Source organism: Sinohyriopsis cumingii, chromosome 7 (assembly GCF_028554795.1).
Source record: "Sinohyriopsis cumingii isolate HCF-2022 chromosome 7, ASM2855479v2, whole genome shotgun sequence".
NCBI classification, from domain to species: domain Eukaryota; kingdom Metazoa; phylum Mollusca; class Bivalvia; order Unionida; family Unionidae; genus Sinohyriopsis; species Sinohyriopsis cumingii.
In genome coordinates, this window is record NC_142967.1 from 30,695,242 (window position 1) to 30,983,599 (window position 288,358).

At 36.7% G+C, this 288,358-nt stretch overlaps 2 protein-coding genes and 1 long non-coding RNA gene across 3 annotated transcripts; 2 read left to right on the forward strand and 1 right to left on the reverse strand.

The window, feature by feature from the left end:
- The first annotated feature begins 31,310 nt into the window (after positions 1–31,310).
- LOC149794966 (uncharacterized) lies at positions 31,311–230,561 on the forward strand. The gene is made up of 16 exons (XM_089963739.1): positions 31,311–31,813; positions 39,392–39,513; positions 53,396–54,845; positions 61,222–61,460; positions 61,927–62,164; positions 67,413–67,649; positions 72,992–74,584; positions 113,353–113,504; positions 114,246–114,479; positions 118,358–118,579; positions 124,980–125,064; positions 148,521–148,708; positions 166,442–166,634; positions 188,085–188,224; positions 215,089–215,263; positions 230,081–230,561. Exons 1-16 carry the CDS (start codon positions 31,642–31,644, stop codon positions 230,365–230,367), a joined length of 5,727 nt encoding a protein of 1,908 aa, XP_089819865.1. The 5' UTR covers positions 31,311–31,641; the 3' UTR covers positions 230,368–230,561.
- LOC149794967 (uncharacterized) lies at positions 103,522–106,240 on the reverse strand. Its single transcript, XR_016422219.1, has 3 exons — positions 106,087–106,240; positions 105,367–105,463; positions 103,522–104,508 (listed from the first exon to the last, which is right to left on the reverse strand). It is a non-coding gene; the product is annotated as an uncharacterized LOC149794967 (long non-coding RNA).
- LOC149794968 (uncharacterized) lies at positions 106,541–109,700 on the forward strand. Its single transcript, XM_089964628.1, has 2 exons — positions 106,541–106,840; positions 109,564–109,700. The coding sequence occupies exons 1-2, from the start codon at positions 106,651–106,653 to the stop codon at positions 109,683–109,685; spliced, it is 312 nt and encodes a 103-aa protein (XP_089820754.1). The 5' UTR covers positions 106,541–106,650; the 3' UTR covers positions 109,686–109,700.
- Positions 230,562–288,358: the final 57,797 nt, after the last annotated feature.

The window sequence follows — 288,358 nt, forward strand, 5'->3', positions numbered from 1 at the left end:
ATCGAAACTGGGTGGATATCCTTTCCAACGTACTTTGACTTCTTTGACACGTCGTTTGCCCACTTTACGGGTTCTGCGTTCGAGAATGCTTTCGATGTCGTACACGTCGTCTTCTTTTTTGGTGACACGTTGTAACTCGGGCAAATAAAACGTTCCTTTGAGTACTTCTCCGTTCATGTCTTCCAATTTATAGACGGCAGGATGACGGCCATGCACTCGTCCAGTGACACGAAACAATTCGGTCGTCCAGTTAGGTAAGTAACCTTTGTCGAAAGTGCGTTTGGTTTTGCCAATGCGCACCCAATCTCCTACGGCCAACTCTCCACTTTTCTTGGGGACAGCCCTCGTCGGGGACGTACCGAACAGGCGCTCGAACACCAGCACTTCGTTGTCGGGAGTCACGTCTTGCGGGGCACGTCCGATGCTTCGATGGTAAGATTGGTTGTACGCTTGCACCAGATGCGGTAAGATGTCGATGTACTTCAGAGTGTGGTGATGCGTAAAATATTTCCACATGCGTTCTTTCAAAGTGCGTTGAAAACGTTCCACGATGCTGGCTTTGGTTTCGGGATTCTCGGTGGTAAAAAAATGAATGTCACGTTTCTTTAATTCTTTTTGGAAAGCTTGGTTCAGAAATTCGGTGCCTTTGTCCGTTTGCCATCGAAGAGGGTGACGGCCACTTTGTTTCAACACTCGTTGCAGGGCTCGCACTAACTCGCTGCTGGATTTGGAAGTCAAGGGTACGACCCAGGCAAATTTGGAAAAGACGTCGATGACACAAAACAAATATTTGTAACCACGATTGTAGCTGGCCAAATGAGAGACATCGGCTAAATCGGCTTGCCATTGATGATCGATGCCTTCCACTCGGGTGCGACTTCTGGCAAACTTGCGTCGAATGGGTTTGTGTAAAGTGTAGGTAGCTTGTTCTTGTAACCATCGTTGCACTTGAGGTAAACGGAGACTTTTCAGTCGCGTTTTGGCAGCACGATACAATTTTTGAACTCCTGCGTAACCTGCAGGATGCGAGGGATCGTAGTAAATGCTAGCTAAGACTTTTTCCATTTTTTTGTGTTGATTGGTGTGTTAATAAGGCACCCACTCTTGGAAGAGGCTACTCTTTTTCTCTTGGGGTATTTTCTTGGATTGCAAGGCTTTGCGTGTGCGACCGGCAATAGGTGTCGAAGAGGAGGAGGATGTCTGAGCTGGGGATATCGGTTCTTGTTTCACTTCTGTCTTCACTTCTGTCTTCACCTTCTTTTTCTCTTGTGAGGAAGAAGGGGTGGCCATCATCTTTTTAATCCATCCAATTCTGGAGGTAGGTGGTGTTGTTAACTTGCGTACTTTTTCTGGTGGAGTTTGAAACCCTTCTTCTTCTTCTTTTCCTTTTTCTGTCTTGGTCACGGGTACTGGTGGTACTGGTACTGGTACTGGTACTGGTGATGGTGCTGGACTTTTCATCAAGGTCTTAAAATCTTTCAAAGTGGGTAGAGCTGTTTCGTCTAAAGCTTTCTGGTGAAAGAGTTGCAGTCGTTGCAAGAGTTGACCGTACTTTTGCGATTTTTCTGTTTCGGACAAATCTTGGCGATCCAGCAAGGATTGCAATTCGTGTTGTAACTGGGACATCTCGCTCAAATTGGGATTGGGAGGTAAATGCGGGGTGCGTTGTTCTTGCCACCGATGGTATTCCATCCATCGTTTGTAAGGCACTAAAGCTAGTTTTCGTCCTTCCATGGGGTTGTCAGGGGTGAATTCTGAGATCTTGGGACTTCCGAAGGCCTTTTTATCTTGCTCCCACCAGTCCTCCCAACATGGTTCCCAAGACTCCTTTCAGTATGGGGCCTAACAAGAGAGGTAAAATGCCTCCACGTTGGACCAACATCTTCTTTTTTTGACGAATGGGAATTTTCTTTTGAACCATTTTCCGAAGAACGTGACGATGTTTGCCTAAGCATTGTTTCTGGTGTTTGGACAAAGGGATCGTGCCTTTCAAAACGTTCAAACAACATTCGCACACGGTATCGATGACCTCTTTGGAGGCCGTTTGAATGAGTTTTTTTCGTAGGGGTGGAGAAGCTTTGGACAGGACAGATAACAGGTCCCCATGTTTGGCTAAACGTGGTGGTAGTCCTTTCCTTTTCTTTCCTTGGGGTTTTCTGGAGGGTGACATCTTTGAGTCTTTAGGAGCACCTAAAAACACTGATACCCTACTCGGTCACAGGCCTTTTTTATACTGGAACGCGTCGCCACTGATTGTCTTTACGTTTTATCAGTTTGAGGACAGGCATGACACGTCGTGCAGGGGTACGTAACGGACTAAATCGAGCCAGTTCTTGCTTGGACAAATCCAGTAAACTTTGTAACATGCCCGATCTTTCTTGAACTTTGATTTTGGGAGAAGGTACTTTGTGAGCAGCAGCCACTGCCGCTAAATTGGAAGGTCCTGCCACTGGGGAAGTTCTTTTGGGGGTCATCAACGGAGAAGTTCTTGGTGTAATCAACGTCTCCAAGTACTCTTCAGTTCCTGGTGACATCAACGGAGAAGTGGACAAACGTGAGGCTGCCGGAGACGTTGTGGCAGGTCGTGGCTTGCGAGTGTAAGGTTGCGTCCTGGCCGAAGTGCCTCTCTTGCGACTAGTTTTCTTCTGTGGACTTTTCTTTTTTTGAGGACTTTTTCTCTGTTTCTTTTTCTTGGGGCTTCTTTTCTTTTTCCGGGGTGATGGTGGTGGTGTCTGGTAAGAGGAGGGTCCCGCCTCTGGAGAAGTTCTTCTTGGGGACTTGGTCTTTTTCTTTTTCTTCTTGGGGCTTCGTTGGACTTTTGTCTTAGGGATAACTTTGGGGGCATTAGGATCCCATCTTAAGAGTGAGCGAATGATGACCCCTCCTAGAGTACCGCTCCCTCCAGGTTTCAAAATGATTTGTTTTTTGGTTTGAGTGTCGATGCGGGGATCGGCCAGTTGGACCAAAGCGACTTTGTTTCGATCGAAAAAGCGTTTGGTTTGATGAGGAATCTGAATGATTCCTTGGAGTAATTGACGTGCCGTCACCGTGAACCATCGTAAGACTTCTTTGAGACTAGCTTCTAAGACACGAGCTCGTGTTTGTGGATCTTTTTCTCGGCTGATGCCATACAAGGCACGAATCAATTTGACGGGAAGATGCGACTGAAGGGACGTCATGTTCACACTGTGTGAGACAGACGAAAAAGGGTCTGAGGTTTTTATAGATTTTTTTCATGGGGAGTGAAATGAAGTCGAGGACGGAGACGTGTACAGGACAGGCCCTCCGTCTTGGCACCAGTGGTGAAACAAGTGGGTACGAAATCGCAAATCCTCGGGGGTCGTAGGTTTCAAATCGACGAGTAAATAGGCGTGTGGAGTTTGAGTGGCATCGTCGTACGCCTGAGTCAGCCAAGGCGTTCCTAACTGTTTGGCTAAAACTTGCACTTGCAATTTATCTCGAGGGCTTTTAAACAAGACCACGTAATGCGCATTGAGACTGATGGTGCGATGGGCTTTACTTTGTTGAAACAAATTTTGGGTGATGTAAACGACACTGGCATTACGGTGATGCCCTTTGCGCGTGAACCACAGTTTAATTTCTTCTTCGTCTTCTCCTAACATGTCGTCGAAAATGACCAAATGGGTTAGACGGGAGTCAGAGACGATGCCGTCGTCTTCTTTAGGAATGCCTTCCACAAACACGATGGAATCGCCTTGACTTTCTCGCAAGAGGTTGTACGCCGATTGCCACTCTTTGTAACACCACACGATCCGTTGAGGGGGCCGATCGATCAAATGATGTTTATGTTCGATCAAACGTTTGACGAATTCGGTTTTGCCTGAACCACTAGGTCCAGCAATGAGCATGTTAAAGAGATGGCGAAGATACAAAGCCTCCCAACTGGCACGATTTAAGTGTTCGTCGATGACTTTGACAGTAGAGGAAGAGGGAGCAGAGACAGCAGAAGTGGCCATGGTATGAGAAATGTCACTTGTGACACGAAAAACAAACAAGACAAGAGTTTATATACTTTTTCAGAACACGTTTATTGAATGTTTCAAATATGAACACGAAAGACAAAAATACACACAACCCAAATAGTGATGTACAGGAATATAAAACACAGCAAAGCGATCAAAGTGGAATATAAACAAGTGTCTGTACAACATGTTTTGGGTAACCAAGATGTCCTAGGGACAGTGTGTAATGTTCTTACAGTCTCTACATGAGGTATTGTCACACAAGTGTCCTCCCGGAATGACCTTTCAGGAATGTCCATGACAGTCCTGTCCTGAAGCGAGTGGTTGTTCTCGGTGACGGGTTCTTCTGGCACCGTCACTAACACAGGTTGAAAAGTAACTTTTTTCCTTGAACAACTCTTGTGCATACTGGGCCACTTCTTGGGTCCAAGCCTCAAAACCACCCTTTTTCCAGTCACGAACATCTGTCCAATGGGGATGTAAGTCACAAGCTACACACACATCGTCATACACGTCTTGGGTAGCTAAAAGTTGACGAATCTTTTTTTCCTGTTGAGGTCGAGAAGTATCCAGATGAAATCGCAAGGCTTTGAGCAAAAGGAGTTTTTCGTGACCATTTAAGGCCATGGAGGTGGTAAGTACTGATCGTAAAGAGTCCACAAAGAATCGGCTGGTAAACGAAATCCCAGAAAACAAGTCACTAAGACACACACCACTTATCGTCCCAAATTGAATGGATAAAGTTCTTGTAATAATCGATGGTAATGATCCACGGTTTGAATATGGTCATTGAGTTCCTTCCACGGAATCTGTTGGATGACATACGACATAAGTCGTGGCATAACTGCCTGTTTTTATAGTCTCTTTGTTTCGAAAAGAATACACGTACTTTCTAGCCAGTGATCTTCGTTCTCCAGTGGGGAATGTAAATCTTGCATACTGTAACCGAAACGTCAGAGTTCGATTAGAAGTTTCCTCTTCCGCTAAGTAGATTCCACGTAAAATATGTTGGTAATCCTTTACCTCGTCTTCCTCAATGGGTTGCTCTAGGTGAATCTCGAAGTAACCAAAATGATCAACACGTGAATCATCGGGGGCCTGGAAGTATTGAACAAGGTCTGACCACTGAAACAATTTCTGACGAATCAGTTCTCTTATACCCTTCAGGTACCAGTGGTTAAAGATCTGGTGACGTAACGGATGCAATTGTTCTTTACGTTTCACTTGTATTTTCACCAGCTCTCGGTAAATGCGTTCTCTCAACTCCACAGGCAAAGCACGAATGTTCTCTTGTAAAGTATCCATGAATAGGTCATACTAAATCCTCTTTGGTCTGACACAAGAAATGTACTCTTTGCACAAACATGGTTTCATTTCAGTGTCGAATTTAAATCGTTGAGTCACTAATCTACACATTACAATTCGTTCAGAAGTTTCCTCTTTCACCAAGTTGACATTGTGTTCAAGATGTTGGTAATTCGTTAACTCTTCCTCTGGAATTCGATGCAGTACGTTTACAATGATGTAACTACAATCGTCCATACCAAACCAATCCTTTTTAAAACTAGAGGATCGTTGATCAATGTCTGTCCGATGGAACACTTTCAATTGAATCAGTCCTTGTATAGCCTTCAGGTACCAGTGGTTCAAACACCGGTGACGTATCGGATGCAATTGTTCTTTACGTTTCACTTGTATTTTGACCAGTTCTCGATAAATGCGTTCTCTCAACTCCACAGGCAAAGCACGAATGTTCTCTTGTAAAGTATCCATGAACAGATTATTATGGTAAGAAGTTACTTCAATGTCTCGGTCCCACTAAAGGTAAGTAATGACAATTCGGTGACCATCGAGCATGTTCTACGTAGGCCGAATCTTGCGGTTCCCAGTGGTGAAGTGACACACTGCAACTGAAGCACTTGACTTTATCTCCTTCGCCCAAGTAGAAAAATCCGGCTCTGGCTAATTCTTCAGGGGTCGGTCCTCCCAGATACTTAGGCCATTTTCCTTTGAACGATTGAAGACGATTTTCAAAGTCGCAGTATTCCGACAAACGCACAGGGAACGAATATTCGTCTTTCACAGGTTCGTTTCGATGAGGGTTGGGTGACAGGAACAGGAGTTTGCTCAGGGCTGGATGACATCCGTAGGGAGGTAAACGTGAAGGTTGACATTCCCCTTTAAACCCGGTAAAATGTCTAAGAGGACGAGCGGCATCGCTTTCGCATCCCTCAGGTTTGACACGCACAGCATCACTTTCCATGACAGGGGCAGTGAGAACAAAGTTCCCATGATGCTTTACGGCATCGCTCAGGTCACAACGTACAGCATCGGTCCCATCGCAAGGCTCACAATCGCACTCGTCTGCAAACTCCGTTACGCAATTACAATGGTAACCACATGGACAATCGCAGTTTCCTTCCGGACATTTTCCGTCGCAATGCCTGGGTCTTATCCATCCAATATTAGTCACACTAGAGGAAGATACAACTTTTTTACAATCCCCAAACTGAAACGATGTCTTTTTCAAAGTATTCATCTTGTTCGCTCGGTCTTGGTAGTCACAATGAACTAACGATCTTGACCATAGCCCCCTTTTTATACTAGTCGCAATGCAGTCTCCAGCTTGTACATCTTTCCTTTTTTACGTTTTTTATGTCTTGTTTCGGAAGGTACCGTCTCTAAGGTACCGTCAACATTGTACCGTAGTGTGATGGGTGGAAAGGCCATAGAAAGGTAAGGGCAGTGCGGAGACCATCGAGTATGTTCCAGAATAGCTGAATCTTTATAGATACATAGATCCATTCGTAACTTCAGTCCGCAAGCAAAACACTGTACCTCGTATCCCAATCCTGACTCAGGTCCCAAGTAGACAAATCCTGTTCTAGCTAAAACATGCGAAGAAGGTAATCCTTCCCTATCCGTAGGCCATTTCTGAAACGTGTCCAATCGACGGGCACAATCACAATAGTCAGGTAAGAAGACTGGAAAATGGTAGGGTTTGAACTTGGAGTTCTCATCGGGTTTCTCACTCGATTCTTGCTGTGGCGAAGTCATCTTTCTGGTGGGGTAACTATCCTCTTACAACCAATGTTTTATACCAACGTGTCCATACGGTAAGGTGAAATGATTGGGAAGTCGAACTCGCTTCTGGTACACGATTTGATAAACTTTTTCCAAAGGTCGACTGACGATGTGGTGAGTGGGTAAACGTACAATCTTGTTCGGTTGGTAAGTGGTCACTTTAAAGTTTCCATCCTCTCCCGATTGCAAGGCTTCTTTCAATACCCCAAAGTTGACCACTCGACTGGTACGATAATTCAGAGTCAGTCCTTTCACTTTGCACGTCGTGTGCACTTCTCCTTGTTTGTCCCGGTATTCGTAGCCGTAATTTTTGGGACCACCACTGACGAAACTTAGAATCTTGTCGTCGGGATGCTCGTCTGTCCAGGCTCCTAAACGGTCTCCTTCGATGTTAGGGTGATGTTGAATCGGGTGATGGATGTAAATGCAACTGTCCGTGTCAAAGTACAGGACGCGTTCTTCTAACAGTTCTAAAGCTTCGTACAATTTTAAGCGAGCATGGGCTGTCACGTAAGCCGCAATGATGACATTTCCAAAAGGGTCGTCTTGTACAAAGTCCAGATCTTCTTCGTAATTGACCAAGATCAAATTCTCTCGAACGACGTCCACGTGTTTCATGTATTTGGTTTTGTCGTGAATCATCTGGAAGTAGCGGGAAGGTTCTGTCAAATATTCCGTCTTGGGTAAACACGGTCGTTGTGCCATTTTACCCCACAAGCAATTTAACATCACTTTGGCAAACGATCGCCTGCCTTCGTTTTTCTCGATGTGGTCTAAAGTGATGCCTTCTTGTTCGTAGTATTTCTCTTTGAATTGTATTTGGTCTTCGGGAGTGTGACACCAGGAAGGATAACCGCTGGCTTCTTGCTTCAGTTTCAAAAAGGCATCCACGTAGTCTGCGAAAATGCCTTTCTGCGTGGGGTCACCCTTGCGGTATTGTTGTGTCTTGGGAAAGTGACAAATTTCGTACACTTCCAACAGTTGGTATCCCATGTCCAGAGCTTTGAACAATTCCACGCTGACCCAGGTTCCCGTCAAGGCCCGTTCTTCCTGGCTGTGATGACAACGCTGGTCTTGGTTGCACGTTTCGGCACAAGTACGGCACAAGGGAAACATCAGTTTGCCTTGACAATGGTGAGGTAAGACGGGATGGTATAGGTTCGTGGGAGGCAAAACTTTACACTTGATCAAGCCTTCGTATTGTCGACTGTTTTTCAGGTCGATGTGTTCCGTCAGCAATTGCGGGTGCCCTACAGGAAAGCGACAATATTTGCACACGTAGGGATACAGCGAACACACGTCCAAGTATTTGATTTCTTCTCCTTTCTCTTCGTCGGCTTGGTACAGCAAACAGGTGGCATTGGTCCTTCCTCCGTACAAACTATCCCTCGGGTTCAGCGGGTCCATGAACTGGTAACTTTCCACGAGGCGTTTAAACTCGGGATCGGTTTTCATACGGTGATCGTACTCGTGTTCCCACATTTCCACCACTTGGTATCCTTGCTGTTCTAACTTTAGGCGACGCTGACAAGTGTCCTGGTACAAGTCTTCCATGGTTCGTTGCAAAAACTGATTTTTAGTGTCACGGTCAGGGTAACAGACGGGACATCCGTGAAATAAGCAACCGTTAAACTCGTACACGATCTTGGGGTTTTCTAAGTCCCAACCATCGACCGAATACGTTCCGATGGTCTTTTCGCCTCCTCCGTTGCGGGCATGCTGAATCCACTTGTCTTCCTTGTCGCACAAGTAATGTAACCAACGTAGGGCTTTGACCGAGTATTGACGTTTGACAAAGTGGGTCGTTTGAGGACTGATGACAGCCACGGTGTTTTCAGGCATGAATCATTGTCAATACACTAAGGAACACGCTTTGGCAATGGTGCAAGCTTCTTTCAAAGGATCGACCCCTCCGTGTTCCATGAACAGTTCTCGAAATTTTCCACAGCAACGCCGTAAAATGTCCACGTCGGAACGACAATACTTTAACATTTCTTCCTGAAAGTCGAAGGGGTCAGAGGCATAAGCCTGATACCAAGCGTAGAAAGCTTCTCGTTGTTCGGTACGCATGTTGTCGGGGTCGTAATAGTGAGCCTCAGGTAAATGGGGTAGAACGGCGTGTTGATTGGCTTCCGTATTGAAAAAGTGTGGAAAGTACCCTTTAGCCATTTCTGTCATTCCAAACGTTTTAGGCATTCGACTCAAAGGCATGGCCAAATAGCTCATCGAATCTTTAAACTGTACTTGTCCCACTTGCATGAAAATGATTTTGGCTCCGTTCAAAGTCACTTTAGGACACTCGGTGCCTTGTTCCGTATAGTACCTCAAAAGAAACTGTCCATCGTATCCGGAGAAATTGTGAGCCATCACCGTGGCATGACGATGACAATCTCCGTAACGTTCGATGTCCTCTTGGCTCCACGTCTTGTCGACGGGGTCTAAGACCCATTGGGCAAAATCGGCTAACGTGTTTGGTCCCCGAAAGATTTTTTCACGCCCTCCGGGTATCTTGCTGCAGTGAGGGCAATGACTGAAGATAGGTTCTTGAATGCACTTCTCGCACGCTCGATGAGCCACGTAGAAATTAGGAATGTGAATGCCGGTTTCTTGCATGCATTCGAAATCGAAAAAGATGAAATTGCCTTTCTTCTTGTGACCGTCCTCTTTCTCTGGTGGGGGTTGGTATTTTTGCACGTAACATTGGTGTTCCAAGTCCACGATGTGGTGACAAATGTGACATTTTTTCTTTCCTGAACATACGTGTGCCTTGGTATTATTGGTATGTATGACTTGTTCACACGTAGAGCACAATCTCAGCAGTTGACAAGCGCATTTCTTCTGTGAACCTTTCGTTTTCAGATGTTGTTGGTAACAGGTAGGGCTGACAAACGTGCGCAGACAAGTTGAACAAGGCACTGGTTCTTCGCTCAGACAGGGTGAAGAGGCCAAACATCCTGTGCATTTCGATCCACAATGCTTGTGTTGCTCTCGATTGTTATAACCATGGTCACATTTCTCACAGTAATAACTGTATTTCAGGAATCCGGTGATACTGGTAATGGTATCGAAATGTTCATCGTGATGATAAAGGTGAATGTATTTTGCGTCCTTAAAGTCTTGGCCTCGAAACAACAGAGGTCCGCGCACTTCTTGAGGGTGCACTTTCAAGGTGTAGCGTGGAGCTAGGGTATCTTGCAATTTTTGCATCTCAGGAATGCCACAGGGTGCGTCTTTGGACAGTCCGGCTTGTTGTAACAGGAGTTCTGCTTCGTTTCGTTGTTTGGCTCGGTCGGAACGTTGAATAGTGTCCCAGGTTCTTTTCCATTCTACCGTGTCGTTCTTGTTGGCATAGGTTCGTCCCACCACGATGGCACGGGCTAAACACATCTGGTCATGAGGGTTCTTAATTCGGACGAGACTTGTTTTGGTGTTGCGAAGGTCGTCCACCAATAACATCTTTTTGCGTCCAGTCCCTTGAGGAGGAGAGACGTGGGTCATGTCCAGTGTGGCTTTACCATCGGTGATGTCAAACTGATCATTAGATTGTTGTACGTGTTGAATCTTGTCCATGACTTTGGAAGCAGTCAATTCTGCAGGGGTGCTAAACTCGATCCAAACAAGGGATTTCAAACCGTCGTGTTGTATGGAAAGTCTCAAGCGATCGTCTTCTTTGGGTTGACATTGTCGCTTGAGTGCAGTGAGCAAAGAATCCCACACCTCAGTGATGAACACTTCTGCTTTCTCTAACGGCACTTCAGCCTTGAAATCTTTAAACTTCACTGTGTATTTGTAAGCCGTGGTTCTAAATTTTCTAGAGGAGCGCTTTTCCGTCTCTCGAATGGAATAGTAATTTTCAGGGTTAACTAAGGGTGATGAACTTGGTTTAGAGGGTTCGGATTCTGGTTCACTCATGTCCTCTTCAAAATCACTGGCATGAATTTGTGCCAAGATTTCAGCCCTGGTACGAGGCGATAGATCACGTTTCTGCCTCTTACTTTCTTCTTCTTTCTTCTCGAATGAATGGGATCGTTTCATCTTGAAAGCAAAAAGTCAAATGACTCAAGTTCAAACACCATGAACTACTTTATAGTCATAGCAGACCAGCGTATATAAAAGGGTGTGTGTCTTGTCCTTTCACTATTCATTTCACTCTCAAGCCGAGCACAACGATGGAAGAGACTGACCAGATGGAACGTTTCGTCAGAGCTTTGCGAGGGGTCATTAGAAAATTCTCTTCAGACCAGCCTACGGACTACTCTCCTTCCTTTAGAGATAAAAGTCAAGATACTTGCTATATCTGTCAGAAGAAAGGGCATTGGTCTTCAGAGTGTCCAGACCGTCAAAAAAGAAAAAAAACAGGGGATAAAAAAGACAAAAGTCAAGATACCTGTTATTATTGTAAAGAAAAAGGACATTGGTCTCCAGATTGCCCAAAAAAGAAACAAGAGGAGTCAGAAGAAAAGAGGAATTCTTCAGAAGAAGAGAGGGATTCTTCAGAGGAAGAGAGGGATTCTTCTGAGGAAGAAAGAAGACAGGTGAAGAAAAAGAAACAGGAGAAAAAAAGAAGAAGGGAAGAAAGCGAGGAGGAAGAAGAGGAAAAGAGTGTGACGGTGAAGAAATTCAAAAAACAGAGAGACTAAACAAGGAGAAAAGAAGAAATTAATGAACTTTTTATTAAAGTGTTGTGTTATAAATTGTGAATTGGATTGTAAAAAATGGAGAAAAGAATAAATGAATGATATAAGGTAAGTGTCTTTGAGTTGTGATTTTAAAATAAGAAGCTACACTCACGCACTCATACACAGACACGTACTAAAAGGGTAACATGGGTGAGTTTTTTTTTTTTTAGTTATTGGCAAATTGAAATTGTATTTCTTTTCGAGAAATGTGGGTGGCCCTGAAAAGGGCCTTTTTTCTTCATGGTGTAGGGGTGAGTTTAAGCAATCAATTTTAACTGCCTTAAGCCTTTGCCACGGCCAAGGCCTACTTCTGGACTGCGTAATGTTGATGATAATGATTGGGTTGAAATCACTAAGGGTGGTACGGTAGGCTTAGTCACAGGGTTGACATGTTTGGCTCGGGAAGGTCGTATTCTCTTCGGTCGTGATAAAGAAGTCTGATACATTTGTTTCAGACTTCTTAACTCCGCTAAAATGTCCAACAGTACCGTGACCGTTTGATTTTCACCCTCTTGTTTCTTTGCTGCTACTTCTTCTTGCTGTTGTTGCTGTTGTTTTTTTCTTACCTCTTCTTCTTGTTGCTGTTGCTGTAGGAGAAAAGTCTGTTCCGCTTCCTTTTGTCGTTGTATAAATTTCTCCAATTCTTCTTTCTGTCTCTGTCTAAAATTCTCCACTTGCGGTAATGAAGAAAGTAACGAAGGTTCCGGAACAAATTCTTGCGAGGAGAGAAAATCCACAAAATCCCAATTCACCTCTTCTGAAAGTAAGTCCGGGTTCCCTTGGGCAGTCTCCCCTGCTGATGCACCCCACTGGATCGTTTTCTGAGTTTCCGTCATGTTGAATCACTGTCGCATAGATTGACTGCACACAAGCGCTAGCGAATCTATATTGACTACGTGACGTCACAGACTGCTCTCTTCGGATTGGATGCGAGCTGACTGAATTCTGTAACGCGTGTTCGGATTGGTAAATGAACTCAATCCGTTTCAATCCTTCCTCCGCCTATAAATAAGCGCCGTTCAATGCATTGATTCACCTGTTCTCGTCGCTTCAAGATGTGGACTACAGTTGAGTCATCCACCCTTGTGTCTTCCATGATGTTTCGGACAGACTTGCTCATGTATGTCCGATCGAAGTGGACCGTTGTCCACAGGACAAACACCAGCCTGTGGATACGTAGGATCTACGTCGAAAGACAAGGATGCCTGAAAAGAGTGCTGATGTACGGACCAACAGTAAGACGCAGCCTAAGGACAAGAAGAAGACCAATGCGGTGCCATTTATGTTAATGAATACATTAACATAAAACCCAAAGGCCCTTTTCAGGGCCAGCCATATTTCTCGAAAAGAGATAGCCTTTCAATTGCCTAAATTTAAATTTAAATTTAAAAAAATTTTAAAAAAAAAAAAAAATCCCATGTTCCATTCCCCTTGTCCCTAAACAAGCCCAAACTCTATTCCCCATGTTAAATTCCCCTTGTCCGTAGAGTGACCCACGATTTATTGCCATGTTAAATTCCCCTTGTCCGTAGAGTGACCCACGATTTATTCCCATGTTAAATTCCCCTTGTCCGTAGAGTGACCCACGATTTATTCCCATGTTAAATTCCCCTTGTCCGTAGAGTGACCCACGATTTATTGCCATGTTAAATTCCCCTTGTCCGTAGAGTGCCCCAGGGGTGTTTTTAATGCTAATTCCCATTGTCCGTAGGGTGCCCCCCTTTACTACTGAAGTTTAAAGGAAGCACTTGAAAATGTCATCGAAGTCAGGTGCTTCTTAGAAAAGATATTGAATTGGACGGAGTGGCGATATGTAAAATGGGGGTTGGACCAGCTGACAAAAACGGAAGAAGTAATGAGGAAAGTGATGACGGAAGAGGTAAAGAACATCAAAGAAAAGTGGACTAAGGAAAGAAAAGAAGAAGAAAATAGAAAGAGAAAAGAAAGCTTTGAGAAACTCAACAATAACTGGATACGAATACAGGAGAAATTCCGAGCTATGTGTCACCCGGACTGGATGCCTGAATCAAAAATAAAGAGGAAGACAGGAATAATGGCAAAAGTTAGAAGATGGCTACAGAAGTGGAGGAAATAAAAGAAGAAGATAATGATGAAACCAAAGACCCTTTTCAGGGCCAGCCATATTTCTCGAAAAGAGATAGCCTTTCAATTGCCTACCCCTTTTTTAAATTTAAATTTAAATTTAAATTTAAAAAATTTTTTAAAAATCCCATATTCAATTCCCCTTGTCCCTAGACAGACCCAAACTCTATTCCCATGTAATGCTAATTCCCCTTGTCCCTAGAGTTGCCCACGATTTTTCTCCATGTTAAATTTCCATTGTCCCTAGAGTTGCCCAGGGGTGTTTTTAATGCTAAGCCCCATTGTCCCTAGGGTGCCCCACCTTACTACTGACGTTCATGCAGAACCATTACAACCTGAGGCATCCAGGGTAGCTGAGACGAACCTAGTTAGAATGGTCAACCGGACAAGGTCCGCAACCAGACTAGAAGATCCCAGAGATCTTACGTTTACTGTAAGTGAATGGTTATTTCTGTATACAATCTGTGGTTGCATTGTATTTTTCCACATATATATATATATATATATATATATATATATATATATATATATATATATATATATATATATATTAATTCGTACTCTACGTGTTATTTATTCATATTTATAAAATTCTGCCAAGTATTATCAAAAATTCTCTTGAAGAAGATAGTGATAGCACTTGCCGTTCTGTTTCTTGTATCGTTATAACTCTCTCTCTCTCTCTCTCTCTCTCTCTCTCTCTCTCTCTCTCTCTCTCTCGCTGGAACTTCTCGGAATGGCCAAAACCTGGTATATTGACGGCACATTCAAATTAGTAAAGAAGCCATTTTATCAACTGCTATCTATACATGGATTTGTGAAATCCGGTGATGACTTGAAACAGATACCGCTTTGTTTTTGCATCATGTCAGGAAAGAAGAAGAGACATTACAAAAAGGTGTGTGTGTGTGTGTGTGTACTGAGGATGAGAGAAGATTATGATAATTACTTTAATAACATAATGTGTAAAATGCATTTAAAAATAAAAAAAAATCATAGATAGTTACTGTTTAGAAGTATACTTTTGCACATCATAATTTGACACCTATACCTTGTCATGAGATGTAATTTTGATTAGTGATGTGTGTTGATTTAAAAATGCAAATAGCAGCAGGGAGGGCGAATCCTACAAACTACTTTTCCGAGACACCCCATCCACTGAAACTTTTCCCGATAGAAGCGTTATTTCCATGAAATAACACTTTTATTCAGAAAACGAGACAAAAAAAAAATGTCCTTGAAAATGCTTTGTATTTCCGCTGATATAACGCGAGTTACTTCAATAAATCCGACTCGTATCCGACATAATTTCCACGGTGAGGTATCATCGAAAAATCATGTGTAGTTTGCGCCCCCCCTGCTGCTCTGGGAAGACGAAGATTTCCAAGGAAACATTTTCATGTTAACCATACAGTGTATCAAGTCCGATACGGTATCTTGTTCTGGGATCGTGTAAATTTATTGTCACAAATCCGTGCGGGGTTCTTTGAGCGCGACTAAAGAAATTCTTAAACTTATTAATATCCATATCGCCGCTACACCAGGTTTGATGAATATTTCTCAGCGTATGAACATCAACTCCATTAAACACAGCAAGAAGATTACAGTTGTCTCTAATTACTTTAGGAATTTGTGTATAACGCTGAGTAACATAAATCACATCAGTGTTTTTATGACGACCTCGTGAAAATATTCTTGCAGGATTTTTTTGCTTGTCCAGCATCACATCATCATACACTACTAGGTTATTTATTTCCCCGTTAAGGTCTTCCACGGACGGAGCTTCTTCAATATCAGTTATAAATTCAACAACATCCTCGCCGTCTTCACTCAGCGCTTTTGCACTCTCATTAAAATCTTTTATAACATCATAACAACGTTGATCATCCACAGACGGAGCTATCAAGTATAGTTTGTCCCATTTCATCCACTTCATTATCATGTTCAGTAGCAGTTGCGTTTTACCTGATCCTGACGGTCCTATGATGATCATTCTGATAGAATTTGGTAGCACGGAATTATGCTTGACTGGTTCTTTCCTTCGCGTCGCAGAAAAATCAGTGATCTCCATTTGTATATAAAGAATAATAATTATGGATTTATATTGTGTAAAGTGTAAGGCACGAACCCCTACAAACGACATAACAACCATTACAACAAAAAATAACAGACAAGCACTCTCTGGTAAGTGTGCGCGATGTGGCACAAAAAAATTTTGAAAAAAAAAAAAAAAGCCTGACAAAGTCAGCGGAGGTGACATCGCAGCAACCCTCGGACGACTTCCAGGTACCCCTTGGGCTAAATATCCCGGAGAAAAACATCTTCCGGGATACAATTACTGCGGTCCAGGGACCCGACTAGATATCAGACTTGATGAACAATCTAAACCAAAACCGGGAGAGTATCCGATAAACGCTATCGACGCAGCGTGTCACATACATGATGTTGCTTATCGAAGTAAAGATCTACAAGACAGGCATATCGCGGATGTGAAATTAATTCATGCACTAAGCGCCATAAAAAATAAATCATTTAAGGAGTCACTCGCTAATTGGTTAGTAAGATCAGCGATGAAATCTAAATTAGTATTAGGCGCTGGATAATTAATAACAATGGAAGCGATTTATTATTCCCCGGCCGGATACTGGAGAGGTAACTCAGCAATTAATAAACTCGCCAGCGCAGCAAAAGTAACACGCAAGGTTGCCAAAAAATGGCTGTCAAAACAAGCAATATGGCAAATCTACCTACCACCACCTCGACAAATCAATTTTGCACATTTTGATGTTAGTACCCCCAATGAAGTTCATCAGGCTGACATACTATTTCTTCCTCATGATACTGTCCGTAGAAAAATATACAAATACGCGCTAACAGTAGTTGATGTTGCTAGTAGATACAAAGAAGCAGAACCGTTAGCGACTAAAACAGCCGCTGAAGTTGCCTCTGCGTTTAAACGAATTTATCAGCGAGGACCTCTAAGCTGGCCCCGATTATTACAAGTTGATCCTGGTAAAGAATTTCAGGGCGCGGTATCATCACTGACAAAGCAGCATAACGTTGTTATACGACGAGGGCATACTGAAATTCATCGGGATCAGGCAATTGTTGAGCGATTTAACCGAACACTCGCTGAGAGATTATTCGGATACCAGTACGCGAGGGAATTCATTTACGATACGAGATCTCGTGAATGGGTTGCAAGACTGCCAAACGTGATAGCCGCGCTGAATAATGAAATTACCAGAACAACAAACATGAGACCTGTAAATGCAATCACAAAAAAATATATACCCCCCGTCAGTACACGCAGATATGTTTCAACGCAGCCACGGACGCTAGCGTCCCCACTGCTGGGTAATGTCACCGTTAGGTATTTATACGAACCAGGCGAATTAGAAGGAGGAAAAAAAAGAGCAACCGATCCCACATGGAGTGTTACTACACATAAGATATCCAGCATAACAAGATCAACTGGGAGAAACGCAATCTACAGATTAGATTCAACTGCTCCTCAGCGTGGATTCACACGCGAGCAACTTCAGGTGATTCCCACGGATACACAATTACCACCTCGATCACTTAAATAACTGCAGCAACACCTCTGCGTCGATTACACTCAAGACAGGTCAGCATTACATTTTCACGCGTATGACCGCGATTACTATCTATTCTATCTACGGTAAATTGCCTTGGATTATTTTTCGAATACTGCCACAGCAATAAACAATTACAACTCGCGCAGTGATTATTCTGCTGTTGTTGTAATTGTATAATAAATGTTTCGTCGAGATCAAACTCTCTGCCATTTTTTTTGTCGCTCTGTTTGTAACCGGCTAATTTCTTTCTTATTGTATCATCAGCGATTGATCTGTTGATGCTGTCGTTGATAACATCATCTAATACAATTCTTTGTAACTGAGCTATCCTTCTTACTCTTGACACGGCTAAATAAACTAAATTTGACCACTCGATGCGATCATCAACAATCCAAACTGTTGTATCTGAAATAGTTAGTCCCTGCGAACTGTGGATGGTCATAGCGTATCCTAGCGTCCACGGGGATTTGCTCATTTTCAGTGCCTGTTCAACAGCATCAACATCAACGATAACAATATCATTTAATACTAAATTTTGTTTTTCCGATTTTCCTGGAATATCAACATCAATATTCTGCAATCGCGTATCAGCTGGTCTATAACACAACGGCACTGGCAACATGGGAAATTTCTTCTGATGTAACTGAAATAACTGCTGCTGAAGCGTGTCCCTGACTATCTTTCTACTTGCAACAATTAAATCATCTGGTTTCCACGTTTCCCAAAAGTCGCTCAGCTCCGTCTCTGGAATTATTTCACGCATTATCTCACACTGGACTTTATTAGTTTGTAGCCTGATCAGTGTCTTAAACTCTTTCAGCGTTTCATCGAGTGCTCTGTGATCGTTAGTTATTTCCTCATAATAATCTACAAAAGTTTTCAGCCACGTGTGTGGAGATTCACCTGTAAATGGCGGTGGTTGACCATGATCGCCGCACATCACCACTGCGGTATTTTTTTTTAGCAGCCAATCCAGAAACTGTTTTAATGTATCCAACGGCACAGTGTCTATCTCATCCCAGATGATTTTCTCAGGGATATATTTCGTCCCCATCCGCGATGGTGTCCACGTACCACCACTGTATTTGAAAAAACTGTGATACGTGCAAGCTTTTACTTTGCGTTGTCTCATCTCCCTGGCAAGTCTGTGTGTGGGTGTTAGCACAATCATGTCAGAGTTTCTAAATAATTCAATCGCTCGAGTTGTTTTACCAGAACTACCAGGCCCGTTCAGATAAACTGTTTTGTGTCTTGTAACAGGATCGTGCACCGGCGGCGACAACGACGTCGAAGGCATTTCTGCGCTGCGGTATTTATCTTCGATTGTCACATCAGCCGATTCACAATATCCGTGTAACATTTCATTCTTTATTCTCCACGAACCCCACGATGGATCATCCGATATAACATTATCCAACAGCGCTGAGTGTTTTTTATCAATATAAAATGAATCCGTTGCAACTCTCACTGCGACAACAGGGAATCTATTAATCATCGACAACAAATTTATGGATACATAAGCTAGCATCGAAGATCTCAAATGTGTGTACTGAGATGATTCTCCGTCGATATAACTAAAAACAGTCCCTAGTTTTTCCCCGTTTGACAGAAACACATCTTCGCGGTTACAGAGTATGTTGTTCGTGGCTGCATCAGCGACAACAAGATCCAATTCAGCCTTGTCCATGATTAATCGACTGTGATGTTGTTTATGATCATACGCTCCACCTTGAGTGAATTTCCCTATTATTCTTCGTCCTAGATCTTTTGCTGTGCTTGCATCATTTTTGATAATATCGTCGATAGAAGTTTCTGGATATTCTCGTGACCAATCTTCGATGACTTCTTGTGACGTAACCGGAGTTGGCAACCAAACTTCGGTTTGACGACAATAACATATAATCGCTTCGCTGACCGTCAGCGACAACAGTATTCGACTGTCAAGCATGTATCGCAATAACACTATCGGTGCCCATCGCTTCTCAACGAAATGTCTGCCAAACCAAACATAACACACAGGATGTAAATCCTTAGCGAATTTAAACGACGACACACAAGCAAATCCGGTCAAGTCAAAATCAGGCAATGGTCCGTTTACAGCAACTCTTGTCATCGAGTTTGTAACGTGGCCAAACCGTTTAAAATATTCGCTGCATTCTCCACACCCAAGGAAACTTCCTGGATAACACGCCGTCATGTCCACGGATATCATACCGCGGTGATCATATCGAGTATTCCACAAACCGCCGTGTCCGTATTCAACACAGCTCTGTTGGATATCCGCAAGAAAACTTTTCGGAGTTGGTCTCCATGAATTTCGTTCCCGGGCTACATGCGCGGCAACACCCGGGACAGTAAAACAGTGTCGCAGTAACGTATCAGTGTCCGTCGCATGATATTTTTCTGCGAGTTTTTTCATTTCGTGCTGTAACGCCGCCGTTCTGTATATTTCCCCGTCGGGTCTCACAAACTGATTATATTCTCCATCTTCGCTCGAGAATAACCACACCGACACTGGATCGGTTTTACTTATCCGATGAATACAATCAAACATATTTCCCGAGTAATACTTCACAACACGGTCTCGCGGAAATATCCTAACCTGGTCAGTCCAAGCGTGACTGTTATGATCGATAATATTTATTGAAGCTCCATTGCGATTATATTTTGACTCGTACAATACCGTACCGGTTAACGATGAAACCGTTATAGGAAATCTCAGCGAGCGTTCCAACGCGGCAACATCATTTATTGACGCTCCTGTATCCGCTACTCGTTTAGCCCATTCTGTTATTTTATTTTTTCTGATCTCGGTTAGACCATTTCCACGTGGTGCATTTTTAAAATGTTCCATTACTCGCTCAGCTACACAATTCATCCTTGACTCTGTCAACGGCGACACCCTCATCGGGGCGAGTTTATCGACACTTGGTTTCTTTATCGGATAAATTCCATAAACGACCGCGGTCACAGGATACGCTCTGGCATAATACGGTTTATCAATCCCAACAAGTACTCCCGGGTTTGAGTCTTTGCTCAACAAAATGGTTTTTCCGCGCGGATCAAGAACAGGGTCTAGTTTGTCTCTGATAATCCACTTTCGGGTTCCCTCGTCGTCGACTCCAACAATAAATTTTATCTGCACGAAATATCTTCTTTCGTCGAGATACTCAATTATATTACGCGCGATTGTATCGTTGATGGTACCATCAATGATGAAACTCAAGGAGTTTTCACGGGAAACTCTTCGAGGAGAAATGCTTTGCATTTCCGGGATAATTTTATACGAAGACCACGTGTGTGCGGCACCATCACGACGAAACTCTTCTTTGGCATCCTTGATAACACCAATTACCGTTGCTAACTCTCTTCGTCGACGATCAGTGGTTAACCGGTCAAGATCGAATCGACCGCCTGCGGGTTTTATTCTGGATAGTCTTTCAAATTCCTCCATTATTATAATTAAGACAAATATTTAAATAGACAAATATATTATATATAATGAACGGAAACTCAAAGAGTTTCTCATGCAAGTGGATCAAACTAAATTCATCAGCGCCGTGTAACAGACGTTGCAGAGGCGAATACTGTGGACAACATGCTCAACAGGTCCGCGGCGGGAGTCTAGGACCGATACCGTGTATCAGATGCGGCATTGGAGTACGAGAAAAAACGCAATTATGTTCAGCGTGTGGGGGAAAACGCTATCGAGAACTAAAACGGTATTATGATAAAAAATATCCAGCCTCGAACACTCTCTCGGAGCGTGATTACATAAATAAGTTTTCAGACAAATTATGAATTAGACAAATGATTTGCTTATAGTATAATGAATCAAGAATTCGTTCCCGAACAAGAATTTGTTCCACATCCAACTATTCCAAATTATGAAGCGTCACACGATGGTACAGTCAGACACTGCCGGCGACGGAAACCACTCGGTATGGTATCCAATACCGGTTATCTAAAATTCCATGCTGGAGAAAAAGATTATCTCTGTCATCGTTTCGTCTATGAATGTTTCCATGGATTGATCCCTAAGGGTCTTGTCCTTGACCACGTTGACGGGAATCCGACCAATAATGCCATAAACAATCTTCGGATGGTCACGCAACGCAAGAACTGCTTACTGGGTAACACAGGTCATTGTAAAACAGTTGGAAAACGGGCTGTTAAGTCTCGAAATACAGAGACGGGCCAAGAAATGATATTTCAATCAATGGCCGCAGCTGGCAAATATTTCGGTATTTGTCAACCTTCGGTACAACGAGTCGCAAATGGGATCTACAAAACAGCATTTTCAAAAAAGCTCAAACAATATATTTCATTTTCCTACATACAGCTTATCCTCGACGATAACTCGTAAACACTCTCATGCAATTTAAAAATATAAAAAATATAATAATATGAATCACGAAAACATAAATGTCATAATTGTTGAACTCGAAAAATTGCAACAGCGTGGTTTTAATATTTTACTAAACGCTGAAACAATTATGTCAGATTTTGAATCGTTGAATGAGCGCGCCGGCAAGAACAATCTCGCCGCGTGTTATAGGTTCATTAAAAATATACAGAATTACGTTTACGGGTCACTTGCGTCGATAACTGACGATCAGGTATCTGAATTCGTTCCACTGTGCGGCGCAGTTGAGAAGATCAGGCTTGGATTGTCACAACAATACGAGACTCGAAAATTAATCAACACCAGGGTACGACGGCTACAAGGTCACATAAAGAATCTTGGAAACGATAACACTTCCGAAAACTCTTCGAGTTCTGACACGGAAGCGCCTACGGGTACTAGTGTTTGTGACTCCGTCGACGAAGTATAAGTGCGTGGAAACGCTATGCGTGAGCGATGCTAGCATCGCCAAAAACTCTTTGAGTTTCACACACTGAAAGTGTCTCACGCTTTGTACATTTTCACGGTAAAAAAAAATAATACATTTTTTTTTGCCCGAGCGTGGAAACTCTTCGAGTTTCTCATGCTAGCATCGTTGGAAACGCTTTGCATCGCCAATTTCAGATTTTGGAAATGTTTTACATTTTCAGAAATGTTTTACATTTTCAGGATTAGCTCGAGCGCGGGCGCATCAATACAACAATGAGAATAGTTCATAATCTGTTCTCGTTGACACCAAGCTGTGATCATATGATTTTGCTGTAACTGCGTCAATTGTGACGGAGTTAACAAGAAGTCTTCGTTGCCATACACGTCAACGATTATTTTAACGGGGAAATACTGTTCTGGGGGCTGACTCTTTGAGTTTCCAAATGCGGTTTTTATTGCCGTGTGAAGAATTTGCTTATCATGAATATGAACTCGTGCGTGGATGTATTCGTGTTCCATTATACACAACTGTTTTTTTTTAAATGCGTGAGAAGTCCCTTGGACTTCCAGAGAAACGCTATGCGTTTCTAGGATTTCACCAGTAAGTTCACGGAGACAGTCTCGCCACGCAGGTCCAACAAATTTCCCCGTTGGTCGGTGAGTTTGAAATTTATCGTTGACAACCACGGATTATTACACCGTAGATAGACGGGATTGATTGGTTCTTGCACAATCAGAAAACCAGGGGGGTCTTTTGGTGTGAACGTATACAGGATAAACCCCTGTTGTGCCGTCGTTGTGTCAGCGCTAGCGCTGCCAGCGCTGTAGCTACCGTCGATGACGTCACATACAAGATTGACCGCAATAACATCTGTGATATTTACGATCCCGGGTGAGATGTGTCTGCCATCGGATGCTGTACTGTTGTCGTGCTTGAGAATAACAGGTTGTGGTAGTGTTCGCGAGTACGCGGCGGAAATATCTTCGAAAGATTCATCGATGAGATCCTGGACTGATTTTCGTAGCGTGCGCGCGTTATATCCGGGAAGTGTAAATTCTGAAATCTTCTCCACGGGAATACCAAATTGGGATGCAAAATTCGATCTTTTTTCGTTTCCGTAATCGCCCTTGAGATTCAGTAGATGCTGAATTATTTTTTGATTTATAATTTCCATCGCGGATGCGAGTTTGTTTAGTTTTTCTATGGCTGTGATAATTTTATCGCGAGAACTGCTTGCAGTTCCAGGACTTGTTATATCAGAAATATAATCTTGAAAATATACTCGCAACAGTTCTAGCTGCTGTTTATGTGCTTGTTTGATCGGATTAAAAAACTGAGCTTCTATATCTTCTGGCCGGTATTGACGGTATTCCCCGCCCGTGAAAGCTGCCTCTATTATATCTACGGGAATTCTAGGTGATGTTGAAAACCAGGCTTCTCCGGATATTAATTTATCTGCAAATAATAAATAATCCCCGACGAGGTCGTGTAGTACTTCTTTGTTGGTCATAAAATCCGATTTTGATGGTAGATGTGGATGCGGTTTAACCTCGGGTCGTTCTCGTGGCCATCCTAATACTGTTCGAAGAGAGCTGCTATAAATATCCACGGCGTATCCCGGTGTTGAGATTTCAATGACCGCAGACAGCGTTGGTTCGTGCGCGGTCACAGATATTTTGGCTTCCTTGCCGGTGATTCGTTTTATTTGGCGTTGTATCTCATTGTTGATTTCTTCGATCTGATAACTCCCAGTGGGTAGCGTAATTGTATCCCATTCAAGTTCACGTTGTTGTGGGTACCGCGCTGGGTTTCCCGAACACAAACGAATTATTCGGCTGCAAACCACCAAATGATGCCGACCTGATATTGGGCCAGCTGTGATACACACTGAGCTTTGCCAACGCGATTTCGTTCACACGAATTGGAGTTCGAAAATTAATACTGAATTCTGGTGTCGTCGAGGACACTGAGATCATTGTGGTCCTTACCGGTGTTGTGTTTGTGACTATTTGTTGAAGCAGTTCTTGTGACATTATTTATTTGTTTAGTTTTCAAATAGTCATTGTACGCATCTGACATTAGTTTGAATTCAGAATCTGATATCGACGCGGCGTCGCTACTTTGCACGTCTAACGATGATGATATCAGTGATGATAATTTCTGATATGCGGTCGTGGCTGTATTTAATTTTGTCGTGTAATCGTGTAATTTTGTGTTAGCACACGAGGATATTTTTTTTGCTATGATGCCGAAAACTCCTGCCGTGGTTGTGGTCGCACAAACAGAGATCGTGGCAGCGACTACTGCTGTTACCGGAGTGACCGCTGATAGTATTACTCCCGCGGATGCAACAACGGCGGATACTGAATAAACCATAACGTCTAACACTGTTATGCGTCTGCGGTATTTTTTTACTTTTCGACTGGTTACTTCGATGACAGTTTTTAACTCAGATTGCCACTCACGGACTTGATTGTATCTATACGCGGATGCTTCCATTATTACTTTACCCGGTGACCAATTAAGGTGTTTCGGCGACAAATTCCAGACAATACCAGTAATTGACTGTGGCTAATCCTTCCGGATTTTCGGCTTCCAGCGTAAAAGTTTCTTCGGTTCTTTTGTTTATCACCACAGACGCAACTCGGGAAAACCTGCTAGTTAAATCATGTCTGGTAGATATCTTAAATTCTACAGCAGAGAGTACTGTCAGTCTGTATATTCCAGTAACATCTGCAGTATGTGTAATAGTCTTGTTTTGTTGTGACCATGTTTCCCTTCCTGATTTTATCGTACACACAAGGTTTTTTGGGGTTACTCCGGCAGGAATTTTAATTAAATTAAATTTTTCCATTATCTGCGGAATTCCATTTACTACGTTATCTAATGTTTCCTTAATTTCGGTGAGTTTCATACTGACGGCATTAGGTTTCCCGAAGAACTCATCTACGGTGTTAAGAACGGTTCTGCGAAGTCTTCCAAACTGGGTCACATGAACATCATACTCAGCTCGTAACGTGGATAATTTGGTATCTATGACGCTGTCGGCTGTGTCCACATACTGTTTGTTTGCTGCATCGTCGTTCGAGGCTGGATCTCTGAGTACGGTTATTTTGTTTCCATTCATGCTGAATTCTCCTGTCATCGTGTCACCGGCTTTTTTCACGCACTTGTCAACACCTTTATCAATACTGTCTTTGATGCTTGCGATTGATATATTCGAGTCCTTGATCCGGCCGCCATCACTAAATGCAACGAAGTTATCCTTGGTAGCTCCAAGAACTCTGCGAATTATATCATTCCACTTAATGTTGCTCGTTCTTAGTTTTCCTTGCTTGTCTTGGAAAATAGCAACTTCATCTGGGTCAACTCCAGCTATATTCAAAAGATTATCGACTTCATCTCGGGTCGCATATTTTGAGAGATCAACATCTGTGCCAGGTTTGACTTTTCTTGTGAAAGGTCTTCCGTAAATATCTACCATTATACTTATTGCTGTTTTTCAAATGCGAGCATGAAAATGCTAAGCATTTCTCGATGCGGTATATTCATGCACTACTCGATGCGGAGACGTTGCTAGATTTTTTGAGATCGCATCAAGAACATTTAAAACCTCGTTCCCACAAATGGGCGGATCAACTAATGTTTGTGTTGGTAGCGTCGACTGCCACACTGGAACATTATAAAATCTGCTGACATACCTGAGAAACTCAACTGGCGGTGCTAAACCGTACGAATCAAAATAGATAATTCCACGTGGATCGATCGCGTAAGCAACCCAGTGAGTTCCAGGACCGTCTTTGTTGTCGAGATTGATAATGCCAGTTTCTGGATTATTTGGTCGTTGCGGTAATTGATTTCGCATAAATACTCCTCTGAAATGTTTTATACGCAATTTTTTAACAGCATCTAATAAATCAAAATTGCTCATTGGAGACTGCGTCTCACGAAGCGTTTTTAAACCCGTTTTGGGTACCATGATGCCGGAGTTCCTGGTAGTCTTAGCCCTGATCCGCGAGCGGATCTCCCCTTTTTTTTGTATCCATTTCCGGTTGCCTTTTTAAGTGCCATTCCGGCCGCTGTTCCAACTGCACCGAGTGCTGCGGCTTTTGCTACGGCTGGTGCTGCCGCGGCAATCAACGCCGGTATTGCTGCGAGAAGAGGAAATATTCCACCGGTTTTAGTCATGTCCTTGATAGCTGCAGCAGAGAAATTAAGTCGGACACCGGTTTTTGCTGTTAGTGCCTTATTAAAATGTTTAATCTGAGTATTAGTCAACGACAGCTTGTCTGGACCACCAACAAGTTGATCTCGTTTTAGTGTTATTGATGTCCCGCACGTGCTTGCGTTCTTCGATTGCAATTTCTTCGTTTGACCGGAAGTCAAGGTGACATTAACCTGACTGTATGACATTATATTTCAAAGACTGAATTTAATTAGGTTACATATTTTTGGAAAACATCACATGTTTTCTACGGGAGCGTCAATAACTCTCATTCGTCCGCCAACACCTTCCAAAAGCATTGTTTTGTCGGAGAGTATGACAGCAATCGCTCTGTAACCACCAGCAGGAACTACACCCACCCTAGCCTTAAAGTGTATATCAACGACAGATTGTTTGGTTAGATCAAGATGTTCCAGCGAAAAGTAATAAATCGGATATAACGTTTTGAAATCCAACTGTGATATCTGTAGACCGGTATCAATATTTTGATCACGCCCCATAAACGTCATCAGACGGTGATACGCACGTGCGACCTGATTTTCTTCAAAATTTATATGAATGTCTTCAGATGGTTCTTGATGTCCGTTTATTCGCAGCGAAACCTCAGTGACGTCACAATTATCAAATACCATTGAATTTTCTTCTCGATTGTTTAATCGATCCATTCCCTGAAGTGCAACGAAAATATGTCGCGGTGCTGATACTCCCTGTTGTGATGCTATATGCCACGTAAAATTTCCAAGAATGTTACTCTGAAAACTATCTGTTGTTGTTGTTAACCATGATAACAGTGATTTACCGCCTGTATCCATGAAAGAGAGTAGCCGTTGCTCTTCAGTGATCGATGGAGACATCACTGGCATCCACAACGCAAGCTTGGATAATACTACTTTACCTTCAGCAGCACCGGCTTCACACCAGATAGCGTCATTGCTGGTACCGTGTCTAACAAGTACAACTGAATGATTAGATCCAAAAATAATTTTTCTGACATTTCTGCAGAATCCAAAGATGTGAGACAGCGGAATTACACATGAGAATCTTCTGTTATTGCCTGATAACATTAATTTACGCGTAGCAAACCCCAGATTGTAATTAGGGTTGTGATGAACTATCGGCCACACATCAGCATCAGCGTTATCGGCAAAGTTTCTTGGTCGTCTTACAATGCTAGATCTATGATCCGGATGATCAGAATTGTCCTTAGCAAACATCATAGTCGGACCAGCTGATCTGGTGTAATCATCTGAGTATCGTGCTAATCCCAAGATTGTTGTAGCAACGCCAACATTATCCTGAATCGTTTCAATCTCTCTCCCGTCAATGCTGTATGAAGCACTTTTGAACAGCGCCATGATGCCATTATTAACAAAACCAACTCGAACATCAGCATCGTATGGTGTATTAGCGACAACATCTGTTACAATTTCACCCGTGACTTCAAGAAATGCTTCAGCGGGCAAGAAATATCTACTTGTATCCTGAACTCGCAATTCAATTCGCCCCGACTGATTAGGTACTGTTGCTTCGTAAGAATAATACTGATAATCACGCACTGACTCATCCTTGAGTGTTGGTGCATCCATGTCGAACGCTGGATCAGATATACGTTTAAACATTTTATATAAAATTATTGCCTTCTAAAACGAAATCCGCTTCCTGATATCAGGCTTGTATTTATTTGTTCGGGTGTTTGGGTTACAAGCTCTGCAAGTTTTTGATTGGCGGCCTGATTTATTATTTTACCGACATCCGCTGGCATAAGTTCAGTACTCGCCAGTTTCACCGGTGGTGGTTTTTTTGATCTGCGAATTAACCGTGACAGTCTGTCCTTGATTGACGCGAATGCTTTCCCGGCGAGATCACCAACAGATCCAAGGGCTTTATCCTTGACAACATCAATAGCTTTCATCGACAATTGTTTTGCAATCGGTAATGCCTTAGGGGCTATTCTTGAAAACAAACCAGTAATTGTATCACCGAGACCATCTCCGTAGGTTGCTCTGTAGAGTGGTAATCGCGAGTTCACTACGCGGACTGGTAACACGCTAGCGTGTCTAGGTTGAGAATTGTGCACGATCATTTTATTTAATTATTGTTTCTCTAACTAAATTTGCTAGTCGCTGTAGTAACCATCCGTGAGTTCATCAATGAGTCCCCGGTATGTACTTATATCCATAATGCCACGCTGAAATAGTCGCTGACAGATATCTGCGGCTTCGTTTATTATTTCCGGAGAGTTGTTTCCGGCACGTCTTCCTCCGATGAGAACTTCTAGTCTGGACACATCGTTGACGACGCTATCAGGACAGATGTGGTCGTATCCGCTGCCTGTTTTCTCTTTTTCTTGTTGTTTTAATTCAGCAATTTTTTTGTTTATTGCGTTAATTTCTTTTTTATTTCTATTATATGCAGCAATTGCGGCTTTGTGCTTAGCCTTATTTTTCGGATTGCTTTGGTCCAGTTCCTCTGTTTTTTGTTTATTTCTTAAAAGATCGAACTGTTCCCTCACCAGTTTATCTTTTTTCATGATTAATTCTCCTATTTGTTCGGGCGGCGGGATGGACGACAAAACAGGAGAGGAAAAATCATCATCGTCATCGGGAGCGCTAGCGCCCATTTGTTCAGGCGATAAAAATTCAGACACTGGATCGGGCAGTGTCATTTGCGGGGTCTGTTTTAGAGCTTGTGTTTTCTTCGCCGGTATTTTTGCCTGCTTTTTCATTTCCATTTCCTGTATTTTTGCCTGCTTTTTCATTTCTCTTTCCTGTATTTTTGCCTGCTTTTCCTTTTCCTTTGCCTCCTTTCGTTGGTCTCTTAGTTCCTTATTAACCCCAATTACGCCAGTTTTTATAAAATTATAGGTATCATCAATGTTAGCTATTCGAGAAATGCCTCGGTTTACTTTATAAACATAATCCCGCCACTCACCTTGAGTCATACCCGAGGCAGCTCCTGGTTTTAGAAAATCTTGCCGGTTAGGATAATTTAAGACAATCCAAGTAGAAAATTCCCTAAGTTCATCTACGTTAGTAAGCGGAATATTTTTTATTTCAGTAATACCATCTTCGGTAAATTTATTAATAAATGTTTCCTTAGCAACTGTCACTACTCCGGCGGCACCTGGATCAGCTGCGGCACCTGCATCTGCCTGCTGCTGTTTAAGTTCTTCTATTGCTTGAAGTAACCCTTGTTTTGATTTGGTAGGGTCAGCAGGATCAGGTTTTCCTACAATTGCAGTTTTAATTTCACCAGTAGCTGCTGTAATAGGCTTAAATAATTCCTCCGCAGATGTTGCAAACTCAACTCGCGCTTCTTGTCTTGCTTTTAATTTTTCTTTGACGGAATCACGAACCGGAAGAAATTTTTTAATCGCGGCTAGTCGTTGTCGTGCCAATCTAGTTGTAAGTGCTTCTCCGATATTTGCCATTATTTATTTATCAATGATTTAATTCCGTTAACATGAAAATGTTTCCTTGGAAATCTTCGTCTTCCCAGAGCAGCAGGGAGGGCGCAAACTACACCTGATTTTTCGATGATACCTCACCGTGGAAATTATGTCGGATACGAGTCGGATTTATTGAAGTAACTCGCGTTATATCAGCGGAAATACAAAGCATTTTCAAGGACATTTTTTTTTGTCTCGTTTTCTGAATAAAAGTGTTATTTCATGGAAATAACGCTTCTATCGGGAAAAGTTTCAGTGGATGGGGTGTCTCGGAAAAGTAGTTTGTAGGATTCGCCCTCCCTGCTGCTCAAATACATGCTTCATATTAATTAACATTCCTCGCCCTCCCCCCCCCCCCCCCCCCGTGTTTTCCTTGCTCGCGATCTGTCGGGCTATTCTGTGCACAGCTTTGAACAGATGTAATGTATAACGAATGGGCTATAGAAATGAAATACATTAATTTGGACTGTTTCTGTCAGCAGTTCAGTTGAGCAATTAGGACCCGATTTATAGATAGTTTTACAAAATTCAAAGTAACAATGCCAATAAATGGCAAGAAATAAAAAGCCAATTAACCCGAGCCTGAAAAAAATGAGTAAAGTTAAACATTTAAATAAAGAAAGAAGCTATGTTGCGGGCGACCACAAGTCTTTAATCATCGTAGTTTTTATATTTCGCGAAAGGAATAAACATAACTCCATATATACGATCTTGATATTGACTGTTAGAATTACAAAGCCCCCTTTAAAGCTGTGTCTAATTTACGCTCGCTGATTGGGTAAACGAACAGCATGATTGATAAGTGGCGATATGCCAGTTTCCTACAAACGGTAAAAGTGGTTTTCATCAGTTTGTGTAACAGCGAAAATAAAAGTACTGCCGTATAGAAAATGATCACTGTAAACGATAGATTAATTTTCTGATCAGTCTTATTACATAAATGAAGAAAAAAAAAAGGAAAATATTGTCTGATATAACGGCACGCTGAATGTAATTGAAATGGATGAGAGTGATGGGATTATGGGGCATGAAATTAAATCTTAACAGTAGGTCCCTAAAATAAAATGAAGACAATGGTGTAATGCTTGTGAATTTCTATAAATGTCCGATATTTCCATTGATGTGGGGCGAAATGTCCTGGGCCGAAACGACAATGGGGCGAAACGTTCATATACCATGTGGGGCGAAATGTCCATTGAAATGGGGCGAAATGTCCATTGAAATGGGGCGAAATGTCCTGGGCCGAAACATCCATGGGGCGAAACGTCCATAATCAGCTACGATACGTAAATTAGGTCAATACTGCGATAATACAGAGTTGTTCCCCATGGTACGATAATCTTGGCCAGCCGCCATATGCGGTTTTATTTACATTTACGCGATTGAATTGACAGAGATTTTTTTAATATTGGAATAGTTGGAGGAAAAGTCAGAGAAACTTTACAATTTGTAACAATGCAGAAATAACAGATCGGGTTTAATATGTAACGATAGCAACATTAAGTACCGTGATAATACAGCGTTCAAGGCTACTTCAGTGTAAACAAACAGTATACCAGGCACAAAAAAATCCCATGAATGGAAAACGAAAGTAGAACGGAAGATAATTAACTGAAGATAAAACATTAATTTTCGATACAGATGAGACGAAAAGCAGGTTAAGAAAATCAGAGCTCTATTTGAAGATGGCAGATATATCAAGTAGCTGTGTATTAATCAAAGGATTATCCCCTGATGCTACAAAGCAAGATCTTGAGATTTGTTTGGACAAACGAAACCTAACGGTGTCGAAGGTTCATAGCCATAGTGAAAGCCGCACAGACAAGAGATGGATTCTTTTATTTTCCAGTCCAGAAGGTTATCTCTTCTAATTTCAATTAAATTTTATTTAAATCTCTTTAACATAACTAACCAAATCCATGCATATTTTTACCTCGCAATTATCGTGTTTTGGTAATATGATCCATGTGTAGTATTTATCGATACCCATTGCTCTTTATGAGGTCGCTAAGTAACCAGCCCAGCTGATCCGATCCCTTTAGTCTAGCGATTTGGGTATTCAAGGTAGAATTAAAGTGGTATGACGCTATGGAACAATATAAAAAATACCCCCCCCCCTTCACCATTTCAATGAGTTGCCCCGCCCCTTCCCACAAGGCCTGGGCAGGATCCTTGGAACATCTAGTCCATTATTTGCTCAGCCTTTAGCCGATCATGTGTGCTTCTGACTGAGTAGTTATGAAAGTATTTCTCTATGTGCGTGACAAATAATTTTGAATAAATAAAGATAAAAGATACAGTTGTTTAACTTCATTATTGGTAGGGATAGTCTGTCAGGGGACCTAACTCTTTATAGCTTCCCAATTTCTCTTGCTGCTTAACAGTGATTTGCTTTTAGGGTATTTTTGTTATATTAATTTTGATATATTAGAATGCAAAACCATTGGAACCCGATATAATAAACATCCATATATATGTTTGTGACATTAAGCAACTCATAGACTCTGAAAAGTAAGTAAGTTTTAGAAGAATTAAAAATTCCATACTTTTATTGTTATATACTAAGATGTTTTAATCATAAACACTGTAAGCTGTCAACACGTTGACTATATCTCTGTCATTTGGTATTTCTAAGTAAGCTCTGTTTACATTCTGAAGCCTCAATCCAGTAGACCTGCTTGGTTGTTTCAGCAAGAGGGAAATAATCTGTGCATATGCCAAGTTATTCCTGAGTTATCACATTGTCAGTTACAAGTCTTATTGTGTGAAACTTAATTTAGCATGAAGATTTCGGTGAGGTTATTATATATATATATATATATATATATATTCATTCAAGCAAAAGTACCTTCCCAAATTAATGCATTCAGTTTAACTGTGGCCTCCACTGCAAGGAATTTAGTCTGCTATTCAATATATATATATATATATATATATATATATATATATATATATATATATATATATATATATATATATGAATGACAAAGAATTTTGTAAATAATAGTAGCTTTGTTATTAATTTTTCATATTTCCTTCCTTACATACTTAAATGTCAACAAACCCAAAGTCAGTGCAATATTTATTTTATAATGAAGATACAGCTTTTCATCTGAGTATATGCAAGCAGTTGCTTGTGGAAGAAAAATCATTTGAATGCTTATATATAAGTACAAGATTTTTTCAACATGTGTACAATATTTTAATTATTGAATCATCAGTAATGTAAAATGGCCATATGGAGTTTGTTCCACCTTGGTTTGGTAACTAAAAGTATTTTCTATTTATTTATTGAGTTTCAAATAACTTAAACATGGATATATTATGTAGAAGTTAGTTTATAAACACACATGATAAAGTTTTAATGAAGGTCCATAATTTGTGTGAAAATTAATATTGGGTAGGGCAAAGGGTACATGTATTCCCTCTGGATATTGTGTAGGGCAAAGGTATATGTATTCCTCATGAATATTGCATAGGGCAAACGGTACATGTATTCCTCATGAATATTGTGTAGAACAAAGGGTATATGTATTCCTCATGAATATTGTGTAAAGCAAAGGGTACATATATTCCTCATGAATATTGTGTAGAACAAAGGGTATATGTATTCCTCATGAATACTGTGTAAGGCAAAGGGTATGTATTCCTCCTGGATAATGTGTAGGGCAAAGGGTACATGTATTCTTCATTAATATTGTGTAGGGCAAAGGGTACATATATTCCTCATGAATATTATGTAGAACAAATGGTATATGTATTCCTCATGAATATTGTGTAAGGCAAAGGTACATGTATTCCTCCTGAATATTGTGTAAGGCAAAGGTACATGTATTCATGAGATGAGTTCTGACAAATGTGACTTACTATGACTTTCATTCTTTGTCCTAATTAAAAATGAAGCTATAAACTTATTTTGTACCACAGACAAGAGTTTTAGACTTTATTTATTTTAATGAAATTATGTGGGACTGTGTTTTTCTGAAAACTTATAAATACATTTTTGGAATTATACATACCCATTCAATTCATGTGGAGAAAGTATCATATAAGAAATAGTTCAGACTTGATTGTTATCATTCTTAGATGTATCTCCACTCATAAACAGCTTGGTTTGGTTGCAAAAGCTGGTACTTCATTATTCATGTCCTATCCTTATTATTGGCACAGTGTCATCAGTTATGATGTGTTATAACAATGACATTATGTCATATTCATAAGAATTGTAACAGTAGACTTTAAACCAAAATACTAAAAACTACATGCCTGTCTTTTCACAATCGTAACTACATGCAGCTGGTAAAACATTTCAAATAACTATAATATTTGTCAAACATCCTTATTGCATGATTGCAAAAAGTCATGTAAGTGCTTGGTTATGATAATTGATCCAGAAGTCAAGCACTTACATTGTCAGATTGAGCGTCTTTATTGTTGATGTATAATATGTTTCTTTACACTCACAGGAAATTGTGCATTATTATCTTTTTTACATGAATTCATGGAAGAACTTTTATAATCTTGTATCACAAGATAAAATATTATTTCAAAAGAACTTTGTATCATGCATTTTGGCCCATATTTTAAGGATGTCAGATTTTTTACTTTTGTCTTTTATTTGATATACTTCTGAAAGAGTTTATGTTGTATCTTATAAGCGTACATTTCTTGAAATGTGGATTCTATTCAACATGACTATGTACAAGACTAGAAAATTGGAAAACAGTTAAATCATATTGAAAGTCCCTACTACATATATCCATTGCTGATATCTAATCAAACTAACAAAATCTTTATTTTAATTCTGCAGGTTGTTTTCAGTAGTTTTAAATATGATGTCTGGACCAGCCATGAAACATTTTAAACTAGATGTCTGAAGCACTCAGTATTATAATTATGTATTTGCCATTGTCTCTAAACCATCCCATTATACATAAATACATATAAATTAAAGTGTTTAATATGTAACGATAATGATAGAACTTTTATAATCTTGTATCACAAGATAAAATATTATTTCAAAAGAACTTTGTATCATGCATTTTGGCCCATATTTTAAGGATGTCAGATTTTTTACTTTTGTCTTTTATTTGATATACTTCTGAAAGAGTTTATGTTGTATCTTATAAGCGTACATTTCTTGAAATGTGGATTCTATTCAACATGACTATGTACAAGACTAGAAAATTGGAAAACAGTTAAATCATATTGAAAGTCCCTACTACATATATCCATTGCTGATATCTAATCAAACTAACAAAATCTTTATTTTAATTCTGCAGGTTGTTTTCAGTAGTTTTAAATATAATGTCTGGACCAGCCATGAAACATTTTAAACTAGATGTCTGAAGCACTCAGTATTATAATTATGTATTTGCCATTGTCTCTAAACCATCCCATTATACATAAATACATATAAATTAAAGTGTTCCCTCCCCATATCACCTTTAAAATCCATAACATGGTATATTTCGGTAACAGTTCAATATTAATAGAGTTCGTTATTATTCTTGCTCTTAGGTTTAAAAAAAAAAATTAACAAGTTGGCAGTTTAGGAAGTATTGATGTGTCAAAAATTGATAACAGTACCAACAGCTATGTGAATTTCTTATGTAATCTCTGAACAATTTTCAGATTTCTTGTAAAGTGTCATGCTCATCTTAATTGTTGTAATTGAAATATATTGATGATTATTGATGAAATATATTGAACAGCAATTATTTCAGATATTTTATTTGCTAAATTAAAGAAAGATTGTGATCCCTATACATGTACTATATATTGAGAATTAACAGGAATTTGTTTAAACCAACATTTACCCTCATGTGCCATCATCTTCATTTAACCTACATTTGTATAATGTATTGCACTGTTGATCCATTTTATTCTGCTTTGACTCATGGCATGTCTATATCAAACCAAAACATTTTGGTTTTTTTTGGAGCAAGTGCCCTCTTGCAGATGAACAAGTTGCTGTCTGCAGCAAGTAAATTCAGATTGCCATTGAGAGGGCTTATTATGTGTATTGGGTGTACAATAGGATGACTTCCATGATATTCACAACTATTGACATGATGCAAATATTACCAACTGTCTTTCTAGGTAAAGAGAAGGAGCAATCTGATTGAATTGGTTTAAAGGTCAAGAGAATGAGCAGTCAGATTGGATTGGTTTCTTGGTAAAGAGAAGGAGCAACCTGATTTGATTGGTTTCTAGGTAAAGAGAAGTAACAACCTGATTTGATTGGTTTCTAGGTAAAGAGAAGGAGCAACCTGATTTGATTGGTTTCTAGGTAAAGAGAAGGAGCAACCTGATTTGATTGGTTTCTAGGTAAAGAGAAGGAGCAATCTGATTGGATTGTTTTCCTGGTAAAGAGAAGTAGCAACCTGATTGGTTGAGTTTGTAGGTAAAGAAAAGGAGCAATCTGATTGGTTTGCTTTGTAGGTAAAGAGAAGGAGCAATCTGATTGGTTTGGTTTGTAGGTAAAGAGAAGGAGCAACCTGATTGGATTGTTTTCCTGGTAAAGAAGGAGCAATCTGATTGGTTTGGTTTGTAGGTAAAGAGAAGGAGCAATCTGATTGGATTTTTGTTAGGTAAAAGGAAGGAGCAATCTGATTGGATTGGTTTCTAGGTAAAGAGAAGTAGCAGCCTGATTGGATTGTTTTCTAGGTAAAAGGAAGGAGCAATCTGATTGGATTGGTTTCTAGGTAAAGAGAAGGAGCAACCTGATTGGTTTAGTTTGTAGGTAAAGAGAAGAAGCAATCTGATTGAATTGGTTATAAGGTCAAGAGATGGAGCAGTCAGATTGGATTGGTTTCTAGGTAAAGAGAAGGAGCAACCTTAGTGTGAATTGGTTTTTAGTTAAAAAGAAGGAGCAGTCAGATTTGAATTTTGTTAGGTAAAAGGAAGGAGCAATCTGATTGAATTGGTTTCTAGGTAAAGAGAAGGAGTAACCTCAGACTGGATTTGTTTCTAGGTAAAGAGAATTAGGAGCAATCTGATTGGATTGATTTCTAGATAAAGAGAAGAAGCAATCTGATTGGATTGGTTTCTAGGTAAATAGAAGGAGAAATCTCATTGGATTGATTTCTAGGTAAAGAGAATGAGCAAACTGTTTGGATTGATTTCTAGGTAAAGGAAAGGAGAACCTGATTTGATTGGTTTGTAAGTAAAGAGAAAGAGCAATCTGATTGTATTGATTTGTAGGTAATGAGAAGGAGAAACCTGATTAGATCCTGGTTTCTAGGTAAAGAGAAGGAGCAATCTGATTGGATTGGTTTCTAAGTAAAGAGAAGGAACATTCAGATTGGATTGATTTCTAGGTAAGTAGAAGGAGCAACCTGATTGGATTTGTTTCTAGGTAAAGACAAGGAGCAGTATTTCAAGTTAAAGAGAAGGAGCAACCTGATTGGTTTGATTTCTAGGTGTAGAGAAGGCGCAGTCTGATTGGATTGGTTTCTGGGTAAAGAGAAGGAGCAACCTGATTTGATTGTTTTCTAGATAAATAGAAGGAGCAACCTGATTGGATTGATTTCTAGGTAAAGAGAAGGAGCAATCTGATTGGATTGGTTTCTAGATAAATAGAAGGAGCAACCTGATTGGATTGGTTTCAATGTAAAGAGAAGGAGCAATCTGATTGGATTGGTTTCTAGATAAATAGAAGGAGCAACCTGATTGGATTGATTTCTAGGTAAAGAGAAGGATCAATCTGATTAGATTGGTTTCTAGATAAATAGAAGGAGCAACCTGATTGGATTGGTTTCTAGGTAAAGAGAAGGAGCAGTCTGATTGGATTTGGTTTCTTTCATCTGCATCCAGCCGGAAAGTGTAGTGATATTTTTTTTGCAAGCTACTAGAAGAGATGCATGATATAACCAGTATATCAGTTTTTTGCAGTATTTATTATTTACTGGTGCTAGCTGTAATGTAAGCTCCATTATCCCATTTTATTTAATAGTTTTACAATACATGCACTGCAAATTCATCTACTATAAAGTATTGACCATTTTACTTTCAAGGTGGTTGGTGGTGGTGGTTTTCTTTTGAGCTATCCTATTTTCTGTTATCTCAAGATAATTATATTTAGGAGGGATAATATAACAGATATAATATGATATTAATTTGCTGTAAATGAGAGCAACTTATTTTTTCCCAGCTATTGACAGAAATTTGTTTTTAGAAAGAGTCAAGTCCCTGCTGCAGAGCATTAGATTGTTGGTTGCTAATATAATTGTGTTAAACCATGGTATATAATGCAATATGTTCAGAAATGCCACAGCACAATTTTTTTTTGGAGGGGAGGGTGTACCCAGCTCTATAAGCTAGAGATGCCAAGGGTCAATGTAGAATGAATGTGTTATTTATAAAAATTGCTATGCATTCTATATGTTTAGTTATAAAATTGATACTTATGTTTTAAAAAAAAAAAATTAAAAAACTGAACAGATTTCAAAAATAATTTGTTGTATTATACTGAATTTATGTAAATTGCTTATTACTGCTTGCTCCCAAATATCTTACAACTCTTTGGTCTTCAGCTAAGTTACAGAAAAGAGCAAAGACCAACAAGTTTTATAAAATTCAACAAATAATTTATTTCCATAGATGATAAAGTCCAAATTTTAAAGAACTTACAATACTCTGAATTAAATTCCAAAAGGTCCTAAGCATTTTATCACAAGTACAAAAGTATAGAGTATTCTAAATGAATTCCAGTTGTGTTACAAATGAATTCCAATCTTGAAAGTGCTGATGTTCAAATAGCCTGGAACAGTGTTGATGTACTGACAGTCCTGTTGTGTCACAATCACATAATCCAAAATGAATTTAAATGAATTCACAACAATCACAAAATAGTGAATTAGTCCAAAAGTATTAATGAGCATTTTGTAATTCCAGTGAATAAATTTAATAAAAAAATCCTTTCAAATTAAACTGAACACAACTAAAATTGCTTCCTCTAAAGACCAATGTTAAGACAGCAGTACAAAAGTTCTGTTTATTTTTCCCTTATATAAAACTAAGACACAATAACAGAACCAGAATGAGGGTAATTTTCACATCAAATTCATAAACAAGAACCTTCTAGAAACTAGATAACCGTGTTTATTTCCAAGCAGTAATGATTTTAATGTATAATCTAAAATCATACAAAAAAATCAGCCATGTATTATGTTGTATTTTTAAAAAAAGACATTAGCCAGGTAGACTCAAACTCCTACCCTCACTTATGGATAAAGTTCAATCGCAGAATACAAATTAAATATACAATACCGTATACTATTGGACAAAAGCCAATACTTAATACAAATTATATATACAAAAACAATCTTGTCTTTTGGTTTTGAAATGGTTATCAGATAAGTGTCATTTTTTAAAAGAAATTATTGAAAGATAAACCGGTTCTATTTTTTTGATTCTTTTCATCAATTGCAGCTGCGAGAGAGTGTATAAAGCAAGGAAGCTGGAAAGTCAATCTGCCATCAGGGGAGATAACTGTGACTCCAGACTACTGTTCTGAGTGTATTGTTCCTGATGATTGGATTGAGGAACGTGAGGTAAGTTTTGTCAACAGCATTTCGAAAGCAGCCATTTATCTAGGTGTCATTTTTGCTTGAAGTTTATACTTAATGTTGCCTTTTAAAATAATATGTAAGCAGAATATGAGTGGTATAACCTTTTGAACACACATTCCACTTTAATTATCATGTAGCTATATGGAGGACAAGTCATGGCTTGGTCCAGTTACAACTATGGCAGTAAGATTATTGTGCTTGATGAAGAGATTTTTCCAGCAGGATTGAACTTTGAAATTTCTGGCACTGTTAATATTTTCACATGTCAAATAGGGTATCTGTCTTGTGGGATAATTGTACTCTGTGAGCACTTCAGGTTTTATTATAGAATGTAAAATAGACTTTTTATCCTGTGGGATCCTAATTTTAGTCTTCTGGAACTTCAAGCTTTGTTTTATACTTCTGGTCCTAATTATAGTCTTCTGGAACTTCAAGCTTTGTTTATTTTACCATATGATACAGGCTTTTTGTCTTCCTTGACAAATAATTTTACTATTCTGGCAAAAAAAGTCTTTGTTCAGTTTACCTTCAAAAATTGAATTTTATCCTGATTGTTATCATGTTTTTTATTAACTCAGTATACAAATTGATATTTATTCTCATTATATTTAATTAGGAGAGCAACTACTCCTTTTATGCTATTATTTCATTTTGCCATGATTTTCAATGAAAATGCAGGAGTAAGAAAAAAATTATTCTCCTCAGATCAAGAATTGACATGGAGGGCTTCACAAATCCACTTTCCTGACTCCTGTGATAAGCTTTAATTCAATACAGACAAGCTTATGTTTGCAAAGTACTTGTTTGTAGGAGAGAGAGAGAGAGGTTGTATTAATTACATTATGCTTTATGTTCTGCAAGTTTTGAACTCTATGTTCTTACCACAGTACATATATCAGTATCTTTCTTTCATGTTTGTGTGTACCACATTCTTCAAAGAAATAACTTCTGGCAGTTTCTGTTGACCCTTTATTTCAGGGATGTTCTGACAGTCTGTCATTTCCTTGTAGATAATGTCAAGGTCAGTTTTGCATTTTCTCATGCAGATTTGATTGCCAACTCTGAACAATCAGTATGTCAAAAATTGTTTTGAAGCATGTCATGGATTTCATCCTGACTAGGCAGTTTTCAGAGAAAATATTTTCACACAGGCCTGTGGCTGGTGATTTTTAAAAAATCAGAAGACCTGTCTCAAATTTCACATGTCCAAAAAGTCCCTAATTATGCTTAGTTTATTTGTCACAAAGCATTGTGCTTTAAATTTGAAAAGAAATTAAAAAATCATAGCAAATTGACTTGTGTGTTTGTTCAGGTCTCTGAATATTTCATGTAAAGAAATATTTTCCTCCATGTCCTAACATCAACAAATGTCCTGTTGCTATATCAGTGTCCTCCTTACTGCATCAGCAGTGTTGATGCTCATTAGCATCTGAAACATATCTTGCTTAATAATTTCTCTTTACACTATTGATGTTGTTTGTAAGTGCCACTTAATATGTTTAACCAGAGTTGCATTACACTAGTGTCAGCATGAGCAAGGGATGACTGAATTATTAGTCATTAAACTTTAAATTAAAATGTCTTGAATAATGCACCAGCATGTATTTTAAAGCCAAGTAAGTAACTAATTATATGTAACCCAGACAATCTGTTCCCCATTCATAGATCACTTGTTTTTGCCTTGTAATGCTTACACTGTTTAATAGAAATGCAGTGTTTAGATGATTTTCATAAGGGCAGTTGGCATACATGGGGATGAATATTAATAATTTACTAGGCTTTCAAAAACTTGAAAATAAAATTCCACATTTTGTCAGTGTTATCAGTTTTCCCAGGCAAATTTGATAATTGTTTGGACAAGCCCAAGGGCACTTCACTTACAATGTAGGAGGGGTCTGAAGTAAAGTTAGGTTGGACCTGGGCATCAGGATATGAGGTTTTTTGAGCATTACTAGGTGATGATAATTAATAATATAACCTGTAAGATTTCTTTCACAGGTGTGTTTAAAATCAAAAGGCACATATCTCAGATGATTAGCCACCTGAAAATTTAGCACCCACACGTGGTGTTTAAAATCTGTTGTTTATGTGATCATTGCAGGATAAAAATACATATTCACTGTTTGGAAAATAATTAAATGGATTAAATAAGCATTTGTCAAAGAGTAATTAGATATGTTTTGCCGATTTCAAGGTTAAAATTGGCCGACATGAATGTGGAAGCAGTCATGTGACTGGACATGAGACATCCCAGAAAAAAAAATCAAAGGGTGAAATCATTGACATTTGAATATTTTACTTTAGGATTAGGTTTTACCTTGTTTTTTTTTTTAAATACTGGATTTGATACTAAACTTTGCATGATTAGTTGGTATTTAAACATAGATACCAAAAAGTCTTAAGATATATTACAACATCAAAAAAGTTAAGTTAGCACAGTTCTGTTCTTGTCTGCTGGACAAGTTCAGTTTTCTAGTTAGCTTGCCCAAGCAAGCTTACTTTTATTAAATTTGTAAAGCTTTGTTTGAGATATGACATTTGAGTTTCTTTTGTAAGATATTAGGAAAATGATTTATTTTAAAACTGGATCCATCATAATCTTATTATATTAGTTCTAATTATTCTGTGCAGTATTCAGGTTTAAGACTAAGCTTAGTATCCAGTCATGCAGTTACATAGTTATATAATAATTCCACCAGATTGTTCATATCAGTGCAGGGTCTGAAAATTACAGTTGTCTTAGATCTGGGACCAGCTATATTTAGCCATGGACTGGTCATATGTAAGCAACACTAGCCATTTTGATGTTTTTTATTTATTCTTTGTTCTTATAAATTGCGGAAAATGTTTTTCAGTCCTTGAAAGAGTCATAAAAGTGCACAGATACAAGCAGATTGATCAAAAGTGAGAGACTGGTGTTGTAAATTATTACTGGAAATCTGCACATTTAGGATGCAATATGCTGATCACCAGTCTAATCTTTATCTTCATCAGTCAAAAGTTTGAGTGTTATCAACTATCAATAGTATCAGATTACCAATTATGTTCTGGATACTGTGACTTTGCTTAAGTATGGATTTACTGGCAGAAGGCAAGAATCAACTACAGGTAATTTGTCTGCTACAAGACATATTGATCTACATGGCTTCGAACATCCCAAAGTCTGAAAAGAACAGAAAAAATTATCATAAAAATTAGTGTATTCTGATTTTGCAAGATCACTGGAGAAAGACTTAACGATCAAGACTCTGATTCCCTGAGTCCTTACAAAACTGAATGCACAACCAATTGTTCACTATGTCATATTGACCCTGCCTAGATGATTTCTGTCCTAATGAGACCATTGTCCACTGACTTGACATACACTCTGAGGGCAAAGGCAAAAGTCATCTGAGGTTGAACAATCTGTCAAGTAGTCTGAGTTTTCTCTGACCAGATTCCCACCCCATTTTAGATATTTTGTCTGCAAAAATGTAGTTTTCTGAATTTTCAGTTTGTATTATTTTTGTTATCTTTTCCCAATTTTTTTATTTGCTGATGCATCACAGTAAATATTTGCATGGACCAGTGTTTGGATATATGGATCTGGACAATATAGGGTCCCAATGGTCTTGGACAAGTGAATCGAAAGTGAATTTTTCAGTCCCTGCTGTGTGATTCTTAGGATCATCGTTATATATGACAACATATTTACTTCAGTTCCACAACGCAGGAGGTGGATAAAATCTTACAATTGTTGGGTATATTCACAGAGACAATCATATTCCAAGTTAACTTGAAGTTTCTGACTTGAATGATATAAGGAAAGTACATGCACCATTTGAAGTTTAGGCAGGATTGAAATACATTGGAGCCTATCTTGAGAAACCACATCTTCTGCCAACAAATCATGGTCTTTCTTGGCAGGTGGTCTCTCATGATGGGTCAAAATACAGCATAATCTGTAAGTCAATGAACTGAGAATCTTTCTTAAGAGATAATGTCTAAATATGCCCCCATAAATAACTACAGTGGAACCCCGCTATAACGCGATGATCGGGGTCCATAAAATCGGATCGCGTTAAAAGCGGGGTCGCGTTAATGCGGGGTTTTACAATATTTAACTTTTTTTTCCGAGAACATATACGTGTATACATGTACAATGATCAAAAGTTGGCTTATCATCAGATGAATATTAACTGGAATGCATTAATTAAGATATATTCAAAATAATCGATGGCTAATATATTTATAGATTATTACTGTGCATTAAAAACATTTACTAATTTTTATTTGTTTGAACAATAATACAGATTGACCGATAATGCCAGACTATCGCTATATCATGAAAAGTATATCAACACCGTATGCTACCGTGCCGTCGTGGCATGCAGTTCATCCATAATGGATGTAATTTCATTGAAAATCGTACAGATTTAAAATATTCAATAATTTTGTAATAGTCTGAATTCGTCATGTAAAATATAGGATGAACCATTGGTACAAAGCTGAATCTAGGACATTGTCATTAGCTAACTTAACCCTTTTACGCTGTAAACCAGTTTCCTCTTCAAGAATGTTGGGTAGACTACGGAGCTTTCCTTCATCTGTTTTCCACCCTCGCAAAGTGGACTCGCTGATTCCTAGATCTCTGGCAAGCTGAGTTTGTTGTTTGCCCTTCTTTAGTTGATCTAGGGCATACAGTTTCTCTTTAGCAGAAAATGACTTGCGTTTTTGAACTTGCTTTTCCATAACAGTAAAATATTTTTTTATATAAGCAAACAACGTACACAGATAAAGCTCGATAACTAAGTAATGAAGGCCTGCAATGGTTACGAATCACTTTTTATATAAAACAAAATTAAGCTGAACGGATGTACAATTTCATACCCTTTTAATTTACAGATAATAAAGTGGATATTATTTACTTTCAACTGTTTGTTGTTTGATCACACCGCCAAGCACAACATACATGTTGGCGGCTTTCGTCCTTTGATGTTTATTAAATTGTGCGACTCTTGTATCAACCACAGCTTTGTCTGCTGCTTGGCTGTGATTGCAGTTAAATAAGAAGCCCATGTCAGCTATTGTTTGAGCAATGACTGTATACAGAATTCATGGAAGACAATCACAAAGACGATTTACTGGCTTTACTCATGGATCCATAATAAGTAACACTTCCGATAATGTTTACTTCGGCTTAACAATTCAAAAACCTAATGAAACCAGTTTTCTCTTCTAGAGTAGAATACGGAGCTTCACCACAACCTGTTCAAATTGATAAATTTCAGAAGCCAAGCGTTGTACACACTATTTCTCGTACGTTATATATATCGTATTATTTTAGAATTCATACACGATCACTTCTCCAAAATCACTTAAAGAACCTGGATAAATTGTTAAGTTCCGATCGTTTATTATTAAAAGTCATACGCGAATTCTTCCACCAAATTATAATAAACGTTTTACACACTATTTCTCGTACGTTAAACAAATATTTTCATGGTCCGATAAAAATACACGTAAACGAATTTCAAATTTCAGGAACCATGCCACGATCATATTATTTTAAAAGTCACAACTAATCTCATGCCCAAAATGAAGTTAATTTCTTGTTTTGTTTTTTTTTACTTTTCTCCAAATTTTTTTTCTCCATGTGTGAATGAATATACAAAATTTCGGGAGCCATGCTACGACCGCGTTATATCCGAATTCGCGTTATGGCGGGGCGCGTTATAGCGGGGTTCCACTGTATGACATTTGTCCTTAGGCATTTTAGAAAAAATATGGGTATTATGTCTTCCTGCCCATCCATTAATAATATAGTGTGTCTTGTACACCATTGTAGATACAGACTTGAAAAGTTTGGGATATGGTTGGGGCAATCTGTAGATGTGTTAGTGGTTTTAAGATATCAATATGACATTTGGGAATGGAACCAGGAGCAGGGGTAGTTTTTTAAAATATCTCAATAGTTTAAGAATGGAGATCTGTACATTGGTTTGTGTCGTCATCAAGGCCAGGGCTTTAACATATGTAATGAGGATTGAGGTTACTTTCCCTGGTTGTGTCCCAGGGTGGGTGCTTGGCATTCATCTCCTTTGTCACTACATGGAAATTGTTAAGATCTCTACCTTGTAACCATATACAGGTTTGAAGGCAAAATCAGACATGTATCCTATATAGACCATGCCTTTGGGTCATAGCCTGGAAACAGTACAGATTCCCACTTTCTAGCCATATTGGTTGAAGGACATGAGACAAAATCCAGTACAGGACCTGGGAAAGAGGACTTGCTTCAGGGTCATAACTTGGAAACTGCTGTGATCCACAGAATGCAAATTATAGGTGTTGGGAATTTGACTCTTGTTTAATGGGCATGAGGGAATAAATGCATGTATGCTTCCAATATATGTCTGGGTTATTTATACCCCTGGTAGTTGTGGTTGTTGTAGGGTTTAATGCCATTTTTCAGCACACGATAGGCTATACATGGAAGCCAGTATTAATGGTAGAGGAAGAACCTGGGAAAACCGCGGAAAGAACCACTGACCCACGAGAAGCTACTGGCAAGCTTTCTCACGTACCCACATTAGCCGAATCCGAGACTCAAACCCACGCAGACAGAGGTGAGATGGCAGTGATCCGTAATGGAGAGCGCTTTAGACCACTCAGGGCCCCTATATCCCTGGAGTTGAAGGCTTGCCCTTGCCTCATAACCTGGAATCAATGTTACTACCATATGTATACTAACTGGAAATGAACAGAGAAATATACATTTACAGGATTGAAACATTTTCCTCTGATTCCTGCCATACCGCTTGTAGCATAGCTTCAAATCATGGTGATAGGCTGTGCCATGTCATTTACCTAATTCTGCTTTAGTTCTGTGTCTCATGCTGAATCATTGTTTTTTACATTGAATTTCATGTTTGCCGAAGCAGGTGTGAAAACTATACAAGTGACACTGATCATATGCTTCTTTATGAAAATGTGGACTCACTGTGCTTAGACCAGGCGTGTGCTATCTATGGCCCAGGCTTTGTCTGCTTATTTACATCATAGTATTACAACTCCGTGTTCTTAAAGGAGACTAGAAATCAAAATTTTCCTTCTACGTATGTAATTCTCTACAGATTTTAATTCGACTGACATGTTTATAAATTAAATATCGTAAGCGGGTAGTGATTTTATTGCATGGAAGATACCACGAGTTTTAATGAGACGACAGATCACGTGGTACCGTGACGCAATACTAGCCAGTCTTCGAATACAAACATAAACATTGGCGAGCGAGGCAGACGGAAGGAGACCACATTTGGGTTGCACATTCAAAACTTGAATCTGCAGTCTGATATAATAGTTTATGTACTGTACTGGTCAGTGTTAAAAGAATTTTTTTAGGCACAGGCCCCGGGCAGGTGACTTAAATAAACTCAAGCCCTGACTGAAATTCCACAAGCCCGGACAGTTCATACCTGTCAACTCTCAAGCCGGGAGAAAAACCTCCTGATTTTGGGGGTATTTCCTCATCTACATCTCGATCTCGTAATATCTCTAAATTTTTAGCAGCGAAGTCCCGATAATTACATTATGTCTGTCAATTTTCATTTGTCAGAAGAAGAAAAAACCAACCCCAAACCGTTTATAAATAGATATAACGTATGCAATCCACAGTCTAAGCTGCCACACTGCAGACATCGTTGTGATATGACTGAAAAATTGTTAAAGCTACGTTAAAAATTCAAATCACACGCACACACGTCTAAATCCGGCACTGGACGAAATAATTAATATCACACAACATCTTTTTTCTTTTTTTTTTCTTCTTCAGTAAATAGAACGTGAAAATTAAACATTATTCAAGTAAATTTCAGATGTTTTTAAACAACTACAACAGTACTATAGTATAACAAAATTAAAAGAATACAATTGTCACCAATTAGCTTAAATGAATGATCACTGTGAAATTTTCTCTGCAAACAAAAATCGCATCTCCATTTCCGCCAAAGAAACTCGGCCAGTTAACACCTGACATTCCTCGACCGTATATGTAAAGTTTAATTACCATAATTAAATTAAAAGGAATAAAACAAAATATACCATGCAGTATATGTGGCCCTAAAGAACTAATTCTGAATAAATATTTTGTTCAGCAAACAGTGTTACATGCATTAAGACTTAAACCTGAAGTCCATGGCATCGTAAGTAACAACAAAATAGGCATCGTTTATTTTGGCAATCAATTGCTGGTGCTTACACATACACACACTGTCGAACAGGGTTTCTTTGAAGTATGTCCGAAGGGCAGTCCTTTTCACAAGATCAATGCAAGGATGGAATATGTTCATCAGTCACATCGGCTTTATTGTGACGTGATGTCATTTTGATTTTTAACGTAGCTTTAACAATTTTTCAGTCATATCGCTACGATGTCTGCAATGTGGCAGTTTATAGTGATGTCTAGCACTGGGGCATCATGCCGCAGACATGTAGCATGATGTCCCACCCAGTCACATTATCCTGACACCAGGCCGACCAGTCCTAACACTAACCTCTTAATGCTGAACGCCAAGCGAGGCAGCTGTTAGTACCATTTTAAAAGTTTTTCGTATGACTCGGCCGGGAATCGAACCCACGACCTCCCGCATCCGAGGCGGACGCTCTAACCACTAGTCCACCGGAACGGTCACATCGGCTTTATTGTTTGCGTACTTAAATCAAAACTTTAGCTATTTTGCAATTTAGCCAGAGCTGACCAGAATATGTAAAATGGGCTTGTCCTGGGGGAATAATAAGGAGTATCACATGGAGAAAAGGTACGTCCCATGGGCGCTCGCACATTGGGGCAAGGGGTTGGGTCAATAGTCCCCCCCCCCGGTTTCTGTTGTCAGCCATTTAATGTGAAACTTTGACCTCTTTTCTTTTAATCGCTGTTATTTAAACTGCCCAAGGAATAATTTTATATCAGTTCCAATCATTACAGATTACCATTTATACATACTACATGTATACAATGATTTTTTTTTAAAATTTGTAATTTTTATAAGATTACTGAAAATTGTGTTTTCTCGAAACACGACAGGTTTAGAATATTATTTTTGGCAAAGCCTCCATTTGATTAAAATCAAATCTAAATTTCACCTTGGACAGTATTGATTTGATTTAGATTGTGCCGTGTTAAGGCATGCATGTCAACATCTTGAAAATACATTTGCTAATTTCACCAGCGCGATCAAAGTTTCCTCAGGCAAACAATTTTTGTTTCGACAAGCCTGACGGGCACCTCATTTTGAATACAGGATGGGCCGGAACTAAAACCAGAGGGACCCAGGGTGTCGGGCTATCCGATTTATTTTTAGCACTGCTGGTGTAGATAAAAGATCTGTGAATTGATTGTTGCATTTTGTGGTCACTTACTCGGCCTTCTGCCTATTTTCATAACTCGCACGTTCAACACTTTTCCCAGGATTTAAAATATTCAACGTTATGTCTGGAACAGAGCCAACGTTTTGTCTAAGCCTAGCATTTGCGTATCCTTGAGCTGCCATTTTTTCAGAATCCCTGTCGTAACAGTTCTTTGAGAAATGTAACGAGCACATAGGGCTGTATGGTGTTGCTTTGAAATCGACTCGTCTGTAATAATGTATCCATTCTTTCAGTATGCCTTTATCTTTCGGAAAAGAAAAAAAAATGTTGTCCACTGGCTTTTCTTAATGTTTTATTACACCCGTAAGCAACGCAAAACAGTATTGTCTTTTACTCTGGCAACTCCCACTTGGGCTGCTGGAGTCGCTACTATGACGTCACATCCCGAAAGTAACCGAATAGGCGCGGAAATTTTGCATACGAGGTCACGGAAATTCAGCTCCTAGAAGATAGGCCAATATTTTAATATTGGCATTTCGGTCGCAGATGATACTTCAGAATAAGGTTTACTGCTATAGTACCTTTATTATTATCCAATATTTCCATTGGTTTCTGGTCTCCTTTAAACTAAGTAACAGAAATGAACAATAACCAACAAATTTAGTAAAATTCAACAAATAGTTTGTTTCTTTAGAATACAAAGTGAAACTTTAAAGATAACTTACAGTAATGTGAATTAAATCCCAAATAGTCCTTGAAGATTTATCACAAGTCCAGATATATAAAGTTCCTACTGAATTCCATTGGTATTCCAAATAAGTTCCAATATTGAACATGGTAATATACCAATGGTCTGAATTGCAATGATGTATTAACAGTTTTTTTATGTATCACAATAATATGATCAAAAAATGTTCTTGTTGGAGTCACTATAATTCCAAACTAATCTTCCAGTACAAGAATATGAGCACTTTGTATTTCCAGTGAATAATAATTTTAATAAATAATTCCACCAAAATGAAATACTGAACACAACAATAAAACTGATTCTGCCTCAGAAGTTCAAGAGGTAAACAATGAACTTGATTTTGGACAAGGTCAAGTCCAAAATACAATTATACATAAATTAAATATACATAACAATAGGATGTGGCTTACAAAAAATGCTTATTTGGCTAGCATCGTAAAGGAAGTTCCACTTACTTGGCATAAATACTTGTGTAATTTTGTACAAAATCTTTTCAGAATTATTTTGCTTGCAAAATTACATATCAGAAATAGTGAGTGTTTTGCCCTTCTTTCTTGAAGGTCATGATCACAGATCAGTGTTTTCTTTCAATGTATTGGTTGTAACTCTGAAACTGATAGAATTAGTGGTAACAATATTGTAAACGTTGACCTACATGTAAGACAAGAATGTCCTATTTACCACTTCTATGGTTCTCACTTTAAGGCTATTAAGGTGGACATTACTATTTTTGTTTGGAGCTGTAACTTGCAAATGATTAAACAAAGTAATAGAACACTTGATAAACTCAGTAGCTATGCATTATAACTTAATGTTGTCATTATAACTTAATGTTGTCATAACACTTTCACAGGCCTATCCATAATGCCAGTTCTCAAGTCTCATTTTTTGTGTGCCCAGATTATCACCTGAAGCTGTTACATTGTTACAGATAATGGAATGAATCATTTTACCCTATTAAACTGCAGCTTTAGGGTGTATCAGGCATGTACCATAATATGACCCTATCAAAGTCACAGTGTATAGGGTATATCAGGTATGTAAAACTAATAAAAACAGTTATCCTTTTTGTGTATTTTGGGATTGGATGGATGTGTGTTACACTGCATCACTATGACCTACTATTTATTACAAAAATAATGGGGTCAAAGTGTTACTTGGCTCAAATATCAATACCTCGTCACTTTTTGATATGCAATTTACACCAAGATGGATTGTAGAATTAAAACATATATCTTAGAATTAAAACATTTCACATTAAAATTATGACCTCTTTTCTGTTCTTTTTATATAAAACTACATAAAATGATGTCTGTGTTCAATTTATTACACGTTTTAAATGTGCATACAAAAGTGCATATGGGAAATCAGTTTTGTCAACCAAAACTTGCATGTAGTGACCAACAATCTGTGGTTAGTTAGTTGGCCACTCTCAAATGTACCAACTGGTGTCATCATGGAAGTGAAGGTTATCTTGTGAGCTCCTTTTTGCTAACAGCTTGAGGTCACTAACAACTCTAGTGTTATGAGTCAGACATGTGAAGGTAGCCATGGAAGGTGTTGCAGGTGCAGTTGCATACATGCAATTTCATTAGATTCAATTTGTAAAAGCTACAAAAAATATGACCAACCAAACTAACTGGGGTGGCTAATGAATCTAAGCTGTTTATAATTCCATTCAGATTTCACTGCTAAGGGGTCTAAACTGTTTACAGTCATTGTTGACACACTTTACTCTAAATTTTTATGCGTTTTAATTTTTGAGATGAAGACAGTTTTATTATATTTGACATAAATGCACCATAAATGATGTTGATTTCTCAGATTATGTTAATTCTGACAATGACATCATCACATCTGCAACAATTGAACATGGTGGCCATCTAGAAATTTTTGAAATTACTACAAATCCTAAGTCATGTTAAAATGGGGTTTTACTAAAAGATTTTATATGACATCCAGTATGACAGCCATCGTATACCACTACAAAAATTTGTATCACTCCTCTTGAACAGATTGTTGTGTTAAAATCAGGTAATCACTAAAAGACTTCTTGTGATGTCTAGTTGGTCTAATTGAAATGGTACCTGTCAGATATGGTTTCATACAACCAACATGGTTGCCACCATCGCTATATTTAAAATCTTTTTATTACTAATAATTCTGAACTGATTCTCATATTCACATATGGTTTTTAATAGAAGATACTGATGTAGGGTTTTTAATAAAAGACTTAGTATTGTTGTTTTGTTCCAAAATAAATATGATATTAGGCATTGCCATCATGGTGGCCATCTTGGAAATCTTATCTACTGTTACCGCTTCTGAATGGATTTTTATATTTGCATTGGGATTTCACTTAAAGACTTCTTGTGATGTCTGGTCAGTCTAGTTTACAGCTAGTGGTAATGCAAATGGTTCTTAACTGCTCAAATGACCTCAGACGTGGCAAAAAGAATTCTAAAAGATTTCAGTATCACTCAGGTTTGCATGAATGGTTGCACTGACAAGGGATTTTCATTAAAATGTGTCTTGCAATATTTAATTGGTCCTCAGTGAAAATGGTGCAGAAGAATCCACCATGATATCTGTACATTTATGGAAAAGTTTTGAAAAATAGACCTATATGATCTTGGAGTCAGTTCCTTGCTTGAAGTTATGTTCTTAACTGAGTTTATGAATACAATGATTTGTGCATATATATACAATTAAATTTTAACCAGACATGGTATTTTACTGCATTCCAGTGAAAAAGTTTATAGCACCCTGATATTTATTGTTACTTTTGACTTAGGTATTAAATTATACTAGTTTGTAAGCATGATAGTACAAATCAGTATGAATGGATTTTAGCACTGAATGCCACCATTTTAATAACTTAGGCCTTATTCTCCCAAAAATAATGCTTAAAGATTTAATCAAACTTAGCATGTGGTTAGATTGTGACATTATATGAGACAGTGATGTTCAGTCCACAGTAATGTGTTCAAAGTCAAAGGCTGTGATAAAGAAATGTGCACTGCACTTACAGGTTTCAGGTGAAAATGTTAAATCAAATCTACTAAAATTATTTTGTTGGCAAATGTGGTGTGTTTGAGTTCCTAAAAAATATTAAAGATCATTTCAATACTCATCAGTTAAAGAGAAGAATCAGACTTATCTTTGATTACTGGAAATTATTTTTCATTAGTAGAGCATCTTGTTTTATTACATACCCATTTAATTTTACATGGTTGATATTTTTCATTGATATAGATGTTCAAACCACATCTCCATCTCACACACTAAGACTGGAATCATTTTAAGTGTTTGATTGATGTCTGCATGTTGATGATATTCACAGGTCCACCAAGTTACACACACACAAACACACACACACACACATATATATATATATATAAAATATTTCATTTACATTATAAAATTTTTAAAGTCTAAAGACCGAGATAATGTATTTGGTTTTGTTCAGTGCCTCTGAAAAGAAAATTTAATATGATATCTGAATACCCTTCACCTGATGACCTAATTGTATCCCAAGACAAAATGAAACTTGATTTATCTACTGATGTGGAATAAAGCTGAAATGTATTATTGTGTATATAGTTTTCAGTTACCAAATATGTAACAATTTAATAATATTCTATCATAATGCTTTTGACCCATTTTTATTATTTTGTGTCTTTAATATTACTTGTTCATTACCTTTGAGCTCATCCAAGAGACCTGCATTGTATGGTACAACACTAAAATTTTATTTACTTTTTACAGGATTCTGATGAGGAAAGTTTAGATGGATCATGGAACAAACTTAAGACCCCTGCATCAAACCAATTACCAACCTTGTCTGGAAGTGTTTATTCCAGTGAAGAACTAAGTGTGACACCAGTCTGTGCCAAATTTCCTCAAGACAAGCCTCTGTCTGAGAAAATGAGAACAGAGGAGGCCAGTGGAGGAAAAGGAAACCACGCTAACTCTGACCCAGACAAGTCACATGCATCAAAAGAATCACATGACTTATCTGGAAGTTTTGATTCCTATTCCATTGAAGAACCAAATGTGATGGTGCACCATGGTGCTGATGGTCAAAATGCTAACTTGTATACCCCACAGAATCTTTTGCATATTGCTGTGGAAGATGACACTGTCGAGAATTTTCCAAAAGCAATTAATCAGCCTGCCAGATTTCCTCAAGGCAGGCCTCAGTCAGAGGAAGTGAGACCAAAAGATTCTGATGAAGAAAAAGGAAACTGCACTGACTCAGAACCAGATGAAATGTGTCAGGTAGCTTATTTCCAGGGCATGAGCTCTCAGTCAGAATTATTGATCCCTGAGTCTCCACTTAAATCTGGATCAATAGCCATGGGAACTGCAAGACTGAAATACACAACAGATACAAGTCATACTGACTCTAAAGAAGATATGACCAAATATATAAATCATGATAGAATCCAGACAAAGAAGCAAGGTACAATTAAACTGTCAAGCAGACGTGGCACTCAGTCTTTAGTTACTCCAAGTGTGAAAGAGGATGTTAGTGAACAAGACAGAGACAGTCTAAAAACCAAAGAATGTGGACATGAGAAACTGCACCTTCCACACATTGGTAGGAAAGAGAATGTTGTTAGTGATGAAGATGAAGAGGGGCAGACTGATGTATGCCACAGTCAGTATCATCCTTCTCCAGATATTGAGGATCTTGATCATACAACGAGGGAGTTAAATATAAAAGATGAAGATGTCAATAGTCATCAGCAAGAAGAAAATTCAACAAACGAAAAACATGATGTTGCATGGTCACATAAGAATCCTTCAGTACATAATAAGAGACCACTTGAACCACTGAGGAGGTCTGTGATGGATAAATTAATAAAGACAGAGGTGCTTCAACCATGTACAGGAATATCTGCACAGGGATTGACAATACAAGAACCACAGCCAGTTATTGAAGGATTTTCACGAAATTTGGCAATGTTCCAACCCATCCAAAGGGATGAATCTGAACTGAATGAAGATAGATGTCAGTCTCAGCTTAACCCCAAATTAAGTGAAAATCAATTTCAATTCAACAAAGACTCCGTGAAAAACAAAGGTCATCCTGATAGAGTGAACTTCATTGATTCCCAAAGAATGTCCCATGATGACAGACATGATGTATTGAAAGGTTTTGAAAGTGACAAGGAAGCCTCATCAAATGCCCACATGGACCATGCTGAAAAAGGTAAAAACATAAAGAAGCCAGTAGAAAGACTACCATTAGAGGATAATGCTGGAATGCTTTACTATGTAGATAATGAGGGCTATGAAAGAATGAAGGAATCAAATGAAGATTCTGGTAAATGAATTGAATATACTGAACAATAATTTCTTGTATTCACACGAAGTAAAAATGTATACCAATATAGTTTGGGCTGCACTCAATGAAGTCAACAGAGCCCATAGTAATCATATATGTCTATCTGTCTGACCATAAAGCTATTTGCTCTAATTGCCTATCCTCCTGACTTTGGTTTCTGCTCTAATTGCCTATCCTCCTGACTTTGGTTTCTGCAGTATTAGTTTGCCAAGCTTTTCTGACTTTGAACAAAAAAATTGGCATACAGCTTGATATTGATTAGATCTTAATCTATTTCCAGAAAGTGCTATATAATCTATTTCCAGAAAGTGTCATATAATCTATTTCCAGAAAGTGTCATATAATCTATTTCCAGAAAGTGTCATATAATCTATTTCCAGGAAGTAACATATAATCTATTTCCAGAAAGTGACATATAATCTATTTTGTGAAAGTGCCTCATAATATATTTCCAAAGTGCTCACCTTTTCTGATCACTTCCATTTGTGAGAAAGCTTACAAGTATTTTCCCATGGGTCAGTTGTCAACATCAAGAATTTGGTTTCCACATGAGAACTTTATTTGGAATTGTTGGATTTTAACTAAATGCAATATGTAACTTTATATTTATATGAACTGGAAAGAGTTTTATATCCTGCCTTCATTGTTATGATACCTGTATTCATGTCGTTTGTTTCTGCAGCATAATTTTACATGGGATTGCTGATTTTGAACTAAATATTTGTTGAGCAGTTATATATTTATTGAAAATAAGTTTTGAATCACAAGTTGCTATATTTTAAACATATCAACATGTACTTTGAACTTAAAATTCTTAGGAGACTAAAAAGGTATCTCCTACATACAGTATAATGTTTCATACTATTTTGTTAAATTAATGACTATATCATTTGAATATTTGCTTTTTATTTTAATCAACACATTTCTTGCATGGATTAAGACAATGAATAATGATGAGATGAGGGTAGAATCATTACAGACCCCATGGTACCAACAAACTTTAGAGTGGAACAGCATTATGCAAAAGGTTTTAATAATGGTCATATGACCTAGTAGGGATTGGCATTATGGTTTATCTGCATCCATACATGAATTATGTGCCATTGGAAGCTTGCAGCCTAGATAGGTTAACAGTTTCTACACTCAAATTTTGAATCCAGACATTTATTATGTGTCATTGGGAAGCTTGCAGTCTAGGTAGGTTAACAGATTCTACACTCAAATTTTGAATCCAGACATGAATTATGTGTCATTGGGAAGCTTGCAGTCTAGGTAGGTTAACAGATTCTACACTCAAATTTTGAATCCAGACATGAATTATGTGTCATTGGAAGCTTGCAGCCTAGATAGGTTAACAGTTTCTACACTCAAATTTTGAATCCAGACATTTATTATGTGTCATTGGGAAGCTTGCAGTCTAGGTAGGTTAACAGATTCTACACTCAAATTTTGAATCCAGACATGAATTATGTGTCATTGGGAAGCTTGCAATCCAGGTAGGTTAACAGACTCTACACTCAAATTTTGAATCCAGACATGAATTATGTGTCATTGGGAAGCTTACAGTCTAGGTAGGTTAACAGATTCTACACTCAAATGTTGAATCCAGACATGTATTATGTGTCATTGGGAAGCTTGCAGTCCAGGTAGGTTAACAGATTCTACACTCAAATTTTTTGAATCCAGACATGAATTATGTTCATTGGGAAGCTTGCAGTCTTAGGTAGGTTAACAGATTCTACACTAAAATTTTGATAATCATTTAATTTTGGTCGGCAATCAACACTCGATTAAAGACTTATATTTCTATCATATTCAGATATTTTCAATAATATATTTAATCCAGAATTATGCCCTCAAAAACATTCACCATTTGCCAGAGAGCTTAACAGATATGGGTGACATTGAAAATATAATTTTTGTTAGATCAGTCTGTGATAGTTGGCCCAATTCAAGAGAAGAATTTAAGTAAGTTGGCACTTGAAACCTACATATTGTTTGGATTGATTTTTCTAAGGCATTTTTTTGGCACCTCACAGGATTCATATCATTGTTGTCATAGCTTGAGACATTTTTATTCTGATTCAGAGAGAATGGGATGAGAAGACAGAGAAAACTTTATTAGGCCAATATGTAAATATAACATGCATATGGATAGATACCTTTCCAAAATGAAAAAAATAAATCAGTTAATTTTTTTATATTGCCACAGTTCTTTGTCTTTGTCTTTGTCTTTGAAACTTTGTGCCTCAATCCGTTTTGTTCAGACAAAAGTTGGAGCATAAGGTTTTATGATGTCCATCCATGTATCTGTTTTTTGGCATGATAACTTGAGATTTAAACAGTCTTGTTAAATAGCATAAGGTGTTATGATGTCCATCCATCTATCTGTTTTTTGGCATGATAACTTGAGATTTAAACAGTCTTGTTAAATAGCTACCCAATATTTAACAGTTACCCAGCTTTGTGGATGGTTTGTAGCTGAGGTTAGGAAGAAGCTGATTGACTTTTCAGTCCAAAACTGAAAGAATATATGGTTTATGTAAAATACATGGAATTCACTGCTGTTTACAGTTACCAAAATTTGTGGATGGCTTGACTTGGGATCAGGAAGTACCTTATACATTGTTAGGTCAAAAGTTAAATATTAGAGTACCTAATAACAAGAAATGATTATAATGCATCATTGAACCATCTCTAAGGTCACCAAACTTTATGGATAGTGTCAATTGCAAAGTAAAATGATCATAGATCAGAATCATTGACTGAAAGAAGAAAAATGGTTTCTGCACAATAGCTTGAGTATTCCACCATCTGCAGTTACCAAACTTTATGGAATGGCTTGAACTTTGGATGAGAAAGAGCTCTATTGATTTCAGGGTCATAGTCACATAAAAAAGAAAACATTATTTCTATCAAATTAACTTGAGTGCTCTCCCATTTACAGTTACCAAACTTTATTAATGTCTTTTACTTCAGGTAAAGAAGAAACCTATTGATTTAGGTGCTCAGAGTTTATTACTGTGACTGAAGGAAGAAAAATGGTTTGCAATAACTGCATTTATAATCATCTCAGGTTACTCAACTTTGTAGATAGCATACACAAATATACATGATAAAACTTATTTCAATTTTTAGGAAGCTAAAGCCTTCCAAATTAAAGTAAATATTTTCACATACAAGATAAAAGGTAAATGGTGCAAGATAACCTTATTCTCTTAGCTATTTAAAAAGAAAAAGGATTAAAATTAAAAATCCTTAAAATATATGACCACAATTTGTTATATCAAATGCATTCTTTGGTCAAGGTCACAGGGGTTGGTAGAGAGTGTGTGTGTGTGAGTGTAGTAGGGTTAAATGGCACATCATAACGGTAATTGCTATATGGTACTAATTAAAAGTTAAGGAAAAAAATTGGACTGATGAAAGGGAATAGATTATACGCAATAAATTTATGTGTATATCAGGTACCTTGACCAAACTTTGTAAATTACTTGTATTTGAGATGAGAATAAATGACTTGCATCTGAGATGAGAAATTATCGAACTATTGATTTTGGCATTATTAAAGTTGAATGGCTTGGTGACTCCAGGAAGAAAGATGGTCTCCATATGATATACTGATTTTTTATCATCTGCTTTGATTAAACTTTGTGGATATTTTCATGCTTGAAGCAGAGATGACACCTGTTTATTTTAGGGTCAGTAAGTCAAAGGTCAAGGTCATATGGACTGAAAGAAGAAAAATGATTTCTACAAGACTACTTAAGTCTGTATCACATGCCATCACTAAACAAGAAACAAGAAAGACACATTGATTTTGGTTTCCATAAAATAACTCGAGTCTAGACTTCATGGATAAGTTTGCACTTGGAAAACAAATGAAGTGTACTGATTTTGTGGTCAAAGGTCAAGGTCATTGTGACTGTAATTCACAAAAGTTTTTGGATGGCTTGCATGCTGGACATTCTAAACAACATATCTTGACAAGAGTTTGTGGAGATCTTTTCCTTGTGGTATATTAGAAGTCCATAAATTTGGGGTGAAAAGTTACGGCCATTTTGACTTCTATAAAATGAGTTTTGCTGAATAACTTTTGTCTTTGAGTAAGTTCTTTCATCAAATTTTGTGGATGGCATGCACTTAAGATAATAATGCAATCTACAGATTAAGGGGTCAGAGGTCATGTTCATAATATGAAAATAATGGTTTCTGCAGATTAACTTATTTCTTGACTGTATTAGTTTAAACAAAGGTTCACATCATTGAGACCAATTGGTCACTGATCCCTAGTCAACCATTGTATACTAGTGCCTGTTTTTATGTATATTTAATTTGTATTTTTTTTTTTAGTTTTTTCTTCATAATTATATATTATTTATAATTGTATTAAGTATATCATTTTGTCCAAAATCAAGTTCATTTATTTTATAAACAACATCATACATAGCTAATATTTCTCTGGAAATGTTGATTTAATATTCAGTTCATTATCAATCAAAATACATGTGTTTATGTGGCTCTGGGTGTTGGATATTGGAATTCTCCCATGAAATACCAGGTCTACCTGTTTAACACATTCTTTGTTATAAAGTAACAGATTATATCATGTTGACACCTTAGAATCTTCCAGAAATTGGCTTTTGACCCTCATCCTGGTTCTGTTTTGTGTCAGCATTTTATATAATGTTGTTTACTTAAGAAATTACTTATTCTTGCTTTAACATCTTTAGCAGAATCATTCTTATTATTGAGTTCAGTATTTGAATTAGGTGGAAATATTTATTCAGATTATTAGTTTAAGACCATAGAGTCCTAACACTACATATGGTACAGTTAATTAGTGGATAGATGTATAATGTAATGATCAAGGGTTTTTTAATATAAAAATTCCTATTGACCTGTCTGACTCTTACCACATAATATGACTGTCCTCAATATTTTACAAAATACGCAGGGATGACCCTGGACTTATCATCATGCAATATGGTATGACAGTATCATTATGGCTGTTGGGGGATAATTTCCAATTAATAGTTTTTACTCTTATAGATTTATATTTGTTTGTTAGTGCATCTGAACATAAAGCCATGTGAACTGTGGCTAGTATCCTGAAAAGCAATACCTGCTGTGCATTGTGCAGCCATCAATACATTCACATTAGCTTTTTCCAACACCCCTGACCCTGTCTTCCCCCATGAAGAAAAACAAAAGAAAATCCCAAACAATGCTTGATCAATTTAGAAACAATTTATATGACCACCCATGGATAAGGGCTATTAATTTTGTGCAGGTGCCAATTCTTCATACATGTTCAATGGCCTTGACATTAATTAAAAAGTGCAACTTTGAAAAAAGTTCTAAAAAAAACATTAAACAAAATTGGAAGCATTAGATGATGGAAACTTGTTTTCATCAAAACCTTTCACATTCAAAACACCAGTTGAAAGCATTTGTCCAAATCTGGCACACCATTCTGTACTTATTTAGATAAATATTGTTGCCTTTAAGTAAATATCAGCCAGTTCTTCATGTAATCTGAGGCTTTCTTGGGCATATTCTTTTAAGAGGATGAGTATGTGAATTCAAAACAAGTATAGTTCTTACAGATTTTCTACTGAAATATATACTGACATAATTAAATGGAGATGTATTCAAGTGATTAAAGATTATTCTTTGCACACCATTAATTTTCATGTACTATCAACCCTGTCTTGAGAGACTACTACCAGTGCATCCTGGTTTCTTATGACAGGTGGTCCCTCTTTGGAGGTCATTTCTTCATATAACTGATTAATTTTGTTCATATAGAATCTGGTCCCCTCAGACAAGTGCTCTCTCTTAACAGTAGTTTCTTAAATCAGGTTTTACTGAATAATTAATATGTATTTATGTAATCATGACCTGAACTGTAAAAGCTGGATTTGGTTTAGTTCTTACTTATGTCATTTAAACAGTCATTACATTTTTATCTGGTCAGATGCTGAAAATATTGAAAGTAAACCACAGAAAGATCAGGAAAATGCTCTCGTTGGAGGTAATTTCTGTATATAACTAAATAATTATGAGCATCTACAATCTGGGCATTCAAGACAGGAAGTCTTTCATTAAAGTAGTTTCTTAAGTATCATAACATGTGTTGTTTATGTATCATAACCAGAACTGCAAAAACTAGATTTTATATAGTGCCTGGTTAACCATTTAAAAATCTTAACATTTTTAATGTCTCTTATCCCATCAGTTGCTAGAGAGATTGAAAGTAAACCCCAGAAAGATCAGGAAAATGCTCAAACCCCGAGGATGATCAGAGTCTTGGGTTTTGCAAAGTCTGTTTCCCAGGATGCTCTGGAGATGTTCTTTGAAAATAAAAAGAGGTGTGGTGGCGGAGAAATAGAGAAGCTGGACTGGGGAAGAAATAAGAGAGAGGCTTTTATTACCTTCAAAGATCCCTTAGGTAATGTGAACTCCCTTGTGTCCCTTGTTATCATGTTTATATAATGTATCTCATAATTAATGATTTGCAAACTGATTTGCTTATATATTAATGGAAAACCATCATCAGGCTGAAGAATGGTATGCCATATTTACAGAAACAGATTTTTTTTAAATGCCAGTAAATGGGTCAGAAATATCAAGGTTATGCAGAGCTTGATTTGCAAATGTTATATACTAAATTATTATGTTTGCCTTGATTGGTCACCGTATTATATCACAATTCATATATAGCTGATAAATAAATCAGCTGTCTGTCCATTGGAAACTCTTTTATTTGATAGTTGATTGACAGATGCCAAATAGGATTATGGGTTAAGTATGTTTATGAATGACCGATTGTACAGAGAGCATAGCACTAATAAGTTATAAGACATTTATTGTTAGTTTATATAATTTAAGGAAAGAAATACTTAAAAGTTTTAATAACTGTGTTACAAATTAAGTTGCACAGAGTGTGTTGGAGAAACAAAAGAGAGAACCATTCCACTTGGAGCAGCTGAAGCTGACAGTTGAGGAGTACTTCCCTCCACCTCCAGATCCCCGTAGACTTTTCCTGACAAATCTCAGCCCCAGAGTAACACAGGAATTATTGATTCTCTATCTGGAGTCCCGCTGTAATGCAGCACCAACTGAGATTCTTTTTGGAAGATCACCAGGAACAGCTTTAGTTACCTTTTCTGAGCCACCAGGTATGCAAATTTTGAATGTTTAAGCTACTTGAAATACCACTATGTCAAATGTTCCCGGGAATATATTTATTTAAGCATAAAATACTTTCATATATTTGCAAAAGAAACCCCAAAATAGTCAAATATCATTTTATTCTTTCTTGTATAGAAAAGTGTCTGTCCATTTATATCAGAATTACATGACTTCTGCTATGATCCCTGCATTAGGGTCAACATTGACTTCAAGAATCTTGATCATTATTGTGGGAATAACAAGTTTAGTTTGAATTCTTACCTTGTTGTTACAAAGCACAGGAGAATTTCTATGAAGACCTCAGTGTTTGGGTCAGCCTTGGGGGATGTGGATAGCAGCTCTATGTTAGTAGTACAGGAGAGCTTATATTTTGACCCCATCATTATGGTCAGCATTTGCATTGGTGGACATGGTAGGTTAACACTTGTGTTTAAGTTTTTTGATTTAGGTGCATGTGAAAGAAATTTAACTTTTGTATATTCATTAGAAGACGTATGGCCTTTTCTAATACCCTTTTATCCAGTTTTACTGATTTGTTTACAATTAATGAATTAAAGTGTGAAGTTTATTGTGTACTCATTGTAGAGATAGTTCGTGATTAAAGTTTTTTTTATTGCTTATAGGAGTAACATATGCATTTCAGTTTCTTTTCTATGTGTTTTTATTTAGCATGTGTTGGAGCTTTTGGTAACTTGTTTTACCCAATATTCTTGCAATTTATGGGAAAGGTTTCAGATTTATGCTCGGAATTTACTAATAGACAAAAGGTTAAAGTTTTTTGTTTAAAGTTAAGTGTATGACTTGTAGCAAGGCAGCTATACATTTAAATCTCACTCCTTTATGTTAAATAATATTCACTTGACCTATTCATATTTTATTTACCCTATTTTCCTGATATTTTTTTGCAATGTATCTTGGAATGTTTTGGGTTAATATTTTTGATTTTTGTTTTTGTTTATTGCTTCTTGGAAGGAATTACATCTATGTCTTTCAGTTTCACTTTTGTATGCTGTATAGTATGCATTTGACCTTTTAATACTTTTTAGCTAATGTGATGCCCTGATGTCTGCCATCTTCAGTGCAGAATATAGCTGACATGTTTAACCAGTTCTTTACCAATATAGAAAGTATATATTTAGACAGTGAACAAAATGGTTGTAACCCTGACTTGAACTCCTACTTAACGTTTGTAATGGCTAGAGTTCCAGATGATTTACAATTTGCCATAGATAATGAGTGAATGTGACATTCTCTACACTCTTAGCAAATTCCACACAACAACATTTGATACAGATGAGGTGGCACAAAAATCCTACAGTTATCAGCAACAGCTAAAGCATGGTCTGCCATCTACTCGATAAACCACTGTATTAGTTCTGGTGTCTTCCCAGATAAACTAATGTGTGCTAAAATTACTTCTATTCTTATAAAAGGATGTAGAAGTGATCCTGGGAATTGCAGACCTTTTTCTGTGCTATCAACTATATCAATTTTTAAAAAAATATGTGGCAAAACAGGTTTATAACTACTTTAATATATTTTCCCTTTTCCACAAGAAGCAGTCAGGCATCCACAAAGAACATTCATATCAAATAGCTCTCATTAACTGATCAATGGCTGGAAGGAATTGATAATGGCATGCTAACTAGCACAATATTTCTAGATTTTAACAAAGCTGTTGTTCTGGTTTTGCATGATATTCTCCAGAGTAAACTACATTGTTATATATTTCATGACCATACAAACAATTGGTTTATTTCATATTTATGTGATAAGAATCAACAAGTCTCAAGGGAAGTTTTCACTCCATCCAGTGTTATATAAAGCATGGTGTTTCACAAGGCTCTGTGCTGGGTCCAGATCTCTTTCTTTTATTTATCTTCTACTCTATACTCAACATGCAACAGTTTTTTCATCAGGTAGCAATGGTTTTATAATAATAATACCCTGGAATGCAAACTTGCATCAATTGAGGAGTAATTAAAACAAAGTAAGATGGTAGTAAATGAATCTGAGACAAAATGCATGCTTATGGAAACAAAAACATTTTGATGTTAAAGTAGACATATCACTGTACGTTAATAATAAGGCAGTTAAAATCTAAATGATAAAAAACTATTGGGAGTAATTTTGGACAGAAGTCTTACATGGGAAAAACAAATAAACAATATAGGTCCCTCACATCAAAAATTTCATTGCTTCGTAGAATAAAAAAGTACCTGACAAAGGAAAGGACTCCAGAAGTCTTTACTATCATGCTTATATACTTCCAATGATTGACTACTGTTCAATAGTATGGAGATACTGTACTTGTTCCAACTAGACTGAATTCACAGGCTTTGAAAACATGCAGCTCAGCTGATTCTTGATGTCTGGATCGATACATGATCATCAGATTTGTTCCCAGAACTAAAATTATTAAGAATAGATGATAGAATACATTTTCTGAAAGCATTTCTGGTTTTTAAAGTTAGTTTACAAATTGTCTTCTACCTTTAATCTAAAATCAAATTTTAGCATCAGTTTAGAATTACCAAAACCTGGCATTGAGCAGTTCAAAGGAAGTCTACAGTATTCAGGGACTAAAAACATGGAACTCACTCCCTGCCAACAGCTGATCTGCTGATTCAGTTAAATCCATTAAAAAATAATGTACATGCAGTATTTCAAACCTAAATATTAAGGAACAAACTGGAAAAAGTATATTGAAGTTGAAGTTCAGGGATTTATCATAGTATTACTCTTACAATGTATCACTTGGTTGTTTTGTATCTTATGTATTATTATTTTTTTTTAAAAGTATATATATACATACATACATATATATATATATATATATATACACATATATATATATATATATATATATATATATATATATATATATATATATATATATATATATCTTACGAACATCTCTCTACTTTTGTATCTAATGTTGTTTGTTGAAAAAGTATGGTACACTACTACTCCTGAATTTCTGGGGCAGTTGCCATGAAACTTGACAGACACATTCAGCCTAGGATCTACTCTGAGTTTTGTATTACTTAGATGCATTTATTTCAGGCATTCTCACTTGTGGGCTGGGTCTTTTAATTTCATATGAGGACCCAACTTAGAAGAAACTAAACCATCAATGTCTCAAATAAGGTCAATATGATCCACATTTCATGCTTCAGTGAATTCCTTTACATTGGGCATATGGTCATAGTGTCTTACAGTTTTTAGTAGTTTGCAATCAATTGGCTTTGTGGATTATACTGAGCACTAGAGCATCACATGACTATATTTCATGCATCCATGACTTTACTGGTAGATTAGTTTCTCAAGTAATCTTAATGGTATAGTTACATACGATTTTGTAGCTTGTTTCCAGTTGGACACCATCATTTCTAAAAGTAGGTCACTGTGACCTATATTTCCTGCTTCACTGGCTTTCCTTAAAATTAGTTGGGATAAGTGTGATATGCACTGTTGATTATGTAGGTACTTGTACATGCATGTTTATTCTTCTTGGTGAATAGTAATCACCTAATTAGAGAGGGACATTGATAAATGTATTAACCCAATTTTCCTGCTTCTACTATTTGCTGAAAGTCCAATATAAAATGCCCAGTTAACTTTGCTCCAGAAGGCAGGCAATATTGTTAACAGAGTTTTATCTTGCTTAAAACCTTTGATGACAAGAAATTAAAAGTAATTGCCCATTAATCTAGAATTTCCCTAGAAATTGAAGAATTTGGTCTTTACCAAATGTCACATTCGCATTGTTGTATGGATGTTGTCATGTGCCCCCTATGAAATTATTACTAATCCTGGAGAAGGACAGACAATTTAAAGGTTAAATAGCTCAGAGCCCCAGTCAGCAAAGCCGATGGTCTAGGTGTTAAAATATAAAATTAATGAGGTGAAAGGTATAACAATTTTATAAACTATATCACAGTATTCCACAAATACAGGAAATTTTTTCAGTGCAATTGCTTCCAGTCAATCCATGACCTATCCAAATTGCCATTTACTTTATCCCATGAAATTAAAAGCGAGAGTGTTTCCTTCCCGTGTCCCTTCTATGTTACTCATCTGTAACTTCCACCTTGTATTCCTTTCCTGGCTCTCCTTGTTAGTACTTCCGGTACCCTCATTTCCATGCTCTTGCCTTCCATGTCAGTACTTCTGATGCCCTCGTTTCTGTTCTATCGGTCTTCCTTATCGGTATTTTCTGTACCCTTGTTTGTGTTCTCTTGCCCTCCCTCACACAACAGCCTATCTGTATGTGCTCTCCATGTCTTTGGGTGACGTCCATTCTCCCCTGGAAAGCTTCCTCAAAAGTCTTTGTTCCAATTTCTTCCGAAGTTCCTAGAACTAACTTCCTGCTCTTTTTAAAGCTTGCAAAATTTTGGCATTTGGAGCACAGTCTGGTGGCTCTAATTTTCCTGTGATCTGCTCTCTTCAATGTCTAGACATGCGCGGATTATTTTACAATAGATTAAACAGAATAATGTCTGGCTGCATGAGAAACCCACCCAAAATTAGTTCTGATTGGATACTGGTGGTTTCTTTGAAAACTTTTCTCGGGGGTGGCTGGTGTTGCACTGATATGTTTTATTGTTGGGTATCTGGCCTTCATGCCTAAGCCAACCAGTGACATAACTGCTAATTGCAAATAAACAGAGCTTCTCGCCCCACAGCAAGATCTTCAAAGCATGTAACCATGAGTCTGACTGTACGGCTAATTCACAGACAAGTTTTCTTTGTTTCAGAATTGGTCTAAAGTCGTAATATTATATAACATGTATTGACATTACACAAAGTACTTTGAATTACGAATTCTATCAGCATACATTTATAAACATGAATCAGGAATTGTTAAAAAAAATCTCACACTACATGACAGATGGGCTATGCTTTCCTCTGACAACACTTGTTGCCTTTGACCCTAAAGATTTGTGAAAACTTAGATTTGTTATTGCTGTTGCTTCTGTGAATCATATAGACCTGGGAAATAAACATATCTCTAGCATTTAGGCTTGAACCCATGATACATTTAGCCAAAGTTTTTTTTACATCAACCATCCTTCAAATCAACTTGGTTATTATTGACTATACCTAACACGACAAAATATATTACTGTTTACGTGGCTGCATTTGGTCCTTGTTCAGTTGAACATACAAATTCTTCAAAATATTTATACTTTACTGACTGCAGATTTTACATGTGCTCCTTTGTACTTGTAGATGTTGAATTGCTACTGAAGAAGGTGAAGGAAAGGCCACTTGAGGGGCAGACTATCCAGGTTATAAGAGTCCCATTCACTTCCAGCATTCAGCTGTCAGGATTGTCCCTATCAACTACAAGAGACACAATTAAATTGTACTTTGACAATCCAAAGCGTAGTGGTGGAGGCTCAGTTGCAGATGTCAAGCTTGCAAGGGAGAAGCAGTCTTGTATTGTTTCCTTTAAACGTTCAGAGGGTAAGAAATTGTAAATGTTTTAAATTTCTTTTTCAAAATTAAAAGCGTTACACAGACATGGACACTCCTTAATCAACAACAGACTTGTTACATATTCCATTAAATGCACTGCAGTGGGATGGGAAAATTCACCCTAGATAATTTGTTAACAGAAATGCGGTTCTGCTAAGTTCCTGCCAACAAATTCTCATCCTGAGGGTGTGATTTCTTTATTCCAGACTGACAAATCTGATGCATTATATTTCTGACATTTCTCTTTAGGAAATAGCATTAAAAAAAGAGATGTGATGTCAGCAATATAGCGTTTGTTTTAGAATTTACAGGCAATTTTCTAAACATCTTTATGTCATCAGAAAGGATAAATAGTTAAATGTACAACCAATTTGTTTTAAGCAAGGATTACTGTTTGAAGGTAGGCAAAACTTTGTTATTATGATATTGCAATTGCTAAAAACGTTGTTGTGCATGGTATTATAAGCACATTGATGTCATGTACAGTTTTAATGCGTGACTCCTGTGGGATAGGATCGAACAATGTTCTAAGTTAATGTCTGCTTGCTGTTCCAGCGCCAATAAATTTCAAGTCAAAATAGCCTGCCCTTTTAGCCACTACAAAATATTACAAACTTACTGTTATGTAAGGGTTAGGAGGACTGCTGTTGTTATGTAAGGGTTAAGAGGGTGATTACCATTGTGTAAGGGCAAGTGGGGCTACTAACATTATGTAAGGGTTAGGAGGGCTAGTAACATTAGGTAAGAGTTAGGAAGGCTACTACTGTTACATAAGGGTTATAAGGGCTGTTACCAATATATAAATATGTAAGGTTAGGAGGGCTATTATTGTTATGTAACACTACTCAGCCATGTGTAATTCCACATCTCCAGTTATACATACACTCGGTCCTGAGACTGAAGCATTTCACAGGGAAACTTGACATATATTATTTGTAATTAAAATAAAATCAAAATAAACTACACTAAAATGTCATACATATTCCTCTTTTCAGCAAAATTGTAAGTAAAATAATAACAAATATACGTAGACAGGTAAATAGGTCACAGTACAAATCTGACCTTCCTATTAAGGTTAAATCATATTGGTATACTATTGTAATTATTATGCTAAATTTTGTGTTTAAATTTAGCTCATCATAACTGTATTCTTTGAAACTGTAACATCCTTTTGGACACCGAAACAGAAAGCCAGGACATGTAATAACATGAGTGTCACTCCATGAATATGAAACTGCTCCCACCTCCATAGCATGCTCATGTTTAGTAAAACATGATTTCTGTAATGTTAGAAAAATGTTTTTTTTTTTTTTAAATCAATGGAGAGATGGAGAGACAGATTCTTCACATCCACTGTAGGTACCTTTAGCATGTAGTGTGTATAAACAGTAAATGGTCTTCCTTAGGGCCCCACAGGAGACTATCCTCAGGGCAGATCATACAATCAATTATAACATAAGCAGCAAAAATGAAAGTAAGAGAAAATTATCCACCATTCACAGAATTACTTATTTTGCTGAAAAAAGCTAGGGTGATGCCATGTTAAAAATCCTTTGAAGACTGCTATGGAAGAGCTCATTAGGCTAATTTGCATAGGTGAAGTAAGAAAAGTGGACTAATCCAATTAATTTCAAATTATGTGAAACAAAGAGATGCATATTGCAAAGCAATAGTTATTACACATCATTTCCCTTCAATGAGAACATTCAAGCCATCTTTATTAATGTTTATTGGCATAGCAAGGTTTCTTTCACTCCATATATAAAATGCAAAACACCAGTCCTTTTTGATAGTACAAGTGTGATAATAAAAGGAATCATTTCTGAAGGCAAAATTTCGAAATACAGGGAAGGATAAGACATCTTGAGAGCATTGTGAAGCCCATCTCAATTTTAGATTTCATGAATACTGACATCAGTCATTCTGCAGTTGATGACATCTGTTGGCATTATCAACACCACCCAGTATGTTTGCTACTTCCTCACATTGACGTACATGCCAATCATTTTCTTTGCTGTGGAAAAATTCAATAAAACTTTGCAACAACAGAACCACCCAGTCTCTCTTGTGCACAAAGATGAACACTGATGACACTTGTATTATTGCTTCTGCAGCTTCCACCCCACCCCACTCAACTACTGAAATCAGCTGAAAAAACACTTATAAATTAAGACAATTTTCAATTGTCCAAAGAGAAATGTGTAAAGCATTAAAAAATCCACAAGTTTCATTATTTTGATATCTCAGTGATGGTGTTGATATGGGTGCAAGAATGCCCAGCTTGGCCTTATTTCTTTGGCACATGTAGAAGACTACTAGTTCAACATGGCTGTTTTCACTTTCCAAACTAAATCAGTAAATTATACAAGAAAGAAACTCGTTAAAATATTATTTGATATTTTTACATTTCTAAGTGTACTAGTAATGCTTACACTGAAAATTCATTTCTCTGTTTCAAGAACATGTAATTTCAGGTGGGTACATTTCCACAGCACAGAGAAGCAGTCATTTTATCAGCTGTTTCATTTTGACAGCACTTAATTTTTCGCTCTGCTGGTCATAGACCATTAGAGCTTATGAGATAGTCTCTTTATTAGACCTGGTCGATCCTCATAACAATGATACCAATCATGTGTCCAGTATGGATGCCATGAAGGCCAGTTGAAATTCATGTTATTGCTACTCCACCAGAACAAAAAGTCATACAGTATATTAGCACTGAAGTTTTCACTCAGAAAACATCTTAATGACATCTGCTTGGTCCATAATAAAAATGGTGTCAGTTTGACAGCCAATATGAGCACAGCAGAAAATTTGAAGATCTTGTTATCATTGAAGTGTATACATAGAGATATTTTCAGCGCTCAGCAGCTAAATTGAAGAAATGGTCTTATCTTGAGTTCTTAGAAATTCTTTTTTGCCATGAGTAGAGTGTCACTCGATTTGAGGGACTCTTATTCTAATAGTGTTACAAGCTAGAAGTCAATTGAATTATATCTTGGCAAAGTGAGTAACTGAAAAATCTTTGCCCTATGCTTTCACTACTTTCATCAGTGTTCCAAAACCCCAGATTGGAACCATCAGGGTTGGAATGTAATATATCCAGTATTTGAGCTATGTCATTTTCAAGAAAGCAGTTAACTGTAATGTGATACTACTATGACTCAAAATGCAAAGAACATCACTGGAATTCATTCAAAATTCTATCTACTTTTGGACTTGTAATCTTAAAACTCAAACTGGTATAACTTGGCTAGTGTTCATTCAATTTATGTACAGTTGTCCATATGAGCTAAGAAATACTCTCCAAAGAGGAGAAACAATCTTTGACTTAAAATAAATCTTTTGCTAATTTGTAGGTATGGTTGCATCTGATTTGGCAGTTTTTCACACTGAAGAGTGTTTCAGATTGCACATTAACCTAGCTGCAATGGAATCCAAGTTACTGTATTAGCATTCAGAATTCTCACATCATTGTTAACTCATTAACCTCTGGAGATTTTTGTCATTTTTACCTGAAATGGGGGTAGGAAATGCATTGTGGAGGTTACTTCTGAATACATCTAAATACATCTGCTTCCATGAGATTATCTTAGCCAGATGCCAATTTGTTTTAGAAATGTCATTTTCATTAGCTGTTTCACTTGTGCATGTGCAGAAGGGTACAAATTGGATTTATTTTTATTTTATCATCAAAGCTTCACCTGTTCATGATGCAGTCCAGACCAGTCTGCCTTAGATCTCAGGCCAAAAATTCTAAAATCCAGACACAAAATCCAATTCCAACAAAGGGTGTAAAAATTGGGTCTGTATTTTGTAATGTGAGTACAAAGTCCAAAATTATTTTGTAAAACTACATTTGTCTTCTTTTCTGTAATACCACCCACTTTGGTGTATCTTAAATGACCTTGATAGTGCAGCGCTCAGAAATAGGGTACAACCTCATGATGCTGTTACATATATTTGATTTTTATTTTATTTGATTTAATTTTGTGTCCTTTTATTATCTTTAAATTTGTTTCTTAGGAATTGATATTTTCCAGAAAATTCAGTTTGACCTGAAATTTAACTTAGATACCTAATAATAGAAACATTTGTTTCTATTTTTGGCTTAGTTCCTGGCCTTAATTGAGGGTCAAGTAAAAAACTTTTTCTAGGAGTAAAATGATTGGTTCTTATCAGGGACATACAGGAGCTGGGTGACTTTGGCATGTAGACATGATCACGTCATCCTCTATTTCAAAATATATTTTGCAATTGGGCATTTACGAAATTGCAAAATACTTAGTATTAATAGTGATGTTTAGAGAGAGAGATTTCAGAGACCAGGGCTTTTAAACACTTGATCTCAAGTTGTTTTCTTCTGTTGTGACCAGAAATGAACTTCTGAGTTTTTGAGTTATTAATTTTTCTCCAAATTATTTGGACTCTCAAAGATTAATTAGTATCTCTGGAAATATTATTGTATTCATACAGAATTCTTGAACAAGGACATTTATTGAAAATTCTGCTTGGATGAGGATAAATTATTGTTTTGTACAAGGAACTGTAGACATCAGTACAGTAAAGGCTACAGGATACGTCATTGCCTTCCATCTTGGATTCTTCGTTGGGACTCGAACTTGCAATCATTAGAACATTTCAATATTAGGACTTCAAAAACTTTATTCATGGATTATTCTTGTACAGTATTATTTTTGGATTTGATTTTGGAAACCGTAAGTTCCCATATTTTTTCATTTTTACAGTATTTTTCCAGGGAAATAAATTATCTGTTTTATTTTTCAAAGCTTGTTATTTTCAATCATTCTTGTGTTACTGTTTATTCAAGCCTAAGCACGTAACAATGCATACATGTGGTGCCAGGGGTTAATGAGTTAAAATGTACTGTTTTGGTGTAATTTGATTTGTCATGGAAAAAATTTACAACATTATCTCAAAAGTATTAGATTTTCCTTCTAACAACTGGTAGTTTAACTTTTGATAAACACAATCATATTTGTTTTAGAAATGGAGACCTTAGCATGCTGCATAAATAATTATGACTTGTAAATCCAAAGGATTTAATCTGGGGTTTGAAGGGAACAGATGTACTAATTTTTTACGTCTGTCTAATAAGAACTGATACTTTTGCAGAAGCACATTCCAAATTAGAAACTAGTTAAAGAATGTCCTTGTCTTTTGCATCAGTATTTATAGTTTTTTACCTTGGGCTGGAGAAGGGTGTTTTGGTGTTCAAGTATGAAAAGTTTTGTCTCATTTTAGTTTTAGTTACTTTGTCTTAGCAATTATGAAAGGAAAATGTTTGCAGACTGTTCATCTTGTTACAGATGCTGAAAGAGTATGCATGAGGCCACACACAATTGGCAAGAAAGACATTCAAGTTTGCCTGTACTATGAATGCTTGGATGATGACTTGGATGCAGAGGAATCTTCTGACTTACCCCATGAAACAGATGATACAATGGGCGAGTTGAAGTTACCAGATCCAGTTAAGTTAAAAGACTTTAACCATCAGATCTTGAGGTTTCTGATGAAAAATGAAAAGCACAGACAGATATTTGAAAAGAATCTTTCTGATGTAAATGGGATTGCCAAATGGCCTTTTTCTGTAGAAGGCTATGTCATAATTGAGTGCACTATGAAAATGGAGGACAAAAGTGCCAGCTCATTTCTCAAGGACTGGAGTGCAAGGGTTGTGGGCAGAGTAAACAGTTTTGCATCTGGTATCGAGGTGGTCAAGTTAAGCCCTATACAGATGGCATGGTCAAGAGTGATGGAGAGGCTGCAAACTGCTACTGTTGATAATCCTGAAGATTTGGGAGTGTTTGTAGAGCAAGAAAAGAATGACATTACTGTAGCTGGTCCTAAAGCTGCTGTTGAGAAATTAAAGAAAACTATCCTGGACATAATTAATACAGTTGAAAGACAGATAGAGCTTGAGAAGCAGAGGGTCACAGAAACAAAGCCAATGAGGACATATGAGATGATCTTACTTAGAGAAACACATTTCAAACTAGATATAGAAAAGGTGTTTCCTGGTTTACAGTTTGATTTGGACCAGAGAGACAACAGGGCAATTTTTGTTGGTCAGGCTGATGTTGTACAGAAAGCTGTTGTAATAATGTATGAAAAACTTCAAAGTTTTGTAAGCAGATGTATGCCAGTATCTAAAGCAGCCAAGGATCTACTATTTGTCAAGGAAATTACAGACTACATCAAGCAGAAGATGAAATCTCAGAAGGTTATTGGAGTTTGGGATGTAGCTGGTAAAGATGAGATTCGAATGTTTGGACCTGATAAGAGAGAAGTCCAGAAGGCAATCCAACTTGTAAAACATTGTCTTGTTGAGAAGGAGATATCACTAGATGATGAAATGGCATGGAATGTTCAAGAGGAACAGTGGTCACGACTTGTCCAAAGGATACAAGAAAAGCACGCTAGAAAAGTTGTCATAGAAACTAGCATGAGGAGCATATTGATTGTTGCTGTGGATGACATCTTTCAAAATGTCTTCGATGAAATAAAAGTTTATCTTGAGACACATGATATTAAAGAATTATTTTTGGCATTAGATCCAGTGAAACTGATGTTTATCAGAAGATACAAGAATGAGGATATCAAAGCTTTGGAAAAGCAGTTTGAAAGCTCACATGCAAAGCTTTCTATTATTGATTTTGCTGACAATAGAGGTATCAAAATAAAGGGCACCAAATATGCATGCAGCAGAGTCAAAACTCAAGTGACCAAAATGGCAGACACTGTCATCACCAAGGAACACAGAATGATTAGATACAAAGAAGGTCTTAAAGAGTTCCTGCAGAGTCATAAAGCAAGAGACCAGCTGAAGTCAATTGAGTTCAGATTTAAATGTTTTATGGTGATGAAGGATTCAAGTACATCAAGTAGCTGGCAACAAGAAGGTATCTTTGTGGTTTCTATTTTTTTTAACTGTTAATAGTTTTTGGTGTTTCTTACAGTTCTTTCGTGGAAGACTTCTCATATCACTAACCCAAATGATCTTAAAGTATATTTTCTGTGTTTTTGTTCTTTTACCACAATAAAATGCTTATGCACTCCAAAACATACAGGAGTCCCTGAGTGGCCGAGTGGTCTAAGGCGCTCTCTGTTACAGATCACTGCCATCTCACTTCTGTCTGCATGGGTTCGAGTCTAGGATTTAGCCAATGTGGGTACGTGAGAAAGCTTGCCAGTAACTTCTCGTGGGTTGGTGGTTCTTCCCGGGGTTTTCCCGGGTTCTTCCTCCACCATTAATACTGGCCGCCATACATAGCCTATCATGTGCTGACAAATGGCGTTAAACCCCACAACAACAACAACAACAACCAAAACATACAAAAATATTTCATTCATTGTGTCCAACAGCAACAAAAAGAATCATGAAAATTGAGACACAAGAGTCATTTTGGCTAGGCAGCTAAATCCACACATAATATCAGACTACCACCTAATTAAAGCAGCAGAATAATCACACTTTACCTGTAAATGATTTATTTATGCAGGGATGGAGTACAATATTTAAATGTTGAAAAATATTTTATATCTCTAAAATGAAATGTTTATTTGGCATTGCTAAAATTTAGAACTAGCAACAATAAACTTCTCATTGAGTCAGGGCATTGTGAAAATATACCAAGACAAGACATGTGTGCCATAGGAATGACATAGGTGATGAATGTCATTATTTATTTGTCTGTCCTTTATTTTCAAAAGAAAGATATAAATTCTGATCATCTTTTTTCTGTATTAATCCTAATGTAATAAAGCATGGTAAACTCTTTTCCTCCAAATATTTCTCAGTATTAACATGTCTTTCTAAATTAGTTGACATAATTATTATGATTTTTTTTATCTAGCTGTCAGTAACATGCAGTTTGCATCACATGCACATATGTATGTCTATGTATATGTTATGAGTAGGTATACATATATGTATATATAATATCTTACAAAAATAGTTTTTCACAATGTACTATTTGTCTTTTACATCATACAATAGTATTGCATGCTCCATTTATTTTGTCATATATCTGTTTGCATGCTAATACGTTTAATAACTACTCTTTACACACACTGCAACCTAAAATGTTAAAAATATTATTGTTCTTTTATACCACATATGTGTGGCATAAGTATCAGCTAAAGGTTCTGTTCTACCATATTTACTGTATATGTTGGGACACCATAAATTAATTTTTAAAGTAGCTTTTTGTTCACTTATGTTCTGGAACATTGTTTTTTTTAAAGTTGTTAGTTGTGGGACATCTTTTGAATCATTCGAAAATGACATGTCAGAAAATGCACTCCAACTGAATCTTTATTTAAAAAAATATAAAACTGTACTTGAGATGAATCTCTTTAACCCACTGCAGCATCTCATCAACATAACCCTTCTCCTGCACACATGCGATCCATTCTCTTGGTACATGAATATTTGTTTTAGCTTTCTAATACCATGAAAATTTTCTAGCGGCAACACATCACCTTGTTTCAAATCTGCACTAGTATTGCTACTTATCACACTTTTGACACCCATCTTATCATCATTCTGTCCAGGAATGAGATCAAAGTACACTATCATTTCATTTTTTTTTTTCGATCATATTATCGGCGAAATGATCTGTTTCTCTTCTGGGCTTCATGAATTCATCACGTGATTTTATTTTCTCCAAATCTTCTGGGCGACATTGGCCATCATTGTTCGTGCATGAAGCACTATATTGTGTCACTTTAAAAACTGTTCCATTGTTCAATTTAATTTTAAAATTTCCGTGAATACCGGTGAAAAGGAACCAAAGTTACTTCCATATCTCCGCTGTCTTTGCATATTCAAAAATAAAAAGTATCCACACTTAAAATAATCCATGGTCAGCTTCCGAGGTCAGCTTGCTTTGTAATGAAATAACTTTGTATTGATATCCTTAAAACAGATACTGCCATCAGAGTCCAAAAGTTGGCTTGCTTTGTAATAAAAATAATCTTTGTCTTTGTCGGCAAGTTCAAAGAAGAAGTTTACTGCTGGCTGCCAGCTGTGTTTGTTCACCACCAGGACTTAAACGTGCTTGGCATCTATAGTTATAATTAATACAAAGCAGCACTGATGTCTGCAGGTAAATAGTGATGATACTTTTGTAACCTGTGCTGGTGAAAAGATTGTCACTTGCACTCAAGTGAATGTGTTTTCAAATAATGTTTTTTATTTGTGAGATACTGTCATACAGTAGACCTGGATATAATTCATTCTTGGTTATATTGCACCTAACACTGTGTCGTGCATGAATGGCAGTTGTCTTGAATATATCAGTTGATTATTTCCCTCTTGTTTGTGAAATCATTTGCTTCTCTTCTGGCCTTCACAAATTCATCACATGATTTTGTTTTCTCCAAATATTCTGTGCGATGCTGGGTCATCGACATCCGTGCACAAAGCACTATTTTGTGTCACTTCGAAATTTGTTCCATTATTTCAATTTATTTTCAAAATTCCCATGAATACCGGTGAAAAGGTTTACTTCCATATCTCGGCTTTCTTTGTATATTCCAACAAAAGAAATCGGCTCACTACAAAGAATTCATAGTCAGCTTCCAATGTTGGCTTGTTTTGCAAATAAAATAACCTTTGTATTGATATCCTTTGTAAAAAAAAGTAACCAAGGTCTGTTTCTGAGATCAGCTTGCTTTGTAATAAAAAATAACCTTTTGTCTTTATATCCTGTCGGTTGGTTCAAAGAAGGAGTTAACTGCTTGCTGCCAATCATGTTTATTCACCACCAGGGCTTCTATGTGCTTGTCATCTGTAGTTACAATTAATACAAAAGACCATCTCTGTGTGTGTGTGTGTGTGTGATTTGGATTTTTGGCGTAGCCTTAAAAAAAATCAGTCATATCGCTACGATGTCTGCAGTGTGGCAACTTATATTTATGTCTAGCGCTGATGTCCCACCCAGTCACACTATTCTGACACCAGGCCAACCAGTCCTAACACTAACCTCTTAATGCTGAGCGCCAAGTGAGGCAGCTGTTAGTACCATTTTGTAAGTCTTTGGTATGATTTGGCCAGGGATCGAACCCACGACCTCCCGCATCCGAGGCAGACGCTCTTACCACTAAGCCACCAGAGCAGTAACAAAAGAGCATTAATGTCTGTGGGTAAATAGCAAGGATACTTTTGTAACCTGAGCTGGTGAAAAGATTGTCACTTACACTCAAATGAATGTGTTTTCAAATGATTTTTATTTGCAAGATACTGTCATACATTAGACCTGGATATAATTCAGTCTTGATTAATTTGCACCCAACACCATGTCATGCATAAATCCTGTCTTCAAGACTTCAAGATAGCTGTTGATTATTTCCCTCTTGTTTGTGATTTTTGAACAATGTGGCATGTGTTATCGGACATAATTGATACACGCTACAGTATGGAAGCCTATGCTACTTATACAGATTTCGTGTATATATTTTATTCTTTAATGCTCATGTTGAAAAAATGAATAAATGATAACAATGCAAGGTTAGTTTCACTCTTTTTATTATCAAATAAGCGTTTTATTTATCTGTTTTATTGCAACGTGGAGGGGGGCACAAATGCAATACAAATTTATTTCATTTCTTAAGTCTTGGGACATAATGACCAAAGTGAACAAACTGTTTTATCATAAGTTCTGGGACACGAAAAAAAAAGTTATTTTATCATGTCCCAACATATGTGGTTAATACAGTATTCTATTCCACTATAAGTGATGCTTCAATGATTTTACCTATATAGGCAGAAAAAAATTTGGCCTTCCAGCAGGTAACTTGTTGCTAGAATTGATTATTCAGCTTCCACTTTGCACATGTAGATATTTAACCAATGCTTCATGGATTTGACCTGTGTAGGCAGTCAGAGTTGACTCTCCTAAAGGTTAATCTTTGCTAGAATTGATTATTTATCATCTCCTTTGTAAATTTTAATAGTGATGCTCTAATTCTGTACATGTACAGACCACGTGTGCCTCTTTACATGTATTTATCACAGAGGGTGACTATGCATCAACACTAACAAGTTCATAAAGCAGGATAATCACTACAAAATGTGTAGATATTGTCTGCTCTATTTTGTCTGACAAGCAATCAATATGTGTTGTTTTCTCTGGTTGTCATTTCTTGAATACATGTTGGACTTGCATATTATGGGCAGAAGTCAATGGGCACCAGTTTCCTGGGAACTAAGGGGAAAGTGCAAAAGCATAACTTGAGGAGTGAGATGGAGAGCAACAGCAGCCACAGGTACAGTCTTGCATATCAGAATTATCGACTCCAGGCAGTGTGGACCAATATCCTGTAACAAGTTTTAAGCTCAAGAACTAAACAACATCATGCCATTTAACGTGTCCATGTTCCTTCACAAACAGACACAACCATATAAATCTGATTGCAGTGGACCATGATCAAGCTGCCTGAAAACAATCTTGTCCTGCTCAGTGACTCACAAAGTGCTGCTGGGCACTTACTTCGTATGATACCCAGTTTAGTGCAGCAATACCCAAGAACCCACTTTATGAAACCCATTATACAGCAGACTAACCTGCATGTTGCTGCTAAGCACTGCCCACGGATGATGTACAGTAGGCACTCTGATGGAGCTGTCTCACTCACACAATGCTGCCTGTCACTTTCTTTTGACGATGTCCAGTTTATATAGGCACTCACATGGATCAGTCTAACCTACATAGTACCTTTAGACACAGCATACAATGTCCATCTTGGAGCGTCAGTTTACAAGAGATATCCATTAACTCACCCTGAAGCCTCTGCCACCCAAAGGGAGCATCTACTTAGTGACATTTTAGAAGTATGGGGATTTTAATTCACATGCATGCTGCAAACATAGTTAGTTGCCATCCTCAACATTCTTCTCCAACTGCTTCACAAGTAGCACAAGAGACATCAGCATCACCACCTTAATTCAGAACCGATGAAAAATGGTCTGTTGGTTCCCTCATCATTATTTGATCTTACTATAATGAGCGAGTGAAGCTTAGACTGAAGAAGTTTTCTGCCAACCCTTGGGAGTTCTGTCCTGCTCTCTTTCCTCCATATCACCTGCCATGTCTACGATTCCGACATCAGGTGATCATATTTTATGGAAGAATTAACCCTCAGTTACTTCCATGATCAGACAGGTTACTGACATTTTGGGACTGCTTACATTGTCAGTTAAAAGCTCCAAGCATCTACAGAGGTTTTTTCTTGCAAATGCTTTCCCTCAGTAAACCATTTGGATACCTGTGAGTTGATTTGTAACCATGGGATCAATGTTGCATCTAATATCTATGGTGATCTTCAATAAGTAAACCACAGCTTACCTTTACCTTCTCTCACCCTGAATCTCATTAGAAATACATGGGAGACATCTTTTAGAATGGCCCACTTTGTAACATAAAGGCCCAATTATACTATGATGGCCATATTATATTGGGCCTTTATGTAACAGTGGTTATGAACTTACAACAGATGGAACAACATGCATAATGCTGTCTACCTCCACCTATCTTGAAGACCATCATAGACTAAGCTATGCTCACAACCTTCATCATCTAATCATGTCGTTAATGATCGGGTTAATGGAATTCACAACAAGCCATAAAGGATACATTCCTTCAACAGTCTCTGCCACAGTGGAGGGATCTCCAAGACAGCCAACAAAAGGTCACATAGATTTCCCCAGATCAAATTCCAAACTAAGTGGAAGAGTCAAAACAAGGTCAAGTGTTGTCAAAAACCATTTGTATTAGGCTGTGTATACAGACCACCTAACACTGACTAAAAAATAGTATGCTATATTTTGAAATAAGCTTGAAACTCTGTATACAGAAAACAAAGAAGTCTGTTTAGTAGCTGGGTTAAAACAATGAATTCGTTGAATTATATTATCAGCAGCTAGTTTATATACCAGGATGGATAACAGAGGTATCTGAAACACAGAATGACCACATCTATACTAACAATGCTGACAATATTATAGAAGTTGTAGTTCCCCAATATTCCATTAAGTTATCATTATCTTATATACTGTACAAGAAAATTAAGTAAAAAATGTCGAACATATCATCACAAGTATATCAAGTATCGAATAATGAAAAGATTCAATTCACAAATATTCCTTAAAAAACTGAAAGATATCCCTTGGTCAGTAATTTAGTATGTTGATGACCCATCAGATGCTCTTGACATATGGATAGACATGTTTACTGACACCCTGTGCATTCATGCTCCTTTTAATTTCAGGAGAGTCAAGCAACAAAATCAACCAAAATGGATTATAGGTGATACACTGAATGATATTAAGACAAGGAATAGATTTTGTAAATTAAAGAATACCGACAATTACAGATTATGGAGAAGCAGTCACATTAATGATTCACACGGCAAAGAAAGCTTATTATTCCACTGAAATATCAACTAGTATTACAAAAACATCCTCGAAAACTCGGGGGAAAAAAAACTGAAATGACTTGATATGGAAATCTGTCAATAACCTGCCATTTACATTTATTAGTGATGAAAATGGTGATATTAAGCAAGAACCTCTCGGTGAATATAAATTAGAAACTTGTGGACTTCACAGCTCCTAAAAGATTCTCCAGTGATGAATTAAATGAACAGATTTTTTTTTATAACTTAGCAAAGAAGAGGGCTTCAGTATCCCTAAATTAAACATTGAATTCATTTTAACTGAATTAGACCAACTTCATGTCGCAACAGCAACAGATCAAGATAATATAAGAGCTAAATTCCTAAAACTCTCAATTTGATTCCACCTTCACTTACGTGTATCTTCAGTCTTAGTATTTTTACAGATTTGTTTTCCACACAGGCTAAAACTGGCAAAAGTACCTTCAGTAAATAAGAATGGAGATCTTTCTTAGCAGCAGAGAGGGTGAACAGACCACTTAAGGGAATGGTCACCCTTGTGTTTAGACAAAAAAAACCAGTGACCCTTCATAGAGGTCAATACCACATCTACGATTATAGTTTGTCCCAAACAGAATTGTAGACAGGACCCTCTCTGCTGCTATCAATCTTGGGAATCTTCATCTGAATCCTGGGAATTTGTTCTATGTTTCAAGTAATATTCAAGTTCTGATGGTGGTTTTTCTATTTTTGGATTTATGTTTTTTCTTCTTCTGTAATATATCATTAAACTTCTGTATCGATCTCCACCGCAATTTTTGCAAATCTGATATAATCCTCTAACGCCGTTGTTACATCCAACACAACTTCATGGACCAGCATGAGGGTTTTTCTTCATAAGATAATTATGTTTTTTACAATATTCTCCACGACACCTTTTGTTGCATTTATCTGTTGTTCCTTGATGCAGCCACGTACAATTGTTCATTATATTAATGATATCTGTTTAATTCAATTTAATTTTATCATCACCGCTACTATCCAAATATTTTATCAAGACCCACACGATATCTTGTTCTAGGATCATGTAAATTTATTGTTATAAATCCATGTGGAGTGGCTTGCGCTCATGAAAAGAAATTTTTGAATTTAATTATATCCATGTCACCGCTGCACCAAGTTTGATGAATATTTCGCAACGTGTGTGTGTCTACACCATTAAACGCAACTAAAATAGTACAATTGTCCCTGATCACTTTTGGTATTTGTGTATATCACTGAGTAACATAGATCACATCTGTATTTTTATGTCTGCCGCGAGAAAATATTCTGGCTGGATTTGATTGTTTATCTAGCATCACATCATCATACACAACTAAATTATTAATAAATTTGTCTAAAAAATCAAGGGACGGTGCTTCATCAATATCTGTTATAAACTCTATAACATCATTATCTTCGTCCAGTAATCGCGCGTTTTCGTTAAAATCTTTTAATACTTCATAACATCGTTGATCATCAGCAGATGGTGCTGCCAAATATAATTTATCCCATCTCAACCATCTCATTATCAGATTAAGTAATAACTGCATCTTACCCGATCCAGATGGTCCTATAATAATCATTCTGATGGAATTAGGTAGCGCAGGATGATGCTTAACAGGTTCTCGCTGCCGAGTTGCTGAGAAATCAATTATATCCATATATATTATAACATGAATTTATATTGTTTACACTGTAGAGTTAAAACTCCGACTACTGATTTAGCTACAGTTATAACAAAAAATAAAAAAATAGCGTATGGTGGAAAATGTTCTGTGTGCGGTAGAAAGAAATTTTCGTTTTTACCTAATAAGCGCGGTGGTGATATTGCTAATTTGATGTCAAAGCTTCCGGGTACTCCATGGGCTAAATACCCAGGAGAAAAACATCTACCAGGATATAGTTATTGCGGTCCTGGTACTCGGCTCGATATCAGGCTCGATAAACAAGATCAACCAAAACCAGGCGAGGAACCAGTAAACGCTATTGATCGAGCTTGTCATATTTATGATGTAGCTTATGAAAATAAAGATCTACAACATAGGCATATTGCAGATGTGAAATTAATTCACGCGTTAAATTCCATAAAAAATAAAAATATCAGAGAATCATTAGCTAGTTGTTAGTAAGATCTGTGATGAAAAGTAAATTAGCGTTTGGGGCTGGTAACTAATAATGGAATTAATTTATTATTCACCAAGAGGATATTGGAGAGGCAAAGCAGCAATTGGTAAACTCGCTGATGCAGCAGCGGTTAAACATTCTACTGCTAGCGCGTGGTTATCCAAACAAGCAATATGGCAAATTTATCTACCACCACCGAAACGAATTCAGTACGCGTATTTCGATGTCATTGTTCCTAATGAAGTTCATCAAGCTGATATTCTGTTTTTACCACATGATACTGTGCGTGGAAAAACGTACAAGTACGCTTTAACTGTAGTTGATGTTGCAAGTAGATATAAAGAGGCAGAGCCGCTATCAACGAAAACATCATCTGAAGTAGCCGATGCGTTTGAACGAATTTATCAACGAGGTGGTGGACCACAAAGTGGTCTACGATGGCCACAGCTGCTACAGGTTGATCCTGGTAAGGAATTTCTTGGTCCAGTATCATCGTTGATGAAACGACATAATACCAAAATACGACGAGGTCATACTGCAATTCACCGTGATCAGGCAATTGTTGAACGATTTAATCGAACACTTGCTGAGCGGTTATTTGGATATCAATATGCTAAGGAATTTATTCATGATAAAAGATCTCGCGAATGGGTTGCAAGATTACCAAGCGTGATAGCTGCATTAAATAGCGAGATTACACGAACAACCAACATGAAACCCATTAGCGCAGTCACAAAAAAAAATATACCAATACAACGAAAAGGTACTGAGAAACAAAAAATATTGGGTGATGTTACAGTTAGATATTTATATGAACCGGGTGAACTTGAAGGTGGTAGCGCGAGAGCAACTGATCCTATTTGGAGTGTTACCACACACAAAATATCCACCGTGACAAGATCGCCAGGTAGACCTGCACTCTACAGATTAGATTCGGCTGCTCCTCAACGTGGATTTGTACGTGAGCAACTACAAATAATCCCCACGGATACACAATTACCACCGCGATCACTTAACTAGCACTAGTGTCAGCACCCAAGGCGCTGGCGCCTCTACGTCGATTACACTCAAGACAGGTCAACATGGTATTTTCTCGTGTATGACCGCGACTATTATCTTTTCTGTCAACGGTAAATTGTCTTGAGTCATTACTCGAATACCGCCATAACATTATACAATTGCAACTTGCGCAGTGATTATTCTGCTGCTGTTTTAACTCAATAATAAATTCAGCATCAAGAGCAAAATCGCGTTTATTTTTTTTATCAGATTGTTTGTATCCGATTAATTTTTTTCTTATTATATCGTCATCAATGACGTTGAATTTATTAACGATTTCAGGAATTATAATTCTACGTAATTGAGATATATTTCTCACCCTTGATACCGCTAAATAAACTAAATTTGACCACTCGATGTGATCGTCTACAATCCAGACTCGTGTGTCAGAAATAGTTAATCCCTGAGACGAGTGGATCGTCATAGCGTATCCCAACACCCATGGAGATTTGTCAGCGTGTAATGCATCTTCGACCACACTGATATCAACGGCGACAATATCATTTAATACGAGATTTTGATTCTCAGTCTGTCCTGGAATATCAACATTAATATTCTGTTTTCGTGTATCTGATGGTCTACAACATAACGGTACGGGTAATTCTGAATATTTTTCTTTATGCAGCTGAAATAACTGCTGTTGTAAATCGTCTCTGATTATTTTTCTGCTTGCTACGATCAAATTGGTGGGTCTCCATAAATTTAAAAAATCACTCATTGAGGTCTCTGAGATTACTCCGCGTATTATTTCACACTGAATTTTGTTTGATTGTAATCTGATTAATTTTTTAAATTCCTTTAAATTTGCATCAAGAGCTCTATGATCATCGTCTATTTCTTCGTAATAATCAATGAAATTTTTTAACCAATCATGTGGAGATAGTCCAACAAAAGGCGGCGGTTGACCATGATCGCCACACACCACCACAGCGGTATTTTTCGTCAACAACCAATCAAGAAACATTTTTAATGTATCCAATGAAACCGTGCATATCTCGTCCCAAATAATTATTTTAGGTATATATTTTTCTCCCATTCGTTCAGGAGTCCATGTATTCCCGCGCCACCGAAAGAAACTATGATACGTGCACGATTGTGCTTGCCGTTGTTTCATCTCGCGTGCAAGTCTATGTGTGGGTGTCAGCACGATCATATCTGAATTTCTAAAAACATTAATCGCTCGAGTCGTCTTGCCGCATCCACCAGGTCCATTGAGATATACTGTCTTATATCTAGTTATTGGATCACTCAACGATGGCGCTTTCGACATTTCTGATATTTTATTACACTTACGATAAAAATGTCTCATCGGAACATCTGCTGATTCTGTGTAATTGTGTAATAGTTCCTTTTTTATTCTCCACGAACTCCATCGTTCATCATTACTTGTAAATTTCATAACAGACTCTAAATATTTACTCGAAATATAAAACGAATCTGTTGCGACTCTGACTGCGGTCTCAGGAAATCTATTAATCATCGATAATAAATTTATAGAAACATAAGCCAACATGGAAGATCATAGATGAGTATACTGTGGGGAGATATCATTTATGTAACTAACGATCGTACCCAATTTTGTTCCGTCGAATAAATAAACACTTTCTCAATTTACAAATATATTTCTCGCTGTTGTATCAGCAATTGTAAAATCGTACTCGGCTTCATCTAAAATTAATCGTGTGTGATGTCTTTTATGATCATATGCACCACCTTGAGTAAATTTACCTATAATTTTTCTACCGAGATCTTTTGCGGTTTTAAGTTTAATCTCGAGAATTTTAGGAGCTTCTTTGATAATATCATCTTCGGAAACATCAGGACATTTTTCCTTAAACTCGCTAATAACTTCATCAGCACTGATAGAATCTGACATGGGCAACCAAACTTCGGTCTGTGCATGATATGATATAATTGCCTCACTAACCACCAACGATGTCAGTACCGCACAATCTAGCATATATCGTAATAAAACTATAGGCGCCCAACGTTTTTCACAAAAATGTCTGCCAAACCAAACATAACAAACCTTGTGAAGATTTTCCTTAAGCTCGAATGATTCAACACAAGCGAATCCAGTCAGATCAAAATCAGGTAATGGTCCATTAATTGCCACTCGCGTCATCTCGTTTGTAGGGTGACCGAATCTTTTAAAGTATACAGAACAATCTCCGTATCCTAGAAAACTTCCTGGATAACATGCAACCATATCAACCGAAATAACATCGTTGTAATTATATTTGGTATTCCACAATCCGCCACGTCCGTATTGGACGCAACTTGCGCGTACATCTTCAAGTAAATCAAATCGTGCTGGTTTCCATGAATTTCTTTCTCTAGCGAAATGAGCCGCAACAACGGTAAAGCAATTAGTTAGTAATTTGTCAGCATTTTCCGCGGAGTGCAAGCACTCTAAAAACTTCTCCGCGAGATTTTTCATCTCATCATGGAGAGATTCTGTTCGATATATTTCACCGTTTGGTCTAACAAACTGATCAAATCCACCTTCCTCATTACTTTTAAATAACCATACCGATACAGGATCGTTTTTACTTATTTCGTTGATAAAATCAAACATATCTGCCCCCATATCTGGGGGGTAAAATCTAATAGTTCGATCACTTGGAAATATTGTTACTGCGCTGGTCCATGCGTGCGCGTTATGATCAATAATATTTATTGAAGCTCCTTTTGATTTATATTTTGATTCGTACAGTACTTCTCCCGTTATTGTCGCTACTGTTATTGGAAATTTTAATATTTTTCCTAACTCAGCAACATCTTTTATTGTAGCACCGGTATCCTTAACTGAATCAGCCCACGAGTTTATTTTTTTACGTCTTAAATCAGTTATTCCATTTCCACGCATCGCCTTTGTAAAGTGTTCTATTACTCGCTCGGCTACACAATTTAACCTTGAAAATTTCATGGGTGTCAGTTTATCAACGTTGGGTTTTTTATTTATCTCATAGATTCCATAAATAACCGCTGTTACAGGATATGCTCAATCATAATACGGTTTGTCAATACCCGTCAATAGACCTGGTCTGGAATTTTTACTTAATATGGCAGTTTTATTATTGCCAAGGACAGGATCATATTTGTCACGGATAATCCAACTACCTGTTTCTGTTAATACAATAAATTTTACTCTGAAGAAATATTTTTGATTGCCCTCATACTCAGCGATGTAGTTAATGATACTTGCCGCTCGCTTGTCATTCATTGTGGCGTCCTTGACAGTATTGCGTATAATCTTGAACGTTGACCATGTATGAGATTCACTATCCGTGTAAAATTCTTTCTTGGCGTCGTGAATTTTATTGATCAAACTTTTATTTTTCGGATCAACCAAATATCGTACTGGCAAGTCTGGAGATTATCTGTCGAGGTTGAATTTATATTTAACAGGCCTAGTTTGGGATAATCTCTCAGACTCATTCATATAATTAAAACAAATAGTTAAATAAAGAAAATTATATATATACAATGTCTCAATGCAAATGGTTGATGATCGGCTCAGTAAATCGATGCAATAAGTCATGCAGAAAGGAATTTTGTTGGATGGACTCACAAAGTATACGACGCGGAAGTCTAGGACCAATACCGTGTCTGCGATGTGGTATTGGAGTGCGAGGAAAAACAGAATTATGTGGAAAGTGCGGTGGAAAACGGTTCAGAGAACTTAAAATATATTATGACAAAAAAATTAATAATAGTGAAAACGCTATAAAATCAGTGGAGGATTATATATCAAGATTTCAGACAAACAATGATTTAAACAAATAATATTATTGCATATATGGAGCAAAATATATTTGTCCCGCATCCCACAATAACAAACTATGAATCAGATCGTAATGGCATGATCAGACACTGTAGGTTGAAGAGACCAGTTGGTAATGTTACTAATACTGGCTATCTAAGGTTCAACGCTGGAAGAAATAAAATGTATCATTGCCATCGATTCACGTATGAGTGTTTCTTCGGAGTGATCAAAGATGGTCTTGTTATTGATCATATTGACGGGGATCCTCAGAACAACTCCTTATCCAATCTGAGGGTTGTCACGCAAAGTCAGAACTTTGCACGTGGTAATACTGGAAGATGTAAGACAGTTTCTAGAAGGGCGGTAAATTCCACAAACACAGAAACTGGCGGAGTAATTATATTTCGTTCGATACGTTCTGCTGCGAAATACTTTGATATTCACTCATATTCAGTGCAAAAAGTAGCAGAAAATATAACCAGATCTGCTTTCTCCAAAAAATATAAGCAGAAAATCACCTTTCAGTACTGTTAACTATCATCACCACCTCGAATTATATTTATTTTTTGGGGGGTCAGAAATTGTCATTATTATACTACTTATTTTTGACTCACGAAAGGGAGGTAATTTATGGTCATAATCATACACAGCATCCAAGGTCTGTGATGCCTGGTGGAGCAAGTTGAACACACATAGACACAGACAGGTTATTCTCCCTACTGACCATAATGGTTTGTTTTGTTTTGTTGGTTTTTACAGCATCTTTAACACATAACTGGCTATATTATGTCTGATTTGACATCTACGCGTGAAGAAATTATTAAACGAGTAGAAATTTTAAATCATATAGCTGATACCATTGAATATTTTCATAATAGGATCATAAACATGGTTTTTGAATCATCGGGTTATAATAGAAGTTTTTTCGCAACCAAGTACAAAATATCCGAAGCTGATATTGCAACATTTAAGTTCCCTGATTATAATCCAGATAAATTGAGAAAATCTGTCAATGATGTCATTGATGAATATTTTCCTAAAATACTCGATGAGTGGAGAAAACTAGCACCACTAGCAACTGTTTTAAGACATAATAATGATCCACATGGCAGCGGCAGGCACGTTTCTCCGGGAATCGTTAATATAACCAGCACGATTGTGGTCAATCTGGTTTGTGACGTAGTCGATGGCAGCTATCAAATAGACCTCGGAAAATCAAATCAGGCTCAACAAGGATATATTTTATATACATTTACACCACAAGTTCCCCCTGGAAGTTTAATCGTGCAAGAACCAACTAATCCTGTGTATCTGTGGTGTCACAATAATATGTTAAGACGAATAAATTTTAAGCTCACAGACTACCTTAATCGCTTAATTGACATGCGTGGAGAAGAGCTTGTGATAAATCTGTATGTGAAATCTTAATTAATCCAGTAAATATTATGCTGAGGAAATGGAAGCTATCTGCCTTTCTCAAGGTCATCATTACATCTAACCTACAGAAAACCGACATGTATAGTCTGTATCGTGTGGCAATGTACTGACTCATAGGTCCACGATAGTGTTTGGAATTAAAAATCAGTGCATTTTCCTTGTTCAGTGCAGAAATATAATGCGAGATTGTGTATGTATGTGTGATTATTTATTTATCGAGTAAACTCCCTTTGACCAGTCTAGCAATTAGATGATCTAGACCGGATGTTCTGTCATACATGGCGTGGTATAGTAAATAGGAAATTCCTTAATTTAGTTTTGTTTGGTGAAAATATATCATATAAACGTATTTCTTGAATTCAGAATTGTATTATTCGAAATTAGTTCCTTTTCAATGATTATTAGCTATATATTAACTTTCGAAGCAAATGTTTGTAACAAGATTTGATAGCTCAATCGGTATCGTATTGGACTGTGACGCTCGCGGTCCAGGATCGAATCCCCATGGCTGACAACATGTCGGTGGTTTGCGCATAATTGAGATTTTTATAATAATTGGGGGCTCCGCCAGATCCCCCCGCTCAGCAAAACTCAACCACGTATCAACCGGTGGTCGATACATATTTTCGTATCACCCACGGGTTTGATTATTGTGGGTGGGTTTTTGCTGAGCGTATATGTTTGTGCCGTCCTTATTCAATTATTCATTGTATATATTTCATTTCATACTTAATGAACTTGCTAAAAAACTCGTTTCATAATATATGCTTGTAATGTCCTTCATTCATTTTACATACCCATTTCATTGGTGAAAATATATCATATAAACGTATTTCTTGAATTCAGAATTGTATTATTCGAAATTAGTTCCTTTTCAATGATTATTAGCTATATATTAACTTTCGAAGCAAATGTTTGTAACAAGATTTGATAGCTCAATCAATTGTGGATGGCTTGGACTTATCGCAAGGAACAACTTCATTCAATTTGGAGTCCAAAGGTCAAGGTTAATGTGACTGAAAGAAGAAGAAAGGTTTTGGCACAGTAACATTAATTCAACATCACATACCTAAACCAAACTTTGTGGATAGCTTTTAACATGAGGTAAGTAAGAAGGTCAGTGTTGTAGGGGGGGAGATGATGAAAGGTCAAGGTTACTGACAATACCCATTTCATTGATACTTAATGAACTTGCTAAAAAACTCGTTTCATAATATATGTTTGTGCCGTCATTCATTCATTGTATATATCCATTTCATTGTACATACCCATTTCATTGTACATACCCATTTCATTGTATATATCCATTTCATTGTATATCTTCACCAAACACACCCTCTTGGGCCTCTAGACCGTTGTTTGACGGGTTAGGGGCTCTCATAGCGGGGTAGTGTTTCGTGTACCTGTACCTTGAACTCGCTAAAGACTCGATAGGGGTTCAGGGATACATTTTTTTTTATTTTAAAGATTTACATATTATATAATGAACCAAGAAAATATCAAAGACATTATTTCTGCTATTAAAAAACTAGAAGAAAATGAAATTAATATATCTGATGAACTAAATCCTGAAAAAATAATATCTGATTTTGAAACGTTACAAGAACTTAAAAATGAAAATAGGTATGTTCTATCATCTCAATATAAGTTAATAAAGCGGATTCAGGCAGCTATGTTTCAGTCACTGGCTATGGTGAAAGATGATCAAGTAAATGAATTTATTCCTCTTTCTGTTGCAATAGAAAAGATCAGGTCGGAATTATCCAGCGAATATGAAACAAAAAAAAACAAAAAAAACAATCAGTACCCGCATAAGATACTTAAGAAAAATTATGTCAGCGGGTAACGACTGAGTAGTAGTATAATTTCCCTCACTGTATATCACATCAGAATTAATTTACAAATATTTCAGAATAATAATAAAATATTTTTTTGGAAAACCGATTGATTTCTATACTTTTAAGTACCAACCACCCCATCAGAATTAGCAAACTGATTGATTTGTATACTTTTAAGTGGCAATCACCCCATCAAAATTAGCACACTGATTGATTCACAAAAAAATAAAATATTTCAGAGTAATAATAAAAATATTTCAGAATAATAATACAATATTTTTTTGTAGTATTTTTTGGAAAACTGATTAATTTGTATACTTTTAAGTACCAATTACCCCATCAGAATTAGCAAACTGATTGATTTGTATAATTTTCAGTACCAATTACCCCATCAGAATTAGCACACTGATTGATTTGTATAATTTTCAGTACCAACCACCCCATCAGATTGTACAAAATTGATTAATTTGTGTAATTTATCCCATCAGTGATTATATTTATTTATTCTGAAATATTATTTTTTAAGTTGATCGAGTTTAATACAGGAGTGTGTATAATTTAGAATCTGATCTCTCTACAGATGATCTCGGCAGAGCTCATCTAACTGTTCTCGCTTCCGTATTCATCAATGACTAAATTAACGTTAAATTGCTCTGTGTTTTGAAAACACTGTTCTGATGGCGTTTTTCAAGTGTATAAAAAACAATCACGTGCTGGTACATTATATGCCATCATTGTCACCGCTGATAATATCACACCGGTTTCAGCAACAACAGCGGATACTGAATAAACAATCACATCAACGATAACTAATCGTCGTCGATATTTTTGTACTTTTACTGTATATTGTTCGACTTGATCTTTTAGCGCCGCCTGCCATTCACGCGCTTGATTGTATCTGTATTGTGCACCGTCCATATATTTTTATGCAGTAAACAATTGAGGTGTTTCAGCTACAAATTCCAATCACCACCAGTAAGATGTTGAGTCTAATGTCTTATCATCTGCTTCCAGAATAAATATTTCTTTGGTTCCGCTATTTAATATAACAGATACAACTCCGGAAAACCTATCCGTTGAACGACGCCATAGATACGTTGTAAATATTTCAAATTTTGCACCACTGAACACAGACAACCTGTACACGCCAGTGACTGTTGTGGTATATTTGATGGTTTTATTTTGCTGCGACCATGTTGCGAATCCCGATGATACAGTGCATACGATGTTTGTGATATGCCCAGGAGTTATTCCGGCTGGAATTTTAATCAAATTGGTTTTATTAACGATCTCAGGAATCCCCGCTACGATGTCTTGCTGTGTTCGTTTGATCGTGTCGATGTTCGTATTGATATCAGCGAGATTTATGTCAACGGAGTGCGGAGTGCCGAAGAATTCTTCTGCGGTTTCTGCAAAATCTTGCAAAAGCGCCAACGTGAACGTCATACTCGGCCCACAGCGTGGATAATTTACCATCTACGGTGTCGACGTATTTTTTTTTGTTGCTGCATCTTCGTCGGATGTTGGATCTCTTAAAACTACTATTTTATATCCGTTCATGCTGAGTTCACCCATCATTGTGTCACCGGTATTTCTCACACGATTAGCAACGCTTCTTGCAATTTCATCTCTGATGGTTGTAAATGATACACTTGAATCTCTGATTCTACCACCGTCAGTAAACACGGTAATATTATCCGTAACTGCACCAAGTACTCGTCGAACTATATCATTCCATCTGATATTGCTCGTTTTTAGTTTATCATATCGATCTTGAAAAATAACGACCTCATCTGGATCAACTCCAGCAAGATTCATGATATCAGCGAGTTCATCTTTAGTCGCATACTTCGACAGATCAGCATCGCCGGATTTTCTCTTAACGCAGGAAGATCTTTTTCCGTAAATATCAACCATTATATTTTAAGATCCAAGATCTATTTAAAACGCTTTATGCACAACGAATCGGTTGCTTGTATAATCATGCACAACTTTATGTGGCGGTCTGGATGATTTTGATATAGCGTCGAGTACATTAATTACTTCACGGCCGCATATTGGCGGATCTGTCATTGTTTGTGTGGGTAGCATTGAATACCAAACTTTGGAACCTCTGGTTCTTGCGTGGAGTGGTGTGACATACTTGATAAATTCAGCAGGTGGAGCTAACCTGTATGAATCAAAATAAATGATTCCACGTGGATCAACCGCGTATGATACCCAATGAGTACCGGGTCCTGAAGTCGAGTCTAGATTAATAATACCTGTTTCGAGTTTGTTTGGTTGTTTTGGTAATTGATCTCACATAAAAACACCTCTAAAGGCTTTTATTTTTAATCATTTAGCAGCATCAAGTAAATCAAAATTTGATGCTGGAACATCTAATGTGGGAGCCTCAGACCGCTTCCCCAGCGAGGTCCCGGTAATCTTAGACTGCGTCCCTTTTTTTTGCTATATCGTCCACCAGTTGCTTTCTTTAAAGCCATTCCAGCAGCTGTTCCAACAGCACCTAACGCAGCTGCTTTTGCTACGGCTGGAGCGGCAGCAGCTGTTAATGCTGGAATAGCTGCAAGAAGTGGAAATATACCACCCCGTTTTAACCATGTCTTTGATGGCACTCGGAGAAAGACGTAATTGAACTCCAGTTTTTGATTCCTGGGCCTTATTGAAATGTTTAATCTGATTATTTGTCAACGATAATTTGTTTCGACCACCACCCATCTGATCTCGTTTTAGTGATATTTTAGTTCCGCATTTGCTGGTGGTTTTTGATTGAAGCTTTTTGACCTGACCAGGAGTCAGAGTAACATTAACATGACTATACAACATTTTTATATACATAATATTTTTCTGAATAATTGGAGATTTTCCACTGGTGCATCAATGACTCTCATTCGACCACTACCACCTTCAAGTAACATGGCTTTAATCGCTGAGTATGACCGCGATTGCTCTATAATTAGCACCACCTGTATTCAATGTTGCTTTAAGATGTACATCAATGACAGATTGTTTTGATAGATCAAGATGTTCCAGTGAAAAATAATAAATCGGATACAAGGTTCTGAAATCATATTGTGATATTTGCAAACCGGTATCAACATTTTGATGACGTCCCATGAATGACATTAAACGATGATATGCACGTCCTATACGATTCTGTTCATAATTTAGTTGTATATTTTCTGTTGGTTCCGTTTATCTGTAAAGAAATGTCAGTGATACCTAGTTTATCAAATATCATATGAGAGTGAACTTGTGAGCCTAATCGATTAGTTTCCTGAAACGCAACAAAAATATGTTGTGGTGCAGAAACACCCTGTTGTGATGCTATATGCCATGTGAACTGACCGTTAACGTTAGTTTGCATACTATCTGTGCTTGTTGTTAACCATGACAATAAGGATTTACCACCAGTGTCCATGAAAGAAATTAATTTTTGTTCTACTGCGATCGTTGGAGTCATTACCTGCATCCATAGTGAAAGTTTAGACAATATTACTTTACCAGCATCACCAACAGGTCTCCACAGAGCATCGTTATCATCACCTTTTCACACAAGAACAACCGTGTGTCTAGCTCCAAAAATAACCTTTCTAAAATTTCTACAAAATCCAAAAATATGCGATAGTGGAATTGCACATGAAAATCTTCTATTGTCTCCTATCAACATACTTCTACGTGCTGCAAATCCCAAGTTGAAATTTTCGCTAGAACCATGAACCACTGGGGCCACATCAGCATCAGCGTTATTGGCAAAATTTCTTGGTCGTCTTATATTATACGGATCGCTTTCAGGGTTATTGGAGTTATCTTTCACAAACATCATTGTAGGACCTGCTGATCTTGTATAATCATCAGAATATCTTGCTAATCCTATTATTGTTGTAGCAACGTCTACATGTTTCTGAATCGATTCAATATTTGTTCCATCGATCATATAAGTGGTGCTATCAAACAACGCCATAATCCCATTGTTGACAAAACCAACTTTTACTGCACCTCCGTAATTAGTGTCATCCGTTTTTATAATTGTACCTTCTACCTCAAGAAAAGCCTCAGCGGGTAAAAAGTATCTACTTGTATCATGAACTTGTAGTTCAATTCTTCCACGTTGATCTGGTATTCGTGCCTCATAAGAATAAAACTGATAATCACATACCAATTCATCTTTAAGGACAGGTGCCTCCATATCAAATGCTTCATCGGATTCACGTTTAAACATTTTATTATAATTATTTTCGTCTAACACGAAAACCGTGTTTGGACACTCCACTTCCTGATATCATGCTTGAAATATTATTTCCTGATTCACTGAGTCTTTGATCTATCAAATTTAATGTTATATTTCTTTCTGCATCTTCAGATAATTCCGCTAGTTTTTGATTTGCAGCCTGATTTATTATTTTACTTACGTCTGCGGGCATAATTTCAGTACTTGCCATTTTCACTGGTGGTTGTTGTTTTCATCGCAATAATCGTGCTAGTCTTTCTTTGATTGCCGAAAACGCCTTACCAGCAACATTGACAATTGCTCCAGGAGTTTTTTCACGAACAATATCGATAGCTTTCATCGATATTTGTTTTGCAATAGGTGCTGCTTTTGGAGCTATCCTTGTGAATAATCCCCGCATAACATCACCAAGTCCATCTCCGTAAGTAGTTCTGTAGATTGGTAATCGTGAGTTCACCGCTCTGACCTGTACAGGTTTACGATGATTATTATGTATGATCATCTTTTTTAATTTACCATTTATCTAACAATTAGTCATCAACAAGTTCATTGATAAGTTCTCGGTAAACTCCGATATCCATGATATCGCCTTGAAATAATTGCCGACAAATATCAGCTGCTTCATTAATTATTTCTGGTGAATTATTTCCGGCACGTTTTCCTCCTGTGAGAACTTCTAACCATGACACGTCATTGAGGATATTATCAGGACAAATAAAATTATTTCCTTCTGATGTAGTCAGGAACCCACTTCCTACAGCGTCAGGATCTCTTTCTTTACCCAGTGAACGTAATTTCTCCTGTTGTTTAGTTTCTATATCTCTAAATATTTCTTCTTCTTGTTTCCATTTTTCTTCTGCTTTTTGCTTCATTTCCTTTGCCATCTGCTTCCTTTTCTCTCTAGGTGGTTTCAACATCAATTGCTGTTGTTCTATTTGTTGTAAAGGTGGAGGAAGTTTCTGCTGGGTGAGTTGTTCTTGTTGTTTCAGTCTCTCTCTATAAAGTCTTTTTACTTCTTCATTAATAATTTTATATTCTTGACCTTTAGCTTGTTTTTTGTTGTAATATACGCGATATATATATTTAATAAGATTATCATCATTTACTTTTTCATAATGGGGTTTTAAAATACTAGATTTATTACATAGTATATTTAATATTGCTTTGGGTAATTTTTCTCTTTTAGTATTTCTAATTTCTTCAACAACCCCCTTCCTAAATTTTGCAATCAATTCTAAATTTTTTTCTACTAGTTCGGGTTCAGGTGCATGTTCTTTTTGCACGTCGGCGACTTCAGCACGAAGTTTTCCAATACTTTCAAGTATTTCTTCGCCAACAGGTGGAGGTTGAGCCGCAGCTATTTCCCTGGCTATGCCAGGTGGAAGATCTCGTAAAATCTTCTTTGTCTGTTTAGTTCTTCTTGCTATTTTTTCAGTTTGTTCTGCTGTTTGTTTTGATACCGGAAGAAGATCTTCTTTGATGACAGCTGTAACCTTTTCAGTAGCTGCAGTGACGGGTTTAAGCAGTTTTTTGGTTTCTTCTTCGTACTCAACTTGTGCTTCTTGCTGCGCTTGTAGATTTTTTCTAAATGAGTCTGTGACAGGAAGAAATTTTTTAATTGCTTCTAATCGTTCTCGTGCCATTCTTGCAGTATGAGATTCTGGATGTACCATTATTTTAAATATAACAATTTTTTAATTGATATCAGCAGAGAGGGTGTAAATTTAATTAAACAGATATCATTCATATAATGAACAACTGTGCGTGGTTAATTCAAGGAACAACAAATAAATGCAACAAAAGGTGTTGTGGAGAATATTGTAAAAAACAATTATATTTTAAAGAAAAATCCTCATGCTGGTTCACGAAGTTGTGTTGGATGTAACAACGGCGTTAGAGGATTGTATCAGATTTGTAAAAATTGCGGTGGAGATCGATACAGAAGTTTGATGAACTATTACAGAAAAAGAAAGAACATAAATCCAAAAATAGAAAAACCACCATCAGAACTTGAATATTACTTGAAGAACAAAACAAAAGATTCCCATGATTCAGATGAAGATTCCCATGATTCAGATGATGATTCCCAAGATTGATAGCAGCAGAGAGGGTTCGTCTACAATTCTGTTTGGGACAAACAATAATCGTAGATGTGGTATTGACCTCTATGAAGGGTCACTGTTTTTTTTGGTCTAAACACAAGGGTGACCATTCCCTTAAGTGGTCTGTTCACCCTCTCTGCTGCTTTCTTATATGAATAACCATAGACCTATATCAGTTCTATCATCACTTTCAAAGATATTGGAAAGACTTGTTTGTAATGAATTTAGAAGCCACTTGGAATCATTTAATTTGCTACATTTGCCATACTACACTAACTACTGGTTGAATAGTGATGATTAATTGACAGCAATGGATCAAGGCAACCTTGTAGGCACAGTGTTTCTTGACCTTACAAAGGCTGTGACCTTGTTAATCACAAAATCCTGCTGGAAAAGCTCAATATACCGGTATATCAAGCTAACCATGTAAGCTTAACTTGGTTTCAATCCTATCTTGAAGGAAGACAACAAGAAGATTCTATTTTAAATTAACTTGCATATAAGAAACTGATAAAGTCAGGTGTTGCACAGGATCATTTCTTGGACCATTACTCTTTCTGCTGTGTGATGTGATGTGATTTGGATTTTTAACGTAGCTTTAACAATTTTTCAGTCATATCGCTACGATGTCTGCAATGTGGCAGTTTATAGTGATGTCTAGCACTGGGGCATCATGCTGCAGACATGTAGCATGATGTCCTACCCAGTCACATTATCCTGACACCGGGTCGACCAGTCCTAACACTAACCTCTTAATGCTGAGCGCCAAGCAAGGCAGCTGTTAGTACCGTTTTTGTAAGTCTTTGGTATGACTCGGGGAGGGGGGATCAAACCCATGACCTCCCGCATCCGAGGCGGATGCTCTAACCACTAGACACCGGAGCGGTCCCTTTCTGCTGTACATCAATGATTTACATCACATTGAGCTATCCACCACCAACATGTTCACAGATGATACAACATTATATAACACTGGGTCAAGATTAGCACTAAATTAAATAAAAAATTTGGTAAAATAAATAACTGTTGTGAACACAATGCTATGAAAATAAATGCTGCCAAATCAAAAGCCATCGGTAGTCGAGCAAGAGTAAAAGTTGAGAAAAATTATTTCAAACTAATGATAAAAGGAATGGATATACAACAGCCTGAAAACAAAAAACTACTTGGCATCATGATAGACAATATCTTGTGCTGGAAAATACAAGTTGATAAGGTCGTTAAAACAAATTTAAGTCACTGCTTTTTCTCTTGAACAGACAAAAATCTTTGAAACCCTAAAATGTGTTCCATTTGAGCTGAGAACTCAATTTCAATAGGGTATATGATCTACTAGTCTATAAATCCTTACATGGTTTGGCTCCCGATTATCTGAAATGTAATTTAAATTTGTACATGTGTATGATTCATCTCAAACAACAAGTTATATTTACCAAAACAAAAGTTTTATAAAAAGAGTTTTACTTTTTCTGGAGCCAAACTATTGAATTCCATACCACCTTATATAACATCTACATAAACAGTCATTTGTATTTTTTTTGTTTAATTCAGTCCTACTACATTTTACAACATTGTTATCATGTACTCACCTATAATGTTGTGCACAAATTTGCTACTACATGTACTAGGTGTATGAATCCTGTATGTACTCCTCCTTGAAGCCTTGTACATATTTTATTGTAGCAGTAGATTAATTGTCTAGTATTTAACAGCATCTGTTGTCTAAAGACACATCATCTTGTAAAAATTGTGGATTCTATATAGACTTGTACAAGGCCTCATGGAAGATTGGTCAGTTGACGAAATGAGCTTCTTCTTTAAATAAAGTCATTATTAATATTATTATTATTATTATTATTATTACTGTTATTAATGTATTATTATTATTATTATTATTATTATTATTATCACTTCCTTGAGGTCCCAGAACAATGATTGTGTGGCCCAAATGGAAGCTGAACCTTGTCCTTTCACAAACTGCACAATATGAGATTGCATCTGGAAGGCAAGGAAACCACTCTAACTTGTGTATGAGATACCTCTACAAGTACAATGTACAGTAATCAATATGAATATGAATGTGAACACATCGGAGCAAGTCTCCTACCATTTTGTTTTGCTGTAGGAGTGGGCCCCCTCAGGATCATTATTTACAAAAATTATCAGTATTCTCTAGACAAAAACTGTTTTGAATGTTCTTTGTTGGTGGCTGGAGAGCCTACATGGGAATGGATCGAGTCAGTTCTCATTCTGTCTGACAACTCAACTCTGGTGATTTATCTCAAGCAGCAAAGTGGAATTAAGTCCCCAGACCTTTGTATTCTTGTTTGGGATTTTCTGAAGTGGTGTCCTTAATGACAAATCCACTGTTGAGTTCAAAATATTCTTGGTTGTTTAATGTATTGTCTTGCAAGAAGGAACTAATACAAATGAATGGTCTCATAATTCATCCCTCAGTTTTCACTCAACAGATGTCCGATGGGTTGATCTATGATGGACCTATTGGCAACAAGGTTTAATACCAAAATCCCACCTTTGTCTCACCAGGTCTGGATCCAAAAGAGCCTGGATAGTCGATGCTCTTTCTGTAGGTTGGAATTACCAAATGTATACACTTCTCCAATACATCAAGTTCTAAATTTCATACAGAAATAAAACAAATTGGAGTGTCTCCTAATTGCGATTACTCCTCTCAGATGGAAATCTTCAATCATCCTCATCAGTCTACAATGGTCCATCTCTTATATGGCCACCACCTCTGCACCGGGAATGTGGCCTTACAAGACGGGTGGCCTTTCCCAATTTGGACTAAATTTTTTGTGTGAAGTATATGTAATGTACTTATTAAGAAAGCTACTTACTTCAAAGCATATAATATCTTAATTTAATATATTCGTTTAAAAGTAAGACTTATTATTAAAAGGTTCAACTTGTTATAGTAATAGACTTATTTAAACTGAATATACATTAATAGTTCTTTTTCTTGGCATAAGCATGATATGCGAGTGGATATTGTTGTTATGCACATTGCAAAACCATTCAAAAACATCATTTAAATCTTGGTACATACATAATTCTCTTTCCATTTGTTCCATTTTCTCACTGCTGCTGAATAACCTCCTTATTGGTTACAACGTTGTTTATTCGAGTCTTTTCTACTTAAAATTGGCAAGTCTCACCTCTCCACTTAACCCGATGTCATCGAGAAGAATAACTGACTTCTACAATATGTTTCCGTTTATGTGATGACATGTTAATGTTTGGTAATGATTTATTCGGATCTTGCTAACTATGCGATTTAATTATGTAGATGAAACTTGTCAAGTGGATGGATGAAATGCCTTCTTCTTAAAGGGATAGATGTGTTGTCACATGATTTTTCGGTCTTTGTCTGGTACCCTGATTTGTTCAAAGCTATTTTCTATGTGTGTGTAATGCACAAAATCTATTTGTAGCCTGTGCTGATCCTGTTATGATCTTGACAATTATGTCCAGTTGTAAAAATCAAAGAAAAGAGCTCGACAGAGTTGTGAAGCCCAAAGCTCTATTGTAACATTGTTGAGCCCATTTCCTATAAACGGCGGCTTTTATAAACAATGATATAATATTAATCTTAGTGTTACATGTACTTTAGTCAATACTTCTTTCAGTAATGGAAACTTTACATTGGGAGACATGTATCAACGGCAGAGATAATCTGATTACATACTTTACTTCACGATATGAAATAATTATTAGTTCTGGATACATTTGAAAAAGGTGGCCTATCGTGAAGGGAATATTTTACATTTATGTACTAATATGCTGGCCACTGGTCGTGTTAGAGGGGTATCCATTCTTGAGGGGTACTTTTGAATACAGATTCGTCAGTGCCAAGAGATTCTGACAGTATGAAACGGCAGGACGTTGGTCAGGGGGACTACTGTACCAACACAATCACCAGGAATCGAGATATTACTTTATCTTTGTTAAGCAACCATGATGGCATGTGTTTCTTACCAATCCAGAGCTAGTGGACGTGCACATCTGGATCTTATTAAAATCCACCCTTAAGAACCAACAGTTCTCACATAAATGATGGAGAATCGTACAAGTGAGATGGCCATCCATGTTAGAGGCAAACGAAGGCAATGGAATATAATATCAGTGGAATGCACAAGAGCACTTTATACCAATGTATGCATCCATACCTCACTAGCTAACTAGCTATGGCTTTTGGATAAGAAACAGCACTAATCACAATTAAACCTACCTTTCCACAATCATTGGCATACTGTGTTATAATCTGACAAACCAAAGATTTATTTAATCTTTTATTCTTTTCGATTCAACCTGGCCATTGACATTGGACCCTTGCCTAAATCAAAATTATCATGGGCATTAACCTGGCTGAAGAAGACACCATTTGAACTTCACTCAGTAGCTTAGTTAGTTCACCTCTCATATAGTCCTGCTTCCTCACTGCTTTGGTGATCAGCAGGCAAAATCACTAAATACATTTCCTTTTGGTGATTCCTTCTGGATGCAGTTCTGAAAAAATGGATCAATATCACTCATGAAGCCCCATTCTTTACGTAGGTAATCAGATATTGGTAATAATTACCCATACAGAAAATCTCACTAATTCACATGAGCTGCTGGTAAGCTGCACATGAGAACCTTGCTAGAAATGTATGCAAATTGGGTAGATTTTGCAGACTCATGTGTAGTTTTTATTTCGTGCCAAGGAAAAACTAACCAAATAATTTTTATCTGTGCAGAATTTGCTCACATTATAATTGAAATGCTCACATGAGAACATAGAACTTTAAAACATTCTTTTCCATTATAAATACAGTCAACTTCAAGCTTATTACAAAGATATTTCATAATGTGGTTTTGTTATTTTCCTCTCAAAATAACACAAGAAAAAGAACAAAATATGACACGAATGTACATGATATCGCAATTAGCATAGGTAAAATTGCAGGTGTTCCGTTTCCTGATCTTGATGTGATTAGTTTTCTACTACTTTCATTTTTGCACCATGGAATGAGGATCTTCAATAAACAAATGTCAGAATGGAATCATCAGACAGCGAGTTGGGTGTTTCAGACTTTGATAGTGGAGAGACTAACCTTGTTCCAGTCATGCCAGATTGGGTGCAGATTTTGATTTATGGGAGACTACCCGGCTGTACTTTTTCCATCGTATACTCTGGAAAAGGATGGAATACGATGGAAAAACATGGAAAACCCTGGAAAACGATGGAAAAATGAAATATTCTGCAGAATTTAGCATGGAAACCCTGGACATTGTGCATGGAAAATGCTGGACATGCCTGGAAAATGCTGGACATTTTGGACTTTGAAATTTTTCAGCATGGAAAACCCTGGAAAACGATGGACATTTTGGACTTTGATTTTTTTCAGCATGGAAAACCCTGGAAAATGATGGACATTTTGGACTCTGAATTTTTTTCAGCATGGAAAACCCTGGAAAAGCATGGACAGTTTAGACTTAGAATTTTTTGGATAAATTTCAGCTTGGAAAACCCTGGAAAAGGATGGACAGTTTGGACTTAGAATTTTTGGGACAAATTTCAGCATGGAAAACCATGGAAAAGAACTTAGTCAATTTTCAAGATTGGTACAAAGAATTATTTTGAATTACCTAAAGAAAGAGCAATCAAGACTAAACTGCGCTGTAACACAGATTTTTGAACTTGAAACTAAACTATTATTTCAAACCTATGATAAATATATACTGAGAAATAGAGGACACAAGTCAAATAAACAAACTGAACCATACACACACACACACTTGACCCCTGCTTTAAAAAAACAAACTACAAGTGTTGAAGTAGTACATCATTTATTGTATGTACCACATATATAATTAAATGTTCATTATCAAAAGAACATCACTATACAAAAATGTTGGTGTAACACAAACTATACATGTATGAAAAGATATCCTGAAAAATTAGTTAAATCCTGACCAGAAAATATCTGGTGCATATAAAATCATAAATATGTCCAAATCTGTTCACCACTTGAGCTTGACACTACAGTGTATAAGTATGAAATTCTGCTGTGCAATGGTGAGAGCCATTTTAGTCCTTTTCATGATGATTGGGGAGAACAGTACCATAAATGGCATTTCCAATATTAATAACAATAATAGGTTCTCGAAGACACTTGATCCTATTTTTGATGATGAAAGGAAGTCTTCTTTCGTGTCAGAGCCAACTTCATTCCAAAGAGATGTTTGCTCATAATTATTAGTTATGCACACCTGTACAACCCCCAGTTTCACAAATTTTTTCTTTATCGGAGTACAATGTTTTGCAGATCTCACAATAAAAATTGTATTTGAGATACTCCTTACTGAATTCACATTTTTCCTTCAAATCTTTGACAATTGTCAATCCTGTGTTTGCTGAAGGAAGATGCAACTGAATTAAGTCCAAAAAGTCACGTATTTAGCATCTGACAAATTATGTCTTGTTGGCAAAGCCCCAAGGACAATAACATGTTCAGACTTTGTGATTTCACTACAGTATATATCTTGTTATGGGGCTATGACATAAAGTGGGGGATCTGTGACATGGGATGGGTAAGACTGAGTTGCTTCATTCACCTGATGATACTGTTCATCATCTGAACTTGATTAAAACTCTATACTTTCTTCTGAGTCAGATGAAAAACTCATGTCACTGTCACCATATCTAGTTGGTTCATCTGTTGATATTCTCATTATATTTGAAGATTAGTATTACGTACAGTCACCAATTTCATAATATCCAAGACCAACAGAACTGGATTCACCTAGATCAACAACACTGTAATGAGAAATACAAATTTTAGTGAACATGTATAATTCATATTAAAATCTTAACATTCAAACATTATTGTTTTGTTGTGGGAATTGAATATGTACAGTTAATATTACACTGTTACAGTAGTTTAGTTTGACAAATCCAATGTTAATGCATGCATCATTTAAACATGGGTAATGCAAACATGATACACAATGAATGCATGTAAATGACAAGTAATTGATACACAATAATATACTCAATCATACAAAGTACATGTGATACAACATACACTTCATAAATGTATGTGATGTTTTCAGAAAAACAACTCAAGTTTCATAACGTTTTAGGGCATTATAAGAAAAATGAAAGTAAAAATTATATTTAACATTTTAAATAATTAAAAACTGAAGTATGACAATGCACAACAATAAATTATTATATCTTGTTCTGCAAGAATCAATACTGATCAGATATTTCCTGGAATTTCTGTAATTGGCTGATTTGGTTAAATATGGTGTACATTGTGCATATATTGTGTATGGTGTGTTGGATAACCCATACAGAGCGAATGTTCTGTTCAAACATGTACATTGAATATTCTGTCTGTAAATACTGAATGATTTCACCATATACTCAGAATTTGTTGAACTCTGAAAATTCCACTTAGTGTTGTATAGTGAAATTTGTTTATTCCTTAAACTATTGATATGGTAATGAAACTGTGTTTAAGATATGAGCCATGTTAAGCTGTGAATGTACTAGGTAAGAACAAATGTATAAAGAATAATGCTTATCTCCACACAAATAAACATTGTTGTGGGAGACAGCTGCAGACATTATTTAAAATGTAAAAAAACTCTCTATTACTCCTGGAATTACCATTGTTTTCTCTTCCTCCAGTACATGGTGCTTTTAGAAATAGACTTTGTGGAATTAACTTCAAACTGCTTATATATTTTGTCCTGAACACCAGTACCTGTAATACAAAAACAGCATTAAAACGTTTACAGACTGTACAGTCAGACTGATTAAAACATTAACATATCGTTCAAAAATCATCTTCATGGTAAAACTTGTGTACATTTTAATCTTGCTAAGATTAATGTGAAATTTTTCAAAATTTCTTTTTCCGGGACTTAAGTTAGTTAAGTTATGATTTTACTTATATATGTAGCAGTCTGAAAATTTAGCAGTAACCTAAAGACCTTTTTGGACTAGATCTACAAATACTCAAGAAATTCACAACTTTATCGTAATACCAGAGCAGTCCCTGTTTGGGCTTACATGTATCACTGGAGTTAACATTTCCAAGACTGACAATTACAAGGTTATGGCTGTTAAAATAAAATTCCACAAATTAGGTTGCTTTGAAAGTTATATATACATATATATTGAAAAACAAAAATACCTACTCTAATTTTAAAACTGGTGCAAAAGGAAACTTGTTTTTGACCTTGTATATCTTTTCACATTTATTGAAATACTTGCTTACAATTTAATTATCAGTCATACATATATAGTGTTGGGCGGTTAATCATATAGTCAGTTTATACTTGGGCAAACGAGATAAAGTCGAGACTCCGTTTATTTCATACTCACCTATAATATTTGGGTGTCCAATTTGTGTTGTCCATTTGTGTTCCACACCTCGACACGATATTGCCTCTTGGTCGTAAACTTTGTCTTCTAAAACCACTTTACTGTAAACCAATCATTCCCCAACATATCCAAATCACAGCGTTGGTATCCGATGTATAGATATTAACTCTAGATAAATCATAAATCAAAAGAGAACAAAATGTCTGATTTTTCTGTCAAGTATTCGCCTTCACGTATCGGAGTCACGTTTTGTCACGCAGAAATAGCCGAGGTTGTTCCGTATGATGATGGCTGATGAAGCTGACTATGATGGGATATAAAATTATGAACTTATTTTTTTTAACCAATTACTACATTGAAAAAGTCGGCATATTTCGATTTCATGCGTTAGAACCAAATGTTCTGTAAAAAGAAAAAAAACAAAAAAAAAAAACCGTTTCTGTAAATTTTGGTTCCAAATTTGGCACCATAAAACGCTTTGGATAACCAGTCTAGAATTTGGGCGCAATTTTCGATTGGAGTGTCATTGAAATTGTAAAATATAAAATATCCCAGGATTTTAAGATGACCACTGAACCAGAAATATCACTGGTTATATGGGTGAATGATCGTCCCATTCAGGGAGGCATAATCTGTATGGCTGATGTACACTCGCCACGAAAAGAAATGAAGGAATATCGCACGGGAGAGAAAGTGATGGCGGTTTGTCGTGGATTCAAGGGATACCATGAGTGTATTATTGCGAAAATAGCAGGTAAGTCATTACTCAGTCCAGTTGTAGCAAAATTATTTGCACGGCCGCCAAGTACCTTAGCTGCGAAAGACTTCGCGTGACGTAAATTTACGGAAAGCTATTACGAAATATATCCTATGGAACAATTTCTTTTTTTTTATGCTGTTTGAAGACTGATAAATTAAACGTCAAACTTCTAAGGATATTGAAAGGTATGTGTTATGTTTTAAGCTTTGTTTACATAATTGGCAACATTTTTTACTTATCCTAATGCACAATGACCAGTCATCTCGTGTCTGTCTTTCAAAAAAGTTGGTACGTGCCGGCCTTGCGAATATACATTTCCAAATTGTAAATTTCACTTTAAATTTTATTCACCCTTGATATTATTAATGATCTGACTGGTATTTGTATTTTTTACATTTTCGTTATTATTTTCCAGACAGTGTGCTATTTGTAGCAATAAGTTATATTTGTTTTAATTAATTTTAGACTGTGACTCGGAAATATACCGGTTACCAATTAATCTTCAATTCAGATTATGGCTTGTTTCTGTCTATCCAATTTATATTCAGCCATTTCAGTAATATTTAATAGTAACTTATTGTATAATTAATAAGAATGTACAGTTGTAAACTGTTGGAAATGATTATCAATTTTCCTCACCAAAAATACTTGTTTAGTTTGTGTTCTTTAATTTCAGAAAAAAAGTGGCAAGGCACAGTTATGTAAACAACTTGATGGCGACAGCTTCATTGAAATTCTTCGATCTTTTAATTTTGAATTAAGCAAGCGAGAGGTAATACCACATTTGTTTCAAATTCAAATGTCTAGAACCTTAGCTGTAACCTGGAGTTGTGTATGTAGATAAGTAAATATATCAGAAACTTAGTGCATATGAATCATCATGGTGAAAATTTGGATTAAATTTTTTTTCACACCCAGCATGAGGCAGAAATATGTCAAATTTTGGATTTTAACAAAGCTGCTAAATAAATATTCAGAATGCTGTACAGCTCTGGTGAATATATTGGCAAGACACTAACTGGGGCAAGAGCCAATAATAAGCACACACAAGGCCACCTCTCCAAGACCAGTCCAGAATTCAAATAATTTATGGTATATTTTAAATTATTAACCATGCGTTTTAAACTTTGTTAACCTATGACAAAATATATGCCAAATTGTAACAAATTTTTTTTTATGAACTAAGGCTGGAACATTATTATGAAATTTAAATGTATACACAACTACTACTTGAAACATTATAGTGTAGACAGGCAATATTCAAATGGACAATGTAAATCTACTTTCAGTTTAAATGGTATAATCACAACTGCATGTATATGGTAGCCAGTTTGTGTGTGCGTGATTCAGATGTTTAGTAATGTAGCTTCAACAAATGTTTAGTCACATCGCTACGATGTCTGCAGTGTGACAATTTATAGTGATGTCTAGCACTGGGATATCATGCCACAGACATGTAGCATAATGTCTCCCACCCATTCACATTATATTGACACCAGGTTGACCAGTCCTAACACTAACCTCTTAACCGTTTACCTTATAGAGCATAATTACAAAGTGCAGCATGCTATAAATAGAGCACCTGTTACCTATTCAACTCCATACGCATAGGCCTGCCTGTTAACTGTTAAGCAATGTAGTGTATTTTATGTTAAACAGCAACTGTAACCATTTTACATTTTTGGTACACATCTATTATGTGTGGAAAAATTTAAGATTAAAAGTCTGATTGTTATAGCTGCGTAATTATTTTTCACTGAAGAATTTTTTACGTGCTTTAAAATCTTGAGAGGACTCATTCACCATCATGTCAGTGAGGCCGCGTGACCAATTGTAGCTGCCATTTCTCATACCTGAAATTTACAATTTGTCGTCTGCATCTACATCACTAAGTCATCTGAATTTGATAATTTATGAAAACTAATTGCTGCCTGCATCAATATCATAGCCTTTACCTAAGTTATTGAATCTTTCATAGTTCTGATTCTAATCCTGAAAACTTCATAAGTACTGAATGAAATCCGCGACCTCCATTTTGGAGAGTGGAGATTATGACCCAGTTACTTTAAATAGCAGATATCGACCAGGGCATAAACAGTGACCACGTGATCTGATGTAATTGTCATTCACAGAAATGAATGTAGTATCTAAATGTGGGTTTCCCCTGAAGGTGGCGCTATGAAAACCGACTTAAAATGGCTGATGTTTACAGCAGGCGTCAAAAGGCGCTTCCATGTGAATGGAGTAGAGGCGTCAAAATACGCTTGCATGAGGTAAAGGGTTAATGCTGAGCACCAGGCAAGGCAGCTAATAGTACCATTTTTTTTAATAAGTCTTTGGTATGACTCGGTTAAGGGTTCAAACCTGTGACCTCTCACACCCGTAGCAGGCGCTCTAACCACTTAGGCTACAGGAGCAGTTAGGTAGCCAGTTTAATTTGTGATGGAAACCACAGGTTTTTAAGCCTATCAAGTTAGTCATCAAGCCAAGTGCCTCATTACAATTACCAACCTCAGGGATTGTAAAAGTACTGTAATTGCATGAAATGTTTCAGGCATAACTCTCATTCTCTCACTCCTCTCTCTCTCTCTCTCTCTCTATATATATATATATATATATATATATATATATATATATATATATATATATATGGGATTGAAATAAATTTGAAATCTTCCTTGATTCTATTCATTAATATACAATGATTTGTATTTCAGAAATCATGAAGGAGAAGTATAACATTGGGGAGGGGATGGTGAGACAGAAGCTTTGCGATTTGGTTAAACCATCAAGAGCACCATCACTTCCACAGACTCCAGTGGTGACAACAGAAAAATAAGAAATGTAGTGAATGAACTATGAAACAACACGTGTAAAAAAAAATATTTTAAATGTTTTTAATTAAAATTGAGATAGAAATTAACGTGAATTTCTGTGATTTTGTTGTTAAGATTGCTTCAGAATAAATTCAAACTATAACTAGAATAAGAGAACATATTTTTAGAAACTCGGATGATGTTCAGGAGCCAGTAATCTGGATTTTATGACAACTTGAGCTATGTTGTCTACTGAATACTAGTGCACAACCTATTAAGCTACCAGTGACAAGTATAGTTTTTAATTTTTGTTTCCTTGTTTAAAAGTTACTAACATCACAGTCAATACAAGGAGTTGGTTGGGGTAATTTGGATCATGTTCTTCTTGAAATTATCATCAAATAAAAGTTGCATCACTGTTAAAAATCTCGTTTTCATAAAATATTTCAACAATTTTCAGCTAAATTTTAGTGTTGTCCAGGGTTTTCCAGCCTACCCTGGATAAAGACTGGAATATTAGTCCAAATGCTCCAGCATTTTCCATGCTAGAATTGTCCAGGGTTTTCCATCGTTTTCCATGCTAGAATTGTCCAGGGTTTTCCAGCCTACCCTGGACATAGCCTGGAATATAGTCCAAATACTCCAGCGTTTTCCATGCTAGAATTTTCCAGCGTTTTCCATGCTAGAATTGTCCAGGGTTTTCCAGCCTACCCTGGACAGAGGCTGGAATATTAGTCCAAATACTCCAGCATTTTCCATGCTAGAATTTTCCAGCGTTTTCCATGCTAGAATTGTCCAGGGTTTTCCAGCCTACCCTGGACATAGCCTGGAATATTAGTCCAAATACTCCAGCGTTTTCCATGCTAGAATTTTCCAGCGTTTTCCATGCTAGAATTGTCCAGGGTTTTCCAGCCTACCCTGGACATAGCCTGGAATAATAGTCCAAATACTCCAGCGTTTTCCATGCTAGAATTGTCCAGCATTTTCCATGCAAGAATTGTTCAGGGTTTTCCAGCCTACCCTGGACAGAGGCTGGAATATTAGTCCAAATACTCCAGCGTTTTCCATGCTAGAATTGTCCAGCGTTTTCCAGCGTTTTTCATGGAATATGATGGACATTCTACAGCCGGGTAAAGAAACCAACCATGTTCAAACATTGATATAGTGGGTGTCAGCTTCTGGTTTAGAATAGATGTAGATTTTATTTATCTTAATGATGTATAGCTGTCATCTGATGACAGGAAGTGGAGTGGATGACTGACCTTGAAATATGCAACAAGCTCTTCTTTTGATGATTTTTGGTGATGAGCTGCCATTTTGTTCACATCTCAAAGTTTATTGTATCCAGCTGACCATTTTATAAACTTCAGTTCCTGCTTCTAGTTAATTGGAAACTGCACAAAGATCTAGTATAATCTCGGATCCCCTTTGGATTTGATTTTTGCAACCACCTGTGTTGGTTACCAGGCTAAATCAGAACTGGTCTCTGTCCAGAATCTCAATTTACATCATTGAACCCTACCCCTTTCTATACATTGATGCTTTAGATTTAGGATGGAGTGCTCACCTGGAGGACATTTTTGAAACAACTCTTCATATAAACAACATAGATGTTGGGTAGTGTTCCTATCATTACAGGGCTGTGTTAACCTGTTAAGACATTGTGTTATAGTTGCCTCAGACAATATATCATTAGTAGCATACCTCATGCATCAGTACATGAGGGGAATGGATGTTTCTTTTCTCTGTGTTGATGTCTGGAACCTTCTATGATGTGCAGTCATAGTAGAGATATCTGTCATATTCTAGACAAAAGGAATATCAAGGCAGGCAGTCTGTCCACATCTGGCCATGTAATCTGCAACAATTGGTAGGAGAGTAATTTTTCAGCTGCGAAGAGATCCATGACAGACTTCTTTGCAATGAGACTGAACAATAAGATCCCTCTTTGTTTGTGTTCAGAACTGATAAGATGGCCTGGTAGTCAACACTTTCAGTCTTATGTATGTATATGTCTTTCCACCTTTCAGAATAATTTGACAGGTGCTTCACTTCATAATCTACGTACAATTCTTGGGTCATCCTGGTAGCCCCCATATGTCCCAGTGGTCATGATTCAGTAACCTACTTGACCAGTTGGTTGACAGGCCAATGAGATTACAATAGAGCAGGGGCCTACTGTTACAGTACAAGGTGTCTCTCCTCTGCAACAGCTTTTTTACCCTTATGTTTGGTTCTACTCAATGACCAAAACCAATTGTTGAGCAAGATTGCCAAAAGCATTGCCCAGGCTAGGAGGTTATCTACTTCCAATGGAGATCCTTCTGTAATTGGTGCAGTAGGAAACAGGATTCTAGCTATCCAGTTGTAAATGTAGTTGCAGACTTTGGTTGCTCTACTTCTGAGATCCCCAGTCTCAGCCTTATCTGCACTGGGGATGATCACGATAGCCTCCTTTGCACAGTGAAAGCATTCAGGTTTTATTTGACTTAATCCAAAGAGAGAAAAAAGGGTTGTATTTGCAATTTAGGTGTTTGTTCTTTTATATTCTTCATTTACAGTACACAAATAGGTTATAAATGATACATTTACTTTCACTTCTGAAAACTATGGGTAAGCTCATAAACCATGGCACATATATTGCTTATTGAGTATTACAAAATCAACTGATTATAGCATAACAATCATTAGAAATTAATCTCTAACCACAAACTTGACCCAGATTATAATAATGCATGCAAGTGGTGACTGAAGCTACTTCTAATACTGAGATCGTTTCATAATTTAATTAATATCTTGAATAACAGAATGTACTACCAAAATGACATACAGTGTATTACCATTCCAATTATGCTACCTCTGAAAATTTGAAAGGTAAACAATATTTTGTTTTCAACAAGAGTACTGTAACTTGCACATTATATGCCTGCTTCATGTACATGTATTGTAGTACTCTATGGAGGCACAAATATGTCATGGTTGTATTACAGCTCTGTGATCTTAAGATAAGTAACAGAAAAGACTGAGAACCAACAAGTTTTGTAAAATTCAACAAATAATTTATTTCTCTACACTACAAAGTGAAAACTATAAAGAATGTACAGTATTGCAAAATAAATTACAAATAATCCTAGAATTTCAAACTTAAGTCCTAATGAATAACGATCTGAAAAAATGTTAGCTTTATTCTAAAACAAATCTAACAATTATCCTGGCAGATAGAAAGGATTTATTTTTTTAATGTTCGAATATTTTCATTAATGACAGGTATACTTCCACACTGTCTTTTGTGTACATTTGGAAGACATTATATAGGTTTGGAATATCCAATATGCTTAAAATCAAAACAGTTCTTAATTTCCTAAAATGTAGTCAGAAATGCAGACATTAGTTACATTTGACTCCACTGCACATGTGTCAGTTGTCATTGTGGGGCTATGCTAGGTTACATGTAGTTAGGGTTGATTTTGGAACAGAACCATATTTAGCTGCTGGGGTGGATTGGTCTTCTGTTATAATCAAACTTGTTACTCTAGTAATTGTTAGTATTCTTATCAATCTGTATAGAGCATATTTCTTGTAGAAATTGTTTTTTTGTTGCCAATCCCTACTTAACAATGAAATCAAAATGGTCCATCCATCCATCAATATTGTTCTTCTGTAATATTTTGTTATATTTTAATCTCACAGGGGCTACTGGTGCCCAGTGTGGGAGAGAAGATGATGCTGGCCAGCATTATGAGCCAACTGATTGGCAACGCTTCTCAGAGAGCGCTGGTGCCAGTATTGATGTTGGAGGGATCAAGGTTTCTGTTGTTCAGGGAGAACTTGCAAAACAGAAGGTAGGCAGTATGGTATTTGGTCAATTTTCCAGTCTGATAACCGATTACATTTTCATTTCCTTGTCTTTGTACAAGATTATATTATTTTTTATTATTGTATATGTATGGATAGGTGCTTTCATGTCAATTTTGTATTTATTTGTCAAAGTTGTAATTAAAATTTCATGTATACATATGTTTGTTATTTATGTGTCAACTTTTAATTAACGTTTTATGTCTTCATCTGTGTATGTATTTCTAAGTAGAAATTCTGAGGGTTTGTGAAGATAAATGTTTAACACTCTTAACTAGTGAATGAGTTCCGCAACTAGAGATTGGGCATGAGCAAAATGTCAGATATGTTAAGGTGCTGGTCTGTGAGAGCTAGGCTGTTCTGCTGTTACTCATGGCATAGTTTAAATTCTTTCTTTAAGGATGAATAATTATTCTCTAACCTATTTCATTGTATTGTTTTCATTGTATTGATATTAAAAAGGGATACCAACAATCTTCTTCTTATGTCCTTGAACAGGATAGTACTCATTTCCACCAGAAAAAAATTAGATGACTGAATTTCTTCAAATATATAAAACTCAGAACTGTATATAGGTCCTGCCTTTTCCCATTGCCAGCTTTCTGTACAGATGGATATATTATGCTGGAGGATGGAAAGATGGATGAATGAATGAGTACATCAGTAGATTAATGGGAATATAGCAAAATAAATGATCAAAATAATTACACATTTTGTTTTCATTCTAGGTGGATGTAATTGTTAATTCAACCACTCAGAAATTGGACCTCAACTCGGGGGCAATTTCAAAGGCAGTCCTAAAATATGGTGGTGAGATGATTCAGAAAGAATGTCTGCAACAGTATCCCAATGGGATCAATCCTGGAAAAGTTGTTGTCACAAATGGAGGCATGCTTATCTGTAAGAAGATCTATCATGGCTGCCTAAGAGCCTATAATGGTGTTCAGGGCAACTCCATAGAGGTAAAAAGGTTGAATATGTAAGCCAGTACACACAGTTGCTGTTGTTGTTATTTTTGTTGGATTTAATGCCATTTTTCAACACAAGATAGGCAATACATGGCTGCCAGTATAAATGGTGGAGGAAGAACCAGGGAAAACCCGGAAAGAATCACCAACCCATGAGAAGCTACAGGCAAGCTTTTTCACATACCCACATTAGTCAGACCCGAGAATCGAAACTACGCAGACAGAGGTGAGATGGCAATGATCCGTAATGGTGAGCGCTTTAGACCACTCTGCCACTCGGGGCCCACACACACACAGTTGCAACCAAATACTTCATTATGAATAGGTACCAGATCATACCAATATGCCACATGAAAGGCTCATCAGCTGAGAGATGGCAGTAAATAGAGGTATTTTTTGTAAAGCAGTCTTTGCTAGTCTTTAGATACCAATGACAAATTTTATTGTATTGTTTTCTGCCCTCTTTTTCTTGTCCTTTTGTCTTAGCATTGTGTCTTCAGATTTTTCCTAAGTAGGTTTTGTATACCTGATCTTGAACTTTAGGAAAATTTCAGATGGTTGTAGTTAGTAACCCTATATTACACTATGCGTACATATTCTTCTAGATTTTGCTAGGGCATAATTAATGCATCTCAGTTTTTATTGTACCAGCCTCCAAGGCTAAGTGAGATAACAATATGAATTATCCATCATTAATTATGCATTGTCCCTCAGCAGTTGCTATTTTTGATTACTGTATTTGCTGGCCTATAAGTGTTCCATCCTTCATCCATATATAAGTTGGTGTAGAGTATAAGACGAGGCCAGATAATTAACTTGTCTTTGTCCTTTTTATTAGTAACACCATTTGGCATTGGAACCTTTCAGACATGTACCAATACTACTCTCAATAATTGCTGTTGCTAAAAAAACCTTTAAGTAACTTCATTTCAGACACAGCTAAAATCCCCAATGCTACCATTCCGTGCAAAAAGTTATATATGCCAAATCATCTGAATAGTACTGAATCTTTAAAGATATTGGTACTAAACATCATTGGTTTCCATTAAAACCAGATATTAACAACATTTCATCACATTATGAACCATGTAATTTCTCCCTCGAACTGAGAAACCCAGCCATGGTTCACATATATGAATTAATCCATTGTTGATCAGCAACATCCTAGGTCAGCTGACTTCAGTCAAAAACTTGAACACGAGATTAGATGATGTCAACATTGTAAACATAAGAAGCCAACAACATGCTATGTCATATTATCTTCAGCCCCATTCACCCATCAAAGTGCAGTAGCTGATTACTAATATTCACCCAAGTCATATTTTATCTAATGTATGTTTTATCGTCTCGGATCCACTTAAAAATACTGGGCTTGCCTCTCTTCGTTCCCTCTCGAATCAATTTGTGAGCCATATGTGAATGTTGTTTTTACATTAGTCCCTAAAGAAATTTGTTCAGTGTATCACATCACTACTTTTTGGAGCACTCCCAAAAAGAGTGGAATTACGAGTGACTTAGTTAACTCTGTTAAGAGGTGGCACCTCATAATTAAAAACTGAAAAAATGGTTTATGTCAGATAGCTTTTTTAACAAACCATTCTCTTCCTTATAAACTTAAGTTAGATTGCAAAATGGTGAAATTTATTATGAACAGCAGCATTGTGGCTTTAACAGAATTTTACTAAAATGATGAGAGGGTGTTCCATCATCAAAACCTTTCAAAAAATGTATACAAATGATCCTAAAATGCCACCAAATGTTGACACTGCTAACCAAATATGTAATGATGTTTAGATAGCATCTTTTTCCTTATCCAAAATGGACCTGTTTTTCACCTGGGAACATCACTGCATAAAGCCCTTTCAAATTTACACAGAAACTGCCTATTTACTGTCAAATATTCCTGCTGGTACAAATCTGGGACACCATAGTATTTTTGTGGGTCTCAATTGTCATGGTTTTGTAAAGGAACACATTTTCATGGGTAGTTAAATTCATGGTTTTGCCTACATATTTGTCAGTATTTAATTTTTGGGATTTACTTTGACAAATACCAGAAATAAAGAATACAAAAGAATAAAACTAGGCCAGCAACAAACAGTGATTGTTTTAATGGTTGAAACAATATTACCACCAACAACACTTAGAAGATAATCAGTTATTAAAGTACATGTGTATGATCTCTTCCTTAAAACACTGTCCATAACATCACATGATCAATTCACAGTACTTTCTGACAACTGTGTTAACACATTGGCTTAAGAGTCATAACATTCGGCTTAGATCCCCATTGGTTTGGATAAAGTTATCACAGTACATGTGAACCAAACACATGACCAGGATGCCCTTTGCTTGGTGCACTTATCAAGCAATGTCAACATTTGATGTTTTCAGAGCTGATCAAACTAAATTCAGAAAAACAAACCAATACATAAAGAGAATTAAAATCACATTTCCACAGCAACAACATCAGGGAAGATGTTACTGGTGATCAGTGTACTGTATTAGTGGACCTTCCTCAGTCTAGCCAATTCATACTGATTGGATGATTATGGCACATGCAAAAATATGTGATGGATTTGATCTAGTTATCTGTGGCTTTAAGATTGCTAGACTGGTTTAATTCAATAATTTCAAGATTATATACCTGACAAATATTTGATTGACATGATGTTGATTCATTGGTTGTTTCTGAAAATCAATGATGTATGAGATTTAGTACTAAACTGTAATTAGTATATATACAGAGCATTTCATTAGTAATTATGCTTCATGTAATAGTTCTAGTATTTTAGATCTTGTTGTTCATCTGAATTAAATAAACATGGATAAAATTATATGTGCTTTAACTATGATTGCTGTTGCTCTTGAATGAAGGATTGATTTGAATATAAATTAAATCTAATTTGCATACGCTAGTGTTGTTAATTTTTTATTTCTTTCATTTTCAGTAATACTAATACTTGAATACCATACATATGACAGAACCATGATTTCAGACCAGTAGATTTATAAATTTTGATCACTACCAGTAGACTTTTTACCATCATAAAATTGATATTTCAGTGGGATTGAAAACACAACAAGTGTATTGTTTGACATAATATTTATTCTCTTAATGTTATAATAAAATGTCAAGTTTTGAACATAGATTCTGATGGCGATGTTACATTAATAATTAATTCACATGAGTCATTCTATTGTAATTTAATGAAAACAGAAGAGTTGTTCATCTTTCAGTTCACAGCAAATATGTGTATGAAAATAAAATCCAACATCATTTATAGTTTCCTTCACAAGATCACTGTCTAGTGACCACTGACGACATTCATCATAATTATTAAGATTCACACATTACAGGCTTTCAATAGTTCTATGGTTCCGATTTTCCACTCTGAAGAATATAGAATGTCCTCTCTGTATCAGCATTAGAATGTTGCAATGACAGGACAACCATGCTCAGCCTGCAAAGACATTCTAACTTCAGTTTTCTTGTTGCCAGGACTGCTCTCCAGTACTCTTCTTCACCCTGAAAAGAAAGTTCCTGATTTAGACTAGAGCTGTATTCTTGAGTCTCATCCCCAAAGGCTTCTTTCTCTTGGTGGCTCATATCCAAAAATATGTTGTCAAGTTTCACTTCTGTAAATTAAAGAAAAAATACATAAGATTGATTTAGACTTGAAGTAAATACGGAAAAACCACATTTTGTATTTGATCTGCTTTTACGAATAATTTCTGCCAACTTTAAAATTAAGTGTCTTTTAAAGGAAATCATAATGACTAGCCATTAATTAAAATATTAGTCAATGACATAGTATCTAGAAAAGAGAGACCATTATTATAATGAAGATAATGTACTCTTTTTGTTTTAGTTGATGAAGACTTTTGTCACAAATTGCCTTATGCAAGCAAATCAAAGTGGCTTCCAGTCCATGGCCTTTCCAGCCCTTGGGACTGGAATCCTGAGATTTCCTGCTGATGAAGTTGCGAAGCTGATGGTGGAATGTATTCAGACTTTTGGGAAGTCAGAATATTACACAAGTCTGAAAGACATTGCCTTGGTGGTGTACCCTTCAGATATCAACAAAAAAAAGGTTTGTCACCAGACTTACTGTATGATGTCATAGTGATTATTGATATGTATAATTCTTATGTTTTATTATGTTTTACTAGTCTATATTCCTTTTGCTTTTACTTTTGTCTGTGTTTGTTTGTCTTTCTGTACTTCTAGACATGATATTGTTATGCTAAACAGTTTTTAATAATTAATTCTAATGTTTGGATATATATTCTCATAATTTCTATATATCATAACTTAAACTGAGGTTATGAGCAATATCTGTTCTATGAATTCAAAGCTGTGTTCACATAAAAATTTATTAATATGGCACCACCAGGACAGTAATTAAGGTGAATGCTACACATACTACACAACCTTGAGCTGGGTTTAAATTAATTTTGCATTATGCATGTATGGTGAATAGAGCCATGATCTTTGTTTGCATCAAAATATTGATTTCAGACAAGTTGATAATGATCCAATCCACTCATGTTAATTAGTTGATCTTTTGTCTGACTGGCTGAGTTTCTTACGACTTTTTTTATCAGATTTTAATAAGACATGGTAAATAGGATAAGATTTTCGAGATATTTAGTGACTGTTAATATGAGTGAGGTCTACCTATATTTATGTGATGATGATGCCTATAATTGGTTGAGTTTCTTACCACTTGAGAGATGGTAGTTTTACATGGTTTTGATCAGACTTGATCAGATTAAAAAATTGAACAAGTTCGAACTCTACTGAGCATGAGGAGCTTACATGATGGCCTGTATATCATATGGTACCCAGCAGCCATTTGCATAAATTTGTTTGTGCTATTTCTCTCAAACTACCAGAAGAATTTCCATGAAACTTTACACACACTTTAGTTCCAAAGCTTAGCTATTAATAAATTAAAATGGTGCCCCTCGTAAATCCATTATGGTTGTCATTATAGCCATCTAGAAAACTGTTGCCTTACTCCTCCAAAATGAGTTTTCATATCGAAGTGAGGTTTTCACCAAAAGACTTTTTATTGGTCTGAAAGGGGTCTCTGGCTGGCCAAGTGGTGTTAGGCACTCACCCTTACAGATCACTCGTATATCTTACCTCTGTCCATGAGAGTTAAAGTCTGGGGTCTTAGTGCACCAGATATAAAGGCTGCTATATATATTGTGTCCTGCAAAATGTAGATTAACCCAGGAAAAGGAAACAAAACCTAGAACCCAAATGAAATATATGCCAATCTGACATCCATAAATGCTACCACAGCAACCTTCTTCAAAATCTTATTATCACTAGCTCTCGTGAATGGATGGTCATGCTTTAAAAAGGCTTTTCCTAAGGATTTTCAAATGAAAATAGTCCGAAACTGATGCCATGATGTTTACTTTGACGGTCTTTTTCTCTGTCAAATGCATTACCTGATCACATTATATTAAGATAACTGTTTTTGCTACCTCCAAATCTGGCCCGCCTTGTAAAGATGGAAGAAAAACATCTTTCTGTCAATATCATTTATAGAAGGGAAGCAAATCTTACAGGTTAGCTGTCCTTTCTGTCCACTAACTGGCTACTATTATGCATGGTTTAAAAACGTGCTGAGTTGTTCTCCTGACAATCTTATTAAATTCTGTAACTTCTGTAAGTTAAATTTATTCATCCACATACATGTATCTGTTTCAGTGGCACAGTAAGTCAAAATGTTTTTCATATGGTGCATACAACTATTCTTGTGAATTCTGTTGCATTATTTGATATTTTTACATGTGTGAGATTTGACAAAAATTTTGTTGTTGTTGTTGTGGGGTTTAACGCCATATTTCAGCACATAATAGGGTATGCATGGCGGCCAGTATTAATGGTGGAGTAAGAACCCTGGAAAACCCCAGGAAGAACCACTGACCCACGTGAAGCTACTGGCAAGATTTATCACATCCCCACTCAAACCCACGCAGACAGAGGTGAGATGGCAGTGATCCGTAACATAGATCGCTTTAGACCACTCAGCCACTCGGGGCCCCTAAAAAATTTTGACTAAAACTTTCATTGAAATTTAGGCAAGAACTCGCTACAATTTCACTGAAATATTTGAGATTTGACAAAAATTTGGACGAAAAAGGTCACAGAAATTCTGGTGAGATTTCACAAAACCTTTGGCTAAAACTTACACTGAAATTTTGGTGAGATCTCACTAACATTTCACTGAATGTTTGGTGATAGTTTACTAACATTTTGGTGAGATTTCACTAAAGTTTTGACCATAATATAGTATTAGACTGAAGTTTCAATACTTTTTCACAGACATTTCAGACGCTTTCAAATAAATAATGGATAAGAATTAAACAGGACTTCATTAACCAGGGTAATATTTCAATGTACATGAAATAAAATTATACAGCTGTTATAATCATATGACATTCAAGAGATATGGGAGTAGTACTGCATGCATGACTATTGAATATACAAACTATTATACTGTTGTGGTTGCTTGAATGAGTCCTTTTTCCATAAGCAGCCGTAAAAAATACTACTCACGATAATGTAAGGATATTTCTACTTGTGGGCCAAGAAAACTCCGCAAAAATATTACTATCTTTGATAGGCATGGGTATCTGGCAACAATATCAACAATTCCCCACCAGTGATTTATATGTTGTCCCTCCATAAATTCTGGAAGTGAATCAGTTTGGAGATATATAACTTTTAAATCATCCAGGTTCAATTCCACTACTGTAAACTGTTACATTTAGTTCAAATCTTTATGGCACAAATCACAAAATGCTAGTCCTGGCTTTCAGTTTTCATACAGATTGACCAATCACACTCCCATCCACTTTGCATTCAAGCTATTCTCATTGCTGCACATTTTTCAAATGGTTATTCAAACTCGTATACCACACGACAATTTGAAATGCCATGTTTAGCAAGCATGCTCATTTCCCATTATTTCCATTATGCGAAGATTCAGTCGGCAAGTACCAACTTTTGAGCAATCATAAAAGCTCTTTACAGCAATCATCTAATAAATAATATATAGAGCAAATACTTATTAAAAGGATGATTGTGGAACGGGACTTGACAGAGCATATATAAATATAAAAAAAACAGTTTTGGAGATGATATAAAAATATGTCCATATCGAGGAAAATCAGAATCAGGTCAGGAGAAAAGTGAAATTTTGCTTTAAATGGAAAACAAGAAAATAATCGTTTTTGAGGAAAATTACATCCAAGTCAAGTTAAACAACAAAAAAATGGAAAGAAAAGTAAAAAAATAAAAATAATAAGAACAAGTAAACATGTGGAAAGAAGTTATTGTTCCCAAAATGAACAATAAAATTACAGCTATCAGAAACAGGAAATATAAATGTTGAAAATCATTCAAATTGTACAAGAAACAAAATATAAATTATGTTAACATAGAATAAAGTTGTGTTTTTTTATATCAGTAAAGTAATATTTCTTGTTTATATTTTTATTGAAATGTCAGTGATATTACAATCGCAATATATCATTATATTTTCAGAAATTTAGGCAAAATCTCAGTGAAATTACAATCACAAAATCATCCTTTTTATAAGTATTTGCCATATCACAAATTCTCACTGATATTTTCAGAAATTTTGAGTCCGTGAAATTTCAATCCCAAAATCTCACTGACATTTTCAGAAATTTAGGTAAAATCTCAGTGAAATTTCACTGAAATTTGGTGAAATATAATTTTGGTGAAAAAAGGACATTTTGAGTGAATGTCACTGACGTTTCACTGTGATTTCACTGAATACACCCTGAATCCATCTAAGATCCAAGTGGAATCTGGCTAAAAATTTTGTTCTGGCATTGCTCATCCAGAATAGTTGGTTGCATGTTGTAGGGTTTCCAATGAAATGCTACGTTCTCTACTTGTTACTAAACAGAAATGTTGCTGCTCTGACTTTCACCATATCTGCAGAGTTTTGTTATCACAACTCCTAATATTTAATCATTGATCATAAAGTTCTCAACAAATCCTGTCCTAAAATTCAGTGAAATCAGAACCTCCTATTGTGACCATATTTTCCATGCATGCAGATGGCTTGAAAAGATAGAGACAAAGCTGGAGATGCCTTTGCAACACCACATGGCACTATCTTGAATTGCAGAAATTACAGCTATGTCAATAGGTTTGAACTGCACTGAAACCTCTTAAATAGCAAACGTCATCATCATCTTGGATTCACTTTCCCATTGAAAACCTAGCAAAATCTAAAATCTTAAAACCTATTTTATCCCAAACATTACAGAAACACAACATGCTTATATAATCTGGGAATAGTATTCATCATTGATGGTTGCCTAGTCATATTGGTGTAAAGGGTAATGTAATGGCAAAAATTACAGCCAAAGCTGCCATGGAGTCACCAGTTTCCATATGGAAGAGTCCATATTGCTGGCTTCAGATATTGTATAAATCTGCATTTTCATTATACTTGGCAAAATATGTGGAAGTTAAACTCCACAAACTTAGAATATCAAATCCACTTTTGGAGAGTTTTATTTCACATATAGAATGAATTATAGATATGAGGTGGTAGTGTACTGATTGCGTATCAAAAACACATACCTGACTCACGGAGACCTCTTGAAGAGTTGAGTCCTACCCTATAAGACAAAAGCATTTTGGTGCATACTGTCTGAAGACACTTTATGATGATTTACCGCTCAAGAAAGTAATGGACTTTTGAGTGAATGTGGTTTCTATAATAGATTTTGAACAAATGTTTTAAGGAATTCATTTGTTTGATTTATCATTTTTTATTTACATTTTCCAGAATTTCGAAAACATTTTTTTAAAACTTTACTTTTTGTGGGCACTATAAATCAACTATTGTGCTATGATGCTGTTAAAGCACAACTTCACATCCATCCATCCATCCATCCATCCATACACACACACACACACACACACACACACACACACACATACATACATACATACACATGCACACATTCATACATACATACACATGCAAACACGCACACATACACACACATAGCCTCATAGGATTTTCACAAAATGGTTTCTTGTCATGACTGGTTGGTCGTATAATAAAATAATGCCAGTCTGACATACAAGATGTCAGGCATGGTGGCCATCTTTAAAATCTTGCTAAGGCTATTTGTCCTAAACCCATAGAGACGTGGTATTTTAAGGAAAACTTCTTGTGATAACTAGCTTGTCCTAAATGGGAAACATCCATCTTCTGTGATTTTTTTTTGTTACAAGATTTTGTCAATTTGAGTTTCTCAGGAATGTCATAGAAGCTTTGAATACCATGCAAAAACAAGAAAAAACATCCCAGGAAATTCTTTTTGTATATTGACTATTAGTTTCTATGATGGACTTGTATTTAATGCTTTTTGCTTTTGAAGAAAATAAAATATAATTCACTGATAACTATGACTGAAATAAACTTCTGCAGCTGTTTAATTCAGAATGTGAAGACAAAGTAAGCACTAATTTGAAGCTCTTCATTATAACACACTTACTTTTATAAGCTGCGATATGATCTTGATTATGTGTTAGTAAAATTATATGTACATGTACCATGTACTTCATTGTAAGGTGGTTTATCAATAAGCCATATTCTCTATATAGCAGAGAGGCATACTGTATGTAATGGAAGCACACAGACATATGTTGGAATGTTTATATCATTTCACTAGTGAGACATGACTCAATTAGTCATCTTTAGTTGTAAAATGAATGGGTTTAGTAAGTACAAAGTACTGCAGTTTTAGTCTTTAATCCTTTTTGTAATATCTTATAGTTCACGTAGCTGCCAACCCATATTGTACTGGTAGGCTTACTGAAATGACCCTTAAAGTATGGACTTGCAGAACAATAACAGCAAAATATGAAAATATAGTCATTGCATTCAAATCTATATTTTTTTTTTTTTTTTTAATTCAGTTATGATCAGATTTTCATATTAGACTTGGTTACAGTTCAGAGTCATATAAAATTTGTGTTCAGGTTTTAAGTTTTTTTTCATTGGGTTATATTTCTCAAACCCTTTAATGAATTTTCTTCATATCTCAGATGAATCATTATGGAGCAAAACCAGTTTATTCTACAACATGCTAACTCAGCATGTTTTACAGCAGTGGTTTCATTGTGGGTTCAGTACGCACTGGAAATCTTGTTTCAAGTATTGTTTTGCACTGTATATATAATTAGAGGTAGAATATTGTTACAGTAATTTTCAAATGTCTTTTTGTTAAGTACAGCTTTTTTGCAAAATTCTATTACAGCATTCTCTATTAGAAAAAATGATTTTATGAATTGATGAAGTAAATTAATATTAGGGTGGTAATTTTCTTGCTTTGTATTCTGATAAATTTTTATTGACAATAAGCAATAAAGATAGCACACATGAACATTTCCCATGCTGTACATGTATTTTTCAGGCTTTTACTGCTGCGCTTGGTGGAATTACACTGCCTTCCTCCAGCACTCACTTGAGTGCTTCATCCTTATCAGACATATCTATAGGTAATTATTTTATGGGGAAGTTTTTTCTCCTAAGATAGAATACTTTGACTAATGTATGATATAAATATGTGCTGGAACATCATATAATTTCATGAAATAAACATGTATTCTGTGTGTGTATTGAATGAATGAATTTTGTACCAAGTACAAGGAAACCCACTGTAACATGATGGTTGTGTTTCCCAGAGGGCCATTGTGTTTTATAGCCTATTGTGCAAGTAAATAACCATTGACTAGCAACACAGCCACCATAGGCAGGTCACAAGTGTATGAAGGCAACTTTTGTTTTATAAATTGTTTTTAATATTTGGCATCAGTGCCCACTAGTTGCAAAATTTCACTGGAATTAACTTTAATAATTTGCATCAGATTAACAAATAAAAGTTCTGATAAATATATTCTGAACTAATAAAAATACATTGAGGAGAAATTCTGGATGAGTATTGCCACATTACTGTTGAAATTCATGTTATCATGAAATGTGTTATATTGGGATTTCTCTGACTTCAGTTTTTTTATGTTTACAGTATTCTTTATTTCGTACGTAGGAGATCACTCCATTTATAGTGCATCCTTGAGGAAAATCGATGTAAATGCTATAGTCAGCATATAATATTCAAACTCACAGGTTGTCTTTGTTTTTATCAGAATTTAAAAATTATGACCCTCCTTAAATATCACTCATGCAGTGATAATTATATCTTGTACAGAATCCTATGTTTTGTGATATTTCTGCAGAACTTTTACACACGTCATTAGTGATATTGAAAATATAAGTAACACAAATTTCATTGTTACTATGAAAACAAGAGGTGTATAAGTACAAGTAGTATATAGATTGAAAGTTGTTGACACTAGGCTAAGTAGGAGTCATATTATTAACTGTGGACCAGGAAGATATGTCATCCCAAGGTAACTACAAATTTTTAATAACTAATATGTCTGAGCAACATATAAAAAGTTTGGTTACTGTTAGGTTATAAAAGGTTTGAATTTCGAAGAGGTGGATTGAAGGATCAAGTTAGTGTACATAATAGTTTTATCGCAATGGGATACCAAGCCAAAATGGTTCCCTGGATATGAGGCAATATTGGTAGCCCTTAGAAGGGATTTTTGAGCAGAAGTTCCCCGTTTTTCTTCTGCATCTTTACATTTCTCCACAGTCATTTTTCCTCTCAGGTCATTTCGTGGAAATGGTAGCTGTTTGTCATAGAAATGTAGTTAGCTTCTTCTATTAGCTGCTGGACTGGGTAGTTCTTATAGGTCTCTTGATAGAATTGTGTGAGGATTCAGACACCATAGTGCCACTCGTTATTCATTTATTTTTGGTTTTATTTATGTTAGGTGTTTCATTGCACGCTTGTTTGTGTTTGACTGAGGCAAGGGAGGAAATGACCATGAAGGCAGGAGACCATCTGCAGGCAGGAATCCTCTCATTTCAGGGTACTGGTCTAAATGGATGTACTTGCACGAATTTTGAATTTTTGTTCTTGTGTCCGATATTGTTCTAAAGATGAGCTAGGTTGGCTTGAAAGGAAAACTCTGTGCTGCTTTAGAGGTAGTATGGTCTGTGTCACCGAAATAGGCTGCAGTATTTCCTTGGCTGTCTTTCATGTTTGGGTTTGGTAAAGAGCAGAAAAGAAGAGTTTTTTGTGTTTTTATTTTTTTTTTAAATTATATTTTTAAAAAAATATGCATAACTTTTTTATTATTTTTATTTGTTTTTATTTTTTATTTTTTATTTTTAAGGATATATTTGAGATTTAAAAAGACGGGAACCTTTACTGAGTATTGAGGTCCCTAGGGACATATAAAAAGCACCCATCTGTCTGTGTATATTAATCTAGATTTAGCGAGTGTTTGGGTGGATTATGTTTTACAGGCTGCTATTTTTGAGCTAGAGGGACACCCTTGCTGAGTAATCAGGTCCCCCAGGACATGTTAAGGGTAACCATCTGCTAGTGGACATTTATTTTTTAGTGAGGTCGGGTTGTTTATTTTATGTTTTTAGGGTGTTTTATATTTTTTCTTTTAAATTGGATGTGTCTTGGAATTTAAGTATGTTTTGGTAGGTCAGATTTATGTTGAGGTTGTTATTTTTAAGGAATCTGGTTAAGTGAAAGGGGATCCAGTTTGGGGGGATAGGGTTTGTCCAAGGGGCAGGGTCAGGGGAGTGAGTGTACTCATCTTGCAGAGAAAGTGTTGGCAGCTTTTCCTTGAGTTCTAGTCTTTGTTGCCACCTGGTGGGTTAGGAACTAGTGTGCAGCCAAACAGTAGTTGCATTTGCTAATGGTTACTTTTTTAGGATGTGAGCCAGGGTGATTTGTTAATCTATTGGAGTATCAGAGGAGCATTTCCTGTCTTCTTATTTTTAATGGCAGTTCACCGGTAAGGACTTGAAGTTTGTCCAATGATGTCGATGGTAGAGTGCCAGTGCAAACAGATAATGCTTTATTTTGGATGTTATCCAGTTTGTTCAGTAATGTTTGTTTCACTGAGTTGTAAACTTGGCATCCATAATCTAGCTTCGACCATATAAGTGATTTATAGATGGTTAATGAGGTTTCTTGACTGGATCCCCACATGGTCCATTTAAGATTTCTTAAGAGATTAATATCTTTATTGCAATTTTGAATTAGTTGTTCAATCTGGTGTTTCCAAGTTAGATGATTATCAAAGAACATACCTTGGAATTTTACTACCTTAGCATATTTGATTGACTGGTATATAGAAGTAGGGGTAAATTATCTGGTTATTGCGTTTAGGGGAGAAGATTATTGCTACCGTCTATTCGTGTGAGATCTTAAAACCCCATTTATCTGCCCATCTCCCTATGTTATCTATGCTTTTCTGGATTTCTTTGACTACTTGATTGCTAGTGGGGTTTCCTGCCCTCCAGATGCCACTGTCATCAGCGAATTGGGAGATGTGAACCTGTTTTGTTGCTAGGTTGCGGTCAAGGTTGATAATCATGATGTTGAATAGCGTAGGACTGAGTACACTCCCTTGTGGGGTACCGTTTTCAAAGGGTTTTTCTTTTGAGGTGGTGTTTCCTACTCTAGTGATTATTCTGCGACCTGTTAGGAATTTTTCGATCCAATTAAACATGCGCCCAGTAATTCAGAAGTGGTTGAGTTTTGCAATGAATCCTTTGGTCCAGATAAGATCAAATGCTTTTTCAAGGTCAAGGAAGACTGCTATAAGTTGTCTGTCTGATTTTCTTTTGGAGTTGAAAGCGAGTTTGGTCCGCTTCTAGTGTGAAAAGTTGATCATTGTGGAGCACTTGTTACAGAAGCCACATTGTTTTTCTGATAGGAGTTTGTTACTTTCTAGGTGGTGTTTTAATCTGTTGGCTGGGGTTGTTTCCATTCATGAGGGAGATGGGACGATATGAGTTAATATTATTAGGGTCTTTACCTGGTTTAGGGATTGGGATGACAATTGCTTGTTTCCAGCTGAGTGGTAGTTTACCACTTCGCCGAATTTGGTTGAGTAGTTTTATATTGGTTGTTGTAATGTTGTTTGGAAGAGTTTTGTATATGATATATCTAATATGATCTTTACCAGGTGAGGTTTTGTTTTTAGACCCTAGCGCTATTTTCCATTTGTATAGGGTGATTTTGGAATTTAAATCTGAGTTCTTGAACCCTTGGTCGTTACTGGTATTACTGCTCGTGGTCAAGAAATGGTTAGCAAGTAGGTCAGCTTTGTCAAGGTTGGATGTAATTTAATAGCTTTCCATCGGATAGATTTTATTTTGTCCATACTTGTTTAGAGTTAGGTTTGAGGTTCAGTTTGGAGCAAAAGTGTTGCCATGTTTTTTCTTTGGCTAGTTTTATGATCTCTTTAAGGTCTTTTTCTTTGTCTTTATTATGCGTGAAATATATTGAGTCTCTTGTTCGCTTATATTTGTTAAGTGCTTTTTTGTTATCTCTTTTTGACATTGATCATCCCACCTTGGTACTGATTATTTAGTTTGAACGTTTGTTTTGGGAGAATTTTTAGGGTAGCTGCATTAAGTATAGTATTAATTATGTTGTAGTGGATTATTGTTATATCTGGGTCTTCGAGCTCTTTGGTATTAATAGTGGCTAGTATGTTTCTAAAGTTATCAGCTTTATCTTATCTCCATTTGGGTGAGGCTTCATTGGGGTTTTGCTGAACTGATATTTGGAGGGAGATTATGATGGGGAAATGGTCGCTACCGAATGTGTTATCTTGATCAACCCACCAGTTTGTTAATTGAGCTAGTTTGGGTGTGCATAATTTATAGTCAGATCGATTGCTGATAGGGAGCCATCCTCAGGATTAAGTTGAGTTTTAGATCCATCATTGAGTATGGCCAGGTTGGATTCAGCAACCCATTCTTTAATTAATTTGCCGCTTTTATCCCTTCTGTTTTCTTCCTATAGTTCATTGTGAGCATTGAAGTCGCCACAAATAATTAGGTTTCCAGACTGGTTAGTGGAGATTTGTCGATAAGATTCTAAGTTGATTAGGTTGTCATTGCTCCCTGGGTCATATATATTAGTTATATTATGCGATCCAGTGTTGACTAATACAGTTTGATTTTCAATTTTGTTATTGATGTCTATTGACATTGGGGTCGTTAATGTTTCAGAGTAGGGCAGGGAGTCAGTTAGAAATACAGTTAAGTCCTCCTCCCTTTTTCCCATTGCTTACGGAGATTTAGGGTATATGTTTCAGATTCCCTGGTAAGTGTGTTTCCTGGAGGCAGTTTATGTCAGGTTTATTGATTGCGTTATGGATTTTGTGTATTAGTTTAGGTAGGTTTTTGGATAGGCCCCTGCAATTCCATTGCCAGATAGTAAGTTATTTTATAGTTGTGTTATCCATTAAGATTGGTGTTGGTTGTGGTTATGATGGTGGACTGAGGAGTAATTGTGAGTTTAGCATGATAATGTTTGGTAACACTTGAGTTTAGGTGTTCTATTATGTTTTCTAATGTGGGGGGGGGTCTGGTGCTGTTAGATTTAATTATCTCTTTGAACAGTTCAATCCACATCTGCCATATGATCAAACCTTGGTGGAGGTGTATGACCTTTTTTTGGTATTGTTATAGCTTTGATTTTTTCCTGATTGCATTCCAGCTGAATTGGTTATATATTTTGGTACATTTTGGGGTAGAATAGTTTTTTGTTGAGGTGGATTTTTTGTTGTTGTGGTTGGAGTTGAGAGGTTAGGAGACTTCCTTTGTTCCAATTTGATGGAAGTTGTGTTGCTGTTATCAATTGTTTATTTTTGCTGCCTGATATGTCAAATGTTTGGAATTCATGAGGTTAATTATTTGATTTTCTTTGATAGTGTAGAGGCATTCAGATGCTCTGGGGTGGTTTGGTTCTCTGCAGTTGGGGCATTTAATATCTTTGTACATGCCTCTCTTTGTTGGCTCCCACAGCAGCCGTATCTATATTTGTATCAACATTTGTTGGCATAGTGTCCCCAATGTTGACAGTTGGTGCAGAAACCAGGTTTGTTGACAAAAGGTTCCAGTCTGTGTCTTACTCCGGAGGGACCTAATTTTATCAAGGTTGTAATTGGTTCTTTTGATACTATAACTGCTTTTGTGGTGGATAGTCCTTTATGATTTTTAAGTCAGTATGCTTTTTCTATTTTTGCACCATTCTCATTGAGTTTTTTAAGCAGTGTTGGGTCATTTAGATCCTTATTATATCCTTTGAGGGTTAGTAATGATTTGAAGTTTGTATTTATTTTGTCTGTTTTGGATTCAGATGGGTTATTCCAGCAGGTTTAGTAGGTTTATTTTGTATTTTGTGGTGCTTTTCGATTTTAACTCTAATATTGCATAGGTTTTCCAGTTGCAGGAATTTTTCCATTTGGTTGAGCATGCTGCAGTGAACAATTAGGTAGCCAGTTTTGGGTTTAATTAACCTAATTGCCCATTGTGTGCTCGGGATAGGGCACCTATAGTGCTGTTGTTGCTTAGGGGGAGCAGTTGCTTGTCCCTACTGCTTATGTATAACGTATGTTCCATTGAATGAAATCTTTGTTTTACTTCCTGGTTGTTGCCTGGGGAAGAGGGTTTGCAAGTACTTGTATCATGTATCCCAGTTTGGGTTGGTGGTTTTTTCCATAGGAAGCTTTCCTCTACCTAAATAGGTAACTTGTTCCCTGGAGCTATCTATAGTAGAGGGGTAGTTGGGTTCAGGGGGTTTATTTTTAGGGTTTTGGCTGTTGGTTTTATTATCTTGATTGATCCCTGAGGGGCCTGGGTTTTGGCTGTTGTGGATTTTTTCTTTTTTGTTTATTTATTCTTTGAGACATCCTGTTTTCCATTATTTGCTGTGTTGAGTGTGGAGGGGTTAGTAGTTTTCTGTGTAGTTGTAGTTGGAGCTGTTATGTTTAGATTGCTTGCTGGGTCGTTTACAGTAGTTTGGTTTAGCTGTGGTTCAGGTGGAGTAATAGTGGTGTTTGGTGTTTATCAGGATGCCAGTTCGTGTTTTGGTTTGGGGAATTTCAATTAGTTTGTATGTTGGTAGTGTTGGTCCAATTCAGGGTGGTGGTGCGATTATGTGTTCCACATATAGTGTGAATATTGTATCACCAAATTCCTCATATTCGTATGTATGACTAGGGTGCTTGAATTCTATAGGTGAGGTCGGGTCAAGGTCATTTATTGCTGCTGTTAACAGATTGTGTGGGGAGCTGGTAGTAAATGTTAGATTTTTTTTATTGAATTTGTTTTATTGAAGGGCTCAAGCTAGTTGTCCTTTTTGTATTTGGGAATTTTGTTCTGTTTGGTTGGTGAGTGACATTTTCCTAATATTGTTAAGTTGCTAATATCTTGTTTTTTTTCTGGCGTTGAGCGCCATTTTGTTTGTATACTTGTTTTGTGCCATATTTTCTAGTTGTTTGACTAAGTGGAAATAATGATTTTTTACTATTAAGTTGAGGCCTTTCTTTTGTAAATTCCTTAGGTTTGGATAGTTATAGTTTTAGGTTTAGTTAACTTTGTGTATAGATTTCAATTGATGGTTTTAATTGTAAATTTGGGTTTAATGATATTGTCTTATTTAATTTCCTATGTAAGTTGGATTGCTTTTTAATATTGTGGTAAGGTACAGCCCTCAGTTATATGCTGTAGGTATTGATTGAATTTTGTTTATGTAATAACTTTTTAACTCTTGATTAAACAGTTTATTTTTGCGTAGTGGAGATCAGAAAAGTGGACTTGTTTTAGGATAATGAAGCCAGTAGAATAAGATTGTTATTGTTAGTTAAGAGAAAATAGAAATATATAAGGGTAGTGTTAACAGTAATGAGTTTAACTACTTCAAAACAGCACAGAGAATGCACTTTCCCACTGGTTTAAATTATATTACTATATTACTATCTTACTGTGAGCAGCAGGGAAGTCGTACAGACCAGGTGGCTCAGATAAATTTAACCCTCCCACCAAACATTTCTCCGTAGAAGCCTCAGATTTCAAAAATAAACCCTCCTGCGCAAATTAATCCGCAAAATTTCAACCCAAAGTGCATTTTTAGGCATAAAAAAAAACAGCAATTTTTTGGGGGGGGTATTGTAAAATTTGTTTGTGCCATAATTGAATTATGGTGGGTTGCAAATTCCGACTGCAATTTTATGAGTAAATTTGATCAAGACCGATTCGATATCTACTACGTGGATCATGAAGATTAATCGTGACAAATCCGTGCGGTGTTGCCTGAGCGTGACTAAAGAAATTTTTAAACTTATTTATATCCATGTCGCCGTTGCACCAAGTCTGATGAATATTCCTCAGCGTGTGAGTATCAACGCCATTGAAAACTGATAAAATATTACAATTATCTCTAATTACCTTCGGAATTTGCGTATATCGCTGTGTCACGTAAATCACATCGGTATTCTTATGTCGGCCACGCGAGAATATCCTAGCTGGGTTAGTTTGCTTATCCAGCATCACATCATCGAAAACAACAAGATTATTAGTATCACCGTCTAAACTTTCCACTGATGGAGCTTCATTAATGTCCGTTATAAATTCTATTGTGCCATCCTCAGTATTATCGCTAAATTCCTTTAGTACTTTATAACATCGCTGATCATCAACGGATGGCGCAACCAAGTATAATTTGTCCCATTTTAACCATCTCATTATCAAATTTAGCAACAATTGCGTTTTTCCAGAACCAGATGGTCCAATAATTATCATTCTTATCGAATTTGGTAATGCCTCGGTGTGCTTTACTTGCTCGCGTTTCTTTGTGGCTGAAAAATCAATTACATTCATGTTATTAGAATATTATGGATTCATATTGTGTTAAGTGTCGCACTCGAACTGCTACGATAAATCCAATCGAAGTCGTTACACGCAACAACAGGAATGCAATTAAGGGTGAATGTGAAGTTTGTAAGACAATTAAGTTTAGATTTGTAAAAAAAAAAGTAGAACCGGAGGAGACATCGCAACCTCCTTAACAAATCTGCCTGGAACTCCCTGGGCAAAATATCCCGGAGAGAAACATTTACCAGGATATAATTACTGCGGACCTGGTACAAGGCTAGATATAAGACTTAACGATAATAATCAACCAAATCCTGGCGAGGATCCAGTAAACGCTATCGATAACGCATGCTACTATCACGATCTTGCATATCGCAGCGGAGATTTACAACAAAGACATCTCGCTGATATTAAATTAATTCACGCAATAGATGCTATTCCTGATAAAAATTTCAAAGAGAAATTGGCAACTTGGTTAATAAAAGGAGCAATGAAAGGTAAATTAGTACTAGGTGCTGGTAATTTATAATGGAGCAAATATATTATTCTCCGCGAGGATTTTGGCGAGGAAAATCAGCAATAGCCAAACTTGCTAAGGCAGCAAAAGTAAAGCAATCTGTCGCTGAATCGTGGCTATCGAGGCAAGCAGTTTGGCAAATTTATCTTCCTCCGCCTAAGAAAATATCATATGCGAGTTTCTCTGTCAGTGTCCCTAATGAAGTCCATCAGGCTGATCTTATGTTTCTTCCTTACGATACCGTTGACGGAGTTATATACAAATATGTTTTGACGGTTGTTGATATTGCAAGTAGGTACAAGGAAGCGGAACCGTTATCGAATAAAACAGCAACAGATATTGCTAAGGCGTTTAGCGAAATTTATTCACGATCTCCATTAACATGGCCGAAGCTTCTCCAGGTTGATCCAGGACGAGAATTCCTCGGTGCGGTTACTTCACTGATGAAAAAGAATAATGTTAAAATCCGTCGCGGTATTGTAGGTGTTCATCACAATCAAGCTATCGTTGAGAGATTCAATAAAACTCTTGCAGAACGATTATTCGGATATCAGTACGCGAGAGAATTTATTCAAGATAAACGATCTCACGATTGGGTAATAAGATTACCTCACGTGATTAACGCGCTAAATAACGAAGTAACACGAACAATATCAATGAAACCCGCAATTGCAATTACAAAAACAAAAATACCACTAAAGCGAGATTCTACTATTTCACCTGTGTTGGGTAGCGTTACGGTTAGATATTTATATAAGGAGGGAGAAGCCGAGGGTGGCAGAAAAAGAGCAACTGATCCAAACTGGAGTGTTACGACACATAAAATATCAGCTGTAACAAGATCATCAGGAAGGCCAGCGATTTATTTTCTAGATTCATTAGCACCGCAACGAGGATTTACCAAAGAAGAACTACAAGTAATTCCAAATGATACTCAATTACCACCATCTTCGTTAATGTGAAATCTAATCCTACCCAACTGAGATAATTTTCTTACTCGAGAAACTGCCAGATAAACTAAATTCGACCAGGAAATTCTATCATCGACAATCCAAACTTGGCCATCTACTGTTAATCCCTGTGACGAGTGAATCGTTGCTGCGTATCCGAGTTTCCATGGCGATCTTTCTGCGTTTATCGCATCATTGACAAGATTAATATCAACGAAAATAATATCGTTCAAAACCATTATTTTTTCTTCTCCGCACGGCAAAGTAACATTAATATTTTGTTTTCTAGTATCAGTTGGCCTATAACACAACGGCACCTGCAACGTTGGAAATTTCTCACAGTGAAGCTTGAATAGCATTTCTTGAATAGCATCGCGAATAATTTTTCTGCTAGCAACGATCAAATGATCTGGACGCCACAAATTTAGAAAATTATCCATCGAAGTTTCGTCGATTATTTTTCTCATCACATCACATTGAATTTTATTAGGTTGCAATCGAATCATTTTTTTAAACTCGGTCAGTAAAATATCATTAGATCTATAATCAGCGTCAATTTCTTCATAATAATCTACAAAATTTCTAAGCCACCTGTGAGGAGATTCACCATCAATAGGATCAGGTTGGCCGTGATCGCCGCACATTATTACTGCAGTATTTTTTTCTTCTAGCCAACTCAGGAATAATTTTAACATAACTAAATTTACCGTGCAAATTTCATCAAATATTATAATCTTGTTGATATATTTATTTCCCATTCGAGCCGGATCCCACAATCCACCACTATATTTGAAATAACTGTGATAAGTACAAGAATTAACGCCACGTTGTTTTATTTCTCTTGCTAGTCTGTGAGTTGGAGTTAACACGATCATATCAGAATTTGAAAATAAGTTTATTGCTCGTGTTGTTTTACCACTGCCGCCAGGACCATTTAGGTAAACGAATTTGTTTCGTGAAATTGGATCGAACACTGATACTGCTGTTGATACTTCATCGCATTTACCTTTATGAAATTTATCGCAATCTTCTACATCCGCGTCCTCACAATAATCTAGAATATCCTCGTTTTTTATTCTCCAAGTTCCCCAGGAACCATCGGTGATTAAATTTTCCAATCTACATTGAAATTTCTTATTGATATAAAATGAATCCGTTGCAACCCTTACCGCGATATCAGAAAATTTATTTATCATTGACAGCAAATTAATACTCACATAAGCGAGCATTGATGATCTTAAATGAGTATACTGTGCTGATTCTCCATCAAGATAAGTGATCACTGTACCCAACTTTTCTCCATCAATAATAATATTTTCTCTGTTGCAAAATATTCCACGCGATACTGTATCAGCAATAATAAAATCCATCTCGGCATCATTGATAAATAACCTAGCGTGGCGATGTTTATGATCAATTGATCCTCCTTGAGTAAATTTACCAATTATTTTTCTTCCAATATCTTTCGCGTTCTCACAATCCGTGGGTAACCACACCTCGGTCTGCTTTCTATACGATATAATTGCTTCACTTACCGTCAATGATATCAACATCGACGAATCCAACATATACCTCAATAATACCGTAGGGACCCATCTTCGCTGAGATAAATGCCGACCAAACCAAATATAGCAAATCCTATGTAAATTTTCAGCAAGTTCGAATGAAGTAACATGAGCGAATCCTGTCATTACAAAATCAGGTAACGGTCCGTTAATTGCAACTCTCGTCATCTCGTTAGTAGGATGACCGAATTTAGCAAAGTAATTTGCACAATCGCCATATCCGAGAAAACTTCCAGGATAGCATGCGCTCATATCAACGGAAATCATATCCTCGAAATAATATTTGGTATTCCATAATCCTCCATGGCCGTATTCGATACAACTAAGTTGAATATCATTGAGAAATTCATTTCTTGTAGGTTTCCACGAATTTCTTTCTCTAGCAGCGTGAGCAGCAACAGACGGAACAGTAAAACAATTTGTTAATAACCGATCTGGATTTGATGAATACTTCTCCGCGATATTTCTCATTGTTTCGTGTAATATTTCATCACGGTAAATATCTCCGCGTGGCAAGATAAATTGATCGTATCTTTCTTCGCTCGAGAATAACCAAATCGATATTGGATCGGACTTGGCTAATAGTTTGATATATCTAAACATTGCATCGGAATTGTCTTTCCCAGATTCCACGGGATAAAACTTAACAACACGATCTCGCGGGAATATCATTACCGACTGACTCCACGCATGTGAATTATGATCAACAATTTCGATTGGTGTTCCTCGAGAATTATACGGCGATGAATATAATATTTCACCCGATAGTGTTTTAACCGTAATAGGAAATTTAAGTTTCTTACTTAACGCAGCAACATCATCGATTGATGCGCCATCAGTAACTGTCTTTGCCCATGAATTAATTTTATCCAATCTCAATTGAGTCAGACCAGATCCGCGACGGGCATTCCTCATATGCTCGATAACTCGCTCAGCAACGCAATTTATCATCGGCGATTCCCTCATCGCAGGTAGATTTTTCACATCAGGATTATTATTCAGCCGATAAATTCCATAAACAACAGCACTAGAAGGATACGCCCTAGCATAATAAGGACCATCAATCCCCAGCAGCAATCCTGGTTTTGAATTTTTATCAAGAACAACATTTTTCTTACCGCCGCGTACCGGATCTCGTTTATCACGAATAATCCAAATGTCATCGGGCATTTGTGCAATAAATTTTATTCCGAAAATAAATCTCTCTTCTTTGTGTGAGTTTTTTATATGTTCGATTATCTTCTTCGCTCGCTCCAGATTCATCGTAGCATCAACAAAGTTAGTTTTCCACGTCGACCAGGTATGAATCGCTCCATCATCAAAAAATTCCTTCTTCGCACTATCAACTTCAGGAATGATATATTCTGCCTCATCGAGATCAAATAAATCCATTATTATATTTTAGACAAATATCTAAATTATAATGAAGCAATGTGCGTGGATAACAGTTGGATCAACAAAATCATGTAACAAATCCTGCAGAGGTGAATATTGTGGCGCTCATATATACGAAATTCGACGAGGTAACAAAGGACCACAGCGATGTTTAGTTTGTCAAGTTGGCATTCGAGGAAAGACAAGATTATGTTTCTCCTGTGGAGGGAAAAAATATCGTGAGTTACGGAGATATTATGAAAAAAGATCCTCCTCGGTAATAAAATGCGAAGAAGATTATATTAATCGTTTCAAAGCAAATTTCGATTTAAACAAAGAGAATATCATATATGGAAATGAAATCAGCGATTCCCATGAGTGAATATAAATCGCATCCCATCATCGAAGGTTACGAAGCATCTGAGGATGGTAATGTCAGAAACATCAAAACAAAGAAACGTGTTGGTAGTATTTGTAATTCGGGATATCTCAAATTTACAGTCCATAAAAGAAATGAAAGAACAGAATGTTATTCGAATCATAGATTTGTGTTCGAGTGTTATTACGGACCAATAGATATCGGACTTGTTATTGACCACATTGACGGTAATAAACTTAACAATAAACTTTCCAATCTGCGCGCGGTAACCCAGAGTGAAAATTGTAGGGTTGGTAATAACCGTGGATTTCCTAATTATTCGAGGACTGTTAAATCAGTGAATCAAACAACAGGTGAGGAAATCGCGTTTACATCGATGTCTGCAGCAGCAAAACATTTCGTTATTGACTCGCATTCAGTAAAACGAGTGGCAGAAGGAAAATACAACGCAACATTTTCTTATGATGCTGATTCGTGGATCAAATTCTCCTATGTACCAATAATATTTGATTCGGAGAGTGACGAAGAATAATTGAATATCTCCGCAAAACAAAAAAAAAAGATTAATTTTGAAAATTTCCCTGGATTTTATTTATTTTTTTCGCCCATTTTTCCCCCAGAAATATTTCTGGGATACAGATTTAACAAATTCACTTGCGATTTAAAAATCAGAGATTCTCACGATTTCACCAAAAGATTGATACTCACAGTTTCTCCTCGTATATCAAGTAAATTTCCTTTCTGATCCGTTAGTTTGAAATTTATTCTTGTCAATAACCGATTATGACATCGCAGGTAAAACGGATTCATTGGCTCCTTGATTATCAAATAACCGGGAGATGCGCTAGGTGAAAACGAATACAATATAAAACCCTGATTCGCTTGATTCGACACTGACGAATCAACATTGTAACTACCCTCGACAACATCCGCGTGAAGATAAATCGCGATAACTTCCGTTATATTAACGATACCCGGCGATATATGTCGTCCACCTTTGTCAGGATCGTTATTGTGTTTAAGAATCAATTCTGAATGTATTTTTTTGGTCCATGTGGCATGTAATTTCGGAAATAAATCATCGATGGTATCAGTGACGGATTTTCTCATCGCATCAAAATCAGAATTAGGAAATTTAAATTTTGGCAGTGTTTCCTCGGTTAATTCAAATACTCTCATGAATTTTTGTTTCTCACCCGAGTTCTTGATCAACTCGAATTTGCTAATAGGAAGAACATAGTCGGCAATTGATATATCGTCGACTATCGCCTGAATAAACATATCATGATAATATTCAATATCATTTGCAAGTTGATTTAAAATCTTCACGTGCTTTATAATTTCACTACATGAACTAGATTTATTTAGGATGCATTCATGAAATGATCCGCGCAATAAATTTAATTGTAATTCGTGTTCTTGAATAAACTCGTCTAGTGTTCTTCTTACCAAGATACCGTCTATGGGGGCTATTATCCTGTTAATGTGGGTAGCGTCGAAGATTTTCACATCTGGGGGGATTTTAGGAAGAGGCAACCATGAGAGAATTCTTTCGTTAATAAAAGTGAAAGCGAATATTACTAGGTTAATTTTGTGGTTATTCATGAGATTGATGGCGCTGTGGATCAAAGGTTTGTGTTTGATATCTCCATACCATCCTTCGTTGGTTGTAAAATCTTCCTTTTTTGGTTCCGGTAGTTCTGGAAGAGTTTCATCATACCAACCTGGAATAATAACATCCGATTTCTTTGGTTTTATCAGAGGTGCAACCTCGGGCCAACCTAATATATTTCTAATCGATGATTGGTAAATATCTACCACGTACGGTGATTTCACTTCTATCATTGACGATAGTGTTGGATCATGTGCAGATATTTTTATTCCCGGAGTAGCATCGCCGGTTAAATTTGATATTCTAGTGGTAAACTCATTATTCAGCTGATCAATTTCGTAACTACCGGTTGGTATACCAACGACGATCCAATCGGGTGTTCCATCGGGTTTATTCTTATTTGCAAAAACAAGTGAATTATTTGGCATCAAATTACCAAATGATTTTGATCTAACATTAGGCCAGCTATTGTAGACGCGCAATTGTGTTAACGCAATTTCATTAACGCTAATTGGGGTTGAGAAATTAATACTAAACTCGGGTTTCGTTGAACTTAACGATATTAACGTTGTTGTCGGCGGTGTTGTGTTTGTCACGATCTGGGCTAGCTCGGACATTATTAATATTCATTTGTTCAATCTCCGAGTAAATACTGATCATTGAAGAAAATTCTAGATCGGATATAATACCATCGTTGAGACTTTCAGAAAGTAACAATGATAACTTCGAGTACGCGTCACTAACTTTAGTTAGTTTACTTTTGTACGAAGATAACTTTTCACTTGTGCACGATGATATTTTTTTCGCGATGATATTAAGAACACCCGCGATTGCTGTTGTTGACGAGATTATTATTGTTGCAACGATTGGCGCTATCGTTGTTACCGCGGATAGAATTATTCCTGCACCAGCGACTACCGCAGATACCGCGTAAACAGCAACATCAATGATAACTAATTTGCGCTGGTATTTATTTATTTTTGTTTGATAATCGTCAAGTTGTTTTCGCAACGAATCCTGCCATGATCTCGCCTGATTGTAACGGTAATCCGATGCGGTCATTTATTAATCTACGATAACAATTACGGGATTACTGCCTATATTTCGGCTAAATATTCGAAAATTACAGAATAATTCACAATTCCCATGATGGTTCTATCTGGTGGTTCTAATATAAATATATTATCATGACCTTTGTGCATAATATAATTAAAATTTTTTTCGTGGATGCTACGGCTAGATATTACCTGAAAATTTATCGAAGATTGAATGAATATTCGATACATACCCGTAATTGGCGGGTTAAATGTAAATGAATTATCCTTGTATGTCCACCATTCCTCTTTTCGTACCTCTACCACAAATGGCACACTGCAGGTAAGATTTTTTGTTTCTACTTCCTCTGGTATCGAAATTCGCGATAATCTTCCAAGGTTCATTGACGATATTTTTGTGTTGATTTCGTTAATTTTTGTGGTTGTTTCGATAATTTCCCTACCTAATTGCTTTACGTCAGTGGCGTGACCAGTTTTATCGGCGGATTGATCAATTTTTGTTGTTGCAGCAAGAAGTTTCGTGTTTAAATCTTGAATTTTTTCGTCGTACGTTGATGTATCGACTTTTTGACGCGCTAATTCACGTACCACGTTAATTTCATCGTTGATGGATTTTATTTGTACTTGCATCGCGTTAATCCCCTTGGTAAATTCAGGAACAACAACATTGCCGAGTTTAATAATTTCCTCGTTGATTTTTTTGTTGAGATCGTCGATCGATGGTTTCTGGCTCATCAAGATATTTACTTCGTTAATTTCGGCAAGAATACCAGTAATTTCCTCGTTGATTTTTTTTATTTTCTCGCTGAGATCGTCATCGGCTTTCTTATTTGCTAGTTCGTTTGCGGCGGAGGAAGTATCAGTTGATGTTTTTATATTCTCGTCAAATTTTTTGCTAAATTTATCTAAAGCATCGTCAAGTTTTTTAAGGTCGTTATTTAGCCTATTAAGTCTTTTTGTCATTCTATCTTGAAGTTCGTCGTGTAATGCTTTATCGGCCTTCAGGGATAATTTTGCTATAATATCGGCGATATCAGCAATAGATTTTAATACCATCTCCGATTGGCGAGTAAATTGACTAATGTGATCGCGGTATTCGTCTCGCTTGATTATATCAGTTATTTTAACGTTACTAGTTTGTAATCGCCCTTCTGCATTTTGAAATACAGCAACTTCGCCAGGATCAACTTCTGACAGCGATAAAAGATTGTTAATATCGCTCTTGGTTGCAAACTTTGATGTATCGATGTCGACTGCATCTTTTTTTTCTTTCCTAAAGAGAGACCTACCGTAAATGTCAACCATGATATTTATCTACGGTATATTCAAATAAAATTTTGCGAAAAGGACGAGATGATTTTGAAATTGCATCAAGGACGTTAATTGTCTCCCGGCCGCATATTGGTGGATCTGCTAATGTTTGTGTTGGAAGTGTTGAATACCAAACCGGAAGTTTTAATTTTGACACATATTTGATAAATTCATTTGGCGGTGCTAATCCGTATGAGTCGAAGTAAATGATTTCGCGAGGATTAATCGCGTAAGCAACCCAGTGAGTGCCAGGACCGGAATTTTTATCGAGATTTATTATTCCTGTCTCAGTGGGATTTGGTTTATCTGGTAGTTGATCTCGCATAAATACGCCTCTGAAAAATTTTATTTTCTTTTTTTTTGCTTCACTTATTAAATCTAAATTTGAGGCTGGTAGGCTCGACTTAGACCGGATCCGTACGGGGGTCGTCTTAGGTAAAGGCCGGATCCTTGTTGCGTCTGCAGCACTTTTGCTAGAAGAGAGAAGGGGGAGATAAATCCTCCCTTTTTTTTACGATATCCTCTTCCAACAACTTTTCCTGCTATTGCGGAACCTATCCCACCAAGTGCACCTAATCCTACTGCCTTTGCGCCTGCTATTAACGCGGGTATAAGCGCAGCCAATGGAAAAATACCACCTACTTTGATCATATCTCTGATTGCGCCTATCGAGAGATTCAGGCGAATACCAGTATTTGCTGATCTGGCTCTGGTGAAATGTCCGTGTTGATTTTTAGTTAACGATAGTTTGTTAGGTCCACCGTGAAGTTGATTACTTTTTAAGGTTAAACTTAAACCTCGTCGTGCTGTTGTTGCTGCATGAAGTTTTTTCACCTGACCGGGGGTCAGAGTTACGCTGACGTGATCGTATGGCATATTAATAATCACTTAATCTAAATTTAGAATTTATCACATGTTCTCTACGGGTGCATCGATGACTCTCATTCTACCACTGATGCCTTCTAGAATCATCGTTCTATCACTGAGAATAACTGCAATTGCTCTTGCATTTCCTCCTCCTGTGTTAATTCTGGCTTTGAAATGAATATCAACGACAGACTGCTTTACCAAATCGAGATGTTCCAGGGAAAAGTAATAGATGGGATAGAGAGTATTAAAATCTAACTGTGATATTTGCAATCCGGTATCAATATTTTGATCACGACCCATAAAACTTAGCAAGCGATGATACGCGCGTGCCGTAGTATATTGGGGAAAATCGATGGCTATTTCCTCGGATGGCTCCTGCTGACCGTTTATTCTCAGTGAAACGTTTGTTGCCTCGAATTGATCAAATACCATGTGACTATGCAGTTGATCATTTCTATTCATGTTTTGTAGAGCAACAAAGATGTGTCTAGGTGCCGAAGAGCCCTGCTGTGAAGCAATTCGCCAGGTAAATATTCCGTTAATATTAACATTATCAGTGGAGTCGGTCATCGTTGTCAGCCAAGACATGATGGATTTTCCTCCTTGATTCATAAATGATAATAATTTTTCTTCTACGATCATTGATGGAACTATTGCTGGCATCCACAAGGTAATTCTTTCAAGGACAATTTTACCAATATCAGCGGCTGCACCAGCTTCTCGCCAGATGGCCCTATCATCATTTGCATCTCGAACAAAAGATATCGTATGCTTCGCTCCGTAAATAACTTTTCTGAAATGCCTGCAAAATCCAAAAATGTGAGATAATGGAATTGCACAGGAAAATCTTCGTTCACCCCCAATTAACATTTTTTTTCGTGTGGCAAATCCAAGATTGTATTCGTCATTAGTGTTAATTATCACAGCTTCGACGTCAGCAATATTGGCAGCGGCAGTGTGCTCATGCGGTCGTCTAATGACAAATGAATTATGATCAGCATGATCAGAGTTATCCTTGGCGAACATCATACTAGGGCCGGCTGATCTGGTAAAATCATCAGAGTATCTTGCTAGTCCTATGATCGTCGTTGCTATATCAACATTGTTCGTAATTGCTTCAATCTCTCTTCCATCGATCATGTAAGTGGCGCTCTTGAATAATGCCATAATGCCGTTATTGACCAATCCAACTTTAAAATTTGCTCCAAAGTTGGTATTGTCGGTTTTTACAATTCTCCCAACAAATTCAATATAAGCCTCAGATGGAAGAAAATATCTTGTTGTATCGTGAACTTGCATTTCCCTGCGACCAGGAGCATTTGGCTCAACTACATCGTACGAGAAATACTGAAAATCTCGCACTGATGTATCCCTACCTACTGGTTCATCCATGTCAAATACTTCATTTGACACTTGTGAGAACATTTATTATTAATAATATCGTCTAAAACGAAGACCATCACCTGAAGCAAAACTTGTATTTGCTAGATTTGTATTAGCAACATTCTGCGCTAGATTTGTATTAGCAACTTCCTGCGCTAGATTTGTTATAGCAGCTTCCTGTGCTAGATCATTTATTTTTTTATTTGCCGCATCATTTATGGCCTTACTGACTTCAGGTGGCATTTCTCTGGTAATAGGTAATTTAACAGGTTGCTTTTTGCGTACTAAACTTAATATTTTATTTTTGATAGCGTTGAAGCCTTTACTGGCCAAATTACCGATACCAGAAATAGCAGTCTCACCGATCTTTCCTATCGCTTTCAACCCAAATTGCTTAATCACGGGTCCAATTTTAGGTATTACTCGCGTGACAAGACTTCCAACGATATCGCCGAATCCATTACCGTGAATATATTTGTATACTGGCAATCGAGAGTTTACTATGCGGACCTGATTAGGTCTGCGTTGATGTTTGTGAATAATCATATTATTTCAATTGTGTTGATTTAATCGATGAGTTCATCGACAAACTCCTTGTAAATGTGAGAATCGATGATACCACCACGGAATAATCGCTGACAAATATCTGATGCTTCGTTGACTATCTCACGAGAGTTATTTCCGGCTCGCTTTCCTCCGATTAATACTTCGAGGCGAGATACATCATTGACAACACTATCGGGACAAACTGAATATCCACTTCCTGTTTTTTTTGTTTCTGGAGATTCCAATGGCGTTACGTAAAATAAATCGTCTGACGGCGTTGAAGATTTCTTCTCCTCCTCTGATGGTGATCCCGGCGATGTCCCTGACGACGTCCGTGGTGAATATATTTCTGGTGGAGATGGGGGAGTCCCAGCCGGGTGTCTTTCTAGTTTTTTACCCTCAGGATCGTATAATAAATATTTCTCAGTGGGACCCCTGTAGTTTGAAGCTGTTGGTTCCGGAGGTGGGTCCATATACCAGGGGCGTTCTACGTGAGGATAAAACTTTTCACGTATTTCAGGAAATTCAATAGAGTGGCGAATATCAAAGGAGGATGAATCAGAACTTTCATCTTTAGGTGACGAACTTTTACTTTTAGGTGATGAACTTTTACTTTTAGGTGGCAAACCCTCAGGTGGTTGTCCTGAAGGGGTATGGAAGGAAGGAGGAGTAAACTGGGGGATAAATGTCTCTTTCGCCATTACAGGTGATTGACGAATTTTATACTTCTCATCTATTATTTCTCTTCTTTTGTTACCAACATCCCTTATAAATTTCATAAAACTTTTATCTCCATAAACTACTGGTTTTTTCAAACTACCAAAATACATTACCGCCAGCCATTCAGCATCTTCAGTGATTTTATCAAAAATTTCTCCTTTCAAAAAAAATCTTTTATTATCTTCAGAATCATCCGCAGCCATTCCAACTGTTGAATCATAGTTACTGATTAAATGCGAAATTCCACTCCTCAAATAGTTATCGGCGGATAAATTAGGATCGAATTCATACAAATCAACAGCGGGTGATTTGGATTCATCACTCTGATCTTTTTTCTTTTTCGATTTTCTCTCCTTTTTCTGAGGTGGAGTTCTTTCTTTTGGTCTAGCTCCTAATTCCTCTGGTTGAATTATTGGCTCCTGTGGTTGAATATCTTCCTGTGGTGCTGCTTTTCTTCCTCGTTTTTTAGGTGTTGGTCTAACTCCTAATTCCTCTGGTTGAAATATTGGCTCCTGTGGTTGAATATCTTCCTGTAGTGTTTCTTTTCTCCCTCGTTTTTTAGTTTTTTCCTTCTTCTCCTGTTGTTTTCTTTCTTTTTCCTCTTGTTTTCTTTCGTCCGCTACTTGCTTATTAAATCTTTGTGTATCTCTTGCCGCTTCTAAAAATCTTCTGTAACGCGGATCCGTTACTACACTCACATGTGTTTTTCCCGTATAAACTTTATATACCATGCTGTACCAATTATCACGAGTCCCATATCTTTTTTTTCCTATTGGAGTCAAATATTCATTTCGATCGCTAAAATAATTTTCCGCAAAATCACCAATTTGTTCTATAGTATACAATGCCGAGAGAGGTCGCGATATCATATTCCATCCCTCCTCGGTAAAATTTTCTCTTAAATTCTCAATATTAAACTTTCCTTTTATCATTAAAGGTTTTCCTCCAGGTTTTTTTCCTCCAGGTTGTCCTCCATCATCAATTGCAAGTTGTTGCGCCGCTGCTGCTATTGCTAATCGCTCGGGTAATGTTCGTGATTGATCCTCAATACCTTTCAACATAGGAAAGATTCCACGTTTTCTGGCATCTGGATCTTTTTCGTCGCCATATACAACCTGCTCAATTGTTCCGGTCACTGGCTTCAACCATTTTGCCGAAGTTTCTGAAATTCCATGCTGCATATCTTCGTAACCACGAACATTTCTCTTAAATAATCGCTTCGTCGGAATGAACTTCTTTAATGCCGCTAATTGCTCTCGCGCTAATCTAGCAGATTGAGGTTCTCCAACTGTGCTAACTTTTCGACTCATCTTATTTTCAACTATATTGTTTTAATGTGAAATAAAATTAGTATCCGCAGTCGGAATTTGCAATAACAAATAAATTTTACAATACCCCCCCCAAAAAAATGCTGTTTTTTTTTATGCCTAAAAATGCACTTTGGGTTGAAATTTTGCGGATTAATTTGCGCAGGAGGGTTTATTTTTGAAATCTGAGGCTTCTACGGAGAAATGTTTGGTGGGAGGGTTAAATTTATCTGAGCCACCTGGTCTGTACGACTTCCCTGCTGCTTACTGTGTGTTCCTAAAGTTCCTTTGTTCGAGAGTTCCTTTGTTCTGTGCACTTCCTTTGTTCACGGCTTGGCAGGCTGCTATTCTTTTCATCTTGTAAGTATTTTTTCTTTGTTCTTGTTTTCCTGTTCCTTTGTTCTTTGGTAATTGATGATTGTGGTGGCCTCATCCAGTAGAACTGGTGGTAAGAAAGACTAGATCCTGATGTGTCGGATGAACTCACTTCATATGATCAATCGAACACTTATAAATGTTATTGTGTATGTAACATAAACTACCTTAAATTATCCGACTTTTTCATAACTGTGATCAGATTTAACAAGGCAGCCAAGCAAAATGATTACTTCGTAAAATAAAGAGCCTGATTTCACAGATATAGACCATTGTGGGCAAGCAAGTTTCAGAGAATTTCGGAGAATTCTTGAACCAGATCTTAGGGATATCGTCAAGGATGATAAGAAGTTTCATTATTAATTCCAATTAATTAATTCACAACATCAATATTATAATAGTTGAGCAATAAAAAATTGAGTTTCGACGTAGACAATTCTCTCACGAAATAAATGTTGCATGTTTCTGAAAAATAGGAATCTTGTTTGGTGGTGTATCAACAGCTATTCTAGTTCCCTGCCCTGTGGACTCACGATTTGGTAGGATAATAGTAAACACCACTATCGGAACTAGACTCATCAAGAACAGAAGGTATACTGGCATAAAGGCCTTTCAGTGTTGAACAGATTATGCTGACTTATCATGAAATATGGCTGAGTATATATAAAATAGAGAAACTTTAAAACTTTATTTTCATAACATGTGCAGTCAACAACTTTAGAAGAAACTTCTACTGAATGCATCCTACTGATATACATACCTTGGCCAACTGTTCTTGCATTTGGTTATTAAACAGATGTCATCAAGATGAGTGATCCCATGCCAAATTGAGCCTCTTGTTTCACTACCACTCATATTTCTGAGTTTTGTCATTTTTCCAATACTTCAATGGAGAATGAAAGTTTAATATGTTGTATTGTACCTACTACCTTTTGGGATGTTCTTGATTTTCACACTTCAAATATAGCATTACTTGATCAGTGAGAGATGAAATATGACACAGTTAAATATAAAGCAGCATGATCTACTGATAATTACCAGAAAAGACAATATGGTCCAACACAGAAGTCACTGTGTGATATTTCCCATTTTTTGTTTTTGATATGTTTTCTTGACTTGGGATGTGATATCAGTATCAAGTTCTCTAACTATATTGTGTCAGAGATATATAATGTACATTTTCTTCTGCAATAAATCTTTATTTTTGTTTGCACAAAATAAAGATCCAGTATTTGGGAAATCATTCGAGGAAAGAAGCATATCCAGCAGCTTGGTGTTTAGGATAACCATAGATTCAGAGTCAAATTTCCAAGCAGCAGTCAGAGACCTTGAGAGCTTTGTGAAGAGTGAAATCACAGAGAAAGAAATTAATTCTCCAAAGAAAATAATTTCAGAACTGATTGACATGCAGGTAATTATGTTATTATAATTGACGTGTTTTGTTAGTCTTCAAACTGCTTTTGTATACTTCTCATCGCCTATGATGTTGAGACTTTGCAATTTTTTAATAATCTTTTGAATACTTAAGTAGGATATGAGCTATTCATTTCTCCATATATTTCTAGGCAGCAGGCTCAATCGTAAGCAAAAGAACTGATAAAGAAGATGCAAATTTCAATAAGAGTAAATTGGATTGAATTTTGATTGAATGCTGTCATTGAATACCTGCCTTTTGGAAATAGTGTTTGATTCAATGTCTCACCGCTATAAATCCTGACATCTGCTTTCCCCCCCCCACTCCAAACCCCTATGTTCCCTTACTGGCCCATAACAACTAACTGGTAATAAGGAGCCAAAAGTCATTACATGTTTGATGTCCCTTTTTGCCTTGCCATAATGTACAGACAAACAAAACCCTTAGAAACTAAAACTTGTTATACCAGCTTTGATGATATCCTATTTTGATCCCTTTGATCCCCTTACAGTAGGCCCTCAAGGGGATAAAATGGCATTAGAGAATAGTAATCTGTCTTTAATTGTTTGAGGACTGTACCAAAAGAAAAGAACACTGAATAAACAGTCAAAACCTGCAATGTATATTTATCCTTATAACCTTGATTAGAGGCTCAAACAGGGTGTGATTGAAAGTGTTGGGTGACTGTGGTTGCACTAAAATTTGGTAAATTTACAGCAAGGCCGATATTTAGTGGGGAGTCGCTTGCTTCTATTCAATGCTGTATCATGAAAAATACAATATTATTGCAATTTTTTCTAACCACTGTCCTGGTGCCCCATGATTCATTAAAGTGTATTTATATCCATTTTGTGTTTAAATAATCATGACAACATTTGATTTGACAGACACTTATGATATGTATTGGTAAGGTCCTTTTTTTTTTTAACCAGTTAATTCATGGCATATCCTGAGTATTTTACAAACAGTATGAAAGAATAATCAATGTAAAAGAAAGGAATAGCATTCTGTGCATTTTCTTCTTTGATGCATGCCCATGGGGCCACCTTTTGTCACAGATAAATGCCGAAATCTTGCTGAAAATAGACACCCTAGTGGTAGGTCACCTGCCAAGTATGACCAATGCTTATTGATAGGTGAAAAATGGTTGGCTTTTCAAGAAATGTGACAGACAAACATGTCCTCAGACAGAGGGACAGATGGGCACTGACAGAAAACATGCCTGCTTTTTCTGAATATGGGTATAAAGAACCTGATCTTACAAGAAATAAACCATGATCTATCTCTTACAGTTAGTGGAGTAAATAAAAATATCACATTCCTTTTTTTTAAACTTCTAAGCAATAAAAGTAAATTTTAAAAATAACCAGTAAAATAATATATTTTCATTTCATAAGTGCTTAGATATTACCACTCTTGGATGGATTTTGAGTTGTATGGACCAGTAAAATCATTTACATTCACTGTAAATATTTAAATATTTGCTGATACATTTTGCTTACAACATTTGAAATTAAAACCATTTTCCATAGGTAATTCATCAGATATTCAGATTAGAATAGCTGGGATCTTGTAAAAATTCTTTTGCATCTTTATGATGATTAATATACCATAGCACTTCTTCTTAAGCAATATATATGTACTGGTTTGATAAAATTCATCTTAGAATTAGGCTTTGTAAACTATTTCCCATTAGCAAGCTGACTGCCAAGGACATTGTATTGAATGAAAAAAATGTTATGCACATGGAAAGAAAAACTGCTAAAGATGGTAATGCTTTTGTAATAACTATAATTGCAGTTAATACAAAGCTATCACTTTCTTTGAATGCAATAATAAAGCTTGATGCAACCTGTCTATATGTTCTTCATGTAGACAAAATTTTCCTGTAGATTGTTGCTTAAATGTTCCTATTAAAAATTGAACATTGCTTTTCAGTTATTATTTGTTTCAGCCATGCTCTTTTAATGAGCAGCAGAGGGGGCGAATCGGACATTTTGTCCAAACGTCATTTGGTTTAATTAATACTTTCTGCAACTCAACGATCTAGTGTCGTCAGCGCCTGGTAAAAAAAAAACGACGACGTCGTTGGGGGATCGTCCAATCGTCATTTGGTTTAATTAACACCTTCTGCGCGCCGATCCCCAGCGTCGTCAGCGTCCGGTAAGCACATCGACGACCGCGTCGATGTCATCGCCCCCTCTGCTGCTAAGTGGTTATTTACAATGAAAATTATTTACAACTAACCGAATATTTGGTCAAGTCCGATACGATATCGTGTCCGAGGATCATGTAAATTTATCGTTACGAATCCATGTGGGGTCGACTGAGCATGACTAAAAAAGTTTCGAAAAACATTAAAGTCCATGTCACCGCCGCACCATGTCTGCCAAATATTTCGTAGCGTGTGTGTATCAACGCCGTTGAACACAGCAAGAATATTACAGTTGTCTCTAATTACTTTTGGAATCTGAGTGTATCGTTGAGTGACATATATCACGTCAGTGTTTTTATGCCTGCCTCTGGAAAATATCCTAGCTGGGTTTTTTTGATTGTCTAACATAACATCATCGTACACGACTAGATTGTTAACGTCGCCATCAATATCATCAATACCCGGTGCATCATTGATATCTGTAATAAACTCGATGACATTTTTTTTAGCGATCGCTGATGCATTCTCGTTGAAATCTTTCAACACCTCGTAGCATCGTTGATCATCTACGCTAGGAGCAACCAAATACAACTTATCCCACTTCATCCATCTCATTATTAAATTGAGTAACAATTGCGTCTTGCCGGATCCAGATGGTCCGATGATAATCATCCGGATCGAGTTTGGTAACGCTGCAACATGCTTAACTGGTTCTCTTGTTTTAGTCGCCGAAAAATCAATTATATTCATATTTCTATACATAAATTATGGATCTATATTGTGTGAAGTGTAGAGTACGTACTGGCACAAATGATATGACAACCGCTACTACAAGAAATAACAGATCGGCGCTTACTGGTAAGTGTGTACAATGCGGTACAAAGAAATTTAGATTTATTTCTATTAGACCCGGAGATGTTTTAAAAAAAAGCGAGGAGGTGACATCGCAGCCAAATTGGCAAAACTCCCCGGAACACCGTGGGCAAAGTATCCAGGAGAAAAACACCTCCCAGGATATAACTACTGTGGCCCCGGAACACGATTAGATATTAGACTCGATGATCAAAATCAGCCCAAACCCGGTGAGTATCCAATAAACGCTATCGATAAGGCGTGTCATGCTCATGATGTTGCTTACAAAAGTAGCGATCTGCAACAGCGTCATATCGCGGATGTAAAATTAATTCACGCATTAAATGCTATTCCTGATAAATCCGTCAAAGAAAAATTGGCCTCATGGTTGGTAAAATCGGCTATGAAAGGTAAATTAATGATGGGCGCTGGTAATTAATAACAACATGGAATCCATCTATTATTCTCCGAGAGGATACTGGAAGGGGAAGGCCGCAATTGGTAAGCTTGCAAGCGCTGCAAAGGTAACAAAGACCACTGCGGCTAATTGGTTATCCAAACAGGCTATATGGCAAATCTATCTACCACCGCCTAAACAAATCAACTTCTCGCGCTTTGATGTCAGCGTACCTAATGAAGTTCATCAGGCTGATATACTATTTTTGCCGCATGACAACGGTTACAAATACGCGCTAACCGTAGTTGATGTTGCGAGTCGATACAAACAAGCGGAGCCGTTAAAAACAAAGTCGGCAACTGAAGTAGCCGCTGCGTTTGAAAGAATTTATCGAAGAGGTCCTCTGCGCTGGCCAAATCTATTACAAGTTGATCCCGGTAGTGAATTTCGCGGCGCTGTTTTATCAACGCTGAAACATCATAGCGTCGCGGTACGACGAGGTCATACTACGCTACATCGTGATCAGGCAATTGTTGAACGATTCAATCGGACTCTCGCTGAACGGTTATTTGGATATCATTACGCGAAGGAATTCATCCAAGAAAAACGATCTCGTGAATGGGTCAAAAGGTTGCCAGGCGTAATTGCAGCGTTAAATAACGAGATTACCCGAGCAATCAACATGAAGCCCAGCGACGCGATTAAATACGAGTATATACCCGGAAGATCAAAAATAGATAGCGTTTCCAAGCCGATTCTCGGCAATGTCACCGTGAGATATCTATATGAACCAGGAGAGCTTGAAGGCGGTAAAAAAAGGGCTACCGATCCTATTTGGAGTGTTACCACACATAACATATCAACGATAACACGATCAACTGGTAGACCACCGATCTACAGACTGGATTCAACTGCTCCTCAGCGCGGATTTACACGCGAGCAACTACAAGTGATACCTGACGATACTCAATTACCCCCGCGTGGTCTTAACTAGCGCCGTTGCGTCTATTGCACTCAAGACAGGTCAACCTCACATTGTTTTTAACATGACCGAGACTGTTATCGATCCTGTCCACGGTAAATTGGCGAGCGTCTTTATCCGAATAACGCCAGCGCATTACACAATTACAACTCGCGCAGTGATTATTCTGTTGTTGTCGTAACGCAATTATTAATTCGGCATCAATATCAAAACGCCGCTGTTTTTTTTATCCTGTTGGCGGTAACCCGAGAGTTTTCTATCAATGACGCTTGCATCGATAATGTCGTTGTCGTTGGTGACTCCGTCACTGACTTCGTCAACAACAATTCTTCGAAGCTGATTTATTCTCCGTACTCGGGACACTGCAAGATAGACTAGATTCGACCATTCGATGCGATTATCAACCATCCAAACAATTGTGTCCGTGATGGTTAGTCCCTGCGAGGAATGTATTGTTGTTGCGTATCCTAGCGTCCACGGGGATTTATCAGCACGTAGCGCGTCCTCGACGACACCGATATCAACGAGCACGATATCATTCAGCACGAGAATTTGTTTTTTTGTCCCCGACGCTGTCGGGGCTGGAATTTCAACTTCAATGTTCTGCCGCCGTGTGTCCGCGGGTCTATAACATAACGGCACTGGACGCGTTGGAAACTTTTCCTTATGCAACGCAAACAACTTCCGCTGAAGTGTGTCTCTGACTATCTTTCTACTCGCTACAATCAAATCGTTTGGTCTCCATGTTTCCCAGAATTCATTTAACGGCGTTTCCGGAATCACCTCGCGAATTATTTCACATTGAATTTTATCCGGCTGTAATCTGATTAATCTCTTAACCTCGCGCAGTTGTTCATCAAGTGCTCGGTAATCAGTATCGGTTTCTTCATAATAGTCTACGAACCCACTCAACCAATTATGTGGACCCTCGCCGACAAATGGTGGTGGTTGGCCATGGTCCCCACACATGATTACCGCTGTATTCGCGCGCAGCAACCACTCAAGAAACATTTGTAAAGTATCTAACGAAACAGTACATATCTCATCCCAGATGATAATGTCGGGAATAAATTTTTCACCCATTCGATCAGGAGTCCACTCACCGCCGCTGTATCGAAAAAAGCTGTGATAAGTAACGGCGTCAACATTTCGTTGTTTTATCTCTCGCGCTAGTCTATGGGTCGGTGTAAGCACGATTATACTTGCCCGCGTTCGAAATAATTCAATTGCCCGAGTCGTCTTTCCTGACCCGCCACAGCCGCTTAAATAAACCGTCTTGTGTCTACAAATTGGATCAGAACACGATGGTGCATTAGACCATTCTGACAATTTATCACCGCGTAAGTAGTTGTTCTCAACGGTGACATCTGCTGACGGGGAATAATCGCGTCGTATTTCATTTTTAATTCTCCATGTACCCCAACTCTCGTCCGGACTAGTAAACCCGGCTACGTTTTCCTTATACGCTACGTCAACATAAAACGAATCAACGGCTACTCTAACCGCGGTATCGGGGAATCTATTTATCATCGAGAATAAATTGATAGCGGCATAACCCAGCATAGACGCCCTCAAATGTGGATACGCCGGGCTGTCTCCATCGCTGTAGGTAACAACTGTACCCAACCTCGTTCCATTGGACAAGAAAGCTGTTTTGCAGTTCACGTATCTATTTTTTGCCACTGCGTCCTTGATTACGAAATCATATTCTGCGTCATCTATAATCAGCCGTGAGCAATATCGTTTGTAGTCGTGGTTTTTTCCACCTTGTGTGAACTTACCAATTATTCTTCTACCGAGATCTTTTGCCTCTCTGTTTCGTTGGTTAAATATCCTCCTGGACCATTCGATGATATATTCCTCGTCGGCATCAATGTTTTTTCTGGACTCGTCAATTATGCTATCTAGACGCTCCGGTTCTGGTAACCAGACTTCAGTCTGCGCCCGGTATGATATAATCGCGTCACTGACAATCAACGATACAAGCATTTTACAATCAATCATATACCGTAGCAGCGCTATTGGCAACCACTTCTTTTCAGCCATGTGTCTACCGATCCAAATATAGCAACAGCGATGGAGTCCTGCCGCGAATTCAAATGATACTACGCGAGCGAATCCGGTTAAATCAAAATCAGGCAGTGGTCCATTAATAGCAACACGAGTCATTTCATGTCTGGGGTGTCCAAATCGTTTGAAATACTCAGCTGCGGATCCATACCCGAGAAAACTCGCTGGATAACAGGCAACCATATCAACCGAGATCATAGCGTCGCGGCTGTATTCAGTGTTCCATAGTCCACCGTGATAGTATTCCAAACAACTGGATTGTACATCCGGCAGAAATTCCTTGCGCGTTGGTCTCCACGCATTTTTCCTTGCTGCAACATGAGCTACAACCGATGGAATCGTAAAACAATTTGTTAGCAGTTGTTCATCATGCTCTTCAAATTCCATGGCGGTTTTTTTCATCCTGTTGTGAAATGCTTCAGTGCGATATAATTCGCCGTTTGGTCTTACAAACTGATCAAAGGTATCCGCATCGTTTTCAGCGCTGCGAAGTAACCACACTGATACAGGGTCGTTTTTACACAAGTAGGCAATAGCATCAAATAGTTTCCTCTCCGCGAGAAAACCATCCCGGGAGAATTCTTCGGGTATATACTTTACTGTTCTATCCCGTGGAAATATTGTGATCGCGGGCGTCCATGCGTGTTCGTTATGATCAATAATTTTGATTGGGGCTCCCTTCGATTTATACTTCGATTCGTATAATACTTCACCGGTTATCGTTGTAACGGTTATTGGAAATCTCAACGACGTTTCTAATCTCGCTATGTCGCTGATGGTTGCTCCACGCTCTTTTACGGTTAGTTCCCACTGGTTGATTTTGCTACGTCGTAAATCAGTCAATTTGTTTCCTCGACATGCATTTGTAAAATGCTCTATTATTCGTTCTGCTACACAATTTATCCCCGTTGACTGTTTCATCGGTTTCAGTTTTCCGATATCAGGTTTCTTATTTAACGGGTATATTCCATAAACAACTGCTGTTTCAGGATACGCTCGTTCATAGTATGGTCTGTCAATTCCGGTTAACAACCCCGGCTTGGAGTCGCGGCTGACAGTGACTGTTTTCTTGTCGCTGAGAACTGGTTCAAATTTATCACGTATGATCCAATCGCCTGATTCCACCCGGACAATGAATTTTACTCTGAAGAAATACCTTTTACCGTCAAGTTGTGATATTATCGTTGCTGCGCGGTTGTCGTTCATGGTTGCATCAACAACACCATCAATTCGAAATGTTGACCAACTATGAGATGCACCATCACGCTTGAATTCATTAATACAATCGCGTATTTTATTCAACAGGGTTCTATCGTTTATTAACGCTTTTGGTGTGTCCTTGAGGACTCTATCGAGATTGAATTTAATATTTTTCCAGGGCTTAATTACTGCTAATCTCTCAAACTCATCCATATAATTAAAACAAGTATTTAAATAAAAGAATATAGTATAATGAATAAATGCAAATGGTTGATGATTGGGTCGACAACCCCGTGCAATAAATCATGTAGAGGTGAATTCTGCGGGTATCATTTACAAAGCGTTCGTAATGGTTCTCTTGGCCCTCTCCCGTGCTTGGTTTGCCACGTTGGTGTAAGAGGAAAATCGCAGTTGTGTATTAATTGTGGCGGAAAGCGATACAGGGAACTAAAACGCTATTATGACAAACGAATTAAAAACGCCGTCATTGACCCCACCGCCGACTCCGTCAAAGACAAAATCATCAAAACTCCTCAAGACTACATTGAAAGGTTTATAATTAAACCAAATAATGAATTAGACAAGTAGTATTATTATACAAATGGACCAAGAGTTCAGACCTCACCCTGTGTTTGTTAATTACGAGGCATCTCGCGACGGCGTTGTTAGAAATTGTAGACTGAAGAAGCCGGTTGGTACCGTAAATAATCACGGATACTTGCGATTTAATGCTGGGAAAAAAATCTGTCTTATTCACAGGATGGTGTATGAAGCGTTTAACGGACTGATCAACGACGGTCTCGTTATTGATCACATTGATGGATGTCCTCAAAATAACAGACTGTGTAATCTAAGAGCTGTTACACCGAGTCAAAATTCCAAATTTGGAAAAACAGGAGGGATGAGAAAGGCAAAACCCGTAAAGTCATTTGATACAATAACGCACGAAGAAAAAATATTTCGCTCTATGAATGCGGCTGGTAAATACTTCGATATTTGTAGTAAATCAGTTCGAGATGTTGCGGAGAATATAACTAAAACAGCGATCTCAAAAAGGACCGGACACAGAATTCGATTTTCATATATAACATCAAAGGGAGATAACTCGTTTTGTGATAGCGTCGCATGACAAGAGTTATGTCCCTTGAAGTCCAATTAATGTTGCGATTAATTAATCATTTTACGATGAAAACTAATGAAATACACACTGTTATCTAACAGCTGTATTCTTTTTTTTAATGTTTTATTTGAGTATTTGGTTTCATTTAAATGCCGTGAAACACCATTAATAAGTATTTAAGGGTTTAACGATTCAAGGGAATTCAAATTAACACACACCTTGTGACTGACGCCGCTGTATTAGTCACTTTATATATAAGATGACTCGTTATAAGCCTGGGGCTTTCGAAAGCCAATTCAACTAATCAAAACTAACCCACGCTCTTGACCCGGGCGTGTGGTTGTCTTTTGTTCACAATCATGCAACCGGGTTAATTTAATTGGGTTGCTTTTGATTGGTTGAATTGGCCGTAGAGTTCCGCCCCGCCGTTTTATGTTTGTGCTGTCTTGTGCCGTCCCATCATCCATCAATCATTTCATTGTAAATATATTCATCCTTAATTAAGTACATGTAGTGATGTCCCCCCAAGCATATCTTCTGGGCGGTCTACGATGACGTTTGTCACCCTAGGCCTCCCTCCCGGAGATGTATGTTTTGGGGTTCCAAGATGTGAATGTCCTTAATTAAGTATATGTGTATGCCTGTAATCTGCCACAACACTCGAGTGGAGATTTACGGCATTGTACTGTCCATGTATGCCTGTAATCTGCCACAACACTCGAGTGGAGATTTGCGGCATTGTACTGTCCATGTATGCCTGTAATCTGCCACAACACTCGAGTGGAGATTTACGGCATTGTACTGTCCATACAAAAAACGGGGTCAAAAATGACCCCAATAATTTTATTAAACTTAAATTTTATTAAATTTTAACTTAAATTTTATTAAAATTTTTGATATTAGAAATAAGATGTTTATAAGAATATGGATTCCCAAGACATCAATAATATATTAACTGAGATTTCAAAATTAAAAAATCAAGGAATTGAATTATCTGATGGTCTCGACAGTGAAAAAATATTATCCGATTATGAGATTATTAACGAACAGTCGAAACGGGGGCGTTTTACCCTGGCCCGCGAGTACTTTTTTATAAAACGATTACAACATACGATTAATGAGAACCTGTACCACAATGACGCAAATGCATTCATTGGACTATTCACTGCCGTTGAAATAATACGAAAAAAACTCGGACGTGTTTATGAACGACGCCGGGAGATTTCTAGTAAGATCAAAAACATTAGAAGGATTATAGACGAAAACTCCGTGGAGCCCCCGATGGTACACTCGGCGGAAAATTAGAAAATTGCGGATCAATTTACAATAATGGTAGGTGAATCACTTACTACTCGGCTAGCCAGAGAGCGGCTAGCAGCGCTTAAAAAGTTTATACCGTTACGAGACAGAGTGAGAGAGAAACTTCAAACGCGACAACAAATGCAAACCGATTTTACTGTTGGAAGCGAACAACTCTTTGCCCCGGTAACTAAAGCGACTAAGGATGTTACGGCGGCAACTGTACCCGTTCTTGGTGCGCTTGAAAAGATAGCGGCAGAGACAAAACAAACAAAAAGGTCTTTAGAAACACTCCCTGCAAAAATAGCGGCTGCTACAACACGGAGGCCACCACCACTCGCTATAACCGAACCACAAGAACCCTATGTTACAATGGCCGACGAGGAAGAACTAGGCGCCACCGCAAGAGAACCAGAAGAAGAAATACCGGAAGAAGAAATACCAGAAGAAGAAATACCGGAAGAAAAAGAGGAGAATATACCCCGTATTATACTCAAGAAGAGCACAATAGATGAAATTAGAGGCTTCAGCCATGAAGAATTAATTAATTTTGCTGCCAACAATTTTGCTAAGAGCATACGAGATAAGAAGCATATCAATAGCGGTTACGAGAAAAATATAAAGTCGTTAAAGGATTGGACAAGAATGGTGTATTTAGCGAGTAAATATAAAGATGCATTACCACTGCGTGATAATAAATATATAATATTCCACAATAAAGTAAAAAGTATAAAACCAAAAAAAGGAAAAGGATACTCTGTTGGTAAAGAATCCTACGGCGTTACCTGTCCTGGTAGTGTTCTCAGTGATATATCACGGCTAGAGGTACTAATTGGAGGAAAACGAGCCGGAAATAACTCTCCGGAAATAATCAATGAGGCCGCTGATATTTGCAAGCGGTTATTTGCAGGCGGTATTATGGACATTAATGCATATCGAACGCTCATAGACGAACTCGTGGATGATTAATTGGAAAACTGGTGTTTTTAATAAGGATGATCATACACTACAACCACGATAAACCAGTACTCGTCTACGTGGTAAACTCGCGATTGCCTGTTTACCGCGCGTACTATGGAGATGGTCTCGGTAGCACCATTGCGGGGTTATTTACAAGAATGGCTCCAAAAGTAGCGCCGTTAGCCAAACAATTAGGAATGAAGGCTATTGATGTTATTCGTGATAAGGGAATCAGCGCTATTGGAGATGTTGCCGGAAAGGCGCTTTCAGCCGCGCGGAACAAACTAATGTCATTGGTGAAATCCAAGAGATTCTCAAAAAGAAAACAGATGCCATCAACGATAGTGATGCCTGCAAATGTCAGTAAAGTAATAAATAACGCCGTGGAAGAAAAACTAGAGTCGTTGCTGACGACTCCGTCGTTGGCGACTTCGCCATCCGCCTATGCGGCAACCAACGCGCTCATGAACGCGATAGCGGGAAGTGGTCTACGACGAAAAAATCGCAATTGAAAACATCAACATGATAAATAATAGAATGTTTGCGCGTACATCTGATCCCGCGTTTGACATGGATGCCCCAGTGCGCAGGGATGATTCTATCCGTGATTATCAATTTTATTCTTATTATGCAGCGCAACCTGACCTACGATCGCGAATTGAACTTCAAGTCCAAGATACCAGTGAATACTTTCTGCCGTGTGAAGCGTTTATCGAAATCGAGGGAGAACTCGTGACAAATGCCGCCGATAATGCACCATACGCAGATGACCATCGTGTTCGAGTTGGCTTCGTCAACAACGGTATCATGGCGTTATTTGAGAGCGCCAGATATCTTATTGACGGGCGAGAAATTGAATCAATAGAACGCGAGGTTGATGTTGCAACGACGATAATTGGGTTGGCGAGATACTCGGATGATTATACAAGATCGGCGGGCCCATCTATAATGTTCGCAAAGGACACCACTAATAACGCTGATCATCTTCAATACATCAACGTGCTGGTGGAAAGAGATACCGCAACTGACCCACAGGCTGAAGCAAATAACCCAGACCGCAGAGCAAGACCAGGCGCTAATTTCAATATTATAAAAAGTCTTAACGATAATTACAATATGGGATTCGCAACACGAGTAGGGATGTTGCAAGGACCACGCCGACAGTTTTCATGCGCGATTCCACTCCATCACATATTTGGATTCTGCAGAAATGTCAGGAAGGTTATCTATGGGGCTAAGCATACAATCGCGCTGACGCGAAGGGGCGATGATAACAATGCAATATGGCATGCTGCTGGCGTCGCTGCCGGTAAAGTCATTTTAACTAAAATGGCATTGTGGATGCCGGTGCTGACTCCATCAGTTACCACGGAAGCACGATTGTTAGCATTTATGGAACAGGGAGGGAAATCGTTGTTGAGTTGGCTAGCGGTAACAACTGATGCTAAAGAGGATAACGTCGCCGATACGTTTACATGGCACCTGGCATCAAAACAGGGTGTTTCAGCCCCGCGTCATATATTCATAGCGCTACAGAATAGGGAACGATTGGGCAGTCAAGAACGCAGCCATATGATATTTGATCAATTAGGAGTCAGGGATGTTTCGCTGAGAATAAACGGACAACAGGAACCATCCGAGGATATACATCTTAATTACGGCGACAACCATATCGCACGTGTGTATCATCGATTGCTGTCATATATGGGCCGTGATCAAAACGTCGACACTGGTTTGCAAATATCACAACTTGATTTTAAAAACCTGTATCCGATTTATTACTTTTCGTTGGAACATCTTGATTTAACGAGACAATCCGTCGTTGATATACACTTCCGAGCTCGTATAGCCCCGGGTAATGTTAATTATAGAGCGGTTGCTGTCATTCTCAGCGATAAATCAATGCTGCTAGAAGGTGTTGTTGGACGAATGAGAATCGTTGATGCGCCAGTGGAAAACATGTAATTGAAAGCACAAAACGCGTTTACAATAAAATGTCGTATAGTGTCGTCAGTGTAGAGTTGACTGATGGTCAAGTCAAGAAATTACGATCAAAGTCGGCTAAACAATGCGGAACCACAATAACGCTGAAGCCGTCGCAGATGGCAGGTGGTAATCATAAGATATCGTTGACGGCGCGTCAAATAAAACATTTCAATGATGCGATGAAGAATAAAAAGGGTGTTCAAATAGATTTTTCCGCCGCAGCAATTAAAAACATGGAAAAGACCGGTGGGATATTTCCGCTGTTAGCTGCGATTCCAGCGTTGATTGCCGCGGCCGCACCAGCAGTGGCTAAGGCGGCGGCGTTGGGGGCCGTTGGTACCGCGGCGGGAATGGCATTAAAGAAGGCAACCGGGAAAGGCTACAAAAAAAAAACGACCCGTGGCCGGAAAGGGTCTAAGACTACCGGGAACCCCGTATTCATGGTACTCGGGAAAGGGTCTGAGACTACCGGGAACCGTTTATTAACTCAAGAGTCTATGACTCCAATGTCTAATTTTGATTTAATAGACGCCGCAAACGCGTTAGCGATAAAAAACTTCAGAGGTGTTTTTATGAGGGATCAATTACCGGCGGCCCCAAGGAATACTGAAACCGGTATAATTAACCTCGATGGATCCTCCGGAGCGGGAACTCATTGGGTTGCGTACGCGATTGATCCGCGTGCAATCGTCTATTTTGATTCATACGGGTTAGCCCCGCCGAACGAGTTCATGCGGTATGTCCGGGCGTGTTCAGCCCGGGCGTGTTCAGCCCGGGTTTTTTATTCCACGCTGCCAACACAGCGATTAAGCGACCCACCGATATGTGGCCGTGAGGTATTGAACGTACTCGCGGCGATTTCATCATCGCGAAAACCACCTCATGTGGTTGTAAACGAATACACTAGTGAGGTCGTAGAAGCTCAACGGATTTTAGAGAATAACATTTACAATAATAATGATTGATATCTGGGGACGACCGGTTTCGGCGCTGAAAAAACCCACGGAAACGCCCGCCACCGATGACATAAAAAAACTAATTGAGGATGAAATCACTGATATGTTGAATCTAACAAGTATTGACCCGGACGAAATAGTTGTATTTCAAGACCGCCAGGGTAAATTGAAATCCGGTAATGTGTCACTGAATGACGTTTTAATACGACAGCGTGATGCCGCCGAGGACACTATCGCGCTGTATACCAGCGACGGACGACTCAAACCGGGTGAATCCATCTTGACGATAAATGGAAAAATAAGTACACTTGGCGACAATTATATAACCATGTCAAATTCGTTAAAAGGTTTACGTGGTGAATTTAACTTGCATGAAAAACAGTTCATGTCGACGCTAACACATTTCGACGATGTGCGACACATTGTAGATAGTTTTTTTCGGGGACCCCCGACGGCAACCGAACCGAATTTTGTAATGATAAAAAATGCTATTTCGGAGCTTATGGCGCTGTCGGCCAATTTACCCCCGTTGCGAAAAAATGTTAACAGGATCGATGACAACTTTGATAAATTCTTTGGTAAAAAAAATACCAAGCCGGATGAGATTACAATAACTATAAATGATATCACTGCGTATGGACAGGAAATAAAAACAATCAAAACTGATGTTGCAACAAACAAAAGGAGTGTAGACGCGCATGAACGGGAAATAGAAATAATCGGCGCTAATGTTGCAACGATCATAAATAATGTAGACTCGCATGGACGGAAAATAGAAACAATCAAAACTGATGTTACAACGATCATAAATAATATGGACGCGCATACACAGGAAATAGGAACAATCAAAACTGATATTGAAGCGAACAAAAAGGGTGCGGACGCGCATACACAGGAAATAGAAACAATCAAAACCGATATTGAAGCGAACAAAAAAAATGTAGACGCGTATTGGCGGGGAATAGGATTAATTAAAACTGATGTTGCAGCGAACAAAAAAGGTATAGACGTACATACATATGAAATAGAAACAATCAAACTTGATGTTGCAGCGAACAAAAAAAGTATAACCGAGAATACACGGGAAATAGAAACAATCAAAACTAATGTTGCAGCGAACAAGAATAATATAGACGCGCATTGGCGGGAAGTAGGAATAATCAGAACTGATGTTGAAGCGATTAAAGACGGGCTACCGAGAGTAACAGAACAATTCGAAAAAATAAAAATCCCTCATGAGAACATCATCATCACAGTATACACAATTCGGCATGGATCATTCGATTGGACTCCTACACAGAATACAGTAAATATTACCGCAACTGTTAAGGGTATTTATCGATTGACACTGGTTTCAATGATGCAGTTTAATATATTATCGTCGAGTTCATCCGGGTTTAACAATACAATATCAACAATTATAGACAAGAACGCAACTGAACTGTTTACAATTTATGCCGTTGATAGAAATCTAGCCGGGGCAAACATTACATGGTATGTGGAATTTGTAGCGAATCTAAGTAATTAAAAACACTAGCTCTTTTAAAATAAAAATGACCACCAAGGAAATTGAATCAGAGGTATCACCGACGTCACATCAATATCGATTCGATACCGCAAAAGAATTTTCCGCGAACTTGAAAACGCTTTCCGGACAATACCGTGCAAAAATAAAAAAATACCGCCGAAAAATAACCGCCATCGACGCGGTCGTGTACTCAGTGTCGGGCATAGTAGCTGGCGCCGGTGTTATTTTATCCACGGTAACCACGATAGCCCCGATCGCTGTTCCAATCGCTGTCTCCGCGATGACAACAGTTGCTGGAGTCGCCAACGCAATCACTAGGAAGATATCATCGTGTTTTCAGAAAAAACTCAACGAGTATACAGTAAAACATCAAATAGTATCCGACGCGTACTCGAAATTATCCGGGTTGATCTCGTTATCGATTGATAATTTGTTCGTATCCGATGTTGAATTCTCCACGATGGTCCAGTTGTATAGCTCCGCGATGTCAAAAATCGAGGATTTTCAACTGGAAGCCGGAACCACCTCAATGGGCTCTGGTTATTAATATTAAACACTAAAGACAACAAATAATAATAATGTCGCTGAACCCCGAAGGGTTTCAATTACTTCAGCGGATCGCGGAGAACACCACTCCGGTACAAACAAATATGATATCAATAACGTCAACGAAACCCGAATTCAGTGTGAACTTCCCGTCGCCGGTTCCAGTGAAGGAAATAGCGCTGGCAAAATTGCGAGTATATCACAGTTGGCCTAATATTCGAGCGGACGCATTTAACGGACAACAACCTAATAACTCGCTGGTTTTTGCACGGACAAATAAACCCGATGGAACCCCAGACTGGAAGGAGGTTACAATACCAACTGGGTCATACCAAATAGAACAAATCAATAAAGAATTTCAACGCAGGATAAAATCGATCACAGGAAAAGAATCAAAAATCGCTATTACGGTTCATGAACCGACGTTATCGTCGACGATTGAAATAAGCACACCGGGGTATATGGTTGATATTTATAACAGTTCAATAAGAACCATACTAGGATGGCCTGAGAATCCACCTCATGAAAACCCCCCGGACAAGCAATCGTATCATGAGATTAATCCCAATTATCAAAATAAATTGTATAATATGAAAAACGCGTTATTACCCAGTATATTTGCATTTCAAGACAGGAATAACATGCAATGGTATTTTCAGCATGGGGAAACTCCTAAATTGCACACCACATTCGTAATTAGTTTAAAGAATATCACTGATATGTTTGCCGAAATTAATCATTATTACCAATTACAACTAGAACAGCTACGAGAGACAAAAGCACAAAAACACGTTGAGGTGTTAAATCAACTTATATCAGACATGGAATATATCAATGAACGAATCGTTAAAGTAATATCCGATAGCAGCGATGATAATAAACAAAAATTCCTAACCGAGTATAATATCACAGAAGCCGATTTACCTGATTTCAAGTTTCCAGGATACAACGTGCCAGAACTAAGAAAGTCTCTTAATGATTTTATCAGTTCATCAACTCATATCCTCAGACACGATAACGGAGATGATGGTAGGCATATTGCTCCATACAATGTAAATATCGCATCGGTGATAGCAATTAATCTAGTGTGTGATGCTATCGAAGGGAGTTACCAGGTGGATACCAATCAATCAAATCAAGCTCAACAGGGATATATCCTTTATTCATTTTCACCAACAGCCCCTCCGGGATATTTAATCGTTGAGAATCCGATTAATCCGGTCTATATGCGATGCCATGATCGGTTTTTAACGAGAATTAATTTTAAACTCACCGATCAGTCAAATAACCTAATTGATCTACAGGAGGAGGAGTTAGTGATCACTTTGTTTGTAAGATCATAAAGACCCTCATTGTAAGCAGCAGAGGGGGCGATGACATCGACGCGGTCGTCGATGTGCTTACCGGACGCTGACGACGCTGGGGATCGGCGCGCAGAAGGTGTTAATTAAACCAAATGACAATTGGACGATCCCCCAACGACGTCGTCGTTTTTTTTTTTACCGGGCGCTGACGACACTAGATCGTTGAGTTGCAGAAAGTATTAATTAAGCCAAATGACGTTTGGACAAAATGTCCGATTCGCCCCCTCTGCTGCTTAATGCAGTTTCTTTTGCATTATGAATAATTTATAAAGTTGTGTATGTGTTGATAGAGCTGATAAATCAGTTACATTGCAGGTCACAAAGATGGAGGGAATGGGTCAGAGTAAAGCTGTGGTGACAGTAAACAGAAAGAAGGGTGTTATTCTGGTGTCTGGAGCTCCCAGGGAGGTGTCAGAAATCACTGACAACATCATGAAATATCTGCATGACATTGAGCAAGACAAGATGAAGGAGGAGCAAGAGAAACTGAAAGCACAGCGATTCATAAGTAGGTTAACTTCCAGTCAAGGGTTTATATTGCAAAATATTTGGAATTATTTTATGAAGTATAGTTTACATCTATGTGTAGTGTTGTTTTCTTGTGCCAGTATTTCTTTGTTGATAAAAACTGCTCCGGAGGCCTAGTGGTTAGAGCATCCGCCTTGGATGCGGGAGGTCATGGGTTCGATCCCGGCCGAGTCATACCAAAGACTTACAAAAATGGTACTAACAGCTGCCTCGCTTGGCGCTCAGCATTAAGAGGTTAGTGTTAGAACCGGTGTCAGGATAATGTGACTGGGTGGGACATCATGCTACATGTCTGAAGCATGATGCCCCAGTGCTAGACATCACTATAAACTGCCACATTGCAGACATGGTAGCGATATGACTGAAAAATTGTTAAAGCTATGTTAAAAATTAAAATCACATCACACACATCTTTGTTGATATGCTAGACAATTCCGAGTAATTCAGTTTTCCTTCCTAATATCCACTGTGCTATATTTCATGTAAAAGTTACTGTTCTGTGGGAAACTGGAACATTTCTATCTTCTTGAATCAAAAAAGAAATAATTTAATTTCAGAACTATATTGACATCAAGACAGGTAATCTACACTTTGCATAAGAATGAAGGCGGGTTTGTTTCATTATCAATTTTAAATAATTAGCTCCATATCCTTCTTTCATTCTTCTTTGTAGCATGAGTTCATTGGCACAAGCAATTACACATTAAAGAATTAACTTGAACCAGAAGGTGCCAAATAAGAAACATATACTTATATTCCGCACATCTATCATTCACCATCACCACTATGTCAGCCATTATAACAATGTAATGATTGCTGTGTCTCATGAGCAGCGTATGTTTGACATGAGAACATCTCTGACTGACATTTATTGTTATTTTAACAAAGAGTTTGTCTAGATATAATTTAACAGTTCTTTTTCTATATTTTTCCCTTGATTTGTCTTGGGTCTTCAAATGAATACTCCTTGAAACATGTAGCTTTGTGCAATATTCAGGTAAATCTGATAAATATGACATCCAAGATGGCTGACAGGGCATTAGAGTTATACGTTGCCAGGAAAAACAGATGGTTGCATGCAGTGATCTTTAAGGAGGAGACGCTCATAGTAAACATTAGAAATCTCCAGTTTGAAGGAAGTGACAAAAAAACTTAATCATGTTGTATTTGACTTTTGAATTTTATTGATGGACTGCATTGTCTAGAGCTACAGTAATCATTAGAAATTAATATTGTTCATAAGAGCAGTATTGGAAATCTGTTTTCTATAATGTTTAATATTACAGTTCACAAATATTGCCATGGATAAACCTAAATACATATAGGAGTTATTGTTGCTCAAATATAAGTATAGCGAATTTGGTACCTTGTGAACTAAATACTTATATATTATTGTAATATTTATATAAGTAGCAGATTTTCATATCTAAATATAGATGTTCAGCACATATGATTATACTGATAAGCAATTCACACTTAATTTCTCTACATGCACCACTTACATGACATGAAACGCTATTAACAAATTAAAACCTTCAAGCAGGGATATTAGCAGATTTTAATAATAAATAAAAGTGATAAAAGACTGAGCTAATAAAGCAAACAAAACAAAGAGATTGGATGCCTAGGATCTGTTTGAACAAAGATAACATTTTGTCAAAGGCTACCTAGGGTTTAAAAAGATGGAATAGTATTATGTTTGTTGATTTAATTTATATTTGATTTAATTTTTTTTTTTTTTTTTTTTTTTTTTATTAACCCCGTAATAGGTTGACCAATGGGTCGGGGAACTATCCCAGGGTCACCTTACAATCAAACATTTCTGGTTATCAGATAATCTAGGGATAATAAATATAATCTACAGAGAAAGTAAAAAAGAAAAACACACACACGCATATACACATGCATATGGCACACAATCTAGGTGACATGGCTTTTGTGATATTACAGTATTTTGTTCCTGTTTACCAGCAGAAATTTTACACATACATATTCTTGTACAGGAATGTATGAAGTAATTATCACCTTGAGTTTATCATATGCATGGCTTTCACACTCACACTCACACAGAATACAAACATCCATAATAAAATCATCCATGGTGTTACAGTAAAGGCTGTAGCTTTGGCTGCATTTAACATTGATACAGTATACTATGGACAACAAGTGAAACAACTCCATTTGCGATAACTCTTATGCACCACTGACAGACCTTTCCGGAGCTAGAGACAGTTTTGTAAACCAAACGGCACAGATTAAAAAGAATATAAATTACCACTTAATGAATGAAAAAAGGGGTAAAAGGGAAGAAAAAGAAAGAGTGAAAGAGCGCATACAAGGAAGTGGTGGGTGATTGAATGTATGAGCAAAAAAAGTGAGACTGAGAGATTTATCATGGAAGAGTAATGTTGAGAAAAGTGAGTAAACAACTTAGTAAATGTGTATATGAGAGTATAAGAGTGAAAGATGAGTTATAAACTAGTGAGAGAATTTATTAGGGAGAGATATAACAGTGGACCAGCGAATCATCAGCATATAAATTATGGATAAAATTGGTGAGGGAAAGAAGTGTCTTATAAACAAAATATTAAAACAAATTAGAGTAGAAAAAGGAGTATAAAAACGAAAGTTCACATACCTATTCGGTCAATTTCATAAGTTCACAGAATTGCATATTACACTTATAATCTAATTTTCTCATCAATTTCATCATAGATGTCAAATTTTATCCTTTTTCCTGATTTGGTTTTACCATACACAGATCCATTAAAGTACCATGCACTGTCAATTTCTTGATGCCTAGATAATTTATTGATAAGTTCAGTATTCAGCCTGGTTACATCCTCTACCAGTCTAATTCCTTTGTACTGCAGAAAATCCTTCCGCTTCTTGATAATTGGAAGTTTACAATCCAGACTCCAGAATTTGACAATCACTGGCCTTGGTTTTCCCTGTCGACCTGGAATCATATGCACAGCCACTATGTCCCTGTTATCTAAATTAATTTTTGTGACTTCCTTCACCAACTTTGGAATTCTTTCTCTCAGATTTTCATTTTCCTCCTCCTCCAGCCCTAAAACTTTTATGTTCAGCTTCCTTGAATATTGTTCGCACTGGTTTGAAGCTGTACTTGCTTGCTCTGATCTCCTCTCATAATCTTTCATATCGATCCTCATTTTATCATTTTCCTTCTTTGCTTCTTGTAATTTTTCTAACAATTGGTGGTTTTCAAATTCCAGTGAATCCACCCTGTCCATCAACTCTCCTGTCCTCTCCTTTATTACCTTCTCACTTTCTGCTGCTATCTCCTTTCTCAGATCTTCCTTCACATTCTCTAACAGTTTCCTCACAATAGTTGTAACAATTTCTGCTAGGTCATCCTTTTTCACCAAGTCAGCAATAGCAGATGTAAAATCTGCTTTTGAAATGCACCCTCTGAGACTTTGCTTTATTTCATCCAAGTCCAGCTGAATTGTACTCAAGGTTGATTCACTCATACTTGTGTCAGATGTCTCCATTAGGGTGCCACTCTGTAATCTGGTTTTTATTTGTTGCTTGCCTTGATCTTTCTTTCCACTCATACTTGTAGATAATCTTGTTTGGACTAATTTTTTCTCACTACTCAGTTGTGACAGTGACATTTATTACTCACCATGTGCCAAACAATTCTTACTATTGAAGGCAAACTACACTGAAGTAAGTAAATAAGTCAAACAGATCAGGTAGGGAATGTCTCAAAACTGCACCACTAAACTTCCATCTCTATTCCATCATATTTGAATTTTGAATGGAAAAACATATTTTTTTTCAAAACTGATTAAGATCTACCAATAATGTTGTATGTCCTGCATTCCTTGAATATTCACACATAATCCCAACAAGTATGAACCATTTCACTGTAAAAATAACCACTTATAACTGCCAAAATCTACAGAGCTTTACTCTACTTTACTAGCTTCCACCTATAGCCGCCATTACTGAACTATCTTGATTTAATTTAATTGTTTGTTTGTAAGTTTTAAATTTTTTTATTCCATTTCTTGCTATTTTAATGTAACTTTACTGAAACATTGCATCTAATGCTGACCTAGTTCCACACCTTGATTCAGAACCAGTGATAGTTTGTAGTAAACAACCTTTCTCAGAATAAGATTCATAAAGTGGATTTGAGGTCATACTTGGAATATGTGACAAATAACATGTATCAATTAGGTTTTTCCAGAGAATTGACCACATCTTGGTATCTGTTTTGCACTGTAGCTAGATTTTTTACTAATGTTTTGAGAAATAATAATTATTCTTGCCTTAACAGTTGCAAAATTAAAGTGTTTTATGTCGTGACCAGTTTTGGGCCAAATGTTTTGTTTTCTTCAATTTATTTTGATTTCAAGATTTACTAGTGCTCTAAATCAATTCTTGAACAAAGACATTTATCAAAATGTACACAAAATTAAACAACTGGAATATTATTTTCTGTGATTCAACAAAGAACTGTTGACATATCAGTATGACGCTGACCACAGCATATGTCACCGCCTTCCATTTTGGATTTCATCAGGATGTGAAGTTAGTTTCATTAGGACTTCTATTTTTTAATTCTTGGATAACTGAACTTGAAAAAATCAATACATTTTTAATGTTATTTATATTCAAAGAAATGCTGCAGGTCATTAACTTAATAGATACAAAAATAATATGTTGAAACATGAATGAAGTGCTGAAGTTGCAAAAAAATTAAATGTTAGATTTCTTGCCATTCTGCATAGAATCAGTTGAATTAAAAATTGTAAAAAATAAAATAATAAAACATATTTCATTTGGTGTAACGTTTTCAGTAGTTGCATGAAAAAGTTATGGATTATTGGTTAGTTGACTGACTGTGCTAGCCATATGGCTGAACAGATTAAAAAAAACAATGCTTGGAAACATTTTCGAAAAGACTGTTTCATTACACTGAAAATAATGAAATAGTCTGTGATTTTTAATTTTAAAAAACCCAAAAGATTCATTTGAAAAACAGATAGGTATAAATAAAAATTTGGATGTAAGCTGCTGCAATTTATAATAAATAATATGCAGTTCAGATATTACAATCAAAAAATGCCAGGTTTCTTGTTATAATCTGCCTGATAACTACATTCTGTATAAAATGTTTTTGGTGTCTTATTAGTTAGTGTCCTAAGAAATGACTGCAATAATGGAGGCATATAATGATGTAAATAGTTTACTTCAATGTTTTAGTAATACACTTGTTGACTTCAGTGATTTAGATCCTTATATGATATACTGGGTTCATTGGATGCATGATGATGTGAGAACTAATACAGTAGAACAGGGAATGAGGATAGAAAAGATAAGAAATTTAAATCAGGATTTACATTGCATGCTGGAGGTGAAGGGGAACAGACAAGAAAGGTGTAGATATTTATGTGTTTTCAAAGAAATTCAGCATCTCATTAGAAACTGATCAGTTGAAGATCATGGGCCTTTATGTTGTCTATATGCATTGGCTTAAAATAATCACTGATATTAGTTTGTTTTGTGCACTGTGAAAGAAAACACTAATTTCACTACTAATTGACATTTTTCATATGACTGTGAATCAGAAGAATGACTCTTTCATAGGCAGTTTGCATACATTGGCTTTGAAATAGCTGTTAACATTTTAAAAACAATATCTGGATCAGCAAGTTACTTAACGCAGTGAGATAATGAGAAAATCAACTTCTTTGATAGGTTTGTGATAAATAGGGAATGAAACAGAAGACATATATGGCTTTTGTTTGTGATCATTATATACAGGTGACTGTTGGGACAGGTTTATCTGAACTTAATAATGTTATATTGAATTCACAGTGAATATCATTCAAGGGAATCCTTAAAATTATGTAGAAAGGTTACTGAAAGAAATGAAACATTCTTCAATCCAACAATTACAGGTATTAAAACTAACTGTCTGATGAATGCAGAAAGTTAAATGAAAACAGCAAAATGCCCATTGATAATGTTTATTCTGACATATTTAAAATTAACCAATCATCATGCAGTTCATGGCAGTGAAAATAAATTGGCCAAATGTTCGACAGAGAATCTGCCTTTAAATAACTGAAGAAGTAGCTATTAAAGCAAACAAAATGTGTGTTTATTTCATAGCAAATGGACACATTCACCAGAACAACAAATTGAAATACATCTCGTATTAACGTATATTGCAGATATAAAATGAATCATGCATTAGAAAATCGTAGACTAAAATAAATATTTTGATGTACATATGTTTTGATGATTTTATAAAGAAAATTAAAAGTGTGACATAGATCTTTTGAAGTCATAAACAGAAAACTAGAAGAAAAATGTATCGTTAGGGAATATAAATTTATGTTCTTATTTTAAGTTGTTATTTAGGTAATGTAGGCCACTGCCCCAAGTTTCATAATACATGTAACATTAACATTATGCACATGAGATAGAAAAAAGTATAAAAGCCAATAGTGATCTGTATTGTTATTATTCATCAGAGATTACATTATTATTTATTAAAACTTACATTTCATGATATTTGGTCATTCATTGTGAATAGTGCATTTTGTCTACTCTTGTGTAATATATTTTACAGGTAAATGGTCTTTGTTTTATGGTAATTGTGTTCCAGTACCGTATTTTCACGTATATAAGACGCATCTTATATTAAATTTTACTTACCCCGCACCCTAAGTGCATCTTATATCCGTGGGCGTCTTATCTAATTATTTTTTTACACAAATCTATTCATCTTTATCTTTATCGTTATCAGTTTCAGCTTTAAATCCATCGAAACTTTCATCGAATTTACTCTCATCGCCGAATACCTCCCTAGCCGCTGATAATCGATCCTCATTGGCGTCAGTGGTATCGGATGCAGCCAATTCGTCATCCGAAGAACTGATATCGGCGGCCAGTTCTGGAATTATCCGACACTTTCTGAAGCCATTGACGATTGTTGTTGTTTTCACATTCTCCAATGCCCGGAGAACCCAATTACACACCTCTACGTACGTTGCACGACGTTGTCAACCAGCTGGTGTGAAGGTGTGCAGCTCTGTTGCCATGCTCCTTGGCAAACGTGATGACGTCTAATTTAAAATCGGCCGTATATGATTTTTGCTTTGTCATCGTGAAAATTTTATAAATTTTATAAATGCTCAAGAGGTTGATCACTCATTTATTTATAACAAGAGACTGATCCCATGTATACCCTATATACCGGAATATACCGGTATATACTAACCCATGCCGCTGAAGCCTAGGCCTAGCGCCTACAGGAAGATAAGATCAAACGATAACCGTTGCAGCCCTGCCTCAAACAATTCTTTGAACTCCAGCCAAAACGGTCAATAAAGCCTTGTTTACATCAGGTGAGTGATCGAAACATTAGAGATATTTGCGTTTATGACAAAGGAAAGTACCGTTATCCACTTTGATGCACGTGGTTTGAAAACGGATTTTTACCGGTACATATTTGAACAAAACAACACACACAATTATTCAAAGGATTTGATTAAACTTTATTGGAACAATAATGTAATAGTAGTTAACAAAATAATATTAGATAAGATCAATACCGTAAGTAACTTATAAGTTATTTTAAAAAATCAACGCTATGTCATCTGGAGTCAATATAGGGTTTGCTCAGTTCAGCAAATCGCGAAGCCGAGTGCGTCTTATATTCGTGGGCGTCTTATTTAAAATATTTTTTACACAAATCGCCAAACCCCGCGTCTTATATATGGGTGCTTCTTATAATTGGATGTGTCTAATATACGCGAAAATACGGTAAATATTGTTTAAATATTTCAAGGCTTAGCCAGTTGTTGATAACATATTTCTTAATTCCTTTGCATCTTATTTTTTGTTTATATTTTTGACGAGTATTTTTTATCTTAATAAATTATTGTATTGCTATTCTATTAAGTTAAGCTCTGAATAATCCAGGAACTCTCTTGTTGACCATTGAAATGCTGTAGATACTACATTTTAGAACATTAGTTTTATTATGCTGCTGAATAATGCTTTCTTTATCTCTCTTTAGATGTTACCTTTTACATTTTCCACAAAGAAACTTTTCACATTTTTCATGACTTGTAATATAACTTTTTGCTATTTGTTTCGATTTGCTTACCAAATATGGTAAAATGCATACATTTTAAAAATCTTGTTCAAAGTTATTGGTTGATTTCATCTCATTTTACTAACTTCTAGAGGGACCCCGAGTGGTCTAAAGCGCTGTCTGTTACGGATCACTGCCATCTCACCTCTGTCTACGTGGGTTTGAGTCTTGGATTCGACCAATGTGGGTATGTGAGCCAGTAGCTTCTCATGGGTCGGTGGTTCTTCCCGGGGTTTTCCCGGGTTCTTCCTCCACCATTAATACTGGCTGCCATACATAGCCTATCGTGTGCTGAAAAATGGCGTTAAACCCCACAACAGCAAAAACAACAACAACTAATTTCTACATATGACTTTACCCAGTGTTGTTGATCAAATACAATGGCCTACTGGATCTTGTTAAGTTTCATGACAAGCTGAAGATAATATGTCAAGTTCATGAAATGCACAACATCCTTCAGTATGTAAAGTAAAGTAACTTATCTTTTTTTATGCTTTGGTACCTTTATCATCAGTGATGACTTGTTGGCATGATTACTAATTTTCTGGTGCTAATGGATAATCTTTAGAAGAATCATACTGGCATTCGTGAAATATGTATATTTCCAAGATTATAGATGTGTAGCTATTTTCAGTACATAATAATAATTTTTAAAAAGGTTAATTTCATTTTGTTGTTGCCCATCTGAAGTATTTAAGTGGCAATAACACATTACCCAGTCATATAAGTTATGGTGAACTTTTAAAGATTTATTTTAAGAGTTTCAGAAAGTATTATAATTGAAATTTGTCTTCACATTGTACATCAACTTATTTATCAAGCTAACTTTGTATGTTTTCAGTTTCCACATTTTTTAGTTCTAAAATATTTATATTTTCAGCCAATACACTTTAATAGATATTTTTAAGTTTTCCCCTTCCATTTTACCAAATTAAATTTCTTTCCACCGAATCTTTTTCTTAGTATTTTTAGGATATTTGAACTTCTTACTGCTTATGTAATCCACATTATCTTCCAAAAATAATAAAATTATATAGCGCTGATAATAACTTGCTTGATTTTATTTACTTTTTCAGTGCATCTTTTTATTCCAATAGTTTTTCAATGTTATACTGTTTTTGTTTTTTCTGTCATTTTTGCCATTTTGGTTTGTCTGCTTGGTCTGTCATAAATCCATACAAAATTACAATAAAGTTTTTGATTAATGTTTGCAAATCTTAGCAAACATTGATGAAGATCAGCCCATATTATAGTTCTTGTTCTACAAAATAGTTCCATATTTCTTTTTTTATGAAGTCTGTTTAATCTTCAAAAAATATGCTTTCTTTTTTGCCAAATGTTGACAAATATCATATGTGCTGTTCATTCCAAGGTTTCTTGACATCTTTATTAGAAAATTATTTTCCTTATCAAATTAAACTTTTTCTGGTATTCATCATTATTTTTTAGAAGAATTTTTAACATTGTCATCTAATTTTAGTTTTGAACTTTTCTGCCCATGCAAAATTAGAAAATTACAAATCACTATTAAAGTAATTGCGCTTCTGTTTGTCATATATTTTCAAATTTAAAATACCTAATTGCCATTAACTTTAAATATTATTAAAGTTAACATTTTGTATTTTCATGGCTGTATAAACAATTTTGGCATCTTAAAAGTTCTTTGTTTTGCCATCCATTTTTTGATTCCTTAAATTTAATCTTTTTCTTAACTTTTTTCTTTCCATATCAACTCAGTCCGTGTGTACACACCTGGTGATTCTGGGTCATAATATAAAAATTTAAGTTCCTTTCATCTCTCATTTAAGTCTTGTTCAGTATCTATTTAAAGGTACTAAGATATAGAGATAAATATGCATTACAGGAATCCTTCAGATACATTGCTTATATTTCAGATATTGTGATTTTTTTAAAATTTAAAATTAATGAAGTGTACATTTTGAGTGAATTTCATTGTCTTTAATGGACAAAAATTCAGCATCAAGTTGTGGAGATATATAAGAGCTTATTTACATTACATTGACTTCATTCTTTGAATTCGACAATAAAGTGCTACTTTATGTCAAACATTTATGTAATGTCTATATCCATTTTTGGTTTATTTGTGATATCTTGTTTTTATTAAAGACATCCTGTAATTCTTACCTGTAGTATTATTGCTTTTTGATAAACAAATTTGTTTCTCTTGGCCAAAAAAAATGTTCTGATAAATTAGTCATTAAACAATATTAACTTCAAGACTTACTGTTTCTAAATGTTTTAATATTAAGTTACAAGTAATAAATTGGCAGACTACTTCAAAAAAAAACTAATTTAGATTCTTCTACCCATATACAAGAAGATTTCTGGACCTCATATATTTTTTTAAAACAAGTAAACCCTTGCCTTGATATTTTGGAGTAGGGCTAATTATATTATATCTATAACAAATATACACAATAAACTACATTCTAATCTCTTGAATAGGGATTTAGTTGAGCAGAAACACTAAGATAAACAGTGTCAGAAAATCAATTATAAAATTGCAGAAGGTTTGACTGTTTTAGAATCTTGCAGAATTTGATATAAGGTATTATATATATTTTCATTTACTACTGTTTTATAACAAAGAGAAACATGTTCCTGTGATTTAAATATATAACACAAGAACTAACAGCAATATTAATTTCTTTTATTGTGCTTGGTGAACTTTTATGAATAAATTAAAACAATATCTTTATTCAGTACTTTTCAACATCATACTACATTAAATCAACTTATTAGGAATAAATGTAACTCTTTAAATGCAAATATTTTACTACATACTGACTTGAAATCAATAATGGAATGCTAAGGACATGCCTTGCTGAAGGCCTTGCTTTGTATGAATAGAGTGGAAACATACTGACATAAAAAGTCTGATAGAAAATCAGTTAACATCCTGGAAGTTTTGTTCATCTTCCAAGGTCATGCAAGCTCCATCAGAAAATCAATGAAATATGCATTGAGTAAAATGTATGCTGAATGTCTCAAAAGAATTAGAAGACATACATTTCTGTATCAAATATTATTGAAGAAAAATAAAATCATTATCTTACATATCTCAGGACACACTGAATCTGAAACAACACATTAAGCCACTATATATCTTCCCTATACCACATATTTACATCATTCTAATAATACCTAAGTTTTTTGACTGGAAACACAGAAAATCAGCAGTAGAGTGCCAAGACTATGCCTAATGATGTCATTTTTCATATTAATATAGAGTAAGAATTATAGCATTACTTCCGTAGATCTGAAAGTTGTATTTAAAACTGAGAAAATGACAGATCTTGGTTCTGCCCAAACATATTTTGCATAAATTCAGACTTAGCTGAGTAGAAAAAGTTGTGCACCAAACCAAGCAGATCGAAAATACACTTTGCAATTGATAAAAATGCTCCAGTAAAGTTCAAAGAAGACCAGTCAATTAATCAGAATCATATGGCCATCACAACTGAAGTGTGACATCAGATCTAATGTGAATAGGATAAGATCTGCTATAGAAAATGTGGCAATGTCACAAGGCTCCAGCAATGAGTGGCAATTGATGCAGTTACAATAGGAACTATCCCCTCTTAGGGATAGGGTTATTTATGACAAAAATTAAATATAATTCTGTTATGCATGCCTAAACAATTGGTCATAGAATATATATTGAAAATATTGCTGCTTACTTGAATGAATGATTACTGTTTTTTGCCCTTGATTTGCTCATTCTTAGAAAGTCCAGAACATTACAAGTCCCTTTAGTACATCTGCAAGAAAAAAACAATTTAAAAGTATGGATAAATTGCAAACAGACTAATAACCAGAAGACTTAGAAAATCTTTCAAAAGAAATTAAAATAAGTACAGATTGTATGATTTAAAAATATCAGGATGTTTTTAAATTTTTAGTTATAATTAACAGTAAAAAGAAAGAAAATAAATAGAAGTACGGTTTGGTTATGGATAGTCTGTACAGTTAGGCTTATGAAGAGACCCATTGTTGAAGGGGAACAAGGCATAGATCTCAGGTATCAAGTGTTTAGGTAGATATATCATGAAAATACAGTTTAGATCAGTAGTAATTTGTTCAGTAAATTTCTGGTTAAAGTCAGTAAAGTTGCAGATTTGAGAATGAATATGTAAATATGTATAAAGTATTGAAAAGTTGAAGGAGTGCTGCTGGTAAAATAAAATGATAAGTATAGACGACAGAAAGTTAAACACGTTAACAGGTTGATCATACTTGCTTCAAGTAATGATTCTAATAACTACAATGATGTTCTACCTTTGGCACACCTCACCTACAGTGACAGAATGTACCATTATGTAGGCCTTAAGGGTTTCTGTGTCATCAGAAATAAATAGGCATCATGGACAGAAATATATCTGTAAACAATGCTTGAATTGTGTCTACAGACCAGAAAAGTTATCTAAGCACTATAAATAATAACTTGATAGATAAAATGCTTGCAAAATTACTAAAGTATAAATTAAAATGTAAACATTACAATCAGATCTATCCTGAATGTTGGAAAAGTTGGAGAATGTAAATATCTAATTACATTCCAATTGGATTTTTCTGCTTATCTAAAATCTATTCATAAATATTGTTGTTCATCTTTCAAGTTTGAAGACAAACATGACATCATTAACTAGTTTGGTTTCTGTCATTTTGTGAGTGATTGATAATGCCAATTTGTGTTCTGAACTGTCCATGACACACTTGACAGGATATAAAGCTTGGATTTGGTTGACGAAGAAAGGACATGCTGCAGTTCTGAGATTTATGCTGTTTGTACTTTACAGCATCTGCAATTTTCCTCCATTCAAAGTCTGTAGCTCCAATGAGGATCAGACTGTACCAAGTGGAGTGATCCCTTGTGATATCTTTCCAAGACTCGGAGTCAATATTGAAGTGTTTCAAGGATGACTACAGGAAAACTTTGAAGCATTTGTTCTGACCACCCTGAGATTGCTTTCTCTACTTAAGTTACAGTAGATAATATTATATTGGAAGCCACTCTCTGGGCATCCTGATTGGCCTATCTCAGCTGTGATTATACCAGCAGTGTGTGGATGCTTATAAAGCCTGCCCATATCACAACCTCAGTGGCTGAGACAGTGTCCTGCCATTCTGGACTCATACGTTTCCTCAGAAAGTCCACATGAAAGTGGTTCAGCTTCTTGGCATGGTATATGTACACAGTCCAGACTGATGCCTCTCTGCCATACATTTGAGCATAGCCTACCAAAGGCCATTCTTACTGCAATTCTGACATTGGTTTTATCATCGATGTAGACTGCATTTGACAGTATGCTGTTGAGATAGGTATACTTTTACACTGCCACCAGTGTTTGGCAAATTACTGTGTTGGTTGGCTCTATGTAAATCATTCCTGATGCAGGCTTGTACATCACCTTTGAAGAGTAAATAGTCCATACTGTGTTGCATGTCAGACTTGGATTTTTCATTAAGGGATTTCCTCATCAAATACTAGATCCTGACCATTCACTGCCTGTAACTTCATCTTTGCCTGCAGTCTTCTCATATTGAAGAACTTGCCATCAGTCTGGCGTCTGATGTCAATCACAGTGCCATAGTCACAGAAGGCATCAGTAAGTAGAGCAGAGAATATCATACTGAAGAAGACTGAGGCCAACAGACAGCCTTTTTTAGTCCATTGTTGACTGAAATTGGTTTAGATAATTCACAATCATCAATGACATGAGTGAGCATGCCATCGTGGAAGTGTTTGCTAATTACAGTGAATTTCTCTTTGCAAGCATAATTTGCCATGATCTTCCAAAGACCTCCACAGATGACTGTGTCAAAGGTTTTTGTTAGGTCGATGAATATTGTGTACAGGTTGGTGATCTCTTCCTGGCATTTCTCCTAGAGTTTTCCAGCTGCAAACACCATGTATGTGGTCCTTTGTCCATTCCTTAATGCCTTGTCTTTTAATCTGTTGTTATGTTGTCTTTAATTCTATCTTGCATTGTATTTTAATATGATGTTACCATTTCACTGTAATGTCTACATGTCACACATTAAATATGTACCATATGTATACCTGTGTGTTATGGAATAATATTGTTATGTCGGTATAAATGGTAGCTCATTTACTCATACCACCAACATTAAAATAATTCTTATATCTAGCAAACTGATAGACATGGCTTTGACTAGCATGAAGAACAATAATATTACATTTGCCAAACTGATCTAATTTGTACATTTATTGTGTTATAGCTATCCAAGTGGCTGATGTTTGAATTTACTGCAGAATGTTTAAAAACAAATGGGATGATAACATGAGGATATTTGTGACTTAAGAACTAAAACTGTTAAGGAAACATGAAGGATGACATAACATTTAATGACAAATAACTATCCCATGGACAAAGTATTAAAATGCTACATAAATAATGTTCGAATCTAAGAATTTAGTGAGATAAGGCTAAATCTCTACTTTTTTAAGACTGGCAAAGATGAAAAGGAATAAAGATATGAATGGTAAAAAAGAACAGAATTTAAAACTTGATATGCACAACTCTTATTCATTCACAAATTATGAGAAGATTAATTTACTAAAGTCATACAATCATGATATATATTTCATCAAAATGAACAAAGTAGCACCAAGTTCTTATGATAATATACGTTATTTAGTGAATAAGTTAGTTACCTTATGGACATGTTAGTACGTTGCATTGACAAATTGACAATGAATCTTTAACCATATTTAAAGTTTCTTTTGTTTCAGAATATATGTAATTTATACTTTCTTTTCTTTTGGAATAGCATGATGCTTTTCAAGCACTGTTTCAGTTGGGGATTTTTGTGTCTGGTCTGTAGTAGACCACCAAAATCTTTTTTTTCTTCTCAGTAATTTATCATCAGAGTTGTTTTCGTCCACCATCACTCAAACTGATATTTCAAAATGTATACCACTAAAATTTAGTCTTGTTAGGTGTACTGCCAATTTTTTCGTCATCTAAATTCCCACAATTAAAGTTTTTTGTGCCTTTGAATATATCAATAAACTTTAACAATTTATCCAATTTATATTCAATTCACAATTATCTGCCCTTGATTTCAGCATTCTCATGTTTTCTTATATTTTTAAATTGAATTCTGATGCAGATAGCCACATATATTTATATGTAGTGTAAACACTACTTATTAAGCTGAAAAGATCATTGCTTCATTTTATGGGGATGTGTTTTACCTAATTTGTTTACCACTGCCATGAGGGGCCCCGAGTGGCCGAGTGGTCTAAAGCGCTCTCCGTTACGGATCACTGCCATCTCACCTCTGTCTGCGTGGGTTTGAGTCTCAGATTCGGCCAATGTGGGTATGTGAGAAAGCTTGCCAGTAGCTTCTTGAGGGTCGGTGGTTCTTTCCGGGGATTTCCCGGTTTCTTCCTCCACCATTAATACTGGCCGCCATGTATAGCCTATCGTGTGCTGAAAAATGGCATTAAACCCTACAACAACTTTACCACTGCCAAGATAGCATCTCACTTCACCTTCATATCAAACAACATGAAGAAATTACACTGCACAATTAATATATTTGGACTTAACTTTGGCATTGATGTATGTGATGTTTGTTGATGAATGTTCAGTTTTAAGGCTGCTCATAGTATACAACTATGTTTTGGACTGTGGTATTTTGGTATTTCATGCTCGTTAGGAGTTGTCTGTTTACTGTACTTTGCCATTTATTATGCTATACAGATTTCCTATGGTCTTTCCTTTTACGAAACCTCAAAAGCAATGTGCACACTAACACCCATAACAAAAAGTGCAGGATCATGTACTCGCATTTTACTTGCCTGTTAGAAGTCTGGGAGAAAACAGTATGATTTGGCTGCTGAGTGTTTGTTTAAAAGTGTAGATAATATATTGTGTGAGTAGATGCACAAGAAGACAGATTATTGTACATGTTGTTTCGGTACTGAATCAGCAAGCCTTGTTCTGTTAATGTTTCATTCAGGTTGTCAGGTGTTTTACATCTGTTTATATTTAAATTTGTTACCATTTCGTTTTATCAGTCCTTAGCTTGTGCACTATTGAGTGCCCCATTGTTAGTTCCTTTCGTTTTATGTTAGGCATTAAATTTGGGTCTCAGCTTGCTTTCAGACCTAAATGGATGATTTGATATGTACTTTAAGCTTTGATTTGAGACTATAACTGTTAATGATGTAGCTTATTGTTTTCATTTCTTAAATCTTCTTAACCTGTGGTTTTTAATTTACCTAAGTACAAAAGTCGCTTTTAGTTACAGCCATAAGTTATGTGCTATTTATTTTGTCCAGATGTATCTGTGTATTATGCTCTGTTTGAATGTCTTGAAAATCATGTTTGATTTAATGTTTTTATTGTTTTTTATGTTGTATCAGTATAAAGCTCATTAGCATTTATGTTGAATTGTTTTTTTTTTCAACAATTTTCACTTTAAATTAATCTTATCTTATCTTTAATTTTTCTGTTTTCTCCATTATTCTAAAGTTAATTTCTTGTGTCTAATTCTACCATCATCAAATTAATTTGTTCCAAATAACTTCAACATGAAGTTATTTCCTGTATTGATGTTCCAAACAAATCTGCTGAAGTAGCCCTTTCTATAGTTATCCAGCAATACATATCCTAACAGCTTTGTTTGAGAATAATAAAATGTTTGTATCTTTCCTTTTATTGTTGGGTAACAAGCTTTGATAATGTTACCAGTTTTATAATATCTCGATGAAGGATCCACTTCTTTATATATGTCCAATAATTTAAACATTTTTCTCTTCCAGATAGTATACACGTTTCGTTTGAACTGTAAATTCTATATACAGGGTTTTGTCTGAGCTTAAAATGAGTATCAACATCATAATTGTTGACCTTTAACAGAACACAAAATCAATTCAGTTCTGTCTCTATAAAAAATACACATTATATTAATTATTCAAGCTGATAATAATTGTTTATAATCAAAAGTTCTTGAATAAGAAGTTGCTCTAAAGCATTTATGGAACCTACAGTGCAATAAAGTCTCGCTAAATCTATAATTGTTGACTATAGTCTGAGATTCCATTTCTGATTTAAACAGGTTTAATGGTCTTTTCACAATTTGTCAATAATCAGATAGTTGATTAGGAATAGGCTAGTTCAGTACCACATGACTGGCAAAAGTCCTGTTTCAAATCACAGAGCATGATACATCCCAGCATTGATTTCCTTTATCAATACTGAATTCAGTTTTAAGTTTCTATATTTTCATTTAGTGTGATTGTTGCTGCAGCAGTGCTACCACTTTATGTGAGAATCCATTTAGCCAGTACAGATTTTGGTACATATTTATATATTTTGTTCCATCTCAAAGAAATCATATTTTATTTGCTTCATAGTCTATTTCGGCAGTACTACTTTACTCCACACAAATAGCTGTAACTATTTCTCCATCAACATATTTTTTATATATGTTTTTGATACTCAATTTATGTGTGTAATTTGTTAATGTAACTACCATTATTGGTTTGATCTTATGAACAAAATATATGATAGATAAACCATAAGTTGCTTTTATTGATCTAGTTGTACCTTCATTCACATTCATTTTGCTTTTGACTTCCTCTTTCTTTCTGATAATCTCTGTCAAGTCAATTATTTTCTGAAGCTCTAATTGTATTACTATTAGCTGTTAACTTCTTGTTCTGGTCAGTAATTTGTACGCCAAAATTATTAACTGACATTTCAATGTCCTGGTTATTCAGCTGGTTTTCACTATCCATTCAAATTTGATTCTAAATGTTTTTGTTGATAATATAAAGATTATGCAGTTTCAGAGGTTTTTTTACAAATTAAAATTTCTATCCATATCATTCTCCAAAACATGTCTTGGTATTTATTTTCTCCTTCGGTTGCATATCATAAATTTAAAATTAGGTAAACCATCTGCACTATCTCTTATTCATTGCAAGGCTTGTATAGCAATGGATATAGTCTGAATATATTTGAAAATTTCTTTGCATGTAAAATCATTCCTCTGTTGTCATCAACCTGTTTTTATTGTTGCGTTTCTTTTCAGTTTCCTTTCATTTACATTTCTCCAAGAACTTGTTTGTCTTTTATTTCAGATTGTTTTCCCTGGTGGCATTTTTACTTTCTTTTTCTATGTTGTACTCATTAATTAAAACTCTTAATGTTTGATTTTGTTTTTACTAATCACTTTACTTATCATATCATTGATACTATTTAACTTTATAATGGCAGATAGATGATAATGTTTGAAGACCTTTTTACTAATTATCATATCATTCAGATCAATCCTGTAACTGCTGTTCTCAATGCTATGAAAGGTAGTGGAACAATCTTTGCAGTCATTAATATTGATAAAGATAATCCAGCTGCAGAAACATCTAATTAAGTCCAGCTGAAACCATTTCCATACCAGTCTCTAACCAATTTAAAATGTATGATGTTTTGCATTTTTTTCTCATACCTGCATAGTGTTCCGTCTCCTCGATCTAATAACTTTTAATCCCCCATTTTTTGGTGAAGATGCTTTCTGATGTCAGGAAGTGTTGGATTTATCTCTTGTCTTCTCATGGATGGAAATTTGTGCCAGTATTGGTGAATTTGGTGTATATTTTGTTATTTATGTAAGAAAAGTGGCTATATTCATTGAGTAACTGTTTTGTCTGATTAAAGTTCATATGTCATCATATTGTCGATAGTGAACTATCTGAAAGAAATGGAATGGTCAGCTTTGTTCTGTTACTTGATTATTATTCAAGATGACTGAATGTCACTAATCCCAAAGGTTTCAGTGAAGATGATCCAGACGTTGATCACATTTTACCATGTTTAATATTTGATTTTACTGAATCAATGCAACACTTGAACTGTTTCAGACCGCTTCGATGGCCTAGTGGTTACAGCGTCCGCCTCGGAAGTGGAAGGTCGTGGGTTCGATCCCCGGCTGAGTCATACCAAAGACTTACAGAAATGGTACTAACAGCTGCCTTGCTTGGCGCTCAGCATTAAGAGGTTAGTGTTAGGACTGGTTGGCCTGGTGTCAGGATAATGTGACTGGGTGGGACAACATGCTACATGTCTGTGGCATCGATGTCCCAGTACTAGACATAACTATAAACTGTCACACTGCAGACATTGTAGCAATATGACTGAAAAATTGTTAAAGCTACGTTAAAAATCCAAATCACTCACTGAACTGTTTCGCTGTAAAGAAATACTTTATACAGTAAAAACAGGATCTACAAATGTGAAAATGATATAAAGAAAATAGATGATCACAAGAAAAGGTTTGAATCATTGATGGTGCATTGAGGGAATGTTAAAGAGCATTGTCTAATTTACTCTGCTTGTGTTACTTCACTTCATGATGGAAATATATCCCTGTAATTATGACTATTGCAAAGGAAGAAATGCATCAACAACAAAACAATCAGTAAATATTTATCAAAAGGTTCTTGCAGTATTTTTAAATTGGTTGTTTTGAAATCTACATGCTGAAAGTTATCAAACTAATATTCAATGCAGTAAGTGGTAGACTTATCTTAAATAATAACAATCCTGTGAAGTCTCCAATTACATTTGATGTAATTTTGTCCTTGTTGAGTTTGTAATCTGTCAAAGTTATCAATAGCAACAGTTTTACTAATACTGATGGCACAGTGTAAAGCATGAACTCTTCAAATATGACTTCTCATTTGTTTTTCATTCATTTTTTTCAAGCTCATTTTCAGTCCCGATCTAACCGGTTATCTCTTTTGCATGTTCTGTTCGCAATAGCTATGTTAAATTCCTGGTCTTTCACAATTCTATGAAAATATGGCTTTTCGCCTTTGGTGCTATTATACAAATTGCTCTTTTTGTTTTCTAAATGTCTCAGCTGATTTAAAGTTCTGAATTATCCATTAATATTTAAAACATCATAAATGGCTAAGGGTGGTGGAGATTTTGAAATGTTGAAATGAAGGAATTTGAAAACCCTTCATGATAGGGTCTGTTAGATAAATAATTAATATATGTTAACAATTCTTTCTATTTTGCTAGTGGTTTTCTAGACTATGATATAGGACATTTAAAAGATATTCTTCCAAGCAAAGGTATTAATATTTTGCACCAGACTATCAATCTGTACAGATGTAACATAAAGGAAGCCTTTGCAGGAGTGAATTACTGTATAACTTAAAAAGATACATTTACATTTACTTTCAAGATAAAACAGTGTGTCATAAATAAAACTTGTTAAGAAAGATAGTTCATATTTAGAACAAAGATAACATAACATCAAAGTTAGCACCCATCAATATGGCAAGCACAACTGATAACAGATACTCAATCTAGGCTGAACAAAGCATCGTGATTCTTGTTGATGCTAAATAAATGATAAATGGCTGCAACTTGGTATATTATCACAAGTCATTTGTTCGAATTTTGGAAGCTACTATCTTCAGAGTCAAAATCAAAGTAATTTGATTAAACTTTGCAGCGTTAAGTGATGTTGTTTGAAGACATATCACATACCACATTTTGTATCCTCTTTTCAAGTTTAAGATCGAAATCAATGTTTTAAGATTTTTTTCATATGAAAAAATTACCCTCATACATCCAGTCAAAAGATGAATATAAGCATATAACTTTTATTGTGTTTGGTTATTTGTTCCTGAGTTTGTACCATTTTGACAATCATACATATATATATATATATATATATATATATATATATATATATATATATATATATATATATATATATATATATATATTGGTGTGACATCTACAAGTTCATGTGTGTACATATAGACCCCCGAGATTTTGATGAATGGCTCGAAAACATTGCAGATACTATTTAAGTCATATCTATGGTTGCATGTGTCATGTTATGATGAATTTTCCAGAATTGTGTCCCCTTTCAGCTTAAAATGTATATAATTTGTGTAAAAGAACAGTTTCAATAGGAGCTACTCACAAAGCATTTCCAGATATTATTGACATGATTTATTTTCATGCTTTCAAGATTTGTTTTGAGTTATTCCTGTTTTGTTTCATCCATTTTAAACATTGTTTCACATATTCATCTATACAGTCATGCATTCTGTTATCCAAGTTATTTCTGTTTACTTTTTGCACTGATGATTCAAGCAAGGGGCAGATGGGGTACACTCTGTATGTCATGGACACATTTCTAGTTCAAAAGAATATTTTCAGTCCATTGTAACAGTTTAAAGATGTGATTATCTTCATTTTCTAGGTGAGACACCAAAGCATTGGACAGACATGAAAAGTACTGAAAACTTGAAGGTTGTGACCTTAGACTCTTCCGATCCTGAATATATAAAAGTAGTCCAGGAATTTCAAAGATCAACTAGTAGTGCAAGACCAGTTGAAAAGGTACAAAAAAGAGAAACTTATGTTTTAGAAACATAATGCAAGTCAGTCAGAATTAAAATTATTCCTATATGCAAATCCAAGGTTTTCACTGAAGTATCATTTGAATCACGTTAATTCTTTTGGTAACCTTTTTAACTTGCATCTTTGAAGTAGATGTAGGATATTGTACTACCCCAGATGTTGGTTATTGGATTTAGCAATAATATTTGCACAATGCATGCATACCTTTATACCTGAAATCATGAAACTTTGTGAGGGGATGCATCAATACCCTCATTATAAAGGAAGATCATAATGATTTACATTTCATGCTTCCGCAATTGGTTAAATGTTATGGTTTAATTTTGAAAATGTTAACAGAATCATCAAACTATATATTTTATATATTTTTGTGAGTATCACATCCAGTAAAGGAAGATCAGTGCAACCTAAATTTTGCATTTTACTGGATAAGGTTAAGCTTTTTGCCTGTACATAAAGATCCAACTATGTTTTTTTTTGCACCCTTTCATGAAATTTTCTAAGGAATACATCTTGATGAATATTACATCCCCATCTTAAAAGTAAGTCACTGTGACATATATTTTATGCTTGATTAACTTTGGTTACATTATGTTTTGAGTTTATTTCTCGAGTTCTGTCCATGACAGGATCATCAAAGCAGATGAGTCCATGTATCTCTGTTAGTACCATACCTTTTCCAGAAAAGAAGGTCAGTGTGACCCACATATCATATTTTACTGGGTTAGTTTAAGTTGTGTTTAGCTCATGACCAGATTTTGTTCATGCATTTTGCATATACACGGTTATTCTCAGATTCATGAAATTATATAAGAGTTTGCATCTTGATGAGTACTACATTTCACTGCGACTATATTTTATACTTCAGTGAATTTGGTTAAATTATTTTTAAATTTACTTCTCAAGCTATGTTCATGCTAGAATTATCATCTAACGAGAATATTGTACACATGCACACATACATATATATAAACAGGTCACTGTGATATATATTTCATGCTACCCTGACTTTGGTAACATTGTGTGTTGAGTTTATTTTGCAAACTTTGTTTATCCTAGAGTCATCACACTTATTGAATGTAAACATCTTTATTAGAAACACACACTTACTACCAAAACTTTCACTTTGACGTACATTTCACAATTTACTGACTTAGGTTCAGTTAGGGTTTTTAACTCAAAACCAGAGAGTTCTTTAGCAGCCTGTAGACATATTGTTATACCAAGATTTTCATGAAATTTGATTGGGGGATGTATCTTGATAAGTATTATGCCATCATACCAAAATATGTCACTCTGGGCCATATTTCTTCCTTCACTACATAGGTTTCAAGCACTGTTTCTGACAGAAACATCAAACTTGATGAGAGTATGCATCCTTATTAGTAACACACCCTTGTAAAAGCTGAAGATCACTGTAACCTACATTTAACACTTTACTGGTTAGTTTGAAATTTTTACATTTTGACTATGACCAATGACCACATTGGTGTTAATTCTACTTTTTATTATTGCTATACTGAATCATGAAACAAAGTAAGAGGATGCATTATGATGAATTCTACATTATCATCTTAATTGGAGGTTGGCCCATTTCTGCCATTTCTCTGACTTTGGTTCATTTTGATATTTTTACTGTTCACGCTGTGATATTAAGGAAAGTGACTGCATACATGTCATGGTACAGTATGAATACACAACATGTCACTGTGACCTACATTGCACATTGTATAGCTTAAGTTGTTACTTTAAGCTCATGACCACATGTTTTCACATGTTCTATGCATACGGTCCTATATAGTAGAATTATGAAACTTGGCAATGTATCTTTATGAGCACTATCCTTTATTTAAGGTAGGTATCGACTGTTACTTGTTTAGGCTCTTACAAAACGTAACAAGAAAAAAGTGAAGACAACAAGCTTTGTAAAATTTAACAATTTATTTTCCTAGAAAAACAAGGTAAAAATGAGGAAAAAACTTACGGTTTTATGATTCAAATCCAAAATTAATCCAAGAATTAAATAAACAGAAGTCCTAGTAATAAAAAGTCCTAATGAAACTGAGTTTGAATCCCAATGAAATTCAAAATGGAAGGAGATGACATATGTTGTGGTTAGCATCATACTGATGTGTCAACAGTTCTATGTTCACTCACAGAAAACAATATTCCATTTTGAACTTTGTATAAATTTTGATAACTATCATTGTCCAAGAATTAATTTAGAGAACAAGTATCTCCAGGGACAAATTTAAGAAAACAAAATCATCAGCCCAAAACTGGTCACAACATAAATCACTTTGACTTCTCCAGTGTTAAGGCAAGAATAACTATTCTTCTCAAAACATCATTAATCAGTCCAACTATAACGTGAAACAGATGCCCAGATGTGGGTAAATCTTCTGCAAAAACCTTATTGATACATGTTATTTGACACATAGGCCAGATGTGATCTTGACTGAGATCAATGGTTCTTACTCTAAGAATGAAATTTTTGAAAAAATTTGATAAAAAGTTGTTTACCAGACCCCTTACTGGTTCTGAATCAAGGTCTGAAACTAGAAACAGTGTTTATATAATTGGTTGTTTAAAACTGAATTACATTTCGGGACATTGTCAAATCCAGTAAATAAAATTACATTAAAATAACATGCAATGGAATTTTTAAAAATTTAAACTTACAAACAAGCAATTAAATTATATCAAATATACATTAAATCAAGGGGCCCTGAGTGGCCGAGTGGTCTAAAGCACTCTCCGTCACGGATCACTGCTATCTTACGTCTGTCTGCATGGGTTCGAGTCTCGGATTCAGCCAATGTGGGTATGTGAGGAAGCTTGCCAGTAGCTTCTCGTGGATTGGTGGTTCTTTCCGGGGTTTTCCCTGGGTTCTTCCTCCACCATTAACAATGGCCGCCATGTATAGCATATCGTGTGCTGAAAAATGGCATTAAACCTTACAACAACAACAACAACAAGAACAACATTAAATCAAATATACATAACACTTCCCCTATAAAGAAAAAGAAAGATTTATATAATAAAGCTTTGTTTTTGCCATAGATTAATTATATTTGATGTTTAGAAAAAAAAAATAACATAAGAAGAACTCTTATGAATTATACAAAGTCTACATGAATTAATATTTCTATACACTCGAAGTTAGTCTGCTTTTAAACTGTTTTCCCTTGATGTGCCTGATGTCAATATCATATTCCTGTAACAACAAACTCTACCTTAGTATTCTTTGATTTTTAGTTTTCATCTTGCCGATGAAAGTAAGGGGGTTGTGATCACTAAACACAATAATCGAAGAAGGAGCTGAACTAATGTAAACTTCAAAATATTGTAATGCCAATATCATAGCCAAACATTCCTTCTCGATTGTTGAATAATTTCTTTGGTGCTGATTTATTTTCTTAGAAAAATAGCACACTGGATTATCAACACCATTTTTTTTGTCTTCTTCAGTCAATACTGCTCCAACCCCAACATCACTTGCATCAACATACAGTTTAAATGATTGACTTAAATTTGAAGCTGTAAGAACTGAAGTGCTTTTAAGTATGGCTTTTAACTTATCAAAAGCTCCCTGACATTTTTCAGTCCAAAGAATCTTGTTTTTCTTGCTCAATAAATTTGTCAGGGGTTCAGCAATTATGGAAAAATTGGAACAAAATTTCTGAAAGTTTCCAGCCATGTCTAAATATCTCATCAGTTGCTTTTTACTGATAGGCACAGGGAATTCACAGATAGCCTTGACCTTAACATCTATAGGCTTAACTTGTCAATGTCCCATGATATGTCTGTGAAAAGTTACACTAGCTTGGCAGTACTCGTTTTTGGACAAATTAATTGTCACACTTGCATCAGTGAGTCTGTCAAAGAATTATTGAATTATTGCTAAATGTTCTTTCCCGGTGTCATTGTAGATGATGACATCATCGATGTTAGCATCACAGTTATCTACACCAGAGGTTATCATATTCATTAATTGTTCAAAAGTACTTGGCGAACCCTTCATCCCAAATGGCATCACTTTATATTGATAAAGTCCATCTGGAGTTATGAATGCCAAAATTTCCTTTCCTCTTTCCGTCAGTGGAATTTGCCAAATTCCTTTCAGAAGGTCAAATTTGGTGATATACATGGCATTTCTGATTTTTCAATGCAGTCGACAATTCTTGGTAATGGAAATTACTCTGTTACAGTCACACTGTTCACCTTCCTGTAATCAGTGAACATATGGAAAGTTTTATCTGGTTTCCGAAGAAGTATACATGGTGAATTCAAGTCACTTTTACAGGGCTCTATCAAATAATTTTCCAGCATTTACTGATTTTCATTTTTCAAGTATTCTTGTTTGAGAGGGTTCATCTTGTATGGGTGTTGTTTCACAGGTTTGGAATGTACAATTTCAGCATCATGGAAATTTTTGTTCTTGTAGGAACATATGGAAATAAGTGCTCATATTCAGATAATAACTGTTTAAATTCATTCCTTTCTTGTTGAAAATGTGAAAGTTTCTGGTCTTTTTTATTCATAATTTCTGAATTCCGAAAATTCCTACCATTTAACAAGTATGACAAGATCTGCAATATTTACAGACATCAATGTTTGATTTTTGGACAATATAAGTGATTCAAGATCTTGTGATAAGTCTTATTAATCTCTAAATGACCAACAAAGGAGTTTCATGGGCCAGACCAAGAATTTCCTGTCTGTACAATTTTGAAACTACAATTTGATAGTTCACTGACCACTTATCACCAGCAGGTACCTCTGGAGGTCTCCATTTTCTCATAAGAATTCCATTTTTAATGAAATAACAGACAGGTACTTCAGTGGCTTCAGTTTCACTAATGGCCCATTGAAACAAACAGGAGATCTCAGGATCTTTTTCATGTTTGACGACAAGTGATTGTCGTTTGTCACCCTGATTATAACAAAGAGAATGAGTAGTTAAAAGGGGATTTCTGTGATCAATACCTTATCATTGATCCAAAGAAGGAGTGAAAGTAACCTCATCAAAATCCTGACCAATACATGGGTCAGCTAAAGGAATACTTTCCTGATCAACATCATTCTCAAGAGCTTTCTTTGTCATCGCTCTGGTAACTACACAAGCTGGGTATAAATCAGTGAATTCTTTTTCAATAGGATTGACCTTCTGATCCAAACAAGGCTTGTCAGTTACAAATGGATTAACCACAACTTATCCAGATAGGTTGTTACCTACAAATAAATAAATGCCTGCAGAGACTATTCCGACTGTCTCGGGTCCTGAGACCAAGTCTGATGACAAATTTACACAATGGAGAGGAACATTAACAAACCCGCACTCTAATTTCTGAATAAGAACACTCTCATTAGATGAAGACTTCTCAGAAAAAGCCAAAGAACCTGATAATAAAAGACTCTGAAAAGCTCATGTGTCCCTTACAATTTTTATAGGGACAGAATTGGCTGAATCATTCAAGAGTGGTATAGAACCCTTCAACATGAATGGTTTATTATTCTCCATAATAAAATCAGACTGGGGTTTATGAGACCCAACAAATGTATTGCTTTCAATACATGACTGTGACCTTGACCTCTTAGAAATAAGATCATTTGGAAAAGGTCTGTCTTATATCTGATCCTTATTTTCCAATTTGCAGCAATTAGAAATAGCATGTCCTTTCTTCTTGCAATAAGTACACGTAGGAAGAGACAAGGAATTTTGATCAAGCTTATAGAAGTTTGATTTTTAAATGTTGTGCCAGACTAATATTTACAAGGGCTTCTATTAGGCTGAAATACTTTTCTACCAGAAGATTGCTGAATGGACGTCTTATTTACAGAAGGAAACTTTATGAGCTAAAGAATACTTGTCAGCAGAATGAACTGCATTTTCCAAGGTTCCAACATTATGCTCATCACGATAGGTTTTAATGTCAGTATGGACAAAGCTCTAGAAGTCTTCATGTAATACAAGATTTCGAAGACTTTCATAGTCTTAATCAACTTTCATGGCTAAGCACCATCTATTGAATAACTGCTTTTTTTTCTCTTGCAAATTCGACAGGAGTTCATCTGGCTTCTTTTTTATTGTTCCTGAATTTCTGCAGATTAGCCTCAGGGACCACCTCATAACCCGTTTAGATGAATTCCTCAGCCAGATCATAGTCAGCACTTTGCTGTACTGATAGGGGTGCATATATTTGTTGGGCTTTGCCAAAACTTGCACACTGTAATAACTGAGTCCATTGCTCCCTTGGCCATTTTATATTTTCAGCAACTTTTTCAAAATAAAGAATATATTTTTGTCTACATCCTTTTCTCTAAAAGTGGTAACTAACCTAACATTCTTAATAATATCAAACTTGAATTTGTTTGTGAAGTTGGAACATGCATTTCACTTGCCAGTTCTATTTCTTTTATTCTAAATTAATATTCCTCTCTTCCTTCTCTCTTTGCATTTGCATTTGCCTCTCTCTCCTCTTTCTCCAATTGTAACAGCATTTGTTTCTGTCTCTCCTCTTCATCTAACTGCAACTGCATTTGTTTATCTTCTTTCTGTAACCGCATTTGTTCTTTCTGTAACTGCAGTTGTTTTTCTTCATCATTCTGAAGTTCCAACTTCCTTAACTCTAATTCCATCTTATATTTTAATTTTAATTCCTTTACTTTTATGTCAGAGTCTGATACAGACTTACTGATCGAAACCAAAGCACTTTTATCCAAAACATTCTTTTCCACCAAATACTGGGCCATAATATGTTTTATTTCTGGGTTCATTAAGGAAGCTTTTCATCTTTTTCCCAAAAGGTCTAACTGTTCCTGGATAGTATTTGAAGGAAAGATCTACACTTTTGATGACATTGTAGAAAAGCTTGCTGATTTCACTAAAGATTCTAAAATGTGAAATAATACTTGGGATTTTTTTTTTAAATTCATAAACTTGGGGAATTTAAATTTCAATTAAACAAACCTTTCTTAAATATTTTAGCCAAAATTCATATATCCCAAGGATGAGCAACCTCAGTTGTATTTTTACATGTTTAGAAAGCGTAACAATAAAAAAGTGAAGACAACATGCTTTGTAAAATTTAACAATTATTTATTTCCCTGGAAAAACAAGGTAAATTGAGAAAAAGAACTTATGGTTTTATGAATCAAATTCAAAATTAGTCAATGAATTAAATAGATAGCAGTCCTAATAATAAAAAGTCCTAATGAAACTGAGTTTGAATCCCAATGAAATCCAAAATGGAAGGCGATGACGTATGTTGTGGTCAGCGTCGTATCTGATGTGTCAACAGTTCTTTGTTGAATTACAGAAAATAATATTCCAGCTTGAATTTTGTATAAATTTATATAAATGTCTATGTCCAAGAATTAATATAGAGCACTAGTATTTGCAGGGAAAACAAACTTGAAATCCAAATACACTGAAGAAAGCAAAATTACTAGCCCACAACTGGTCACAAAGTAAACACTTTGACTTCTCCAGTGTTAAGGCAAGAGTAACTATTCTTTCTCAAAACATCAGTAACAAGTCCAACTGCAACGCAAAACAGATGCCTGGATGTGGGTCAGTATTCTGGAAAAACCTAATTGATACATGTTATTTGACACGTAGACAAGATATGACCTTGACTGAAATCAATGGTTCTTACTCTAAGAATGAATAATAAAAATATATTTAAAAGTTGTTTACCAGAATCCTTACTGGTTCTGAATCAAGAACTGAAACTAGATTACAGTAACAGGTAATGGAATATCAAAATATTAAAACTAACACAAAAACAATTAAATTAAATCAAATATAATAATACAACCATATTTTGTTCTTCATTGACTTGGATTAAGATTTTGTTTGATGTTCATTTTGTAGGCAATACATGCTTGAATTATGAAATTTTAATGATAATATGCATATCTTGGTTACTACCACATCCTTATAACAAAAGAGTCTCATCAGTCCAATAATTCAAGTTGTACTGTTTTTGGCTGAGTTGTATTAGCTCATGACCACATATTAGCATACCTGGAATCATCTAACTTGGTGAGTGGATGCAGCTTGATGAGTTTTACACCCGTTTTGACAAATGAGATCGCTGTTCTCTACATTTGATGCTCAGAAACTTTCATCCAATTTTGTGTTTAAAGTTTATTTATTGGGTACTGCTTATGTTCCAGTCATAAAACTTGATAACTAAATACATGTCTGTCACTGTTTATTCAATGGCAAAATTTCCATATTAATGACTGTACATTGATATGTCACCCACAGCTTCACCCACAGTGGTTAATCAAGGTAAATATAGATGCAAGAACTGTCACTACAAGATGACTCAGTGCCTCTGACTCTCATTTAGTAGAATTTGACGTCAAGAGGTGGACAGTAACAACAGTTTCTCAGGTGTTTTTTCAACAATTATTGAAAAATATAACAACAACATCAATCCATGTCTTGTCAACTTTTATTTTAATATAATAGGAAAGATGTTTTTTATTTCTTTTTATTTTCTATACTTTGTCTCATTAGGTAGGTAGCTATTTTATGACTGTCACATTTAAGACAGTTTCACGCTTGAGATCAAGTGTGTTAATATACCCCATGCAAATGAGATCAAGAGCTGTACATGTATCAGCTTTTCCATCATTCAATCACACTTTGGATTACTTGATTTATTCTTTGATATATCCTCTTAAAATTGGTATGCTTTTCTAACATAGCAGCAGAGAGGGCAATCAGACCACTTTAAGGAATGGTCACCCTTGTTTTTAGACAAAAAAAAATAGTGACCCTTCATAGAGGTCAATACCACATCTACAATTATTGTTTGTCCCAAACAGAATTGTAGACAAGGCTCTCTCTGCTGCTATGTTATTCTGAATAATCCTGGGAATCTTCATCTGAATCCTGGGAATCTTTTGTTTTGTTCTTCAAGTAATATTCAAGTTCTGATGGTGGTTTTTCTATTTTTGGATTTATGTTTTTTCTTTTTCTGTAATATATCATGAAACTTCTGTATCGATCTCCACCGCAATTTTTGCAAATCTGATATAATCCTCTAACGCCGTTGTTACATCCAACACAACTTCGTGAACCAGCATGAGGAGTTTTCTTTATAAGATAATTATGTTTTTTGCAATATTCTCCACGGCACCTTTTGTTGCATTTATTTGTTGTTCCTTGACGCAGCCACGTACAGTTGTTCATTATATTAATGATATCTTTTTAATTTAATTTAATTTTATCATCACCCCTGTTATCCAAATATTTTATCAAGACCTACACGATATCTTGTTCTAGGATCGTGCAAATTTATTGTTATAAATCCATGCGGAGCAGCTTGCACTCATGAGAAGAAATTTCTGAATTTAATTATATCCATGTCACCGCTGCACCAGGTTTGATATTTCGCAGCGTGTGTGTGTCTACGCCATTGAACACAACTAAAATATTACAATTGTCCCTGATCACTTTTGGTATTGTGTATATCGTTGAGTAACTTAGATCACATCTGTATTTTTATGTCTACCACGAGAAAATATTCTGGCTGGATTTGATTGTTTATCCAGCATCACATCGTCGTATATAACTAAATTATTAATAAATCTGTCTAAAACATCAACGGACGGTGCTTCATCAATATCTGTTATAAACTCTATAACATCATTATTTTCGTCCAGTAATCTTGCGTTTTCATTAAAATCTTTAAGTACATCATAACATCGTTGATCATCAGCGGATGGTGCTACTAAATATAACTTATCCCATTTCAACCATCTCATTATCAGATTAAGCAATAACTGCGTCTTACCCAATCCAGATGGTCCTATGATAATCATTCTGATGGAATTCGGTAGCGCAGGATGATGCTTAACAGGTTCTTGTTTTCTTGTCGCTGAGAAATCAATTATTTCCATATATGTTATAACATGAATTTATATTGTTTACGCTGTAGAGTTAAAACTCCAACTACTGATTTAGCTACAGTTATAACAAAAAATAAAAAAATAGCGTATGGTGGAAAATGTTCTGTGTGTGGTAGAAAGAAATTTTCATTTTTACCTAATAAGCGTGGTGGTGATATTGCTAATTTGATGTCAAAGTTTCGGGGTACTCCATGGGCTAAATACCCAGGATATAATTATTGCGGTCCTGGTACTCGACTCGATATCAGACTTGATAATCAAGATCAACCAAAACCAGGCGAGGAACCAGTAAACGCTATTGATAAAGCTTGTCATGTTCATGATGTAGCTTATAAAAGTAAAAATCTACAAGATAGCCATATTGCAGATGTGAAATTAATTCATGCATTAAATTCTATAAAAAAATAAAAATATCAGAGAATCATTAGCTAATTGGTTAGTAAGATCCGCGATGAAAGGTAAATTAGCGTTTGGGTCTGGTAATATATAATGGAATTAATTTATTATTCACCAAGAGGATATTGGAGAGGCAAAGCAGCAAATGGTAAACTCGCTGATGCAGCAGCGGTTAAACATTCTACTGCTAAAGCATGGTTATCCAAACAGGCAATATGGCAAATTTATTTACCACCACCGAAACGAATTCAGTATGCGTATTTCGATGTTAGTGTTCCTAATGAAGTTCATCAAGCTGATATTCTGTTTTTACCACATGATACTGTATGCAGAAAAACATACAAGTACGTGTTAACTGTAGTTGATGTTGCAAGTAGATATAAAGAGGCAGAGCCGCTATCAACGAAAACAGCATCTGAAGTAGCCGATGCGTTTGAACGAATTTATCAACGAGGTGGTCTGCGATGGCCACAGCTGCTACAGGTTGATCCTGGTAAGGAATTTCTTGGTCCAGTATCATCGTTGATGAAACAACATAATACCAAAATACGACGAGGACATACTGCAATTCATCATGATCAGGCAATTGTTGAGCGATTTAATCGAACACTTGCTGAGCGGTTATTTGGATATCAATACGCTAAGGAATTTATTCAAGATAAAAGATCTCGTGAATGGTTTGCAAGATTACCAAGCGTGATAGCTGCATTAAATAATGAGATTACACGAAGAACCAACCTGAAACCCATTAATGCAATTACAAAAAAAATATACCAACACAACGAAAAGATATTGAAAAACAAAAAATATTTGGTGATGTTACAGTTAGATATTTATACGAGCCTGGTGAACTTGAAGGTGGTAAAGCGAGAGCGACTGATCCTACTTGGAGTGTTACCACACACAAAATATCCACTGTGACAAGATCCTCAGGTAGAACTGCAATCTACAGATTAGATTCGGCTGCTCCTCAACGTGGATTTGTACGTGAACAACTACAAATAATTCCCAAGGGTACACAACTACCACCGCGATCACTTAACTAGCACTAGTGCCAGCACCCCGACGTCGATTACACTCAAGACAGGTAAACATGGTATTTTCTCGTGTATGACCGCGACTGTTATCTTTTCTGTCTACGGTAAATTGTCTTGAATCATTACTCGAATACCTCCACAGCATTATACAATTGCAACTTGCACAATTATTATTCTGCTGCTGTTTTAACCCAATAATAAATTCAACATCAAGATCAAAATCGCGTTTATTTTTTTTAACAGATTGTTTGTATCCGATTAATTTTTTTCTTATTATATCATCATCAATGACGTTAAATTTATTAACGATTTCAGGAATTATAATTCTACGTAATTGAGATATTTTTCTGACCTTTGATACCGCTAAATAGACTAAATTTGACCACTCGATACGATCGTCTACAATCCAGACTCGTGTGTCAGAAATAGTTAATCCCTGAGACGAGTGGATCGTCATAGCGTATCCTAACAATCATGGAGATTTGTCAGCGCATAATGCATCTTCGACCACACTGATATCAACAGTGACAATATCATTTAATACAAGATTTTGTTTCTCAGTCTGCCCTGGAATATCAACATTAATATTCTGTTTTCGTGTATCTGATGGTCTATAACACAACGGTACGGGTAATTCTGAATATTTTTCTTTATGCAGCTGAAATAACTGCTGTTGTAAATCGTCTCTGATTATTTTTCTGCTTGCTACTATCAAATTGGTGGGTCTCCATAAATTTAAAAAATCACTCATTGAAGTCTCTGATATTACTCCGCGTATTATTTCACACTGAATTTTGTTTGATTGTAATCTGATTAATTTTTAAATTCCTTTAAATTTGCATCGAGACTCTATGATCATCATCTATTTCTTCGTAATAATCAACGAAATTTTTTAACCAATCATGTGGAGATGGTCCAACAAAGGGCGGCGGTTGACCATGATCGCCACACATTATTATAGTGGTATTGTTCGTCAGCAACCAATCAAGAAACATTTTTAATGTATCCAATGACACCGTGCATATCCCATCCCAAATAATTACTTTGGGTATATATTTTTCTCCCATTCGTTCAGGAGTCCATGTATCTCCGCGCCACCGAAAGAAACTATGATACGTGCACGATTGTACTTGCCGTTGTTTCATCTCCCGTGCAAGTCTATGTGTGGGTGTCAGCACGATCATGTCTGAATTTCTAAAAACATTAATTGCTCGAGTCGTTTTGCCGCATCCACCAGGTCCATTGAGATATACTGTCTTATATCTAGTTATTGGATCACTCAACGACGGCGCTTTCGACATTTCTGATATTTTATTACCCTACCCTTACAATAAAAATCTCTCATTGGAACATCTGCTGATTCTGTATAATTGTGTAATATTTCCTTTTTTATTCTCCATGAACTCCATCGTTCATCATTACTTGTAAATTTCATAACAGACTCTAAATATTTACTCGAAATATAAAACGAATCTGTTGCGACTCTGACTGCGGTCTCAGGAAATCTATTAATCATCGATAATAAATTTATAGAAACATAAGCCAACATGGAAGATCTTAGATGAGTATACTGTGGGGATACATCATTTATGTAGCTAACGATCGTACCCAATTTTGTTCCGTCGGATAAATAAACACTTTCTCGATTTACAAATATATTTCTCGCTGTTGTATCAGCGATTATAAAATCGTACTCGGCATCATCTAAAATTAATCGTGCGTGATGTCTTTTATGATCATATGCACCACCTTGAGTAAATTTACCTATAATTTTTCTACCGAGATCTTTTGCGGTTTTGAGTTTAATCTCGAGAATTTTAGGAGCTTCTTTGATAATATCATCTTCGGAAACGCCAGGGCATTTTTCCTTAAACTCGCTAATAATTTCATCAATATTGATAGAATTTGACATGGGCAACCAAACTTCGGTCAGTGCATGATATGATATAATTGCCTCACTAACCACCAACGATGTCAGTACCGCACAATCTAGCATATATTGTAATAAAACTATAGGTGCCCAACGTTTTTCACAAAAATGTCTGCCAAACCAAACATAACAAATTTGGTGGAGATTTTCGTTGAGCTCGAATGATTCAACACAAGCGAATCCAGTCAGATCAAAATCAGGCAATGGTCCATTAATTGCCACTCGCGTCATCTCGTTTGTAGGGTGACCAAATCTTTTAAAGTATACAGAACAATCTCCGTATCCTAGAAAATTTCCACGATAACATGCAACCATATCAACCGAAATGACATCATTGTAATTATATTTGGTATTCCACAATCCGCCGTGTCCGTATTCGACGCAACTTGCGCGTACGTCCTCAAGTAAATCAAATCGTGTTGGTTTCCATGAATTTCTTTCTCTAGCGAAATGAGCCGCAACAGATGGAACGGTAAAGCAATTAGTTAGTAATTTGTCAGTATTTTCCGCGTGTTTGCACTCTAAAAACTTCTCCGCGATATTTTTCATCTCGTTGTGGAGAAATTCTGTTCGATATATTTCACCGTTTGGTCTAACAATCTGATCAAATCCACTTTCCTCATTACTTTTAAATAACCATACCGATACAGGATCGTTTTTACTTATTTCGTTGATAAAATCAAACATGCCTCCTCCCATATCTGGGGGGTAAAATCTAATAGTTCGATCACGTGGAAACATTGTTACTGCGCTGGTCCATGCGTGCGCGTTATGATCAATAATATTTATTGAAGCTCCTTTTGATTTATATTTTGATTCGTACAGTATTTCTCCCGTTATTGTCGCTACGGTTATTGGAAATTTTAATAGTTTTCCTAACTCAGCAACATCTTATATTGTAGCACCAGTATCCTTAACTGAATCAGCCCAAGAGTTTATTTTTTCATGTCTTAAATCAGTTAATCCGTTTCCACGCATCGCGTTTGTAAAGTGTTCTATTACTCGCTCGGCTACACAATTTAACCTTGAAAATTTCATGGGTGTCAGTTTATCAACGTTGGTTTTTTTTATTTATCTCATAGATTCCATAAATAACCGCTGTTACATGATATGCTCGCTCATAATACAGTTTGTCAATACCCGTCAACAGACCCGGTCTGGAATTTTTACTTAATATGGCGATTTTATTATTACCAAGGACAGGATCATATTTGTCACAGATAATCCAACTACCTGTTTCTGTTAGTACAATAAACTTTACTCTAAAGAAATATTTTTGATTGCCCTCGTATTCAGTGATGTAGTTAATGATAGTTGCCGCTCGCTTGTCATTCATTGTAGCGTCCTTGACAGTATTGCGTATAATCTTGAACGTTGACCATGTATGAGATGCACCATCCGTGTAAAATTCTTTCTTGGCTTTGTGAATTTTATTGATCAAACTTTTATTTTTCGGATCAACCAAATCTCGTACTGGTAAGTCAGAAGATAATCTGTCGAGATTAAATTTATATTTAGAAGGCCTAGTTTGGGATAATCTCAAACTCGTTCATATAATTAAAACAAATATTTAAATAAAGAATATTATATATATACAATGTCTCAATGCAGATGGCTCATGATCGGTTCAATAAATCGATGCAACAAATCCTGTAGAGGTGAATTTTGCTGGATGCACTTATAAAGTATACGACGAGGAAGTCTAGGACCAATACCGTGTCTGCGATGTGGTATTGGAGTGCAAGGAAAAACAGAATTATGTGGAATGTGCGGTGGAAAACGGTTGAGGGAACTTAAAAGATATTATGACAAGAAAATAATAATGGTGAAAACGCTATAAAATCCGTGGAGGATTATATATCAAGATTTCAGACAAACAATGATTTAAACAAATAATATTATTATAATGGAGCAAAATATATTTGTCGCACATCCTGTCATAACAAACTATGAATCAGATCGTAATGGTGTCATCAGAAATTGTAGGTTGAAGAGACCGATTGGTGTTGTTTCTAATACTGGCTATCTAAGGTTCAACGCTGGAAGAAACAAAATGTATCATTGTCATCGATTTACGTACGAGTGTTTCTTCGGAGTGATCAAAGATGGTCTTGTGATCGATCATATTGACGGGGATCCTCAGAACAACTCCTTATCCAATCTGAGGGTTGTCACGCAAAGTCAGAACCCTGCACGTGGTAATACTGGAAGATGTAAGACAGTTTCTAGAAGGGCGGTAAATTCCACAAACACAGAATCTGGCGAAGTAATTATATTTCTTTCGATATGTTCTGCTGCGAAATACTTTGATATTAATCCGTCTTCAGTACAAAGAGTAGCAGAAAATATAACCAGATCTACTTTCTCAAAAAAATATAAATAGAGAATCACCTTTCAGTACTGTTAACTATCATCACCACCTCGAATTAGATTTATTTTTTGGGGGTCAGAAATTATCATTATTATACTAATTTTTTGACTCATGAAAGGGAGGTAATTTTATGATCCTCGGTATATGGTCATAATCATATACAATATGCAAGGTCTGTGATGCCTGGTGGAGCATACCCGTTTATGATTTCTAACTTACAAAAATATATGGTTCGTGTATTTTCTGCTCTATTCGTGAAACATTTAGAACAGCGTACTATATATAGACATTACATCTAAACTACAGAAAACCGACATGTATATTCCAGCTTATTGAGTGCAGAATTCAGCGTCTAGTCTGTATCGATCGTGGCAGGTTAATTTTAGATCTACAGTACAGCACAGGGATCCTGCATGTATTTACTCGATTACAGAAATACGTGTATATAGTGTTTGAATTAAAAATCAGTTGCATTTTCCTTGTTCAGTGCAGAAATATAATGCGAGATTGTGTACGTATATGTGATTATGTATTTGTGGGCGTATGTGTGGTTATTTTTTTATCAAGTAATATTAACAACTAAATACTCCCTTGACCATGTTCATGGATACAGATTTACGAGTGGGAAATCTCGTAATATATATTTCTCTATTGAACAGTTATAGAGAGGATGGAAAATCTCGTAATAGTCTTAGGAAGGATGGAAAATCTCGTAATAGTCATAGGAAGGATGAAAAAATCTAGCAGTTATGTTATAGGAAGGATGGAAAAATCTAGCAATTAGATGATCTGGACTGGATGTTCTATCATAGATGGCGTGGTATAATAAATAGGAAATTCCTTAATTCAGCTTTGTTTGGTGAGAATATATTATATAAACGTATTTATTGAATTCAGAATTGTATTTTGAGTAAATATATTCGAAATTAGTTCCTTTTCAATGATTATTAGCTATATATTAACTTCCGAAACATATGTTTGTAATAAGATTCGATAGTTCAATCGGTATCGTATTGGACTGTGACGCTCGTGGTCCAGGATCGAATCCCCATGGCTGACAACTGGTCGGTGGTGTACGCATAATTGCGATTTTTATAATAATTGGGGGGGGCAGCAAAAAGCTCCCCCGCTCAGCAAAACTCAATCACCACATCAACCGTTGGTTGATACATATTTTTGTATCACCCACGGGCTTGATTATTGTGGGTGGGGTTTTGCTGAGCGTATATGTTTGTACTGTCCTTTATTCAATTATTCATTGTATATATTTCATTTCATACTTAATGAACTTGCTGAAAAACTCGAATAGAAGTTCATTTCATAATATATGTTTGTACCGTCCTTCATTCATAATCTGAGCTCTCTAAGACACTCGAATAGGGGCTCGTCATCCATAATAATCCATAATCTGAGCTCGCTAAAGACTCGATAGGGGCTCTTCATTAAAACATCCTGACGAACTCGCCAAAGACTCGATAGGGGTTCTAGGGATAATTTTTTATTTTTATTTTAAAGATTTATATATTATATAATGAACCATGAAAATATCAAAGACATTATTTCTGCTATTAAAAAGCTAGAAAACGGAATTAATATATCTGATGAACTAAATCCTGAAAAAATAATATCTGATTTTGAAACGTTAGAAGAACTTAAAAATGAAAATAAGTATGTTCTATCATCTCAATATAAGTTCATAAAGCGGATTCAGACCAGCTATGTTTCAGTCACTGGCTATGGTGAACGATGATCAAGTAAATGAATTTATTCCTCTTTCTGTCACAGTAGAAAAGATCAGGTCGGGATTATCCAGCGAATACGAAACAAAAAAAAACAATCAGCACCCGCATAAGATACTTAAGAAAAATTATGTCAGCAGGTAACGACCAAAGCAACCCTGAGTAGTAATATAATTTCCCTCACTGTATATCACATCAGAATTAATTTACATAAAAAAATAAAATATTTCACAATAATAATAAAATATTTTTTGGAGAACTGATTAATTTGTATACTTTTGAGTAGCAACCACCCCATCAAAATTACAAAACTGATTGATTTGTATACTTTTAAGTGGCAGTCACTCCATCAGAATTAATAAATTACTTGATTTGCATACTTTTAAGTAGCAATCGCCCAATAAGAATTAATAAATTAATTAATTTACATAAATAACAAAATATTTCAGAATAATAATAAAATATTTTTTTGGTAGTATTTTTTGGAAAACTGATTGATTTCTATACTTTTAAGTACCAACCACCCCATCAGAATTAGCACACTGATTGATTTGTATACTTTTGAGTAGCAACCACCCCATCAGAATTAATAAACTGATTGATTTACATAATTTTCAGTACCAACCACTCCATCAGATTGATTCACAAAAAAATAAAATATTTCAGAATAATAATAAAAATATTTAAGAATAATAATACAATTTTTTTTTAGTATTTTTTGGAAAACTGATTAATTTGTATAATTTTCAGTACCAATTACCCCATCAGAATTAACAAACTGATTGATTTGTATAATTTTTAGTACCAATTACCCCATCAGAATTAGCAAACTGATTGATTTGTATAATTTTCAGTACCAATTACCCCATCAGATTGATTCATAAAAAACAAAATATTTCAGAATAATAATAAAAATATTTCAGATTGTACAAAATTGATTAATTTGTGTAATTTATCCCATCAGTGATTATATTTATTTATTCTGAAATATTATTTTTTTAAGTTGATCGAGTTAGAATCTGATCTCTGCTACAAAAGATCTCGATAATATGTTTTTGACGGAGTTCATCTAACTGTTCTTGTGTTAATAAGAAATCCTCGCTTCCGTATTCATCAATAACTAAATTAACGCTAAATTGCTCTGTGTTTTGTGAAAACGCTGTTCTGATGGTGTTTTCAAGTGCTTCTTTGTCATGTATAAAAACAATCACGTGCTGGTACATTATATAATATTTACTGGATTGATTAAGATTTCTCATACAGATTTATCACAAGCTCTTCTCCACGCATGTCAATTAAGCGATTAAGGTGGTCTGTGAGCTTAAAATTTATTCGTGTTAACATATTACTGTGACACCGCAGATACACAGGATTAGTTGGTTCTTGCACGATTAAACTTCCAGGGGGAACTTGTGGTGTGAACGTGTATAGGATGTATCCTTGTTGAGCCTGATTTGATTTTCTGACATCTATTTGATAGCTGCCATCGACTACGTCACAAACTAGATTGACCACAATCGTGCTGGTTATATTAACGATTCCCGGAGATATGTGTCTGCCGCCGCCATGTGGATCATTATTATGTCTCAGAACAGTTGGAGATGGGGCTAGTTTTTTCCATGCATCGAGTATTTTAGGAAAATATTCATCAATGACATCATTGACATATTTTCTCCGAGAGTCCAGGTCATAATCGGGAAATCTGAACGTTGCAATATCAGATTCCTTGATTTTATATTTATCAATTAAAAACTTTTTTGCAGCGGGAGATGATTTTAAAATTAGATCTATAATTTTGTTTTGATTGCGTTCTATAGCTTCTGTGATATAATTCAGAATTTCTATTTGTTTGATAATTTCCCCTCATGTCTCGTGGGATGTTATATCGAAAAGATACTCAGTGAGGCGTTCACGCAGTTTATTTAGTTGATCTTTATGATCAAGATTGGAACTGTCAATAGTTCTTTTAATTTCTTCTTCATTAGTATGTTTACTGAATGTACTTTCTGGTAAACCTGAAAATAAGTCACCACCATAACCAATTAAATCATCCAAACTAATATCCCAAGTGTGAAGTCCACACCACCACCACCAAATAAGTGTCATTTCAATATCGTGACGAGAGCTATTTGTTGACTTAAAATCAGATTTTTTAGGTTCTGGTGGTCCTTCATACACCGGGGGAACATCCGGCCAACCTAGTATGGATCTTATCGTGGATTGATAAATATCAACGGCATAATCAGGAGAATGTATCTCAACCGTCGAGGACAGCGTCGGTTCATGAACGTTAATTGATATTTTTGCTTCTTTTCCGGTTATTGATTTTATTCTACGTTGAAATTCTTCATTGATTTTTTCGATCTCATAACTACTAGTGGGTATTCCAAAATCTATCCAGTCAGGAGTACCATCTGGTGTGTTCTTGTTAGCAAATACAAGCAAATTATTTGCTGATGTACCATTAAATGATTTTGATCTGATATTTGGCCAGCTGTAATATACCCGTAATTGAGCTAATGCTATTTCCTTTACTGGAATTGCAATAGGAAAGTTAATACTAAATTCAGGATTAGTAGAACTTATCGAGATCATCGTTATCTTTGACGGAGTTGTATTAGTCACGATCTGCTGGAGTAATTTTGTCATTATTAGTACTTGTATCTTTAATACTGATACCTTCGTCATATATTTTAGTCATCATTGAAAACTCGAAATCAGATATAATTCCATCACTGAGACTCGCTGATAACAATGAGGACAATTTCGAGTATGCTACCGTCGCTGTGTGTAATCTTATCATGTAATCGGATAATTTTTCATTCATGCAAGTACATATTATTTTTGTGATGATATTGAGCACACCTGCAATAGTTGTTGCTGCTGAAATACAAATAGTTACGGCTACTGGTGCCATCATTGCCACCGCTGATAATATAACACTTGCTCCAGCAACAACAGCGGATACTGAATAAACAATCACATCAACGATAACTAATCGTCGTCGATATTTTTTTACTTTTACTGTATATTGTTCGACTTGATCTTTTAGCGCCGCCTGCCATTCACGCGCTTGATTGTATCTGTATTGTGCACCGTCCATATATTTTTATGCAGTAAATAATTGAGGTGTTTTAGCTACAAATTCCAAACACCACCAGTAAACTGTTGCGTTTAATGTCTTATCAGCTGCTTCCAAAATAAATTCCTCTTCGGTTCCGCTATTTAATAGAACAGATACAACCCCGAAAAACGTATCAGTTGAATGGCGCCATGGAAATGTTGTAAATATTTCAAATTTTGTAGCACTGAACACAGACAGCCTGTACACGCCAGTGACTGTTGTGTTATATTTGATAGTTTTGTTTTGCTGCGACCATGTTGAAAATCCCGATGATACCGTGTATACGATGTTGGTAATATCAGCAGGGGTAACCCCGCCGGGAATTTTAATCAGACTGGTTTCGTTAACTTTATCAGGAATCCCCACTACGATGTCTTCAATTGTTTTTTTTAGTTGTGTTGATGTTCGTCTTGATATCAGAAAGTTTCATGTCAACGGAGTGCGGAGTGCCGAAGAATTCTTCTGCGGTTCTTTGATGGTTTCTGCGAAATCTTGCAAAAGCGCCCACGTGAACGTCATACTCAGTCCGCAACGTGGATAATTTACCATCTACGGTGTCGACGTATCTTTTTGTTGCTGCATCTTCGTCGGATGTTGGATCTCTTAAAACTACTATTTTATTTCCGTTCATGCTGAGTTCACCTATCATTGTGTCACCGGTATTTTTCACGTGATTAGCAACGCTTCTTGCAATTTCATCTCTGATGGTTGTAAATAATACACTTGAATCTCTGAGTCTACCACCTTCAGTAAACACGGGAATATTATCCGTAACTGCACCAAGTACTCGTCGAACTATATCATTCCATCTGATATTGCTCGTTTTTAGTTTACCATATCGATCTTGAAAAATAACAACCTCATCTGGATCAACTTCAGCAAGATTCATGATATCAGCAAGTTCATCTTTAGTCGCGTATTTCGACGGATCAACATTGCCGGATTTTCTCTTAATGCGGGAAGATCTTCTTCCGTAAATATCAACCATTATATTTTGAGATCCAAGATCTGTTTAAAATGCTTTACGCGCAATGAATCGGTTGCTTGTATAATCATGCACAACTTTATGTGGGGGTTTGGATGATTTTGATATAGCGTCGAGTACATTAATTACCTCACGGCCGCATATTGGCGGATCTGTCATTGTTTGTGTGGGTAGCGTTGAATACCAAACTTGCGCGTGAAGTGGTGCGACATACTTGATAAATTCAGCAGGTGGAGCTAACCCGTACGAGTCAAAATAAACGATTCCACGTGGATCTACCGCGTATGATACCCAATGAGTACCGGGTCCTGAATTCGAGTCTAGATTAATAATACCTGTTTCGAGTTTGTTTGGTTGTTTTGGTAATTGATCTCGCATAAAAACACCTCTAAAGGCTTTTATTTTTAATCGTTTAGCAGCATCAAGTAAATCAAAATTTGATGCTGGAACATCTAACGTAGAAGCCTTAGACCTTTTCCCCAGCGAGATCCCGGTAATCTTAGACCGCGTCTCTTTTTTTTGTACCCCTTTCCTACTGCTTTCTTTAGAGCCATTCCAGCAGCTGTTCCAACAGCACCTAACGCGGCTGCTTTTGCTACGGCTGAAGCGGCAGCAGCTATTAACGCTGGAATAGCCGCAAGAAGTGGAAATATACCACCTATTTTGACATGTGTTTGATGGCGCTCGGAGAAAGATGTAATTGAACTCCGGTTTTTGATTCTAGGGCTTTATTGAAATGTTTAATCTGATTATTTGTCAACGATAATTTGTTTGGACCACCACCCATCTGATCTCGTTTTAGTGATATTTTAGTTCCGCATTTGCTCTTGGTTTTGGATTGAAGCTTTTTGACCTGACCGGGAGTCAGAGTAACATTAACATGACTATACGACATTTTTATATAAATGATATTTTTCTGAATAATTAAAGATTTTCCACTGGTGCATCAACGACTCTCATTCGACCACTACCGCCTTCAAGTAACATGGCTTTATCGCTGAGTATGACTGCGATTGCTATGTAGAAGGCACCAGCACCTGGTGGGTTAGTAACACGAGTTCGAAAGTGTATATCAACGACAGACTGTTTGGACAAATCAAGATGTTCCAGCGAAAAATAATAAATAGGATATAGACCTTTAAAATCTAATTGTGATATTTGCAAACCAGTATCTTTATTTTGATCACTTCCCATGAATGACATTAAACGATGATATGCACGCGCTACATGATTTTGATCAAAATTTAACAATATATCTTCAATTGGTTCTTGATGTCCATTTATTCGCAAGGAAACTTCATTAACTCCAAGATTGTCAAATATCATATGTGAATGTTCTTGATTATTTGTCCGGTCATTATTTTGCAGCGCAATAAAAATATGTCGTGGTGAAGAAACACCCTGTTGTGATGCTATATGCCATGTAAATAAACCATTAACATTACTTTGAATAGCATCTGTCGTTACCGTTAACCATGATAGCAATGATTTACTGACTGAATCCATAAAAGAAAATAATTTTTGTTCCTCAGTAAGTGATGGAGTCATTACTGGCATCCATAATGAAAGTTTTGATATATTTACTTTACCATCAGCAACACCAGCACCTCGCCAAATTGCATCATTATCATCACCTTTTCTTACGAGTACAATTGTGTGTTTAGCTCCAAAGATGACCTTTCTAACATTTCTGCAAAATCCAAAGATGTGAGATAATGGAATTGCACATGAAAAATTTCTATCATTTCCTGACAACGTCGCTCGACGTGTTGCAAACCCTAAGTTGTAAGTCGCATTAACACTTCCTATAATATCAAAAGCAGCACCTGGTCTGTCTGCGTGCTCAAAGTCAGCCGGTTGTGGATCAGATGCAGTATCTCATGGTGTCCTTATTTTAATATACTGAACATGATCAGCGTGGTTAGTAATATCTTTAGCAAACATCATTGTTGGACCGGCTGATCTTGTGTAATCATCAGAATATCTCGCTAGACCAATTATTGTTGTAGCAACATCAACATCCTTCTGAATCGATTCGATATTATTTCCATCAATCATGTATGTGGCGCTATCAAACAATGCCATAATCCCGTTGTTGACAAAACCAATACGCAAATTAGCAGCATATGGCGTATTAGCTATAACATTCGTTACAAGTCTACCTTCTACTCCAATAAACGCCTCAGCGGGCAAGAAATATCTACTTGTATCATGAACCTGCAATTTGATTCTCCCCCACTGATTTGGTTGTCTTGCATCATAGGAATAAAATTGATAATCACGTACAGATTCATACTTAAGGACTGGTGCCTCCATATCAAATGCTGGGTCTGATTCGCGCTTGAACATTTTATTATAATTACCATTTTTCCAAATGATGATCTAAATCATTGTCGACGAAGACTGCTTCCTGCTATTAAATTTGCTGTTATATTTTTTTCTGCTTCTTCAGATAATTCAGCTAGCTTTTTATTTGCAGCCTGATTGTGTCCTTGATCTGCTATCAAATTTGATGTTATGTTTCTTTCTGCCTCTTTAGATAATTCCGCTAGATTTTATTTGCAGCCTGATTTATTATTTTACTTACGTCTGCGGGCATCACCTCAGTACTTGCCAGTTTCACTGGTGGTTGTTGTTTTCGTCGCAATAATCGTGCTAGTCTATCTTTGATCGCCGAGAACGCCTTACCAGCAACATTGACAATTGCTCCAGGAGCTTTATCACGAACAATATCGATAGCTTTCATCGATAATTGTTTTGCAACAGGTACTGCTTTTGAAGCTATCCTTGTAAATAATCCCTGAATAACATCACCAAGTCCATCTCCGTAAGTAGCTATGTAGATTGGTAATCGTGAGTTTACCGCTCTGACCTGTACGGGTTTACGATGATTATTATGTATGATCATCTTTTTTAATTTACCATTTATTTAACAACTAGTCATCAACAAGTTCATCGATAAGTTCTCGGTAAACTCCGATATCCATGATACCACCTTGAAATAATCGCCGACAAATATCAGCTGCTTCATTAATTATTTCTGGTGAATTATTTCCGGCACGTTTTCCTCCTATGAGAACTTCTAACCGTGACACATCATTAATGATATTATCAGGACATAAACTAGATCCTGTTTTAGGTTCATCTTGAGGTGTTTTAAATACTGGTGGTTGCATCACCAGAGAAAGTACTTCAGTGGTGACCGCGGGTATGTCAGGTGAGTCACTTACTTGAAATCCATGTGGTGAATCTACCAGTGAATATGTCATTGCCAGCGCAGAAATTTTTTTACGTTGTAAATCTGGAGGAAATTGATACTGGGATAGTTGTTCTTGTTGTTTCAGTCTCTCTCTATAAAGTCTTTTTATTTCTAATTTAATAATTTTATATTCTGGACCTCTAGCTTGTTTTTTGTTGTAATATACGCGATATATATATTTAATAAGATTATCACCATTTACTTTTTCATAACGGGGTTTTAAAATACTAGATTTATTAAATAGTATATTTAATATTGCTTCGGGTAATTGTTCTTCTTTAGTATTTCTAATTTCTTCAACAACCCCTTTCCTAATTTTTGCAATCAATTCTACATTTTTTTCTACTAGTTCGGGTTCAGGTGTATGTTCTTTTTGCACGCTGGCAACTTCAGTACGAAGTTTTCCAATACTTTCAAGTATTTCTTCGCCGACAGGTGGAGGTTGAGCTGCAGCTATATCAGTTGGAAGATCTCATAAAATCTTCTTTGTCTGTTTAGTTCTTCTTGCTATTTTTTCGGTTTGTTCTGCTGTTTGTTTGATACCGGAAGAAGATGTTCTTTGATGACAGTTGCAACTTGTTCAGTAGCTGCAGTGACGGGTTTAAACAGTTTTTTAGTTTCTTCTTCGTACTCAACTTGTGCTTCTTGCTGCGCTTGTAGATTTTTTCTAAATGAGTCTCTGACAGGAAGAAATTTTTTAATTGCTTCTAATCGTTCTCGTGCTATTCTTGCAGTATGAGATTCTGGATGTACCATTATTTTTAATATAACAATTTTTTAATTAATAGCAGCAGAGAGGGCCTTGTCTACAATTCTGTTTGGGACAAACAATAATCGTAGACGTGGTATTGACCTCTATGAAAGGTCACTATTTTTTTTTTGTCTAAAAACAAGGGTGACCGGGGCCCCGAGTGGCCGAGTGGTCTAAAGCGCTCACCGTTCCGGATCACTGCCATCTCACCTCTGTCTGCGTATGTTCGAGTCCAAGGCTCGGCTAGCGTGGGTACGTGGGAAAGCCTGCCAGTAGCTTCTCGTGGGTCGGTGGTTCTTTCCTGGGTTTTCCAGGGTTCTTCCTCCACCAGTTATATTGGCCGCCATATATGGCCTATCTTGTGCTGAAAATGGCGTTAAACCCTAGAACAACAACAACAACAACAAGGGTGACCATTCCCTAAAGTGGTCTGATCGCCCTCTCTGCTGCTAACATGAAGAGACATCACGTCCTAAATAAAGCTCGTTGATATGCTAGAAAGCTATTGATTTACACATCTCAGTAATGAAGTTTCCACCTCTATTGATCACATGCAGGCTATCTTTTATATTTAGGTAATTTCAGGCGTCTTGGTGGAACATATGTGTTCCTCTGATATATTTCTTGTGTTCCTATATTGCATCTTTTATTTACATGTTTTGTTTGTATATGCTTTCATTTACTGTCATCTCTTAGACTTGTCAGATTTGTTAACATACCACTTGTACTAATGAAGTTAGGGGGGTACACTGGTGTGAGTATGTCTGCCTGTCCATCACACTTTTTAAACCCTTTGAGATATCATCATTAAACTTGATATATTTTTGCATCATGACTAAATATGATATCCTACAAAACATGGAATCTGTTGGATTAGCAGTGTAGGAGTTATCCCTGTTTTAATTATGAATTGTGTCCCTTTGTCCATCATTCTCTTCTGTGGTTAATATATCCTGAACTCTAGTTGGTATCTTCATGAAACTATGCTTTCTCAGACTTGTACTTTTTGAGTTATCTCCCCAGCTTTGAAATTTGTATTTACGCATTGCAACTACATAAATGTTTCCATTTGTGCTCATTGGTACATGTAATGCTTGTATCCTGACTAGATAATGTACCTTGTAAAATAATGTTCCCTATCTGATGAGCATTTTAAGAGTTATCCGTATTTAAAACTAAAACAACAGAATCACACATAAGTGAAGTTAACATCTGATTTTTTCATTGCATTTTCAGCTTAATGTGCTTTCATTTATTGTTATAATAATAAGTGAATTTGCCTCAAGCATTTCCAGTTGTCTTTCTAACTGGTTTATTACAGGTTGAAAGAATCCAGAATGTAACATTGCATACTCAGTACATGGCCAAAAAGAGGCAGTTGGAAATGCAAAATTCTCACAAAAACAATGAAAAGATTCTCTGGCATGGCACAACACTAGATGCTGTAGATAGTATCAACACACATGGCTTCAACAGAAGTTACAGTGGAAAGAATGGTATGTCTTACTAAACTCACAGCCAATTAGTCTGATGGCTCCTCTTTTATCTTGTCACAAGGTTATTTTGTGCTTTAAATGTCTATGTGTAATATGTTAAATTAACAAAATATTTACTTGCTAGTGTGACTGAAACATTCCTGTTTCTTAAACTAAAATAAAAACTGTTACTTTCTATTTTTGACCCAGATAAATTATGTTTCATATGTTTCAAATAATAGTTCCAGTTTCTCTTCATTCTTTATACTTTCACTCAGACCAGACATCATCTCAAACACAAGTCCTCATTGGCCAAATAAAAAGGTTGAATAGTTGAATTAAAAGCAAACATGTATTGAGAGGAAGTGTGGTTTTACATCTGATCTTGAGCAATATTATTAGATGTATATAGCATTGCAGTGAAAACAAACTGACCATGTGAAACACTGAACCATTTTGTGGGGGGTCGCCGATGTTTTCATATCATTCACATATTTTACCTCTTCGGTATGGTAATGTCAATCCCATGTTATATACACTTGATTTTTCAGATATTTAAACTAAAATTTGCATTGGCATGAGTTTTTTCTGAACTTCATTTCAGTTATCTGTGTTTATGAAGTTCATAACAGGATGAAAATGGGTGAGATTCAGTGATCTGGCATAAAACATTTAACATGTGAATAAGATATTATGTTTACAAGATACATTGCTAAGATGATTGAATATCCTACACCCAAACTCATATCCTTACTTCCTTTCATAAAGTAAAATATAACAGCTGAAAACTATACCTTATTCATGCACAATGTTTAATAATGGACATTACAAAATGGTATTATCTCAGTGGATCAATCAGTGCATGGATTTTATCAATATATAATATTGATATATGAATTGGTCACATAATATCATTACTGTATTGTGTTATTAACAAATATAATCATTGTATAGAATTATCAAGAAATATGAAAAGTTTATGTAATTATTATCCATCAGAAGGTAAGATAGTACATATAATGACATTGATTCTAAGGTACAAAACTCTCGAGGCATTAAGGCCATGAATATTATATATTTCTAAAGTACCTAATGAATGGATAAGTAATGACCTCATGTGGTATGTTCCTCCCAGAATACTGAAGGATCCTTCATGTACATATCTAGTATGGACACATTTTTAAAATAACTTATTATTGTAGATTTTATTGGGTTGCAAATGCCATACCATGCAGGCATCTTTAGCAATGTTAACCAACAATATCCTTTTTCTGAGATCTAATTTTGAAATATATTGATACTTTGCCATTTTCAAAAACAGACCATCAATATATTGCATTTGTTGCTCATAAAACAGGAACTTTTATTCAAATGAGGCAAGTCTTCGATAAAACAGTTCATTCCATTTTCCTTTCTGACTAGCACCATGAAAGTTGAATAGGAAAGTTTGATGATTCAGTCACCCCCATTATACTTACCCCCTTACAGATTGTCTTCCATGCATTAAAGGGTAAAGAAAAGCCTTGTATTCTGTTTGGCTTGGATGTACTTAAACTTATTTAATGCTGTATCAACCTGGTCAACATGTAAATAAATCACAGTACATATATAAAATCTCTGCAATTTGTTGATACTGATATTCAGGTAACTCTGCAGACATATTGACCCTGTCCGCTTAATATTTCCTACCTGCATATGACATTCTAAGGGCATTTTTTGTACTAGGGTCTTTTAGTTCGCTAACAGACTAACAGACTCACCTTGTGTTCTTTAGGTTTTAGGTGTCATACATTACAGAAAAATATCAGAACAAAATAGATAGGTAGCAGTAGATGGTTACAATTTTCTTTTGTTAACATGTAGTTTGGTTTGTACTTTTATGACATGCTCATATGTTCTACTGATAGGTACAAAATCTTGCTAAAGTTCTTTTGTATTTGTTGAAATTGTATGTAATTATATAAAAATGTGTACTCCTGAATATGTATTTGCTGTTTAATTTTCTGTTGTTTTATTGAAGGCATCTCAAAATTAAACTAAAATTAAAATACAAATAAAAGAAAATTAAGTTAATAAAAAGTTAAAAGTGACCTAACTCCCATTCAGAACAAGATGGTAATCCCTACTGGCTGTTGTTACATGTTTAGGCTCAAATAACAGTAACATTTAAATCTTCACTGAGTGGGACAGGTACAACTAAATTAATTACATGTTTAACTTGGCTATCACTTTCAGTATACCTTTTAATCATGTTAATGTGACAAAGTTGTTTTTGTTTATGCCTCCTAGGAGTATTGATGATATAATTTAAATCATTTATTTTCCTGTCAACTGCGTAGGGACCATAATTCTTGGTCTGAAGAGGATTTTGTGGTATTGGCAAGAGACCCAGGACTCTATCACCAGGCTGAAAGCTCCTTTTCTTAGAGATTTTATCATATCTTGACTTCATTATGGATTGAGCAGAGTGCAGATTTGCTCTTGAGACCTCACAAGCCTTTGACAACTTGTATTTAAAATTAGAAACATAATCAAGAAGATTAATTTCAGAATCTTTATTAGAAAGAAGTTTCTCTTTCAATAACTGTAATGGTCCATGCACAGTGTGTCGAAAAACCAGTTCAAAGGGACTGAAACCTAAAGATTCTTGAACTGATTCCCTAACAGCAAACAATAGTAAATGAATGCCTTCATCCCAATCTTTACACGTATCAAAACAATATGATCAAAACATATTTTTTAAAGTCTGATGGAATCTTTCTAATGCACATTTTCTCTCAGGTGATAGGCAGAAGATCTGAACTGTTGAATGCCTAATTCGTACATAACTTGCTGGAAAATTCCAGACATGAAATTTGAGCATTGATCAGACTGTATGAACTTGGGAAGGCCAAATTGAATAAACAAACTTTATCAAAGCTTTTACTTTTGTTTTAGTTTTAATATTCCTCAAAGGAATTGCCTCTGGGAATCTTGTTAACAGACACATTATGGTCAACAAGTGTTGGTTACCTGACTTGGTCTTAGGTAAGGGACCAACACAATCTACCTACTCTGCTAAATGTTTCATCAAATACAAGAATAGGTTACAGATGAGCCTTTGGTATCTTCTGATTGGGTTTTCCGACCATTTAACAAGTATGACAAGATCTGCACTATTTACAGACATCAATGTTTGATTTTTGGACAATATAAGTGATTCAAGATCTTGTGATAAGTCTTATTAATCCCTAAATGACCAGCAATGGAGTTTCATGGGCCAGACTAGGTATTTCCTGTCTGTAAGGTTTTGGAACTACAATTTGATAGTTCATTTACCATTCATCATTAGCAGGTACCTCTGGAGTTTTTAATTTTCTCACAAGAATTCTATTTTTAATGAAATAACAGACAGGTACTTCAGTGGCTTCAATTTCACTAATGGCCCTTTGAAATAAACAGGAGATCTTGGCATCTTTTTCCTGTTCGACGACAAGTGATTGTCGTTTGTGACCCTTATTAGAACAAAGAAAATGAGTCGTTAAAAGAGGATCACTGTGATCAGTACCTTCTGATTGATCCAAACAAAGAGCGAAAGTGACCTCCTCAAAAGCCTGACCAATACATGTGTCAGCTAAAGGAATACTGTTCTTATCAACATCATTCTCAAGAGCTTTCTTTACCATAGGCCTGGTAACTGTACAAGCTGTAAATACATAAGGGAATTCTTTTTCAATTGGATCAACTTTCTGATCCAATTAAGGCTTGTCAGTTACAAGTGGATTAACCACAACCTTGTCTCCAGCTAGGCCATTGCCTAGTAATAAATGAATGCCCTCAAAGGGTAAAACAGAGACCATTCCGACTGTCAAGGTTCCTGAAACTAAGTTTGATGACAAATTTACACAATGGATAGGAACATCAACAAAGCTGCACTCTATTCCCTGAATAAGATCACTCTCATTAGAAGAAGACTTCTCAGAAAAAGGCAAAGTACCCAACAATAAAAGACTCTGAGAAGCTCCTGTGTCCCTTAAAATTTAAATAGGGATAGGATTTGCCGAATCACCCAAGAGTGGTATAGAACAAATCGATATGAATGGTTCATACTTCTCTATAATCAAATCAGGCTGGGGTTTACTAGACCCAACAAATGTATTGCTTTCAATACATGACTGTGACCTTGACCTCTTAGAAATAAGAGCATTTGGAATAGGTCTGTTTAGATTCTGATGCCTATTTTTCAATTTGTAGCAATCAGAAATAATGTGTCCTTTTTTCTTGCAATAAGTACACGTAGGAAGAGCAAGGATCTTAAATCAAGCTTCTCCGAAGTTTGATTTTTAGAAGTTGTGCCAGTTTGAGTTTTAGAAGGGCTTATATTAGGCTGAAATACTTTTCTGACAAAAGACTATGAAGTAGAAGTCTTATTTACAAAAGGAGCTGTATGAGTTAAAGAATACTCATCAGGAGCACAAGCAGCATTTTCCAAGGTTTCAATCTGATGCTCATCAAGATAAGACTCAATGTCAATATGGACACATTTTTTGAAATCTTCAAGTAAGATAAGTTGTTTGAGATTTTCATAATCTTGTTCAACTGTCTTGGCTAAGCAACATCTATCAAATAACTGCTCTTTAACTCGAGCAAATTCGACGTGAGTTTGTCCAGCTTCTTTTCTATAGTTTCTGAATTTTTGCCGATAAGCTTCAGGGACTAAATTATAACCCCTTAGTATGCATTCTTTAACCACATCATAGTCAACACTTTGGTGAACTGACAGTGAATTATATATATATATATATATATATATATATATATATATATATATATATATATATATATATATATATATATATATATATCACTAGACTTACCAGTGAGTACACATTGTAATACATGAGTCCAATTCTCCCTTGGCCATTTCAGATTTTCAGCAACTTTTTCAAAACAAATAAAATATTTGTCTACTTCTCTTTTTCGGAAATGGGGCACTAATCTAATGTTCTTTGCAGATCAAAACTCAAATTTGAATTTGAAGTATAAATGTTTTTTCACTTGCCAGTTCATTTTCTTTCATTTTACATTGATATTCCCTTTCTTCCTTCTCTCTCTCCTTATCTGTTTGTTTTTCTTGTAGCTGTATTTGCATCTGTTCTTTTTGTAATTTCATTTGTCTTTCTTTCTCTCTTTCTTCTGCTTGTAAATATATTTGTTTTTCTTTCTCTCGTTCTTGTCATTCTCTCATCTTTCTCATATTGTAACTGCATCTGTTTTTCTTGTAATAACATTTGTTCTTTTTCTTTCTCCAATATCATTTGTTCTTTTTCTTTCTCCAATATCATTTGTTCTTTCTCTTTCTCCAATTTCATTTGTTCTTTTTCTTTTTCCAATTGCAACTGCATTTGTTTTTCTCTTTCTTCTTTCTGAAGCTCCAGCTTCCTCAACCCCAATTCCATTTTGTATTTTAATTCTAATTCCTTAGTTTTTATATCAGAGTGTGATATAGACATACTGACTGAAACCAAAGCACTTTTACCCAAAACATTCTTTTCTACCAAATACTGAACCAAAATATTTCTTATTTCCTGTTTCGTTAAGGAAGCATTTACTTCAGAAAGATTGTATTTTCTGGCAAGTAGAATCAAATCATCTTTTTTGAAAAGATCTAATTGTTCCTGGGTAGGATTTAAAAGAAAGATTTCCACTTTTGATGCCATTTTAGAAAAAGCTTTTCGATCTCACTAAAGATTTAAAAAACTAGGGGAATTCAAACTTCAGAAAACAAAGTTTTCTGAAATATTTTAGCCAAAATTCACATATCCAAGGACGAGCACCCAACCTATATGTTACGTGTTTAGGCACGAATAAACAGTAACACAAAAGGAGTGAAAACAACAAGCTTTTAAAAATTTAACAAATATTTTATTTTCCTGAAAAATTCTGTAAAAATTAAAAAAGAAAACTTAACGGTTTCAAGAATCAAATCCAAAAATAATCTAAGAATAATCCTCGAATTAAATTACAAAAGTCCTAGTAATAAATGTTCTAATAATTTCAAGTCGTTTCCTGATGTAAAATCCAAGATGGATGATGATGACGTATGCTGTAGTCAGTACTGTGCTTATCTACAGTTCCTAGTAGAAATACAAATAATGGCACTCCAGTATTGGGAATCCAAATTAAACTTGTAAACAGTGTCTTTCCAAAATCTGTGTGAGCACTCTTCAAATATTTCCAGAGAATAAAGAATTAATCCTTTTGAAATCCAAATGATCTGAAGATAATTAACTCAAAATCTGGCAACAGCAAAGAAAACAACTTGATACCAAAAACCTGAAAACTGAGAGATCTCTCTCAACACATCACTATTAAAACTAACAAATGCATAGTTATGGAAAAACCAGAATTGTGAAATCAAAGTGGGGGAAGTCACATGATCATGTTTATATCACGTACACGGAATATGGCCTTGATTAGACCAATAATTTTCTGTATAAAATAAAAAAGGTGTTTACATCTTAAACCATGTAGGCCCATCATCACCTTGGAAACAATAAATCATTTTAAAATAAAATAGAACTTTGTTTACTAATTTAGAATCAAGGTCAGAATTTAGATCAACACCTGTTGTTTATGAAAAGAATGATTCAGGTCAAGCAGTATTCTGGAAAAATATTATCTTCAGTGAATAAATTTACAGGCATGGGAAATTCAGAGACAGCCTTGACCTTAGCATCTATAGGTTTAACTTGTCCATGTCCCATAATATGTCTTAGAAAAGATACACTAGAAAAATGTCTCCAGTGAATAAATTTATATTATAATAGCATATAATAGAATTTAAAAAAATTAAAACTGATAAACAATTAAACTAAAATAAATATATATATTAAATCAGATATACGTAACACTGTAGAGTATGTAATTGGTTTATGATGTCCAATAATGTTCTCTATCTAAAATACTGCTACTAGAGAGCTCTGTATCAGATTTAATAATTTATGTTATCTGATATTTAACACAATTTGTGCAGGTGAGTAAATAGGTGACGTGTTTGGTACAGTGCCCTCTTAAATTTAAGGCTTCTCGGAGGATGGCGTTCCAAGCACTGACGAAATTGGGAGAATTATTTAATCTCGGGTGCAGATTAATTTCTAGTCCTTGAGTGATTTTCCTTTTAAGGCCACACTCTTTGGGTTAGTCAGAAACATGTTTAATTTCCCATATTTGGAAAGAAGTTTTCTCACTTCCTTATAAAGTGAAAATGATTGGGAAGGTAGCAGCAAAAGCTGCTTCTGGGCATTCTGTAACTGGTTTTTCCAGTTTTCTCATTTTGTTCAAAGTCTCATGTCTCCTGACAAATATATTAGAAGAGCTGGACAAGAGTACTGATGCACTCTTGTATACACTCCTTTAGATCCCAGTCTTTTTGGGATTGTGTATATTGGATTCCCACTGAGGGTCACCTTCACTTCCAACATAATATAAACTTGGTGAAGATAATGATTGTTCGGATGTGGAGGCTAATCCTACTGTCTGCTGGGGTGTCCTAGTCACCCCCTGTTCCGACCGGTTTCCTTACTATTGTTACTCGTTAGAGGGAATAATAAGGGTTGATTCATTTGTTCAACTGATCTTCCCTAAGTAAAAAGTACAGCCCCTTCTTACAAAACCAGAATGCTAGGTATGAAGGTTCTATGGGACATGATTATAACAGAAAAAGCTGCATATACTATAATATTAGTCTTGCATATTATATGATATACTGTCCTTTTATTACCTATAAGAAGAAATGCTAAACATATTAACATTTTTTTAATATATGAGCTATTTAAGAAATGTTTATACAAGCGCACACCGAACTCTCTGTTATGCTTTGCAAAGAAACTTTTGATCATGTATTAGAACCTGTTCATTTTTCTGAGAACCTGTACTTTATATCTTACACATGTCAGCGGTATATTTAAGTGTATATGGAATACATTCCAAGACCCTGCCTTCCTATTACGCTCCCCTCCATCACTAGTGTTTAGCACGAGTTGACAACATATTGTTAGGTCATTGTTATTTCTTATCTACGACATCACCTGACCATAGTTCGCGATGAATCTACATAGGACAACAAAATTGTCCTACCATATAAAAACTTGTGGAAAATCACAATCTTTCATGCCCTATCTCATAATTCACAAAGTAACTAATTTCCTCGCCAAGTTTCAAAGGAAATTGAATTTCATAATCCACGAGAATATCATCAGGCACCCCTACCCTGCAGAACATGTCAACAGGCCACTCTTTCAGTTTCAATAATATCTAATGCTGTGACGTCAGGGTATCTAATCAATAAAGGTGAGGATATACACTTGACCTAGTTTTGACTGGAAAATGACAATATTTGGGAGTACAGAACCCTGGACATTTTGTCAGAACTTTGGTGACTATCATGATCTGCATTTGAAAACAGATCTATTGCTACTCGCAGATGTATTTAAGTAGTTCCATAATAAAGTCCAGCATGTGTATAATTACAATCCCGTACTGATCTCACTGTCTCAGACATTTACATCATGTATCTTGACCACATTAATCTAAGGATTGGCCATGATTGATCCCATGTATATATGCATCCAAAAACATGTACATGAGCAAAAGCGACCATGGATGCTTCTTTGATGTTGATCTGTAGTATTCATATGAGAATTCACCACAACCCTAACGGTTATCCCTTTCTCTCCTGGAGCATTGGTGGTACTTCACCTGTGGTTGTCCCCTTCTAAGTGTGCATTAAGATCATGCTGTGTTATGCTATCAACATCAAGATGCTATACACAAGCACTGACTCACTTTTGATGCACATCACAGTCAATGACGTCTATGCGGACATGACTGAACTAAGTATCGAAAATGATTTAGCTATCAGTGAGTATCTGAAGATCATTCACTGTTTAGAATACCAACAAAAAGATTGTTCGTAAATTGAAGGATGAGTGCTCGGGAAAGCTAATCAAAGAATATGTGGGGCTGCATTCTAAAATGTATTCGATTATGGATAGACTACAGAGTGGTAAGAACGTCAACCAGGCACAAGGTGTTCACCAGACTGTTGTTTCAGAAGATCTCAAACACATCATGTATGTGGAATGTTCGCATAAGTGACGTGACTTAGCACACGTCAAATCAGATCCTGTCAAAGAAACGTCATATAGTGTGCATATTGTTGCACAAAAATGAGTTTGTCACTGCTTTAGAGCAAGCGATGGACAGTCCCCAACAGAATCACCACTTATGCATATGGACACCATGCAGTTGTCAATCAACGAACGATTGATTGATACTCTGGCACACTGATGCACTACTGCATTAAAATAAGTATTGGTGGTAGTTCTGTATCCCCTGGATTTGCATGCAATTTTTCTCGCACAAATGCTCAACTCGGTGGACAAAGTCTACTCAGCTTTGCTGCTCGTTCATCCACAGGAGTCAGATGATTACATTGTAAATACATCAATGGACCATTCTTGGTCAGTAGCATAAAGCTGCTAACCTTCTATCTCCCTGGTGCATAAATATACTGAACAAAATTGTTTCCCAGTAGTTCTAATGGCGATGATTGTGAAATAATTTTGTAGGTAACATTGACAGGCTTCTGTCGAATCGCCTCAAAGTTTTTAAACCCAACTGAGGACGCACTTTCATTATTTAGTGCTTGTATGATTTATGGTTAAATTGTTCCATAATAGTTTCCTTACTATTGACTTGACCACAACTTGCCACGTTGGATAAAACAATTTAACAGCTGTATTAAGTATATGCAATGACAAAAGCCACCAGCAATGCCATAGCAGAGGCTATTGAATGATGTAGCAAAGCCACGCTATATCAACTGGAACTTCTTCGCGAGTATATGGATGCATGCAACCATGTCAGAGATGTATTACATTTGAGACAAAATGCATATGTAGACTTCACAGCTGGCTTTGGACAAACATTTGCACTGCTGATTAAACTAACAAAAGAAATTGCATGCAAGGCTGAGAAAACTGGAACAATCGAAGAGAGTCGCATAAACCACTGCCATGATGAGGATGACAGAAAAATTACCAGGTTCGATTAGACGTGCACTAGAAGAACTATTAGGAGAAATCCAAAAACAGGAATTGAATGATGAGGTTGGAGAGACACTTGTGCTTGTTCAGCAAGATGAAACACCTGAACATGTATTAAAGTTAAAATCAGCAGCTTGAAAATTTAAACAACCAGCACGGCAGCAAATTGTTGTCAGTCCTCTACAGTTTGCCACGAAAATGTATACTATCAAGGAGTTAAATGACTATCTATTGAACATGAACTACCAGTGGATACATGCTAAGTAAGAGTATAATTGGTTAGATGTTTGTGTCATATTGCACCTGATGAAGGCAAAGAATTTGAGCAACTACACTTTGTCATCATATTATAAAAGAAGGACTACGATAGACACTCACTGTTACCAGTGTGATGAAATAATTGAAGTGGGACAATAACTCAAGATGAAATCACCAGGATAGCTGTACTGCTGGTGATATGCAAATGTGTATGTCTTGTCCGCAATGCAGTTTGTGGACTCATCGTAGCAACGGCCTTGGTATGGCAAAAATTATGGTACACCAATTCGAACTGTTGTTGGAGCCATATCAGTTGTAACCAGTGTAACTGGTGGCACTATTAAAATAATTTCCATATTTATACATTCTCGAATATGTGTCTATTCAGAACTTCTTGCAGCAGCACACAGTATTCTCACTACGAATAATAAACAACTCGTTGGTTATCAAGGATAAAAGAGTTAGCATGGGTGATGTCGAATTGTTGCTGGTGGAAATGGAAAACCATTGACGACTGCATGCTCAGATAAGATATTGGGGTGCAAGAGACTAAACAACAGGTGACTGACTTGCAGACATTGAAAATCAAGCAATTGTTTGTATGTTTGCCACTGGGTTTTAATAAGTCGGTGAGCATGTTTATCAGTGCATTGCCCGACTGCGGCATTTCCTTGGTTAGTTCGCTTACAGCTTACCGCGGGTTATATCCGTGATAGACTGACCACGGGTTAATGAGAACAATTTGTACTCTTGTGATTTAAAATAAAATGATGGAGTATAGAAGGCTTTTACCTTCATCCAGCAGTTATACTGGCTGCCATGTATAGCCTATATTGCACTGTGAAATGGCATTAAACTCCCAACAATAACAACAAAAACAACTTTAATGTATATCGGTAACCGAAATCAAAGCCCCATAATGATACTACTTGGGTATTTTGGCCTAAAATGAGATTGCCTGGGGCAGTTTGGCTCAAATACTACTATCGATCAGGATCATTCAGCTGTGATGCTTCAGCCCATGTGCGTTTTATGAGAGATATGATGAATAAAGATGCTTTCATTGAAATATACTTTGTTAATTTTATAAGAATATCCGTATAATAACGATAATATTAAAGTGTACATAATTCAAACTAATTGTCAGTAGTGCGAGCCACAGAGTCAGTTTTAATTGTTCACAGTGTAAAATTCTGTACTGACAGAACATGACTTTAATATAATGGCCATAATGTGTAAATGATTTTGTTACACACGTGTATGCAATTATTGTGATTACTGACAGGTAAAATATGTAAAACAATTTTCAACTACCGGTATTTATTATTTAATACTAGTACTACTACTGCTACCGCTATTATTATTATTGTTATAGGCAACTTACTCGTGCAATCGGTGTGATGCTGCCATTGTTAACGCAAGTTGTACACAGTCCCCTTCTGCTATTTTCAAAACTGCAGAATTACATGCATTGTATAAATTATTCATGGTGAAAGCATTCAATAAAAAAAAGTTAACAGCAAATTTGACATATACTACTTTTGCACATGAAAGACTGTTAAACTGAGTACAAAAAAATACCATTATTCCAGCAAGAAATCAAAGTAGATAACATAAATAATTACTTTCCTCAGTTAAAATAGGCAAACATTTTTGTCATTAAGTTAAATATTTTACTCCCTGTTGTTAATGAACATCAGTTTTTTCAAACTTTTATTAATGCTATTGACTTAAAGGAACCACAAAAAAACCATGTCATTAGTGGTCAATTATGGATGAAAAATGACATGTTCACATTTTTATAAATGAACGATGAGTATTAAAAGCATTATATTTAGGTGGCCTAGAGTATTTGTTTCAAAATGGATACTTAGTATTATCTTCGTTTTGTTATTCTGTTTAAGACTTTGATTTATGTAGATTCCAATAATCCTGAACCATTTTATACTAACATAAAGAGAACACATATAACTGTACCTGCAACTAGTGGCCCAGTTAAGGATCACAAAGATGGCATTGTTTGTGTAAATGAAAGATATATGTTTGTTACGACTCTATGGTCTTAAACTACATAACAGAAACAAAGTGAAACCACAAGTTTAATTAAGTTAAACAAATAAGTTACTTTCCCAAGGAATCAGTTTGCTTTTCTAATTCTTGCTTCTCCATACAGAACTAGGACATGAAACTAATAGCTTTTAAATTGTTATCAGCAGATTGACTTTAAAGCCAGTAGATCTGTGAACTACATATAGTGTACGTTGATAAGGGGTCTGAAAGGAAAACAAGGGCAATTTTGGACATAATACTTATTCTTTTGATTCTATAAGTGAACAACGTTTGAACTTTAATCAGATTCTAATGAAAAATGCACTCACTGAATCAAAATCAGAAGTGGCAATGACAAAACAACTATGCTCAGCCTGCAAAGTAGTTAAAACTTTGTTTGTCTTCTGGCTGCATTTTTAAGGCTCCTGAATACTTTTAAATAAATGTGCAAACTATGTTCAAGAAAGTCAACTCTTATGTTGGACTGCATATGTATTCCTGAGTCATATTTCATAGCTGGCAGCTCTTTAGCTTCTGGAGAAAGTTCATGATTCTGCATTTTAGATTACCAAAACATATTTGAGCTGCACTTAAATATTTCTCTCAAAATATAGTTACTGACAGAATAACAATTGAACACTTCACACTTCACAAACTAATGATACTAATTCAAGTGTTTCTGTTGACATAAATTTTTGTCAGTCCCTTCTTTTTTTCTCACATCTGCCAAAGTTAAACCTTTTTTTCTGCAACTGGCATTTCTGCATCAGGTATTTCCGCAACAGACATTTCGGCATCTGACATCTCCATTAATTGTCTTTACGTGACAGGCAGATGGGCAGCAAATAAAAAATCTAAAGTCAATCGAAAAGTTAAATCTTGAGAAGGCAGTAAGAAGGGAAGTAATAAACAAATGCAATTTTGATTTAATTAAATAAGTCTCAATGGTTTACAGTTAAGAACAATTAATATCTAGGTGTTATAAAGAAATTAATTTTGCATAATATTACATAGATTAAGAAGGCGATTTTGAAAATAATTATAAACAATGCAAGAAGGAAAATTATTATGTGTCATATTAAATGGAGCAATTTTCAGTGATTATGTGTTACAAGCAAAGAATATGTGAAATGCCACTAATCAAAGCTATGATGTTGATGTCTCCTCTTTAATATCGTTACCCAAATTTTAAACATAATTCCAATGTTGACATTTGCTTGTGATGCTTTCTTAATAATTACTGCACTTTAAAAGGATTCCTTATTTTACTCACTATCTATGTTATGTTCACTTCCTGCATTAATTAGCAGCGATTGTTTTAGGTTACTTTGGTCCACACCCTTTGCAATCTACTCATGCCTCACACAGATCTATTCATAGTATACAGTTGGTATTATATTATGTATGTTTGATTTAATACATTTTTTATTTGACTTAATTTTTTGTTTGTTAGTTTGTTTTATTTTTTTATTTCATTACATGCTGTTGTAATGTAATTTTATTTACTGGATTTGATATTTTCCAGAAATTCAGTTCACGTTTTTGAAAACCTAATATTAGAACTTTGTATCTAAAGCTTACCTATTTCCTGACCTTAATTCTTGATTTAAAGTAAACGTTTTTTTCTTTTTTATCCTTTCTTGTTGTGGGATTCATAGATGGAAATTGAGGCCCTACTGGAAGTACGTGACTTTAACATGTTAATAGCTTCTACGTTGTTCTCGAAATATGTAGCAACTATTTTGAAATTCTGGTTTTACTGGAGGTTTGACCCTTATCCAGAGCCAGATTTATTAATGATGTTTTGAGAACAAATTTCAGTTGAGCTTTTAAACGTCAAGGTGTTTTTTTCTGTTGTGACCACTTGGACTTTAATTTTAATTTTTCTAGAGATTATTTGGATTCAAAGAGATTATTTTTCCTGGAAATACTTGTGCTCAAAATTAATTCTTGGACAAAGGTATTTAAATTTACAGAATTAAAACACCAGAATATTATTTTCTGTTGATCGACAAAGAACTGTTAACACTTCATTACTATACTGACTACGGCATACATCATCACCTTCTGCTTTGGATTTCGTCAGGACTCTAACTCAGGTTCATTAGAATGAAAATAACGAAAAACAAAATAATGTTTTTAAAAAAATATGTAATGTGTGTGTGTGTATAAAATCAAAGTTATTTCACACTAAATCGGCTAATCATTATATAAAGATATTGTCTGATTTGTCTGATTTCATTACAGTGAAGCATTCCCACTGACTTCATTACAATCATACTGGGTAAATCTACCCTCTTTTTTGTTTTAGTATCTGATAGCACTATATAGTTTCAGATTTTCATTAAAACCTAATAAGGAAAAATCTTTACTTGCTTTTGAATTTGTTTGGTGTGTCGAATGGAGGATGATTGGTACATTTTATATTTTTTGCCTATTACAGCTGCTGCCTTTGGAAATGGTGTGTATTTTGCTGTCAGTGCTGCATATTCTGTCCAAGAGACATATTCTAGTCCAGACAGTAGCGGGCAAAAGAGGATTTACCAATGTCGTGTCCTAAGTGGAAATTACACACAGGGGAAGAAAGGAATGAAAGTACCTCCACCGAAATACCAAACACAAACCCATATATTGTATGACTCTGTTGTGGATAAACAGAATAATCCTAACATGTTTGTCATTTTTCATGATGCCCAGGCTTACCCTGATTACCTCATAACATTCAGATAAAGAGAGGCAATGTACCTGGATATAAATCATATATTTCTGGAACAAAAGTAAATATGATACCCTCACCTAGTTTCGTTCTGATGGTCATTTGCAACTTTTGTCTTAAGTTTCCATAAAGGGTTTGTATTTAAGTCAGTCCCAAACCCAAGGTATGATAGGTATCATATGTGGAATATATTATCAGGATGCTCTACCTTTCATATCCTTACACCCCTACTCTACCTTGGATCCTTTGACAAGGTCAGTGGCATTTGAAAATATTTAAGTTTTTTTGTAAAAGATATATATTATGGTCATTCAAAGTTCTAATCCCATGAGATGATAGCTATAATGCTTGGACTGTGGAATCACTAACTAGTGCATGCAAAGTAAGGTCAATGTTGTTTGAAAATGGAAACATCTTTATCGGTTAGAGTATTATTTTCTTGAATGATCTTGTTTGATCAATAAGCAGACAGATGAATGGATCTCTGTTGATTAATGTTATCAACATGGTTCATCATAACTAAATTAAAGCTGCCATTTTAGGTTTGATTAACTGACAGTTAAGTATTAATTACAAAGAGCAGGCACACTAGCATGGTGTTACTCATTAACATAAATGCCTTTTCCATCATTGCCTCAAACTTAATATTTTTTATAGGTGCTTCTTTCAGGAATAGAAGGGAACAGTTTGATTATACATATAATTGTGAACAGTATAGGATGTTCAGTTTTTTATAACTTTCTTGTAATATCCAAGATTTTCTGTCAAACCTGGTCTGTGTTCATATTGACAAGGATTTGCAAAACACAATTAAATTCATGTCAATAAGAAGAAATAGGTTGCTTATCTGAATACCTAACAGTTCAATGACTCGCATCAACAAACACATGATGATATATGCTTACTCAGTTTTTTCTTGTTCAACATATTTTTCTATAGTACACAAAAAGGATTATATGATTGATGGATGTTGGAGTCTTTAGATTTGTGCTGAACATATTTTTTACTTATACCATTCTGCAATGCAAACAAAAATAACGTTATTATGTAGTTAATGACCATGGCTAGATTCGCACTGATTCGGATATTATTTTCAGTCTTTGCTTCTATTAAGATTGTTTTTATAAATATGGTGAATATGAATATGAATTAGAATGTTCACTTACAAAGAATAGCAATTATATTTATCTCTAATTTCTATGGACTGTCAAACTAGCTGCCAATTCTGGCAACCTATTTCAACATATGTAACCTATTTTCGAGGATGAGGTTCTTGCGGTAAAACGTCTTTGAAAGGATGTCATAAATTTTTCAGAGTGTACTGTTTAGCTTATCTGCTACAAATATTATGCTATTACTATTGTAATCTATGTAAAATACCTACAAAATCATGACTAGAAAAGTCCATGTATATCCTTGTATCACGATATCCACCATTTTGGATTCGCATGAGAGTGTCATCATATTTAGAGATTCTATACTTTTGCATTTTGCAGTTATTCTCTCTAATGATAGTAGGGTACTGATAAGAAAGTAATTTCCTTGTTTTATTGAAAACATCATTGCAATACCGTTGTATGCAATCTTCATCAAGTGCAGAACCCGTGTCTACATAAATTGATTAAATTATTCAAGACTTAAGTTATCTTCATAAAGTTTAATTTCACATAAATTTGAGCTAAAAATGTTCTTATTCGTTTTATATACAAGCTCTTCAGTATACAAATATTTTTGATGTAATTTATGTATTTGTAAAGTTGACTTTGTATACCATGCAAAACTGAATTGTTTAGGGATAGCAGGCCAAATTTAAAATTTCATCTGAGGTTAATGAATATGGTATTTCTGAGGAGGTCAAAGCATCAGAAATAACAAATTAGCAAATAAAGTATAATCCTTTTCATGGTTTTTGTTCATAGCAAGTGCAAACAACTTCTTTTATTGCCTGCAAAAAAACGAATTCTCCAAAAAGTGAGCATTTTTGTGCAGTGTATATATTGAAAACAAATCCAGTAATGGAAAGTTTTTGGGGTTAATTAATGAAGCAGTCACTAGAGAATATAACCAGACCGTTCGTGAGGCATGATTTACAAACGTATGTGGCATATAAAAAAGGAAATTTTTGGGAAATGTGCCTCGGCCAATCCAGAATTTGCAGCTTTAATTACTCAGAATTTACAATTATGAGTTTATACCCAATCCAAAAGCAAAATTATGTGTAAAGTTTGTTATTATTCATGTGAAAGTTAAAACAAGGAGGATTGGTAACATCTGCCTCCTTTTTTTCAAACGCAATCTACAAGGACAGTGTAACAAGACAATCCAGGTATTTATTCCTTTTAAATGCTTACAGTACCTGTATTATAATTTGTTTAGACTAATTCATCAAAAAATATTGTTTTATGACTGAAAGTTTACTTAAAATATTTATTTTTCTCTAATATTTCCTGTGAAAAGTTAAATACAGTACTGTATATACTTTTTACTTTTATTTATCTGTTTTGCAGTTGCTTTATTGCATAGTTGGATTGTACTGACATTTTTTGTCATAATGATATTAACTTATTTTTAAACTGTAAAATAACAATAAAATCACAGAGCAATGAAGATGTTCATGCAGTGAGTATGGTTGCTACAACAGCCTGAGCTTTGAGTAACCTTACAAACTTTAAAAGTTTCTTTTAAATTATTACATAGTGGGTGGTCTTATTCTTCAAACAGAATACAATCACATCTCATCTGTGAAGATACAAGTATAAATTTGTATTAATCTTGTTTACTACTAGATTATTTTCATATCCAAATATGTCAAGCAGGTCTTATACTATTTTGTAGCAGTAATAATAAAAACAAACTGCTGATGACAGGTAGCAGTTGCAATGATATTTATATTCATCGAGTAATATAACTGCTACCAAATGAGTCTGACGTTTTGTCAGTAAATTACCTTGCAGTAAATCACCCCAGTGTACTATAAATACATGTATATTTATTATGTTGATAATGTGATTTCGTGTTGTCACAGATTTCATTGTACTTTATTGATTAAACGTTGTACTTTATTGATTAAACGTCAAACTCTGTTGTTGCTACTGCTACCAGGTGCTTAAGGGAGACAACTGATACATTTCTGGTTAAAGATGAGACGGAGGGTACATTATAATACAATCCTATTTCTACGAAACGACGATAAGTACCACAATACCTCTCCCGCATTAAACCTTCCGTGATCCGCATGTTTTGTGGATTTTTCATGAAAATATTCACTGAGCCATATCAAATTCTTTTTAATAATGTATAGTTTAAAAGAATAGCAAAATGATTTCCTTTGTGCAGGTTATCACTTCAAATGTTCCCGCTATTCATGAAATTATCCAAAGTTAAAAGAATGGGAGCCCCGTAAAGAGGGATATCCTCTCTGTACAAAAATAATAAGATGATGTCACTCGGTCGGACTGAAGCGCCCTCTAGTTACGTTGTTATCGCTACAATTATTGTTTACAATGCGATACAATGCATATCATACAAGACACTGGATGATTACATGGGTTGCTGTGCATTCAGCGATCAGTTGAATTGTCTCAGGTGGTGTATAGGGAAGGTTATAAATAGGGGTGAGCTGTGTCACGGAATTGTGCATTAGTTATATCAGTATGCATATGTGATCAAAATGTGCTCGGGTTTCGTTGCCGCGTACAGCGTCACCCGAGGTTGGTATATCTTTTCGGCTCTAGTTATTTCGAAATACTGAGCGAAACTCAACCCATGCTGCATGTGCAAATTGCCTGCAGTGAAAACCTAAGTACCTAGCTGCGCATATCTGTCACAGCTAGTATACATAATTAGCAGATTCTCTATAAACGAATTATATTACGAGTCTTGTCAGGAAGCTTACCTCTTTACGGGAGCAAATCTCCAGCTCTAGAGGTAATGAAATTTAAGTATTCTTTATTACTATTCATTTTATATGACAGAATTGTTTCATACTTCAGATGTTTTAGAATTTATTCTATATTCTACAGAGAGTCAGTACCTAGGTTATGCAACGCCATATTAGAAATACTAGAGTCTGGTTCGAGTTAGCTATTTGTTGTAACTGAACAGACAAATTGAATTTAATTATACACTGCGTGCATTGAATGATTAATGTAATGGGTAACGAATTTATGTGCGTGCATGCGCAACATATATCAGTGCAGAAGTACTTAACCGTGTCATATGTACTACACGGTTTAGTTATAATTTTAGCTACCTTATACATGGTCTGATGTGGAGTCACAGAACTTGGTGTGGTTTCTTGTGACGTGTATGCTCTGTCTGGTGACGTTGGTTTGGAAGAGTGTACTGGTGCTCTCGATGCGAGGGACCAAGGCTTCGCGACCATCAGGTCTGTATTGAATGTGAGGGCTCTTGAGGGATCCTTCAACAGACTGAGAGGGGCGGACCATTAGTGGGCGCTTTTGTGACCATTGACTAGAGCGAGTGGAACCACAGTTACATCTTGGACATCAAATGGGCGCCACGAGTTATATATGTGTTCCATGTTTTTATTTTCACCATTGCTATCTGAGCAAATTTACATGCATTTCAATATCGTTATATGAATGATACATTCAAATTTACATGCATTTCAATATCATTATATGAACAATACATTCAAATTTAAATGCATTCCCATTTCAATATCGTTAAATGAGCAATAGATTCATAAATTTATAAATATCCCTATATCCCTTGGTGTCTAATAAGACTTGTTTATATTGGGGTGTAGATAATATACTTCATTTTTTGATCGGTGATAGGACTTAATTCACGTTTGTTTGAAATTCCATTTGTTAAATTCATGTTTGAGTTTTCTCGTTGAGTTACTTGTTGTTGATAGTTCCATGTTAGGAACTGTATAATTTTCCTTATCTTTTTTGTTTATAATGGTGTCAGATTAGTTAATATTTAATTTGCATTTATAAATGAACATCTTATTAACGCAGTTGCTTTGGGTGTCTTCACTAATCCAACATGGCTTCATCCTGTGACACGCTGTCATTGTTGGTCAGACAACTGACAAGTAGAGTCGGTGCCAAAATTCAAAGTGACATAAAAAGCAAAGTGTCAAGTTAGTACAATTCGGATCTTTGAAAATTGCACATTACAATATCAAATAAATAAGAATAATATATTTATTCCAACAAAAAATAGATTGTAACAGTTGTCTCCCACCACACCTGACAGCCTGTTCCTCCCCTATCCAGTTTGTTATATTAGAATTACATAATCAGGTTAAACACAAGAACTATTGTTCTTATTTATTTATTTATTTTTACAATTCATTACACATTGACAAATTGTTCTCGATTTTATGTTGATGATATAACCCCTCTTCCATCGCCCCAACCCAAACTTTTGACCTTTTCTAACCTTACACTGTTCCTACGTACAAATATGTAGCACCCTTAAGGACCAAAAAGGGCCTTACAGTATGTTGATGTTTGACAAGAGTTATGAAGCAGAAATTATATTTTTATATACTCTAAATGAACATTATTTTACTCTACAAGAATCATAAATAACCTAACTAATATGGGATAGTTTTTAATTGCTATAATCAAGATCCCAAATAATGTGTTAATATATAATTTTACAATATAATGCAATGGTTGTGATTTTGCTCTACTGAATTCTTCAAATGGCTATCTTAATACTTTTTGTGATTTTGATATATCTATTTTATGCCAATCCCTTAAATTTCATGCTATTGTTTTATAATCATTACTGAATAAATCTTCTTGAATCTTATCTTGTTTCATCTTGTAATATAAGCCTCGTTAAGATTATTACAAATGTAGACTACTACCGAACTCTGCTTGATGATAGTGATCCATTTGAGTCAAGCTGAAGAGAGGTAAAACTATCCTACAAAAGTTGTCGATTGCATGCAGGTTATAGATTTCTTATGTATCTCCAAACTGTATTTTAAAATGAGTGGCCACTTCATAGGTGGAGAAGTGAATCCTACTACCTACCCAAATCACTGGGACTTGAGTTCCAGTTCACCACCCTACCTAGTGGGTGGTACCAGCCAGTACGCGGACTGCATGCTCATATGTCACATGTCTCATGATGCACAGGGGTTCAGGGGGAAAACCTTTTATTTTGCCAGTATCTTCCTTTAATGGAAATTAATGTCTAAGCTTACTATACAAAAAAGGGAAATTCACTTATTAACCTTAAGTATAACACAGACCCTCTCAGTTACACAAAGGCTATTCAGACAGGGACAGGGAACCTGCATGTCAGACGAAGTAGTGGACACTGATAACTCAGGGCTATGTCAAACGGTGCCATGCTAAGTGAACATACCTGTGAGGGAACTTGAGAAAACTCTGGCATGTATCATAGAGACACTCTTACAAACAGACAAAAGGGAACGAAAACACGATACTAACCAAACAATTTTCCCTAAATTTAACAACAGGCATACAAAAACTGACAAACAGATACAAGTAGGAAAGTTAAACCCTCAACATTTTTTTCTCTTAAATTAGATCGACTAATGAAAAACAAGGCTGTGCCGCAATGTATAGGGAAGCATAATGAAGGAAAGTAAAAGAAATATATCTCTATATATAGACTAGGCCAAATCTTTACTAACACTTATGAGACACACACACACACACACACACACACACTGCAAACATGCAAAGACACAAAAGACAGGATTTCTTTTCATTTTAGTTTCTCTTTTCAGAAGATTACATGGAGATCGCATTAAGTTTCAAACAGAAAAATAAAACAAAGAAAAAAGGAAGTTAAAAGAAAAATAAATAATAACAACAATTATATATATATATATATATATATATATAGGCGATGGGTGCCATTTACCCGCAGATCTGGGTTCGGATCCCCGTAGAGTAGGAATTAAAAATTCTCTAACCTGTATAATAGTATTTTTTTCATTAAAATATTTATTCTGCATATATATATATATATATATATATATATATATATATATATATATATATATATATAATTGGACAACTCTGGGGACATTTGGTATGTCAGCTGTCCTTACAAAAACAATAGCATAAACACATAGCATAATACATTTGGCAAACACAGGATTGTAGGAGATCTCTGGCAAAGATCACAAAAAAATAAGGAGAAGGAAACACGACAGAAGTCATTGGTCGGGCGTCGTACGATGCCCACAAACAAAGGAACCTGCCTTGGTTGTTGTTGTTGAAAGGTTTAATACCATTTTTCAGCACAAGATAGGCTATACATGGCAGCCAGTATAACTGGTGGAGGAAGAACCCGGAAAGAACCACCGACCCACGAGAAGCTACAGGCAGGCCTTCTCACGTACCCACATTAGCCGAGCCTGAGACTCGAACCCATGCAGACAGAGATGACATGGCAGTGATCTGGAACGGTGAGCGCTTTCGACCACTCTGACACTTGGGGCTCTTCCAGCCTGGGTACCTCAACACTAGGGAACCCGACTACAAAAACATCTAAATAAATTGTTTTAAATTCAATCTGTTTTTACTGAAACACAACACTTCAGGCATTCTCACAGCCATTGTTCAGGAAAGAAGAATATTTTACCTTCATTGCCATCTTCTTTGTTTGTGCTTGTCTATGTTTAAAATGGGATTGTGTAATTTTACGCACAAGATGTCCTCCTTGTTCCCCTTAGACAAATTTGTGTGTAACCTTGTCGGTGCTAAATTGCAAGTATGTGTGATAGTTATTCTAGATAGTTCTCCCTTACGCATATTTATTCCTTATGAGTATTTTAGTAAATTTATATTGATCCAGCCATATCATATCCCCATCGCCTTCATCAGTTTTTTTTTGCAAATATGCATGCTTGCAAGGATGTATGCTTGTTGCATTAGGCATGTGTCTGTTTGTCCATGAAGTGACAATTTCTACCATCAACACCTACATTTCCCTGCTGAATAGTACAAAATAAAAATAAACAGTACAAAGAGCAAAATGCATAGAACTTCATTTAATTTGTACTACCTCCTTACCCTAATCTCTCCCATAACTAGAACAACTATGAATTTTAGTGAAATGAGTAAATTGCTTGTGTTGATGTTGATATAATCTTTGTTGTCTTCTGTCTCAGTACAACTTAAGAAATACATGAATCAAATATATTGGCATATAAAAAATAAGACAGGATCTTTCACTCTATTATCTGTATGTTAAAGTGCATTCCATGTTTTCGATAAAGTGCAACAATACCTGAGTTTCTAAATCGACCGGCAGAACAATCCAACATGTTGCTATTAAAATAGATAAATAACCTGTCTATTGCAGCATGTTTATAGTCTTGTCAAGTGTCAAGGTCTGATAGGGAATAGTTTCGCTAAGTAAGATTATTGGATTGTGGAAGTAAGTGATAGTTTGCTGTCCTATAATGACATATTCCCATTTGATCCGTTTAGGTTTTTTTAGGGTGTGTTATTTATCTTACCATATCCCTTTCTCTCTTTGATTAGTTTAACGAAACTATTTTTTTTTTCTCTGTTTGAAAGTTTTTTTTTCTTCATTCCTTCCTTCACTCTTCTCTTCCTTTTGTCGCAGAATAAGGCAAGAAAATAATTCGGTTTTGCATTAAACGATGACAATGTATATTTGATTTTTGCTAACGCATACAGCGTTTACTAGAGTAGCTTGTTTTATTACCTTGACATATAGTTACTAAATGAAATCATCTCGCTGTAAGTCGTTTGTAGCATGATGCCCATGTTTCTCGATATGCACGGGTACTTTACCCCTGGGTCTTGAACGTTTTTTTTTTATTTATAGTATAAATAGTAAGGTTTTATTGCAAGTGGTACATTATCGCTAGGATCTTGTCACGGAGTGTCGGTTTGGAACTCAATAACCACTGAAGGCACAGTTCCAAATAAAAATGGCTGTTACTTAAAAACTTTATCTGAACACAGGATGAGGTGGATGATGGGGACGGGTGGCAGATGGTCGGGTAAATCAGTCCATTAGGGACTGATACCTTTAAAGGGCCTGCTCTATTCTCTCACACCCTCCCAACGTAACTCACCTCATTATTGTTTAGGTTCTACTAATTTGAATATATAAAATCTAAATAAAACCAATTTCTCTTAACATTGATATTTTTTTGGTGTAAAATCCAATGTCTTTACTTTTGGATAAATAAACGTCAATATTTAGTTCTAAAGTTAAATTCAACTTTCCATTACTTTCATAATAGAAAAGCAGACCATATTAGCCTAGTTAAAATGGTTAAACTAATAACATTACTATCTCGTAGATTTTTAAACAAGCATAACAACATGCCAATGAAATAAGAAGGGACAGGGTATTGACAAAACCAAGTAAGGAGCACATGATGGTGTGATACCAATGCTACGTGGCTAACACGAGGTAGTAAGGGTCGCACCTGATGTCCCCAAAGGGACGGTCAATAAACAAGAACATTACAAACACAAAAACACTGGGGAATATGAACATTGCTAACAACTACAAGATAGTAAACAATATACAGAACATGCACGCGCATACGTTTTTTTATAACTTTGTTAGTTTTGTCTAGGTTTTCCTTTTTGTCTACAAAAGAATAAATAGATAAGAATATGGTAGGAAGCTAAAACTCCCATTGTGAGGAGTCCAAGTCCTACCAGATTACTAAATTATTTTTTCTCATTAGATATCTCTGCTAAAATAACACAACTCGAAAAAGATTTGATCTTTCAACGCCGTCCAAACACAAACACAAACACAAAATAGCATACAAAACAATATAGCAATATGCATACAACAAACACTGGACACATCCGATCTCTGGCAAAGATCACTAATTAAGGAAGACTTAATAAACCAGCCTGGGGTAAACTAAATTAAGTCAACTGGAACACTAGTATAGGGTGGTGCATAAACCCTAATCAAAATTTCATAACATTTTATCAATATTCTATTTAATTTTTACACATGCACAAACATAGTAAATGGGCCAACATCGGGGACATAAAAATTGTTTTAAAAAAACTTTTGGCAGTAAGGGGTCCTCTCTATGATGATTCTGAAAGGGACGCACCAGTAACGGTTTGGAACCATATAACTTCAGCCATAGGGCTGAAACTGGTAGAGGGGGAGGTGTAGTTTGGGCCAGACTGAAACTGGTGGAGAGTAAAGTGTTGGTGAACCAGAGTGAAACTGTTGGAAGGTGTTGTTGTGCCAGACGGAAATTGGTGGGAGGTGTTGTTGCGCCAAATTAAGACTGGGGGGATAGTAGTTGAGCCAGACGAAACTGGTGGAGGGTGGACAGTGAACTGTGATATTTTGTGTTTTCGTTCAAAGTAGGAAGTTGAACCAGAGTGCACCCGGCGTGAGTCGAAACTGACATTCTGTTTTGTCATATTTATATAGTATATCGGTTATATGAACCGACGGTATCATTATCATTGGAATTTCAGCATTGTGTTGTCATCGTCTCAATCCTCGTCATTATCATTATATACATATATACAGATATTTCTTTCTTTTGTGAATGTGTGAGTGTAGGGTGCGTGCGAAAGTATGATATTACATAGATTGTTTCATTTATTGTTTTGTGCCATCATTTTATCATACAATACACAAGTCTCGTCATTCACACACATTGTGTTTGTGGTATCCATTTAATCCAAAGCCCAGTTGGTTTCAATTCTGTTACACCTTTTACTCTGAATGCTTCAAACAACTTATTGCTAAGTAAGTGATTATATGGCCTTTATTTACTGTGCCACACCTTTCTTGAAAAATACTAATGTTTTAAAAAAATCTACTTTTTTCAAACTTGTACAACATAAAAGTATGCGAGGCATGAGGCCACGTTTAGAACGTCTGACCTAGCAGCAGAGAGGGTGAACAGACCACTTAGGGGAATGGTCACCCTTGTGTTTTACCAAAAAAAATAGTGACCACTCATAGAGGTCAATTACCACGTCTACGATTATTGTTTGTCCCAAACAGAACCGTAGACGCCCCTCTCTGCTGCTATCAATATTGGGAATCATCATCTGAATCATGGGAATCTTCATCTGTTTCATCTTTATTTGTTTCATCTTTATTTGTTCTATGTTTCAAGTAATATTCAAGTTCTGATGGTGGTTTTTCTATTTTTGGATTTATGTTCTTTCTGTGTTTATAATATATCATCAAACTTCTGTATCGATCTCCACCGCAATTTTTACAAATCTGATATAATCCTCTAACGCCGTTGTTACATCCAACACATCTTCGTGGACCAGCATGAGGATTTTTCTTTATAAGATAATTATGTTTCTTGCAATATTCTCCACGGCATTTTTTATTACAATTGTTAGTGGTTCCTTGACGCAGCCACGCACAGTTGTTCATTATATTAATGATATCTGTTTAATGAAATTTAATTTTATCATCACCCCTGTTACCCAAATATTTTATCAATACCCACACGATATCTTGTTCTTGGATCATGTAAATTTATTGTTATAAATCCATGCGGGGTAGCTTGCGCTCGTGAGAAGAAATTTTTGAATTTAATTATATCCATGTCACCACCACACCAGGTTTGATGAATATTTCGCAACGTGTGTGTGTCTACGCCATTAAACACAACTAAAATGTTGCAGTTGTCTCTGATCACTTTTGGTATTTGTGTATATCGTTGAGTAACATAGATCACGTCTGTATTTTTATGTCTCCCTCGGGAAAATATTCTGGCTGGATTTGATTGTTTATCTAGCATCACATCGTCGTATACAACTAAATTATTAATAAATCCGTCTATGGAATCTACGGATGGTGCTTCATCAATATCGGTTATAAACTCTATAATATCATTATCTTCATCCAGTAATCGCGCGTTTTCATTGAAATCTTTAAGTACATCATAACATCGTTGATCATCAACGGATGGTGCTACTAAATACAATTTATCCCATTTCAACCATCTCATTATCAGATTAAGTAATAATTGCGTCTTACCCGATCCAGATGGTCCTATGATAATCATTCTGATGGAGTTCGGTAGCGCAGGATGATGCTTAACTGGCTCTCGCTGCCGAGTTGCTGAGAAATCAATTATATCCATATATATTATAACATGAATTTATATTGTTTACGCTGTAAAGTTAAAACTCCAACTATTGATTTAGCTACGGTTACAACAAAAAATAAAAAAATAGCGTACGGTGGAAAATGTTCTATATGCGGTAGAAAGAAATTTTCGTTTTTACCTAATAAGCGGGGTGGTGATATTGCTAATTTGATGTCAAAGTTTCCAGGTGCTCCATGGGCTAAATACAGCGGGGAAAAACATCTACCAGGATATAATTATTGCGGTCCTGGTACCAGACTTGATATCAGGCTCGATGATCAAGATCAACCAAAACCAGGCGAGGAACCAATAAATGCTATTGATCGAGCTTGTCATGTTCATGATGTAGCTTATAAAAGTAAAAATCTACAAGATAGGCATATTGCAGATGTAAAATTAATTCATTCATTAAATTCTATAAAAAATAAAAATATTAGAGAATCATTAGCTAATTGGTTAGTAAGATCCTCGATGAAAGGTAAATTAGCGATTGGGGCTGGTAATTAATAATGGAATCAATTTATTATTCACCGAGAGGATACTGGAGAGGCAAAGCAGCAATTGGTAAACTCGCTGATGCAGCATCGGTTAAACATTCTACTGCTAAAACGTGGTTATCTAAACAAGCAATATGGCAAATTTATCTACCACGTCCTAAACAAATTCAATACTCGTATTTCGATGTCAGTGTTCCTAATGAAGTTCATCAAGCTGATATTCTGTTTTTACCGCATGATACTGTACGTGGAAAAACGTACAAATACGCGCTAACCGTAGTTGATGTTGCAAGTAGATATAAAGAAGCAGAGCCGCTATCGGCGAAAACATCATCTGAAGTAGCTGATTCGTTTAAACGAATTTATCAACGAGGTGGTCTACGATGGCCACAGCTACTACAGGTTGATCCTGGTAAGGAATTTCTTGGTCCAGTATCATCGCTGATGAAACAACATAATACCAAAATACGACGAGGTCATACTGCAATTCACCGTGATCAAGCAATTGTTGAGCGATTTAATCGAACACTTGCTGAACGGTTATTTGGATATCAATACGCGAGGGAATTTATTCAGGATAAGAGATCTCGCGAATGGGTTGCAAGATTACCAATCGTGATAGCTGCATTAAATAATGAAATCACACGAACAACCAACATGAAACCCATTAGCGCGGTCACAAAAAAAAATATACCAACACAACGGAAAGATGCTGGAAAACAAAAAATATTAGGTGATGTCACAGTCAGATATTTATATGAGCCTGGTGAACTTGAAGGTGGTAGCGCGAGAGCAACTGATCCTATTTGGAGTGTTACCACACACAAAATATCTACCGTGACAAGATCCACTGGAAGAAATGTAGGCGTTTCCAGACCTGCAATCTACAGATTAGATTCTGCTGCTCCTCAACGTGGATTTACACGTGAACAACTACAAATAATTCCCGCGGATACACAACTACCACCGCGATCACTCCGGTGATTTCGATCACTTAACTAGCGCCTCTACGTCGATTACATTCGAGACAGGTTAACATGGTATTTTCTCGTGTATGACCGCGACTATTATCTTTTATATCTACGGTAAATTGTCTTGAATCATTACTCGAATACCGCCATAACATTATACAATTACAACTTGCGCAATGATTGTTCTGCTGCTGTTTTAACTCGGTAATAAATTCAACATCAAGATCAAAGTCACGTTTATTTTTTTTGTCAGATTGTTTGTATCCGATTAATTTTTTTCTTATTATATCATCATCGATGATGTTAAATTTATCAACGATTTCAGGAATTATAATTCTACGTAATTGAGATATATTTCTGACCCTCGATACCGCTAAATAAACTAAATTTGACCACTCGATTCGATCGTCTACAATCCAGACTCGTGTATCAGAAATAGTTAATCCCTGAGACGAGTGGATCGTCATGGCGTATCCCAACACCCATGGAGATTTGTCAGCGTGTAATGCATCTTCGACCACACTGATATCAACGGCGACAATATCATTTAATACGAGATTTTGCTTCTCAGTCTGTCCTGGAATATCAACATTAATATTCTGTTTTCGTGTATCTGATGGTCTATAACACAACGGTACGGGTAGTTCTGAATATTGTTCTTTATGTAGCTGAAATAACTGTTGTTGTAAAGCGTCTCTGATTATTTTTCTACTTGCTACGATCAAATCGGTGGGTCTCCATGAGTTCAAAAAATCACTCATTGATGTCTCTGAGATCACTCCACGTATTATTTCACACTGAATTTTGTTTGATTGTAATCTGATTAATTTTTTAAACTCCTTCAAATTTGCATCAAGAGCTCTATGATCATCATCTATTTCTTCGTAATAATCAACGAAATTTTTTAACCAATCATGTGGAGATGGTCCAACAAAGGGCGGCGGTTGACCATGATCGCCACACATTATTATAGCGGTATTTTTCGTCAACAACCAATCAAGAAACATTTTTAATGTATCCAATGACACCGTGCATATCTCATCCCAAATAATTATTTTAGGTATATATTTTTCCCCCATCCGTTGAGGAGTCCATGTATCCCCGCGCCATCGGAAGAAACTATGATACGTGCACGATTGTACTTGCCGCTGTTTCATCTCACGTGCGAGTCTATGTGTGGGTGTCAGCACGATTATATCTGAATTTCTAAAAACATTAATCGTTCTAGTTGTTTTGCCGCATCCACCAGGTCCATTGAGATATACTGTCTTATATCTAGTTATTGGATCACTCAACGATGGTGCTTTCGACATTTCTGATATTTTATTACCCTCACGATAAACATCTCTCACTGGAACATCTGCTGATTCTGTGTAATTGTGTAATAGTTCCTTTTTTATTCTCCACGAACCCCATCGTTCATCATTACTTGTAAATTTCATAACAGGTTCTAAATATTTACTTGAAATATAAAACGAATCTGTTGCGACTCTGACTGCGGTCTCAGGAAATCTATTAATCATCGATAATAAATTTATAGAAACATAAGCCAACATGGAAGATCTTAGATGAGTATATTGCGGGGATACGTCATTTATGTAACTAACGATCGTACCTAATTTTGTTCCGTCGGATAAATAAACACTCTCTCGATTTACAAATGTATTTTTCGCCGTTGTATCAGCGATTATAAAATCGTACTCGGCATCATCTAAAATTAATCGTGCGTGATGTCTTTTATAATCATATGCACCACCTTGAGTAAATTTACCTATAATTTTTCTACCGAGATCTTTTGCGGTTTTGAGTTTATTAGGAATATCATCCTTAAACTCGCTGATAACTTCAGAATCTGACATGGGCAACCAAACTTTGGTCTGTGCATGATATGATATAATTGCCTCACTGACCACCAACGATGTCAGTATCGCACAATCTAGCATATATCGCAACAGAACTATAGGTGCCCAACGTTTTTCACAAAAATGTCTGCCAAACCAAACATAACAAATCTTGTGAAGATTTTCGTTAAACTCGAACGACTCAATACAGGCGAATCCAGTCAGATCAAAATCAGGTAATGGTCCATTAATTGCCACTCGCGTCATCTCGTTTGTAGGGTGACCAAATCTTTCAAAGTACGTAGAACAATCTCCGTATCCCAGAAAACTTCCTGGATAACATGCAACCATATCAACCGAAATAACATCATTGTAATTGTATTTGGTATTCCATAATCCGCCATGTCCATATTCGACGCAACTTGCGCGTACGTCCTCGAGTAAATCAAATCGTGTTGGTTTCCATGAATTTCGTTCTCTGGCGAAATGAGCCGCAACAGATGGAACGGTAAAACAATTAGTTAGTAATTTGTCAGTATTTTCCGCGTGCTTGCACTGTAAAAACGTCGCAAGATTTTTCATCTCGTCATGGAGGGATTCTGTGCGATATATTTCACCGTTCGGTTTGACAAACTGATCAAATTCACCCTCCTCATTACTTTTGAATAACCATACCGATACAGGATCGGTTTTACTTATTTCGTTAATAAAATCAAACATACTATCTGCCACAGATAATTCTGCCACAGATAATTCTGCCACAGATAATTCTGTGGGGTAAAATCTAACAGTTCGATCACGTGGAAATATTGTTACTGCGTTAGTCCATGCGTGCGCGTTATGATCGATAATATTTATTGGAGCTCCTTTCGATTTATATTTCGACTGGTACAGTACTTCTCCCGTTATTGTCGCCACAGTTATTGGAAATTTTAATATTTTTCCTAACTCAGCAACATCTTTTATTGTAGCACCTTTATCCTTAACTGAATCAGCCCACGAGTTTATTTTTTCACGCCTTAAATCGGTTAATCCATTTCCACGCATCGCGTTTGTAAAGTGTTCTATTACTCGTTCAGCTACACAATTTAACCTTGAAAATTTCATCGGCGCTAGTTTATCAACGTTGGTTTTTTTATTTATCTCATAAATTCCATAAATAACCGCCGTTACAGGATACGCTCGCTCATAATACGGTTTATCAATACCAGTCAATAGACCCGGTCTGGAATTTTTACTTAATATGATAGTTTTATTATTACCAAGGACAGGATCATATTTGTCACGGATAATCCAACTATCTGTTTCTGTTAATACAATAAATTTTACTCTGAAGAAATATTTTTGATTGCCCTCGTATTCAGCGATGTAGTTAATGATAGTTGCCGCTCGCTTGTCGTTCATTGTGGCGTCCGTGACAAAGTCAGTGTCCTTGACTCCGTCAGGGTGTATAATCTTGAACGTTGACCATGTATGAGATGCACCATCCGTGTAAAATTCTTTCTTAGCGTCATGAATTTTCGAGATCAAACTTTTATTTTTCGGATCAACCAGATCTCGTACTGGCAAGTCAGAAGATAATCTGTCAAGGTTGAATTTATACTTAACAGGCCTAGTTTGGGATAATCTCTCAAACTCGTTCATATAATTAAAACAAATATTTAAATAAAGAAAATTATATATATATACAATGTCCCAATGTAGATGGTTGATGATCGGCTCAGTAAATCGATGCAACAAATCCTGTAGAAAGGAATTTTGTTGGATGCACTCACAAAACATACGACGAGGAAGTCTAGGACCAATACCATGTCTACGGTGTGGTATTGGAGTACGTGGAAAGACAGAATTATGTGGAAAGTGCGGCGGGAAACGGTTCAGAGAATTTAAAAGATATTATGACAAAAAAATAATAGCGGTGAAAACGCTATAAAATCCGTGGAGGATTATATATCAAGATTTCAGACAAACAATGATTTAAACATATAATATTATTATAATGGAGCAAAATATATTTGTCCCACATCCTGTCATAACAAACTATGAATCAAATATTAATGGTATCATCAGACACCGCAAGTTAAAAAAACCAGTTGGTTATGTTTCTAATACTGGCTATCTTAGATTTGTAGTTGGAAAGAAAAATTATCATTGTCATCGTTTCACATACGAGTGTCACAGGGGTTTGATCAAAGACGGTCTTGTTATTGATCATATTGACGGGGACACTCAAAATAACTCCCTACACAACCTTCGTGGTGTCACTCGAAGCGTGAACTCTGCATGTGGTAATGCAGGAAGATGTAAGACAATCGGAAAGAGGGCGGTAATTTCTACAAACATAGAAACCGGTGAAGAAATTATGTTTCAGTCTATGAACGCTGCTGCGACATATTTTGATATTGACTCGCGTGTGGTAAAATACGTCGCAGATAATATAACCAGATCTACTTTCTCGAAAAAATATAAACAGAAAATTACATTTCAGTATCAATAACTATCATCACCACATTATTAACTATCATCACCACATTATTAACTATCATCACCACATTATTAACTATCATCACCACATTGAATTATTTTTTTTAATTTATGTCACAGTAGGTCCTCCATACACTACTGAATTTTTTATTTAAGGGGAGATTACTTTGTAATATATAGTTTTCTTCGTAGATGGTTGGTTTTTTATGATCGTAATTAGTCAGTTTAACTAATTACATCGTAACTAATTACATCGTAACTAATTACTCGTAGAAGTATTATTTATGGTTTTTAAATATTTTCCCATCATACAAAAGATAATATTATTGATCCGTAGGAAGCTGTGTGTAAACAGAAACCGTTACTCATTGTAATTGACCTGCAGTTGTGTGTTCACTGAACTTACACTCTGGAAAGTTCTTTGACTGGTGCATTAATGCTACTGTTATTATTGATTTTCGGTCTGCTACAAATACAGAAACTATTATTCAGAAACTGTTATAAATACAGAAACTGTTATAAATACAGAAACTATTATTCAGAAACTGTTATAAATACAGAAACTGTTATTATTCAGAAACCGCTACAAATACAGAAACTGTTATTATTCAGAAACCGCTACAAATACAGAAACTGTTAAATACAGAAACTGTTATTATTCAGAAACCGCTGTTTAGTGTAAATATTGGTTCCTTAGCTATATATTAACTTCCGAAACATATGTTCGTAACAATGTTTGATAGCTCGATCAGTATGGTATTGGACTGTGGCGCTCGCAGTCCAGGATCGAATCCCCATGGCTGACAATTTGTCGGTGGTGCGCATAATTGCGATTTTTATAATAGTGGGGGGAACCGCAAGAACCCCTCCGCTCAGCAAATTCACAACCACAATATTGACTTGTGGTTGATACATATTTTCGTATCACCCACTGGATTAATTATTGTGGGTGTGATTTTGCTGAGCGTATATGTTTGTACTGTCCTTAGTTAAGTTATATGTTTGTACTTCATTCATAATCTGAGCTCGCTAATACACTCGATAGGGGCTCTTCATTCATTGTATATATGTTATATGTATGTCCGATAAACTTGGTAGATTGCGGTGGCAAGCTACGAGTTTAATGAGGACTGTGCTGTCCTTGTGCTGTCCTTAGTTAGTGCCGTTTCATTCATAATCTGAGCTCGCTAATACACTCGATAGAGGCTCTTCATTCATTGTATATAACCATTTCATTGTATGTATGTCCGATAAACTTGGTAGATTGCGGTGGCAAGCTACGAGTTTAATGAGGACTGTGCTGTCCTTAGTTAGTTATATGTTATGTGTATATCCTCTAAACTTTGTAGATTGCGGTGGCAAGCTACGAGTTTAATGAGGGTTGTGCTGTCCTCCCTCTTGGGCCTCTAGACCGTTGTTTGGCGGGTTAGGGGCTCTCGTAGAGGGAATATTTGCCTAATGAACTTGGTAGATTGCTGTGGCAAGCTACGAGTTCTTGGCTCTGCTGTCCCTGAAACATCCCGACGAACTCGCTAATACACTCGATAGGTGTTCTAGGGATATTTTTTTTATTTTAAAGATTTATATATTATATAATGAACCATGAAAATATCAATGATGTAATTGTCGCTATTAAAAAATTAAAAAAAGATGGAATTAATATATCTGATGAACGTAATCCTGAAAAAATAGTTTCTGACTTTGAGATTTTACAAGAACGTAAAACCATGGGGACACACACACTATCATCTGAATACAGTCTCATGAAACGGATTCAATCGGCAATGTTTCAGTCGCTAGCTACCGTAGAAGATGATCATGTGAAGGAGTTCGTTCCTCTTTCTACCGCCGTAGAAAGAATTAAGTCGTTATTATCCCACGAGTATGAGGCAAAGAAAATGATTAGTACTCGCATCAGACTATTAAGAAAAATAATGTCAGATCGTGAAACGATCCAAGGTAACCTCGTTACTGATGAAACGATCCAAGGTAACCTCGTTACTGATGAAACGATCCAAGGTAACCTCGTTACTGATGAAACGATCCAAGGTAACTTCGTTACTGATGAAACGATCCAAGGTAACCTCGTTACTGATGAAACGATCCAAGGTAACTTCGTTACTGATGAAACGATCCAAGGTAACTTCGTTACTGATGATAATGAAAATGAAAGTTTTGGTAACTGGGGTCCATGTCAACGCTGACCACGTGTATTGGTAGTCAAAATCAAGTAGTTCTAACCTTGTCAAATTGTTCCTAATAAATTTTATTTATTATAAATTTTATTTTTACTGAGGATTTATTTGTTTTTTACTAAAATCAAGAAAAATGCACAAATTACTTGATTTTGACGGGGTAGTTGGTAGTCAAAATCAAAGAAAAATGCACGAATTACTTGATTTCTGACGGGGTAGTTGGTAGTCAAAATCAGGAAAATTGAGCAATTTCGTTGTATTTTAGTAAAAAAAAAATAAAAATCTCAGTAAATAAATAAATAAAATTAATTTATAATAAATAAAATTTGTTAGGAACAATTTGACAAGGTTAGAACTTTCTTGATTTTGACGGGGTAGTTGGTAGTCAAAATCAAGTAGTTCGTGCATTTTTATGTTTCTGACGGGGTAGTTGGTAGTCAAAATCAAGTAGTTCGTGCATTTTTATGTTTCTGAGGGGGTAGTTGGTAGTCAAAATCAAGTAATTTGTAAAATCAGGAAAATTAATAAATATTATTTTTTTTGTGATAGAAATTTTAATTTTACTTTCATCGACTAGCTTTTTTAGTTGCCTAGGCCTAGGCCGATTAATTTGTACCAAACACAAATTTGTGCCAGCAATTTTAAGTTGATCGAATTTGATTCTGATCTCTGTTACAAATGTTCTTCTAACTGTCAAGAAATCCTCGCGTGTAAAAACCCTCCACATAAAGATCTACGACAAAAGTCCTTACGACGGAAGTCTTTACGACAAAAGTCCTAGGACTTTACATACAGATTTATTACAAGCTCTTCTTCACGTATGTCAATCAAGCGATTAAGGTGGTCTGTGAGTTTAAAATTGATTCGTGTTAACATATTATTGTGACACCGCAAATACACGGGATTAGTTGGTTCTTGCACGATTAAATTTCCAGGGGGAACTTGTGGTGTGAACGTGTACAGGATGTATCCTTGTTGAGCTTGATTTGATCTTCCGAGATCTATTTGATAGCTGCCATCGATTACGTCACAAACCAGATTGACCGCGACCGTCGGTGTTATATTAACGATCCGCGGGGATACGTGTCTTCCGCCGCCGTGTGGATCATTATCATATCTGAGAACAACTGCTAATGGTGCTAGTTTTTTCCACGCATCGAGTATTTTAGGAAAAAACTCATCAATGACATCATTGACAGATTTTCTTAATTTATCCGTATTATAATCAGGAAACTTAAACGTTACAATGTCAGCTTCGGGTATTTTGTACTTGGCTGCGAAGGATTTTTTATAATCGCTTGATGACTTAAGAACCATATCTCTAATTCTGTTATAGATAACTTCAGAAGAATTAACTATATAATTTAAAACTTCTATGTACCTAATAATATTATCGCGCGCGGATGTTGAATCAAATAAATACTCTTGAAAACTATCACGTAAATTATTTACCTGTATTTCATGGTCTAAGTTTATTGAAGCAAATATAGAATCAATATTCAAAGCAATAACACGTTCATTAAGATTATACAAAAGAGCTCTAGGATCATATACAGGTGTTCCCCCCCCCCTCCATCCTGGTTTTACTTCTATGTAATCTAGCCATTCTGAATTCATTTTAATATCATGACGAAGACTGGTCTTTGACGTAAAATCATCCCGAGTTGGTTCTGGTGGTCCTTTATGCACCGGGGGGATTTCAGGCCAACCTAGCACTGATCTGATTGAAGATTGATAAATATCAACGGCATAATCAGGCGAGTTTATTTCAACCGTCGAGGACAACGTCGGCTCATGAACATTAATTGATATTTTTGATTCCTTTCCCGTTATTGATTTTATTCTACGCGCAAATTCCTCACTGATCTCTTCAATCTGGTAACTGCCAGTTGGTATTTCAACAACAACCCAGTCAGGTGTTCCATCGGATTTGTTCTTGTTAGTAAATACAAGCGAATTATTTGCTGGTGTACCATGAAACGATTTTGATCTGATATTGGGCCAGCTGTAATATACCCGTAATTGAGCTAGTGCTATTTCTTTTACTGGAATTGCAGTAGGAAAATTAACACTAAATTCAGGATTAATTGAACTTACCGAGATCATCGTTATCTTTGGCGGAGTTGTGTTGGTCACGATCTGCTGGAGTAATTCTGTCATTATTGATACTTGTATCTTTAATACCTTCGTCGTATATTTTGGTCATCATTGAAAATTCGAAATCAGATATAATTCCATCACTGAGACTCGCTGATAACAACGAGGATAATTTCGAGTATGCTACCGTCGCTGTATGTAATTTTATTTTGTAATCGGATAATTTTTCGTTCGTACAAGTACATATTTTTTTTGTGATGATACCAAGCACACCTGCAATAGTTGTTGCTGCTGAAATACAAATAGTTACAGCTACTGGTGCCATCGTTGTCAACGCTGATAATATTACACCGGTTCCAGCAACAACAGCGGATACTGAATAAACAATCACATCAACGATAACCAATCGTCGTCGATATTTTTTTACTTTTACTGTATATTGATCGACTTGATCTTTTAGCGCCGCCTGCCATTCACGCGCTTGATTGTATCTGTATTGTGCACCGTCCATATATATTTTTATACAAACAATTGAGGTGTTTCAGCTACAAATTCCAAACACCACCAGTAAGATGTTGCGGTTAATTTCTTATCAGCTGCTTCCAGAATAAATATTTCTTCGGTTCCGATATTTAATACAACAGATACAACCCCGGAAAACCTGTCGGTGGAATAACGCCATGGAAACGTTGTAAATATTTCAAATTTTGCAGCACTAAACACAGATAGCCTGTACACGCCAGTGACTGTTTCGGTATATTTGATATTTTTATTCTGCGTTGACCATGTTGCAAATCCCGATGATACCGTGCATACGATGTTTGTGATATGCCCGGGAGTTATTTCAGCTGAAATTTTAATCAGATTGGTTTTACTGATAATCTCAGGAATTCCCGCTACGATGTCTTGCTGTGTTCGTTTGATCGTGTCAATGTTGGTCTTGATATCCTGCTGTGTTTGTTTGATCGTGTCAATGTTGGTTTTGATATCAACGAGTTTTATGTTGACGACAAGCGGAGTGCCGAAGAATTCTTCTGTGTTTTTTTGATGGTTTCTGCGAAATCTTGCAAAAGCGCCCGCGTGAACATCATACTCAGCCCGTAACGTGGATAATTTACCATCCACGTTGTCAACGTATTTTTTTGTTGCTGCGTCTTCGTCAGATGTTGGATCTCTTAAAACTACTATTTTGTTCCCGTTCATGCTAAGTTCACCTGTCATCGTGTCACCGGTGTTTCTCACGCGATTAGCAACACTTTTTGCAATTTCATCTCTAATTGTTGCAAACGATATACTTGAATCTCTGATTCTACCACCGTCAGTAAACACGGGAATATTATCCGTAACTGCACCGAGTACTCGCCGGACTATATCATTCCATCTGATATTGCTGGTTTTTAGTTTACCATATCGATCTTGAAAAATAACAACTTCATCTGGGGCAACTCCAGCAAGGTTCATAATATCAGCAAGGTCATCTTTAGTCGCATACTTTGACAGATCAACGTCGGATTTTATTTTCTTACCAGTAGAAGATCTTCCGTAAATGTCAACCATTATAATAAGATCCGTTGTTTAAAATGCTTTACGCGCAACATATCGGTTGCTTGTATAATCGTGCACGACTTTATGTGGCGGCTTGGATGATTTTGATATAGCGTCGAGTACATTAATTACTTCACGGCCGCATATTGGCGGATCTGTCATTGTTTGTGTGGGTAGCGTTGAATACCAAACTTTATAACCGCTAGTTGTTGCGTGGAGTGGTGCGACATACTTGATAAATTCAACAGGTGGAGCTAACCCGTACGAGTCAAAATAAACAATTCCACGCGGGTCAATCGCGTATGATACCCAATGAGTACCAGGTCCGAAACGTTTGTCAAGATTAATAATACCTGTTTCTAGTTTGTTTGGTTGTTTCGGTAATTGATCTCGCATAAAAACACCTCTAAAGGCGGATATTTTTAATTTTTTAGCAGCATCAAGTAAATCAAAATTTGATGATGGAACGTTTAACGAAGTGACCCTGGAAGCCTTAGGCCTCTCCCCCAACGAGATCCCGGTAATCTTAGACCGCGTCCCTTTTTTTTGTTATATCGTCCACCAGTAGCTTTTTCGAAAATTGTTTTACCCGCCGCTCCAGCAGCACCTAACGCGACCGCTTTTAAGGCTGGAGCAGCCGCAGCTAGTAATGCCGGAATGGCCGCAAGAAATGGGAATATACCACCCGTTTTAACCATGTCTTTGATGGCGCTCGGGGAGAGATGGAATTGAACTCCAGTTTTTGATTCTAGGGCTTTATTGAAATGTTTAATCTGATTATTTGTCAACGATAATTTGTTTGGACCACCACCAATTTGATCTCGTTTTAGTGATATTTTAGTTCCGCATTTGTTGGCGGTTTTTGATTGAAGCTTTTTTACCTGACCAGGAGTCAGAGTAACATTAACATGACTATACGACATTTTTATATAAAATATATTTTTCTAAATAACACGATTAAAGATTTTCCACCGGTGCATCAACGACCCTCATTCGACCACTGCCACCTTCAAGTAACATGGCCTTGTCGCTAAGTATGACCGCGATCGCTCTGTAATCAACACCACCACCGGTAATTAATGTTGCTTTGAGATGTATATCAACGACAGATTGTTTTGATAGATCAAGAAATTCTAATGAAAAATAATAAATCGGATACAATTTTTTAAAATCTAGTTGTGATATTTGCAACCCAGTATCAACATTTTGATCACGTCCCATAAATGACATCAAACGATGATATGCACGTCCTATGTGATTTAATGCATAATTTAGTTGTACATTTTCTGTTGGTTCCTGTTGTCCGTTTATCCGTAGGGAAATATCTGTGAGACCTAGTTGGTCAAATATCATATGAGAGTGAACTTGTGAGTTTAAACGATCAGTTCTCTGAAAAGCAATAAAAATATGTCGTGGTGCAGAAACACCCTGTTGTGATGCTATATGCCATGTAAACTGACCGTTAACGTTAGTTTGCATACTGTCTGTGCTTGTTGTTAACCATGACAACAAGGATTTACCACCTGCATCCATGAAAGAAATTAATCGCTGTTCTTCTGCGATCGTTGGAGTCATTACCGGCATCCACAATGAAAGTTTTGATAATATTACTTTACCAGGATCACCAACGGGTCTCCACAGAGCATCATTATCATCGTTCTTTCTTACAAGAACAACCGTGTGTCTAGCTCCAAAAATAACTTTTTTAACATTCCTGCAAAATCCAAAAATATGCGATAGTGGAATTGTACATGAAAAACCTCTATTGCCTCCTAGCAACATATTTCTACGTGCTGCAAATCCCAAGTTGAAATTGTCATTAGAACCATGAACCACTGGCCACACATCAGCATCACCCGTTTCGGCAAAATTTCTTGGTTGTCTCATATTATACGGATCACTTTCAGGGTTATCGGAGTTATCTTTCACAAACATCATTGTGGGACCTGCTGATCTTGTATAATCATCAGAATATCTCGCCAGACCAATTATTGTTGTAGCAACGTCGACATCATTCTGAATTGATTCAATATTTTTTCCATCAATCATGTATGTGGCGCCACTAAATAATGCTATGATCCCGTTGTTGACAAAACCAATTTTTACTGGATCTAAGTAATTAGTATCATCCGTTTTTATAATTGTACCTTCTACCTCAAGAAAGGCATCAGCGGGTAAAAAGTATCTACTTGTGTCATGAACTTGTAGTTCGATTCTCCCCGGCTGATTTGGTTGTTTTGCGTCATAGGAATAAAATTGATAATCACGTACAGATTCATCCTTAAGGACGGGTGCTTCCATATCAAATGCTGTGTCGGACACGCGCTTGAACATTTTATTATAATTATTTTTCGTCTAACACGTTGATCACCGCCTTCGGAAAGTTCCACCTCGGGAAGTTCCACTTCCTGATATCAAACTTGAGATATTATTTCCAGATTCACCGAGTCCTTGATCTGCTAACGCCGCTAGTTTTTGATTTGCAGCTTGATTTATTATTTTACTAACATCTGCGGGCATCACCTCAGTACTTGCCAGTTTCACCGGTGGTTGTTGTTTTCGTCGCAATAATCGTGATAATCTTTCTTTGATCGCCGAGAACGCCTTACCAGCAACATTGACAATTGCACCAGGAGCTTTATCACGAACAATATCAATAGCCTTCATCGATAATTGTTTTGCTACAGGTGCTACTTTTGGAGCTATCCTCGTGAATAATCCCCGAATGACATCACCAAGTCCATCTCCGTAAATTGCTTCATAGATTGGTAATCGTGAGTTTACCGCTCTAACTTGTGTGGGTTTACGATGATTATCATGCACAATCATCTTATTTTATTTACCATTTATCTAACAACTAGTCATCAACGAGTTCATCGATAAGTTCTCGGTAAACGCCGATATCCATGATACCACCTTGAAATAGTCGCCGACAAATATCAGCTGCTTCATTGGTTATTTCTGGTGAATTATTTCCAGCTCGTTTTCCTCCTATGAGAACTTCTAACCGTGACACGTCATTGATGATATTATCAGGACATAAACCAGATCCTGTTTTAGGTTCATCTTGAGGTGTTTTAAATACTGGTGGTTGCATTACCGGAGTAAGTACTTCAGTGGTGTCCGGGGGTGAGTCACCTTCTCGAAATCCATGTGGTGAACCTGTCGGTGTAAATGTCATTTTCGGTGCAGAAATTTTCTTCGAGAAGGGTGATTTAAGTGACTTTTTAGCCTTTTTAATTTCCGACATCAACCTTTGTTGTGGCGAAGAAGATTGTTGTTGTTCTATTTGTTGCAGAGGTGGAGGAAGCTGATACTGGGAGGACTCTCCTTGTTCTGGTTGTTCCCGTCTCCCTCTAAGTCTTTCTACTTCTTCTTTAAGTCTTTTAAATTCTTGACCTCTAGCTTGTTTTTTATTGTAATATACGCGATATATCCATTTAATGAAATTATCATCATTTGTTTTTTCATGACCGGGTTTTAAAATACTAGATTTATTAGATAAACTATTTAATATTGCTTCAGGTAATCTCTCTCTTTCAGTTTTTCTAATTTCCTCAACAACTCCTTCTTTAAATCTTGCAATTAATCTTAAGCTTTCTTCTGCTGATTTGGGTTCAGATGCAAGTTTTTTTCTCACATCGGCGACTTCAGCACGAAGTTCTCCAATACCTTCAAGTATTTCCTCACCAACAGGTGGAGGCTGAGCTGCGGCTATTTCCCTGGCTATGCCAGGTGGAAGATCTCGTAAAATCTTCTTTGTCTGTTTGGTTCTTCTTGCTGTTTTTTCAGCCTGCACTGCAGTTTGTTCTAATACCGGAAAAATACCCCTTTTCCTCTTCTCATCTTCCTCCGCAATATCTCCCCATATAGTTTTTTCAACAGCCGATGCAGCTTTCTTAGTAGCTGCAGTGACGGGTTTAAACAGTTTTTTAGTGTCCTCTTCATACTCAACTTTTGCTTCTTGCTGCGCTTGTAGATTTTTTCTAAATGAGTCTTTGACAGGAAGAAATTTTTTAATTGCTTCTAATCGTTCTCGAGCTGTTCTTGCAGTATGAGATTCTGGATGTACCATTTTTATTATAACATAATAATTTAATTAATATCAGCAAAGAGGAGCAGCAGAGAGGGGTGATGATAAAATTAAATTTAATTAAACAGATATCATTAATATAATGAACAACTGTGCGTGGCTGCGTCAAGGAACCACTAACAATTGTAATAAAAAATGCCGTGGAGAATATTGCAAGAAACATAATTATCTTATAAAGAAAAATCCTCATGCTGGTCCACGAAGATGTGTTGGATGTAACAACGGCGTTAGAGGATTATATCAGATTTGTAAAAATTGCGGTGGAGATCGATACAGAAGTTTGATGATATATTATAAACACAGAAAGAACATAAATCCAAAAATAGAAAAACCACCATCAGAACTTGAATATTACTTGAAACATAGAACAAATAAAGATGAAACAAATAAAGATGAAACAGATGAAGATTCCCATGATTCAGATGATGATTCCCAATATTGATAGCAGCAGAGAGGGGCGTCTACGGTTCTGTTTGGGACAAACAATAATCGTAGACGTGGTAATTGACCTCTATGAGTGGTCACTATTTTTTTTGGTAAAACACAAGGGTGACCATTCCCCTAAGTGGTCTGTTCACCCTCTCTGCTGCTGACCTTCTTTCATAAGGTGTCCCAATAACGATAACAACAATAAAGGTTAACCACGTGCTTTTCAAGTCCAGACAATTTTGATTCGATGATAGCTGTAACATTTCTAATTTGAAAAACAGAATAATTCTTTTTGTTTTAATATATGTAGGGTTTGTAAAAGTGTATTCATTTTCTTTTATTTACTTTCTTTTATTGATATTTCAGGTTTAAGTGCAGGATTCTTGTGGGGTTTGCACGCATTGGGGTGGGGTTCTTCCAATATAATTTAATTAAATTATGAAGGAAGTTCCACCCTGGCTCGTGAGGTTAGAAAGCTAAATTAGTGACGAGGTAGATTTACAGCTCTGAGCCCCCCAGTCAGCTATGCCGACGGCTAAATTATAAGAACACGAAGATGAAATTCAATCAGTAACAATTTAATAAATTCGATAATTTAGAAACGATAACTTCCATACACTCGTCTTTCCCTCGACCAAGTGACAGCCTAATTCATCCCGTGATTTACAGTGTGAGTTCGATTTTCCCCCTGTCCTTGCATCTACTCATCTATTTCTTTCCCGCTGTTTCCTTCCTTCTTTCCGTTCCTCTAACTCCTCCTTTGTCTACGTTTCTCTCTCTACTATCTCCTCCTCCAATTTTGCTCCCAGACTTCAACTTCTCCTGACTTCTCTCCTTTCTTCTCCTTTCCTCCGTCTCTACTATCTCCTCCTCCAATTCGCTCCTAGACTTCAACTTGTCCAGAGTTCTCTCCTTTCTTCTCTTTTCCTCAGTCTCTCTATCTGAGACTACGGGACCAAACTGTAAACTGGCCTGTCCCTCAAAGCTTCCTGTGAAAAACCACAAGGCGTTAACATATGTTTTATCGAATCTCACCTCACACTATATCGACAATTAATCATCAGATAAGATATCACTGTTTCGGTCACGCATGCATACACATCGAAATTCCCACACACTTCTTGCAGGGTAAACAATGGCGTAATGACACGGTATCAGCGAATTGTTATACAGACATTAATACATTGTGTCACGTCAGTATATACACATATAAATTTAATCTCATCGTACTACCATCTGACAACAATCAGAAGCCTGTCTGTACATTACAAATATCCAACAATGGCAAAATCTATAATCATATGAACACGTGTTAGTCTACTATAAAATACCCACATAGCGAATTACAATATTAACTCTTACGACGGCTAGCAAACTATATAATTCTTTACAAATATCAACTCATTTCTTCAAAATATGCAAACATATTAACAAAACAAAGTAATTCTTCGTACTACAATTCTAGTAATAACAAAGTATACATACGACCTACAATTAAAATGCAGTCGCATTCCACAAAGACCGAACAAATATCCCACTGACCTTATTTGAAGCTCTCTGTACCTCGAATTTCCTGCTCTAAGATTTTCCCGCCAATAACGAATGGCTATTCGGAGTTACGCTAACCTAATCTCTGGGTAATTTCTCTCAGCGAACTAATTCTTGTTGGAAGACGCGGAGATATCATTCTACCCAAATCAGGGTCTCTCCCCTATCTCGATTCTGATTGGGTGGCGTTGTGACCCTGTCCAATCGTCTTAGCGGCCAGTTCAACCTGTTTGTCTGTTTGCAGGGAAAAGAAGTTAAGACACTCCCACTTCTTCAGGCAACTTCTTTTGATCTTGGACAACATTTCCACACCTAGGTGATAATTGGCTATCTGTGGCCTCGCAACTCATATGTCCGGCTCTCCACTTCTAACTACGGCAATCTTACGTAATGGATTAGTGCTAGCCTTCGGCAATGTTTAACATCAAGCAATGGCCGGTCAGAATTACCTTGATTATACGTGTTTCAACTGGGGCTACTCTGGGTCGGGGTAAACATGACAATTCTACAGATTGATTTTAACACAACCTGACCCAATTGTTGGAATGTCCTGACATCCGGATCGCAAAATCTTTTAATAGATAAAGTACTCTCTCTCTCTCTTTCTCTCTTTCTCTCTCTCTCTCTCTCTCTCTCTCTCACACACACACACACACATGCACACACAAAGAAAAATATACATGTGCTAACACTCAACATAAATAGGATGTTGCTCAAACTTGAATATTATGTAAAAATACAAAACTCAGTAGCAAATTCAAATGTTCTGCTGTAGTACTTTAAAAGCTGGTGAAGTTCATAAAAATGGTTCACTTTTTCTGAAACCTCATTTATTTACAGCTTATCAAATCATGTTTCCAGTTTATTACAGTATAAATTGTATTTTTTTTTTAAACTAGACTTGTAAATAAGATATTTTTCAATCAAAAGGAAAAAGGTAATACATTATTTACGTCAAAAAAACTTGTCATTTCCAAAGAAATCGTCTCCTTTTGAAATCATAATGTTCGGAATATAATTGTTAACCCATGCAGTAAATGATTTCCAAAACTTTTCAATCACCGGACAATCCCAAAATAGGTGTTTGATATTTGCAATTTCTTGTTTGCGATCAAATTTCCTTACAAAATGTCTTTGTTACAATAATTATGTGCATGAAATTAAAGTGAAAGACAATTAAGTTTGTAATTTTGGTGCGTTCCGTTTCTTTAAAAAAAAAGAGATTTTGTCAAGCTTTGATCGTTTATCGGACACCTTAATTGTTTTGACCATGTCTCATATTATCTCTAAGGTATATTTGTTCTACTCTTTGCCATATCTTATTAGATATATTTTAAATTCTTGTTTAATGGGAGTAAACATTTTAATAAGAATGTCTCCTCTTTAATATAATCATTTATTTGTCTATTCCGGTAACTAGTTATTGTTCAAATAATTGAAAAATATTAAATGAGATTATTGGTGCAAGCTTTCTGGTGTAAATGCTTCAGAACTTAATAATGATCCGTAAATGTCAAAAAGATTTATATCACATGTTATGCCTTTTGTTTGCCCTTCTGTACAGGAATTAATGTTAAAATAATTTAGAATATCTTGAGATAAATATTCTTCCACTGGCCAGGACTCAGGTTTCCATTTTACGTAGGCAAGGGTAACATATTGCCAAAATTTCTTACTAATACACTTACTAATCTCTGTTAATTGTGTCTCCCCTAATTATAATATATGGAAGCCTCCAGATTTTCCTTGAACCTTTTTCTGCAGCCATATTCTTTTAACGCCCCTCTTCATTTGCAACCAGGTGTTTAATCCAAGTGATCCACATGTATTGAATAAGAGTGAACGTGAATCATACCTAGACCATTGTCTTATAACTGGGGATGTAAGTATATCTCTTTTAACCCATTTAGTTTTATCGCTCGAAATACACTTATAAAAAAGTATTTGACTCAATTCATTTTCTATATATAATGGATAGTTGGACAATACCAGGAATAACTTATTAATATTGGTAAAATCAACGATTCGATCAAAATTATTTCCCAATAAAGGATTGATTTCTCCTCATCCAAAAATCCAGTAGTATTGTAACTTCGTTTAATTTGTTTTCATTATTTAAAGATATCATGTCATATAAGTTCTCATATAATTTCCTTAAAGTCTAAAGGAAGACGTAGACACAATGATTTGTAATATCTGGGCATTGAATAAAAATATCTTCCTTCATTTCCATGTGGCCTTTTATTTTATTACCTTATAATGTAACCTAGAGACTGATTCAAAATCTTTAAGTGTTTCGATGGTAGGCCTAAAAGACTGGAAAGTCATCCAATAGTAAAAAGGCATCATCAGCGTATTGACCAAGTTTAAACACTTTATCATTATAAAAGAGACCGGTACTATATATGTCATTCTTGAGATCAGTGGAGCTCTATTCCTATGATAAATATATATGTGCTAATGACTTCTGTTGACGGTACCCTCTTTCTAAATAATAAAAAAAAACTGAGACAAATGACCATTGTTAAACTGAGACAAATGACCATTGTTAATGACATTGTATTTTGAATTGTTGCAACATTTTCTGAACCAATTACAATTATGATTACCAAAGTTACAAGATTTCAAAGCATCTTTCAAAAAGTCTCATTGAGCAGAGTCAAATGCTTTTCCAATATCAATTAATAAAATAAGACCAGACTGGCCTGTTTTGTACACCACTTCCAACTACCTTCTCTCCAGTCGACCTTCCGGACATGTTTGCAAATTTCTTCCGTGACAAAGTACAAACCATTAGAGATAAGCTTGACACCAAAATTTCAACTGACTCGTCGTCACGATACAGTTGGGATACAGAATTGGAGCGGCAACCATTAGCAGCATCTGAACCTGTCTCTATGGATTTCGTGCGTACAATCCTGATGAAGAGTGCACCAAAGTCAATTGAAATTGATCCAATTCCATCATCACTGCTGCTTGAGTGCTTAGATCCAGTATTGCCTTCACTAACTGATGTTATTAATACCTCTCTCTCATCTGGGGAATTCCCATCATTTTTCAAAACTGCCACTGTAAAGCCTCTGCTGAAGAAACCAACACTAAACCATAACGAATTTAAGAAATACCGCCCAGTTTCTAATTTCCCATTAATATAAAAAATCTTAGAAAAGGTTGTTCCATCCCAGCTTATATCTCATCTGAATTCAAACAGTCTTTATAGCAATGTACAATCTGCATATCGCCCTTGCCACGGTACTGAAACTACTCTTCTAAAAGTAGTTATGATATTCTCTCTGTTTTGAATATCGGAAAGATTACAGTCCTCACCCTCCTTGATTTGTCTGCAGCATTGGACACAATAGACCATGATATATTACTTCACCGTCTCCAGCATGTATTTGGCATTCATGATACAGCCTTACTGTGGTTCAAGTCCTACTTTGTCAACATGACACAAATTTTTTCTGCAAATGGATTACATTCCAGCCCAGTTAATCTATGTTGTGGTGTTCCACAGGCGTCTGTTCTTTGACCTGTTCTCTCTTCATTCTATACACTCAGCCGCTCTCAAGTGTCATAGATCATCATCCAGTATCTCACCAATTGTACGCTGATGACACCCAAATATACAAATCTAGCCACCCGACTGAAGTTGGTGCTACCATACAAGGTGTAGAGAGGTGCATTTCTGATGTGAAATTATGGATGACATGTAACAAGCTGCAGATGAACGATGATAAAACTGAGGCCACTTTGATCACAAAACAAAAACTTTCTCATTTACACCCTTTACCTCAAACAGTAAATATCAGCAACACCAACATTAAACTCACAGTCAGTACGAAACCTAGGCGTTACTCTGGACAGTACTCTCGCATTGCGCCAACATGTCATGAGCATATGCAAGGCTGCATATATTGAGCTGAGACGCATCAGCTCAATTCGCAAATATCTTTCAGTTGATGCCACTAAAACACTTGTGTGTTCCTTAGTACTTTCAAGACTGGACTATTGTAACTCAATTATGTCTGGTTCGTCTCAACATCTACTCCAGAAACTTCAAAAGGTTCAAATCATAGCTGCTCGGATCATACTTAGAGTACCACGATCAGAGCACACCTCCCCGCTTCTCTGTACCTTACACTGCTATCCATTCGATCTAGAATCAAACACAAAATTTGTTCTCTGTGCTACGTTTCACTGACAGACTCCAGTCCAACATACCTTTCCGACCTCACCCATGTGTACACACCAGCAAGATACTTACGCTCCTCTTCTGACAATCGTATACTCATTATTCCCACTATGAAAACAAAGTCATATGGACAACGTTCGTTTGCATATCAGGGCCCAGCAACATGGAATGAATTCCCCACTGACCTTAGACACAAAGACACAGTGATCCCATTCAAGAGTGCTCTTAAAACTCACTTATTTCGTCTGCAAGAACAAACTTAAATACCTAATAATGTTTCCTACCTTAAATATTTTCAGCATGCTTTTTATGTTTTCTAATTTCATGGTGTTTGTTTTTTGTAATCTTATCATTATCTATGTGTTTTATGTTATAGGTGTTGCCTAATGTTGTAAAGCGCTTAGAACGTCTAAAGAGTATGCGCTATACAAAGTCCTCATTATTATTATTATTATTTTGTCAATGTAGTTCATCAAATCATATAACATTAAACTGTTTTGCCAGTAAATCTCCCTTTGGTAAAACCATTCTGATTATCACTTATAATAAAAGTAATTATTTGCTATTGCAGCTGACTTATATTGATAGCCTATATTAACATATTTAACCAGGATGCTCGTTTTTATGTGCATAACAATATCATAGCGTAAATATGGGTTAATATAAAACTTAATTTGAGCTTTATGCTAGTCAGGGGACATAGCGTATAAATACATATGGGGCCGATGGCGTCTTTGCATTTCTATGACACATCAAACTTGTTCTTTGTGCATGTGCGGAACAGAGTATGAAGTTTTGTATATTTAGTAATTTCTTTGACCTGCTCACTTGAAGCAGCTTCTGTAATATCTAACTGCATACCGCTAAATTAAAGAATTATAATTAAAATATGTACTTTTATCTCTTCATACATTACATTCACAGGCTTTTAAACCACATAATTAGGTACTTTGCCTCTGTAAGGGGCTCCTTCTTTGGGTATCTCCTCTGTGTTATTGAAGGATACTGATGTTATCAAAGCTTAACGGCTTGGGATTCAATAAAATAGAATAGCATGAAATGTAATAACGTCTATCTCACAATTTACCCCCATTCTTTACCAATTGAAGATACAAATAATAAATGATATATGCACAGAAACTTACTGCTCTAAATTGCTAGCAGTTTTGTTGATGTTGTTGTTGTTATTGTTGTGGGGTTTAACGCCATATTTCGGCACAAAATAGGCTATGTATGGCGGTCAGTATTAATGGTGGAGGAAGAACCCGGGAAAACCCCAGAAAGAATTACCGACTTAGGAGAAGCTACTGGCAATCTTTCTCACATACCCACATTGGCTAGCAGTTTTGTATTATAATATAGCTATCTATTGTAATTTAAAACTGTTTCGGAAGGCATTGCGAATTATGAACATTTAACATTATGACCATCTATGGAAATTTAGCATGAGATGGAACACTATAGCCAACTGTGCGAAGTTTAACATAGGAATTGGTCATTATGGTCAACTATGTGTATATAACACTAGCTTTTAGGACACAGTGGTCATATATTTGAATAAAACATTAACATTTGGGTCACACTCGCAACTGCATATTTACGGTCCACAAGGACCTAAGGTCCACGACCATGGCAAACGACCACGACAGGTACATATAGACACATGATTTGCTTAAATGCTCAAGTGGGCATTATTACAGATACCGACCAGGCACAGCAAGCGGTCTGTGGGTTGATTATATTCAATATCCGTGTCTTACTGGATTGTATTTATAATGTCTTCTGTCATCTACTGTCCTTCTTTTCAGAATCATTTTTCTACAAAATATTACAACAATGCATCCATTTACTGTTGAAATCGTTGCAAGTTTTACAAGCTAATTTAATGGCAATAAATGATCATCTAACACTTCCAATATTCTTTTATCCAGATCTGATATTTTAAATTTCACATCATGGAATCAAATCATCACTGACTAAATAAATCACTTTATGAGCCGTAGAGCAGTTGTTCGGTATCAGATGTTTTTTTATGGACAATATGCTTTAGTAGTGAAGTGGGACGATAGGGCGACAATGGGAATTAGCATTAAAAACACCCCTGGGACTATATAGCGACAATGGGAAATTTAACATTACGAAAACCCCTGGGACTATATAGCGACAAGGGAAATTAACATGGGAAATATATTTTGGGACTGTTGAGCGACAATGGGAAATTAACATGGGGAATATATTTTGGGACTGTTGAGCGACAATGGAAAATTAACATGGAGAATATATTTTGGGACTGTTGAGCGACAATGGGAAATTAACATGGGAATATATAGTGGGACTGTATAGCGACAAGGGAAAATGGAACAGGGTCGGGACCCTATTTTAATACGGTCCCGACCTGATGGGTCTATTGAAATGGAACAGAGGAGAGGGATATAACACACAAACACACACACACACACATAAAATTAAAATAGGGTAGACATTTGAAAGTCTATCTCTTTTCGAGAGATTGGAGTGGCCCTGAAAAGGGCCTTTGGGTTTATGTTAATATGCTCTTAACATAAAGGACATCTGCAACATCTTCTTCGTCTTAGGCTTCGTCTAATGGTAGGTCCATAGACTAACACTCTTTTGAGGCATCCTTGCCTCTCCACGTAAATCCTACGTATCCATAGCCTTGTGGCGGTCCTATGGACAACTGTCCACTCGGATCGGACATACATTGGTATGTCCGTCCTGAACATCATCGCTGACACAAGCGTAGAAGATTGCACATCGGTCCCAATTGTGAAGCGCCGACTAACAGGTGAAGGAATGCAGTGAACTGCACTTATTTATAGGAAGAGAAAGGATTGAAACGGATTGAATTCGTTGACCAATCCAAACACGCGTTACAAAATTCAGTCAGCCCATATCCAATCCGAAGAGAGCAGTCTGTGACGTCACGTAGTCTATATAGATTCGCTAGTGCCTGTGCACAGTCAATCCATGCGACTGTTTTTCAGCATGACGGAAACTCAGAAAACGATCAGTTGGGGTGTACCAGCCGTTGAGACTACACAAGGGAACCCGGACTTAGTTTCAGAAGAGGTGAATTGGGATTATGTGGATTTTCTTACCTCGCAAGAATTTGTTCCAGAACCTTCGTCACCTTCTCCTTCATTACCACACGTGGAGAATTTTAGACAGAGACAGAAAGAAGAATTGGAGAAATTTATACAGCAGCAAAAGGAAGCAGAACAAGCTTTTCTTCTACAGCAACAGCAGCAAGAAGAAGAGGTAAGAAAAAAACAAGAAGAAGAAGAAGTAGCAAAGAAACAAGAGAGTGAAAGTCAAACCGTCACGGTACTGTTGGACATTTTAGCGGAGTTAAGAAGTCTGAAACAAATGTATCAGACTTCTTTATCACGACCGAAGAGAATACGACCTTCCCGAGCTAAACACTCCAGCCCTGTGACTAAGCCTACCGTACCACCCTTAGTGATTTCAACCAAATCATCATCAGAAGTAGGTCTCGGCCGTGGCAAAGGCTTAAGGAAGATAAAGTTGTTTGCTTAAATTCAACCCTACACCAAAAAAGGCCCTTTTCAGGGCCACCTCTATCTCTCGAAAAGAGATTGACTTTCAATTGCCAATAACTCAAATAAAACCCCATTTTACCCCTATAGTACGTGTCTGTGTATGAGTGCGTGAGTATAGGTTCTTATTTTAATATCAAAAACTCAAAGACACTTACCTTTTATAATTAATTTATTCTTTTATTAATATTTACAATTCATTTCACAATTCACAACAAAACACTTTAAAAAGGTTCATAGACTTCTTCTGTCTCATTATTTACTCTCTCTGTTTTTTAAATTTAAATTGGTGAACGACCTTCGCAGCATTAAGCGTAGCCTCGACCAAATTCACAATTCGCAAGACCAGATGTGTTTAGCCAGGGCTATCGTGGTGGGACGAACCTATGCCAACAAGAACGACACGGCAGAAATGGAAAAGAGCCTGGAAAACTATCCAAAAATCGGACCAAGCCAAACAACAAAACGAAGCAGAACTCCTGTTGAAACAAGCTGGTCTGTCCACAGATACACCCTGTGGAATTCCTGAGCTGCAAAACTTGCAAGATATCCTAGCTCCACGCTACACCTTGAAAGTGCACCCTCAAGAAGTGCGCGGGCCTCTGTTGTTTCGAGGGAAAGACTTTAAGGATGGAAAATACATTCACCTTTATCATCACGATGACCATGGGACTATGGCTATAAAAATCGAGAGCAACACAAACATTGCGGATCGAAATGCTCAGGATGTTTGGCCTCTCCACCCTGTCTGAGCGAAGGGCAAAAACCAGTGCATTGTTCAACTTGTTTGCGCACGTTTGTCAGCCCTGCCTGTTACCAACAACATTTGAAGACGCAAGGTTCACAGAAGAAATGTGCTTGTCAACTGCTGAGACTGTGCCATACGTGTGGACAAGGCATACTTACCAATAATGCCAATGCACACGTATGTCGAGGAAAGAAAAAATGTCACAATTGTCACCACATCGTGGACTTGGAAAACCAATGCAACGTGCAAAAATACCAACCCCAACCAGAGAAAGAGGACGGTCACAAGAAGAAGATTAAAGGCAATTTCATCTTTTTCGATTTCGAATGCATGCAAGAGACCGGCATTCACATTCCTAATTTCTGCGTGGCTCATCGAGCGTGCGAGAAGTGCATTCAAGAACCTATTTTCAGTCATTGCCCTCGCTGGAGTAAGATTCCTGGAGGGCGTGAACAAATCTTTCGGGGACCGAACACAATAGCCGATTTCGCCCGATGGGTCTTGGACCCCATCGACAATACGTGGAGCCAAGAGGACATCGAACGTTACGGAGATTGTCATCGCCATGCCACGGTGATGGCTCACAATTTCTCCGGTTACGATGGACAGTTTCTTCTCAGATACTATACGGAACATGGTACCGAACGTCCTAAAGTAACTTTGAACGGAGCCAAAATCATTTTCATACAAGTGGGACAAGTGCAGTTTAAAGATTCGATGATTACTTGGCCATGCCTTTGAGTCGAATGCCTAAAACGTTTGGAATGACAGAATTGGCTAAAGGGTACCTTCCACATTTTTTCAATACGGAAGTCAATCAACACGCCGTTCTACCCCATTTGCCTGAGGCTAAAGACTACGACCCCGACAACATGCGTACCGAACAACGAGAAGCTTTCTACGCTTGGTACCAGGCTCACGCCTCAGACCCTTTCGACTTTCAGGAAGAAATGCTAAAGTATTGTCGTTCCGACGTGGACATTTTACGACGTTGCTGTGGAAAATTTCGAGAACTGTTCATGGAACACGGAGGGGTCGATCCTTTGAAAGAAGCTTGCACCATTGCCAAAGCGTGTTCCTTAGTGTACCGGCAACGATTCATGCCTGAAAACACCGTGGCTGTTATCAGTCCTCAAACGACCATCTATGTCAAACGTAAATACTCGGTCAAAGCCCTACGCTGGTTACATTACTTGTGCGACAAGGAAGACAAATGGATTCAGCATGCCCGCAACGGAGGGGGTGAAAAGACCATCGGAACGCTCTCGGTCGATGGCTGGGACTTAGAAAACCCCAAAATCGTGTACGAGTTTAACGGTTGCTTATTTCACGGATGCCCCGTCTGTTACCCTCACCGCGGCACTAAAAGTCAGTTTTTACAACGAACCATGGAAGACTTGTACCAGGCCATTTGTCAGCGACGTCTAAAGTTAGAACAGGAAGGATACCAAGTGGTGGAACTGTGGGAACACGAATACGATCACCGTTTGAAAACCGATCCCGAGTTTAAACGTCTCGTGGATAGTTATCAGTTCATGGACCCGCTGAACCCGAGGGATAGTTTGTACTGAGGAAGGACCAATGCCACCTGTTTGCTGTACCAAGCCGACGAAGAGAAAGGAGAAAAAATGAAATACTTGGACGTTCTGTTCGCTGTATCCCTACGTGTGCAAATATTGTCGCTTTCCTGCAGTGCACTTGCATTTGTTGACGGAACACATCGACCTGAAAAACATTCGACAATACGAAGGTCTAATCAAGTGTAAAGTTTTGCCTCCCACGGACTTGTACCATTCCGTCTTACCTCACCATTGCCAAGGCAAACTGATGTTTCCTTTGTGCCGTACTTGTGCCGAAACGTGCAACCAAGACCAGACTTGTCAGCACACCCGGGAAGAACGTACCTTGACGGGAACCTGGGTCAGCGTAGAATTTTCAAAGCTCTGGACATGGGATACCAACTGTTAGAAGTGTACGAAATTCGTCACTTTCCCAAGACACAACAATACCACAAGGGTGACCCCACGCAGAAAGGCATTTTCGCAGACTACGTGGATGCCTTTTTGAAACTGAAACAAGAAGCCAGCGGCTATCCGTCCTGGTGTCACACTCTCGAAGACCAAAAGACATTCAAAGAGAAATACTGGACACAAGAAGGCATCACTTTAGATCATATCGAAAAAAATGAAGGCAGGCGATCGTTTGCCAAAGTGATGTTAAATTGCTTGTGGGGCAAAATGGCACAAAGACCGTGTTTACCCAAGACGGAATATTTGACAGAACCTTCCCGCTACTTTCAGATGATTCACGACAAAAAAAAAATTCATGAAACACGTGGACGTCGTTCGCGAGAATTTGATCTTAGTCAATTACGAAGAAGATCTGGACTTTGTACAAGACGACCCCTTTGGAAATGTCATCATTGCGGCTTACGTGACAGCTCATGCTCGCTTAAAATTGTACGAAGCTTTAGAGCTGTTAGGGAAATGTGTCCTGTACTTTGACACGGACAGTTGCATGTACATCGATCACCCAAGTCAACAGCACCCTGACGTCGAAGGAGACCGTTTAGGAGCCTGGACAGACGAACATCCCGACGACAAGATTCTAAGTTTCGCCAGTAGCGGTCCTAAAAATTACGGCTACGAATACCGGGACAAACAAGGAGAAGTGCGCACGAAGTGTAAAGTGAAAGGATTGACACTGAATTATCGTACCAGTCGAGTGGTCAACTTTGGCGTATTGAAAGAAGCCTTACAGTCTGGAAAAGATCAACACTTTAAAGTGACCACCTATCAACCCAACAAAATTGTATGTTTACCCACTCAATACATCGTCAGTCGACCCTTGGAAAAAGTCTATCAAATCGTGTACCAGAAGCGAGTGCGACTTCCCAATCATTTCACCTTACCCTATGGACACGTCGGTATTGGCCTTTATATAAAAAGGAACCCTAGGCAAGATCGATAGTTCATTGTGACTACCAAGACTAAGCGAACAAGATGAATACTTTCAGAGAAACACAAAACAAGTTCAGACAGGCACACTTCAAGTATGGGGCTTCGGAAGTGGAATGCGATTGTGAGCCTTGCGATGGGAACGATGCTGTACGCTGTGACCTTAGCGATGCCGTAAAGCATCATGGGAACTTTGTTCTCACTACCCCTATCATGGAAAGTGATGCTGTGCATGCCAAACCAGAGGGATGCGAAAGCGACGCCGGTCGTCCTCTTGGACATTTTAGTGGGTTTCGTTTTAAAGGTGGATGTTCACCTTCACTTTTAACCCCCTACGGATGTCATCCAGCCCTGAGCAAACTCCTGTCCATGTCACCCAACCCTCATCGAAACGAACCTGTGAAAGACAAATATTCGTTGCTTGTGCGTTTGTCGGAATACTGCGACTTTGAAAATCGTCTTCAATCGTTCAAAGGAAAATGGCCGACCCCCGAAGAATTAGCCAGAGCCGGATTTTTCTACTTGGGCGAAGGAAATAAAGTCAAGTGCTTCAGTTGCGATGTGTCACTTCACCACTGGGAACCACAAGATTCGGCCTACCTAGAACATGCTCGATGGTCACCGAATTGTCATTACTTACCCTTAGTGGGACCGAGACATTGAAGTAACTTACCATGTCGTTGAAGAAGAAGAAGAAACCAGATTGGCTAGGAGTCAAATGTTGGACATAACCGAGACCAATATTTAAACTTCATTTCAAAAACGATATTGAATCATTACCTTAAGAACTGCAAGAGAAGATTTACAAGGAAGTTTGGCAGGGACTCGCCAGAGTGAAATCTCAATGGGTAACTGTAGAACTTTTGTGTCGAGAAATTCACAAGAGGAAAGTGAAACAAAATTAATCAATGTGTTAGATTTCTCTGGGTCAAGTGGGCATTCATCCTATTATATCACTCTAGACCGTTTACATCAAAAGAGTTCAGAGATTCTTGAACGTTACCCTGAATGGCAGTGGTCAGAAATTACCCACTATGTGAATTAGTTTTGCTCTAGGAGAAGATTGTGAATTGTACTGACTAACCTGTTTATGTATACTTTACAAGGGAACATTCGTGCTTTGTCTGTGGAGTTGAAAGAACGCATTTACCGAGAGCTGGTCAAAATACAAGTGAAACGTAAAGAAACATTACATCCGTTACGTCACCGATTTTTAAATCACTGGTACCTGAATGCTATAAAAGGATTGATTCGTTTCAAAGTGTTGCCTTGGACAGACCTTCATCAACTATCTTTTGGTTCAAACAAATGGTTCATTCTTGATGATTCTATTTGGTACCAGGTCGACTTACTGCAACAAATTTCAGAGGAAGAAGAGTTTAAGGAATACCAACATCTTTTAAAAAATGTCACCTTAGTTGAAGAGGAAACTTCTGAATAAACTATAAAGTGCAAGTTAGTGACTAAACCATTTAGATTTGCTACTGGAAGAAAACCATCTCTAACCAGACAGTACACTTATTGTCTGCGAGAAAGAAAAAAAGTTTGGAACATTTAAATTTCCAACTGGAGAACGAAGATCTCTGGGTAGAAAGTACGTGTATTGCATCCAAAAAAAGAGAATATAAAAACAGGCTGTCATGCCGAGGTTTTTATCACATGTGATTGAACAGATTCCGTGGAAGGAACTCAATGACCATATTCAAACCGTGGATCATTATACTCAATTATTACAAGAACGTTATCCATTCAATTTGGGTCGACACATAGTGTATGTCTTAGTGACTTGTTTTCTGGGATTTCGTTTACCAGCCGATTCCTTGTGGACTCTTTACGAACAGTATTTACCACCCATTCAACATGAAAGTGGTGCCTTTAAATGTTCACGAGAGAGTCCTTTTGCTCAAAGCCTTACGTTTTCATCTGGATACTTCTCGACCTCTACGGGAAAAAAAGATTCGTCAACTTTTAGCTACCCAAGACGTGTATGACGATGTGTGTGTAGCTTGTGACTTACACCCCCATTGGACAGATATCCGTGCCTGGAAAGAATGGGATTTTGAGGCTTGGACCCAAGAAGTGGCCCAGTATGCACGAGGTTTGTTCAAGGAAAAAAGTCACTTTTTAACCTGTGTTAGTGACAGTGCCGGAAGAACTCGTCACCCAGAACAGGACTGTCGTGGACATTCCTGAAAGACCCTTTCAGGAGGACACTTGTGTGACCTTACCCCCTATAGAACTGGTCAGAACCTTACCCAAAACATGTTGTATAGACATTTGTTTCTATTCCACGTTGATAGTTTCGATGTGCCTTTTATCGTTGTACTTAAGCGTTTGGCTTTTATGTATTCTTGCCTTTCGTAGTCGTGTTTAAAACATTCAATAAACGTGTCATGAAAAAGTATATAAACACTTCTTTTGTCTGTTTTCTTGTCACAAGTGACATTCCTGACACTATGGCTACTTCTGCTGTCTCTGCTCCCTCTTCCTCTACTGTCCAAGTCATCGACGAACACTTAGATCGTGCCAGTTGGGAGGCTTTGTATCTTCGCCATCTCTTTAACATGCTCATTGCTGGATCTAGCGGTTCAGGCAAAACCGAATTCGTCAAACGTTTGATCGAACATAAACATCATTTGATCGATCGACCACCTCAACGCATCGTGTGGTGTTACAAAGAGTGGCAATCGTCGTACAGCCTCTTGCGAGAAAGTCAAGGCGATTCCATCGTGCTTGTAGAAGGCATTCCTAAAGAAGGCGACGGCATCGTCTCTGACTCCCGTCAAACCCATTTGGTCATTTTGGACGACATGTTAGGAGAAGACGAAGAAGAAATTAAACTGTGGTTTACGCGCAAAGGGCATCATCGTAATGCCAGTGTCGTTTACATCACTCAAAATTTGTTTCAACAAAGTAAAGCCCATCGCACCATCAGTCTCAATGCGCATTACGTGGTCTTGTCTAAAAGCCATCGAGATAAATCGGAAGTGCAAGTCTTAGCCAAACAGTTAGGAACGCCTTGGCTGACTCAAGCGTACGATGATGCCACTCACACTCCACACGCCTATCTACTCGTCGATTTGAAACCTACGACCCCCGAGGATTTGCGATTTCGTACCCAATTGTTTCACCACTGGTGTCAAGACAGAGGGCCTGTCTTGTACACGTGTCCGTCCTCGACGTAACTTCACTTAAAAAAATCTATAAAAACCTCAGACACTTTTCGTCTATCTCACTCAGTGTGAACATGACGTCCATTCAATCACATCTTCCGGTCAAATTGATTCGTGCCTTGTATGGCATCAGTCGAGAAAAAAATCCACAAATACGAGCTCGTGTCTTAGAAGCTAGTCTCAAAGAAGTCTTACGATGGTTCACGGTGACAGCACGTCAATTACTACAAGGGATCATTCAGATTCCTCATCAAACCAAACGCTTTTTCGATCGAAACAAAGTCGCTTTGACCCAACTGGCCGATCCCCGCATCGACACTCAAACCAAAAAACAAATCATTTTGAAACCTGGAGGGAGCGGTACTCTAGGAGGGGTCATCATTCGCTTTCTCTTAAGATGGGATCCTAATGCTCCCAAAGTTCTCCCCAAGAAAAAGAAAAAGACCAGTTCCCCAAAGAGACCTGTGTCTCCAAGAACTTCTCCAGTAGCGCGACCCTCCTCTTACTAGACACCACCCCGGAAAAAGAAAAGCATCCAGAAAAAGAAACAGAGAAAAAGTCCCCAGAAAAAGAAAAAGCCACAGAAGAAAACTAGTCGCAAGAGAGGCACCTCGGCCAGGACGCAACCTTACACTCGCAAACCACGACCTGCCACGGCGGTGACCGCGTCTCCGGTAGCCTCAGGTTCAGTCACTTCTCCGTTGATGACACCAAGAACTGAAAAGTATTTGGAGACGTTGATGACACCAAGAACTTCTCCGTTGATGACCCCAATAACTTCCCCAGTGGCAGGACCCTCCGATTTCGCGGCAGTGGCCGCTGCTCACAAAGTACCTGCTCCCAAAATCAAAGTCCAAGAAAGATCGGGCATGTTACAAAGTTTACTGGATTTGTCCAAGCAAGAACTGGCTCGATTTAGTCCGTTGCGTACCCCTGCACGACGTGTCATGCCTGTCCTCAAGCTGATACGACGTAAAGACAATCAGTGGCGACGCGTTCCAGTATAAAAAAGGCCTGCGACCGAATAGGGGCATTAGTGAACTTCCAAAAGATTTCACCTCCAAGAAGTCAAAAAAGAAAGAGACAAAGGCAGATTCGTCATCCGACAAAGCGCTTAACCAATCATCGACGTTACCCTAAGAAAAGACACAGTCGTTCCAAGAAAAAGAGGCGTCAACAAAGGGTAGGATTCTTTGGCGATTTTGGAAAAAAAGTTGTCACCTTTATGACCAAGCGATAGTCCCCCCAAAAAAAGATAAAAGGGCGTCTGTTAAGTCATCGATGTTAGTGTCTGTTTGGTGAATGTCCCGGAACCCACAAGCAAAGATGTCCCCCTCCAGAAAACATTCCTTTTCTAAACCCCAAGGAAAGAAAAGGAAAGGACGGCCTCCACATTTAGTAAAACATGGGGACATGTTATCTGTCCTGTCCAAAGCATCTCCACCCCTGCGAATAAAAGTCATTCAAACGGCCTCCAAAGAGGTCATCGATACCGTGTGTGAATATTGTTTGAACGTGTTCAAAGGCACGATCCCTTTGACCAAAAACCAGAAACAATGCTTAGGCAAACATCGTCACGTTCTGCGCCAAATGGTTCAAAAGAAAATCCCCCTTGGACAAAAGAAGATGTTGGTCCAACGTGGAGGAATTTTACCCCTCTTGTTATGCCCGTTTCTGAAAGGAGTCTTGGGAACCGTGTTGGGAGGAGTGGAGGGAGCAAGATAAAAAGGACCTCTGAAGTCCCAAGATCTCAGAATCGACCCCTGACATCCCATGGAAGGACAAAAACTAGCTTTAGTGCCTTACAAACGATGGATGGAATGCCATCGTTGGCAAGAACAACGCACCCCGCATTTACCTCCCAATCCCCACTTGAGCGAGATGTCCCAGTTACAACACGAATTGCAGTCCTTGATGGATCGCCAAGATTTGTCCGAAACAGAAAAATCGCAAAAGTACGGCCAACTCTTGCAACGACTGCAACTCTTTCACCAAAAAGCTTTAGATGAAACAGCTCTTCCCACTCTGAAAGATTTTAAGACCTTGATGAAAAGTCCAGCACCATCACCGCCGCCACCACCACTACTACTACCATTGACCAAGACAGAAAAAAGAGAAAAAGAAGAGGAAGGGTTTCAAACTCCACCAGAAAAAGTACGCAAGTTAACAACACCACCTACCTCCAGAATTGGATGGATTAAAAAGATGATGACCACCCAATCTTCATCTGAAGAGAAAAAGAAGGTGAAGACAGAAGTGAAACACGAAAAATTATCCCCTGTTCAGGCATCCTCCTCCTCCTCGACACCTATTGCGGGTCGCACACGCAAAGCATTACAATCCAAGAAAATGCCCCAAGAGAAAAAGAGTAGCATCTTCCAAGAGTGGGTGCCTTATTAACACACAAACCAACAAATGGAAAAAGTCTTAGCAAGCATTTACTACGATCCCTCCCATTCTGCAGGTTACGCAGGAGTTCAAAAATTGTATCGTGCTGCCAAAACGCGACTGAAAAGTCTCCGTTTACCTCAAGTTTAACGATGAACAAGAACAAGCTACCTACACTTTACACAAACCCATTCGACGCAAGTTTTCCAGAAGTCGCACCCGAGTGGAAGGCATCGATCATCAATGGCAAGCCGATTTAGCCGATGTCTCTCATTTGGCCAGCTACAATCGCCGCTACAAATATTTGTTTTGTGTCATCGACGTCTTTTCCAAATTTGCCTGGGTCGTGCCCTTGACTTCCAAATAGAGGAGCGAGTTAGTGCAAGCCCTGCAACGAGTGTTGAAACAAAGCGGTCGTCACCCTCTTCGATGGCAAACGGACAAAGGTACCGAATTTCTGAACCAAGCTTTCCAAAATTAATTTAAGAAACGTGACATTCATTTTTTTACCACCGAGAATCCTGAATCCAATGCCAGCATCGTGGAACGTTTTGAATGCACTTTGAAAGAACGCATGTGGAAATATTTTACGCATCACCACACTCTGAAGTACATCGACATCTTACCGCACCTAGTGCAAGCGTACAACCAATCTTACCATCGAAGCATTGGACGTGCCCCGCAAGAGGTGACTCCCGAGAACGAAGTGCTGGTGTTCGAGCGCCTTTTTGTACGTCCCCGACGAGGGCTGTCCCCAAGAAAAGTGGAGACTTGGCCGTAGGAGATTGGGTACGCATTGGCAAAACCAAACGCACTTTCGACAAAGGTTACTTACCTAACTGGACGACCGAATTGTTTCGCGTCACTGGACGAGTGTATGGTCGTGATCCTGCCGTCTATAAATTGGAAGACATGAACGGAGAAGTGCTCAAAGGAACGTTTTATTTGCCCGAGTTACAACGTGTCACCAAAAAAGAAGACGACGTGTACGACATCGAAAGCATACTCGAACGCAGAACCCGTAAAGTAGGCAAACGACGTGTCAAAGAAGTCAAAGTACGTTGGAAAGGATACCCGCCCAGTTTTGATTCTTGGATCGACGCTTCGCAAGTCATCGACTATAAAAAGAAGTGACTATCATGCCCTTTCACACAGACGCAGCTACTGCGACCACTCCTTCACCCAATTCTTCTCTGCAAGATTTACACAAACAAACCTTGTGGATGTGGTGTGGAGAACGTGTGCCTAAAACGCAAATCGTCTTTTGCTGCCAAATCTTCGTGGTGTATTGTGTCATCGGGGCAGGCAATGCCAATTTGAGTTTGCAACAAGGAGACAAACAATTGTGGACCATTTTATTGAGCAGTTGCATCGGTTACCTGCTTCCTAATCCCTCCCTGAAATTCACCTCGAACGGGAACAACGGGAACCTTGTGTCCAGTGCCAGTGTCAGTCACCACTCCAACAGCAACAACCCTATTTTGAGCGGAGACACTCCTCTGACTTCCAGTAACCCCTCGGACAGCCACAGAACTCTGGAATTATGAGTCACCAAAACCAATTTTATTTAACCTTACTTAGTGACAGTTCTATGGAGGTGTTTCCCCATAACAAGTTGTGCTGTTACACGGCCAAATTACCTCAAGCCATCCAATTAGATCACGACGCCCATTGGGAAGTGGCTTTAGTAGAAATCATTCACCCGACCCAAGTCCTCAATGTCCTTCCCAATCAAATTTTTTTTACGGAGGAAGTTCACGACGAGCAAATGCAACAGTACTTGGATACCCACGTCAAATATGATAAGAAAACCCCTGGCACAAAAAATTAAAATTCGACTGCCTATCACTTGTTCGTTCACCCAGACTATTATTTTAGTGGTCAACATTTGGTCAGCACCATAGCCTCTAGGTTTAATGTCGTGTTTCTTAAAGCTTTGGAGAGTGTTAAAAAAAGTTTTACCCTGGAGTACCACAAAGTAGCTCGTCTCTTCCTGATGAAAGTTCCCGGGGGGGGGGGGGGGTAAAATCATATCCATTTTATTTTGTCCTGAATTGTTTGCCATGTTGGGCGGGGACATGGAACTGAGGAAGAAAGTAGAACAAAAAAAAGTCGAATTAGCAGTCATTTCCGACAACGATTCTTTTGCCAAGTTTTTTCAAGCCCCGGTAGAACTGAACCAAGGACTGAATTTGATGTTTGTGTACTCGGATGTGGTGGAATATAACATGGTGGAACACACCTCTGTACCGTTACTGCGTGTCATTCCTTTCAAAGTGGATTCTGCCACGACCGCTGACGAGGAAGGTGGAAACACTTATCACGTTCACCGCGAATTTGTACATCCTCACTAGTTTCCGGTCAGCAAGTCTTATTTGGACACAGTCAACATTGCTATAAAAGGAGATCTGGGACAAAATATTCCATTCACCAAAGGAAAAGTCACGGTGAAATTCCATTTTCGAAAACGGTTCTCTCAATAGTTGTAAGTCATGTATCCAGTGTACCGAAGGGTTGCTCGACAGCGAGGACACGGTTTAGGAGATATGTTAAAATCAGCCTTTCGTTCGGTGGCCCCCGTGTTGAAACCGATGATGACACGTGGATTGCACGCTTTGAAAGATGCGGCATTGACACACGGCAAAGTATTTTTCCAAAATGTCATCATTGACAAACAAAACCCTAAAGAAGCCTTCTTGAGGGCAGGCAAAAATGTCTTGTTGCAAACAGGGAAAGACCTTTTGGGTCGACGAGAAACACCTATAAATGCCCTGCACGCTACCGAGTCAGGCATTCCACAGCAAGGAAAAGGCAGAAAGAGAATACGAAGAAAACACCCTTTTACTAGTCTTCACACTTCTAAAGCTAGAAAGACAAAGAAAAGAAAAACCGTTCGACACTTAGACGTTTTCGATTATTAAAGTATTTGAGAAACAGAAAAAATGATGCACCGAGAGTCTTGCGCCTGTTCCAAGTCGGAACGGGATCTGTTTGCCATGCCCCCCACCATGATGACCATGCAAGAGTCCCAATGGGTGGAATTTCACCCTGTCTCCTCTTTGACGGATTCCGCTCCCATCGAGTTTGAAATCAAAGGACAGCCCGAAGATTACATCGATCTGAACAGCAGTTAGTAGTACCTGAAAGTCAAAAGTTCTAGATAAGGGAGGAAATACTATAGTAGACGAGAAAGTAGTTCCCGTTAACAATTTCATGCATTCCTTATTTAGCGGAGTGGACTTGTACTTGAATAACAAACTAGTCAGTAGCAGCATGGATACTTACCCTTATCGAGCGTACCTGGAAAATCTCTTGACGTACGGAATAGACGCCAAGAACACTCATCTCAACGCTTGTGTAGTATGGGAAGCTGACGATGCAGGCCAGTTTGACGAAACCGAAATTGATACAGCCAAACCACACAACGAGGGATTTGTAGAACGAAGAGACAAAATCAAAAATGGACAGAGTTTAGAACTGATGGATCGCTTGCATTTGGACATGTGGTTACAAGAAAAGTATTTGCTAAACGGGGTGAATGTCCGCCTGAGACTGAATCGCAGCAATACCGCTTTCCATTTAGTGGCTGATAGTGCCGATTACAAAACCAAAATCGAAGAAGCTAAACTCTATGTACGACGTGTGGAAGTGTTACCTAAAGTGGGAAACGACATTAGTCAGACGTTGAGCAGAACGACCGCCAAGTATCCCATACGACGCGTGGAAGTGAAAACCGTCACCATTCCTGCTGGACAGCGATCCGTGATCGAAGATCATCTGTTCCAAGGGCAATTACCCAAACGTTTAATCCTTGGCATGGTCGAGAATAGAGCCTTCAACGGAGTCCACGATCAAAATCCTTTTGAGTTTAAACATTACAAAGTGTCCAAGATTGAAGTTAGTTGCGATGGCAAGACCTTGTGTACCCAACCTTTTGAACCTGACTTTGACAAGAAGAATTACTTGAGGTCGTACTTGTCCCTGTACGAAGCCACTTGACAGTTAGGGACCAACACCAGTCACGGCATTAAGTACGAAGATCATGCAGGGGGCAATGCTTTGTGGGCATTTGATTTCACTCCAGACCAAGGCAGCGACGAGGGACATTTCCACCCTATAAAATCAGGCCAGATTCGTGTGGAACTTCAGTTTGCAGAAGCTCTAACTGAGACGGTGAACGTCCTCTTGTATGCCGAATTCGATAATACCATAGAAATCAACTGTTTGAGAGAAGTCATTCTAGATTATTAGAAGCCATGGAAGACTGTTATCCCTGTTTACCTAGTGAAGAAACTTTGGACATGAAATGTGAGGTAGACCGTGGAAGAGGAATCCCAAGACAAAGACGAAGATGTTGTCATGATGAAGTCGAGATGGCCAGAACAAGAAGCCCATTTAGTTTCCTGTTTTGCCAAACACTTGGTCGAAAAAATTACGGAATTGATCAAGAAAAATTGCTATGGATGTCAAAACGATCATCCCAGTCAAATTCAACACGATACATGCCTAATGCTGAGTCAAAAAGAAAAAATGGACGAGTATCTGGACGAAGCTTGGAGTCTCATCTCGGACGAAGTCGTGTTGGACCAGTGGTATAAAGACTTGCGTGAACATTCTTGTCCACCATTAACCACTCAAGAGATCCATCGATCGAAGCTCTCCTGAATCAGAGTGGGAAGACGAAGCGAAGAAACGGTTATTTGTCAGACATTTTCAAGCAAAACGTCAGGATCGAATTGACCACTTATCATTACCTGTGAAGAAGAAGAAGAAGAATAAACCACACAAAACATGGATACCTGGGAACTTTATTACCTTTTGAACCACAGTTCGTACACTGCTTCTTGGAATCCTGTCGTCTGTGCTAAAGATGAACTCCTTCATCGCAAACCTCAAGACCATCAAGCTTATGTGATCAACACGGACGACAGTCATCTCCCAGGAACCCACTGGGTAGCCGTCTACTTTCTTCAAAAAAGATGTGTGGAATATTTCGATTCGTATGGATTGCCTCCTTTGGAAGACGATATCATTAACGTTATGAGAAGAAATGCTCAGACCACCCGATTCAATAAAGTGAAATTACAAGGCACAGATACCTTGGTGTGTGGACAATATTGCGTGTATTTTCTGCATCATCGCAGTCGGGGCTATTCCTTAGAACATTTAGGGAATGAGTTTGATCCTCGTTCTTCTTCTAGAAACGATGTGAAAGTAGATCGATGGTTTTGTGACCATTATACTGGTCTTTTGTCTCAAGCTAGGAAACGTAGTGTCCATCAATGGCCTAATGACTTCCAACAGTGGAAATCACAATTTCATTCACAACGTTGTCAGCCCTGTCCAAAATAATGTGTTATTTGGAAAAAAAATGTTTGGTATTTGAAAAAAATGTTTGATGTTATATTGTTGGATTATTGTTAAAAATGTTATAGTTGTTTGTTAGTGTTAAGTGATTTTGAATAAAAAAATGTTGTGTTTTGAAAAAGAAATGCCTTTGTCTTTTGTTTGGCTATAGGAATCTTGATTCATGCTCTTTGACTTCTTACTATCTCTCTCATGACACTCATTGAACGTTCCGGCTCGAAAACCGTATAGGGATGTTTTCCTTCACGTCCGCGCTTTGACTTTAAGAACCGGGGTAGTTTCCAGTCTAACCATTCATTGTCGACTCATCCTCCTACGAAGATGTGCTCCAGACTAGCTAAGCTAAACGAAACCTACGTCAATTTGCATAGGGTCAGACACAGTGTGATACCGAAGCCTGAAGAGATAGAGAATGTGAGAATGTTAAAAGTCACTGAAGACCTGATAGAAGAGCTCTTCAGAGAAGAAATGACCAGGGAGAAAGAAGAATGGACAGAGAAGTACAGACTTCAGAAACAGCAGAGAGAGAGCAGCAGCAGCAGCAACAACAACAACAACAACAGCAGCAACCTGAACCTGACAGAGGCTTTGTCGATTGTCGTATCGATACCAAAGAGTTCTTCTTCTCTTTCCGAAGAAGCAGACCTATCGTCAGAATCTATCGTCAGAGGACGTCGCATTCTTAAAAACTAAAAGATCGCCCTAGTGTCAACTTCACGCAAGCAAAAAACAGCCCTTTTCAGGGCTACCACAATCTCTAGAAAAGAAATAACAATCGATTTGCCGATGTGTGTATGTAGAGTAGTGTGAATATAAACACTCTTTTCTGGTGTGAATGTATATGCTTGTGTGTGTGTGTGTGTGTGTGATTGTAAGCGCTAAAGTAGGTTTGTGTGGATAGTAGATTATGATCATGTTTTTGTGCTGTTTGACGTGCGTGGATAGTAGATTTTGGGTTTGATTTGACTGTTTTGCGTATGTGGATAGTATGTTATTTGTTTAATGAAATTTTTTAGAATAGTGATGGGTAGAATAAAAAAGTCAGTGAGTGCTTCTTTTAGGTCCGCGCATTGTTTGGTCATGATCTAGTTAATATAAATTTTTGGTTTTAGGGGATGTTTTCCTTCACGTCCGCGCTTTAACTATAAATTGAAATTCGCTAGGCAGTCTAGCTACCCTTGTTGATTGATCAACACTAGAAAATGAGTAGAATGAGCAACAGACTGACCAAATTCATGGAACTTCAGATGCATCTGGAGTATGCCAGATGCCTCCTGAACGAGCTGGCCGCGGAGGCCCTTGTGGAAGAAGCCAGAATACCCGCCAATATATCAGGTTATGATGACCAAACATTCTTCGCGCTCGCACACCTTTATGATGTGCCATTTAGGTCTATCAAAGCAATTGTCAACAGAATTGAAAACAAGTCAGCTATTTGCTAAGATTACTGAGTCAATTTCATCCTTAACTTCTCTGATTTACACTTCGTGAAATTGAATCTATGAAGTTACCACAAGTGGTGGTGAAGGGACCTCTCCTGTTTTTACATTCACATTTTGTTTCATTTCTGTATTTGCAATATCAATATAGTCTTTAACTAATGCAACCTGCACAACATAATCTCTGATTCCCCCGATTTAATTGATTTCAGCTAGGTTCTTCACAACAACGCTTCCGAGCTTCAAAAAACATAGTGAATGTAAACATTGCATGTTTGCAGTTTTCCAGTTCACAAGCTGGCGGCTGGTCAAATTGGTCAGGTCCACTTTGGGGGCACACCTGCTCAGATCTACAACTAGCGCTGTGTCTGGTTGAGTAGCATCCGTAAATATTAACAGACATCATGTATACTATTAAGCTTACTTTAGAAGTGACCAGACAAAATCAATAAGAGTTTGCGGGCTTGGTGAATGCTCGATTTCACACAATGCTTTGACGAGATGTCCGCGTTTGGGTTCATGCATCGTCTGAGTTTGCAACTTCAACGTTGAATAAAACAATGGCTGTCATCCACTGTCTCGGGTTCTTTAATCAATGACTTCAAGTAGCAGTGCAAGCTTGCATAAGTCAAAAATGCAATAGATGTTTAAGTGTCATCATATATTCTACCCAAGTCCCTGATCCTGTTACTGAATCCAGAGTAACAGCACCATTTTCCTTCGTGCATAGGATCACTGATGCAAGTTTATTACACATAAAGACATGTTGTAAATGCCTTACTGACTTTGTAATGAGGAGTAAGTCAAGATTAGTCAACGACAATGTCATTTGCGAGTTGTACTGTTTAAAGCAATCTTGGATGCAGTTCCGACAGTCCATTAAGCAGCTGCTTTTGCAACCACGAGAGCAGCAACTGCTAGCAATTCTGGATTGGATGTAAGGTATGGGTATATTTCTACCAATCTTTTGCATTTAAGTCATCTCTGACTTTGGCAACTGTAATATCATTGATATGTCTGGCACAATGAGGCTGATTAAGTCATGTTTGTGTCACCCACATGGGAACATTTCCAGTTAACTTTGCCAGAAAACGTTTCAATGTGACTCTGCCATTGTTTCTTATAGGACTCTTTATTAACTCAAGCTGCTATGGTCTAAGATAAACCTTTACTTCGCGACAGGACACTATACTTTGAAAATGAAACCGGTTATATTGCTATGTTAAGAGTTTTCTATAGGTGCATCAAAGACCATCATTACAGTTATGTATCTGTAATTGGGAATATTGGGGAACCAGCCAGATCAGTAACATGAGTATAAACATACATATTGACCATGGACTGTTTAAACAACTGCAGTTGTTACAGTGAAAATAATAAATCAGATACAACAAATCAAAATCATGTTAGGAAAACTGCAGACCTATGCGAATGTATAGATGCCAGCCCATGTACTGCAACAGCTTTTATAACTTGATTATCTGTGAAGTTAGTAAAACTTCTTTGGTGGGATCCTGGTGGCCGTTTAACGGCAGAAAAACTTCACACTCCTAACGTATCAAATACCATGTCGCTACAGCCTAGTTGGTCAGCACAAGTTGCCTCTTGTAATGCCACGAACGCATGTTTTGATATGCTGAGACCATGCTGGATACTCACTTGCCACGTAAACTGTCCCTGAACAGCCTTTAGCCTTGAGTCAAAAGTGTGTTCGAGAAACGACAGCTTTGACCGGGTTCCAGAACTCATAAATGACAACAAACATGATTTTGTGGTAAGTGAAGGGATTAGCGTAGGCATCCATAACGTTAATCCTGAAAACTTAATTTTACCATTATCGACAATAATTTTACCATTATCGACAATAATTTTACCATTATCGACAATAACAGCAGAATGCCATATTACATCTTCGCTGCTACCCTTACAGATAAACATGACTGTGTGTTTGGCTCCACACAAAAAATCAAATATTATTTGAGAGGAATTGCACACAAAAATATCAATGAACCTCTATAAATCTGTAATCGCTGATGTGCAAATCCAAGGTTGTAATTTGGGTTGTACCAGCAATTATATCTTGTATATCTATGGCTGCGGTATTTGCACTCTTTTGAGTACTCTCATCTAGTTCCGGTTTATGGCTTGCATTGTCAGATGAGAACTTATAAATATCAATTTAGCTGACATAAAATGTAAAATTTCACTTTCAGATAACTGGTATGACAGAATAATACATTTCTTAAATAAGTCTATTTCCTTTTGAGAATTGAATTACATGCGAAAACATAATATATTTTTATGCAAGAGACTGCCTCTGCTATACTGGCAGATAACACAGAGTCTATACTAAATATGTTAACAGTTTAATAAAAAGTGGACCTCATGATTGTTCCTTGTTAGAAGTTTATCTCTCTCATTCTGTCACAAAATTCAGATGCGAAAGACTTCAAAATGTAGAAGCTGGTCATCCTGGAGTGTAAAATGTGTCAACTTCCACAAATACAATTCTATTATAATTATCTGTCAAATAAATATTGCATAAAATCTGTTAGTTATAACATAGATGTGCAACAACATATATAACTGAATCAGTAAGATCCAAGTCAGCAAAGACTGACACATATATTTATTTTTATCCAATCGAACCTCCTAGAAGTACATAGGATTAACTGAATGATAAAAATGTATAATTTCTTACTAAAGCCATGGTGTCAATTGTATGCTTTCACACATTCTAACCATTAAGCTTTTGGCATAATCATTACGCTGTTTTCAACAAATTACATTTTCCGTTTAACTGTATATGGATTAAGCATTTTTTACACATTAAAAATCAAATAAAGCAATAAAAAGTAGTTTTTGTCATATTTATTATCATTATTATCATCTCTTTAATTTCACTCATAAATTTGGGAATATCATTAAAAAGTGACTGCTGTTTATGAAAATCATATGTGTATTTTCCTTATTTGCTATTTATACCAACTGTATATGACCCATTTCCAAGAAAACAGAAAATTGCATCAAAGTATCATTTATTGATAAACTTGTTAGTTCGTGTTAATGAAACAGTCTATATTTTATAAAGAAAATGGCGCCTGATGTTACACGAAATGCTTTATGATGTGAGGTGTGGCTGTTATATAACGGAAAATATTAGAGCAGATGGATTTTTAAAACTACTTTAAAACGTCAAATCAGAAAAAGTGACATATAAATACCGCTTTGCAAACTTTTAAAGAATATGAGAGTAATGTAATACAGCACTCTGAGCATCTGACCATATCATTTCCAGAATTGAAGCTCACGATCGGATCAGTCAAACCTTGTGAACAAAATTGTCGTGGCGAGTACTGCGGCTATCACGTGGTCAGTGTTCGCCATAGAAACACTGGACCGAAACCATGTCTGAAATGCGGAATTGGGGTCAAGGGAAAAACACAATTATGTGTGTCTTGCGGTGGACAAAAATATCAAACGCTTAAACGATATTAAGAGGTGCAAAACGTGTGTGATGACATCAGTATAAAGACGCCAAACATTATCTCAATTGATGTTCCTCTGCTGAAAAATGATATTATATTCAAGGGAAGCAAAAAATGAAACGGATAAAGCTGTAAAAACATTAATTTTTATGAATTTAAGAAACATCAGATATTTATTTATTACGAAGCGAACAGAGCTGGGATCATCAGAAACTGTCGTCTCAAAAAACCTCTTGGAAATGTTAGTAACATGGGCCACCTCATGATTGCTATTGGAATTCCAGAAAAATAAAAAAAATTAAAAAATAGTACTCATATAAATTTGTTTATGGGAGCTTGAACGGGGGCTCAAATGATTGTCTTCTTATCGGTCACATCAACTCATATAGAGCAGATAATAGACTGGATAAATTTACAAGCTATCACACCAAACAAGAAAAGCAAACGTAAAAACACAAATATGCACCGAGGCCAATTACATCAACCTAGATACAGGTGAAATAATGGACTTTTAATCAATAACACCTGCTGGAAAGTATTTTCGTACTCATCCAAATTCAGTACAGTTTGTTCCAAATTGTGCAATTTGTGTAACTAATTCAGCTTATTCAAAGTTGTTAAACCAAAAAAAAAAAAAATTCTCTTATATCTAGGTAACGTAACCTATTTTTTCAGCTAGCAGCAAATTGCCGAAATTCCAGTTTGACATTCAGTTTAGACGTGCTAAGTCAATAAAAATGCATCTGATAAATTTATCGCTAATAATAGCGCGCTGGATTTCACGGCCTCAGACAAAAATGAATACATGTTGCTATAATAGAACTGGAATGCTCAAATACTTAATAAATATGTGTACA

Excerpts from the sequence above, each read along its gene's own strand:
- LOC149794968 (XM_089964628.1), top strand. The coding sequence starts at position 106,651 with ATGACCACTGAACCAGAAATATCACTGGTTATATGGGTGAATGATCGT. Across the intron at positions 106,841-109,563 it reads TATTATTGCGAAAATAGCAG|AAATCATGAAGGAGAAGTAT; the intron begins GTAAGTCATTAC and ends TTTGTATTTCAG.
- LOC149794966 (XM_089963739.1), top strand. The coding sequence starts at position 31,642 with ATGGCAGATATATCAAGTAGCTGTGTATTAATCAAAGGATTATCCCCT. Across the intron at positions 62,165-67,412 it reads TACCTTTTCTGAGCCACCAG|ATGTTGAATTGCTACTGAAG; the intron begins GTATGCAAATTT and ends TTGTACTTGTAG. Across the intron at positions 118,580-124,979 it reads CAGATATCAACAAAAAAAAG|GCTTTTACTGCTGCGCTTGG; the intron begins GTTTGTCACCAG and ends TGTATTTTTCAG.